Source organism: Cyprinus carpio, chromosome A13, assembly GCF_018340385.1.
Source record: "Cyprinus carpio isolate SPL01 chromosome A13, ASM1834038v1, whole genome shotgun sequence".
In the NCBI taxonomy this organism is placed as follows: Eukaryota; Metazoa; Chordata; class Actinopteri; order Cypriniformes; family Cyprinidae; genus Cyprinus; species Cyprinus carpio.
The window spans coordinates 4,782,774-5,071,131 of NC_056584.1; the positions used below are offsets into that span (position 1 = coordinate 4,782,774).

At 37.6% G+C, this 288,358-nt stretch overlaps 8 protein-coding genes, 1 long non-coding RNA gene and 1 pseudogene across 18 annotated transcripts; 5 read left to right on the forward strand and 5 right to left on the reverse strand.

Annotated features, from left to right (window-relative positions):
• Positions 1-11,587: 11,587 nt before the first annotated feature.
• LOC109101111 (calcium uniporter protein, mitochondrial-like) lies at positions 11,588-72,814 on the reverse strand. Of its 2 annotated transcripts, XM_042768426.1 has the most exons (9): positions 72,412-72,814; positions 47,642-47,755; positions 16,827-16,890; positions 14,459-14,629; positions 13,066-13,170; positions 12,811-12,971; positions 12,328-12,531; positions 12,104-12,227; positions 11,588-11,682 (listed from the first exon to the last, which is right to left on the reverse strand). In XM_042768426.1, the coding sequence occupies exons 1-9, from the start codon at positions 72,529-72,531 to the stop codon at positions 11,609-11,611; spliced, it is 1,137 nt and encodes a 378-aa protein (XP_042624360.1). In that variant the 5' UTR covers positions 72,532-72,814; the 3' UTR covers positions 11,588-11,608. The 2 variants fall into 2 exon arrangements, with proteins under 2 accessions (XP_042624360.1, XP_042624359.1); XM_042768425.1 differs by lacking the exon at positions 11,588-11,682 and having other exon boundaries at positions 11,985-12,227; positions 72,412-72,809.
• Positions 72,815-81,017: 8,203 nt separating this feature from the next.
• On the forward strand, positions 81,018-146,013 carry LOC109101029 (calcium uptake protein 1, mitochondrial). Its single transcript, XM_042768428.1, has 14 exons — positions 81,018-81,206; positions 97,019-97,183; positions 98,802-98,988; positions 106,836-106,998; positions 116,209-116,252; positions 119,893-119,904; positions 130,968-130,973; positions 131,864-131,978; positions 132,864-132,925; positions 134,904-135,107; positions 138,739-138,876; positions 139,962-140,070; positions 144,131-144,220; positions 145,270-146,013. The coding sequence occupies exons 2-14, from the start codon at positions 97,020-97,022 to the stop codon at positions 145,431-145,433; spliced, it is 1,458 nt and encodes a 485-aa protein (XP_042624362.1). The 5' UTR covers positions 81,018-81,206; position 97,019; the 3' UTR covers positions 145,434-146,013.
• Positions 146,014-151,400: 5,387 nt separating this feature from the next.
• LOC109062169 (nucleolar and coiled-body phosphoprotein 1) lies at positions 151,401-162,784 on the reverse strand. The gene is given in 16 exon segments (XM_042768429.1): positions 151,401-152,210; positions 152,304-152,387; positions 154,444-154,541; positions 155,603-156,273; positions 156,275-156,405; positions 156,408-156,640; positions 156,988-157,602; positions 157,831-157,899; positions 159,057-159,119; positions 159,437-159,563; positions 160,726-160,856; positions 160,966-161,071; positions 161,167-161,276; positions 161,661-161,818; positions 161,945-162,000; positions 162,627-162,784. Coding segments are annotated over 16 exon segments (2,922 nt in total). The 5' UTR covers positions 162,738-162,784; the 3' UTR covers positions 151,401-152,051.
• A 2,153-nt stretch (positions 162,785-164,937) lies between these two features.
• On the forward strand, positions 164,938-169,105 carry LOC109062226 (28S ribosomal protein S6, mitochondrial-like). Its single transcript, XM_042768430.1, has 2 exons — positions 164,938-165,410; positions 168,507-169,105. Exon 1 carries the CDS (start codon positions 165,049-165,051, stop codon positions 165,406-165,408), a length of 360 nt encoding a protein of 119 aa, XP_042624364.1. The 5' UTR covers positions 164,938-165,048; the 3' UTR covers positions 165,409-165,410; positions 168,507-169,105.
• A 1,259-nt stretch (positions 169,106-170,364) lies between these two features.
• Positions 170,365-184,252, forward strand: LOC109062217 (prosaposin-like). Of its 2 annotated transcripts, XM_019079298.2 has the most exons (15): positions 170,365-170,524; positions 173,276-173,409; positions 173,496-173,570; positions 173,652-173,777; positions 177,564-177,749; positions 177,927-178,070; positions 178,178-178,234; positions 180,386-180,391; positions 181,532-181,684; positions 182,041-182,133; positions 182,431-182,608; positions 182,705-182,868; positions 183,110-183,190; positions 183,275-183,382; positions 183,487-184,252. In XM_019079298.2, the coding sequence occupies exons 1-15, from the start codon at positions 170,491-170,493 to the stop codon at positions 183,520-183,522; spliced, it is 1,575 nt and encodes a 524-aa protein (XP_018934843.1). In that variant the 5' UTR covers positions 170,365-170,490; the 3' UTR covers positions 183,523-184,252. The 2 variants fall into 2 exon arrangements, with proteins under 2 accessions (XP_018934843.1, XP_018934844.1); XM_019079299.2 differs by lacking the exon at positions 180,386-180,391.
• A 1,591-nt stretch (positions 184,253-185,843) lies between these two features.
• LOC109062168 (broad substrate specificity ATP-binding cassette transporter ABCG2-like) lies at positions 185,844-196,025 on the reverse strand. 4 transcript variants are annotated; one of them, XM_042768432.1, is made up of 16 exons: positions 196,013-196,025; positions 193,807-193,997; positions 193,292-193,351; positions 192,616-192,733; positions 191,829-191,984; positions 191,327-191,484; positions 189,984-190,135; positions 189,793-189,885; positions 189,453-189,628; positions 189,214-189,365; positions 187,960-188,049; positions 187,753-187,877; positions 187,234-187,388; positions 186,433-186,522; positions 186,292-186,344; positions 185,844-186,195 (listed from the first exon to the last, which is right to left on the reverse strand). In XM_042768432.1, the coding sequence occupies exons 1-16, from the start codon at positions 196,013-196,015 to the stop codon at positions 186,048-186,050; spliced, it is 1,920 nt and encodes a 639-aa protein (XP_042624366.1). In that variant the 5' UTR covers positions 196,016-196,025; the 3' UTR covers positions 185,844-186,047. The 4 variants fall into 4 exon arrangements, with proteins under 4 accessions (XP_042624366.1, XP_042624365.1, XP_042624367.1 ...); XM_042768431.1 differs by having other exon boundaries at positions 185,844-186,198; XM_042768433.1 differs by lacking the exon at positions 196,013-196,025 and adding an exon at positions 194,725-195,057 and having other exon boundaries at positions 185,844-186,198; positions 193,807-194,000.
• Positions 196,026-197,937: 1,912 nt separating this feature from the next.
• Positions 197,938-209,227, reverse strand: LOC109062219 (equilibrative nucleoside transporter 3). Of its 5 annotated transcripts, XM_042768437.1 has the most exons (8): positions 209,049-209,227; positions 207,869-207,923; positions 207,594-207,704; positions 206,603-207,006; positions 203,347-203,429; positions 202,175-202,401; positions 201,869-202,031; positions 197,939-198,995 (listed from the first exon to the last, which is right to left on the reverse strand). In XM_042768437.1, the coding sequence occupies exons 4-8, from the start codon at positions 206,930-206,932 to the stop codon at positions 198,371-198,373; spliced, it is 1,428 nt and encodes a 475-aa protein (XP_042624371.1). In that variant the 5' UTR covers positions 206,933-207,006; positions 207,594-207,704; positions 207,869-207,923; positions 209,049-209,227; the 3' UTR covers positions 197,939-198,370. The 5 variants fall into 5 exon arrangements, with proteins under 5 accessions (XP_042624373.1, XP_042624374.1, XP_042624371.1 ...); XM_042768439.1 differs by lacking the exon at positions 207,869-207,923 and having other exon boundaries at positions 197,938-198,995; positions 207,594-207,655; XM_042768440.1 differs by lacking the exons at positions 207,869-207,923; positions 209,049-209,227 and adding an exon at positions 207,743-207,760 and having other exon boundaries at positions 197,938-198,995; positions 207,594-207,655.
• Positions 209,228-209,641: 414 nt separating this feature from the next.
• c1d (C1D nuclear receptor corepressor) lies at positions 209,642-211,465 on the forward strand. The gene is made up of 5 exons (XM_019064946.2): positions 209,642-209,777; positions 210,313-210,462; positions 210,547-210,613; positions 210,696-210,751; positions 210,914-211,465. Exons 2-5 carry the CDS (start codon positions 210,325-210,327, stop codon positions 211,091-211,093), a joined length of 441 nt encoding a protein of 146 aa, XP_018920491.1. The 5' UTR covers positions 209,642-209,777; positions 210,313-210,324; the 3' UTR covers positions 211,094-211,465.
• A 34,177-nt stretch (positions 211,466-245,642) lies between these two features.
• LOC109074947 lies at positions 245,643-248,024 on the forward strand (annotated as a pseudogene).
• Positions 248,025-275,830: 27,806 nt separating this feature from the next.
• LOC109080534 lies at positions 275,831-277,956 on the reverse strand. The gene is made up of 3 exons (XR_006161457.1): positions 277,828-277,956; positions 276,980-277,050; positions 275,831-276,571 (listed from the first exon to the last, which is right to left on the reverse strand). It is a non-coding gene; the product is annotated as an uncharacterized LOC109080534 (long non-coding RNA).
• Between the last annotated feature and the right edge of the window lie 10,402 nt (positions 277,957-288,358).

The following is a 288,358-nucleotide window of genomic DNA, read 5'->3' on the forward strand; positions in this document are numbered from 1 at the left end:
GTCTTTTGTATGTTTATTGTTCTTAAAGCCTGTAAGCCTTAACAGAAAGAAGTTTCTTGTCATTATTTTTATTGCACGCATTGTTTATTGCATCACGTTCATTGCAGTTACGCCACTGAAAATAGGCATTGACGTATTTGATTTGGGAATTAAGAACTGATATCAAGATCACTTAAATAAAGATTGTGATTAATTCAAAAATGTATTTTTAAATTTTCAAGACTTCACTGGTAGAAATCACACACTTAACCTATAACTAACTTAACCTGCAAGACTCAGCTTGACTTGAAAGATGAACTGATCAACAAGCTTTACCAGTTTTTAGGCTTTGTTGGTGAATAAGATGGTCTACCCCCTAGACCACTACCAAACAAACACTTAACAGCTTAACACTTGTTAACTAGTCAGGAAATGTATGCTGGTCATTTCAAAAGTGGTAAAGGAAAACCCAATAAGCTCAGTATCATCTCTTTTAGGATGTTTTTAACCAGAGCAGGTTTACTAAAGCTATACAGATAAAGTCCTGCACTCTACAGCACAAGCATGCAACTTTGTTAAATAAGATCTGTCAGTACAAATCCCTTTTCGTTCAGGTGTTTGGCAGCTTTTAAAGGAAGGCCAATCAATACACTACACTGCACCACTGCACCCTTCCTTACACTGTCAAATGAATTAGGTCCTCATATGAAGTTAAATGAAAAATGATGCAGCATAAGGCCATTAGTCAGGAAGCGGCAGCAGCTTGATGAGGGATAGAGGGAGAATCCTTTCCACAGTAAATTATCCCTTCCGATAAAAAAAAAAAAAAAAAAATCTAAGCCGCAAACAACAAACTGTCCCCTGGATTGTGGTAAATTTGCCCTGTTGTGCAGGTATAGAATCAATTCTCACTGGTCATACCTAATTCTAAATCATCATAATAGAGCTTTTTTTTTTTTGCAAAAACACAAACCTTCAAGTATCAAAATCTTCACACAATGCATTTAAATGTGACTTTTACATTTTCTGAAAGAAATATGAGCGTTGTTTGTCTATGTAAAACTGACCTTTATGCTAGGGTGTTGCTTGTGTTTTGATGTTGTTGTTTTAGCTTTTTGCTATGCTGTTGCCTGAATGGTTGCTAGGTGAATGCTTACTGAACCAAGTGAAAAGAGCTCACAAGTGTCTGATATTCTGGGTTCCAGATATGGCTCATCTGATCACTTAAAAGTATCAACTCATCTCCTCTGAGTTGCATGATTTGCTATATTATTCATGTGTTAACGGTAATTTTTTTATTTTTTTTTTTTAAATTAAAATCACAAGCCCTTTGTAGCAGGTAGGTCTGTCTCCTAGGGATGTTCAGCTGATACAAGAACAGCTGGAGGTCAAGGATAAACGGATGTTCAGGTCATGACTATTTGCGGTAAACACAGCATTCTTGGAAACAGTTACAATAAATTCTCAATGTCATCTTTCACATCCGCTGCATATTCATTTGGATGTCACACATCACTATTACCATTGCTTACAATCAGCTTTGGCACATAACTCATCCCGCATCATTTATGATGCAATCAATCAGTCAATTTCTTATTAAGCAGATGTCTGCTAAGTGACCAGATTTGTGATCTCCATGGACTTTCATTGAGGTAAATAAACCATATCTAGAGCTGTATTACAGAAACATCCTGACACAGAATCCCTTCCTATATGTTTGGTAACCATGGCAATTTTAATTAATTAACTTCAATTTTTAAAGGGTTAGTTCGTCCCAAAAATTACAATCCTGTCATCATTTACTTACCCTCAACTTGTGCCAACCCTGTTTGACTTTCTTTCTTCGGTGGAACAAGATAATTTGTGAAACGCCTTACTGTTTTTTTTTTCCTCTTCTTCATACATTAGTAGTCAAATGTAACCACAATTCTTCAAAATATCTTCTTTTGTATTCAACCAAAGAAAGTCGTACAAGTAAGGAATTACATGAGTAAATCACTTTTAGTAACCTTTTAAGTCAAGAATTAAGATGGGAAGTTTCTGTAAAACAAAACATCAAAAACACTTGAGGATGGGCCAGTAAGAACATTGTGGCTTTACCTCTTAGCCACCACAAACTGTAACAACACACTAAAACCACTCAGAACACCCCACAACAATCTAAAATAAATCAGTGTGGTGACTATAGTCAAGTCACCTTTATTTATATAGCGCTTTGTGCAATACAGATTGTTTCAAAGCAGCTTTATAGTGATAAACAAGAAAACAGTTATTCAATGATGCAAACAGATTTCAATTCTGCTGTAAATCTGCTCAATAAAAACAATAGTAAACAGTCATTATTCAGTTGAAATCAGTTCATTGTTGATTCAGTTTGGTTCAATAACTGTAAAGTCCATCAATCATGGAATGAGTTAAATCTATAAAGCAGCTTTGGAGAAAACAATAATGTGACTTTTGCAAAGGTAAGCATGTCCTTCAAGAAAATGTCAAATATAGTATTATAGCAATATAATATGTTTCTGCCAGTCTTAGACTTAATGGAAAACTGGTTGGCAGTGTCCGTTAGAATGAAACTCAAATAATAAGCTTATAATAATAAACCGCCTAGAATGTACATTTCCTGAAGAAAATGTGAGTGGTGCTTGCAGTGGCAAAACTCGGCCCTCAGTTGCTAAGTAAGGTCTTTTTATAGAGTTCATAGCCTGATTTATCTCTTAGCTAATCACTATTAGCATGTAGCTATTCACTGCTAGCATGACTAGCATGTTGGAATTCCAGTTTGCTAGCATGAGTCAAAAGAGCCAACCGCCATGTCTGTACGATGTTCTGATGCAGAGATATAGATCTTGCAAAATGGTTGCTAGGGAACTCTGTTTAGTTGCTAAGGAGTGGCTTGGCATTTCCCAATGATGATACTCCAAAGGATGCTTGACAGTATAAACCAAACCCCATGTCTGTACATTGTTCTGATGCAGAGATATAGATCTTGCAAAATGGTTGCTAGGGTACTCTGTTTGGTTGCTAGGGAGTGGCTTGGCAGCTCCCAATGATGATACTCCAAAGGATGCTTGACAATAGAAGCCAACCCCCATGTCTCTACGATGTTTTTATTGATCTTGACAGGTCTTGCAAAACGGTTGCTAGGGTACTGTGTTTGGTTGCTAGGGAGTGGCCTGGCAGCTCCCAATGTAGATACTCCAAATGCTGCTTGCCAGTATGAATGATATAAACGAACCCCCATGTCTCTATGACACTCAGATTTGAAGATATCCCTCTATGCTTTGGGTTGCTAGGGTGGTCTAAATGGTTGCTAGGGCGTGGCTATGAAGTCTTGAAGTTTATTCGTGATTGGTCTTTTGCTGCCCCGAATCAAACGAGCCCACCCTCATGTTTCTATGACACTTCTATTCATAGATATTAATTTGATCTTTTTCAATGGAAGTCTATGGAGGTTGTTACTAAGGGGCCCTAAATGGTTACTAGGGCGTGGCTTGACTGCTTCACAATGATCCTAACAGACTGATTGGTTGCCTGATTAAAATGAGCCCACCCCCATGTCTCTATGACATTGTGATCCAGAGTTATGTTCAATGCAAAACTCCTAGGTAAAGTACCATAGTAGGAAAAACACGCTGTTTCATGGGCGATCCCTCACCATAATATGTCTATGGGGCAACTTTGGGGGGCTCTTGCGCCCCAGGGGTACAACTTATACCCCACTGCGGGGTATGTTCTCGCACAGCCTGATAGCCTCTCCAAATGTGGTGATTCACATGTTTCTGCGAAATTCTCTCTCGGAGCTACGATCCGTCAAAGTTGGCCGCAATGCATTTTCTATGGGTGTTTTTTTCGTCGATTTTTCGCCCGATGTACGAACATCGTACGCCCGATTGCTTATAAAAGTCATAGCACACCTCTCCTCAATAGGCCGCACGATTTGACGCCTCTTTTGTGGGTCTGTGACAAAAACTGCGGGACAAGTTACGCGCCAAACTTTGTACGGATCTATAAGAAGAAGAATAATAAGTATGTGAGATAATATAAGTGATGCTTTGCCTTCGGCAAGCACCAATAATAATAATAATAATAATAATAAACCGCATTTGTGTAAAACAATAAGTGCTTACCGATGGCCTGTACTGTACTCACAGCTTGTAGAAGAACAACCAGAGTGTAAAGCATGTCCAGTGGTAGAGAGGAACTTATTTAATGAGAAAGCCACAGATGTACACCCAGTTGTTCCCGTCTTGTCACAGTTTGTGGAAGAGATTCGTGGTTTGGAGTCTGTTATCTCTGTCGTTACGAAGCGCAATACTGTCTACTAGCACAATGACTGTAAACATTTAGTTTGTTGTCTTCCCATGGACAGGACATTTATCTCAGCTTGACCTCTTCTCCTGTCCCTTTGTTCTGTTTAAGAAAACCCACCCCTCCAGATAGAGACAGGATCATCCTCTCATTGTTATTGGAGTACGACTTATCCACCCCACCATGATATAGTATATCTCCCAGAATTCTCTCTTCCCACCCAACACTAGTCAACCGTTTTCAGCTGCTGACTCCACTTACAGCAGTGACAGCAGTGCAGATGTAGACAGTGTATTAAGAAATTCAGGAGGAGTTTCATCTCTTGCTTTCTGTTGAATTTCTTATAGGTGTTTATAAGTCAGACACAGCACAACAGTTCAACACTCAGTACTTTAACCCATAACATTTTCTTCTTATTTGCCAGATGTGCAATTTTCTTTGCAACTTAGCATTCCAGAGTTGTCTCTTCGCTGTGTCTATAAGTTTCTCAATTACCAAATCAGCACATTAGAAGAATTTCATAAGGGTTATGTTCAAGGTTTTCATACACAGGAGAAAATGAGGCTTTGGCATATGGAGGAGCACTTAAAATAAAATGAAGGAATATACATATACAGTAAATATCAAACTGACAAATAAGTACACATTTAAAACTGTAAAAACAGTAAAATATGTAGTAAAAATGTAAGAATAAAATAATGGACAAATATGAAATTAACAAATATACAGACCAATTCTCACTATTAACTAGTTGCTTATTAGCATTCCTATTATTAACATATTGGCTATTTATTAGTACGTATAAAGCACAAATTCTGCATAACCATATTCTACATCCCTAATCCTACCCAATACCTAAACTTAACAACTACCTTACTAACTATTAATAAGCAGCAAATTAGGAGTTTATTGAGTCAAAGTTAATGTCATAGTCATAGTTAATGGTTTGTTAATAGCAAGAATTGAACCTTAAAATAAAGTGTGACCAAATGTATTCATATTTAAATCATTAGTTAAAAAACAATAAACTAACACATTAACAAATTTTTCAAATTTTGAACTTAAATCTAGATCTGTTTCTCACACAAAGCTATTATATGGTTTTATAAAGATTGGACTAAGTCAAAAACTACATTTATTACACTTTTCTGTTGCTTTGTCTTATCAGTTTGGAGAGAACTACTCCTTTAAGCCATCCATTAGTCAGTAATCAGTCAGACTATAGCTTTGCACTTTGAAGTTTGTCGTCTTTCCTTTGTCCTTCACAGGAAAGACTGGACAATGTGTTAATCATTGGTATCATTAGCACGGAGTAGAGGAAAGTGTCTGAAGGTTATCGCAGAGACTGAAGAGAGGAGACTGGCAAATGGAGAGGTGCTGCTGGTTTTCTCAAGTCTTTTTTCCCCCTCATTTAAGTAAAGAAGAGAAATGGGCTGAAATGTGTGGAGAGTCTTTTAGAGTTCCTGGGCTGTCTAGTAATCCTGTTTCCTTGATGCTTAAGATCAGTCACAGAATATTAGCGTAAATGCAGACTTTGCAAGAATGAAACCACGGGAGAAACTACTTGCTTTCTTCAAGTAGGCAGAGAGGAAGCATCTTCTTTAAGGGCATTTGACTGCATATTAACACAGTTCTGAGTATGCTGCAGGTGCACTGTGTAAAAACAGAAGCCTGCTATCTGGTAGGAAGTTGAGCTAAATGTGGGAGGAAGCAGGAGTCAAGCAGGTCAAGGCAAACATCACTGTTGAGGTAAACATGACTCTAAAACAAGTGCTGCAGCTTAATTAGAAACAAACCATTCACTGTTACTATGACAGAGTCCAGTCCACATGAAAACGTTATACATACACTGTACAGTTGTGGTCAGAATTGTTGGTAGCCTTGGTAAATATGAACAAAGAAACCTGTTAAGATAAAACTGCATCATTAATCCTTTGGATCTTTTATTTTATTTTTTTAATTACAAAAAGCTAGCCTTTCATTGGAGAATTAGAATTTAAAATGGAGGGAAAATCTCATTATGAAATAAATGTTTTTTTCTCTTTCTTTCTCTCTCTCTCTAATACACGTTGGCCACAATTAAAGGTACCCTTTTATACAAAATTTTTGTGACGACCTTTTGCCACAATACCAGTTCTGAGTCTTCACCTACATATAATGCTTGATGAGTTTGGAGAACACCTGAAAAGAGAACATTCCTTCATAAATAATCTCTCCAGACCCTTCAGATTTTCAGATTTTTGCTCAGTAATCCATTTTTGGTTTGCTTTTGAAAGTCGTGACATTTGGCAAGTATGGTACCCCATACTCAGAATTGGTGCTCTGCATTTAACCCATCCAAATGCACACACACAGCAGTGAGAAGTGAACACACTGTGAACACACACCCGGAGCAGTGGGCAGCTATATCCAGCGTCTGGGGAGCAACTGGGGGTTCAGTGCCTTGCTCAAGGGCACTTCATCCATGGGTATTGAGGGTGGAAGAGAGCGCTGTTCATTCACTCCCTCCCACCTACAACTCCTGCCAACACCGAGACTCAAACCTGCTGCCTTCTGGTTACAAGTCCAATTCTCTAACCATTAGGCCACAGCTGCCCCAAAGCTGCTGTGTTTGTTTTTGGATCACTGTCCTGTTGGAAGATCCAGCCTTGACCCATTATATGATTTCTAGCAGGGACAGTCTTTTGATTTTGTTATCTGTTGGCATTTGATAGAATCCATGATGCCATCTATCTGAACAAGATGTCCAGGACTTGCGATATTAAAATAGACCCACAACAGCAGAATATTTAATTGTACACTTGGTTTTTTTTAACCTTGTGTGTGCACCAAACTCATCTTGAGGGTCTGCTGCTAGAAAGCGCATTTTGTAGTTTCGTCTGACCATAGAAGCCACTCCTGTTTGAATCCCTCCAAACAACATGTGGTGATGTAGGTGCTGTTTGATCATTTTTTGAGGCGTTCTGACGTCAAGACTCAACTATTTTCTGTGATTCTCCAGCTGTGATCCTTGGAGTGTCTTTGGCCACTCAAACTGTCCTCCTCGCCTCGCCTCCTTGCAGATTTCATAACATTTCCTGTTTATTGGAAATTCTTAATTATTGCCCTGATGGTGGAAATGGGAATTTCCAATCCTTAAGATATTTCCTTGCAGCCAATTTCTAATTTGTGAAGCTCAACTCAAATTAAATTTTTTGCTGCTAATCATAACTATATTCTTTGGTTTTTCTCATTGTGATGTATGACTAAGGGAATTTGGCTTCTGTATTCGCTTATATTTATTTTCCTGTGAAACACAAATCCATGGCTGGAGAAATTCACATTCGTAGTCACTCTGGTGTGAAAAAAAAAAAAATGAATATATGAACAAATATAAAATCAGTGGCCCCAGACTTGTCGCAGACGCCATGTTTAACTGTCATACTTTTAACTCCATTAAATATTCTTCAAATAAGTTTTAGTTTTGAAGGTCAATTTATATGTATAACCACATACCTTCAAGTCTTGACTTAAAAAAAGAAAAGAATGCTGATCTTTAGTTACACTGTAAATTCCCAAAATGTCAAAACCAAAAATCATCCAAAAGGTAAATGTGCAAAAAATATCAAACCATTTTTTAGGCCAGCAACAATAATATAATATAATGCAATATAATATATACACTCTGCTTTATAACTGAAGGTGTGGAATTCATGTTCTCTAACAGGTCACAACATTATGTTGCACTATAAACAGATTTGTATTTAGAATAAATAAATAAAATGACTACCGGATCCAAAACTGGATAAGTATTTATTGATAATTGAATTACATTTCTCTTTTATACACATTTCATAAATGATACAGGATTTTACATTTTTCATTTTTAAAGTCTTCTAATATTACAGCATCCGATGTCAATGACAAAATGAACAAATAAAGAATATGAAAAAAAAGTTTTCCATTCAGCATCACCCATTACCTTCCCCACCCCCCGAAATATAATTTTCATTTCAAATGCACATGAAGAAAACTTTAAAATAATACACATAACCAAAACACAATCAGTGTGGGAGTATAATAAGGAGTTAAAGAAAGACGGGCAAATGTATGGAGCGAGGGGTGCTTAAGAAGGTCAGGTCTCCCATACTCTCTGATCTCAGATCAGTGTTCAGAATAAAGGCAGCACTGCAGAGATTGCGCAGCAGCATTGAGACTGAGAGAGGATAAAACAAGACATAATGTAGAGGAGATCCTTGACCAATCAGAGCCTGTGCAGCAACCGAGAGCATCCTTGCTTCTGGGTCATGGAGGGTGAGGGACTGGGTGAAAAAACTCAAACTCTTGATGAACCAGGAGTCTGTTAATCTGCAATCAGCATTCATAATAATCTTTGCTTTTTTGATTCATTTATATATAATTTCCCCATGTAAACATACATTCATGCAACACCCGCTTTAGAATAGATTCCATATATTTGCTATATTATTATTATTTAAAAAACCCTGAAACAAACAGAAAACCCTAGAAATAAACTAAAAGAAGTTCAACTTATCAGCTAATGACCAGACAGGCGACCTGTTAGATTACAGTAGGTCGAGGGATGTCAGTGTACTGGGCGTCCTGGAGAGTGAGATGGTTGAGTTTTTGCCCTGAAATAACTTTGGAGTGTGTTTAGGCCTGAACTTATGACTGTTGATCACATAAGTGAAGAAGAACGAATGTTTTTATGCATATGATGAACAGGCTGATTTTGACTGCTATGGACGAAGATTATGCATGAGTTCATAGTGACCATGTCTGTCGAGCTCCAAAAAAAAAAAAAAAAAGTATATGTTTCTATGACTCAAATGCTATATTAAAAATATACTAAAAAAAAACAAAAATCCATAAGAATCCTAAGTCTTCTGAAAAGACACAAGGTAATAAAAGTAATCCATAAGAATCCTAAGTCTTCTGAAGAGACACAGTCACTTTATTTGATCAACACCACTCCATGTATGTGCACTGAACAATGTTTGTACATTAATAAAAGCCTAAATTAAGTCTCTTCATCATATAAAGCGATCATGTCTCTTCCGAAAACTTGAACTAAACCAGCTGATTCATACAAATGTGTTTTTGTACTTTTTGACACATCAGTCTTCATTGACAAAATTAATATATTAATGAATTACTGAATGTTAACCATATCTTTAAATCTTTATCAAAGAAATTAAAGTCCCTTGCAGTCGTCAACTGCTGAAAATCTTCCCCATTACGGCAACTCTGAAACATGAAACAATTAAGAATTACGGCAACTCTGAAACATGAAACAATGACGTTTGAATCTAAAGATGAACGCAGTTTACTTTTTAGAAAAAAATTCTATCTGTTCCTCAAAATTGTTAATTGTGGCTTCTGTGGTCTGTAGCAATGTTGCATGGAAATGAACTGCTAAATTTCTCCTTTTGAGTCGCACAGAACTCTCTCTTAAATGTGATGTTTGTCAGAGCTGTAGGCTGGAGTATCACCCTGTAATATTTAAACACACGGTGAGAATGGAAACAGATTCGAGACTTTTATGAGATCCCTCCACCTCTAGAGACACAAACACAACGTGAATATGGCTTTAAAAACGCTTAATGACGACCACAGGCACAAACACGGACAGTCTGACATAATGAGATGCTATTTCTCTGCAGGGGTCTGAGTGTGTAGGGCAAAACCATAATAGACAATAAGATTACAGGCCATGATAACTGCTCCCAAAAAAGCTATTTCAAGGCTTGTCTTGATATGATCATTTTGTTAGAGAACAAAAAGGGTCAAGTCCATTTCACATCCCTCAGATTCATGTAATAAGATAGATGCATGGAATAAAAAACGAATGAAAACAATGTTGACGATCAGCTCAACCCAGCTAGAATCATTGCTAAGGCCTGTCGGCTAAAGATAGCACACATAGACAAAGGATGCGACACTCTCTCTGTATAGCATGCCACGAAGTGTGCAAAACACACGCTAATTCTAGATCTAATATAATACACGTTCTCTGCATCTTCCAGAAGACTTGGCATATCGAGGCAGATATATGCAGCTAAAAACGCCACATGATTGATGGGAAACTGATCGCATCCGGAACCTTTTTCCAGAAAAATAAATCGCATTTTACACAGTGACCTGCCTTAAGACCATTCAATGGGAAATTTTCTTGGATTGCATCTGATAAACAGGTGTTTGGTAACAAGCACGCTGCAGCAGATGCTGTGAGGCACTGTGGGAAAATGTCATTTGATGATGTTCGAAAGAAGATTTATAGAGAAGAGAGAAGACCTTTAAAGAGGATCCATCTGCTGAGCAACTGTGTGTATGTGTGTTTCTCATCACCATGTAAACTGATGGAGTAGATCATATTTCTAAAGAAAAAAAAAAAAGTGTTAGGGATGGAGCATTTGAGCATCGTTTGATGTTAGGAATCTCAACCAATAAAATATCAGAGCATCTGTAGATATGAAATGTCTGGTGGCATGGTTAAAAAATAATCTAATAATGAGAAGAAGAAAAAGTTTCTGCACATTTATCTCATCGTCATAAACACAATATGGCTTTTAAAATAAAAAGTGCCAAAATTCTTTGATTCTTTTTCTTTTTGGAATAAGAGAGCACACAGTGATATTTTAGCTGTTAGATCTGTCTTCAGCTCTCCATACAGGAAGCGAGAAGGAATCGGGGCGAGTCAAGACGGTTTTGCTTAGGCTGTAGGATACAGGCGTTTCAGCCACAAGAGGACCTGCTCGATGGTAACCGGATCTCTTCCGAGACGGAAAAGAGCACCGCATCCCGAAATCTCTTCTGCAAAGTGTCAGAGTTAGGGATATCAGCAGTACTCCAATGTGGAAAAAAACTGTTCAACCCAAAGGCAGATGGTTTTTAGATTTCAGACGCGGGGTCATTGTCTCAAAGCGATGTACTGCTTGAATCCCAGTGTCTCAACTTCCTGTCTGAAGTAGCTGTGCGTTTCTCCATGCGCTCCTGTTGCGATATGAGAGCACCAGTCCAGCAATCATCTGCCGTCACCATCCGTTCAGGGATGTTGTTTAAGTTGTTTCATTTAATTGTATCTCTTCTCCTCTGCATAGACTTGCCAAATTAAGGAAAACAATAAAAAGGATAACAATATAACCCCAAAGCCTGCTGTGGATATGGTTTTTCATTGAGGTTGTAGAGATAAAACAAAAAGATAAAAATAGGCAGAAAACAAAATGCAAAGAGGCAGAAGAGAATGAAGTAAGAGAAAGAGAGAGAGAGAGACAAAAAAAAAAAAAAAAAAAGAGGCAGCAAGGGCTTCAGGTTCTCATCAGTCCTTGCTGGCAGTGATTTGCTGGACAGGGAGGTGCAACTGCAGCGGGTCTCGAAGACGCTTTAGGTGAAAAACAGCCCAAACTAGCAATGAACAAAAAGGTTAAAACAGCCCAAACTAGCAATGAACAATACATTTATTAATCTTTGTTAATGTTAGTTAATGAAAAACACAGTTATTCATTGTTAGTTCACAGTGCATTAACTAATCCACTTTCAATGGTTTCACTTCAATGAAAATTTCGAAATTTGAATGAAAGATCAAAAAGATAAACAATGCAGATTTATTTTCACAGCCAAGGGTGCCAATAATAGTGGAGGGCACTGTATATATAATTAGCTGTTTTCACTGTGTCTCCAAAATCATACATATTAGTTACTGTGATATATCATAATATTGAATACCGGCACATGTCTAGTGAGTATATAACAACAGTTTTCCGTCTTTTAAGAGAATGAAAGGAGTGACTCGTATGATGTTGGTTTGTGAGCTGGCTTACCTCAGCAATCGCATCCTTCAGTTTGTTGTACTTCTCAATGTCAAAGCGTGTTCTCTTCGCACCCTTATGAAAGAACAGCAGGTACTGTCTGTCCCTGGCGTCAGGGTAAATATATTCCTGTGAGAGAACAACAGCAGAGAGGTCAGACGGATCTCCTCGTGCATTCACCGGGACCTTCTGAAATTCCTCTGAGCATCAAGCTGTAGGAGCTGCTCACCTGACGTGTCAGCACGAAGTAAGCGTACATAGCCATTGCTGTACCATAGGTGATAAAATACGTGACGGGCTCCATGATATCCCATGAGTACTCCCACCAGGTCAGCCGTGCCAGAATGCCAAACTGTGTGGCCATGTATGCCATCCCACCCCACAGCACCCATGTAGTCCTGCGCTCCGCTCTCTTACTCAGCTCTTCTTTAACCTGAGGAAAACAGATATTATTACAAACATTCAGAAACTATGATTTTACTACTGTGCAGTTTTGCTATGTGTTAAAAAGGAGAATGGGTAACACTTTACAATAAGGTTCCTTTAGCTCAGGTTAAAATAACATTAAATGATATTAAAAGATACAACTGTAAAAACCCTCTCTTCCACACACTCACACATACTGTGCAATTAGTCTCTCAGCTTAATTATCAGTTAATTACTTAATTATCAGGTGTTTTGTGTTTTGGTGACATTAATCTAAACAGCTCACCTTCTCCAAGGGCTGGAGCTGAGAGTTGAGGTCCTCCAGCCGTCCAATGAGCTCTCTCTCTTTGGTGAGCTGATGGTCTTCTATGCGCAGGGTGGTGTAGAGCTGCTGCACCAAGAGCTTGACATCGTTCAGGCGTTCTGCTTCCTCGTGCGGTAGCTGATCTGCAACGGATACCAATATAAACATATCAAAAACTCTGCTGGGCCTCTGCAAAGTCTTGCACATAATGGCCCTCAATGAAACAGGCACACTCACCTCTGCTGGGCGGCTGCACCATGTATGTTGTGTCATTAATGACTAGCTTAAAGCTGTCCAGAAGTAAAATATCAATCCCTGTAGAGGACGCTATTCTTGCTCCATCTATAGAGACAGAAGAAGAGACACAGAGGGAAATTATAGGAGCGCAATCCTCTCACTGAAACGGTTATGTAATACAAGAGCCAATCTAAATGCTTATCACAAAGGTGTCCTGCTCTGTGTTAAGTATGCTCATCAGGAAAAGCAGCATTTTCCAATCTGAGGTGAAGACAGGCGAGAGAACGCTCAAGTGCCTCTCACACGGGAATAATTGAGCTTGAAACAGAGCAGATATGCAGTTCGCACAGAGTACAAATGATTCCTGCTCCTCAATTAGATTTTAAGATGTACTATCAATTAAACATGTCAGATAAAGCCACACGTTCATCTGCAATTTGTGGATTAAACTACAAAAGAATCTGTTAATAACTTAAATTTGAATTTTATTTTGCCCCTAGAGCTCATAACAGTGAATGTGTTTACATGCGCAATGCTACACTGAATATTCTTAAAGGGATAAGTCACCCAAAAATGATTATCATTGTATTATCTGTACAATACCGTTCAAATGTTTGTGGTCAGGTGAGATTTTTTAACTAATTAATACTTAGCAAAAACTAAGTGCATTAAATTGATGCAACATTTTAGATTTAGCTTTTCTATTTCAAATAAAAGCTGTTCTTTTAAAACTTTATATTTGCCACACACACACACACACATACATGGATGCATGCATGTACACACTGTTGAGCTTATCAAAACAAATAAATAAACAACTAAAATCAAACAACAAAAAAATGTATGTATATAATTAAAATGTAATAATAAAAAAACAACCTCGTTGAGCTTGGCAGAATGAATGAATCACCATCCACTTTCATTCATCCATGGAGAAAAGACATTAAAAAATTCGGTTTCACTTTATTCTGATGTTCCTTTCAACAAATTTAGAAATCTGCACCTACATGTCTTTTAACTCTCATTAGAGTATTAGTAGAGTATTAGTAGACTGGTAGGCTTAGGGTTAGAATAAGCTGACATGTACTTCCAAAGATACTTATAGTCAGTAGAATGTCTGTTGAGAGACCATGACAATAAAAAGTAAGCAGATATTAATCAGACAGTCTACTAATACTCTGATAAGAGTTAGTAGACATGTACAGTAGGTGCAACATTACTTATTGTCAACAGAACGTTCAAAAGGGACCATCAAAATAAAGCGTTATCAAAATGTAATATAGGTGAATAAATGAGAAGTGTTTATCTATAAAAGCTTCAACAAAAAGTTAAACCAAAACTTGACTCTATCTTTCAATTTAGATTTCTTGATGTGGAGTGTGTTGTACTGTACCTGCAGAGTAGATGGCGACTCTATCGATGCCCCTGTCCTCCGCCTGCAGCTGCTGAAGGAAAACACCCACCGTGTCGCTCAAGGGTTTGAGGGTGAACTGGCAGCGTTCTCGTCGGGACGGCAGACGTACAGAGATCACCGGCAAGCCGTTCTGATACACCACTGTAACGTCTGCAGACACATGATCGAAGAAATGCCCATTAGATGTGTAGAAACCAAATTACGCAGGATTTTTATGTAGAGTAACAATGTAGTCCAGCTAGAACTCACTAGCAATTAATTGTGCCAATCAAAAACTAGTTCCTCAGACTAATCAATGACATTTAAATGGCAAAAGAAAGATACAGTCTGCCGTGTTAGAGACTTCTGTGGACAGTGAATGGGTAGATTGCCAGCAGGGGGCAGTGTTGGAATGACAGTATGTGGGAACAACAGGGCCCTGTTGAATGATGGGAGAATACATCACACTACTGCAGCATTAGAACTGTCCGGCCTGAGTTATGAAAGCTCTCTCTTGAGCGAGACAACAACCCGGTCACTGTGGAGTCAGTGGACATCACTGTTCATCACAGTTTAGTGTGAGTGTGCATATCCTGCTGTTTCAAACTGTCCCATAGATGGTACAGCTCTGATTGAGAACTCTTTGTACGCTGTATACGCCAAAGGGCTTGCAGCATTCCATTTATATACTCCCTCATTACTAGAGTCGTTATGTCTAATGAGTCTGAGGAGGACCGTGACGCGCTGCAGTGAGGTCTGATGTCTGGATGATAAAGACTGGAGTCATTTAACATGGCTTTTCCAGTGTAGAGACAGCTTCAGTGATTATAATGGGAGCAAACTAGTTTTGTGCGATCTAGCTTTGTTTTGCATATATCACAAGAGCTTTTTAAGCTAATATTTAGAAAATATTCAGTCTCCTCCAATGGCCAGTTCGTAACACACAAATCATAAATACACAAACGCACATTTTTAAGTCATAAAACCTATATGAACATTCACGTCGTGGCACTGTGCATGTCTGAAAGCTTTTTTTTTTGACTGAGAAAATCCGTCTAATTCAAGTGTTTACATGCGTTATCTTTTCCTGGTGATCAGATTATTTAATGTCTAGACTGAATTAACAGAATTTTATTTGGATCAACCTCTGTCAGATCGATTGAGGTGTTTCCATCAAGGCTTTCAGTGCAATCGAGCCATCAATCTGATTATAACTGTATTATCCGGGTGCACATAAATGTAGCTAATGAGTCTAATAAGTTCCAACATCACACAATGATAAATCCTGTTTAGCAAACGTTTGCAGATACAGGTGTATAAAACACAGTAAATGAGCCTCTCTGTTAATAATCGTACACCTGCAGAACAATGCTAGCATTGCACAGCATCCTTTATTCTTAATTGCAGTCGCTAGGAGGTTTCTTTGTTGACAATTGAACACCTGCAATGGTAAATACAATGTTGCTGGTTTCTTTTAGTCATTTTCTGAGCGAAAGAAAGCTATTACGCCAAAGATAATAAGTCGGAATCTCCCACATCTGATTTTACAAGAAACACATTGATCAGCTTTACTGTCCAAGAAGGAAAAATGCCTTTCAAAATGTCAATAAGAAAATAGATCTACAGTGATAACATGCAAACTTTCCAAGATTACCAGCAAATTATTAATTTACTTAATACTTGTGTTTAGTTAGTTAGTCAAATTGTTAGTGAACTTCTTCACTCAACTATATTTAATATAATATATAAAATAGCCAAACTATAGAGCGTGGCACTAACAATGGCAAGGTCATAGGTTCAATTCCAAGGGCAAGCAATCTATCACTTTAGATAAAAGCATCTGCCAAATGCATAAATATAAATGTTTATATAGAATATAACCCACTGTTTCTAAGGAAATTGCAATTGCTTTAGACTCTACAGCTTTTTTAGGTAGTGTCGACTAACATTAGTTAGCCATCCACCTAATATTGGTTAATATGGGATATTGTAATGTTAGAGCATAAATGACAGTAATAAACCCAGACTCAGTAGCATCTGATTACACTTACATCTGACACAGTTAAGTATGCCAGGTACATTAAGGATGTTCAGTACACATTCTTGTATTTGGTCACATTGTTTTTTTCAAATATTGACTTCAAATGATTATTTGTAGTGTATACCGTATCTTCTTGGTACTGGCTATTTTGGTTCAAGGCGTTGAACTCTTTAATAAAGAATTTTCCGAAGAAAACAGAATGAAAAACGTGCTTGTGAGACCCAAAGGAAGGTGTTCATGGCAGAGCCATAGTGATGCAAATACTCACAAACATTTGCATGTGTTTAAATAAACACAAATAAACAGAGCATGAACATGACCACTCACCTTCTGTAGCAGCGGGTGAACACAGTAGTCTTTGACCCTGCCATGAGGGGGAGCCCTTCCAGCCCTGCAATGAAAGAAGAGACGATCATTTCATGTTGACTCTTATTTAAGCAGTACAGCTACACAAACATATTCTTACTCAACTGCTTGCACAACTGAGTCTGTTTAAAAGGTTGTAGATATTCCCCATTTGTCCAGGCTTGTCTGACTGTAGAGCGTGAGATATGATGGCACTGACATCACAGATGGGCTTTTTTCTTTTTGAGTAATTGCTGTAAGCGTTACAGTACCCATGTGATCTACAACAATCCTTCAGGGGATAAATGGAAATGTTTTGTCTACACAATATGATGGCGGTTGGCACTGAGCAACACGCACTGGTATTGAACAAATACACAAAGGCAGGAATCATTGGAATTTGGAAATGTGTATTTTTATCTTCATATATTTAGCACTAACTAAAAACAGGTGCTATGTTTTAAACAGGAAGAACAAAGGTGACTGAGGTTCATACTACTAATGAATGAAATGGCAACCAAATTCAAAACTTATGGCAATACTCTGTCATTGTTTACTCTTCTCCATGTCATTCCAAACCTGACTTCTTCTTTTGTAGAACACAAATGGTAAATATGAAAAAATGAAGAATATCCTGGTCACTCTTTCAATATAATGGGGGTAAATGGGGACTGGGGCTGTAAATCTCAAAGACGACAAAAAAAAAAAGAACCATAAAAGTTGATATTGTGCATTGTAAATCCATGTCTTCTGACATCATACGAAAGCATTGTGTGAGGAACAGTCATTATTCACATCAACCTTTAATCATATTGCCACGTTGAGGAGAGTTTATGGAAGATGTCAGAATCATGAATAAATTAACATTTAAGTTAATTTAATTTTTTTTTTTTTTTTTTTTTATTAATCAACTGATCCAGTTGATTGCTGCACTTCTGGCATCACCACACTATTGACAATGGATATTTCTGTCAAAAAAATTCACCAAAGTTTTGCTAATGTGACTGCACCTTAAAGCATACGAACTTTGAAAATACTGTTTGCATTTGAGGCATCAACAATATAAAGAAGAGGACCGCAAAAAAAAGTATGCAAATGAGTTCGACAGCAAAACATGTCAATAGTAAACCTGCTGTCTCTCTCAACCCGGCAGTTGGGCGTTTCTGAATCGAGAGGCAGCCAGAAGAGAACCACATGTTAGTCACATGAAAATACATCACATTTTCCACTGTGCCTCTGGAGACAGACAAAGAGAGAGAGCGAGAGAGGGCTGTGGCCAAACTGAATGGGGAGTCTATATCGAGATCATGGGAAATGAGACCTTTGCCTTGCACCACATTACGAGCACACACACACAGACAGAGTTTGCGGAGTTATCGACAGCAGCAGAAGTGTATTTGGATGTAGAATGTCCAGAGCTTTGCAGTGTGGTCATTTTTTTGGCACCATGTGTTCAACTAAGCGTTGAGGCGAACAGGTCTGATCTAGACTCTTCTGTCAGCGTGTTTCGCTTCGTGTCTTTCTGAAATAGAGCTTTCGATGTTTCCACCCACGCATCTACACACTGACTCTCCACCCACACACGCTGCCCCACTAACCTGACAGCACTCAAAAATACTCCACAGCAGATCTACTCACATTGTGTCATTTATGGTCAAAACTCCGGGCTTGTAATAGGACGGTTGCTGGTTCGAATAAGAAAGTTATAAGTCATGAAGTATCAGCACTACACCCTTAAGCACTTGGTTTTTCCAGGTGGACTGTGCCTGTAGTAAATGTGCTTTGGCTAAAAGCAACTGTTTACATCTCTCAGTGAAGTTCTCCTTCCACTCCTCCTGTGAGCAAATGACTCGCTCTACTGTAACACCATGACCTACATGCTTACATGTAACACACAAGGGGCCAGTCGTCAGATGTACCAGCTGTTCGTAAGATACAACTTAGCCTAGTTTTAATGTAAAGGTGAACTAAGTTACAACTTACTAAATATTTTTGTGTTGCACCATTAAACTTATTTGAAACGCAACTCTACAATACTGTATGTATAAACTAAATATTTATGGAAGATTACGACCAGGAGTAACGGTTGGAATAAAAATAAAACTAAAATATTTTACCGTAGTGCATTTACATAAAAAAAATTTCAATAAAAAATAAAACATTAATCAGTTAAAACTTTTACAGTAAAAAAGAACATCTTCCTGTACTTAAGCAGTGTAGTATTTCAATGAAAATTAAAATATTTTACCGTTACCATTCTGACAAGATTAGTGAGTAACAACCTTTACAGTTTTGAATCTCTTCTTTGTGGCTTCAGAAGTCTTGGGATATAGCAAACAAATCACGTAGACCACTAAAACAACACTTCATAGAGGTTAAAGTCAATCAGACTGAAAGGGTCTAGACATTAAATAATCTGCTCAACAGGAAAAGATTAAGATTGTAAACACTTGAATCAGATGGATTTTCTCAGATAAATAAAAATAAATAAAATAACTTGCTTTCAGACATGCACAGTGCCGCAACGTGAATGTTCTTAAACATTTTATGTCTTAAAATTAGCATTTTATACATTTATGCTTCATGTGTTACGAACTGGTCATTAGAGGAGACTGAAGTCATCCATAATTCCTTGCATGAAAAACAGTGACTAGAACAATAGGTTTGGAACAACATGAGAGTGAGTGCATTTTTAGGTTAACTAAACCTTTTAAGGTAACCTATTACTAATCAACATATTAAATATTGTCACCATGGTCAGAAAAGCACTTTTTAGCATTCTCGCCAAGGTTTTTTTATCTGTCAGAATTTAATCTGACCAATTTACTAAAAACAAATATTATGTATGCTTTACATTGTGTGACCAAAATAAATAAATAAATAAATAAATTGATGGACTCACATCCAGTACAGTGCAGGCAGTGGGCCACTGTGCAACCTATGCATGGCTCCAGTGGGATCCATCTGATCTGAAGCCCTAACTGTCATCACAGACAGTGTTTGATTGCCACATGTCAATAAAACACCACAGATACAATGCCAGTGCCAATCAGTGTCTTCGACACACAAGATCTGACATGGCAAACGACACTACTGACAGACAGCACAGAGGTGTGAAGCAGTTTAATGAGTGAATGTGACTGGAGGTCACTGCATTCTCTGACAGCCGTTTAAGTGCAGATTTCAGCCGAGGACTGCCATTAATTAGTAATGAAGAGATAACGAACCAATCCCTCCATAGAGGGTGATGTCTGCTTTCATTATTACGACTGAAAATGTGGAAAGGTGTCAGGGGCATTAGACAAGAAGAGTTTTTAGCTTTACCAAAACAAACATCAAGTGAAGTCTCAGATTCACAGAAAAACAGACGGCATTCTGCACATAAAAATGGCAAGAGCCAGCTAAAAATCACATGACCCAATCTGATAGAACTGCCCTTACACAGTTTCTGGAAGTCAAGGTGAACAGGCTTTTAACAGCCTGTCAGGAAACAATGTTCCTACAATGAGAGCTTCTGGAGAAGGGCTAGCAGCTAGCTTTGCCCTAGTATTCAAGGTGAAGCTATTTTTAAATCTTTCTACTTTCAAACACAAATGCCATTCATATAATCCATTACCATCAAGTAAAAAGCAACAATACATTTTCCTTACACATTTAAATCATTATTACCATATTTGTGTTATGTTGTCCTTGTAACAGAGTTATTATACATTTAAGCACTGAGAAACATTGATTAACTACATGTACTTACTATATGTGACCCTGGACCACAAAACCAGTTTTAAGTCACTGGGGTATATTTGTAGCAATAGCCAAAAAAACAAAACAAAACAAACAAAAAAAAAAAAAACATTGTATGGGGCAAAATTATTGTTTTTTCTTTTACGCCAAAAATCATTAGGATATTAAATAAAGATCATGTTCCATTAAGATATTTAGTAAATTTCCTACTGTAAATATATCAAAACTTAATTTTTGATTAGTAATATGCATTGCTAAGAATTCATCTGGACAACTTCAAAGGCGATTTTCTCAGTATTTAGATTTTTTTTACACCCTCAGATTCCAGATTTTCAAATAGTTGTATCTCGGCCAAATATTGTCCATCATCATAATAAACCAAAAATCAATGGAAAGCTTATTCATTCAGCTTTCAGATGATGTATAAATCTCAATTTCGAAAAATTGACACTTGTTTTGTGGTCCAGGGTCACATATGGTTGAGGATAAGAGTTTGGTTTAGGGTTATCTGCATGCAATTATGCAGAATTTATAATTATTACTATAGCAAGTACATGTAACCTGTATAACAAGGACACTGTCAAATAAAGTGTTATTTTTAAACACACACACAAACACACACACACACACAGATAAACAAATAAAAAAAAACACAAACAAAGAAAAAAACACAAAATTATTTGTACTGACACAGAAGCATCAGCCTTGTGTAAAGACCTGTGAATCGATCTACACAAATCCAATGAGAAAGAACACCAGCAAGGCACAAAACACAACATTAAGGTTCACTCTCTTTTGACTTCTATCTATTCTCTTATTTCCCCTGTCATGTCATGTCATACAGCAGGTTTCTTCAATACAGGACTCAACAGTAAAAAAAAAAAAAAATCTACTTAGTGGCATCAATAGTTCAGCTCTCAACTTGCCTTGCCCATATTTTCACTAATTTCTTTCTTCAGTTGCATTTTTCACACATATAAATGTATCAATCAAATCACATATAAATGTATCAATCAAATGTTGTCTTTATAAAGAAAATATGCAATAATAGTTATTATGCATTTTTCACACATATAAATGTATCAATCAAATGTTGTCTTTATAAAGAAAATATGCAATAATAGTTATTATATAAATGGTTATTATAATTACACAAACTTCAAGACAACATTAAATTCATAAACATAAAATGATGGCATGGCAAAACATTAAAGATTTTTAACTCATTCTAACAAGCTACCAAGACTATCGTAACATGATATAAAGAGCAAATCAATTTTATTCAAAGCCTCTTTCAGTTAGATAATATTACAGCTGAGCTAATTTAAAGCCAAATCTTTAAGTTTGCAAGGAATGAAAATGTATATAAATTAATCACAAGACAAAGCAGTGACCCAATCGTCATCTGATAAAGCGTAACCTAATCCATAAACTTTCTGACACTGGCCTCAGGCCATCCTTATTCTTGAGCCCTGCAGAACATCCCAAGTTACATTTACAGAATAAGTGCATCTCTTATCACCTTCACTCTTCTCTGTGCTGCTCTGTGCTTTCCTTCTCAGTAGGACTGAGCCAGTCGTCTCTCAACAATGGTGACTTCATTGCTGCCTACACCAGTCAGTCAGACTCACTGTATTGGCTCTAACTGAGACTGGGATCCATGCAGAGAACACTGCAGCCCTGTCCACTTAACAAACACTATAACAGTATAAAAGTACTACTAAAATAACACTTCCAGCAGTCAAACTTCTGACTGAGACTAAACACTTCGGCAGAACATCTCATATCAGTGACTCACGGTGGACTCAGCGGTGTGTGTACTCTCATAATGTACCTGTAATAGTTAGTCAGCGTGAGGTGAAGCCCAAACAGCGATTAGATAAGTGGCGTGATCAGATGCTGGAGTAAGACGCATTACAATCATAACAAAAAATGACAGTGAATTTAACAGTAAAAGACTGTAAAAATACAACAGTAAAAACCTGTTAAATGGTTAACGGTAAACTACTATATACTGTGAAAAACTGTATTGGAAATTACATGTAATTTTACGGTAGTATACTGTTTTTGAAAGTGAAAAAGTGAAATTGTATAATTTCTTGTTTTTTTCTTATCAGTTTTGTATAATAGGGTTGTGTGTTACACCTAATGTTGTTTAATGAATGTTAATTGCATTATTTAAAGGGATAGTTCACCCAAAAATGAAAATTTAATGATTATCTGCTTACCCCCAGAGCATCCAAGATGTAGGTTGACTTTGTTTCTTCAACAAAACACAAATTATGATTTTTAGCTTCAGGTGTTGCAGTACAATGCATGGCAAATGGTAACAAAATCTATGAGATCAAAAAAAAACATGCACAGACAAATCCATATTAAACCCTGTGGCTCGTGACGATACATTAATGTGTAAAGACACAAAACGATCGGTCTGTGCAAGAAACTGAACAGTATCTACAGGTCCTTCTCAAAAAATTAGCATATTGTGAAAAAGTTCATTATTTTCCATAATGTAATGATAAAAATTAAACTTTCATATATTTTAGATTCATTGCACACCAACTGAAATATTTCAGGTCTTTTATTGTTTTAATACTGATGATTTTGGCATACAGCTCATGAAAACCCCCAAATTCCTATCTCAAAAAATTAGCATATTTCATCCGACCAATAAAAGAAAAGTGTTTTTAATACAAAAAAAAGTCAACCTTCAAATAATTATGTTCAGTTATGCACTCAATACTTGGTCGGGAATCCTTTTGCAGAAATGACTGCTTCAATGCGGCGTGGCATGGAGGCAATCAGCCTGTGGCACTGCTGAGGTGTTATGGAGGCCCAGGATGCTTTGATAGCGGCCTTAAGCTCATCCAGAGTGTTGGGTCTTGCGTCTCTCAACTTTCTCTTCACAATATCCCACAGATTCTCTATGGGGTTCAGGTCAGGAGAGTTGGCAGGCCAATTGAGCACAGTAATACCATGGTCAGTAAACCATTTACCAGTGGTTTTGGCACTGTGAGCAGGTGCCAGGTCGTGCTGAAAAACGAAATCTTCATCTCCATAAAGCTTTTCAGCAGATAGAAGCATGAAGTGCTAGAAAATCTCCTGATAGCTAGCTGCATTGACCCTGCCCTTGATAAAACACAGTGGACCAACACCAGCAGCTGACATGGCACCCCAGACCATCACCGACTGTGGGTACTTGACACTGGACTTCAGGCATTTTGGCATTTTCCTTCTCCCCAGTCTTCCTCAAGACTCTGGCACCTTGATTTCCGAATGACATGCAAAATTTGCTTTCATCCGAAAAAAGTACTTTGGACCACTGAGCAACAGTCCAGTGCTGCTTCTCTGTAGCCCAGGTCAGGCGCTTCTGCTGCTGTTTCTGGTTCAAAAGCACACACCTGTGCACGGTGGCTCTGGATGTTTCTACTCCAGACTCAGTCCACTGCTTCCGCAGGTCCCCCAAGGTCTGGAATCGGTCCTTCTCCACAATCTTCCTCAGGGTCCTGTCACCTCTTCTCATTGTGCAGCGTTTTTTGCCACACTTTTTCCTTCCCACAGACTTCCCACTGAGGTGCCTTGATACAGCACTCTGGGAACAGCCTATTCGTTCAGAAATTTCTTTCTGTGTCTTACCCTCTCGCTTGAGGGTGTCAATGATGGCCTTCTGGACAGCAGTCAGGTCGGCAGTCTTACCCATGATTGCGGTTTTTGAGTAATGAACCAGGCTGGGAGTTTTTAAAAGCCTCAGGAATCTTTTGCAGGTCTTTAGAGTTAATTATTGATTCAGATGATTAGGTTAATAGCTCGTTTAGAGAACCTTTTCATGATATGCTAATTTTTTGAGCTGTATGCCAAAATCATCAGTATTAAAACAATAAAAGACCAGAAATATTTCAGTTGGTGTGCAATGAATCTAAAATATATGAAAGTTTAATTTTTATCATTACATTATAGAAAATAATGAACCTTTTCAAAATATTCACCTCTGATTCACGCAATGTCCGAACTGTTAGAACTCATCTTCTTCTTGCTTACTTTTTTTTTTTACCTCTGATTCACGCAATGTCCGAACTGTTAGAACTCATCTTCTTCTTGCTTACTTTATGGCGGATCGCAGACTTATAAGTGCATTACCGCCATCTATTTCTCAAATGGACCTTTAACACTCTATCTACAATCTCAATTAGGAGTGTCAATGGTCCACTTGAGATATAGGTGGCGGTAATGCACTTATAAGTCTGTGATCCGTCATAAAGCAAGCAAGAAGATGATACCTCAAGCGCCTGCTGCTGAGAAGTGCTTTCACAAGAGTTGTAACAGTTCGGACATTGCGTGAATCAGAGGTAAAAAAAAAAAAACTAAATAAATAAAAACTATATAAATACTGTACAGTTTCTTGCACAGACTGATCGTTTTGTGTCTTTACACATCAATGTATCGTCATGAGCCGCAGGGTTTAATTTGGATTTTTCTGTGCATGTTCTTTTTTCTCTCATAGATTCTGTTACCATTTGCCATGCATTGTACGACTGACAGACTGCAACGCCTGAAGCTAAAAATCATAATTTGTGTTCTACTGAAGAAACAAAGACACCTACATCTTGGATGCCCTGGGGGTAAGCAGATAAACATCAAATTTTCATTTTTGGGTAATATTTTAGAAGATAGTTCATGTGTGTCACCATGATTGGTGTTTAGTGTTTGTGTGAATGACACTGTGCACCTTCTATATTATATATATATATATATATATATATATATATATATATATATATATATATTAGGGTGTAACGATACGCGTACCGTGTACCGAACGATTCCCGGGCAAATTCCAAATGAAAGTGATCATCCCTGTCCCCTTGGAGTGGGGACTTTGGAGTGAGCAGGGCACGTGCATGCCATTATGTAGTCGTTTGGAATGCACTTGGCAAAAGGAGCGATGTCATTTCCTCATTATCTTCCAGCTGGGATGTTCCTGTGACAACGCTGCACGGTGTCCGTCAGCAGATTCGCTGATGGACACCAGCATTAAAAAAAAAAAAATAATTATATATATATTATTTTTATATATTATATAGCATATTTGAAAACCTTTTTTTAAAATAAAAAAATAATGTTTATTTGCAACAGTTGTGCTAACAACAATAAAAAGTCATTTATGACATTAAAACCGTGTTGTCACAGGAACATCCCAGCTGAAGATAATGAGGAAATGACATCGCTCCTTTTGCCAAGTGCATTCCAAACGACTACATAATGGCATGCACGTGCCCCGCTCACTCCAAAGTCCCCACTCCAAGGGGACAGGGATGATCACTTCCATTTGGAATTTGCCCGGGAACCGTTCGGTACACGGTACGCAACATTTGGTAAATGAATTACATATATATAATACACAAAACAGTACAGGTCAAAAGTTTAGAAACATTACTATTTTTAATGTTTTTGAAAGAAGTCTCTTCTGCTCATCAAGCCTGCATTTATTTGATCAAAAATACAGAAAAAACAGTAATATTGTGAAATATTATTACAACTTAAATAATAGTTTTCTATTTGAATATACTTTAAAAAAAAATGTATTCCTGTGATGCAAAGCTGAATTTTTTCAGCATCATTACTCCAGCCTTCAGTGTCACATGTAACATCCAGTCTATCACATGATCATTTAGAAATCATTCTACTATTCTGATTTATTATGAGTGTTGGAAACAGTTCTGCTGTCTAATATATTTGATGAATAAAAGGTTAAAAAGTACTGAATTTATTCAAAATAAAAATTCTAATAATATATATTCTAATAATATATTTTCTTTACTATCACTTTTTATCAATTTAACACATCCTTGCTGAATAAAAGTATTGATTTTATTTAAAAAAAAAAAGAAAGAAAAAAAATCACTGATCCCAAATTACTGACCAGTAGTGTATATTGTTATTACAAAATATTTATATTTTAAAAAACATAGCTTCTTTTTTTTTTTTTTTTTTTACTTTTTATTCATCAAAGTATCCTAAAAAAGTATCACATGTTCTGAAAAAATATTAAGCAGCAGAACTGTTTCCAACTTTGATAATGAATCATCATATTAGAATGATTTCTAAAGGATCGTGTGATAATGATCCTAAAAATTCAGCTTTGCATCACAGAAATAAATGATAATTTAAAGTATAATAAATTTAAAAACAGTTATTTTAAATTGTAATAATATATCACAATATTAAATTTTTTTTCTGTATTTTTTGATCAAATAAATGCAGGCTTGATGAGCAGAAGAAACTTCTTTCAAAAACATTAAAAATAGTAATGTTTCCAAACTTTTGACCTGTACTGTGTATATATATATATGTATGTTATTATTTAAAAGCTGCTAGTGATGGGCTTTGGTTCATCATGTGACTTTCTCATCACCACCTGCATTTGGTGGTCATCAATGTATTACAAAGGTACAAAACAGATTTCAGTCCTTCAATAGGTTGGTATATTAACATTATATCAGTTAAGGAAATTACGGTATTTAACTGTAAATTTAAGTTAAAACCACTGATCTATAATAGAGAACTGGATTGCTCTTGACGTCATGAAAGTGAAGCCGCCGTGCAGCCATATTGGTAATCCCTAGTGTGTGTAAACATTCTATTGAATTAATTAGAAATTGTATGATTTTAATAAGAAAACATCACCTAACAAGTCAGCGTTTTAAAATCTGAAGTATCTCTGTACATTGTACATGCCTAGGGTGTTTGCATTGTAAGAAAGTTATTTTTTTCTGTCTGGAATTTCCCCTAATTATTAAAAAGCTACGTTCATTACTGTAACGAACATCATGAACATGATAAACATCAGACGGACACGACCTCAACATTCTGAAATCTGAAGAAAGATTTATGCTTTGTATACACATATACCTTTATTCACCTTGTACAGTTATTCACTGTTTATATAATTTTGTTATAGTGTTTTTATTCGTACAGTAGGCGCTAACTGCAAATGTTTCAACAATAATTTCATTAACAGCATTCATTTAAAAGCAGGTAATGATTTAAACGGTGGTTAAATAAATTATTAATTTAGCATACAACATTTTACGTGGAAACGGTAATGCTAGTAAACATATTTGCGCGATCGTGGAGAGTCTGAAATAGATGTTGCTCAATTAGGACAGTAAAAATATACACAATTTATTCAGAGAAATAACTAACTATATAGAGTACGGACATGAAGCTTTATTTCAAGATGGTAAGTTAAGCTTTTAATTTCAGTATAGAGCAATATAGTAACAGAGGCTATTGTATTATTCATTGTTTATTCAAATCAATTTCTGAAACTAATAGGTTCATGTTTAATAATCCCTGAATAATAATGTACATAAAGAAATGGGCTATATTTTGTGTTGGATCAGTTACCTGTGTAAACATTGCAAATAACATCTGAAGTAAATTAATTTACACACACACAACATAAAAACTCAGCGGTTTAGCTGTGACTCAATGGTGCTCTCTGCCGGTAGAGTCAGTCTCTGCCGGTAGGGATTAGAAAGATGGCGGATTGAACACTTCCGGTGGCTTTACTGCCTGTTGGCGATGAGCGATCCAGTCATATACAGTATAGATCAGTGGTTAAAACCTAAAATGTTGCTACCGTATTTTTTACGGTAGAATTCCGGCAACAACAGCTGCTGTGTATTTATTTTTTACAGTGAGTAACACCTACACAAGTACACTTCTTTACGATCTGTCAGCACTAAAGACCGCCAGCACTGTTTTCAATCAGGTTCTCCTTTCAGCTCAGGGAATGTTCTGCAGCACAACCACACAGAGAACGAAGGAATCAAGAACCAGTTCTTATTCAGAACTGGTACCGCTGCTGTTCCTAAATGTCTGTAATTCCTCTGTTGCTGCGGATCACTGTAAATATATATATAATTTTAATTGTAATTGAAACAAAGGATTATGAAAATTGTTTGTACATATTTTTTTCAACATGTACACTGTAAAATAAATAAATAAATAATATTATATATATAAGTAACATTTTAAAATAGGGAACAGATTCACTATTAACTACGACTTTTCCCTCAATAAATTCCTAATTTGCTGCTTATTAATAGTTAGTAAGGTAGTTGTTAAGTTTAGGTATTGGGTATTATTAGGGATGTAAAATAAGTTATTAACATGTGCTTAATTAGTACTAATAAATGACTAATAGAGGTTACCAAAATATTTTTCTATGCTGTAATTAAAACAAACGATTATTAAATACGATTTTATTCTCTATACTTAATAATTTAATGTCTAATTTATTGTGTTGACTGCTGAATTTCTGAGTGAAAACTAATCGTATACCTTTTTTTTCTCTCATTGTTATTTTTTCTGTGCTGCTGAATCTACAGGGTCACAGCAAAATAAATTGTCGTCAGCTCTCAGTATGGATTGAAAATGATGAGACGGAATATTCATGTTGCAAAATGACACAAAGGCAAATAAACAGACAACCCCACAGCATCATTCTGCACTGTAAGGAATCAACGGATGCCGTGATGGTTAGTTATTAGAAGAGAACAGCTTGTGTGGGATTAAATGAACAGCACTGCATTCACAATGGTGTGGCTTGTGTGTCGAACACAGCAGAAGGGCTGTAGTGAAGATGGGGAAGCAGAAAACCTGCTCACGCAGAGGGCTGGTCAATGGCACAGCACCCGTAGAATCAATGTCATTTAGACAGACAGAGGAGGAGAGACAGCGTGAGAGCGCCAAAGGCAGAAAAAAACAGCAGAATTGTCCGACTATTAGTACAAGATTCTGAGCTCTTTTCTGTTTGTAGGTCTATGTACAACTGTGCCAAGTGCTGGTTTTTAGGGTCTAAAGCCATTAATCCTTGGTTTTGAAGTTTAAACCGAAAGTAAATTAAATTTCATCCTGTAATGTTATTGGTCTTACTGTGAACGATTGACGGGTGTACCCTGACATCTTTATCATTCTTTTATCAAAACGTAATAACTTGCTCTACCGCTAAAATGATTTTACTTTTTGACTGATGTCACCCTTAATTTTCAGTCCTCTCCACAACCTCTCTATTCTCTCAATCGTAATACATAAAGGCCACTGTAAAACACCCTGTTCAGTAACCCTGACCTCACTTTCCATCATGTAGTTTTTATGCATATTTTGGCAAATTGCTTGAAAAATGCTGAATGGAAACACCAAGACGTGAATAAAATTTCCAAAACACTCCACTCTCTCTGCACATAAATGACAATGGAAATAAATTTACTGAATAAATTTGTATATGTGCATAAAAAAGGCATATACTGCACATAACTGAATAATTCAATCAGAGAAGAAAGTATTGTCTATTATCAATAAACAGGTTTTAAGCACAGCATTTAACAGTCTTTTACAGTTTAAATTATGAAGAGTCACAGCAACTACAAGTTCAATCTATTTCTAATTTTTATACATTTCATTTTCTTGAACACATCAGAAGGAAAATGCCATTCTCACAAACTGTTTTTGCAATATTCTGAATATTCTGCATCTACTTGGATGCTTGTGTGTCTAAATGTAAGTATAGCCATATTCTAAGCATCCTAAAACAATTAAAGCTATAAGAACTCCCTATAAAATTTAATGATTTTGAAATTAAATGCTCAATAAGCATATACAGTAATGGTGTGGTGTCCCAGTGTCCAAATGCACAAACTATTTCACATAGAATGTAAAAGTAGTATAGTTTGACAAGTGTGTCTGAAGACCCCTGCATTCTCTCCTATCCTACTGCGTTGCTTTTGTTTGAACAGTTCAGAACAGGCAGAAGGAGAGAGAGAGAGTGAGCGAGTGTGTCATGCTAACTGATGACTGGAGTCTGATGAAAGGATTTCTGGGGGAACACACGTTTGTGAGAGCGTGTGCACAGGGGAAATCTGCAGCGGCACAGAGAGAGAGACTGCAGGAAACGCTGATTACTGCAGTGGTGGAATCCCTTGCCTTGTAAGGAGGGTTACCCCTCACCTCGCCTCTCGCCGGCATCCCCCTCCCTCGCTCTGAATCCTAGTGTTTCCCTGTTTGATATGCTATAACGCCCCCGCTACCCCCGCACTGCGCTGAGACAGCGCAGCAGAACACATTTCACACCGCATGCACATGTGTGTGCACGTGAGGATTTCAACACAGGATGTGACTAGCACATAACAAGCTGTGTTAATAAAACACTTTAACACGTCTACAGGCACACACTCCCGTGCCTGTAACATTAATCAATGCGCGCTGCAGCACTTTGTAGTATTACTGCAGATACAGGGCCATCTGGGTGTTTCACACACAACAACAGCCACACATTTCACTGATTGGTGATCTTTATGAACATGTCCATTAAGAGCATGAGATGTATACAGCCCCCCAGACACCATTCGCTCAGCACGGTATGCATGCATGCATCACATGCATACGCACAGAGTAATATTTCTGTAAGCCTCCCATTGATTCTGCTGTTCCTAAATGAAGCTAATGATTTTACATCACTCTACTACCCCTCACAGTCACACCATTGTGTGTGTGGGTTTTTTTTTTTACTTTATTAAAACCTATCACACTTTAAGAAGCAGTAGTATTATATGACAGAGCAAAAGCAAGGCATTTTTTTACATTTCTCCTTTTGTGGCCTAAAAACAATAGGTCATGCATCATGAACAACATTACGGTGATATTTCATTTTGGGGGGAACCTTCAACTATCCCTGTATCCCAAAAAAATGTGGTATGTTAAAAATAATAAATAATCTGTAAAGATAGAAAGTTATAATAACATGAAAGTCATAATTTTGCAAAAATAGTCTAATTAATGAGAAATACTCACAATTGTGAGATATATAGTCACATTTTGGTTGAGATTTTAAAATATGAAGTTACAATTATGAACACTAATCAGCAATTCCATATAAAAATTTATATATTTGAACATTTTTATATAAAGTCACAACTTTAATATTTATACATTTGAAATTGTGAAACATAAAACTATAACCCCCCCCCCCCCAAAAAAAATATTATTTATATAATGCTTTAAAAATATCATTTTTATTATTTAACTCAGAGGCAGAAGGAGGCTAATTAACAGATATCTATCCATATCAGGTATCTCTCAAACTTTTAAACGTTTTAAAGCAGCACTATGTAACTTTTTTTGTGTTCAAAATTTACAAAATGTATATAATTAGCGAGTACATCATAAATTCATATACCAAACCGCCTTTTTGTCTTATCCCAAATCACTACGGTGCATTTATAATATGTAATTATTTGCGGAGCAACACATACCTGCGTGAATCGCCATAGACATAAACTTGGAGATGTTCTTCCGCGAGATGCGTGCAGTTCTGTTTATTAACCGCTAGAGTGCCAAAATTTACATAGTGTTGCTTTAAACATTTTTAACTGCTATTGTATTATACCATGACAAGATACATCATATAAACAATCCTTTGTCATCGCAACAATTTGCATTATACTGTCAAAGTGAGCTGACTGCTCCTCCCCCCTTATCAACCATCATCAAAACCTTGTGGGAAACAAACTGGGAACTAAAAAAAAACTAATGTAAGATATATAATCAAACCAACACAAGTTTGTCTTATAATTATTTCCCTAATGTGTTCTGTTGTTGTCAGACCTTTAAAAAATAACCAAAAAGCATTACTGCCAGAGTCCCAAACTTAATTTTTTGTTATAGCATCATATTAGCACTATAATACATCTCTTAGCCAAATAAAGTTTTCTGCATCTGAAAGTATAAAGTCAGTGCAGCTGAATCATCCTGTTTGGATTCATTTGGGTCAGTGTTTTACACCTTTTTACACCTGCTTCTCTTCTCAGTGAGACACAGCAAATCATCCAGTTATTTATATCATCTGTGGACATCATTGTTGTTTGCACATTCATTTGCAGTGAGGTTTAGAGAAATGTGAGACTGGTCTGGTCACCATTAGCCAGAATCATGTTTCTGAAGAGCTCTACGCTATTCACAAATCATCAGTACTACAGTTTCCCAAATAGCATCCACTCACCCAAACTGCACTTTACTGAGCTGAACAGAATTCACATTGAACGTAGCAGAAATACCCAAACTACTCCTTCAGCTCTTTACCAGGTGAACCTGTGATGACTGGGCTTATTACTGCTGCATCGAGGGTAAAAGTCACTGTCAGGGCACTTGTAAAATGATTTTGTGTATAACACATCAGATGCCACCACAGCGCTTAACCTGGAGTGTTTTGAAGGATCATGTCACATACTATATGAATCAGATGTATTATTGACTATTACTTATAAAAAAAAAAATAGAAATGTTGCTTTGGCAATTAACTGAAATAACTTTAAGCTTATAATGTTCAAATCAAATATATTTTATTTCAACTTCCTTTAAATGTAATAGTTTAATTTCAGTTAAAAACATCAACACTGAGCTGTGTTCAAAACAAGGTAAAATAAAAACAGAAGTGTAGCATCTTGTTACGCTAGACTGCTACTTACAGGAAATAAACAGCTTGGAAAAAGCTGCACATTTTAAAACAGCTGTCATGCTACTGAAAGATGCCAAGTTGTAGCCTTTCTGCTTCTGTTAGTTACTTCCCAACATTGGCACACACAACCACAAATGTTGTCTCTCCTCTGTGTGTCCAGAACAAAACAACCTTAAATAAGTACTCAGGGTTTGGTCATTTACAGTATATGACTGACAACAACATTCTACAATTTATTACCACAAAATCCGTACTTTCAATTGAAAATTTCAGGCTGTGACAAGCAAATTTTACATTAAATCCCAGAAGAATCTACAGAACCTAAACAACTAGTTGTTAATGCTAGTTTTTCTTTTTTTCTCAATGCAACTTTGCTATGGTCATCACTATAGCCATGTTTACACTAGTGCGTTTTCGTTTTAAAATGAAATTTCTACACCAGTGTTTCTCAATGCATTTCAGAAACGATCTCTGTCCACACTACACAATGAAAACGAAGGTCACATGACCATTCATGCACATACAACTATGGGTACAACAATGTGCATGATGTCTTTGTTTACACTGTCATCAAGGATACGCAGAACAAATGTAGACAGCCATGCCTTCATTTTCAAAAGTGTCTGTTTTGGTCCATTTACAATGAAACGCAACCCCAGAGTTTTCAAACTAAAACGGGGTCTGCATCGTTTTCGAAAGTCTCCATTTTCGAGGGTCGAAAACGCTGGGGTAGTGTAAATGGCAGGCGTAACCGTAGCAAAAGTTATGCGTTTTAAAACGAAAACGCACTAGTGTAAACGTAGCCTATGTCAGCTATCACAATTTCAGGAGTGACTCCAGTATTCCAGTCACACACAGAACAGAATGTAACAGATTTAAATGCAATCGTCACTTCCAAAATGTGTATGTGACTCAAACACCAGCAAAGAGTATAATGTATTAAGAGTATAATGAATTACAAGTGTTTTTAAAGATTAGAGTAACTTTAGATTTTGATAAAGATCATCTAAATATAAAAATAGGGGATATGTGCACAATTACATAGCCAATATCAAATGATATCAATATATATATTTTTTTTAATCATCAATATTGGCTGATACCAAGTCAAGTCACCTTGATTTATATAGCGCTTTATACAATACAGATTGTGTCAAAGCAGCTTTACAGTGTTAGACAGGAAAAAAGTGTCAATGCAAACAAAACTCAAATCTGCTGTAAAGCAGCTCTAAAAAGAGGACAATGGTAAAGAGTCAGTTTTTCAGTTAGTTCATCGTTGATTCAGTGGTCATCGTCCAGCTCAGGTCAGTTTCTTCAAATACTGTCTGCACAATCAAGTCGACAATATTGCCAGAAATTAAATGCCAAATATACCAAATATAATATATTACACATTATAGTTTATTACTTTATGAATTGGGATCCAACACATCTCAGAGCAACATAAAAAACTAGAAGTGTTTGCGTTTATATATTTGTGTAGTGTATGAGTGCATAGTCGACCTAATGAATCAAAGTCCGGTTGCATTTGCAGACAGATGGCAAAAACCATAGGCTCCAGAGTACAGAGTGTAACCCCCCAACACAACACACAATCACACAAGCCTCACACATGACTCTGGAGAATCGTCAGTGACTGTTGTGCAAATAAACACACAAACCCCAGTCACTGACCTACTGGAGAATCCTGGGCTCTTAGTCCGTCCCTCGCTGCAGCTGACTGTTCCTCAGCAGGAATGATATTTGCCGGTGGAAACGCTGATGGCTTATGTATCTGAATCCTGGCGTCTCCAGGGTCATTGCACAGTCTGCGGGCTGGGGGGCACAGCTGGGCTGTTAGGGAGGGAAATGGCCCTTTCTTGCTTTGCTTGTGTCAAAGTTTCCACTGTCTGCCTGCCCTCTCTCTTTGGCTCATGTCCTCAGGGTGGATATAGTATTACTGAGTGATTCAGCAAAAAATTCTATTGAAAATATCTTTGAGCATTTTGACATTAGATACCTTGGTATTTATGTATCAGCTTTTTTTTCTTTTTTTTTTTCCAATATGAGAAAAATCATTTAGACCAAACCACCACTATAAGCAAGAAATGGTTACCGTAAAGTAGTAAATATAATATTTAGAGAGATTATTCATTGGCACACATTCATAGAGATGAATTTAACTTACCAACTGTAATGCCATTCTTCTAAAAGTTAAATTGGAGATGCTCACAAAACATCTCCGCCTTGAAGCTCAAACTCACATCTTACACTCGTCAGATGAAGATTGTGAGACTAGTCTAATGGAAAACTAACAGCCAATAAATAGCTCATTAAAATCATTTAGATATTCATAATGTTTCTTCATTTTAAATCAAGAGCAAAATCAGGGTGAATACATCGTTAATATTTAATATATCGCCCTGCCATTAGACTTATCAAGCAGTTATTGATAAAAATGAAACAACGATTTGGACATGACTTACAATGAGCAGTATATGGTTTTCCAGCAGTCTCATAATTCATTACTGCAGCTACACTGAAGGCAAGAGTCTGCAGTCATTTAAAGTTCATGTCACTGGGGTAATGGTGTCTGAGAATGGCTTAGACTAAATAAAAACACACATGCACTTCACTTTACACACGCTCTCAAAGGGAGAACAGACTTAAATGCCATATTAAAGCTGATGTAAAATACTCCTCGGTGGCTGGAATCAGAAACAGAGCAGCTTTGAACTTGGCTGCCATCATTCCAGTTAACAAGAGTCTTGGGCAATGCTGTCAAAAATGTAACATTCAAGAACACATGAATGTTAGTAACCAAATCGTTTTGGCGACTTTTTGACTTGCACTGTATGGTGCAGTGATCTCAATGTTAGATAGCCTCACACGGGGAACCAATACATGTAGTGATTTTAGATCTAAGCAGCACCACAAGTGTAATGGTTTTGGGCTTAATTATTATTATTAATATTTAGTTTTGGTCACACTATTTTATGGGGCACCAGCCAGGAATTTCACCTTGACAGTAAAGAACAATCATGGGAAATTGTTGAATAGAAAAGAATTACTTAAATTGGAGGAAATTGTAGTTTGACCAATCTGAAGGATTTTAGAGATGTTCACTTGTAAAGCCTCTTACCGAATTATCAACATGAAGAGTTTAGCAACACAGATCTTAGCACTTACAGTAGAGCAATGACAGTTTAGCACACTTCTTTGTGTTAAAGAGAAACTTTTTAATCTTTCCGGATTTGCAAGTCGGAGCCTTTCAGATCCAGCATTTTGATTGGCTGATGCTATCAGAGGTGCTATCTGATATGAGGTCTATTTGCATAGCTGTCCACGTTTAGAACAAAGTCTTTAAGGATTTTCCTATGCATAATTTACTTTCCAAACCAATTCCAGATTAGCCTTCACATTGTGCAGAAAAAATGAAGACCACTCCTCAATGGATAATGCTGAACATTGGCCCATGCATTTATATATACAATATATAACTTAATAGGTAAGGTTGCATACATTAGCTGGGTTTCCATCACCCTTTTAAGCAATAACATAATATTCATTGCGTTGTCGTCTGCTCGTTCTGAGGTGCAAGTCATTTATTATATAGGAAAAATTAATTATCTTCAGTAGCTTCTCCCTACTTATTATTCACAGAAACTCTCTTAAAGGTCTCTCAAAACAGTGCATTATTCACAGATCACTCGTTGGATGGAAACGGTGCTTGTTCGCAAATGGTTTTGTGGCGATATTTTTTCAATTTTTTCCAAGTTAAATTCGCAACTTTGGATGGAAACCCGGCTATTTTTGCATCATAAACAGCACTCATTAAGCATATACAGCTCTGTAAATGGATCAGAAGAAGGTTTAATCAGTATTGTGTCCATTTTGTGTGAATGCATGTGAAGATGTGCCCTTCCCTTGTGGCTTTAGCCAGTTTGGTCAGTCTGAGGTAGTCAGTGGTCGTTCACTCTTAGGTCTATAGAATGAAGGACTGTGATCAGTGATCTTGATGGTAAATTTCCTCAAATATCCTCCAAATACCTCCTCATAGTCCTCACAAGATTTGAACAAGCATGAAACCAAAAAAATGATATAAAATGATAACCATCCCAACAATCCAATTAAAAATAATTAAAAATTAGATTTCACAAGCTGCATCACTTAAACCATAGAAGACATTGTTTTTGTGAAAGCTGGCAATTTATTATTTGATTATTGAATCCTAAAAGCCTTAAGGGTAATTATTCACCCTTATCACAACAATTGCAAATACAGTACTTATAGATAATACAAGTTTTCCAATTAACATTCACATAGAAACTAAACGAACTCCTTGGAGAGATGGAAACAATTAAAAACAAATGATTCACTGAAGCGAATCAATGAACATACACAGTCACATGGGTTTACAGAAACAATCGTCTAAGAGCAATCAGTGATAGGTCTTTATTATAAATAATTTTTTTTTTTTTTTTTTGCAAGCTCAATGAAACTAGGATCAAAGATTAAAATGTCACGACCCATTCATTTTCCTAAGAGACAAGAGACTGAATCAATATCTGTCCAGCCCTTCAGCTGTTATAAATGGGTGCAAATGAATTTACTCTGCATTGACAGGATTCATAGTTATCAATCTAAAAAAAAAAGAGACAAAAAAGTACTTTGCACTGTAACATTGCTAAAATGTGGTGCCATTAAAATCAAATCTTATCTCTTCAATTCACAGTTGCAGCCAATTTCTGTTAACGATGCCGTTCCTCTCCAGCACACACGCTTCCAATCATACCATATAAAAAAATTAGCACATTAAATACAGAAATGCCCAATTAAAAAATATACATACTCTCCAATAAAAACACACAAATAAAACACAGCAATTTCATGGAAATAATTTACATAGGGGCCTATGAAATCAGACACTGAAAACGTCGCAAGTGTCACGCACGCTTAAGTAGGAGAAACCACGCCTGCCTTTTTTTTTGGTTTAATATTCAGACTCTAGTCAATATCGCAATTTGATTGAAGTGAACTAACATACTTCTGATGTATTTATTCAAAATTTGGCAAATTCCGTGACATTCCGCGTTATACAGTAAATTTGGTAACACTTTAGTATAGGGATCTATTCTCACTATTAACTAGTTGTTTATTAGCATGTCTATCATTAACATATTCTCTGTTTATTAGTACTTATGAAGCACATAGTAATGCCTTATTCTGCATGACCATATTCTAACATATTCTACATCCTTAATCCTACCCAATACCTAAACTAAACAACTACCTTACTAACTATTAATAAGCAGCAAATTACGAGATTATCGAGGCAAAAGCCGTAGTTAATGGTTTGTTAATAGTGAGCAATAGTACCTAAACCACAAACTGTTAAATGGATAGTTCCTTTGCAGTAAACAAAACTTGGTTCTCACAAGACTAGCATATTCTCACCGGAGCTTACGCTACTTCTACGTCCTACGCCTTCCACTGTAACGCACTCTCTCATGAACAAGTTAGCGAAAACTAGAGATTACAGTTTATAATGTTCTAAATAAGGATATTTTTCTTACACAAATGAGTCACTTCACTTCAAAAGGCCTTTATCAACCCACCAGAGCAGCGTGGAGATTCATCTGAAACAGGAAATAAACAAAAAAACACTGTCAAAATCTCGACCCTCCATTCACTGCCATTATAAATCTTGGAAGAGCCAGGTCATTATTTAATATAACTCTGATTGTATTCATCTGAAAGAAGAAAGTCACATACACCTAGGATGGCTTGAGGGTGAGTAAATCTTGGGGTAATTTAAATTTTTGGGTGAACTATTCTTTTAACAAATGTGGGCAAAAAGTTCTAAATCTATAGTGAAGGTGCATTAGACAGCATAACGAGAAATTAACTTTAGTTATGGTTAATTATTCATTATTAGTTAAATAAATGTGGAAAAATAATAATAAAAGTGAAAAATAATACTTCACAGACATTAAATTTCTCAGAGGAGTTAAAAGACAGGAGAAAAAAAAAACAATAGGTCAATTGCTCCATAAATTATAGAGAAAAAGGGAAAGCAAAGACGGGCTCAGATGGGGTCCAAATCACACAAATTTACCTGACCTTCTCACAGAAAATGTGTTCTGTCTAAATTGGGCTTAACAGTGAGATGGTTCCACTTCATTAGCTTCTTTCCTATGGCGATTGTTGGCAATGATGCTGGTTTTCAGCAAATTTTACACATCTGGTGTCCAGCACGACATGATATCAGTTTTCGATATCAACACCAGCAAGGTCAGTGTGTGTGTGTGTGTGTGTGTGTGTGTGTGTGTGTGTGTGTGTGTGTGTGTGTGTGTGTACACATGCGCCATCAACCTGTGGGCTATGATAGGTTTTCAGATCTCATGGGGCCCAAAACATCTTCCAGTTTTCCACAGGGAGTAAGAAAATCTCCAGGCAACTTCAGTATCACAGACTGAGTCTAAAATACACTACCTTCACAACAGAAACACCTTAACTCTCTGAGAAAGCATCTATTTACCCTTTCGAGAGTGTTTTTCCATCTCAAAGAATGAAGTAATCAAACTTTCTGACACCAGGGTAAGACTGCTGAACGAAATTATAGTTCTCTCTCACATTAAACTGGGATCAAGTATTTTAACATCAACAAACACATCAGTGATTCTCATCATTACTTTAAAAAACTATTCTTATTGATTCCACTAGTCATACACAATTCCCATTCAATCATAAAAAAATAAAGACATATTATAAACACTATTATCCACTCATCAGCCTGTTGTGAAATCATTTCAGAAATAGTCTAATTCAAAAAAATAAACATGAAACGGTCACAGGTATATCTTCAAATAATAGTCTAAAGGCATCTGATAAACTCTCGTAGTTCTATAATGTCACTCCAGGTTAGAACGATGTATTACAATGGAATAATATATGATTCTGTACCAAATCATTAAGCAAACTGGTTGAACAGAATGATTTGTTTGTGAATTGGACCCCATTAGCCCAGGCAAATAAAGACTGCAGGCAATCAGAAATGAGGCAGATGTGAGCGCCAGACTTGTTGAAGTGGATCCTGGTTCTATAGGCTCAGGGAGGTCTTGCAGCTGGGATTCAACACACAAAACGTAATAAAACCCTACATGCACAGCCGCACACTTTCTGGGACTGACACTGCAGCTTACGTTGTTGCCGTTGTGTTGCATCACGGGCTGATCCCTGAGGAACTGCACTATAATCATATTCTGATTTCAGCAACTGTAGTGAGACAATATCTTATTATAGTGCATTATATACAACAAAGAGGCAATCTGCATTAAAAAGAGAGGAAAAAATAAGTCAATAACCAGGTGTTCTTCCTGGCAACAGTGTGCAATGAAGGTTTGCCAGCTGCTGCTGATTTGTAATGTCTATTGAGGACACAAGCTAATAAAGTTAGCTTTCTTTGCTGAATTGTTCCATTATTTGTATATACACAATAAGGAAATTGTAACTGTTTATTTGATCAATGTTCAATTTACTCTACAACTCTTCCCATTTACTATATAATCAAAAATATTTTAAATATATTACAATAATAATTATAATATATAATATATAAAGAGATGATGAAACACAGCAACAGATCTTTTCTCCTGCATTGTGATGCATATTTAAGTAAAGTGGGCCGTCAAAACAAACACACACAAAAAAAAATCTATCAATTAGTTCAAGCCACTGATGGATGGAGGAAAATCAAATCTGAATGCAGTCAATTGTAAGAAAGGGACAGAGTGTAATGAACTAAATGATTAGAGAATCTGTCATTTCGTTGGAAGGTTGTGTTTTGACATTTTGATTAAAAATTACATGGTCAAAAAAAAAAAAAGTGCATGGATGATTTGTTCACAATACAATCAATAAAATGCATTAAGATACACTCTTAAAAAATGAAGAGTCCCAAAGTGGGTTTCTGCAGTGATGCCATAGAAGAATCATTTTGGGTTTGCCAACAAACCTTTCAGTGAAGCTTTTTCTTAGTTTGAAGAACATGTTAATAATCTAAAGAACTTCGTTCCACTATAAATAACCTTTTGTGCATTGGAAATAATGCTAAAGGTTCTTCACAGAACCATAAAGGACAATAAAAAAACTTTTTTTTTTTAATTAGAGAGTGATTTTTTTTTTCTTTAACAGGCTAGCAGTTTTTGGTTCTTATTGAGTTATATGGATATGGCCAAAAGCAATGACCTGCAGTTCAGGGAGTCAGATGGTAACGATTACTAATTGCATCAACTAAATCAGTCAGTGAGTGAGCTGTGGACCAAGAGTAGAAGATTGATTTCATTGATTGAGTCATTGACCGATTTATTAAAAAGAACAGGTTCATGAGAGTCATTTGCTCTGGAATTGTACTACACTGGCTGTGCTTCATTCAGCAGTGTTCCAGCATGCAAAACCAATAACACATATGTTCAAGAAAACACTGATAGAACCAAATGTCATAAAATCACTTGGTTCCAATATTTAAGAAGAAATGGAACAAGCTCTTGATGCCCGATCCTACTGTACAGAATGATACAGTGACAGACAAGATGTGATGCATCTCTTTACACACTCCCACACTCCAAACATCCTCCTCTAGCGTAACACGCGTTATTTAAGCAGAACTGTCTCAGAGGAATCCAGGGCACCTTTAAGCATCCCGTTCTCCATGTGACATGTCTCAGACTAATCTAATTGAAGCAGATGCAGAAAATACCACGAGGAATTGGATTGTCTGCATTCTCATTTCGCTCTGCTGTAGTAACTTGATTTTCTCAGTTCTACAGAATGCTGTTCTTTAAGACAAGAGAGGTTAGTCGGTAGTGTTAAGAGGGTAAAAAAAAAAAAGAGTCTCTGCCACCATAGCAGTGTTTCTAAAATGGAAGTTCACCCTAAAGTGCAGCAAGTCCAACTTCTGGGCTCCACAGAACGTCAAGTGACAGCTGAAAACTCCATAACAAGAAGAGTTCACACTAAAAAACACCTCTGTGAAAGAAATAACAACAGTCTATTCTTTCAACATGCTGTCAAGTATGTTGTACTGTTGTGCACCTGGATGTTATGAAGCCCCTAAAAGAACAAGGTAGTGGCAAAAAATAAATTATTAATAATAAGAATAATAATAACAACAACAAATTAAAATGTCTCTATATGTTATCATAAAGTGACAAAAAAATTAAGGAATATATACATACATATATATATATATATATATATATATATATATATATATATATCTATATATATATATATATATATATATATATATATGTAAATATATGTGTGTGGTTTGTTTGTGTGTGAGTGTGAGTGTGCGTGTGCATATATATATATATATATATATATATATATATATATATGTATTGTATATATATATATATATATATATATATATATATATATATATATATATTGTATATATATAATATTGTGTATATATATATGTATATGTATATGTATATATATATATATATATATGTAAATATATGTGTGTGTGGTTGTGTCCTCATCTTTGGTTATGTGTCCTCACATATATATATATATATATATATATATATATATATATTATGTATATATATATATATATATATATATTATATATATATATATATATGTATATGTATATATAATATATATGTATATGTATATATATGTATATGTATATGTATATGTATATATATATATATATCTATATATATATATATATATAATATATATATATAGTATCTATATATATATATATATATATATATATATATATATATATATATATATATATATATATATGTATATATATATATATAATTTAAAATTAGCATTATGAAATTTAGCCCAGTGAATGCAGAATTTTCAGTTTCAACCAAAACTTTTATTTCAGTTCTTTACTATTTCCTACCTGATTGACTTTTCTTTTTTTTCTTTTTTTGTTTAAAGGATAAATCTTCCTAAATTGTCAGGGTTATGTATAAAATAAGAAAGAAAGAATGGGATGTCAACAGTATGTTAAACAACCGACTCTGATTATTATTTTACCCACAAAGTTGGCCAAGGGTCTGAATCTATAACTAAGGAGCACAAGAAAATCAGCTTTGCAGTTTGCTGAAGGTCAGAATAAATGAGAAGCATTGTGAAAAAGCAATATACCACAATTCCGATCCGAACGGGATTAGATTACTTAAAGGACACCAAAATTTCATCAGATAATTTGATCCTGAAAGCTGTTTGAGACAAGTCTGGGGTTAAAATCAAGACATATGTCTTTGTAAAATATGAATTGGTCTGATTATAGATTAGTACCGTCTGAATCTGGAGGACATAGATGATAGCAAACGACTCAGGACACTGCGAGCGAGTCTATCAGAGGTGGCACATAAAGGATTTTATTAAATGATGTTTTTGATAGGACGGCTCTCTGGACTCATGGCATACACTCATGAAGAGTGACTGAGCCAAACTCAGTCCAAGCTAAGATTGCTATTCTCAAGGCAGAGTGACAGAGTGTCTGCCTGCAAGAATAAGAATGATGACATTCGATTGTGGAAAACAAGCTTCAGCCATGGAGAGAGCTGTGGAAGACCATCAGGCCATTGCAGATTGGACTGAAGAGAGCACTGGCCTCTCTAAGCTCCATGTGTGTGTGGCTGAATACTTCTGATATTGCTCCCCTAGTCTAACGTAGCCAGACTTTCAGACTGACAGCAGAAGGTCTGGGAACCCTAGCTGTTTTGAATGCCAAGGCCCGCACCAAGAGGCCCTATGACAGACAGGTAAAAGAACCAATCACATTTCGTTTTGTGCCATGTTATGTTTAGGGGCGTGGAAATGTCCCCACAATAATAGACCGGTGTTGTATTGTATTGTTGTATACTTGGATGTATTTTAAAGTGTCTATGGTGCAAACTTCACATATTTCACATACTTTTACATTGGCTTCTTCGTTCATGAGGGGGTCACACGTAAACACATCGGCTTCTTCGTTCATGAGGGGGTTAGGCGTCATGCCATCATTGTTTCCAACGTTAAAGAACGTGGCAGACATCTCCCGGAAATCCTGTATAATTCAACCAATCCAATGACGACTTCCTGAAGCGTTTCCAATTTTGTGTGCCATATGCATCAGACGTTCAGCCAACGGTCTGAACTGTTGTCTAGAATTGTTGTCTAGATTTCAAAAACTCTTAGGAAGGACCTTTTTTTTGACGAATTATTTCTACAGATTATTTTCTGTTTTGTTCTTAATTTTTGCTTTATTTCCGCCTTTTGCCAAAAAAAAAAAACTTCCAACAAATTATTAACTATGCATTATAACTATGGTAATATTACTAATGATAATTATCATAATAACCATTTATTTTGTTAATAATTATTGTGATAAAAATAAATAGGTCAAAAGTGTACATTTTGGTACAAAAATATAAAATATATTAGATACTAGATTGCTAGATTCCATATACTAGTGTCCAAAAAAGTTGCGTACTAAAAATCACACAAACACATATAAAGCAAATGCTTTGAAAATGTAAAACAAAGAAAGTTATGACATAAAATTAAGGCACAATACTTACAATTCACTATATTGTGTCACTATATTGTGTATATGAACCTTGTTCTAACATGCTGAAAATACAGTAAACACTGCAGAGGCCTGGCAGGTTGTTTCTGTCCAATTGAAACAACAAACACCGGTAAATACTGTACGTTGTTTTTAATTTTGCCTATATTTTTGTCAGTTTCTAGGTGTTCTTAACTTTTGTTTCTTACTGTTTTTTTGATTTCACTGTAGTTGTTCTGCATGTGTTAGTTATTTTAATTTACAACCCATTTTGGGTTCACGCATACCATGTTCAAACATTTAACCCATAGGCTACCTGCTGAGTTCGTCCCTTTTTGGCCCATTACTGGGTTGGCAAAAGTACCCAAATTAGGTTGTTTCAAAGCATTTTTTGTGCATAATTTCTGTAATTTGGTTAAACCAATTTATTTTAGTTAAAACAATACAAACGCATAGAGCTTCCATTAATACTCATTAGAAAAGAGTAACAGCAAGAAAATGGCAGAAAGAAACAGTTGCTAAGGCTCTGAATGATCAGTGCCATTAAGGTTGGCCTTCTAACGCAGCACACCAGCTATTGCTCCATCTTTCCTGGCTGTGTCCTTTAACCAATCCGGCATCTCTCTCAAAGTGACATGCTGTTTGTTGGGGGTAATTCCCGATCTGTGTGTGCGTGCATGCATGTGTGTGTGTGTGTGTCTATGAGAATAATGCTGAGCACAGCTCTCTCTCCCTCTCTGAGAGATAACCTGTCAGTAGAGGAAGAGAGCTGCAGTTCAGAGCAATCGATGCAACCACCAATACAGAAATGCAGAGAGAGAGAGAGAGACACTGAGAGAGACGTGCCGCCTTGAAGAGATTTATTAATTAGGTTACACAGTGTAGCAGAACATGAGGTTTTTCAAAATATTACCTAATCTTTTGATATCGTTTAATAGGCAAATACACTGTGGAACAACCAAGTTTATACATTTGTACAAGCTCATTAAAGTGTTTTAGCATAATATTACAGAACGGGCACTTAAATCCATGACAGCTTTCATTTGGACAAACCCCCAAGTCTATCATCTACTGAACTATAAACGCAGACCCTCTAGACATGCAAACTCTATTTCACGCATCGCTGTCCTGAAACATCCGAGAGCAAAAATGTTGCATACTCTCGCAGCAAGGAGCACTAAAGCACTTCTGTGGTAGTACTTCTACTGGTCGTTTATTCTTTCAGGTTGACTATTGTCAGAACAACAATTTTAAGAAAAACATACAGAGCAAGTTAATGTTAGTTAAGTGCAGTGTTCAATTTCGGAGCAAAACAATACGCAAGAATAATGACTGTTGTCAAAGAGGTTTCCTCAATCTGTTATTGCGCCGTTACACTTTTCATTGCACAAAAGGTTCATTATAACGGAAAAAGATATTTGTCAGATTATTAAACTATTCCTTCAACTAAGAAAACAAAAAAGTTATTTTAAGAGAAACGTGGACACAAAATTATCCCTCTATTGCATTTCTAACTTCCCCTTTTTGAAATCAATATTTTTAAGAGTGTGGATTTCTGCCCCAATCTTACACCATTGTTTAATCTGCAACCATGCAATTGGTTTTAACCTTTCTACTAAAGCAGGCCATGTGGGCAGGGAAACTTAATAATAGCCAATCACGTTATAGCTTAACATGTTACATCTCTTTTACCATTGAATCAAACCTCAATCACTAAAATTAAATCTCAATCACTTACATTGTGTCCAGACGTGACATGCAATAAAGGTTATCTTTTCTATGTTAATCAGTTTTTGTCTTAAACAGAAGCTACAGCGATACACAATGAGCAACAGAGGATTCTATTTTTTCTATTTTGTTCATACACTTTCCTTTTTATAAAAACATACATGCTGCAGCAGTAAGGACACAGTCTGAGAGAAAAAGGTGAAAGGTAAGAGCGCTCTCTCTCTACTATCCTAAAGGTTGATAATGCACTATAATCTATTCTTTCATTAAATCCCTTAGGTAGGAAAGAGAACGCCTCCATTTCACACTCAACACTTTGAAAACTGGACTTCTCTAAAGGTCATACCAATTTTTTTTTCCATTTTAATAATAAAAAAAACGCGCACACACGCACACAGAATCATACTAATGCACCAGCAAGAAGGCCAGCAAGCACTCACAAAACAAATAATCTGATCATACATTTTTCATGTCATAGGCACTGGCAGGAAGAAGATACACATCCCCATTTTAAATATGTGAACACTTTACCTTACAGGGATGTTTTAATATCATGCGTACACCTCGCTGCTTTGCAAACCAAACAAGTGTTGCCGAAAAAGCCAATACTAATGTTTCTCCAGGCAGATTTAGCTGAATTGATCTCCTGACAATGAGTAGAAACTAGGATGAAATAATCATGCTAAAGAACATTACAACAAGAGACTTCAGTTTGATTATGCTGGGATTGCTTTTCAAGAACTAAATTGCACACAGCAAAATTAAAAGCTCCTGAATCAGAATTCATTAAGGATAATCTTAAAATGAAAATTACAGCTCAAGTCAACATGAGATGTGAACGTGCACCCAATTTTAAAAATGTTAAAATGGAGTTGATTGGGAATTGACAGGATTGTGGAAAGAAAGAGCTTCTGGAAAAAGCTAGTATGGACAGAGAGCACTTTGAAACAAAAAAATAAAAAATAAACATTTTTTAACAAAATACAAAACCTTGGTTTTAAATGCTTCTTATTGGGCTGGAATAAGTAAATAAGCTGGAGCAAGAAACAGATGTCGTCACTCTCTGAAGAAACTTTACTTCACAGTGTTTGTGACATTACACCACAAATGTAGAATCTGAGAGGGACTGTGAGGGCTTTGGTTCGGCATTTGGGATAGGGCTTATAAACACTTCTCAAGCATAGATTTGCAGAGTAACTCTGGCTGTGTATAAACCATACTGTGTGCAGGACTCACCTGGGCTGTCATAGCGGCACTGGGGTGACAGAAGAGAGTGGACCTGGCTCCTGTTCTCAGACCGTGTGCTCTCCTGACAGTCTGGTGACTTCCAAGGGAAATGGACAGTGCCTCCTGTGGGAAAGGAGGACAAATAGAATATCAATCTCTGAAAATGTGACATTCAAGAACAAGCAATGATATAAAAATAATGTTCCCTCTAAGTGGAAAAATCATAATAACAAGTTCCAAACGCATGAATGGCAAAGCAAAGTTGTATGTATTTTGAGTAGGTTGGAAGTGGGATGTTGATTTGAAACAATGCAGAAATACTCATCTATAGTCATGGCCTAATGGTTAGAGTCAGACTTTGTTGCAGGTTTGAGTTTCAGGTCCGGAAGGAATTGTCGTTGGGGAAGTGAATAACCAGCACTCATTTGTGATTTGTATGGAGCCCCGCACATGGCATGCAGGAAAAAATAAAATAAAAAAAATGTAGCCTAAATTACTATTTCATTCCCTCGATTTGCTAATTTGTTCCCTCAATTTGCGAAATCGTTCCCTTGATTTGCTAAATCGTGCGCACAATTTACTAATTCGTTCTCTCGATTTATAAACTGTGTGAACCATTTACAAAATCGAGAGAACGAATTAGTAAACTGTGCGCACGATTTAGCAAATCAAGGGAACGATTTAGCAAATCGAGGGTATGAAATAGTAATCTTGTGCACATTTTAATACATCGAGGGAACAAATTAGTAAATCGTGTGCATGATTTATTTATTTTTTCTTACATGTCATGTGCGGGGCTCCGTAGATTTGTGCCCATAAAGCTCTTTTGAATTTGAAAGAGAAGCAACAGAAAAATGGACAAAATATTACAATTAATTTTAACCTACATTTTAATTTGTCAACTTTTCTCCCCTCTCTCTCTCTCTAAAAGGTCTTTTTGTTTTGTTTTGTTTTTTTACGGTGCCGTGTATTTTGCATTGTGGTAATTTCAGCTGATGTGCTTAATAGTAAAGTACCAAGCATTCACAAGACTGCACTGAAACATTCACCCCAGAACCATCATACCATCTGAAATTTGAACACCCCTACCCAAAAACAGCACTGAAACTCACCATCCTCTTTTCATTTTACTCATCATATAGCAGCTGTTCCCTATCCAATTACGGCCAGTTACACACATTACAAATTAATTATGCAAAAGCTCAGTACTGCAGACAGCTGCAGGTGGGTATGTTTCATCAAAGAGGCAGAAAAGCAGCGGGGGACAGAGTGTGGATGTGAGGGAATACGTAGGCGAGGTGTAGCACAGGTTGAGCAGGGTCAAGGACTCAAGTGTCTGCAAAGCTCTTGTCTTAAGTTAATACAGGCACAGAGCCCGTAGATCTCACTCTTGACTTCTGCAGTGTATTTGTACAAATCCCAGAGTGATAGATAAAAGATGTCACGTCTATCACTTCGGAAACGAGAAGTAATAGAGAAAAAAATAATAGGCCAGCATATGCAAAGCCAGAGATGAGATTTCACGTTGTGTCGCCAGTGTTTAAACACGAACCAGTGACAGGACAGACAATGCAAGTAACTATATTTTGTTGAAGTGACACAGTCTCAGGCGTGAGTGAATCTCTCGGCCACTCATCCATGACAGAGGCAAATAGCCCTGCCCTGTGTAGGCTGTGAGGATATCCCTCCTTCAATGTGTGTCATCAAAACCTATTACTTCTGTGATATCCAATTATTTTCCGTCCAACTTCTTATTTCAGTCTCAACTGTTAGATATCACACTTGGAGTCCATTTACTGGCCATCTGATGCATACTGCACACAAAAAGGAACAAAAACACTCTTGCAATCTGCTAAACTCTAACTTGATGCATTGGCTTTGTGTAACTTCCAGGAAGGCAGATTAGCAGCCAATATGCTAGTAATATGCATACATTGAATTAACCCACCAACATTCTGCTGACCAACAGCTGTGAATTATGGCAAAAAGAAAGATTATCTTTCAGACTGCAGATATTAAAGAGGCATTAGAAGACATTCTGATAAATGAAAGCCGCAAGTCCTACTGATGACTCGAAGGTTTTATTTTGTATGAAAGGTAACTGAGCATGTATATGTAGTGAATCTATTGTGTCAGGCATTCAAATGGAAAAAAAAGAGGTCTGCTAAAAGGCAGTGTTGTACTCCGCTGTGAGATAAACCCAGTAAACTGGCAACAACTGTTTATGATGACCTGAGGTTAAAAGTGCATGCTTGATATGATTTATTAATTGTACCTTGTGGATATGCTACAAAATTAAAAAGAGCAGCAGTACAAGTTTAGAGGTTGCACTTTGGATAACAAAAAAGTCTAAACTTTCATGCAAAATAAAAACAACATATAACTCAAACCCAATTATCCACCCTCATCTGACAATCACAATCCCCTTCAAGTGTTTAAAGGGCTCATATGATGCAATTTCATGTTTTCCTTTCTCTTTGGAGTGTTACAAGCTCTTGGTGCATAAAGAAGATCTGTAAAGTTCCAAAGACTAAAGACTCAAACCCAAAGAGATATTCATTATAAAAGTTAAGAATCGTCCGCGCCCTCCTAAAACGCCTCATTCTAACACAACCCCACATGTCTACGTCACAATGTGGGAAGATTTGCATAACACCACCCAAATGTTCACGCAAATAAGGAAGGCGCAACCTTTGATTCTCGCTGTTGCTGCAGGCACCATGTTGTGGAAATGCTGTTTTGTTGTGAAAGCAAAAATACTTTGTTTGTTCTTCCAAAAGAGGAGACAACTAGAAATCAGTGGTTAAGTTGTATTAACAACACTGTTCCAGAACAGTTCAACCCAAATATTCAGATGTGTGCAGCACATTCCAGTTTCAAGCAAACTTATAGGTTCCATTCAAAGTGCATTGAACAAGACGTGTGCAAGACGTGAATTTAAATTGTATTTATTTACAGAAGTATATGATGTCACACTTGTCCATGTGTGAAGACGTTGCGCAGCGCAAATCCTTGAATGAATGTTCCGAAGTGAGGTAAACTTCAACAGATTTCCCCTGCTCAGGGAGTAGGGAGCAATGAGCACTGTGCAGGGACCATGTCAATGGGAACACAGTTCATGCACGGAGCTGATTATCTGAATCAGGTGTGTTAATAAAGAGAGACATGCAAAATATGCAGAGCTGGGGGGCGCAAGGACAGGAATTGAGTACCACTGGTGTAGAGTAGCTCTTGTTGTTTGTCGTTTCTCTGATCAAAAATGCAGACATGGTTTTATGTTTACGCGGCACAACGCAATGCGTAAAAACACAGTATAAGTCATTATAATCCGTAATTATGACCCCACTGAATGCAACAAATGGCTCGTTTGTAATTTTCTTAATATTATTAATCTTGTCCTGCCTAAAATCTAACCGAAACAAACATCACAGTATGACAAGGGGTGTAACATTTCCGTCACATTTCCATTATTTTTAGCAACATCATATGACCCCTTAAAATGATTAAAGTTATCAACATTACTGATATTAAAAACGGTAAGCAAGCACTGCTTTGTTTACATTTTGTATATCTGCGTTTATCTCGTATATCTTTGTTTTGGTTTCTCCTATTGACTGACGAATATAATTAATAGCTGCTGATATGAACAGCTCATTCCTCTCCCACATGCGCAGAACGCACATGTTAGTTTGCCGTCGGCTGTAGTCTGTGCGGTGTGTTCCAGCGCAGCTTTTTGGTCCGACACTGTCGACGTGAGACAATAACACTGTCGCCTTTGCGTGCCCCGGCCTTTAGATAGTCGCTGGGGATATCCAAGAAATGCAAAGTTATGAAGTTATCTTTCTGTGAAGGACTGAAATATCATCAAGCGTCATGGTCACTGGATTTTGAATTTTGCCCTGTAGTGTGCGATCATCTTCCCTCTCTTGCCATACAAACCATCCAACTGTCTGATTTTCTTTTATCAGCACAATAACGGCAACTTTCTGGACATTTCATCTCTTGGGCTCCGTAGACAGTGTCCGTAAGCAAGGGCTGACAGATTGAAAATCTGCAGACTAACTAAACATGTAGGAGAACAATTGGGGGGGGGGGGTTTGTTAAAACAACTAACAGAAAACATCTTTCTATCCAGTATCTATTTTAAACCGTTGGCCATCAAGGCGGTGGGGGGATGGGGGAAGTAAGGTTGTTCATGGTTATGCAAGATCTTTCCGTCCAGAATAGAGCTCTTTCATCACTGTGGGAAACTTAAACTACAAGTCACAGTTTAATGTGACAAAACAAAGTTGCAACTATTGCATCAGAAATAACTAATTTATTAGAGATAAACTCATCATGATTTGACAAGAACCTAACAATGAGACATTTGCAAAGTCTACAATACACAAAATTGAGATTATAAACTTTGCATGTGTGCCATTTGACATATATATATATATATATATATTTTTTTTTTTTTTATTTTTTTTTTCCCTGTTGGCAAACAAACACATTCTGACCTATAGTTTTTAGAGAATACATTCTCGTAATGAGATTCCCTATGAGGTCAAGTTCTGCTCTCATTCAGAGATGAGTAACAGACATAATATGTGATCTGACATACAGACAGGAGCAAGTGGTAATGAGGCCCCCCGTGATACACAAGACCAGAGCACAGCAGTTCTAAATACAGACACATGGCAGAAACAGGACTAAGAGGTAAATAAAGTCATGCACGCAAACTAAACGCCCAGAAAGGCTCACAGGCCCACAGCACATGACACAGGAGACATCCCAGCATGAAAGAGCTGTACTTCACATTAGTTGTACTTAGTACAGCAATGTGTGAACAGGCCTCAGTATCTGAAGAGATCTTCTCAACTCAGAATCTAATTAACTTTGTCCTCCATGTGGCAATTTTCATGAAAATGTCAACCACAGCATAAAAAATCTTACAGATTTAAGCAAAATTTTTAAATTGTATTTCACTGGAAAGTATTGCACTGTTTATCTACAGTACCACACATGATATATTATTATTATTATTATTATTATTATTATTATTATTATTATCAGATTTATATTTATACTGTAAACTAATATTCCTAAAGATTTGGTTAATTTTAGTCAGACGTGCAGTACAACTGATGATGCTAATAGAGCTGATTCTTTGAAAGCTGAAAATGTCTTTATACAGAAAATAAACTGATTTCTGGATTGCTAAATTGAGCAAATCAAAGGGGAAGTCATGGCCTAGTGGTTAGAGAGTTTGACTCCTAACCCTAAGGTTGTGGGTTCGAGTCTCAGGCCGGCAATACCACAACTGAGGTGCCCTTGAGCAAGGCACCGAACCCCAACTGCTTCCCGGGCACCACCCGGGCATAAATGGCTGCCCACTGATCTGGGTGTGTGTTCACGGTGTGTGTGCACTCTGGATGGGTTAAATGCAGAGCACGAATTCTGAGTATGGGTCACCATACTTGGCTGTATGTCACTTTCACTTCACTTCACTTCATCTCATATAGGTATAAATTAATTATAAATGGCTATCATAAATTAGTCAATAAGAATAATACATTACAAACTCAATTGTTCTGAAATGTAATTTGAATGGCATGAAGAATGAGACATACACAGAAGAGTAGAACTCTAGAGAACCTAGGGTTTAGGTTCATTTTTACTGAAAGTATTCTCGTTACCGCATGTTAAACTTGCATCAAGCCCAACAGACATCTTTCAATACTGTGAATAGTTCATCCCATTATTTTATGTCCATATTGCAAAGACACTGATGAATAGGTTTCTACTACATTGTCACCATACTAAGATGAGCATGCTACTTCTGCTATGCAGCACTGCACTAAGTGGGTAAATCTCACTACAAACCTTTAAAATGGGCATGGATTACATTGCATGCTACTTTTGCATGCAATGTAAACTTGGCAATAAAAACCTGATTAGATTTTTCTGATGTCCGGTCTCTTTCTGCAGGTGTTTAATCGGATTATAGACACAACTGATCAAAATACGGGTAATTAGTACTTTTTCTGCAAAGATACTGCAAATGTCACGTCCAAAAAAGGTCCATCATATGGCCTGAGACTTTGGCTACTGGTGTGTGTGTGTGTGTGTGTGTGTGTGTGTGTGTGTGTGTGTGTGTGTGTGTGTGGAAAGACTCTCACATCCAAAGCAATCTTGCTGTAGAAAGCTCCCGGAGTGCAAAAAAATCAATGCCTGCTGCCTTCTGTATCAGTGTAAATAAAGGATAAAAGCAGCATTCACAGCTTGAGTGTAAATGTAATAATAAGAGGGGCTCATTGGACAGGTAAGCTTTTTTGGAATGATGAGAGGCTGTGTATCTGAACCCTTCCTTGTATTGGCAGTGGTCTCTATGACAAGCATCACTAGGACATACTGTGTAAGTGATGTGAACAAATCTAAAACTAAGTTGAAAACTGAAATGTCCTGAATTCTTTGTCCCCAAATCTGGTAGTTTGTGGTTTGTTTCTAAAGAGGTATTCACATTAATGGGCATATAAATAACAGAATAATAGAGGTCAAGGAGTCAGATTTGTTGCATAGGAAATGATCATTCACACAGCTGGAATGACTTCTAGTTGTCACCTCTAATCACAGTGAATTCCCCAAATGGTCAGTGTTTCCAAACACACACCAACAGTTCACATTTAGATCTCTCTTAGGGCCTGTTAACACCTGGTCATTGCATGCGTTTTCACTGATTGGATATTTATCTGATTTGTTAAAATGTTTCCATTTACACTTACATGTGTCGTCGCAAAACGGATATAAATCCGATCTTCAATTCCTGCGCTATATTTTATTAATTATCAGCTCATTTTAAGATCAAAGAACATTTTGGGAGGAGTAAAATTTACATATGTGGTTTCAACAACAAGATGCATTTACAATTGTCCAGTTTCGTCTAGAATGTGGCCCAGACCACCTCCTGAAGTGGTTTGAGCGATCGGATTTATATCAGTCTCAAATGCGTTTCGAAGGGCATTTACACCTGGTCTTTTTGCAATCGGATATCTATCAGATTAAAAAAAAACGCATGAAGTGACCAGGTGTAAACAGGCCCTTAGCTGACCCATCCATTTCAGGTGGACAGGGGTGGTGGACACCTTGAAATAATTTTCCTGCAGAGCTTAGCTCCAACCCTAATCAAACACGCCTGAATAAGCTAATCAAGATCTTTAGCATCACCGTAAAGCTACAGGCAGGTGAGTTTGATAAGATTTGGAGAAATGCTCTGCAGGAAAGTGGATCTTGAGGGCCAGTATTGCCCAGTTCTGTATTAGAGTCTACTAATGAGCTGACTAGTTGAATCAGGTGTGTTTCATTAGGAAGAGTTCAAAAATATGTACTGATGGTGTGCCTCCAGGAACAGGGTTGGGGAACACTGCCGTAAGTGTTTGGACATAGTCCTGGTGCGTGATAAAATGGATGAAATGTCGAAAAGAACAGGCCTGAGTCATCATCTTGGACCACCTGACACATGGGCCAGTAAGCAAAACCCTAACAGACACTCTTCCAACCATTTGGTCCTCCTTTGAGACCACATTGATCAAGAAGTTCTCTGTTGTGGAGCCAGCAGCAGCATGGGTTTGTCAAAGGGTGCACAGCATGTGCTTGTGATTGTCCTTCTTAAAAACTCATATGGACTCACGGATTTTACAGTCATGTGCAGGTATGCCCATCACAATTTCACAACACTGCAACTCAATATCATGTGCACCATTAGGGACAGGGGTTTAGACTCTGTATCCCATAACCCACAGAGAACATGATCTCTTGATGCCACAAACACATGTGCTTATGAACATTTAGCATGCTCTTACTACTCACTGAGTGACCCAAAGGGATATGAAAAGAGAGGTTAAGGAGAGCAGGGAAATAGGTTAAATCGAGTGGATAGAGATGAGGTGCTGTCTTGCATGAATCAGGCACTTTTACAATGCATTCCATGGAAGTGAGTGTGTTTACATGTGAGGGAGGATTTGAGGATGGCAGCTCAGCAAAAAGCAGAAATATTGTGGCAGGAGTCATGAGGGGAAGATGTGAGCTCTTGTGCTGACTTGAAAATGAAAGGAACACACAGGAGCAAGTAATCAGATACGGCAGGCCGTGGCGGTATGAGAATGTGCAGCAGCTGACATATATAATATACACATTCAATTCCTCTATTCTGCCAAGGACAATACTGGGTAACTGAGGCAACCAACAAACCTTTGTCAGAGTAGAACCCATATTTAATTTGAGCACTTCTGTTCCTCACAACCACAGCCTTGTTTTTAATTTAGATCAATGTCACATGGTTGTGTACCTGCATATATATTTTTTTAAATTGTATGTTTACTGAAAATACAAAATTTCCAGAATATTTCCACAAATTGTCATGAGAAAAAAAAAGAAGAAGAAAAAAAGTAAAGCATGGATTGTGAAAAGACAGGGGTGTCCAGTCAGGCCACCTACCAGCAGAGTTTAGCTCCACCCCCTAATCAAACACATCTGAACCAGCTCATCAAGGTCTTCAGAATCAATAGATACTTCCAGGTGAGCTAAAGCTAAACTCTGCATGAAAGTGACCCTCCAGGAGCAGGACTGCACACCCCCAAAATAGTACCTCAAGACCTGGGTTGTCCAATTCTGCTCCTGAAATATCACCCTCCTGCAGAGCTTAAGTCCAACCACAATTAAACACACCTGAATCTGGTAATCTAAGTCTTTGATTTCTACAAACTGCACTGATTTGTATTACTGACACTAAATTCTGCAGAATGGTGGCCCTCCAGGATCAAGTTTAGAAGACAGCACAACATACTGAACAGGCTGTGCCTTTATCCCAGACAACCGAGGTGTAATGTGGTGCAATAATATTTACAGCTTCTGTTCGCAGTAAAATTCTCTCAAATGGGGGAAAATAGGCACATGCTGTGGAGCTATACAGTCACCAAAAGATAATCAAAGCCAGCGAGAGCCCTGTAAACCTGGGAGGTCTCTACAATGTCAAACGATTACAAGGAACTTTATAGTGCTTGAAAACTACGCCTCCGCTCATTGTAGCAAATTACCTTTCACTCTTTTGCGACCTCTCTCTCCTGGCCTTTTTCTTGATCTACGTTTTCCTAACTGTTTTCGTGAGATATTTAATGTATCCCCTTTTGCTGGGAAAAACTTTTTATTTTTAGGTTGCCAGGAAGTCTTGCTCCCTCCCCAACGTTCACACCTTTATGAATCAGGTCACATGGAAAGGAACTCGCAGTGATTATCAGGACAAATGCAGATGGTGTAGGTGTGTGGGGGTGAGACACACAGACGTACAGAGGTATTAGGAAACAGCGGACAAAGGCAGATGGCGGAGAGATGTGAGTGCCGGCAAACGTCTGACAGCAAAGAGAGGCTCTGCTGTATGCTAAACAGGGAATTAGACAGTTGCCCCCTGAGAGCCTCTTTACCATCTCATTTTCCCCTCACCATTTCTCATGCACATCTATTAGCAGACATTTCTCAAGGCTCAAGTTGTTCCTCCACAAGAACATATCCTGGTGTTAGCTGCTTCTGTCCAATCAAAGATGATTAAGGAAAGCAGCTTCAATATAAAAGACCATGATATGATTGTGTTTGAATAACCCTGTGGAGATCATTTGCGGGAGCCAAAATCTTAAATTCTGAATTTACTTCAACCTAAATATTTACGTGTATCTGTGTCCACATAATCTCAGCATTTGAAAACAGCCTATATTTTCACTGAGATCAGACCCTGACAAGCCCCATAAGGAGTGTGAATGGTCGATTGGTTGAGGTTTCCAGCTGAGGAGAGGTCTTTTAAATGACACCTACCCCCTTCGTTAGAGTCTGTCATTAGTCCTTCGCTGCAGGGAGCTGTGATTATATTACTGGTCACTGGATAGTACTTACCACTCTGCGCCTTCACAGAAAAGCCATCCCACACGCTTACTTAAGACTTACCCACACTGCACTAAGCTCAGATAAGTGTTTATCCATTGGCTGAGACCTAATGTTATACAATTTTGTGTGTGGAAAAAAGGGAACAAACTAAAAACTCTCATAGAAACAATTGTCTTCAACAAACATTTATTCTACAGTAAGTTACAACAAAACATCTGTTTTTAGCAGCTCCGGACTCCTTTACAGACCACATGCTTGAAAAATCTAGATTTTAATTAATTCTTGGTTACAGATGCTATTTTCTTTCCCCAAGAGTTGATTCTTTTATTTTGAGCAAACTTACAAAATATAAAAAACATCTGTATGGAAGAACGTTTCGCTTAGACAAATTTGTTGAAGTCTATGTCTTTTTGAAGAGCACTTGATCCACACAATAGGTCTTTTTATAGAGCAAGATTCAGTGAACCACAGTGCTGTATTGATGCAAAGCTACACAATCAAATCACTCTGAAAAGAAATTTGATATGGGCTTAGTGAGTCAATACAAGACCACATTAGTCTGGGACTGACACTACAGCTGCATGTTAGAGCTCACCTAGACAACAACTGAGTTTAAAACCTGAGAGGCTGACTGCCAATGCTCTTAACATAAGGTGTTAATGCCAACCAGATGGCTGTAATATTTCATATAAATGAAGGAAGTGTGTCAGAGAGGGTGCATCTTAGCAAGCTGAATTGGAACTTCAGGGAGAAAAAAAAAAAAAACAGCGTTTCCACAGCAACTCCATGGTGACTGGGAAAAGTGTGAGGTCATATGCGCTGTCAATGCAGTCTACACTCCTTGCCCGCCTGAAAGCAGCTTGCCCTGAATGTTCATGCTTTCTTTCGAGCTACGTGTGGAACACTTCAGTCTAGATTTACATGTCTTTGTGGAGTTGCCGCAGGCTCACCCGCCGTAGCAATTTGCCAGTGAAAAAGATCTTTTGTGTGTTTGTGTCTGTTTTCTGTGCAAGAAAAATGGAAATCCTTTCAAACCACAGTCTCTTACCTTTTAAGTCTCTCTCCCTATTGTGTACTGGGTAATAAGAGGGAATCCTCGAGGATACCCAGGTGAACCGGAGATTCAGGCAATGAGGGACTCTGTCAGAACAACTGATCCCGGCCATAAATTAAGTCTGTTGTTTTTTTCTTTTTACTCCGACCTTCATTTTTTCTTTTGTTCTTCTTTTAGAAGAAAAAAAAAAAAACCAATCAAGACCGCAGAGCTTTTGAGGAAAATCCATTTGTCAGCACAACACTTGAAACGTGATACACTTTGAGGACATGGAACACTGGCAAAAAGTGGTCCATTGCAACCCTCATGAACTACAGAATAGCTCTATAACATTTAGTTTCAGCCTCAGACTTCACACCCACGGACCATTGACTGAACGTCTGATGCATGCAGCAAACAAAATTGGAAACACTTCGGGAGTTTCAAAGTCGTCATCGGATTGGTTGAATTATACAGGATTTCCGGGAGACAAGCATGTCATGTTCTTTAACATTCGGCTTGGAAACAAACGTGCCGTGATGCCAAAACCCCTCATGTTACAAGAAAGCCATCGTGTTTACAACTGTGATAATGAGCGATTATCTGGATCAGCTAAATGCTGGATTTTTAAAAGTATGTGAAATATTTAAAGTTAGTGGCATAGAATCTTTAAAATACGTCCAAGAGTTTTACACATGGTCTGTTATTGTGGGACATTTCCACACACCTAAACATGATGTGGCACAAACCGAAACGTGATTGTTTGCTTTAACTGTCAGTAATATGGCCTCTTGGGCGGTTCCCAGACCTTCTACCATCAGTCTGAAGGTCTGGCTACGCAAGATTACAATTCATTTGACTACACTCTAAAACTGCCTGGGTTTTTTTTTTTTTTTTTTTTAACCAGGCTACTGGGTTTAGCTTGTTGGGTCATTTTGATGAGTTATTTTCAGTGTTTGGTAGTTTTGTGTAACCCACTGCTGGGTTAAGATTCACTGTCAGTAGAAATTAAGCACCTCTTTACAAACAACCCACCATGTAAAGTTCTATTGTGCTTCCGAGATGACCCACATCTTACAACTCAACATTTTTTATTAAAATGTTCTACATTTCCTCAGTTTCAGAATGCAGTTCGCAGTATATTATGACAGTCTGGTGGTTTATCAGTTGCCAAGGAAACTTGATGTGATGGTTTACACCAGGGTGACCCTCGCACAGTCTGTTCCTCCTACTAAACCCCTCCGAGAGTTAGCTGTTAGGGCCATTAATGAGTGTGTCAGGGTTTTCCTTGGTGCTTTCTTAGTCTTATTCCCCTTGCACACAGAGAATCATGCTCTTCAAATACTGTGTTTGTGTGCACTAGAGCTGGCATGACTACTTATTTTTTAGTAGTCAACTAGTTGTCCAAAACATTAGTCAACTGGTCTGCCATTGAATGCCATATAAAACACAAGTGAAGTTACACAACTGACAACCAGTCAAGCTAAACCCAAAGCATTGAATTATGGAAAAACTAGTCAAGTAGTCCTAATGTGTGCATGTTTATGTGTTAGCATTTTTATTTACAAGAGCTTAAGCACGCACTTTGACAGTGAAATAAACCTTGCATCATGAAAAAGACATTCAAATTAGGGATGTGCTATAATAAAATGTTTACAGACAATTAAATAAGGTAAATACTATATGCCATGCCAAAATTACTCATGGTAAAATGGGCTGGTAGATTAAACAGAATAAGCATGCAAAAGGAAAAGTGTTTATTCATCCATCGGTGGTATTGGGAAAGCCTGAAACCAATTTGAGAGCACATAGCTGGAGCAGGGCAAACTCCCTCATCAAACAGACCATTTTTGCCCAGGACTCAGTTGACGAAAAACACACAAAATCGTGCCTTAACCCCCTACTAGCCAAGGGAACAAACAACTTAACCTCACTTGTAATTTCAATAACTGCTTTCATTTCCAGTTCCGGTTCACTGTTCAGGTAACGTGGGGCTTAAACAACCTAATGCATCACCAGACAAATCAATTATTTATGTGCAGGTGAAAATAGTCTTTATGCCAATAACTAACCAGGATAACACAGTCATGCCCTGAATGACCAACTATCCAATAGGGCAGGGTGGTATGACAGAGTATAAAAGTTTCATTTTTTAATTCTTTTTCTGTTATGTTTATATTGCAGTATATCTGCACACAAGAGAGCGATGGCATAAGAAAGAATAAAGTGGGATGTGACCCAAACATGTCAAGAGTTTAGTTGTTTACAGCTAGCTAGCATTAATATATAATTGAAATAATGCATGGTCACAGGTGTCCATTAAAACAACGGCTTTGAATGTGGAAATAAGATAATTTGGTCATATTGTTCCAGTGTTGCTAAACGGCAATTCAACTCAAGTTCATCTTGTGTTGAGTAAAAGATAGAGAGAGACAAACTGACAATAAATAGACAATTTGTTAAACAAGTCTCTCTTTTTTTGATGCATTTCATTCCATATGCAAATTAATCAGAATCAAGTTCATTAATGGAAATCTAAAGCTTAGAATTCACTACACGATTTTTGCCCTGATTTTCAGTCTGGAGAAGTTGAGGCTAGTTGCCGAAAGTCTGAGCCAGTCTGCTTTAATTTAAGTTGACAGAATTAACAGAAAAATCACATAGTGTATGATGGTCACAGACACTGATTTTTTTAGCTTCAGACTTTGATTCCATCCAGTCGGAGAATATCAAACATGTTTGATATTTTTAGATGATTTTAGAATGCATATTGTTTTCATTTGTCACACATGCCCTAGCAACAAGGCTCACCTTTCAGCGTGAGTTTGTTGTGATCGGAATGACTTTAAAGTCTGGTAGTGTATGATCCTCAGTCATGTAGTGTATGAGGTCAAATTTTTCCTTTGTGACGGTTCACAAAATTGGAAAATGTATGATGCCTAGCGTTTTAAAATCTCTTTATTTTTTTTTTAAAGTTGTGCAGTTTATTCCAGCTTTAAATTATATGAAAAGGCAGATGATTAAGGTTTGGTGACCTTTAAATTTTGATAGGGTAGGATTTTGAAATCTGACTGATTCTTCATTCATGAAACACAAGCAGAACAAATGTGCAAACTATTCATAAATCACGTTTTTTCGTAAGAATGGTATCATGAATGATTCACAGAATCCGTTCTGAATGTTTTTTCAATGCAGTCTAATGTGTAGCAGCATTTCGTTAAGGATTCTGCAGTGGGACACTGTCTCAACCTGAACCACAGGCACCTGCAGAACATGGGAACACTGACTGTATCCACTTAGGGGTACGATGTGGCTACAGAATAATGAAACCGCGGGAAGCTGAGTCATCTACATCAGGACCACCATTACTCAGCACAGACACAGCGGCACATGCTGAATTAAGAATGAGCGGTCACAACTGCCCTCGTTATCTCACAAACTTCGGTTCAACCCTGAGAGCTGCTTGCAGCACTTATTCTTATGACTGCTCATATAACATACAGGATAATGGAGAGCTTAGAAGGACAGTAGTGAAATCCATGTGGAGTCCAGCAGAGCCCAAGGGAGAATACTGACACTGCTTTCCTACAGAACAATTAACCTTCGGCTACATGGATGTCATGAACAATCACTCTTCTGAAAAGGCTCATATGATGGTAGAACAGCTAACCCACATAGATCTGACAATTAGGAAATGTGGAAGATCTCTATCTTTCAAAACACTTTCAACCAACCACAGTGACCTAAAACAAGGCCTATCATGTAGAATAACAAAATCACCATCAAAAATCAAAAGCTTTTTTTCTTCTGTGGTGTCTTGGGACACTGCAACATTGCTGTTCATGGCAAACTCATCTCTTGGATACTTTGGATCAAGCACAGAGGATCCATGTTGAATTGTCCATGCTAGATACAAAGTATTAAAAGTGGTGGAGATAGAGTTATGTCTGTGGTTGTGTGGTTAACTCCACAAAAGCAGTTCTAACCCTGCTATGGGTTCAGTGATGCTAATCTCCTTTTGAAATTAAAAGTGTAAAACATTGCAAACCATTGTTAAAAGTTCAGGTTTAAAAGATGATAAACCAGCATTAAGCAGTGTGAAAATTAGAGGCAGCATATTGTGTTAAGAGCCATCCAACAGATGTTGAAACCGATCCGGCAGATTAATTTTTGTCTCTCACAAGTTTGGCAGAGTTTCAACTGCGCTCAAATTATTAAACCACGATGCATGGTGATAAATTGTGACTAATGTATAACAACGTACGTATCATATCATTAGGTACTAGTGGGTGAATCCCAGCCTTTTATCAATTTGCTAAAAGCAAGTTCCCACTACACAACTCAAAGCAATTTGTTTTTGGTAGGGAATCTGTCTTTGATTTTGCCCTCCTATTCCTAGTCACTTGAAGCTCACCAAAATAGAACAGGATCACCAAGCGATCATAAACTAAAACAGTGTGAATTAGAAGGAAAGCTTTGGATCAGATTCTAACTAAAGCAATGAGGCCCTTTGATTCTCCAGTGATTACATAAAAGAAGCCACAAGCTTTGACCGAAAATCGTGGGATGCCAGGATAATCAGTCATGATTCTAAGCAGTAACTTTAAAGATGATGTGGATCCAAACTAGTCCACTACCAAGTTAACCCTACAGTCTAACTCAATAAGCTAATGCACAAAGGCATGTGAAAGCACATTTCTGAAAAGACCGAATCCACATGTTGTTGTCCAAGCTTTATCTCACATCCCCAGAGGAGCCCAGTGTGTGAGGCTGCTTTGTTACAATTAATAAAATCAAGCCCCAAAGGTTAACAGATCAGTTTGAAGGATGGCTTGCATTTCTTGTTTTGATCAAATGGTCACCTTTCTCCTGAACAACCTCTCCACTCCCCAACATGCTTTGCTTTTGTGTAATTATATTGATTTCCTGTTGTAATACAGAGTTTAATGGACGTGATCAAGCTTCATGGAGTCTGCCTCCCCTCCCATTCCCTTTTCATTCAATGGGGAAGGAGGTCGTGGTGCAGACAGCCCACCGAGAGATCCACGACAGGCCTGACAGGACAAGCAACTCAGATGGGAGCTTGCAGAACAACTGTGTTGTATTTGTCACACACACACACACACACACACACACACACACACACTTTAAAAACCAAAATCACAAACAGAGATCAGATAGCCAGTATGAAGCCACAGAGAAGCCTGCAGTTTGGGTTATGTATTTGTCTATTGTATACGGAAGAAATGGCCAGTCGGGGTAATCGACTAGAAACACAACATGGCAGCTGCTAAGCCGGTCAGAGCTGGGTTGTTTGTTTATGGCGCTCTCCGAGAGCTCAACGGTAAATCTGGCAGAGCACTGTTGTTGTGGTAACTCATTACAGTGTAAACACAGATTTCAGGTCATCACATGGACGCCCGGGCTTGTTTGTGAAATTTTAATTGCACTAATTAGCCAGTATAATATGCAAGTAAAGATTTCCCTTAACCCCACCATTAATGATTACTCGACTTTAAGCATGCAACCTTTGTCATTGTATTCTCAATTGACTAAAACAGGTTCGATGAAAGTGACTTACACTTACTGTGGAAGTTTTTAAAGCCATTTCCAATGCTTCACTGAAGAGCAAACTTTCAACCAGAAGAAAACTTTATTTTATTCACCCTCATGTCATTCAGTTGTAGGACTTTCTTTCTTCTTTTTGAACACAAAAGGACAAATGTTGAAGAACGTAACCAACTACTCTTGTCCAATGTTCCAAAGCAATGTTTCTTGGGCACTTTCCCATTGAGACTGGCCAACAAATTTCTATCTGGATACTTTAGATCGGTTGTGGGCCCTGTGCCTCAACTGGTTGCCTGTTGATGACAACACTGCCCAAAGTTGCTCGGCAACATTGCTCAAAAAGTTGCCCCGTGGGCCGTGTATCATCGCCTACACAGTTCACAGAGTCAATGAAGACAAAATTTTCTTTAAGATTTTTATGTGATGTAATACTTTGAATGCTATTCTGTTTTCTTCTGTCTGCCCTTTATGTGGGTTACATTTATTAAAGATGATTTACATGTGGCCTAATACATTGAAATACAAGAAAGAAGTATTTCACACAACATGAACTGTTGACATTGCAACAGATCCACCACTAAACCATCTAGCAAGGTCATTGCTTGTCACTTCTCCAATCATTTCCCCTTAATGGCCTCTGACAGTTTCATTTTGATTTGTATTTTTTCAAATTCCAGGTCCAGCCCTTCTGACCAAAGTGATCTGGGTCTCATTAACATTCCTCAACAAAGTGGTCTTTTGTGCAGAATGCTGTATACCGTATGTATTCCTTAAATTTTTATCTACAAAACAAACATAAGCCTGCAAATGTCAATGCCCTGCACTGTTAACTAGACTGTCAACAAAATATAGATATGACACCATATCACTGTCCTTTGTGCGATATCGAATCGATATGCTGGCACCAAACTCAACCCTGCCCAGGGGCTTCTCACAAACCTCTCACAAGTAATGCTATGGCTAACTAGGCAGTGCATACAAGCAAAATCCTCTAAAAGAGTGACAAGGGTTAGAAATGCTAATAAAGAAATCTCACTCAAAACCTTAGTCACACATTTAAATGCAAGGGTAATTGACCCTTCGCAAAAACCCGCCCTCCTTAGTTACTGTTGCTATGTCCAACAAGCCATACCGCTCTCACACTACACATGATGTTCTCAGACAGAGAAATATACATCGCAAAGTAAAGAGGAAACTGACAACACGCTAACAGTCAAGACAGAGCAGGTTACTTCTGGTATGAAACAAGGTCTCAGCTTTCACATTTTGTCATTTTTTAAGAAATTCAAACAAGAAATACTGTTTTGTGGCTCTTTAATGTGTCTTGACAGATTGCTGTATTGCCTCAGTTCAAGCGGCATGTGAACAGCTCATTTTTTCACATTTACTTACATCGCAATATGAACATGAATGAACATCAGAACGTATTTTATTTCAACCGTGGAAAGACGTCAATACACACAACTTTTCAAGTTCAAGTCCATCAAAGTTAATCTACTCTCCTATCTGATTTGTTTGTTGGACAAAATGGCGGATACGGCATTATCATTGGTCTGATGGCCTCTCAATCAAGCTCTTTGCAAATGGTCAATTACTGGTCCTTTGGTTACAAAAAAAAGAGTGTTTATCATACTTGCATAATGTGGCTGCATGTGTCTAATTCACTTCTCGGTCTAAAATGCCTGTCCTGACAAAGTATTAATGCAAAGTAAACACATTCAGTTCTGTCTTCAGTGAATGTAAACAAGAGGGACAAAAACTGTTTGTGTCAAAATGTCATATGTACATAATGCTTCAATTGCTTAAAGGGTTACTTCACCCAAAAACGAAAATTAGCTTGTGTTTTACTCATCCTCAAATCATCCTAGGTGTATATGACTTTCTTCTTTCAGATGAATCCAGTTGGAGTTATATTAAAAATTGTCGTGGCTATTCCAAGCTCTATCATTGCAGTCAGCGTGTGTTGCAGTTAAACAGTCCACAAGTCGTCAAATAAAGCGCGCGCATTCATAATAAAACATCCCGCACACAGGAATAAAGGCCTTCTGTAGTGTATCCATGTGTTTTTGTAATAAAAGTATCCATATTTCAAACATAATAAAAACTTTTATCTCACTTCCATTATCTGGAAGCCGTTGCGGCAGATGTCGTAGTACGTCGGTGTTGCATGATTGCGAATGTGGAGAGAGAACAAAACAAAACGCTGGTCACGAATAAGAAGTACAAACCAAGGATTTGCAAAGAAAAATGGCAGAGAATTTCGATATAAACCAAGAGGAGACTGATTTTCCTTTGCTAAAGTAAGGAAACTCTACTTCCTTTGCTACTATAAACAAACTCACAAGACTAGCATATCTCAGAGGCACACGTGCTGCACATACATTCTGCATGATCCGCCGGAACAGCTTCCGCGTATGACAGATGACTGAAGTGAGAGAAAAGTGTTTATTCAACCTCTGGAGCCGTGTGCAGCACATTTTATTATGGATGCGTGTTTTTTTTTTATGACTTGTAAACTGTTCAACTGCAACACTCGCTGACTGCAATGATAGAGCTTGGAATAGCCAGGACAATTTTGAATATAATGATAAATTCATATGTAAATTAAACCCAAAATATATACACCTAGGATGATTCATTTTTGGGTGAATTAACCCTTTAATGTTTACTTGAATACTTAATTGATAATGCTGTTAGATATCTGCAACACTTCAAACAGTTATCTTTGTTCTACAGTTTGTATGTGCTCTATTGTTTTATAATTTGTTGCTTTGTTCTTTATTTTACCACTGACTTTTTACTTGGAAAACTTGTGAAATGAAAGTGACATCATTAAGAAATAATTAAAGGCTAAGGTTCACATTAATATTTTACTTTTAAAATCTAAGAATGCATATTAGTTTTTTTACAATGTCATCAACATTTGAACACTCAAACATTAATATAATTAATTATATTTAATATAATTCTTATTCCATTAACATCCATCTGACTGGAATCTTAGCTCGGGTGACCTTCGTCTAAAAGCCTTATTTACCAAGCTGATGCAGATCCTCAATAGCCGGAGAGATTTGTTTTCCTGCCAAAAGTAATGACATTGTGGTACGTCCAATATTCATTAACCAATCATATGATCAGGCTTTGTAACCGTGTCAAAATCTAGGGGAAACATCAGAGCAGAGGGGTAACCAACCGCCTCCTCATCCATCATCATATTATTCTCACCGGACTCCATTACTGCCTGCATTAAGCATGACTTGCACCAATGGGCAATAGGAAAGCACAGCGAGCTGCCCAATAGCAATGAAGAGGTCAAGCTTTCATGTGAGGGCACTTTTACTAAAAGCAGCTCTAATAACCTTCAATGTTGTCACCGAGAATTAAATACTACCCTGTCCTCTCCACACTTAAGCACCGCCTAATTTTAACGTACTTAAACTGATTAAGTACGCATAAATTGTGTGATTTGACATAAATTTAAAAGGAATCAATGGCTCCGTTCCAAAACTCTTTCTTTTAAATGAAAACTGGATTTATGTTCGCCATAAATTGTGTGATTTGACATAAATTTAAAAGGAATCAATGGCTCCGTTCCAAAACCTAGTAAACTGTCTACAAAGCATTTTAGGCACAAAGGGGGTTCAAAGTCATCGTCGTATTTTAGCCAAATTCTAAGGCAACATTTTGCATGTCTTGCATGCAAGAAAAAAATTTATTATAATACTTTTATTGATTCAATGCCAAAAAATATTGATAATTAATTAAAAATGAATACTTCTGGCTAAATGTCATGTGTATTAAAGCACTGTGCTGTTAGCTTAGCAACATGTAAATGGAAAATTGTACAGATATCACTTGTCAGAAGCCAAAAGAGTGGAATTGGTGAGATGCACACAGTTGCTGCCTATTTAAAGAAATGGCTCACATTTGACGTTCCATACAGAATGATGCCCAAGAAGGCAGTAGAAAGCAAGTCAGCCCACTAGATTTTGGAACAGTCACTGAAATAAACCTAAAACTTGTCTATAGCTGGTTTTTAAATCACATACAGTCTATTAAGTACCACATTTGTGGAAAAAACACAGCAACCGTTAAAAAGTAATTTCTATATAGAATGAATGTGTGTGGTATGAATGAAATCCGGATGTACTATCCGCCATAATGGCAGTGTCATGTGACCTACAGCATCAGGTTTGTCAATTGACTGCGATTCATTCATGCAATTCCTCTTTGGTTGTCTCATGGGAGAGTAAAGTGTCCACTGGATACACACTTTAAAATCTTTTACTTTTAATCTACTGTTTCACGATGAATACTATAGATTTGGACTTTTGGCTGATGCATCAGTTTATGTTGTTGTCAACGACATGAATAATTGGAATCCCTCTATTTAAACATTTTGTGTTTATACTTTTGTGGGGAAAGACCCACAGGAACACCATATAGAGCTTACACAGAGTTTACACCTACCCAAATGTACACAATAGTAATAGTCTATTACAAAACTGCATTTAAGAACTTACCACAATTAAGTGAAAAATTAGGTGCATAACCATCACTGAACCAATGGATCATCTTTTTATTAGACATAAAGGAACAGTATTGCATAATTTTGAGCTTATTATCCAGCCCAGAGTTTGCCCTTACTGACATTCCTCAATGCTGAATAAATGACACGCTCTGTTGTTAAAACACAGAGACCTCCATTTAAAAATGGACCAGAACAACATGACAGTGAGTAAATTATCACAAAATCATCTCTTTGGGCAAATTATCCCAGCATGATTAGGCTGGTTTGTCCATTTTTCACAAAACTCTAAAATGTCGTCCCATTTATTGTGTCTGGCTTTGGTGAGATTGCTTCAGAGGGGATGAAAATGTAAAAATCTAATTGTTAATATGATCATGCATCTAAGTACATTTTAACTTGTCAGCATTCTTGTCACAGCAGTGCTTTCTTTTATCAACATAAAGGATTGTTGTGTGGCAAAAACAATCTTAAAACATAAGATAGAGCTCCCTATAACAGATAGGAGATAATGCTTTATGGAGCTGACCACTGAGAGAGACAGGCAGACCGCACGGTATTATAGGACCATATAAATTAGACTAATACAAATCCAGAAGAACAAGTCAGTCATGTTAAGACACTCCTAAAGCATTGTCCCTACAGTTTCACAGCCAAAACGTTTGCTGCTGTCTCAATGGAAAAACAACCTATCTATACAGACTTGCTTGAGTCGCTTACTTATCAATATTCCGTGATCACTGGTATGTGATCGTCTGTGTAAACACCACTAACAGACCTCACAAGTAATCAATCTGTGTTTTAAATGGAACATGAACATTGGCTACTATGACCAGAAAAGCCTGGCTAGTATAACTCCAGACGGCTGGAAAATAATGCTGCATGTTTCTTATAAAATCTCTAAGGTATGCAAAGGGCCACACCACTCATACTTAATGAGATAACCCTGCAGCTGGTTCACTTTCTCCGCATGCTTGAGGCTTAAAGCAAAAAAGAGTAAACTCAACAATTCACTGCCTGGATTGATGACTCTTAAGAAGATATGACAGAAAGCCACTGGAGTGGACCACAGAGTTGTCTACTTCTTGAAATATTATAAATATACTTTGCTCCTCAGCAGTCTCTGTATTTGTCCACATTCGGAAAGGAGACTGTTACTGAACAGATTCAATAGCAAGCCATTAAGAGTTAAGTGCATATCTCAGGGGTCTGGTTCAGAGTCAGTCTAAATATGTGAGACTGCGATTGACATTTCAGCTAGCGATCCAATGGGATGTTGATTTGCCATGGCATTCTCCACTGCTTGTGTCTAGCTAAGGTTCAAAGTGTTTTAGACACTCAAAGTCTTATTTCCACTGAAGTGCATAGTCCTTAGGGAAAACTTTGTGCTGAAGCAATTCGTTAAACACCTCACAGCTGTGCTTTGGATGTTATGATGAAACGGTGCTTTGAGACTTGGTGTTCAACCAGCATGCGATGAACAGATGAAGGCAGCATGGCCTTGCTGTCAGAGACCTGTCACGGTGGTGTCTCAGCCTGACAGGTTTGGGCCAAGCACCGTAAGAGGCCACGCTTGCTTGGTTTGGGGAACAATATAAATGCCAGCAGACCCACAAACATTACTGCCCAGAGAGAAATAAATCAAAGACACACAAGATTCATGATCAAACTGGGACTGCTTAATCCATAGAAGGGTGTGAGAGTCTGCTGTTGTAATCTAAGAGGTATGGTTGTGTAAACAAATAATAGATTTATTTGTATGCTGCAATCTCATCAAGAGCAAATACTACTTTAAAGTCACTTATAACTTTGGCAAGAAAACCCATAAAATTAAATTTCCTGAGGAGACACAATCAGTGATAGAATCAGATAGTTTTCAAGTATTTGTCATGGTACTGTTTGATTACTAGATTAAAATATCACAGAATTGAGAGTTTCCATATGAAATGAACACTAGTAAAATAAAGATTATTTTGCATGGTTCCTTGCAAAATACTACGTTATGTCCTCCAAACACTTTTACCTTAGTGAATGATTTGCAAACTAATACATTTTGATGTTTGTATCACATAATCAGTTCCATATTTATGGGGTTTTTTAACATGGCAAACTTGCTTGGTAGCTCACCTGGTACAGCACTGCACTTGATGCAGAGCACTCTGAAATACGAGTCAAGATAAAACAGCTTGTAGAAGCAAGTGACAATTGTGTGGTTTCTTTTGCAAATGTGCACTATATCATGTTTATTTTCTGTTAACACTATCAGTTTGGCTTAGGGTAGGGTTTAATGCATGTGGTACTGTATGTTAACATCAATAGAGCATTAACATTCTAGCATCAATCACATGACATTTCTGAAGTGCCGTGATACAGTATGTTCAAGAAGCAATGTAAAAGAACATTGTCAAATTCATGTTCATCATTCACATTTCAGATAAAACTAAAAACACACTGGACATTTAGATAGATAGATAGATAGATAGATAGATAGATAGATAGATAGATAGATAACCATTATATCAGTATATTTTCATGGAAATGCCACAGTACTCTGTTGAAAGGGAACTCCTCGCTTTCCTCCTCTCATTTTTCTCATTTTGACTTTAAAGTCATGAAGGTTGAACAAATCAAAGTCTATGATGGTGTCTCAAGGACTGCCCTTATGATTTCCTTCCATCTGACGAGCTTCCAAAACATGCTGGAGCGCCATTGAGCAATGCGCACTGGAGTTTGCTCAAAGGAAAACCCACAGGCTTGCCGCTGGAAACGGGAAACACCCGCAGAAAGGAAGGGAGGGGTGTGTGTGTGTGAGTAAAGAGGAGGAGTGACATAATTAAACGAAGAACTGAAGTGAATGTGCATGCATGTGAAGGAGCATCTACTCATTTTTAGCCAACAATGACAGGGGGCGTTCTCACTGTACGCATTCTTGCGTTTCGTCGGAGCTGTTTTTTATTTTATTGTTCCGAGTACGCATGCGTCGGACGTTGCGTTGCGTTTTTAAGACGGCGCCTCAAGTTAAGAACAGTTCAACTTTTAATAATGCGTCTTGAGAACGCAACGTCCTGTGTAAACGCAGGAGTCCTGCCGCACTGTCACTATATCTCAATGCCCAGTGCAAACACACAATCGGACACTGCAGTGGATCAAACACACTCACACGGTCCGTCCAGTTCGGCAAAGCTTAAAAGAACACACTTTGCATGCTTGAAATCACTGAAGCGGTCCAATGCCACGTAATCAATCACGGAGAGCGCACGATGTGTCTTGGAGTTGCGCGTGCAGTCAGCTTTAAAGTTGAGACCACTGTTGCATTCAAGGTTATACTGGAAGGGAACGCACGGAGCCCATGCGCCACGAGCGTATCCGATCGCTCGCGTGTGATTCTGTAGCATGCATGAAAAATTCAACTGTAATTTGCATGCATGAGTCAAGCCGTGACACTGGCTGTACATGTACATGTGTAAACGCCTCCGGTAAACGGGACACGTCTTGTACAGCTAGACAGTGAAAGTGCACTGGTTAATGATGCAGCACTGCTGATCACTGTGCAATGCACGAAACACTCAATGCGGACAGAAACGTCCCAAAACACTTCCTTGACGGGTTGTTTTATCTAACCCGCACCAGAGAGAGGAACCCAGCCCCCTTATCTCTCTCTTCACAACCCTCCCCTTGTCCAGCAGCAGCGGTAGCGGCACCCATGCTCGGTTGCTTTCCATTCCGGGGACTCACCGTTCTTGTGCTCTGATGATGTCGCTGTGAGGAGACACCGAATGCGGGAAAAGCAGAAGAGGCTACGGCTCCGCTGCTCCGGGACAGGAGGAGGACCGATCTACACACTTTCGCAGCCATGTCTGGAGAGAAACCCGGCCGGAGAGAACGCAAGTGCTGCGGGCGAACCGACTGAGACTGTTGAGGAAAGGGAGGGGAAATAGGAAGGGCTGCTGGGCGGGCTAATATTTCATACACACACACGCAACACAAACGCGCACGGACACGTAACGTATAGCCTACACAAATGTTTCAAAAGAAGGTTGCTGCGATAGCTCTTGTATTTCTAACGGGTGAAACTCCGACACAGTGTTTCACGGTTATATCTCATAACACACTCTGAAATGTCTGTATAAGGAAGTCGCAGACTGAAATACCACGGTCTCTAGGACAACATGAAAGGAGGGTTTTGATTGGCCGAGCGGTTACCTGCTGGCACCGCTTGGAACTCTTTTCGTCCAGTGAGAAGACGCGCAGCTCTGTAGTTTTGACAACTTGAAGAGAACGTCAGCTCGACCAATCAGAGAGCGCGGGACGCTCGCGCTCCAATGTTCTCTCTCTATAAAAAAAAAACAAAAAAGCCTATAACATATTTAACTTTTTTATGCTTGAATTATTAATCCACGAAACAAAATCGTTAATGTTTACTTCCCAAAAAGATGTGTTTTTGAGAGAGTTACACATCTGTGCAATGCAAAGATAGTGGCAGATATGCCAGAATTACTTGGTGGTGCATCACCACCTTGCCAGCCATGTTAAAGTAGGATAAACAACATAATCGCAATATACTTTTCCTAACCTTTCCATATTCTGAATAGTGGTTGATGTTCATGGGTTTTGTGAATTAACTTACATTGATCCTGTACAAACCGAACTTATTTACATATTATTTTTATGACTGAATTAACCAGACTGTGTTGGATTGCTCCAATGAAATTTATATAGATCAATTAGAAAAATATTAAGGCAACAGCGTTGTGTCCACTTTTTGCAGGGTGCTTTAGGTAAAAAGTTATTTCACTGCTAAACTCAATAAACATTCAATAAAAAGACTAGAAATATATCTTGAACCATCTCCTTGGCTACCTGACGTTTATACTGTGCCACGGTGTCACTGTGTCATTCACTCTTGCTTCTTGGCAACTGATCCGTCCTGTGCATTATATAATTATGCCTCTATTATTAGTATGTCCTTCAAACAGTTCCTTGGATTTATAGGACAAGAAAATGCCAAACCGCATTTAATATACTCTGTCAAGGCATCTAATCCACTTTAAGCAATAACACAATACACACTGAAATTCAATCTACCGGCATATGCATATCCCGTAGGGCTAGTTGTTTCTGATCTCAAAAACATCACTAAGCAGCCAAACACAATTAAGGCTTTCAAAGATGTGTGTTTTTGTCTGTTCAAAGGTTGCACAGTAAGTCACACCCTGTAAACTGTTGCTACACATTCCAGAGTTCAACAGATGACTGAGTGCTCGTCTATAACAAATATGACTCTATAATGCACTGTAACTCCATCACTACCCAAAAAGATCGCTGATCAATCTAAAGCACCATTTTAGCATTGATCTGATTCAGTGGCATTATTTAGATTACACAGTGACAGATGTCAGGGTTTTACTTTGGGGTTGCACTATTGTTTGCATATACAACTTTTGCTAGAAACAAGATGGCTGTTATTGGGTTCCCATGAATCTATCATGACATTTATTAACAATTTTACATATATCATTGACAGCTGCATACATCTTAATTGAATAGTTGCTGGTATTCAAATATTTCAAATCCACTTTATTCTGTGAACTGTTTTCCGAGGAGTGATTCTCCAAGGTCTGTCAGGTGGGAATTGCTACCTTTGAGCCTTGGTTCCTCCCATGGTTTCTTCCTCACCCTTAAGGAGTGGTTTATTGCCATTGTTTGCCTTTATTTTTATGACCACAATTGATCAAATTGAAAAAAATGTGGCCTGTAATGTTGCCTTTTTATTTCATTTAAATATTGTAAAAGGACTCTCATACAATCAACAGTACTCAATGGGAACAAATAGCTAGGAATTTGTTGTATTTCATTTGAATACAACTTAATAATATCCAGTAACATTATAGAAAATATTTTTAAATAGCAGAGAACATAGAAAAACGTCACTAATATTAAGTCCTTTCAAACATTCATGAATCAATATCAATCAGTTTTCATCAGAATCACATGTGATTGAAAAAGCATCACCGAGAACTGTTCTTACTGTTCACTGAAAGGTTCCTTGGGGCAAACCAAAATGGTTCTTTAATTGAATCACTGAAAACCCCTTTTTGTAATCTTTCTTTTTAAGAGTACAGGCTGACTATTTAGCATTTGTTACCAGATTAGGTAACTAGGTTTACTTTATTTGTGATAATAATCTAAGATAATTGTGGAACTGTTTAGCTATCTACATTGTTTTTATACTTTTCACTCCACTAAATTATGTATGTAAAGGTTTGAAAAGGGAAAAAGAGACAGAGACTATTCTAATCCTCACTCAAGTAAGTTTTTATATATATATATAAGCATGTGAGATCATGGGTTACCTCATTAAATCATCTCTAGTATCTAAGCTAAATCTTTCTAAATAAACAAATATTTAATTTAAAACAAATGTCTGGTCAAATTTGGTCAATATTACTGCATTCACTTTAACTGTAAAATTGTTTTCCTGCTGCAATTGTTTCACAAGGAGTGTTCATTTGTAACCTTTCTACCTGTCCTGACCTTTAAAAAATACTTTTGCTGCGGTAAAGCCTAATGTGGTTAAGTATATTTTATCATATAAATAATATTTTTTACTTATAACTGTCTTATAGATGCTACCACTAGTACTTTAAGACATGATAATACACTTTCAAAAGTGATTTACAGTTTAATGAAAAAGTGTTAACTTTTACATTTCTGTGGGAATTTCTTAGTTTGTGACATTGTTCCAAGCAAATCTGGACTCTTCAGAATGACAAACATCTACCCAGCAAATCCTCTGCTTATCCTGAGACTTCAGCTTTGCTAGACAAGAACCAATTGAAAATACAGATGGCCATTAGTTTTTAAGACAGCATGTGCATTCAACAGCTTTTTTTGAGCCATGTGATTGAGGCTAAAAAAAGACACAGTTTTTATTTCACACCTGTTGGTGAGTCACAGATCTCTAAAGGCCTATTTCTAACAATGACACCAGCCTGAAAACATGGCTGACATCCTGATTCTCTGCCTACAACTCTCTCCGAGTCGCTCTTCTGTTGCCATGGGAGACAATCGGGGACATATTTGAGTCGGTTCTTCTCAGAACACCTCAGGAGTCTTATCAGTGAGTCTGCATGAATTACAGATGAGTCAGATGAGCTCCAACAGATAAAACAAACACAAGCTCTGTTCTTGGACCGGAGTGTTTCAGTCCTGTCAGGGGGTTTGATTTAGCTGACACTAAGTCCAGAGATATACAGCCGGTAGTCAGGGACTTTAGATCTGAAACATGTGAGGTGAAAGGAGTTTGGATTAAATAACAAAAGAAAACATCTGAACTCACCCTCTCAAACATGCAGATACATACTAAGATATAGAACACAACTGCAGGAAACAGGACAGGAAAACATTTCGTTAAGGAAGTTTTTTTATATATATATAAACAAAGATAGTTTATAAATAAACATTTCAGGTAAGAGATACAGTAGATAGAACACTTGAGGCCAAGTGGTTTGGATAAATTAATTGCGTGAAATTTTGCAGGTGGATAAGAAGAAGAAGAATATAATGTTTTAAATGAATGTTTAATATAATTTCAACTGAAATACATTTTAAAAATAATAACAAAAATTAAATAAAGTGCTTTAAGAATTCCTTAAACAAAGCACTCGGAGACGGGACTCGACGCTCCATTTCAAGATGATGTTCTAGGAATGCAGTCATGTCTAGGGACTGGTAACCACAGTGACACGGAAACATTTGTAAGAATCTGAATGCATCGCTTCCAGGACTCAGAAGAGAATCACCCGGACTTGCTTCACTAGCCCTTATTAAATATCCATCCCCACCGAAGCTCAAATACTTGGATGAGAGAACTGATCTATTAAAGGGCACATTATTTCCATTCATTAGACACGTAGTCGCATGTACTCCACAGCTGATGACTCGGCCTTCCTCTCATGCATGGCAGATGCACACACACATAGTGACTGGACGAGATAAGCAGAAATCTGAACCTGCATTGCTCGTTCTGTTGGAACTATCACACACACCTGATTAACAGTGTGAAACACGAGTCAGTTTCTTTCTTTCATACATACACGCAGATGAGAGATAGCCACAGCAACAATATTGACTCCACTTTATGATAACAGTATCCAAAGAGCTCTGCTTTTTCAGGTTTTAAAATTCTGAACCTCTGTTTAAAGATCCTAGTAAATCAAAATGAGAGTATTACAGCTTTTAGCCTCTCTAGCTTTAAAGGGATAGTTCACCCAAAAATGAAAATTGGATGTTTATCTGCTTAGCCCCAGGGCATTCAAGATTTTTAACTCAAACCGTTGCTGTCTATCACTCTTATAATGGAAGTGGATGGGAATCATGGCTAAAACATACAATAAAACTAAAAAAAACAAAAAAAACATACACAAACAAAACCAAATTAAACCCTGCAGCTCGTGATGATACATTGATGTATAAAGACACAAAACGATCGGTCTGTGCAAGAAACTGAACAGTATTTATATAGTTATTTTACCTATGATTCACACATATTCCAAACTGTTAGAACTCCCCTGAGCGCGATCTCAGCAGCAGGCGCGTGATGCGTCTTCTTCTTCTTGCTTTATGGTGGATTGCAGACTTATACTGTAGGTGCATTACCGCCATCTATCTCTCAAGTGAATCATTGGCACTCCTAATTGAGATTGCAGACAGAGTGTCAAAGGTCCACTTGAGAGATAGTTGGTGGTAATGCACTTATAAGTCTTTTTTTTTCTACAGGTTATCTGTGGGGTTTTTCCCATTGTTTTAATTTTAGTTTTAGTATAACATTATAATATCATGTATATTTGTAATTTATTTTATTTAAAGAAGAAACCAATCCAATGTATAGTTCACATTTGAAGCTTAATGCTATAAATTTAGAGTGTTTTCAGACACCAAGGACGATAACTATAAAGATAACTATAAAGATATAGTTCTAAAAATTGTTTTCAGTATTAAAGAACACCAGAGTCCACACCACAACTATAACGATAAAGACAAAGAAAAAGATATCGTTGGAATCACTTTCAAAAACGATTTTTTCTTTCCAGCTAATGAACGATAAAAAATTGACAGCCAATCAGAATCTGCTGTAACGTGCTCGAGAATTTAAAGCGCCAGACGAGCATGCGCTTAGAATAAACAGAGGATATCATTCGCTCAGCTTGTTTATTTTCATCTAAAAGTATGGCATGCGGTGGATTAAAACAATGGTATAAACATCATTCAAAAGAGTGTTTTCAGCTTGTTTATTTTCATCTAAAAGTATGGCATGCGGTGGATTAAAACAATGGTATAAACATCATTCAATGTAAATTGTGATCATCGCAATTAATAATCGCAATTACAATTTCAAGGGAATAATCAACATTTACTATTTTTGTAATAATCTCAAAGCCCTACTTGGTAAGACACAGTTTCAAAGTCACCAAAGTCAAACACTGATGTACACTTTGTTTACAGTTAGAAATTAAACAGACACAATACTGTCATTGTTGCTTATGCACATTTTCCTCTAATAAAGAAACATGAAAAGGGTTAAAAACAATAGAGATGAGGACATATGCTGCCAATAAAGCTAGCTCGGTCATGCTGTAGGCGTCTGATCTGTATAGGTCTATTGTAATAAATATGAATTTGCGTGCAGATATGATCAGGGCCACCACTCTGTGCCCATTGTGTTTTCAAACTCCTCCCAACTCAGAGGAAATAGATTTCTCAAAACTTGGTTCCATGTAAATGCAGCATAAATACTGAGCGCTATAGGGTATAACCCAAAAAAAAAAAGTTTAAAAACAAGCCAATCTCTTTTTCTAGCCAGAGAAATATGCCCTGTACATCCCCTGATTGTACAAGGCTTTATATTACTGTACACTTTTGGGCTTTGAACAATAAAACATCATGTTTTATCCTGGCTTATAGTAGCCGCTTAAAAGCCCTCGATGATTATGAGGGAGATTCCGTCAGTATGACAGTAGAGAAATTGGATATGCTATGCAGAGCACTCAACGGATCAATGACATTTCTGAAAGACTGAAATAGACTTGAATTGAAATATTGCTTCAAGTTACTCTATTTTACACATCCTGAATGACTGTACCACTGATGACTAGATCTGAACTACAATACACACTTAAAAATTGATTATGGCCGGCATAGAGTCATGTATGGAGATTTATAGAGATACAAAAGAATGCAGAGAAGTGGACTTAAATATCAGACATGTCTCCATTCTGGCTCCACTCTCAAAATGAATGTGAGAACAGTCAGTGGCCCGTGGTTATTTCTGAACAGCAGTGAGACTTCTGCATGAATAGACTGCAAGTTAGTCTTGCTCTTCCAGACTTTTGGCTGTAGGCATAAAGTCTGGTCCCCTTTACGTCAAAACATATATGTCTTCCAAAGAAATCCATTTCAAAACTAGACTGTGGATATATAACTACAAGAGCAACTAAGTACAATAAAGACTGATTATATGACGGCCAGCTGTAAATATATTTGCTAATAGTCATTAACTGCAATATATTCTTACAGACACAATCACATTTTCTCATGGCCATACAGAAGTGAGTCTTCTTATACTAAACGTTTGAAATAAGTATATTCATTTTAATTTTGAAGCTTCTCATAGCTTCTTATTGCCCAAAATTTTGCATGATCAAATTGCATCTATATATTTTTAATTCATTTTAAAGAAGAGAAATTTGAAATGGGTATATCTGCTTAGTTGACTTTCAGTAGAAGACTACCATAAATTACTTTAACAGCATGAATATTTCCCCCCCAACCAGTTAAGCTCAAACCCTGGACTGCAGACAGTTTCATCAGTAAAAAGTCATACAATCACCTTTTAAGATAAGTTCAGACTTCATGGATTTAGTCAAATGAACTGTCAAGTCAGTACTAAGCTTAATGTTAGGATTATGGTTAAGGGTTAGGTTTCATAGGGTCTTAATTATCACTATTTGACTAGCATTATTAGATCAATGGACCTGCAGTTGTTGCTAGTGTTTAACTTGTATATGTAACTGGATCTTGCAGGCTAACAATTATTTAGTGTGTTGTGGGAACAAGTGAATTCTTTATAATGTGGTGACAAAGCCAAGCTTCACACAGACTATATTATAAATCTACATTTAACTTTAAAAGATCTGGTCTTCAAGAGCATGTGAAATAGAATAGTTTGTATAGATGGATCCTCTATGCACCCAAGCCGGCTCAGATCCTGTTTCACGGTTGGTTTATCCAGGGAGGAAATTTGCCAAAGACAGTCTATTTTGCAGAGGGAGTATGTGTGTGATAACACTAGGAGACGAATTATAGCAGGGGAAACACAGCAGAAGGGAGGGAGACAAAGAGGTGGGCTGAGAGAGAAAAAAAGGAATTAGAAGAACTGAGTATGTTCAAACATGTAGGAGAAAAACTTTCAAAAATGTGGCCTATTTCTGGTCTTCGGTTATTGTGTTGTGTGCATTCACTTTTGATACTGAGCCATCTCCATCTGCAGTGAGGCTGCCTGACATCTTAAAGGGGAAATGAATTCATTTAGCTGAATCAAATATCCATCCCAACACCAAGTGAACACAGAAATGTAAGTGTTTATGACCAGACCCTGCTGAAAAGATCAGCTCATACTGTCCTAAAGTTACCAAGCTCAACTTAGGTTACTCTTACTGGCTGCCAGTTAAAAGCCATTTAGCTACCATCTGAAGCTGGTTTAGCTGGATTTTCCAGCAAGGATATAACATATTATTATGGAGATGGATTTAGACATATACCATGGTACTGTATGATTATCATTTTGTACCCTATTAAGTATAGTGTGCGGGGTTGGGTGTGGGTGCTGGGGGGCAATGATAGAAGAACCTTTTTTAGTTCCCCTGAGAACCCAAAGAACCCTTCAGTGAATGTTTAAGCAATCTAAAGAACATTTTTTTAAGTACTTTCTGCAGATGTTAAAGGTAGCCCCCCTTTTTAAAAAATGCTTGCATTAGTCTCAAAAAAACAACAAACCATGATATTTATATGAAGAATATGATTACCATCAATGCTTGCATTAGTGTCCAACACATTGTAATACCAAAGTACATTTTAGAATGTATGGACAACAAACTAAGTGCATATCTAAGTTCAACAAAGAGTGCATATCTACCTATTTACAATGAGTCAGTCATTTAAGCACACCTTGTTTTAGAGTATAGACTCACTATCTTCGCCAACCACTCCTTTTAACACTTAATCTTGCTTTTGTGTTGCTTTTTCACCTCGCCCATGAATACGTGTGTTTACAAACAGAAGGGAGGTCCCGCAGAGGAGCAGGAGGAGGAGGCTCTTCTGACGCTTGTGTTCGGCCTCCAGAGTCAGACGCGGAACTTCAGCAGAGAAAGTGAACGCGCCTCCCGTTAAAGAAGAACCGGAGAGGAATCTACAGCTTTCGCTGGAGACATCTTCCGTGCAGGACTTTAACTGAGATCGCCTGAAGTGTCAGAGTGAGTATATGATCAGACCCGATCACTTTAACTCCAGTGACGGAGACAGAGAGCCACCACAGCTAGCGAGCATAGCCAGCGTCAGTCTGTCTCAGATAGCAGGGCTGTCTGTAATGTACGTGTCTGTTCGGTCGTGCGTGATCACACTACAGCTGAAAGCTGCATAATTACAAATATCCATGCAGACTTTACACGTCTTACAATAATTGGACCGTGTAACAGAGGAAATGAGGCAGTTAAATCTGTGTAGCTCATGCTAATGCTTCAGCTCATACATAAACTCTGGCTCATATTTAATAAACTCTGGATATTTTAAAGCTGTTTATATCGGCCTAGGACACAGTTTATGTTATTCTTGTGAAGCAGTGTCATATTTGTTTGGCAGGTTTTGTTTTTCTACATACTGACGCTTTGTTGACATCGCGTTTTATGTTCAGACCGTGTTGACGTTTCTGTTATGAATATAACGTTAGATGTCATCTCGTGGTGATAGCATGTTATATTTTTTGTGTTTACATGGTATTTGGTACTCTGCTGTAATTTTAATCTAGGAGAACTCATTCCCATAAGTTAACGATTTTAGGGGCACAATATATGGTAAAACGACTTTAGACACTTTTACTGATAAACCTCATAAAGTTAAAAAAAACAAAACACGCTCCAAACAAGATAGCCCTGGCTGACCATGGCAACATTTTATAATAACTTTGAATTTATAATAACTAGAATAAGTAGTCATTAACAAGCATTATACAGATCAGTATACATTGAAATACACACTCACTGGCTGCTTTATTGCTAGAACTGGGTTAGACTTCCTTTTGCTTTCAGAACTGCCTTGATTCTTCATGGCATGAATTCAGCAAGGTGCTGGGATTTCACAGAGATTTTGGTCCATATTGACACAGTTGCTGCAGATTTGTCGGCTGCACATCCATGATGTGAATCTTCCATTCCATCACATACAAAGGTGCTCTATTGGATTGGAGACCAGTTGAGTATTGTGAACTCGCTGTCATGTTCAAGAAACCAGTTTCAGCGTTATCCTGCATGGAAATAGCCATCACAAGATGGGTGCACTGTGGTCATAAAAGGATGGACTTGGTCAGCAACAATACTCAGGTTGACTGTGACGTTTAAAGATGCTATGTTGGTACCTAAAATGTGGCGAGAAAATATCTCCCACACCATTACACCTCCAGCAGCCTGAACTGTTGATATAAGGCAGGGTGGATCCATGCTTTCATGTTGTTTATTCCAAATTCTGACCCTACCATCCAAATTGTGCAGCAGAAAAAAAGAGTCATCAGACCAAGCAAGCTTTTTCCAATCTTCAATCGTCTAGTTTTGGTGAGTCTGGGGGAAGCCTCAGTTTCCTGTTCTTAGCTGATGGGAATGGCACCCGGTGTGGTCTTCTGCTGCTGTAGTCCATCTACTTCAATGATATTTGTGTGTTTATTTGAGTAACTGTTGCCTTTCCATCAGGTCAAACCAGTCTGGCCATTCTCCTCTGATCTCTGGCATCTACAAGGCATTTTTTTTACCCATTAGTATTAGCATCAGTAATTAATTTCAAGTAATTCATTTACCTTAAAATTAATTTTAAGGTAAAAAGTGCTTTCTAATATATTCTGATCAACAAAGAAAATAATGGTTTTAAGAATTCTTTTATATAAAAAAAAAAAAAAAACAAAATCAAAATTAAAATAAAAAAAAATAAAAAAAATAAAAAAAAAAAACCTCAATAACATTTTACATTTATTCATTTAGCAGATGCTTTTATACAAAGCGACTTGAGAAATGAGGAAAACAACAAGCAATTCATCAAAAAGAGGAATATAAACACAAGAAGTGGTGGATAAGTGGAAATTTTTTTTTTTTTTTAATAAGAGTCCACGTTTTCACTGACTTGAGAACTGAATATTAACATAACCAACAGCATTAATACATAACCTACCCACAAACAAACACATTGTGATCTTTGTCATGCTCCAACTTTTGAGAGCATATTCTGACTAATGGTTGAGGGATATGTTTTTTTTGTTGTTGTTGTTTGTTTTGTTTTTATTGCAATATTGAGCCATTTGAACAATCCCTGATATAACGGTATTATACATCATAGAAGTAAATAACACCAAATGACATGGACACAAAATTAATGACATGCATTAAACAGTTATTAATGTTTACTCAAAATTCTAAAAACGTTTTGTTTTTTAAATTGTTTATTATTTATTGACTGCTTTTTGGCAGTTATTAGCACATGCAATGTAACCCCAAAATAGCTTAATCAGCATTACTGATTAGTCTATGCTCCAGTCTTGTTTAATCTATTTTAACTTTATCTGAAGTAATTTATTATAGCTTCTTTAAGCCATCCTGAACTGGATTTGATATAGGCTATTGGCCTAAAGTTATTTCAATGTAGTGAATAAAATATATAGTAATCAGTTCACATTATATTTGTAAATGAATTTTATTTCAGACATTTTATTTAGTGACTGGAATTGTTGTGCAGCAGATTAAGAAAAAAAAGAATGTTCAGTGGCCTTTTGATAACACCCCCATACAGATATAGGTAAAACACACAGAAGTACAGCTCCTATTAACTTAATGAGGTAATAAAAAAATAAAAAAAGTGCTCGTTTTGCTCAAATCATTGTATTTGTCAGGCTAGTGCATTAAACATTCAAGTGAACATTCAAGTAAACAAACAGACAATACCTACTTTCCAACATCTGACATTTTAGGCATTGCCATTTTTCCCAATTGGTTTTGTTCAAATAAATGATCCGTCTGCTCCCTTTGTCATTAGAGTAGTGAAATGTTTTGTGCTGGAGGAGATGTTCTGCAAGCTCAGATGACTGCAGTCTGTACCTTGAGGATATTTAGCCAGGACTTGTATCCAAAGATTAGTATTATTTCACCTCTTTTATTGATGATATGCAAAAATGATTGCTACAGATAGAGACAGTGTGTTTTGGTGATATTTCAGCTTTTCATTGGCTTTCATTTGCACTGTAAGAAACACTGTGGGTCCTCAGTCAAGTTTGTCCTCAGCTGCCTGTGAAGCTGGCCCTGATGCCTTGTGTTGGTGCAATACCCGACAGAACCTTATCTGAGAGGCGTGTGGCTGTTAGATCACTGGTGCATAGAGAGAAGCTGAGTCCAGATTGTCACTGGATGTGTGAAACCCAGACTGCTGCAGATTGTTTGCTGTTGATGATTGCAGAGAAGCAAGGTTAAAGAGCTCTCTTTGATTAAAATGGTTTGGGAGTCTGAAAGTCTTGTGTCCATGGAGGAATTATGCCCAACTAATTGGGCATACAAGAACTGCGGTTTACTTCGTGTTTCAAGTGTTTCAAGAGATGCTTTACTGAATGTTTAGGCAAAAAAAAGTATATGTATAGCCTAATTTGAGTGACGAATGGAGCTCAAACATAGTTCATGCAGACCACGGCGAGCAGCCAACATCAGCTGATGCTTAGCTGAACATAACTCTTCCCACTACAATTAAATAAGAATTGTAAGTTCATCCGTACTCAAACTTGCCACAGTCTTTCCCACAGACAAACGTTAAAGGGTTAGTTCACCCAAAAATGAAAATTAGGCTGTGTTTTAAACACCAGAGACATCCTAGGTGTATATGACTTTCTTCTTTTAGACGAATCCAGTTGGAGTTATATTAAAAATTGTCCTGGCTATTCCTAGCTCTATCATTGCAGTCAGCGGGTGTTACAGTGCTTCAGTCCAAAAGAAGTGCAATAAAATGCACCCATCCATAAAAAAAAAGGGCTCCGGGGGGTGAACAATTGCCTCCTGTAGGGAATCCATGAGTTTTTGTAAGAAAAATATCCATATTCAAAACTTAAAGGGGTCATATGATGCGATTTCAAGTTTTCCTTTCTCTTTGGAGTGTTACAAGCTCTTGGTGCATAAAGAAGATCTATAAAGTTGCAAAAACTAAAGTCTCAAACCCAAAGAGATATTCTTTATTCACGCAAAGAAAGAAGGCGTAACCTTTTATTCTCGCTGTTGCCGCTGGCGTCATGTCATGGAGACACTGTTTCGTTGTGAAAGCAAAAATACTTTGTTCTTCCAAAAGAGGACACAACTAGAAATCAATGGTTAAGTTGTATTTACAACACTGTTCCAGAACAGTTTAACCCAAATATTCAGATGTGTGCAGCACATTTTATGGAGGACTGTTTCCTAGGAGAAAAGACTACGATGCCGGCTGTTCTGACTCACAGTCTGTAAGTACGTTTACATATGTAAAGGTTTTGCCACTGATGATTCAAACGCGAGTTTTGAGCAGTGTAGAGCAGCGGTTCTCAATTCCATTCCTCGCGCCCCCCTGCTCTGCAAATATTGTATGTTTCTCTGATGGTTATTTGAACATAAGTGCCCTGTAAAGTGGACATCACAGGTTATTCTGCCATGATTCTAGTTTGAAGCGAACGTATAAGTTCCATTCAAAGTGCATTGAAGTGTGCCAGACGTGAATTTGAATTGTATTTATTTACAGAGGTATATGATGTCACACTTGTCCATGTGTGAAGACGTTGCACTGTGCAAATCAGTGAATGAATGTTCTGAAGTGAAGTAAACATAAACAGATTTCCCCTGCTCAGGGAGTAGGGAGCAATGAACACTGTGTAGGGACCATGTCAACGGGAACACAGTTCATGCATGGAGTTAACTTCTAATGAGCTCGGGGGCGCGAGGGCTGGAATTGATGGCTGGATAGCTGGCCAATCAGAGCACAGCTCCCTTTTCAGACCAATGAGCTTTGTAAAAAAAAACAACGTGTTTCAGATAGGCGGGGCAATAATGTACATTATGTGGAAAATAATGTGTTTTTTGAACCTTAAACCGCATAAACACATTTCATTACACCAAATACACCAAATAATGTTATCACTAGCAACGTCAAATAACCCCAAAAACAACCACATGGAAGCAGTTCTGGGAGCATGACGTATGAAGTCGTCGTTGCACGTGCGCTGGTGAGTCTCGTGAAAACCAGCGTTTGTTTACAGGAGCAAAGGAAGCAAAGTTTCCTTACTTTAGCAAAGGAAAACCAGTCTCCTCTTGGCTTATATCAAAATCCTCTGACATTCTTCTTTACAAATCCTCATTTTGTACTTCTAATTAGTGACCGTTGTTTTGTTTTGATATCTCCGCTGCTTTTCTGTGTGCGTCACTTCTGAGCAGCGCATGGGCAAAGCCGACCTCCATAAACAAGCTAGATTAAAGTGATTATTATGTTGAATATGGATATTTTTCTTACAAAAACACATCGGTTCGCTACAGAGACAATTTTTAATTTAACTCTGGCTGGATTTGTCTGAAAAGGCCATTGTTCACCCCCCGGAGCCGTATGAGATACATTTCTTTAACTCCGACTGGATTCGTCTGAAAGAAGAAATTAACTCCTTTTGGACTGAAGCACTGCAACACCCGCTGACTGCAATGACAGAGCTTGGAATAGCCAGGGCAATTTTTTATTTAACTGGATTAACTGGACTGGATTCGTCTGAAAGAAGAAAGTCATATACACCTAGGATGCTTCGGGGGTGAGTAAAACGCAACCTAATTTTCATTTTTGGGTGATCTAACCCTTTAAGTCAGTTCTCAGTTCTGTTGCACAGATGCTCCCTAACATTCTTCTAGTTCATCATAAACACTCAGACAGGACATCAAATTGAACGTTTTGAACACACGATTCGCCGCATTGACCAGTGTAAGCGACTTGATTTGGAAGCGACTTCAGAACAATTCAGTCGAGATCGGCCCTCCCGTCATGAAGTAGTTGCACATCATTAAGAAGACCAAGCATTCTCATCAGATGTGGATATACATCACTCCTCATTTATCTGAATTTGTCTTCATGAAGCTAAGCCAAGGTTTTTTTCATGCTTAAGTTATCAGGTTATTTGCAATACGCTTGCTACCAAGCTTAATTGTTGATTAATTATCTGATCATTGGCTATAGCTTTCTTGGAAACCTCTGTTGCTTGAAAACTTTTTAGTTGCTATTGGAACTTACTGTTTACCAGGATTTTATGTTTATCATTGATAACATTCTCGTTATTAAGGCTAAGCTGTTTCTAGCAATGCTGTTGAACAAAATTCTGTTTATTATTGGAAACATACTTGTTGCCAGTCATTTGGTTATTGCCAGTATGCAAGGCTTATCGGGTGTTATGGGAAACATATCATTGCTTAAGCAGAGTTTGACTTTGAAGGAGTGTGGAATCATGTTCATGGATGAGGAAGCGCATTGTGTTCCATAGTTTATTCACTGCGAACCAATAACTGAAGGTAACAGGACACAATGCCATTGACAGGCAATGCATGACATCAAGACTTAGATGTACAAAGACAGGGCACTCATATTGCCAGGAATGGGAAACACTGTAGCCAACTATTTTCAGTGAAAATTCGCTGAAGTCTGTTCAAGTTGCTAAATATCACTTGATGACATAGCATATTCATCACTTCATTACGTGCATTGCATTCTGCCTAGTGTCAGCCATTTATATTGTTTGCTTCTCTGCTACTCTCTTTGTTCACACAATGTATTTTAATACAGCCAAATTGCAATAAAACTGTTCATATATTCTGTTTGTTGTCAGATAGTTTGAAATAGTGACTGAAATGTGGCCATTAAGACTACATGTTAAACCAGCATCCTCTTTCTGTTAAATCCTGATTTATAATCAGGCAAAATCACCATATACATAAGGCATTGTTGCTATTATGGATATATTCACATAAATGATCACTCAAATTTTTCCAAGAAGTCACTAGATTGTAGCTAGGCACTTGGAAAAGTCGCTAAAGAGGTCACTAAATCTAGCAACAAAGTCCCGAAGTTGGAAGCACTGATGAGAAAAAGTGTAGAACGCAGAGTGGCTGACAGGTCCACCTTCGGAGTTAATGAGCCAGTTGCTGATGGATAAAGTTGCTTCAGCTGCCATTGGAGGCTCCGGTTGCTGTGGAAGCAGTCGGTGCTCTGAGCTGCGCGTTTAGGACTGTGCATGAGCATTGACGGGTCAGCCTAAGAAAAATGCAATTTTATGATTTGAGTGTTTAGAAACTATTATGAGTCAGTCATTGTCAGATTTCATTGGTGAGTTTAATTGCGAGGTTTGGACAGAGGCTTGGTGAAAACCTTTGAGGAGTTTGGTGTTTCCCCTTTCATGAAGAGGGGAGCTGCGTTACATGACCAAGAGGCATTTCAAGGACGGATTCGAGTGAAGTGACTCACCTAGAAAGGATTATGATGACATTGACATTTCACTGCCTACAGGTGACTTAATTCCAATAGTCTGGTTTTAACTGATCAAGAGGGTCTACATAAAGGCAGTTATCTAACCTTTAGGCCTATTCATTCTTCACACCTAGGGCCGCAGGTTGGAAAAAACTGACATGTTTGTAATAATTATTCTTAAATCGCTCATTTAAGAATAGTGTTATTATGCTATCCTGCTAGCACATCATCATCTTCAGTCATCTTCATCCAATGGAAAGATGTCGATAATGTGGCCATGGATCGAATACTTTGGAAGACTCTTGTTTCCCATTGTGCCCAACACGTGACCTGACGATGATAATTGTGAAATTTCCCCACTAAGAACCTAACATTTAAAAAAACAACTAACCCCAATTACATCATCAAAGCCAAAATAACTTAAAATCTCAAATACAGCAATTAATCCCACAAAGTCCACTTATGTTATTCTCCACTTATGTTATTCTGCATGCTTAAGATATGTTTTTTCTCTCTACATGTTATCTTAAGGGTTTTTCCATTGTTTTAGTTTTAGTATAACATTATAAATAAACAAACATCATATATTAAGTTTTTTTTTTAGTATGAAGCCGATGTAAATCTTAAAACTAAAGAAAAACACTAAAGAAAATCAATAAAGCTTTTTTCAATCATCTTTTTTTCAGCCTGTTTATTTTCATATAAAAATATGGCACATCAACCAATAGTATAAACATCTTTCAATGTAAATTGTGATAATCGTAATTAATAATCGCAATTACAATTTCAAGGGAATAATCGTCAATTATGATTTTTGTCATAATCATGCAGCCCTAACGCCTCCTAACTATTCAGGGAGTGCGCTCCCTAAACGATCTTCAAATTAAACTTACTATGTCTTTGTGTTGGGGGGTTCAAACCTCAGGGAGGTTTGCTTGTGGACAGCTCAGAATCTGAACCCTTCAGAGTGAAGCCTGCTGCCAAAAAATAATGTTTGCCGTGCGTTTCCCAGAAAATAATTGCACACATCAGAATGTTCGTCAGCCAATCAGATTCAAGCATTCAACGGCCTCGTAGTATAAATACAGTTATACATTTTATTTTCAGGGAAATGCACGGCGAACGTAGTTCCAGGCAGCCTCTTGACCGCATTACAGTTCCATATCACTTCGCATATAGTAAAACTGTAATAACAGAAAATACAGGACTAACAAAAACAACAACATGACAGACGATTTTTTTAAAAGTAAATACACATGACATTTCTCACTCACTGTTTAGAGACGCTGCTGCAGAACACTGTTGAGGGATGCACAGAGGTAGCCTAATTCTCACAAGCTCTCTCTCTCTCTCTCTCTCTCTCTCTCTCTCTCTCTATCTGTGTCTCTGTCTCTCTCGCTCTCTTTCTAATAACTTTATTAATAACTGCATTAGAATGCTATCAATGGCTCAAGCCTCCATTACCAGCTTTAAAATTACGTTTTGGAACCAGCAAAATAGGCGTTGAGGCGGATGAGGTGCGGAAGAAATAATCCTACTCACAATAGCGATTTATTAAGTACAAAAACTGGACGAATCCCTTTAAAAATATCATGGGATTGATGTCTTGAGGTGTGGTACCACCTCGGGTATGCATTATTTTTCTAATAATTCAGCGGCCCGTCATCACAATTCAAGTCAAGTCAAGTCTGCTTTATTGTCAATTCTTCCACATGTACAGTACATACATACAGAGAATCAGAATTGCGTTACTCTCAGACCCCCGGTGCATACAGATAACACTAACAGTAGAGCCTAAAAATCTAGATCAAATATAAAATATAAGATAAAACTATACAATAAAGAAATGTAAAAAAGACATAATAGAAAAAAATAAAATAAAAATAAGGTTAAATAAAAGCAGCGCAAGGCACATGGCAGATAGAGTGCAAACCAGTGAACAAACAGTGCAGATAAAAAGATTTTTAGTGCATAAAAAAAAAAAAAAAAATAGCTTATTCAGTCTGATTAAAAGTGACAAAGTGACAAAGGGCTCAGAGCAGTTATTTTATTAAACTGACTGATGAGGAGGTAGAATGATGTCAGATCCATGGTGAATGAGGTAGTGAGCAGACCACTGCTGCACAAAGTGACTGGTGCATGACATTCGTATGTTAGAGGGAGGGGGGGTGGAAGGACCTGGGGATGTGGGACCTGGGGGGGGGGGGTTCATAGTTCAGTGGTGCCTGAGGCAGAAGAGGGACGGGGGGGTAAGTTCGGGAGCGAGTTCAGCTTCCTGACAGCCTGATGGATGAAGCTGTCCTTCTGTCTGCTGGTCCTGGCCTGGAGACTCCGCAGTCACCTCCCTGATGGCAGCAGACTGAAGAAGCTGTGTGATGGGTGAGTGGGATCACCTGCAATGCAGAGGGCTTTTCGAGTGAGACGGGTTCCATAAATGTCCTGGAGGGAGGGGAGAGAGACACCAATGATCTTCTCAGCTGCTCTCACTATGCGTTGCAGAGTCTTCCGGCAGGACGCGTTGCAGGCGCCATACCACACAGTGATGCAGCTGGTCAGAATGCTCTCGATGGTGCCTCTGTAGAAGGTGTACATGATGGGGGGTGGGGCTCTGGCTCTCCTCAGTTTGCGGAGGAAGTAGAGACGCTGCTGTGATTTCTTGGCCAGTGCTGCGGTGTTGTCGGTCCAGGAGAGGTCCTCTGTGATGTGCACACCCAGGAACTTGGTGCTGCTCACTCTCTCCACAGTCGCACCGTTGATGGTCAGAGGAACATGCTGAGTGTGCGCTCTCCTGAAGTCCACAACAATCTCCTTCGTCTTCTCCACGTTCAGAGAGAGATTGTTGTCACTGCACCACCCGGCCAGGCGGCTCACCTCGCTCCTGTAGTTTGTCTCATCTCTGTTGCTAATGAGACCCACCACAGTCGTGTCATCCGCAAACTTAATAAAGAGGTTGGAGTTATGTGACGGTGTGCAGTCGTGGGTCAGCAGAGTGAAGAGGAGGGGGCTCAGCACACATCCTTGGGGGGCCCCAGTGTTCAGTGTGATGGTGCTGGATGCGTTGCTGCCGACACGTACTGCCTGAGGTCTTCCAGTCAGAAAGTCCAACAGCCAGTTGCACAGCGAAGTGTTGAGCCCCAGCTCGACCAGTTTGTGAATGAGCTGTTGAGGGATGATTGTGTTGAATGCTGAACTGAAGTCTATGAACAGCATTCTGACGTATGAGTCTTTTTCCTCTAGATGTGTGAGTGCTGAGTGGAGGGTAGTTGAGATGGCATCATCGGTCGACCGGTTGGACCGATATGCAAACTGGAATGGGTCCAGGGAGGGGGAGAGGGCAGACTTGATGTGGTGCATGACTAGCCGTTCGAAGCACTTCATGAGGATGGGAGTAAGTGCAACAGGACGGTAGTCATTGAAGCATGATGGAGATGGCTTCTTCGGGACTGGAATGATGGTGGTAGCTTTGAAGCATGTGGGAACAACAGCTTGACTAAGTGAGATGTTGAAAATGTCTGTGAAGACATCAGTGAGTTCTGCTGCACAGTCTCTCAGTACACGCCCAGGAATGTTGTCAGGACCCGGAGCTTTGCGTGCATTGATCCTGCTGAAGGATCTCCTCACGCTGTCTGGGGTCAGCATCATCACCTGGTCACTGGGGAGGAGGTGGAGTCTTCTGTGCAGTGGAGCTGTTTTGTGCCTCAAAGCGAGCGAAGAAGGTGGTTCAGCTCGTTCAGCAGAGAGATGTTGCTGTCACAGGTCCGCTGTGGGGGCTTGTAGTCCGTAATGGTCTGTATCCCCTGCCACAGGCTCCGAGTGTCTCTGCTGTCACTGAATTGATGGGCTATCCTCCTGGAGTACTGTCTCTTAGCCTCTCTGATGCCGCGGGATAGGTTGGCCCTGGCTGTTCTCAGGCCCCCCTCGTCTCCAGCTCTGAAGGCAGCGTTCCGCGTCTCCAGGAGTCTATAGACTTCCCCTGTCATCCATGGCTTCTGGTTGGCCCGGACAGTAATGGTTTTTGTGACTGTTACATCCTCAATACACTTGGTGATGTAGGCAGTGACAGTCTCCGAGTACTCCTGGAGGTCAGTGGAGTTATTATAAGTGGCAGCCTGCTTAAACATATTCCAGTCAGTTGTATCAAAGCAGTCCTGAAGAGCCTCAGACGATCCTTCTGGCCACACTTGAATCTGTTTCTGAACTGGTTTGGCGACTTTAACGAGCGGTCTGTATGCAGGCATTAGCATGACAGTGATGTGGTCTGAGGCACCGAGGTGGGGGAGGGGGAGGGCTTTGTAAGCTCCTCTCTGTGTGGTGTAAACAAAGTCTAAAATGTTTTTACCTCTTGTTGGAAAGTTAATGTGTTGGTGTATTTTAGGAAACACACTCTTTAAGTCAGCATGGTTGAAATCCCCAGCTATGATGAGAAAAACATCGGGGTGTGCTGTCTGCTGCTCACTGATGTGCTGGTACAGTTCATTTAGTGCATCGTTCCTGTTGCTGTTGCTGTTGTTCGGGGGAATGTAAACCGAAACGAGCAGTATGGCAGTATATTCCCTCGGCAGATAGAACGGCCGGCACTTAATAATCATAAACTCCACCAGGGGTGAGCAGTGTTTGCAGATCACAACAGCATCGCGGCACCACGCGTCATTGATGTAAACACAAAGCCCGCCGCCGCGGGTTTTTTCCTCCCGCGACGCGAGCTCTGTCTGCTCGATAGCACGTCAGCTGGTCGAGCTGAATGGCGCAGTCCGGAACGCTGTCGCTGCCCACCTCGGGTAATCAATAATTCCCTACATATATAGCCACATTCCCACCTCGGGTATGCATTATTTTTCTAATAATTCAGCGGCCTGTCATCAATTATTCCTTACGTATATAGACACTGCCGTTCAAAAGTTTGGGATCAGTAAGATTTGTAAGGTTTTTTTTTTTTTTTAAGTCAAGTCATCTTTATTTATATAGCGCTTTAAACAAAAAAGATTGCGTCAAAGCAACTGAACAACATTAATTAGGAAAACAGTGTGTCAATAATGCAAAAAAAAATGCAAAAAAATTTTTTTTAAAGTTTTTTTATGAAGTCTCTTCTGCTCATCAGGTCTGCATTTATTTGACAGAAAAAAAAAACAGTTGTATTGTGAAATATTATTGCAATTTTAAATAATGGTTTTCTATTTGAATATACTTTAAAATATAATTTATTGTTGTGATGCAAAGCTGAGCCGTGTTAATCACACTGTTGATTAATTGCTGTCCAAATGGGTTTTGTAGCACCAGCTTCGACCCCCACTGGAAGTAACATTTTAATGAAAAGTGCATTGTAATTACAAGTAATCTATGCAAACATTACATTAATAACATTTAAATGGACATAACAAAACCCTTGCAATGTGAAGTCGCACATAAAGTGTTGTTTGAGAAGGCTTGACCCAGTTGAACTCACTCTGAAAGAACCCACTGGGTGTTTACTGGGCTAATGCAGTATCTGCTCAGATTGGAGAGTTCTGCGCAGCTCTCAGTCGAAGTCTCACTGTCCCTCAGCCCCAGAGACTTCATCAGTTTGCAATGACACGCACAAGTGCTCACTCCAATTAGCATGTAGCCCTCCCACTCTCATTATGTTCTGCTGAATCAGGACCTCAATCAAAATAGTCAATATTAGAGAACGGACAGGTGGCTCTTCCAGCCTCTATGGAGCTTTTGCCTTCCTACGAACGAGGCAGAGCTCACAGGGAGAGTTCACCAGTCTGCCTACAGTTTGATGTCAAAAGATGCAAATGACATGATGAGTAGCTCTTTTCAAAGAAAAAAATTACCAGATGCTGGTTTGTTTATGTGGGGGAGTCTGACAAATTTGGCATAAAAGAAGATTGAAGGTCTCAAGAGCTATCCTGTTTCTTCAGTCAAAAGTTGTATTATGTTACCCTCTGTAACAAGAGCAGTTCTCCCAAAACTGAAAATGAGTCATTATTTACTTTGTGAAAATGCTGCAAAAACGTTAAGCAAAATTACATAAAGACCAAAAAAAACATACCAAAAATACATACAAAGAACAAAAACAATAGTAAAACCAGATCAACACCACACATCTCATATACTGTTATTTAATACTTATAAAGAAAACCATGTGACCTTTGGTCATGAGACACACAAGAACTAAAAATGTCCTCATATTGTTTAGCCTATTGTTGCAGACATAACTTTGAACTCTGAAGAGTTCCAGAAGAGCTTAAATAACATTATTCATAAGACCATCATTAACCTAAAAGGCATGATGTCAAATTAAGCTAATGGTTTCAGTAGGTGTTGTGATGTGATTCAATAAATGTGAAAATGGTCTGGTCAGTTTAGAGCAGCTCTCTACTGTTCCTCTAACAGGTAAAACAAAGTCAAAAACAAAAACAAGAAAATTAAAGCCGATAGGTTCTAATATTTTGTTACTATACTTGGATGTTATTTTGGGAATGTTTAAAGGCCTAAATACAAAGTCAAATACAAACTCTAGATGGTGCAGGGCTGCAGGCCGATAGGTTCTAATTCAGTCTGATATAATCTCATCACTATCCACATGGTGCAGCTGATAGTTTTTTTTTTCTTTTCATCTTCAAGTCACCAGCCAATGAGCCAGCTGCCTAACATTCAAATACTTGGCTCGTGCTTGCTGTAGCAGTTGCAGCACGCTTAAAGAAAAAAACTCCACCTTCCCCAGCTCCACCTGTATAGATCTGCTATGGGGTAATTTCATGTATGTTATAAATGGATGCTATTTCATATATGTTAAATTGGTTTCTTTTAAAAATCACCAGCCAATGAGCTTGCTGCTCAACATTCAAATACTTGGCTAGTGCTTGCTGGAGCATTTGCATTCCTACATGCACACTCCACCTTCCCCAGCTCCACCTGTATAGATCTGCTATGGGGTAATTTCATGTATGTTATATATGGATGCTATTTCATATATGTTAAATGTGCAGCAGCAGTATTTCCTACATGCACACAGTCTCGAGACTTGCTCTGCTGCAGCAGCAGATCACTTAGCTTATCTATTCTGCCTAGACCAAACACATTAACATTTCCATGTATATTATCATACTAAACTCTTTAGAGAGAACTGGCAATATAAAGGGTTTAACTGCAGCACTTTGAATTTGTATTTGAGTTTGATATTCACAATAATGCCTAATTTGTTATTTAGCAGTGAAGTTTTCTCTGATAAATTCTAGTTTTGTAATTGTTTGGTGGAGTGTATTCCAAGTCACTAGTGCTTTATGAATAGTTACATTTCCAGAGCCATCCCTTCCTTGGCCTTTTCATGGTAATTTTGTTGAGGGAAGTTTATTTTTAGCATAAAAATTAGCTAGTTGCTAATATTTAGATCTAAACATGGCTTCTTGATTGTAGCTTTTAAGCTAATAAAGTGTACTTAAATGTGTTGTGGATACATTTTACATTCACTCAGAACTTTTCAACACATTCTCGTAGCAATTTGTAACTGTTTTTGCAAAAGTTTTGACTTTTAGCTTTTTTTTTCTAAAATTGGATGCTTTTCTACAAAATCAGATCGCACAAATTGACTAACTTGTAAAATACTTATGTTTTATCATGAAATTGGATTAACATTTTTTGGATGGAAACTTCTTACTGTACTCATACTTTAAGTACAGTTTCTCTTGTATATCCCATTTGTATGCAAATGTTTTTCACATTTACTCCTCTAACTCCATTATAACTCAATTGCTTAATACAATGGTTTGTCTCCCTTTAAAAAATAAAAAAATAAATAAATAAATATATATATATATATATAGCCTTGAGTTTACTGTATGTTATAGCCATGAACTGTGATTTGCTACTTATTAGTCGGTGGCAGGTGGTATCAGGACATTTGCATTCCAGATTGAGAACTTTTGCATATGTTGCTTCAGACAGAATGAGCCGTCAGTATTTTTTTGCCATTTCCCCAGATGATAAAATTGTAGATTTTAAATAAATTCATCTCCTAAAAGTTTATTTTGTCACTTTTATGGGTATGCTCACTTACAGATGACCTCAAAACTGAAAGTCGTGAACTTAAAGCCCAAAGCCCCATTTCATTTCATAACTTTTTTTAGGTCTATTGTTAAAAATGTGTCTTGTTCGTGTTCTGCTGGATAATTAGTTTTTTGGGAGTGCAAGCTCAGGGCCGTGGGAGATGTGCTGGTGTAGGGATTCAGGCTAATCCATGCAGTGTTCGGGAAAGATCCAGAACCTACATTTACATCTTTAATTTCAGACCGAATCAAATTATATTACACCATTTGAGACCGAGCCCAAATCTCTGATGAAAGAGAGGCGGAATGGGCCTGTTTGACTTTGGATGGATGAATTTCATTTCATTTGATAGTTTATAACGTTAGTTCACTGCACTGCTTAAATATTTGAAATGGTGTCATTTGTGTCACTCCAGGAGATCTTTGCATACAGATGTAATTCTCATTCTGAATTAAAAGTATTATTTGCATAGTAACTGCTCTCTCTTTCTGTCTTCTTCCAGTATGTACCGCTTACGGGCTCTGACGGCAACCACCGTCGGGATGGTGCAGTTGTCAAGACGGCATCATACCGGTGCCTTCCGTTCCTATCAGCGGCGTAGAGTGATCCTGGCTGCCCTGGCGGGGGTGACGGGCATCTCAGCCAGCGCTGGACTGCTGTGGACAAGGTACGGATCACTGTAGTTACGTCAGCTTTTATTGAGGCGCTTCAATGTTGATTTATTTCATTTATTTTTACATAAATGAATCTCTGCAGTCTGGGTGAAGACCAGTGCCGTGTGTGAGTGAATAAAGGAGCTGATATGTCAGCTATATAGAGAAATGCATCTGTGACGTGCAGTCATTTTCTCTGTATCTCATTATATTGAATTATCGAACAAACCTCATTTTATTGATCTGCAGTCATTTTCTCTGTATCTCATTATATTGAATTATTGAACAAACCTCATTTTATTGATTCCATCAACATAACGCCAGGCCTTTTTCTTCAAATTACTGCTTTTTGTCCTGAAGATATTGCCCTCCTAGCACTCTTCATTGACTTTTAGTAGAGGCACACTTCTAGAGATAAATACACATCGACAGTGTTGGTTCTTATGTGTAATGATGAGTAAACTACATTTTTACATTTTTTGAAGAAAATATGATAGGCTTTAGCCTAAGCAAAACTCACTACTATGTCAGGGTGTTGCTATGCAGTTGCTAAGGAGTTCAGAGTAGTTGTTTTAGCACATTGTTATGTGGTTACTAATGGCGCTTTTCCAATGCACGGTAAGGTTCGGTACGGTTTACTTTGGGTACACTACCTGGTACTTTTTTTTTTTTAGTACCACCTCGTTTGAGATTTTAAGTGAACCGTACCATTACCAAAACATGACGTGTAAACTCGGATCGGCCGGAGAGAATCGTCACTACCTGCGTCACTGAACTTGCAAAACAAACACAAAAGAACCGCTAGATTTAAATCAGCACAGCCAGCGAGGGATTGAATGCAACTGTTTTGAATGAGCGAAGCTTTTTTAACAACCAAAAAAGTTTCGTTGTCTGTTGAGGAAGTACAGATGTTCCTCTTGTTGATAGCAGAGGAGCGGATCCAGCGAGAGCTTGATGGCGCGACGCGGAATGAAAACGTTTTTTTTAGGAGTCGTGGCAGTAAATGCTCCAAGACAAAAAAGAATTTAAATAATCCCTAAAGCGATACTAAACTGCATTGGAAATGCGAGCCGAGCCGTGCCGTGCCATGCCGTGTCGTACCACACAGTGGAAAAGCACCATAACTGGTCCAAGCCAAAACAGCATATCTATATATGGTTTGTGTTGATTTTTAATGTGATCTATGGGTTTTTTTTTTTATATCGTCCTCCACCAGAAATTGTAGGTCTGATTGCTTAAAAAGAATTGTACGAGGAAAAATTGTACACAGTTTGGTAGATATAATAGATAAGCATATTAGAATGATTTCTGAAGGATCATGTGACACTTACGACTGGAGTAATGATGCTGAAAATTCAGTTTTACATCACAGGAATAAATTACATTTTAAAATATTTTAAAATAGAAAACGGTTCTTTTAAATTGTAATAATATTTCACAATGTTAAGTTTTTTTTACTGTGTTTTTCATAAAATAAAAAAAACAAAAGCAACCATAATAAACATAATACAACAACATCAAAAAAAATAAAAAAAAATTGTAATTGTTCCAAACTTTTGACATGCGGTTTACAGCATTGCTGCTGTATACTTTTCAGTGTGACTTATCTGCATTCTCTCTTCTGATTGGCAGAGCATATGCAGAGGCGGGGTCTTCAGTCAAGCACGAGGAGCAGATGAAGGAGGACAAGTCTTTGAAGGATATAGAGAAGGAGGCGGAGTCAGACAGCGCTCTTGAGACGAGTAGCGGGGAGGAGGAAGACGAGGCAGGCACAGAAGGGAAGAAAAAGAAACAGAGAGTCGGCTTCCGTGACCGCAAGGTGATCAATGCACATGCACTTCATCTCAATCGCGTCATGATGAGGCCAGTGTCATCCAGCCATTATCTGATGAATTCATCTGGCTTCACCATGTGCAGGCGAAATGTGGACCCCTCATATCTAATCAACATGCAAATCCACAGTCATGAAATCCACCTCCATATTTCTGAATTGGGTTTGACACCAGTGGGAACGTGGCAGAGCGACAATAGCAAAGTTAATGAATTGCAGCTAACATTAACTGTGGGGAAAATGTGATATTAAAGCAGCATCTGGGACAGGCAATTGTGGGACTTGCTGATTAAAGGGAAAGAGTAGAATGGATGAGAGAAATTAATAATGCTGTTGTTTTGCTCAGTAGTTGTTGTTTTTTTCCTTTTAAATGGGGCACATACAAAAAGGCCTTTTCCTACTATACTTTGATGTTCTGAGTAATAATGCATTTCACAACCAATGTGAGAAGGAATGCAAAACAATTTATCTTTATTTTTTGTCAGTCTTTTAACAGCATTATATATTGATATTTGTTTATTTGCTTTGAAATTACTTAAAATTTGGTTAAACCACTATTTCAGCCAAATAGTTAGTTATTGTATTTAAAAGTGCTTAATAAATAAATGAAAATGAAATAGTTCACCCAAAAATGATGCAGAGAACCATTGATGTTTGTTCTTGCATGTCAATCAAGTATGGTTGAGCTTCCATTTACCATATTTGATGTGCTCCATGTAAGTATGTATGTTGTAGTGGTCAAAATACCTAAATTTCAGTAGTCCGTACCAATACCAGTAACATCCTATGGTTCTCCGTACCAATTTTTGGTACCATAGCAAAAACTATTATAATGTTATGAATAATTCAATAAATAAATATGTTATAACAATAGAACGTAGCCTTCAAATATTGTTCAATTGTATTAAAAAGATCAAATGAAAGTAATAAAATAGCAAAGAAACCCATTACAGGTAATAGAACAAGTGGATGGTTTTTTGCATTTTGCGCTGCAAGACATAATGCACAGATCTTTTCTGACATATCAGATTGGTTTTGTCCCATCCATTGCTATGGTTATCACGATGTCAAACATCACAATCTCAGATTCAGTCCTGCGTTTTAATACAGTCATCACTCCTGAAACTGCAGTATGTACTTAGCTTAAAAATAAAACTTTTATTCAAATTATGAATGGGTTATACACAGAAAGTGAGCAAAGACCCTCCCTCATAATCAATGAAGCTGATATCATTTCAGTTCAGCCATCGCACGAGCTGAAAACTCCCATTATAATCAAAAAATCTGTCTATACGTTTTTAAAAAATACATTTTTGACTTGGTACCGAAGTACTAGTATGTTGATCAATTTTTAAATACCTTTTTTTTTTTTTAAATAATATCTGTTCATCATATGAAGTGATTGTGTCAGTTCAGAACACTTGAATTAAACCACTTGATTCATATGGATTACGTTTATTCTTTATAAACATTTTGAAACAAGAAAGGGCATTGACTTTCAATAGAAGGACAGAATAATAATTAACAGAACTGTTTGGTGCAAGAGAAATTGACCTGAGTGTAGAACATATTTCATTGAAACAGATGCTCTACTGTAGAACGTGTTGACATGGTTACTTAGGCGATGTCTTGTGGTTGTTTTTGTGTATGCGATCTTTAAAAAAGACCAAATTTAACAGGATGATTTATTTATGTCCTAAAATAGCAAGACGCAGGAGCGGTTGTGGTTGTGGTGGCAGTTGTTCAGACCTTTTTATTTAGAACCTAAGAATCATATTTCATTATAAGCTGAGAAAAAGGGGGAATGTAGGTATTCACTGTAATATGGATACAGTATTAAAGGTGCCATAGAATGCACTGATACATTATTTTAAATTGTTCTCTGATGTCCTCAGAAGTTTTATCTCAAAATACCCCACAGATAATTTTTTATAACTTGTTGAAATTGCTAATTTTAGGGTATGAGCCAAAACGCACTGTTAATGTGTATATACCCTTTAAATGAAAATGAGCTCCCGCCTCCCTTATCAGAAGAATGCGGAGCTTCAAGAGATCATGCTCGCGTGCACACCGGTGTTACGGTTTAACTGTTAACCGTGTTACTGATCCTCACATTGCTTCCAAATATAGTTTTTAACTACCACATTCCTATTCACGATCATTCTGCTAGCATGTGAAGGCAGCATTAGTGAAAACAGGCAGAGACATTGATAAATAAAATATGATGCGTGAGGCTTACTTTGTCTGGAGTCTGGACGTTTGCGCACGAAGCGTTGGTATCAGTCCCTCTTTCAGAAGCAATCTTTGCACAACTCCAGCACTGAACTAACCCTCATTTGTGAGGCAGTCTGGTGTAAAATTTTAACATAAATGTATAGGACTTTTCTGTTTTTTTTTTTTCCTGGGACATTTGCTTTGAAAATTAAATGTAACCACCGTGTCCTCAGCGGTCGATGGAGACTCCTATGTTAGTTGGTGCATCCCAAAACGCAACACTTTTAATGGCTCTTTGGCACTGACATAGTACCTCCAGCAGCAACAGCAAGTAAACATAAATGGCGAACCGCTGCTTCTCACTCAGGGCTGTGTATATGCTAATAGGACAGACAGCGTCACAAATGGGCGGGACTTTCACCGAGTATGATGTCATAGCTTGGAACTGCTCATGTGGAGAGACTGTTTATGAATTTTTGGGATTATATAGCAATGAGTGAGTGGATTTTTGCCGTTATAGGCTGGTTGTTTTCACACACTGCGGCCACACAACAGTGTTCAGTCACCTTATAAAAGTGATTTTTGCATTCTATGGCACCTTTAAAATAAACAGCATACATCAAACCAGCAGCACATTAAGAGTGAAGCTGATTTGCTGTTGGATGGTGGGGCTCTGCCTTTGATGGATGAGGCCATTCATCATGTAGCACATTTGGCACCTGTCTCTGTTTACACAAGCACTGCCCTCCAGGCCATGTCTTCGACCAATAGGCCTCATTCATGAAACACAAACAGAACGAATTTCTCTGTAACATCTGAGGACTCGGTATAGACTGTTTCAAAGGCAATGCATGCGCGCTTTTGTGGCCCTAACTTAACTTCTGGTATACTTCCAAATAGAATCGATAACAACAGCTAAGTAGTCCCTCTAGAGTAGATTATTTTTGATAAAAATATGTTTGCTGCGTAAATCAGACTTACTGAAAATGCTAATTCATTCTCTGCCAGCAGGAGGTACTTTAAAGCAGGAGAAACAGAGGTTTCCTCAGTAAATTCTGTACACAAAGCAGTGCTGAGCTCACGAACTCTGCTTTATCAGACATATATCATGAAAGATAAAATGAAAATGACATAGAAAATTTAATAGACTAATTAAAGATAGTCTTCCTTCAGAAATACAGTGATATAAAACACCCACCCCTCGTTTTGATTTTTAAACGTTCAGTACGTGCTCATGTTTATTCAACAAAGCCTTTTGGAAAATCTGTCTTTTTGATATTTAAGCGCCACAAATAAATATATGGGCAACACATCCTACAGCACAACCACCTAAGCCCAACTTCAGTCTACTCATCCCCTTAACTTTAACTGCGTCTGTAGATGGCACCATAGCCAGACTGATAAACAAACACACATATATATATATATCCTCATAACATATACCATTGTAACGATATTTGGGGAGCTACTAAAAATAGCAATTATAATGTTCATTGATTATCTACTTAATCCAAAATCTTCCAAAATGGGCATCACCACATGCCATGGATATTCTATTCTATTCGGTATGTTTCCAGACTTATCCGTCTCATTTTGAGTGTCCCCATCAAACTCAGAGTCATTTTAAAGTGTCATATTGGTAATCTTTTTAAAGCACTCTGAAATTGGAATATTATAAGAAGTAACTAATAAGCAAATGCTTTTTGATGGGTGCCAATCATTTTATCTCATCCCTGTCCCCTCTGCCGTCCCTGTCCACATGAACAAAAACATATTTCACTCAAAACTCCCATCTTGTATGAGTTAGTTTACAAAAGAAACCATTTCTTTCAGAATGAGAATTGTTCCGTTTAAACACTTTTTTTGAGATGTACTTAAATTTTTAGCTTTATTGGTATTTTCGGTTTTTTTCCTTTGTCCTAAATACATTTTGGATTATAGCTTCGTTAACACCCCATAGAAAATTAATAGGGACTATTAATTAATTCATGCAGTAATTTTTTCAATTGTATATGTTAACTTTAGGATTGGTATATAGTGTTTTTATCTGAATATTCAGAGATAACAACCAGTAAACCAGTCATAGGTGATTCCCCTGAAAAGTGTGAACATTGTGTCGCTGTGGTACTATTAAAACATTACTCTGTTTTTTTTTGTTTTTGTTTTTGAGCATCTGGCCTGGCCGACACAGCCACAGAGGCTCCAGTGGCTCCAGGTTCAGGGGCATCTGTTAGATGGGAAATTGGTCAGGAAACCGGTTTGAAAACTATTGTTGCAGTTCCATTTGGTGCATAAATGTCACACTTGAGCTTTACTGAATGTGTGGAGGACCATAGGATCACATTTACATTTTAAATTTGTAGAATACACTGTAACAACTGGAGAGTTATAATTTACATGACCATTTATGACTAGTAATTCCAATGTCGACTAGCAGCTGCAGCTCCATTTAGTCAACTAGTTGACTAGTCTCGCACTTCCCTAAACTTCAGCCACTTGTGTCATAGGTGCTACACAGTCAGAAACAGCATTAAGTTAACCAATTTAGCAGACAAACTTAACAGCATTTTACTCTTATATTATTAGTTCTGCTGTTTAGCAGTAGTGGTATCTGTCTGCTGCCTCCATAATTATAAAACCTTGTTCTAGCCAAATTGTAAGGCAGCAACCCATGTATCCTTTGTGCATAATACTGTTTGTATGACACAATGTGTTGAAACCTTTGTGGAGAATTTGTAATAACTTACATTTGCTTAACAAGGCATTTAATAGGTTTTGAAACAGCCAATGTTTTTATAGTAGAGCGAACTCTCAAAAGATCAAGGAAAGTGTGTGTGATGTTTGGCATTAGGGTATGTCCCTGCTTTGGTGCTTGCACTCTTTCTCTGTACCCCTTATTGGTGTGCCAATGTCATCTGGCATCACGGCCAGCCCACTGTGGGCTCCAGTTAGATGCCAACCTGTCTGTTTCTGATACATTGTGTTTCCATCTGAAACAGAGCTGGAGCCGTGACACATGACCACACACACACAGCCTCTTTCTGTATGAATAAGTCATTCAGATGGCAGTTAGTGATGCAAATAGCGCCCGCTGTGAATGTTGTATACATTTGCTCTCATTAAACAGACAGACAGCATGCATCATATTCTCCCATTATTATTTTAAAGACATTTGAGCTGCCTGTTTCAATGCCTGGATCAGTTTGCAGCTTTTACTTTGACACAGCACGTGCTCATGTGCTGGAAGAGTGTTTATTGTATGATGTGAAATTTACCTCTTTGTAAATGCCAACTCATGTAATCGTCTCCTAATAATACAAAAAAATAAAACACATAAAACACCACCACAAAAAAAAAAAAACATACACATTCACTTAATGAAGTAACTACTTGCAAGGCAGCAACAAGAAAGTCGAGTTTAGATTTTAGGTTTTGGTTCGGTTGTCATGACAGTCAGTGCATGTCTTGTTTTCTGTCAGGTTAATGTGAGCAATGAACTCAATAAAACACTCTCCACATCTGAATGTGTGTACTTCCCTACAATATAGTATGCAAAATCTGTAAATCATATGAGTAGGGTCTTCAAATACACAGTCAGATTAAGAATTTGGGAGAAAATTTTTCAAAAAGTCAGACTCAAGCATCTGTTTTACTTTCGTTCTTATGTGGAACACAAAAGATGATATTTTGAGGAATGTTTTGACTATTTTTGTGTATGGATTGAAAGTCAGTGGACTTCCAATACATCTTCTGGTATATTATACAAAAAAGCCCACTGGGACATCTTTCGAAATGTCTTTTTAGTTACACAGAAGTAACAGTTAACATCCCTCAACCTTTAGTATTGGAGTGTGTTCAGAGCAAAATAGAGAGCAACTGAATAAAACCAAAGGCAAGGGTCTCTACACATGTTTTTTTAGCACTTGAACCATTTTTAACTTGACACAGTATCTTAAAAACACAACACTTATGGTGCAAAATCCTGAAATAACGGTGAGGCCTAATGCAATGACCAAGTATGTTCATCTGACACAAGTATACATTAAAAAAATTTGGCAATGGTGTGCAGTGACCTCAGGAAATTCAAGGTTGACAAGTACAGTTTCACATTACAAGCCTCACGTACTGCAGGCATTCAGGCAATATCCTAAACTCCAAAATATCATCACATCATCTTGCAACTATAATCACTTTTGTTGTCTAATAGCTGCACGCAAACTGACACTCAATTCGCATAGAAAATTGCATTAATTAGCCTACAGTAGCCTGCATAATGAGTCCCTTCCAAAATGGGCATTTGCTAAAGACGGCCAGATAGTGGAAAAGGAAGCATTATCAAAGGCTGGTTGAGAATGATGAAACTGACCTCTATTACTGATCATTTTTGATGTTCTTTGACCAAACACATCCATCACAATAAGAGACACAGACTGCAGTAATGGCTATAATTTAAAAATTAAATGGTCTCAATTAATGTCAGTCAATCAAATTTAATGGCATGATATGCTGAACAAATGCCCCCAAATGAAGATATTTTTAAATGTTACACTATTAAGGCAAAAAATCATTTAGTAGACATTACAAAAAAGTGGCTTTAGAAATAGAATATACTGTTTGTTTCATATAATTGAACATACAGGAAGTCCTCAGTTCTTTGCAATCCATTCAGTTAAGTTTGTCAGGCTCACATGATGTAACTGACAGTTATTGTCCAAATATTTCCCATACAAACTGGACATTTTCATGCACAAGAGTTTTCATTTGTTTCATAGCCAACCTGCAATGGATGATTTTTCAGTTAATACATGCCATGTCACCTCAGGCTATTAATAACTTTTAGGCTGCTCTTGATTCATAACTCCGAACAAAACCGTCTGCTGTTTTGCCATAGTTGCTGTTATGACAGCCATAATGACAGGTTGTAATGATCAGAGGGTTAGATTTAGTTACATAAAATGACCAGCCTTGGCAGGCTATATCTATCTAGAATGCTTTATTAGATTTCATTATATTATTTATTCAGTACGCCCTTATATAAGATGAAAGTACTATATAGGTTGCAGATTTCACTAATGTATTACATTTCGCAGCTTCTTTTCCACTAATGACTATTGCCTACTCAGAAAATAACCGCAGGTGTTACCAGGATGGACACAGAGTGCACTGACTGCCTTAGGTATTTTAGTACTACATATATATTCAGAACCTCAAACCTCGACCCAACTCGCAATAAAGCTTCAGGCACTTCTGACTGACTGACTCAATGTCTGATACTTCAATTTCATGTTGAGTTGAATATTTTGCTATAAAAAAAGCCAACAATTGAATTGGTGGATCATTTTCTGTACCTGATCATTTACACAAAATCATTCATTAATATGGACCTTATACAAGGGTAAACACAGCACACCAATGCAAAATTGGCAATAGTGTTTGTTTACTCTACAGTGCTACTTGGATAAAGTAACTTGTTACTATAAAAACTACACAGTTTTAAAAACACATGAACTACTGTCACACTAGTAAAAATGTTGTTAGTTTAGTATAAAGACAAAAGTTAAGTAGTTACTTCCCAGCATTGATATTGACTGTAAGTGTGTGTTTCTGTGTGTGTGATACAGGTGATGGAGTATGAGAATCGGATCAGAGCTTACTCCACCCCAGACAAGATATTTCGCTACTTTGCCACCCTGAAGATCATCAGTGAGCACGGAGACGCGGAGGTGTACATGACGCCACAGGACTTTGTGCGCTCCATCACACCCAATGAGAAACAGCCGGAGAGTGAGTTTCAGTCTCTTTTTTTTTTTTTTTTTTTTGGCCAAGGTTGGGCAGAATTCAGAATTGAATATTCCAATTGGCCACATCAAACAGGATGTTGAATTGGAATCACAGAAGGAGGAATTCACAAAATTTAAAAGAAATTTAGCAGTCAACAGAAGGGCTTTTCACACTGCACTTAACCCCAGGATATCGTCATTCTAAACACTGCTTTTAACCCTAAACCACTTTTAAACATCCATTCTGGAGAACTTGATTGTACAGTCTGCAATATATAATATGTGTATGCACAATACTATCTATTTACCTCTAATATGTAGATTTTTTTTTCTCAGGTTCAGTATTGTTAAAAAATAGGACAGCAATCAAAAGATAAGTTAACGGGTGACCAACTCACAGTTAAAAAATATTTTCAATTTAATTTGGTTTTAATTCTACTTTATTAAAGGGGTCATATGACGTTGCTAAAAAGGACATTGTTTTGTCTATTTGGTGTAAGGAAATGTTTATATGGTTTTAGGTTAAAAAAACATTATTTTCCACATTATTTTTGCTCCTCTATGCCATGCCTTTCTGAAACGCGTTGATTTTTACAAAGCTCATCATTCTGAAAAGCAAGGTGTACACTGATTGGCCAGCTATCCAGTGCGTTGTGATTGGCTGAATATGTATACTTGTTTTTTTTTTACACATTGCGTATCGCACTGCATAAACATAAAACCATTCCTGCATTTGTGATTGGAGAAATGACAAACAACAAGCGCTACTCTACACTGCTCAAAATTCACGTTTGAATCATCAGTGGCAAATTCTTTAAATATGTAAACGTACTTACAGGCTGTGAGTCAGATGCTCCAGACTGTCCTTGCAAAGTTGAAATTGCACCACTTTATAGAAACAGCCTTTGGGCACAGAAGCATTATAGGCTACTGTGTCAGGAAACAGTCCTTATCCTCCGTAAAATGTGCTGCACACATCTGAATCTTTGGGTTGAACTGTTCTGGAACGGTGTTGTAAATACAGCTTAACCACTGATTTCTGGTTGTGTCCTCTTTTGGAAGGCCAAACAAAGTAGTTTCGCTTTCAAAACGAAATGTGCAGCGTCTCAACAACAATATAAAAGGCACTAAGGTTTAATGAGCTGCTGAATTCATGAATATTAATCAGGTTGTGTGCTTTCAGTCTAACTGATTTGCTGAAATCAAAACGGAGACGATAATAGGTGAGCGCCACCCAATTAGACTGCCGTTTGCGCATTAGTTCCGCATACTATTGGAGAAAGAGGCAGTTCTTAAAAGCTGAAGAATTCCAAAGGAATGCTGTTATTTTGACAGGAAAATACAACAAAGAACATAATTTACACTTAATGTCCACTCAAACCAACTGTATAACTGTGTGTGTGTGTGTGTGAGAAACAAACCGATGGTGAGTTGTGCGCCTTCACACTAGAGTTTACGGTACGTTAAATACAGGTGCGCTGCATGTCCATTCAGACGAACTGAAAAATATTACAGATCGCTTGACGGAGGTTGAAACTCTGAAGTGCTCAGTCAGAGTGTTCAACGACTGAAAATATATCTGTGCTAAACTTGTACTTAAGCCTGTGTTATACTTTCCACGTCCGCGAGTCCGCTAGTGTCCGCTATGGTATGGGTGACGTAAAAAGCATCATCGAAGAGTTTGCCTCCCATTTTTTGTGACAGTAGGCTTCAAAAGCACCAATTGCACATGTGCAGGCTGTGTGAAGAAGCACATTGCTACTCAAACCTGTAAAATCCATCGATAAAACAATATAAAGACAGCCAGATGTGCAATAATTCTGGGCAATTGTTTGTTCACATGTTTGTTGCGGAGCTGACCATCAGCGTACGCTTTCGGTAGTATAAATACAAGTAGTCCGTGTCCGCACTGTCCGTGTACACGTCCGGATTGCTCATGAGGAAAGTATAACACAGGCTTTAGCCTCCAACTCACACACTGGCGAGTAAAATCTGAGAATCTGTTAACCATTGGCTACTATTAGGCATCATATAGTCACCCAGAGTGAAGATGTAGTCGCATATACGAGTGATTTACTCGCAATGTAGAGGGTTGGCCGTTTTAGGAGGGCATGGTTGACTCTTAACTTTTATAAAGAATATTTCTTTGGATTTGTGACTTTAGTCTTTGCAACTTTACAGATCTTCTTTATACACCTAGAGCTTGTAACACTCCAAAAAGAAAAGAAAAATTGAAATTGCATCATATGAGGCCTTTAAATTCAAATTCTGCTTGCAGCATCATTTCAAATTAAAATTCTGGAGTTTGAAAGGCATTCAACTGTATTCCGGATCTTGCTCGTATATGTAAACATCACACATCAGTCATTTTTCTTTGTGCTGAGCTTCCTTATGTATCTGTAAATAGCTCTAAGCTTGACACACTCATAAATACACTGATAGCCACTGGCCTGTGGTGCATCCTGACTTCCTCACTTATTTCCTGTGCTCTAATCCAAGTTTGTAACATTCCTCTGAGGGCTGAAGCTGTGAAATGGGAATACTTTACATTGAGGTTTTTGTTCAGCCATGTTCCTAACGGAGCAGTGAAGAAAATTGAAAACTATCCCGCAGACAGGTGGTGTTGTAGTACAAAATTCGAACCGTTGTCACAGTTTTGACCCTCATCTACAAGCTGACGTGGTCATGCTCATCAGCCAAAACAAGGCTATGTTCCACAATTGTTATGCCCTTCACTTCTGCCAATACATACCTGCCCAAGCCCTTGAACAAGTGGCCACTACTGCCAATACATACCTGCCCAAGCCCTTGAACACTAGGAACCCACTATGAATCTGATTTATTATTTAAACCAGTGGGGGCAGGTTCAGCACAAATCCTCTGTGAGGTCACATTCAAAGTTGCATTTTGGGAGAGAGCTGCCTGAAGTGTACTTATGAGCTGGCTCAAATTTGACAGTTTGAGGCAGCAAATTTGACAGCTTTCAGCAGAAACTTCTTTCTCACACACAGGGATTCCCCTGTGAGGAAGAGCCTAGAGAAGTATGGGTGTATGTTTAAAGTGAAGTGGAACACAGACCACAACTTAAAGTCCAAAACAACTGCATTGACTTTTTTTTGACGTATTCTGTTGAATTGTGATGTATTCTGTGCCATAACCATATCAAAAAATGTAAAAAACAAAATTTTAAAATGTGGTCAATGACGTTGGCAAAAGCCTTGTGAGCAGCGTACCGACATGTAACGTTGTTGCACTATGTGTGTCCTGAGTTTGAGTTCCAGCTCCTTTCCCAATCCCTCCCCAAAAAAAAAAACAAAAACACTAAAATACATGAAACTAAATTAAATTCAAAATAAAAAAAAAAAAAACATAAATCTTAAAAGACAGGATGTTGAATTGGAATCGCATGGAAGAGGAATTTACAGAAATGAAAATAAATTTAGCAGTTCACAGAAGGGCTTTTTTTTTACACTGTAACAATCCATGAATCAACATAAGGACATTACATCTAGTTTCAGTTAAAGTCTTTATAAGATACCCGTTAATCAAATACCCATACCTGTACTATTAAATACCCATTTGGCACTATATTTCCACTTTTTGAATATTTTCTTCCTTTTTTATTAAAAAAAATGCCTCTGATATGATATGTGGTAAGAAACGGGGGAAGAAGAGGATCTGAAAAAAAAAAAGTAAATTTTGAGCATCAATAGCTACAACTATTTTGACTCTCGATGCCACTCTGTCAGTTACCAGCTTGGATTCTTTTGTAGTTTTGTGTGGCTCAACCAGTCAAGTTACATTTTAACCCATGTGTTTTTTTGAAATGTAATCTTAGCCTATATTTTTCTCCTCTCAAGCAGACAGTAGATGTGTGACTAGAAAACAGGTACCCTTGGGCATTACCAAGATGGCCGGCAAATGAAATAACTTTGTCTTTATTTTATGCATTAGATGGTCTATATTTAATAATTTCATTTTATTATCTTCATTTACATAGTGTTTAATTACTTTTTACATTCTTTACATTATCAGATGCAAACAGCTACATCTTGGCATTTGCATTTTAATGGTGGCTTGAATACTGCACAAGACCTCCCTCCTGGATCGCCCTGTTCTCCATTCCACCCCTCACATGATACCAGAGTCCATGACAGCTGAGCCAGGAAAACAGCTGTTGCATGTAAAGTGATGGCAAACCGAGCAGAGGCTTTTAAGGGAGGGGATGCCACAGTGAAGTGTGTGTGAGAGAGAGAGGGCGACATTGCTTGGTAAATTAATTAACACGGTAGAATGAAAGACTCCGTCACTCTCACTCAGAGGCAGAGCCGATGCAAGAGATTTGATCACTGGCCATGCATAACTGATAAAAGTGCTGATGGCCGCAAATGTGTGTGTTTGCATCTACACTTTCAGTTCAGCATTTTCAGACCAGTCTTTGTCATACATTTGTCATTTTGGACAGTAAATTTTAGTAAATTGGATGATCACAAATAGAAGATTTCTACTTTTGAAGAACCTCCATGTACAGTAGGTGTTTTTCATGAATAACCATTTGCAGTGATTACATCTCCTACAAAATGAAAAGATTAAAGTTGTCTATATTACTCATGTACTATAATCGTTGTGTTCTGTCATATTACAGTTCTGCATGAGGAACAGCACAGAATGATGGCCATTTATCAGATCAATGACTTGATAATTTTGTCTGAATTGATTCGTTAAATGTGATTCATACATAATGGCTTGTCTATGATGAACATGGTTTTTAATTTCTGAATTAAAATTTTTAAATATTTATGTTTTTTGGAGGCAAGTTCAATATTTTTGGAATTACAGGGTGGTGAAATCTTGATATCATGATGAAAAAAAGCCTCATTAAATGGGTGAATTTTTTTAAAAGAATAAAGTTGAATAAAGTCGGCATGATCAATTATAATTTCTTAAAAATATTTTGTACTTTTTTTATATTTCTAGAAAAAAAAATCTTAGCAATAAATACAAATTATATTTATTGATTTATTATTCATGGTATACAAACATACTTTTGTTAAAATATGATGAAAAAAAAAAACTTTTTTTTTTGGTAACATTTAAGTTTAGAGACCACTTCTCACTATTAACTATTTGCTTGTTAGCATGCATATTACTAGAATATTTGCTGTTTATTAGTACTTATAAAGCACATATTACTGCCTTATTCTGCATGACCTTATTCTTGATCTCTTAATTCCTCCCATAGTCATAGTTAGTAGTTAGTTAACTGAGAATTGGTCCCCAAACTAAACTATGACCAAACTTTTTAAAAAATGATTTAAAATAAAATTGTATAAAATTAAATTTAAAATAATTTTGATCTTGGTTACCCCACATTTATCTCCTATTTGAATTATTTTTCTGTTTATTAATTTGAAGCTTTTTTTAAACAATCAATATTATATGAAGCGGTATATAAATGCAGGCGACTTTACTTGGACACTTACTTGTCACTCACAGAAAATCATCCTCTCCTCTGCAGCTCTCAAATCTTATTCTCCATTCCATATACAGTATTTGACACATATTTGTTATCAGCATATACAGCTTGTGCTCTTCTGTAACACAGTACATTCAGATGTGCTTTAATAACAGGGCTGTCAGTAAGACCATGCAAAGAAAAATGGCCACTATTAAAGCAAAGTGAATGCCATAAAAATACCCACTTAATTTTCCACTTTAAGGACAAATTTTAGTGCAATCACTAAATTAAAGTATTCACTGTTCACTTGGAAGCAGTAGTACTGGCTGTAATGTCCTTTTTAATGGGGTCTGTTATCTCCTTTTGTTGGAGTGGCCGGCTCTGTGTCCGTACAGCCCACCTCAGCAGTCCTCTGAGACCCCGACACACCTCCACAGCTTTTAATCTCTCTCTCTTGCTCTCTTTTTGTCCAGCGCCTAATTTATTTTCTTTTTACTGCAAGCATTCCTTGTGGTGGGCGATGTGATCAAAATTTTACCCACAATCTTTATAAGTAATTTATCCCACTATATCCCACAGTAAGTATCAACATGTAGTTTGTTTTCTGCTGTTAATGCACACACAGGTGTGCTTTATTGTCTAATAATTCAGCAAACCAGAGTCAGTTTTTTCCGATTATACTACAGTCACCACACCTCAAGACTTTGTTCAGATTATGTATTTCAAGACATTTATCAGGTTTTTGTCCATAAAATGCTCTTGCATGTAGGACTAATATTTTACATATCTCATCTTAAAGGGATACGCCAACCCATTCTTCATTCGTCTTCAGAACACAATTTAAGATATTTTGGATGAAAACCGGGAGGCCTGTGACTGTCCCATAGACTGCCAAGTAAATAACAGTGTCAAGGTCCATAAAAAGTATGAAAGTCGTCTTCAGAATACTCCATATAGTCTTCAGAGTCTCTCCATATCACCGTATGCTGCATATGCTCTTCTGTATCATCCACGCCACAAGGATGTGCTGTTTCTACGTGTATTTAATTTTGATTTAAAAGTATACAGCCCAAAATATTTTACATTGTGTTCCGAAGACAAACAAAGCTTTTACGGGTTTGGAACGACATGGGGGTAAGTGATTAATGACAAAATTTTCATTTTGGGGGGGAGTATCCCTTTAAGCCTCTGTTGCTAATTCCAAAATGACATTTTAGAACCAGTAACGGATGCTTGAGTCGTTGATAATACAATTATTAATGCAGGCTAAAGCAGTTATTAGAAAGAGAGGTTATCTTTTTGGATAATGCAGTGAACATTACTACAGAAAAGATCTTTACCTCACTTTATATTTTTATGTGTTTATTTATTGGTGAACAGAAATAAACGATTATTTTTTAACAAAGGAATGATAAGTCTGACATCAAACACTTTCACATTATTTAACTTTTGGATTAAAAACCCACAAGTAAAAATTTTTTACTTATATTATAAAATTCTGAGTCTGATTGTCTAATTGTCGCACATCTGTGACTGCACATAAGTTGTATTCTATCCAAAACTCTGAGACCCCTAAATGCTTCTATTTTGCATTATAATAATTTAATGCAAATTAAATTATAACAATCTGAGTGAAAGTTAAAATTTATTTAAAAAAAAAATACATGAACATGAATTTCATTTGATGACATTGTTTGGCAAAACCCCCCTTAATAACTAGTTAATAACTCCTTAATAACTCTTGACTTGTTTATAGACTTAGAGTTCCAATCTGTATTTTCACGTTAGTTTGTGTCTCATTGTCTGTCATGTGCATATAACACAGTCCTGCCCACTGCGCTAATATATCTACCGTGGTAAACAATTAAGCAAAATCTCGACATCATACATCGCACCATATTACCATAAATTCTATACATTAATAATAAAACATAAAAAAACCCAACAATATTTCATCATTACATTAAAACTTTAAATCATTTGGAAGAGGCTTTTATCCAAAGCCACTTATATTGCATCTGTACTATACATCTTTTCATTTCAAGCATTCCCTGAGAATCAAACCCATGACCTTGGTGTTGCAAGCGCCATGCTTTACAGTAATGCTGAAGCAGCAGAGATTCTCTTTACAATTCTCATTCTCTCCGAAAGGAAGACAGCGAACACCAGGACTCTGTGTGAGTGTGTATAAAAATGTGGGACGTTATGCGTATAGCAGAAAGTGACTGGAAGACGCCACAAATTAGTGCGTAACGCTTGGGTGGCCATTCATCCATTCTCCTCCCAGACAAATAATCTGCGACTGTAATTACATAGAACAGGATCTCCAGCTTTAGTAGAGTTAAGCGCCTCGTTGGGTACGGACAGAGTGTTTTCCTTTATATATATATATATATATATATATATATATATATATATATATATATATATATATATATATATATATATATATATATATATATATATATATATATATATATATATATAATAAAATCATTTTTAAAATAATTGTTTTCTGGAAGAGCTCTTGAAATATGTGTGACACCCATTATGATGAAGTCAGTTTTTCCTGAGCCCTTTTGTCGTTTATGTTATGAGGGTTTGATGCATTCATAGCGGCGATGGTCTGTCATCCAGAGCAGCTGTGCTTCACCAAGAAAGGCTAAATGTTTGATTAAAGCGTGTTTCTTAAGAATCTCTAAGCTGGCATTCATCTGGTGTGTGATGGTAATTGCGCAAGCAGCACGCTGTTCTGTCATTCAGAAAAAGCCATCCCTCGCTGTGAAGTATGTTTTTTACACTTGTGGGTGGGATGTAAGGAGACCCATGGCGTGCTGAAGCTGTTTGTGATGTCATTTAAGTTAGTTTAAAGAGTCTGGCTTTCCTTTAGGGAGAGAAGAGTGGTTGTAAAAAGAGGGGAGAGTAAGGAAGTGAACATAAAATTCATTATTCATCTGGCTGCGAGGCAAGCTGTTCCATAATTCATCCCGTTTCAGCCGCAGAATCAGAGAGATCTGCTCAGCTTAAAGGCTGTCCGGGCTTCAAACAGGAGTTAGGCCCAGCTTCTCAATTGTAATCACTTTCCTGACCTCGCCTGCCACTCAGACGTTTTATGTAAAGAGGATGCAACTTCAGATAATAATCCAGTGATTTTATAAAAGATAAATAGAAGTATATATTATATTATATTGTGCTATGGATTATGCTATGGATAAAGTCTGGGCTCATGTAGCTGACCCTAGATCAGCAGAGTCCATCCGGTTCAGCTCAGTCCTGTACTGCATTCAGCACAAGATTAATGGAGAAATGATTCGGTGCTGAACGACTCTGACATTTATTTGGAACTTCTGGAAGATGGAAATGAGCCTTAATAGCTTATATTAATCACTCATACACGTCAGTAATCGCCCAGTTCCTGTAGTGACATCTATAAATGTAAATGACTACTGGGATTCAAAGATGCATTGACAAATAGGCTTGTTTATGTGTGATAAAAGCTCTCTTCAGAATCTAGTGAGTTGCCAATTTAGTAAGCATTTTAAAGCACGTTAACACAGAGAAAGCCATTCTAAAATTAAACAGCATGAACATGCATTTTATCCACATTCTAAAGCATTATTACAAGTATCTTTTGTAGAGAAGACAATGCATTGTGACAAAATACATTTTATTTGTGTATGCTATGTTTTGGAACAGAGCCACTGTTTGACTGTGTGTCTCTCTCTCTCTGTGTGTGTCTCTCTCTCTCTCTTACAGACCTTGGTCTGGATCAGTTTGTGGTGAAACGCTATGATGGAAAGGTAAGCAGCGTGATCTGTGTGCGTGTGCATATGTGGGCGAGTGAGTGGGAACCGAATAGTTACTCTGCCATTGTGCAGCTCGACAGGATGACGCAGGATGGAGACGTTTGTTCTTATTCACTCTTCATAAAAAATCTTTCACTCTCTCTCCACAGAAGCTCACCCACAGCTCAGTCGTGAGCACGCTTTGAGACGTTCACTCTTGTGCAGTCTAAAAAACTCGTTGCATGCTTGAAATATTTTGCATGAATTTACACACATTCTCATCAGGGACATTTGTTGTCATTTATGTTGTGTTTTCTGTAATTTACAAAAGACTGGTTTGCACACAATCTCTGCTTTCTGGTTCATGTAGTTTCTCTTTGTTCTTGATGTCTCTAGGTTACAATTTTTAAACACACCTCCGCTGTGTCTATCTTTTCACATGTCTGTCCTTACCTCAAATGCTTGGTCTCTCTGTTTCGTTTGGTCCTCTAGTAACAGAAAGGTAGAGATTTAGTCATTTTATTCAATACCAATAGCAGATAATTCATTTTAGAGAACAAATGCTTCTGATATTATAAACCTGTACTTTTATTATAACATGTTGTTAGCTAGTGTTAGGGAATCCATAGTTTTCAAGCTACAGTATAAGCATTATTTTAAAATAATTAAATAAAGTCTCTTTTATATAGAATAGTAAGAACTCTGCAATCTGCTGGCAAAAAATATAGATATCATTAGATGTGATTACTCATTTGTAATCAGAGCCATATTTGTTGCAAACATAGGGATTTTTTGCAGCGGCGTGTTACTGGAAAAGCTGTACTGTGAGAAATACTGAACTGCTCATTCTATGAAAAAAATGTGGTTAGTAGTCAATGCTTTTAGTTATTTACTCCCAAACACTGTTTATACAAAGCCAAACAGGCATCAAAGCAAAATGCTTAAAAAAAAAAAAAACTTAATTTTTATATATATATATATATATATATATATATATATATATATATATATATATATGTATGTTTTAATCTATTATATTTTTAATTATGTTTTTTATAAAAGACGGAGCAGAGTGTGACATCAGTTTAAGAAGGTGCAGCATCCATAGAAATATCAGGTGTTCAAAGTCTAGTGTGACCATGGCTTTAGTCCACCAGTATCACAAGCATGCATGGTCTCAGTTGATGGGTTGTTTGTGGTTTCAGGACTTTGTCCCATTTTCCTTGTACAGGAAAGTGTCTCTTATGTCCATTGTCATTAAGAGGGAACATTTGTCAATTGACCCGGTCAGAGAGCGGCTGTCGCGGTACAGGTGTACCTTTGAACAGGCTGATCTCTGGACTGGGTTGGGTCACTTAATGACTGTCTGTGCTGTTCGCACACACAATTTAACTAAAGCATATTTGTTTGCACATTAGTAGTAATGAGTAGGTGAATCAGTCTCAGGTCAGATGCTGATAAATCACTCGTCAGTTTCTCAATGAAGTCTCAGCTAATTGCACCAGGTTTTTCTATCCACTGTACATAAAAGATACAAAATGATTCCGTATGTTCGAGGCCATAGAGTTGTTCTGTACGATTGTTTCTTGATCAGTTTTTTGTTTTTCTGCGGAGCTGAAACGTGAAGGAAGTAGCTCTTGGTCAGTTGATCAGGGGTGCATGTCCAGGTCATTTTTTAATCCAAAATCCAATTAAATAAATAAGAAATTATGTTTCTTCTTGTAAATGAAATGTGTAATTTCTGCTATTCAAATGGAATTGCAAAAATAATTTCTGTTTTAAACAGATTTCCCAAACACCAAACACAGATACTGTAGATAGTCCCGCCCCTAAAACCACATCATTAGTTGATCCTTTGGAGGTTTTCCACGTTCAAATTTTACCGTGATAACCCTACATTCCAAATACCATAGTTACTATATTTTTTTATTAATACAATACTGTGGCTACTGCCCTCATACATAAAAGATAAGCTTATATCGTCTAAAAGAGATCAAAATTAATGACTGTTTTACTGTAGTAAAAATAATTGTAGTAACTATTGCGTGTTGGTGGAAACCATGGTAAAACCTGCTCTTTGTTGCTGCAAAGTCCTATATAAATCATGAAGTAAAACGCTTAGATTTATAGCCTTTGTTTTTGTGTTATTTACTGGCAAGATTCCATTTCTATGTTGTGTGATATATGCCTTCTTTCCATTTCCGTTTCTCTCAGTCTTTTTTCCTTTCTCATTTTGTTTCCCTGGTTGTTGTTAGCCTTAGGGATGTGGAGTATGTCTTGTTATTTCTTAATTTCCATATTGCTGTCAAATCTCGTGCCTGGCTTGCTCCATATGGCCTCCCGGCAGGACTGCTGGATCCATCTCCCTGTCGTCTTCTTCTTCCACACTTCCTCAAGTCACCATGGCCACTAAATCCTGGATGGAGTGTTGAAATTCCAGGAACTGTATTTTTATCAAGTTAGTGCATGGGTGCACTATGCTAACAAACACTCTTGTGTTATTGTTTTGCTTTCTGCGAGCGTGTGAACACACCAGAACATTTAACCTTCTTGTTCATTATCTATCAACAGTATCTTGCAGGTCATCACAGCTGGTGCTTTGCAAGTGTGACTTTCACAGCTAAAACGAGTTGTGTGTGTGTGTGTGAGAGAGAAAGAGTGTGTGAGGGTGTTCCCTTTGCCCACTTTAATGCGCACAGGTGCTTCATAAACTATGTTTTCCAACAATATGACTTCAGCGTTGGGGAAGCTACTTTGAAACTACTTTGTCAAACTAAAAGCACTAATTTAAGTAGTCTATCTATCTAGACATCTAGACATTAATTCATCATATTAAAATGTCATTTAACATTTAGAGACAGCATCATATAAGTACACAATTTTACACAAAATACAATAAAGCTAATATCACTGAAAATGTGATAAACAGTAGTATTTAAAAATATTTATTTCCCTATGAAAAGGTAAAATGTTGCACAGAGGCTTTTGGGCAAACTATTAGCAGTTTGAAAATGTGCGCTCACATTAGTGAAATTTTGTAGGCTAAAAAGGTCTGTTGACGTGAAGTCACATTCAAGTCAAACGGTGTTACCAAAATTTGCTTGTTAACTATTGTAACACTATTATTAGTATATTACAAGTAGCATATGGGAACCACAATAACAGATAGTTGATGTAATCAGTGACTTGTGGTTCATTTCCAAGATTCCCTACATCTGGTTCAGTCAGTGAATGAGTCGTTCAAGCCCATAACTTATGATTTCAAGACAAGATTTTTCAGTCTTTCACATTAAGTGGTGTCCTAACTCTAGTAGCATCAGTACTTACAGCTAAATACTCCCCAACACTGATAATATTTATATATCTGTATGAACGTGTAACTGTATATCTGTATTCAATCTCTTTTAACACATGAATTCATTATTCCTCCAGGCATCAAGATGTCCTGTATTGTTTTTTTTTGTTTGTTTGTTTTTTGAGGATATAATTGTTTTGTTGCGTTTATGGTGACAGTTATTAATTTGTGCTCTTTCGGCTCTTTCTGTGTCCATCTAACCAATAAACCCCGTCATTCTCTCCTCTGCCATTTTTTTACTTCTCCATCCATCCCTACGGACCCCCCTCCCCCTTTCTGTGTCCCCCTCCCTCTCTGCAGGACTTCTGGCAGGTATGGGGCGTGTGCCAAGCTGCATGGGACTGCGTGTGCGTGAATGCGTCATTTAGCGGCTCTACTGAAAATTTCACTAGACCTCTTAATCCTTCTCTCTCTCTCTCCTTCTTCTTCTCCTTGAGTTGTCAGAGAGAAAATCCACATGAGTTCCCAGATGTAGAGCTCTGGCCAAACAGTGCATTAAAAGCCTCTACATTTCATTAAAAATCACTGGATGGGTAATAAAACTCGGCCAGCCCGGGCCAGATGAGCGGAAGAGCTTTAGCTCAGCAGAAAAGAGATATTTGAATAATATGACGACAGCAAAGGAGGAGTGAAGTTACTGACAGTGCGTTTTTCAGGAGAGCAGAGTGGAGAGGCTGGATCAGATCGCATATGGCCAGATGACAATAAAAAAAAACAAAAAATGTCAAAAAAAACAAACAAAACATTCAGTGGCGAGTGAATTGTGAAATATTCTGGCCATAAAAATAACTTTTAATTTTTAAAATTATTATTATTTAGGAAATATTATAATTTTTGCTTAAAAATATATATGTATTTTTGTCCATACCATTCAAAAGTTTGGGGTCAGTAAGATTTTCTAAGAATTAATTTCATAAGAAGTCGCTTACTCACCAAGGCTGTGACAGTTATATTAGGAAATATTATTATGATTTAAAAGAACTGTTTTCTGTTTTAATATATTTTAAGATGTAATTTATTCCTGTGATGCAAAGCTGAATTTTCTGCATCATTACTCCCGTCTTCAGTGTCACACGATCCTTCAGAAATCATTCTAATATGCTGATTAGCTGCTCATGAAACATTTTTTTCTTATTATCAATGTTGAAAAAAGTTTTGCTATATTATATAGGATTATTTTATGAATAGAAAGTTTTTTTTAAAAGAGCATTTATTTGAAAAGTCTTCACTTTGATCTAGGGATGTAACGATTCACTCAACTCATGATTTGATTCACGATTTATTTATTTTTAACAAAATTAGATTTAAGACAAATTATAAATAAAATGTGTCCTTTTATTGTTGCTTAGAATGCTGCACATTTCTTTGTGAAATTGAAATATAACACTATAATAATATACTAATTTAGCACTTGCATATTATTGCTCTTTTGGCTAAATGACAAAATTTAAATAAAATGTAAATAACAAAACTAAATTGAAATTTTAAAACAAACCCCAAATCAAATAAATAAGCGACACAAATAAAAGAAATCACTTCATTTAAACACTAAATAAGTCCTCTTCCCATCTAAAACCATATAAAAGCAACCACTGCATTTGATCATTATCCAAACACAGATGCTGCATATAGTTCAGTTTTACATGCAACATGAGCAGTTTTTAATCTAAGTTAGATTGTATAATTTCAAATTGGATTCCTATATCTCCACTAAAAATCAGTTTTGTGAAACTGTACATAAAAATATCTGCATGAAACAGAAACAGCAGACGAGCTGAACAAGACGCAGATTCACTCTCTTCCAGCAGGTGGAGCTTAAAGCGTTTCCTTGGTTTCCGCTGTAAACAAAGCAGCACTGCACTTATGAACTTTAATATGCATTATACAGAGGCAAAATGAAAAGAAAAAAATACCATTTAAACTTTTCGAAAGACATTAAGTTCCCCTCAGACATACATTCATATAAACTCCTACCCCTAAATGAATCGCGATTTGTCACATATTTGAATCGATTTTCAACCGGCTCGCAGTTAATTGTTACATCCCCACTTTGATTCATTTAATGCATCCTTGCAGAGAAAAAATATGAATTTCTAAAATAAAAAAAAGAATAATAAGTGGCACCAAAGTTTTGAATGGTAGTAGCAGTTTTTCTTAGCATTTTATAACAACTGTTTAAACAAGTGTTCTTTTTTTTATGTATCTTTTTAACTTCAGTAGATATACGCATGTCTTGAAATTGACTCGTTATGAAAAATATAACAAGACGTACTTCTTGTACATGAAGTTAATTTTAAAAGTAAGTTAAAAGGTCTGTGGCTCTTATGGCACCAGACAGAGTTGCAAAAGAAATAAATGATCTAAAGAAACTGTAAGTGGTGTTACCAGGATGTTGCTATATGTGGGTATTCTGGATGGTTGCTATGTGGCCAAAGTCAAAAGAGCCCGTCTCCAAGTCTCTATGATATTATCCTGTTCTCTAGATATGGCTCAGGTCCATCCTTCATTGTAAGTCTACAGGATTTGTATGCCTTTTTATCATCAGCCAGGCAAAAACCATAAATCAGACTACTCTTCACAAAGCTGCATCATTTGAGAAATCGTCCATGTCCATAACACAAACAGTTGCACACCAAAGTGAAATATTTAGCTCAGGGATTTATTAAGTTTTAAGTTTTGCTTAGCAAACACTGCTAATGACTGTTTTAAAATGGCTTCTGCCATTGTTAGATCAAACAGGTAGTTCCTGCCCAAACTCACACATGGGTTGAGCCAGAAGTTGACATGTCAAACCACCCCAGCAAACAGAACTGTTTGAAACCACAACAGTGTGTACACACAAAGTCAATGACTTAAAGTATCTGCGTATTAAACTGCTGTTTTAACACTGACAACTGACAGACTTCAGCTTTAAGACTTTGTGTTATTGAAAAAGTGGGTGGACACACCCAGACTCACATACTGCATGTTTAGACCCATCTAGACAGGAAAACACATAGGCCTATATGCACACACATACACTCACTATGCACCACACCCCAGTTTGTACAAGACTTGCCCTGCATTGATAAGGACTTTGAATTAATGTGAATAGATCTGGAAGATTCTGCCAGTCCACTCTGTTGGCGCCCACCCGTGTTACACACACATACTCAAGGTCTAAGCGTGTACACATGTGCAGTAGGGTCTGTTATGGAATAGTGTTGAGGTGAGGCCAGCTGCTGTCTCTCCCTGCTGAATTATTGAGTGTAGAGACCCTCCTTTGTGTGCCGTACAGAGAAAGCAAGAGTGTGTGTTTTGTGCATGTATGTGCAAATGCTCATGTGCATGAATAATGCAGCACTAGGGATCAGAGGAGTGAGTCATAGACCTTAGTCAGGGTAGCATCATTTTTTTTTCTCTGACAAGAATGAAAGTGAGGCTCTGAGGGATGGAAGTACAGTGTGTCCAAAGGATTGCACTGTTTTCTGCCAACATGGCAGTTGTTCTGCTGGAGAAACTTTCAGGAGACAAAAACTCCATAAAACAGTGAGTTTGAGTTTTTAAAGTTACATGTGATCTAGGAAATCATGAATCTTTCACAGCCTCGTTTTCATCTGTATAAAATTGAATACGGTGTCCACCCTGTTGTTAGACCACTGAAAAAAAAAAGTTGTAAATAAAACAAAGAGTATTGATGTTTTGCAAGAAAATGCTATATGCCTTTCACTTCAAAATTCAATTTAATGTGTTACTTGACATTTCTGACTCCACAAACACTCTCAAATATTTTTTTAACAATCCACACTAAAACCATCCTAGAGTTTTTACCTAAAGCAAACTTTAAAAACATGATATAGTTATTTATTTAGATTTTAAATTGCTCTTTTATGTTATTTCAACTTATTGCTTGCGATGAAAATAGCCAAAGTAGCTGGAGGGGTGATAAAAGACTAACCAAAAACCAACTTGACAACTATCTGTAATTATTTGTGAAATTTACTTGCAATTTCTGAGTGAAACTTGTTTTAAAGTGAACCTTACATCAGTAATAGCCTCTAATAAGTCAACTATATCATGATACCATAATCAGTAGTCAGTAACAATACCAGTAAATATCAGAGTTTACAGTGAAACTGTATATCACAGCAAAAATAATAAGCATTCCTTGATTTAAAAAAATTGCTTATTAATGTAAATATTAAAATAAATTAAACTAGCATGGAGCCTTTAAATATTTCTAATTTAAGTAAACACTGCTCGAAGTTCCTTAAGGAATTAATAATTACATAATAATAAGATAGAACTAAGACACTTTTTGTCTTAGTTGAGAAAATAAAAACAATACAAAAATTTAACAAATTAGTATTAAGTTATTAAAACTTTTATTGAAGTAAAAAAAATCACTGTTTACAATATAAATAAAACAATTGAACAAAGATGCATATTAGGTGAACTGCATGTAAAAAGTTATTTATCCAAGTATAAACTATATACAAATCTACTAAATTTGACTAAATTATATTAATTAATGAATTATATTAAACTTAGGTTACAGTTTATTTTAAGATGTCCTTGTTACAGTGCAGTTACACAAATAAGTACTGAATAATATTAACTGACAACATGTACTTACTGCAGGGTCTGTTGCTTTATGCATTACATAAAACATAACAAAGACACTTTAATATAAAGTGTTACCTTAAATTATATTCCTAATCAAATGTTTAATTAAAGTATTTAAATTATAGTTATGAAAGCAGCGATCTGACAGCACAGAGCATTAGCACATGCATGTATTTGGCTAAAATGATCTGGTGTTTACAGTTTATAAACTAGCCTACAGTTTATAGTGACTGTCCTAACTACTAATTTTTGTTACAGCTGACTTATCCTTGTATATTCAGCACTCTGGTATTGAATTGAGTTGGTAATCCATACTATAGACAGAGTAGTGTTTATTAGGGTTTTATTATTATTATTCTAAATATTGACTTATTAAACCACCAGTGTAGTGTACATCCCAAGTCGAGTCTAGAGTTTGTCTGATAATATCAATTCAGTGGCTAATTCAATTGTCTCAAATCATTATTTGGAAGTACATCTTTGCTACTGGTTAAGAAAAAAAAAAACATAGTCACAAATTACCTCTTACATTTCTTTCCTCTGACAACACAAAAATACAAATATTCCTCTCTCTCTCTCTCTTTCTGCATAAATTGTCTGTGATTTTGGGATGAAATGTGATCAGTATCTTTTCTCTGACAACTCAAAAAGACAAATGTTCCTCTCTCTCTCTCTCTTTCTCTCTCTCTCTCTCTCTCTCTCTCTCTCTCTCTCTTCTCTCTCTCTCTCTCTCTCTCTCTCTCTCTCTCTCTCTCTCTCTCTCTCTCTCTCTCTCTCTCTCTCTCTCTCTCTCTCTCTCTCTCTCTGATGGAAGCGGTGACCTGTGCCTGTTCTTTGGATCTGTGCATGCCCTGTGCTGAATGCCTGCGACTGACTGGCTGCAGGACAGGCTGCTAGTGGGATGGGGTAGTGTTGGCGTTATATAGCGCCCCCTGTCTGCGCTCAGTGACACCACAGTTTGCCCTGGATCCAGGAACTCATTCTCCCTTCCTTTAAAGGGGTCATGAACTGCATTTCTTTCATTATTATTATTTTCTAGAGTTCTCTTAGGTTAATTTATAATGTTAGTGTGATTTTACATTAAAAAAAAACTGTAATTTATAAGTAATAGTCTATTTTCTATCCTGTTTTTGAGCCTTTCTGAAGATAGGTCTGTTTTTAGTGGCGGGGCGCATTCAAGACTCACAAATAAAAGCTCACTGCTATGATTGGCTAAATAAAATAACAGATGGATGCTACTGTGACATACTCTGAAAACAACACGGGTCATTTGGGTTAAAAATGGATATATCAGTATATATGAGTATACTCAGTATATATCAAAATCCTGTGTTTGCGTCTCTCTAGTATTTCCTACTACAAGCGTGTATCAGTGGGCGGAGCTAAAGAGGCAGTGATGTATAAGCAGGCGTTGATCTCCTCCTGTGGAGGCGGGGCTTATACACACTATTACATCATAAAGTGGCACATTCCAAAACGAGTCGTTTCTGAGTTTCAGTAAAAGCTGTTTTTAAACTAATGAGAAAGTTTTGAGTTTTGAAACTTACAGGATGTTTTTCTAGTACACTGACCTGTTATATGTCAAAAGATCAAGGGAAATTTGATTTCTCAGTTCATGACCCCTTTAATCTCTGCTCACTGGGCCTAGAGCTGCATGAACACCAAGCACACAGCATGAGTTGACTAACTTTGGGTCAAAAGTTGTTACTTTGGACAATCCCTTAAACCCTACTGCTAGGTACTGTGATGCCACGTGATCATGTGATGAATGGGTGGGAGGGGGTGGAGCCTACAATGTGTTGGATGCTGATAGGGCCGCTACCATGGAAACCTGTCTGGTGGCTGACCTTTTTTTTCTAACCTTTCAGTTTAGCAGGTGCCTTCCATGAACAGAAGTGTGAATTAGACAGTAATGCACTTTACTTTGAATTTGGTTTAGGTTTGTCACATTTAAAAATGTATAGTTCACCCGAAAAATTAAGATTATGTGATCATTTAGTCACCGTCATGTCATTACAAACTGATGGAGCACAAAAGAAAAAAAAACTGAAGAATGTTCATGCTGCATTTTCCATATAATGACAGGCTGACAAGCTCCACAATAGGGCAAACTAGCACAATAAAATCCTCATAAAAGTAGTTCATATGATTTGTGTTATATTCCAAGTCTTCTTAAAGTCATATTATGTTTGTATTTTTGTGACAAAAATGTAGTTTAAACCTTTTCTTTCACTGTAGCTCTCAGATCTTTGGCATTAAAACTTAAGGCATGCAAGAACCAGTAGAGTCATTGATGACAAACCTGCCTTGAAGCACCTTAACAAGGCAAGCTCTAATATTATAAATTCCGTATTTTAAACTCAATAAATTCTAACTTGATCAACTAACTTTAATAAATAAATTCTTTCTTTCTCAAACCACTAAAAAAAAAAGTGTGCATGGCTGTGTTGTTGATTGTAGTGGCGGTTTCTACTGCTGGCTGCCATCATGTTATTGATGGGCTGCAGAACAGGCCATTACTTCTGAAAATCTGACCACAAATGGGATGTATCACCAGTAAAAAGATGATGTCATTCTGGTTTGGCAAGCAATCAGATTTATTGTTGATCTAAATTAATATTGTGGGGCTTGTGTATAAACTGCAGCAGTTCATAATTAATCATCTCATGAACATGATGATTAGCAATGCCTGAATTAAACTCAGTAAGAATTCAGTCCATTTTTGACCAGTTTTTTAAAGTATATCCCAATATGTCTACTCCTTATAGTATGTCTCAGGAGGAGAAGATACAGTTTACGGTGTTCTTCATTTAAGATTCATCACCAACACTTTACGCACATTTGTGTTTACCACCATTACGTTGCATTGAAAAAGATGCAAAGAATGCAAGCCGCTCTCTGAAGGCATTTTATTTAGAAACAAGCAGCTATGAGAAATTTATAAGACTTTAAGTGTGACAAGGTGCATGCTAAAATGCATTTTATAGATCAATGCCAGTTCATTTCCACACATTTGGACAGACTGCTTTCAAACCAATTGCAAATCATATCAAGTTTGGAAAACCTGAAAGCAGAAATCCTAGGAAAGCTTGCCAGCATAATTTGATCCAAATCCGGACCCTGTCTGCCAGTTTCCCTCATTCTGAGAAAGGCTGAATTTTGTCTTGGGCTTAGTTTTGGACTGTGTCATAGCAGCATTATTTGTAAAGTGTGGGTTGATCCAGATCTGAGACTTCACACAGGCATTCGTCTCTGAGATCTGAGCTCTGGAACTAAAGGAGCAGAAGTACTGATAAATTGTAACAACTTTGTTAAATTACAGTGCCGCAGAACAGCTGACAAAATACGATGTCTGGACCTAGCACAAAGCAGTGTGGGCTGTTGTTGCCATATCTCCATTCAGGCAGTTGGCAGCATAAAGCTTCCTGTGTTTTGGGAAATCAGCACCTGTGAAGTGTTTCCAAAAGTCCCACAGAGACACAGAATGATCTTACTTTCAGTGCTACCTGTATACGGCAAAATGCTGCACATAGCTCTTCCAAAATATCAGAGGGGGATCAAGAAGAAAAGAAGTTGAATACAAGAGCCAAAAAAAAAAAAAAAAAAACCTACAATAAGAATGAGCCTACTTCAACCGTATTTTTTAAATGAGCAGAAAACAGCAGTTAAGAAAGCATATGATCATAGCAATTTGTGGATATGATTTCACAAGATCAACAAGTTTATTTGTATAAAGATTTATACAATACGGTGCTTTATACAACATGGATTGTTTCAAAGCCCTTTTTTTTAGGGAAAAACCGGAATAAAATTACACTAAGAAGCAAACAGATTAATTCTGCTGTAAAGCAGCTCTAAAAAAAAAAACTAGTGTCATTTATCAGCTGAGGTCAGTTCAGTGTTGATTCAGTTGATTTATTTAAAGATAATCAATTATGAAATGAGTTCAAGTCAGCTGTACAGCAGTCCTGGAAAAAAGTGATGCAATTCAGAAATCCATTCAAGACAAGTCGTTTATGTAAATACCAGTTTATTGCTTGGAAAGTGCTTAAATATTACAAAGTAAAAACAAGTGTCAGTGTCACAAAGTTAAATTATAATAAAAAAAATTATAATTACTTGTTAAAGCAGCTCTTTGGTGTGTTTTCAATTGTTTTACACCTCAATGGTCTGAACAGAAGAAATGAACCAGAGAAGATTTCGATACCAAAGGTGGCAGAGCACACCTGCAGTACCTATAACATAATCACCGTGGACCAGTGGTAGTTCAGAGGGGATTTCAAGCCGGACTGAACTTTTCAGGAAACATTTCTTTGGCTAGCTGTTACGAACCACTGAAACAAACTCCACACAAACTTCGTTTTGGCCAGATTTCATTGGGAATGTCGTTACAGCAGTTTGTTCTTCGATTTTGCTTGCAGTGTATCAGGGCCTTTTTATGCCTCAGTCAATTCTGCTGCACTCCATCTAGTGAGAACATGTCCTGTGGACAGAGCAAAAGCAAGATGTAGAACAAAAACAGGGAGTAGAAATGTTCCAAGAGCTCTATTTTAAACATATTTTAACTAATAAGAGCGTTTGAAGAACTGCAGTGGTACTAACACAGGTCTGTGCTCAAGGATCTGCCCAATCTTTCCATAGGCCTGTTTGCTAGTGCTTGGACAGACCAGTTGTTTCTGATGAGAGAATTAATTCGCCAGAGACAGAGAGCAGAATTCAGTCAGAATGTAGTAAACAAAACACCGGTATTTCAGTGATGACTTATCTGAATGCCTCTGATTGGCCATTGCATTCATAAGCTGAACAGAATCGTGAGTGATTGGTTATAATGCGCAGCACTGTAAAAATGCATCTGTCTCTGGCTCCGAGAGAATTTCAGTAGATGATATAAATGCTAGTGAAATTCCACTGAAATATCATCATTTTTATTCAGATTGTGGATACTGAATTGAGTTGGTACCTGGTGTTACTGATACTGTAGAAAGACTTGTTATAGTTACATTGTCATGCTGACTTAGTACTAACATGCCAGTGCATTTGACATCCCTACTAGTAACACTGGATAAGACCGTGTCTCTTGAGTGTCTCTGAAGGTGAGAGCAGGGACACTATTAGCCCGGAGCTTATTAGCCCCTCTTCTCACACACACACACACACACACACACACACACACACACACACACACACACACACGATTTGCATTTGTCAGCTTCTACCGCAGCACCTGCAGCACGAGCCTATTCCCACTCCGACCAGTTTCAGAGCTGGTATAAAAATAACCTGTGTTCACCTTGTCCCCAATGCACACACTTGAACCACACTGTGGTCAAATTCACAGAGAAAACTACAGAAAAGCAATCATCACTTGTGCTAGTTTATCACGTTATGAAGACAGTATAGTTGCTTTGGTGTTGCTTGGGTGTTCTGGGTGGTTGCTATGGTGTTGCTGTGCAGTTGCTAGGGTGTTCTGTTTGATTGCATATGGCATTGCTTTGCAGTTGCTAGGGTGTTCTTGGGCTATGTCTGAAATCATCCCCTATACCCTTATCTAGTGCACTGTTTGAGGGCACAGCTATTTGTGGTAATGTCTGAAACCATAGTGGAGTTAATGATTGCCCCCTCATTCAATCCCATAATCCACCTCAATTACAAAAGTAAGGCAGATGTACACTGAATGGCTAGCTGATACCCATGTATTTTGAGCATAGCGTCGAATGAACCCTTGCGTCATGCTGCAAGATGGTATCGACAGCACTTCCGGTGCACTTGTTTTCATTCGTTGATTCGGTTGACTATATTGACTGTAATGCATGGAATAGTGAATAAGAATAAAGGGGACGATTTCAGATACAGCCTGGGTGGTTGCTTAGGCCATGCTAAGTTATGCTAGAAAAGTAATACCACATTTCACCTTAACACACAATTTGTGGTACCATATTACATGGCTACTTATCAAATAAATAAATAAATGGACATAAAATACTGATATAAATAGACTCAGTACTGACTATAGTTTCTGAAGGGAGTAGTATTTGGTTGGTCATGTGATTTCAACATGGCTGCCACCATGAGGGTGGACCACCTCATGTAGGATTAAACAGCTTTTATTAAGCCACTGATATGAAACTTCATCTGATGTCAGTGGGAATGATTTAAATATTTTGGTTAAAATTACTACTTGTGTATTTAGATAAAGTGAGTATTTAGTTAGTCATGTGATTTCAATATGAAATTGAAATTGTTTTATGGTGACGAGAGAGAGCAGAGAGTTATACGACATACATATACTGTGAAGGACAGTTGCTTGGGTTAAAGGTCAATCGTTTAGTATCATTATACAAAGAAATATTTAACATATATTTGCAGAATTTAATAGATATACAATAATTAGGGTTAGAGGTCTGTTTAGACCCTGAGTAATAGCAGTAGCGATGCTAGCATTAGAAACATTGCTTAGAAGAGTTTCAAGGGAAATCTCATTTCCTAATTTTGATTTACTGATGCTAAAGTGGCGATGGAAGCATGTATCGTGTGTTATCGGCTTGTATCATGTTGTCACAGAGGAAGTGTGTGTTCAGTGAGAAGTATGTGTGGGATGTTGCATAAATCCGTGTTTGTGTGTTGGCATGAAGTGAAAAGGGCTGGATTTGGGTGTATGCTATGGTGTGTTTATACACTTCTGGTGTAGTGGGCCTGGTTGTCTGTGCAATGGTCAGGTTGTTTTAATACGTTCTTTCTTCCCCTCTACTCACTGATGGGATCCACCCCAGACAGAGGTAACAAGATGCATCAGCAGAAGCTGAGCGCTGGCATGCTGTTTGTGTGTGTGTATATGTGTGTGTGTACTTTCACACTTGAGGGTTCTGATTCTTTCTATGTCTCTCTATGCCAAAAACAGGTAGAAAACTGTGTTCACACCACTGTGGAGTCACCTTCGTTCATGCTCATAAAATGTGAACCAGTTTACTGCAGAAATGTCAAATAGGCCTACTGTGTGATCTTGCGATTTGTGGAGCGAAGTCAGTGATTGTAGCTCTTACTATGTTGTTCAATATAGACGCATCACAAAACTTACAGTAGTAAGTTGCCTACGTAGACAGCATTTTTGAGCATCATAGGCACCTTTATTACATTCTGTTTAGGAGTGCGCCTAAGAACTGCTGTTTAGCTCCCTTGATTCAAACGTTTGAGCACACACATGATACTGACAATGTTGACAACCTCCTTGATTTGGTCAAATGCATCTATTATGACTGTTTAGGTAGGAAACACTCTTCATTTGATCATTTGAATACTCATTTGAAGCTCAAAAATGTTTAGGTAAGCTTGATTTCATTGTCTGAACATGCTCACTGTCCAAAAATGCTGTCTAGGTAGGCAGCTCACTTTGTTTTGAAACACAGCCTATCATATTGCTCTGTAAGTGACACTTGTGAAATGTCTGTTTTAACACCCTTTTCATGTTGTTTTATTTTTGCTTATGTCTTGTATGACTGCATCACTTGCATGATTGTACTGTGCTGTGTCATTGTTAGCATGCTAGTTCCTTTATTTTTGCTGCTCTGTTCAGACTCTGAGGAGCTCCGCTCTTAAACAGGACTCAGATGCTCCATAAGGTGCTGCATTGCTGACTCTTTCTCCTCTGTTTCTCTGTGGGCTTCTGTAGAAGATCTCTCAGGACAGAGAGAAGTTTGCAGATGAGGACAGCATTTTCTACACACTGGGGGAGTGTGGACTCATCTCTTTCTCTGACTACATCTTCCTCACAACTGTCCTTTCCAGTAAGTGTCTCGAGTGTGTTTTGGGTATTTCTTTTAAATCTCTTTTTGTTTTGCTAGCTGTTATGACAGTGTTGTTGGACTCAATATTGATGCCTATAGGTGTGGATGGAGCATCATGCAAGAGCAAATGTTTTCGCTTACTGTTGCCATTATAGAAGTTACTTTATTCACAGACTGTTTATCACCTGGTAGTTTATTCCACAACTAGAAGTTTACGATTATAATGGGAGGTTATGAAGATAAAGTGAGCAGTATTCGGTCATGTGATTTCAACATGGCTGCTACCATGACGGTGGACCACTCTTATGTAGGATTAAACCACTTTTATTAGGCACTGATGTAACTGAATCTTTACTTGATGTTAACATTGCTTTTTATGTATCATTATCAGCAGTTTTACATAAACAGTTACCAAAAGTGAGTCATCCAAAACTTCAGAAGTGTTGGTTGGATGATTTTTGTCTTTTATCACTATATTCCTGCAGTGTTCTGGAATGTTCCGGAAAGCACTAGAATATTCCAGAATGATACAGAAACTTGTAGAATGTTCCCATCCTTGCAAAAGCAAAATATCTAAAAAAAAAAAAAAAAACATGCACAAATAGTACTAAACCTAACAAACCAAACTAATAATAGAAGTTCCAAAATGTACCTGACCTAAATACTTACCAAAGTATTGATGCTACATGAAAATAAATAGGACAATAATAATTGCCACTATAGAATTACAGAAGAACCATAAAAAATGTAAGTGAAACAAATTTCTGATACATTGTATACTATTTTTAAACCGTTAAGAAATGCAGAAATATCTATTATGTGTTAGTGAAAGTAAATTTCCTTTACCTTTAAGTTGCAAACTTGTTGTTTCGTCCTTTTTTGCAGCTCCTCAAAGCAAGATGTTTGACTCAAACAAAAATTTAGACTTAAACCTAGATGAATATGAACACCTAGATGAACACAAACACCTATAAAAACACAAATAAACACAAATCAACAGAACAACACAATTAAATTATTAAACCATAAATTCTGCAAATATTGTTCCTTGAGGGGTACGACAGCTTGTCACTGTGGCAGTACCCTAAAAGGCAATGTGGTGCTTTTTTCTGACAGTGTAGTGGCTGTTTGTGTATTTTGGTTACACGTCTTTTCAGCTGTTTGTTTTGATTACGTTTGCCCCTCAGGCTACATTTGCCTTTCATTTGTAAAGTCACTGTGAGTCATTTACCTGGTAGTATCTGGTCTTTCTCTTTTGCAAAGCATTCTGGATATACGCAGTGCCCACTGGTAAACACACTGCATGCGCCTCAGCCAAGCAAATATATCAGCCACATCAAAGGGAATATATTTCATACTGTTGTCTGCGAATGTGGATCTCTAGTAGTCAGTCTATGGATCTAAAGCTAAATAAGACAAGAGGGTGATTCAAACCACAACTGATGTGAGGGTCAAAACAAAGTATATTACCTGTCTGTTGGCCCGGATTTTAAGAAGTTTAGATAGAAATGGAAAAAAAACTCATTAAATATCGAGAATAAAGTCGTTGTGTTTCGAGATTAAACTCGTTAAATTTCGAGAAAAAAAGTCGAAATACAATCTTGAGAATAAACTCATTACATTACATGCCATTAATGGCAATGCCGTACGTTTTTAAATTATCATAGCTGTTCAAGTGCCAGAGTGCATTTGGGTGAAGCCAGCGATAACCTTGCATTTGTCCTCTGGTTGTCATTTCATGACAAAAGCGAGTAGCCTACATTGCCCAAATTGGACTGATTTTTTCTTCTAAAAAGACCTAGCTGCTTGCAAGTTCTCTTTAAAGTTTGTGTGCTAATTATTATTGTGTCATAAATAGCTAAAATTGATAGTATTTCTTTGTTACTGAAAGTCTAAAATATAGCTTGACTAAGTGATCCAACTCTGCCATGTCCTCTATAGGCTATGCAATGAACACTGATCGAATGCATTACTCTCTACATTTCATTTCGACTTTTTTTCTCGAAACACAAAGACTTTATTCTCGAAATTAAATGAGTTTATTCTCAAGATTGTATTTTGACTTTCTTTCTCGAAATTTAACGAGTTTAATCTTGCAATATAATGACTTTAATCTCGAGATGGTTTTATTTTTTTTATTATTGCTTGGCCCTAATCCTCTTCCGTAGAAAAGTGAGTTGCTTCTCAAATAAGAATTTTTTTTATTAAGTTGGCTTGAGAAAGCCAACTTACTGATCCACTATTTAAGCTTCTTCTTCTTCTTCTTCTTCTTCTTCCCTGTTGAAAAAAAAAACAGCATATGCTGGTTAGGTATGTTTTGAAGCACAGCAGCTGGAAATGTGCAGGTCCTTATCTAATCCTGAGCAGGAGCTAGTTGCTTTGGACCAGTTTAGGGCAGCACATAACCAGCTTAAACCAGCTAAGGACCGGCTCAAACATGCTTCAAAACATAGCTAACCAGCATATGCTGTTTTTTTCAACAGGGTTCTGAGCCAAAATTCAAACTTTCAGGCTAGGCTTTCTCAAACCAACTTCAAAGTTTGCTCTCAAACTTTACTCATCTAGTTTCTGTTGAAACCACATAATTCAGTGTCATTACCACATTGTTTCGCCTTAGTTTTAAAGTCAGCATGAAATCTTCTCTTCCCCCTTTCATTTTCCTTCTCCTCCTCATGCTCCTCTTTCTCTTTTTTCCTTTTTTTTTCTTCGTCTACTTTTCATCCATATCCTCCTCTTTCTTCACCTGCCTCTCCATTTCTTTAGCTGCATTACTCTCTCTCTTCTCTCTACTGATATTCAGTGTGGAGTGTGTTCTGGTCCCGGTGGATGCTACACATTGGTGGTTGAGGCGATTCCTCCTCCTTTGCAGAAGAGTGCTACATAAATGTAGCGAGTCATTCACATGAATCATTATTTCTGTTTTTCCAGGTTCAGAGTATCATCCGTTCTCAGACCAGTATGGGTATGAGACACAGAGATCGCTCCACCACAGGAAACACTCTGAAAACAGGAGGCTGCAGTTCAGCCCTCACCACCTACTTTTTCGGGGCTGACCTGAAGGGCAAGCTCACCATCGGCAGTTTCCTGGAGTTCCAGAGGAAATTGCAGCACGATGTACTAAAGCTTGAGGTATGGCAAAGTCGAGGAAGATGGAGAAGTGTAGATTACATATAAGAGATGACAGAAAAATAAACTGAGGTTGAACGTTGTCAGCTACTGTCACCACTGGAAGCTCAGACTCAAGCATAATTTACTACTGCAACCTTCTTCCAGGACAGCAAGCACTATTATGTGTGGAATAAAGAGACATTAAACCTGATTTAGTGTTTTGGGAAGAAAGAAGAAAGAATCTTGATCAGTGGTTTTAAAAACCACTATATGTGTGTGTGTGTGTGTGTGTGTATGTATGTGTGTGTATATATAGTGGACTGATAGTGCACTGATACAGTGCACTATATAGGGGATAGGGAGTGGTTTTGGGACACCTCTTCAGCCACAGTGATAGCTGGATGCTTTGTCCATATTTAAGGATTTCCTCATGAGTTCTATTACTTCTGTGGTGCATATATGGAGTTTCTGCACGAGAGCGCCCTCTAGCATCCAGCATGAATTAAACAGACATTACATGTGTTTATTTCACTCAATAATGGGCAGTCTATCCTATACTGGGTAAAAATAGGAAAAAATAATACTTATCTCAAAAGAAATATGATAATCCACATTCCAGTGTGCAGAAGTGTACATGAGTTTATTAGTATTATTATTATTGTTATTATTAGTTTTTAAAAGCACATTTTAAATCCAAGCCGAACCAAAACCATGGTTAAAAACCAGAGGTATGTATTTAACCATATATGTATATAATGGCATGAAGCAGGGCTGGGGCGGTGGAGCGATTGTTAATGAGCACCGGTCTCGAGTCCCTCGAAGGAGCTCCAGAAGGATCACTCAGGGTGCTTCTGATATTAGTGAGGGTGCTTTAGCCTTCATGCACATCTATTTTGACATCATATTTGTCCAGTCCATTGTTATGAATATCATAATGTCAGTCATTGTGATTTCGAGAGGGAATCCTCCATTTATATGCGGATGTCACTCCAAAAACTTTGCAGGTTGGTCCTCTTAGCAGTACGAAAAAAAAAAAGAATTTAAAAAAAAAACCTTTTATTCAAATTCTAATTGGATTATTAGCCAAGAAAGCATGAAAGTGCTCCAAAATCACTGAAAAGTTGACACTCATTTCACTTTTATCACAATGTCAAAAAATTCCATTATAATCATATTAATCTCTTATTTACATTGTGTCTATACTTTGTTTGTTATAACTCAAGATGACAAAAACGCGTTTTGAGTGGATTCTGACAAACCGAAACACCTCTGATTGGTCATTGCGTTCCAGGAATCAACAGATATGTTTGTGACTCTCCAGAGCGCAAACACAGAGAGACAGATTTTTCATTATTTCTGTTATCTGTCAACCTGCTCTTTAGATATCTAAAGTCAACCGTGGTACATGTCCAAAACAACTTGCTTTGTAAATAAATAAATAAATAAAAAGAAAGACAGAAAGAAAGAAAGCCGACTGGTGATGTAAAGGTCAGTGAGGGTTTGAGAGCCATTGGCAGCAGTGCGGCGTGAGTGACACTGGATGTGATGTAACTTCCTCAGGGACTGACAAAGTGTCAGTGCTTCACAGCCTCTGACATCGACGCCTGTAGATCTCTGTCTGACTCTCTCTTTATCTGCTATTTGAGATGTGCTGGGGCTGCAGCTCTGTGCTTTGTCAGATATTCCTCAATCTCACCCACCTTCTATCTGTTAACAGCTCCCACCCACAGGACAGTCTCATTTTCAGGCTGAGCTTCTAAACCTGAGATTACAGGCAGCAGAGACGAGCTTTTACTGTCTCACAACCTGACAATCACTAATAATGAAGTAAAAGGTGTTTAGACCAGAGCTGTGTGTCCCTTTAAAAGAAATAGATGAAAATCCTGTAATTTGTTTTCACCCTTGTTTTTTTCCAGACCTTTTTCTTAAATGGATAGTTCATCCAGAAATTAAAATTAGCCCATGATTTACTCACCCTCAGGGCATCCTAGGCATATCTGACATTCCTCTTTCAAATGAATACAATCACAGTTATATGAAAAATTGTCCTGGCTCTTCCAAGTTGTGTAATGGCAGTGAATGGTGCCCCTGTTTTAGAAACCGAAAAAAGTGCATGCATCCATCATAAAACTACTCCAAACGTCTCCGACCGGAAGCTGGAGATTACAGTTTATACATTTTTAAAAATCAATATTTTTCTTACACTAATGTATCGTTTCGCTTCAGAAGGTCTTTATTAGCACACCGGAGCCGTGTGGAGTAGTTTTATGATGGATGGATGCACTTTTTTCGTCTTAAAAAAACAGGGGCACCATTCACTGCCATTATACAGCTTGGAAGAGCCAGGACATTTTTTTAATATAACTCCAATTGTATTCGTTGAAAGAGGAACGTCAGATACGCCTAGGATGGCCTAAGGGTAAGTAAATGTCATTTACCATTTTTACCAAATTTATTCCCGCCTCTTTATGAATCAGCTTGTAATAGGGGTGTATATAATGCAGATGAACAACCTCAGATTCTTGTGCAGCTGTTCTTTCGTCTGTTGTGATGAGTGCTGATCCGGGGCTGGAATGTATCATCTTTTGCTGAGTGTTTACTATGGCTGTTATCAGCTGCAGAAAGTGATAGTGGTGTTTCCTCTCAGCACACAACTCTCAGACTCGCGCTCTAATCTTTTAATTTTCTATAGCATGCATACCTGTTCTAGTGAAATCATAAAATAAAATGCAAACAAACGTGATCCTGCTGCTGTTATGTATTCAGTTACATGCAACCTCATCTTTGAAACCCTTCATACTCAATTAAAATGCTACCAGTGAGTTTATTCTGTATAACCTAAAAATCCAATAATAGTGGACAGGACAGAATTACCCAAATAAATGTTACAAGTTCATTTCAAGTGCTTTATTTTGTCCCTCAAATCACTTTGTAATTAGAACTTAGTTTTATGTTAAAGAATAGAATAGAGCTCAGTGTGTGAGGTGTGAATTTTGAATTTCATGCCAACTTTAAAATTGTCATTTCAATCATTTTTGGATTTATTGTAACGTTATTGTTTACATTTTAGGTTTAATTTTAAATTAAAAAAGTGCTCCAGACCTGATCTCCAGGTCAATACATGATATGCTTTATATTTATCAAAACAGTGGATCATGTTCATTATTTTTGCTTAATAATTACTTGTGAGCTAAGCACAACCAGCACATCTATACCCCTGCCTGTACCCACCACGTATTAAAAGTGACATCCGTGCAAAAAACTATAAATATACACATCAAAAAAGTGCATCTGAAGCTGATAGCTATGTATGAGAAACTGACCCAAATTGAAGTTATTGTTCACTGATAATAGATTTCCATTTTGGTTTACAATGCCAGTTAATGTTTCAAACCTGGTGCATTCATGATGGAAATTTTTATTTTCAGTTAATCTAATGGTCAAACCCTAATGCATTCCAACCACAGAGAGCTGTTGGACTCTTGCTGTCAGCTACTTTAAATCCTCCAGTCCTTTATGCCTGCCGCAGCTGTGCCTATGCTTATGTATTCAGTTGAACATGAATTGTAAATGATATTGACCAGCTGAGCGCAAGATTCACTTCTAAGGCCATTATTCAGCAATCCTTCTGTGTGTGTGTATGTGTGTGTAGTTTGAGAGGAATGATCCAGTGGACGGCAGGATCACAGAGAAGCAGTTTGGAGGAATGCTGCTGGCCTACAGTGGAGTTCAATCTCGCAAACTCAAACAGATGCAGAAGAACCTCAAACGGATGTTCAAGGATGCTCAGGTGGGCAAGCTGCCAGTCTGAAAAAATTGTGTGTGTGTGAAGAGCACAGCGAGTCCACTCTCTCTCCTGTATTAAAGGGATAATTCACCCAAAAATGAAAATTCTGTCATTAATTCCTCACCTTCATGTCGTTCCAACCATGCAAGATCTTCGTTCATCTTCAGAATACAAATGAAGATATTTTTGATGAAATCCGAGAGCTTTCTGACCCTCCATAGACAGCAAGGGAAATTTTTACATTCATCCAATTTAAAGCACCACGTCTTTACACAAACACATTCAGACAGAAGTGTTTAGGCGTTGCATCATCCTTTGCGATGTTTTTTGAACACCCTAACATGGACACTGTGTTTTTAATATTGTGTAAAATTAAAAATAACTTGTCTAATTAAAGTAACATTTAAAATCATGCTTAAAGCCCCACCACCCCCTAAAGGCTCAAGGAAAATTTCAGTCCTCATTATTTGACATTAATATACAGCAGTGGTCGGTAACCTTTTTGACCTGAACTGGCATTTTTAATTTTTCTTGTTAATCTTTTATGCCACAGTATTCATTTCGTGTCATTAGTTGATCACAGAGGTGAATCCATCAGCAGTAGGTCAAATGGATCATTTGATAAGTGACAAATTATAGCCTGATTTTTATCTCGAGTAAGAATACATCAGGATTCAGAGTTTTAATGGCTCATTACTGAAATGTTTCTCTGTACATGTGGTGTGTGAGCTTTGTGTCAGGCGCATATATTAGCATGAGAGCACTTCGGCACGCTGCAGTTTGAAGAGTGTTCTCTCAATAGGGCTGTTTTATGCGTGTCTCTCTCAAACGCTCTCGTTCTGTAATTTTATCCTCTTATTAAGAGGATGTTAAAACTATATTTACAGGCTCTATGCAACACTTTATGCATGCTGTGCAAACACGGCATGTTTTTCTCTGCTCTAATGGAGAGCTAATGTCATGTCACTCTCATTTCACCCTCTCAACGGTCTTTACTAACTGAGTTGAATGACCAGATGTGTCATAAAAGAAATTCATTAAATGAATGTGAATCATTTTAGCATTCTCCATTTCTCTTTCTCTCGCAGGGCATCACGTTTGAAGAAGTGGAGAACTTCTTCACCTTCCTGAAGAACGTCAATGACGTTGACACTGCGTTGAGTTTCTATCACATGGCTGGCGCCTCTATAGATAAAGGTACAGTCATGCACACACCCTCAGACAGTTCCTTGTAAACATTTAGTTTGGATGCAGAGTGAAGTTGTGTTGCAGTCAAGCGATCAGTTTTGTGTGAGATATACTTCAGAGGGTCAGTGAATGGGCTGTGGGCAGTTCGTGGGCATGCTGTCTGACTCTGAGTCTGCTACAAGTCTGACTTTGCAATGCAAGAGTTCCCAGGATGTTGCATCACCTGATCCTGGTCTCCTCGCTCTCACTCACTCCCACCATCAGCAGAGCCACTGCAGCTGGCGCTCTTCCCAGCAGTACTTCAGTAATCTTCGCTCCCGCTAGCTCTTCACATGCACAAAGTCCTCTTTCTCTGTTACCTGGACATTTTCAGGCAATGCAGAAAGTCTCTTAAGTATCATTAGATGTCATTCTCGTTTAAATACAATCACTTTTCCAGTCCTTCAGCCTGTATTTGATTTCTGTTCAGGGTTATAGTTTTTACAGCTTGTGTGCAGAGACGGCTTACAATGTTTTAGGAGAAGAAAAAGAAAAATTGAGTTTGCTTGCCCGTGCAATGCTAGCTGCCATGATGATAAGATCTATATGGCATTGCTACAGTGTTCTGGGTTATAGAGTGCATTAGAGCCTGCCCACTTTTTTATAGTGGTCCTGGTTCCGGAATTATTTCCCAGAGGGACTTTTAAAAGGTTTTTGTTAATGAGTAATAAGCAAAGGATAAAAACCAACCGTCTAAAGGAGAATCAAAACAGTAAAAACTTTGATTTGAAGCAAAAAAAATATTTGAAAATTGGACAAAAAGACTTCATGGGATTGTAGCAAAAGAACTACAATCCCATGAGGCATTGCACATGATAAAATAACTGTATAACTTATAACTGTAGGAACTATGTATTTTACATATACATATTTTAGTATTTTGAGAGCATATGGAGAGTGATATATGGAAGTTTTTGAATTGAATTAACTAAAAAATAACTAAAAATTAAGTAAAGCACATACAATCAATGAACAGCCTCAGAGCTCACAACAGATCTGTTTTTCAGTTATTTTAAAAAAAACAATTTCCCTATGGAGAAAATGAATGAAAAAGAGTTTTTACTTCCAAAACCTAACTGTTGCAATCTCTTGGCAATTGGTTGAAGTAAAATAAATAAATAAATAAATAAATAAGTTAAAATCCAACCCCAAGTCTCTGTAATATATTCTGGCAGGGCCGTGCACAGGGGGTGGCCCGGTGGCTAGAGCCACTGCACCTTTGCCCTCATCGGCTGAGTTGCTCCTCTCACCAATCCCCCAGCACTCCAGCTCAAAGCGGTCTGTTCCTGCTCCGCTAAAAGATCTGCTGATTCTGCTAATCCATTCCGTGTTTTCCCGCCCGCTCCACAGCATTTCTTACAGTCAAAAACCCATGTGAAATAAATAATAATAATAAAAAAACTTATTTAATAATTTCCTTTTACAAACACTCATATTTCTTTTCATGAAGTTAACTTTAACAACATAAAACCAACCAAATGAATTTCAATTTCAGTATTTAATTGTTTGCATTTCTGAAACAATATGTGGAACACTAAAGTTGTAGCCTTCCAAAAAACAGACTAAACAGAGAGTTTGTTGGCCATTACTGACTATAGGTGGAAATATATATATATCTGATTATAATGAGATGAAAAACAGTTTCTGGTTCTTATCAGAGAAGGATTTGGTGCACTTGTACACTGCCCCTATCAAATAAACTACAAAATATGTATATATGATAAAGTAAACCAGTAATATCACATTAAAATACCAGTTTATAGTTCAGAGATTTAACTTAACTACAGTGTCTTATGGCGGGGAAGTTAAGATGCTGACACAATTTACCCCACAGCATTTGGCTCACTTTGCCCCATCGCTGCCATTTCGAAAAAAGAAAAAAAAAGCTACTGCTGCTTACCAGTTCAGGCTAATATTTAGCTAAATGATTTGCATGGTTTTATATGTTGCTAAATCACCTATATGTATCATAAATATTTTTAGACCTTTATAAACAAGCACCCACCCCAACAACCACAACATCTGTAAATATAAACTTACACCAACCCAAGCCAAAAACCGTTTTTTTTAAGTAAATGGGTGCCTTCCACTCCTCCCATGTGTTTCTCCTTATCACAGTCTGGCAGAAGTGATGGGTGGTTCCAAAATAAATGGTCACAACACAGTAAAATTACCCCAGTCTCCCCATTATATAATATACAATATTTCAATGTTACCCACTCTCCCCAACTTCTGTTGAAGATGAGACAGAAGCAGAGCTCACTCTTATCAAAACATTACAATAAAGGCTGCCCCTTTTTTGGTAAATATCTTTTTACCTCAAAATATCTGTGCATGGCCCTGTTTTCTGTTTGTATTAACAAGCACCCACCCCCAGTGCCCCTTTTTTGGTAAATATCTTTTTACCTCAAAATATCTGTGCATGGCCCTGTTTTCTGGTCTCTAAATATGGTTTAGCTACCTGCTTCAGAATTTTTTTTTATTTTTATCTAGTTTATCATTCCAAAAGCTGAACAAATGGCACAAGTTATCAATAACGTGTAAAGGTGCAAACATATGTCCAGAAGCAGTGGTAAATCATTAGTTGTCAGTGACAGTTAGTGATCTGAGGTCAAATAAACATGCGGTACTGTGTTGGGACCAGCGTCTCTGCTCTTCACAGCGTGTGGCACTACATCAGGGCTGCCCTCCGTGCATCCACACACTTCCTCACAGGCCTTCTCTCACCATTGATTCCTCTCGCTATAGTATTATAACTCTTTAATTTCTCTGTCCATCTCTCTGATCTCCAGCCCAGAAACTCTGAACCACTGACCCTAGGAAAACAAAAGAGGCTTTTTATCAGCTTGTCATCCTCTGCTTGTCGTCTGTATTCTGATCTCAAGGCCGCGTCTGGAAGGCCGGCTGCTGTCAGACTGACTGAGATGGATGCTTTTCGGCTTGTCTGGTTTCTCCCTCACCCTTCCTGTTCCTGTGTCCACTAATGAATGACCTTCTTTTATGTTCCCAACAGGCAGTTTTCTCACTCTTTCACTATACGAGATGTGCAGAACAACATCTATTCACAATTATAAACAGAATAGTTCATAACAGTAGGTTGTCTGAAGGTTGTTGTACTTAATCTTTGATGATAATTGAAGGTATTGTACAAGTTTTTTTATTTTTTATATTTAACTTAACTTTTTCCTACACCTGGTAGGCTGATTTGCTCTTCTACCTTCATTTTAACTGAATTGTAACCGAAATACAGGAAATTAAATACAGAAAAACAAGAATAGTTTACTTGTCAAGGCAAGTTATGTTAGTTTTAGTTTTTAGTTAATAACAACAACAACATTGGATTTAATGATTTTAAATAATTGTGTATTTATAGTTTATCCTTTTTTGTATTAAAAAGAATCGGGAATTTTGCAATTTGTCTTTTTGGTGAATCATGCATAAAATACTGCCTTAGAATTCTGGAAAGCTAAAGCAATGCATTTTTGAGCAATGCATTTGCCGCCTTCTCCTGCGCTGCCGTTATTAAGCAACGGGGTAAACAGCTGCTGGCTCGATGACGCAAACGAACCGTGGTTCGGACCCAAATAAAATAATATGAACACAGTCCAGCGGGGGCAGGGGGAGGGGGAGCAATCAAACTCTGGTTCGGACCAGGCCAGCAAACCAAGTGTGAAAGCACCCTAAAATGCTGCTAACGGAGTCAACTCAGGTTTTGGAATAGAGCTGAAATATCCCACTTCATATATATATATATTTTTTCCTCTAAAGGTCATTTTTTCCTCTAAAGGTCATTAATTAGAGGTGGACACAGCACCTCCTCCTAGACTTGATCTTTATCCTGCAGTCGGTTCACCCTCCTCTTCTGTGCTCTTGTTCTATCTGGCGAGATGTCCTCAGCAGGGAATGAATGTCCAGTATTGATCGAACCCACCGTGACAGCAGTAATCAAACTCAGACACACTGTTGGTGAAGCTCCAGTTCCCTCTTCATTCATCACTCTCCTCCTCTTGTTCTCTCATTCTCTCTACAGCCACCATGAAGCAGGTGGCCCGCACCGTGGCCAAGGTAGAGCTGTCCGACCACGTGTGTGACGTGGTGTTTGCACTCTTCGACTGTGACGGTGAGTGTGTGTGTGTGTGTGTTTATCAGGTACCTGTTTAAATTTGGAATACAGCAATATCATTTTTTGAGACTGATGACACTGGTTGATACACTAATAGACTTTTAAGTGCTAGTACTAATATATCTGCACTAATACAGCTGCTTCTTCTGTAATTGGGTGTTTTGTTTTGTTTTGTGTGCGTTTTTTTGTGTGAGTTGTGGTTTTATTTTGTGTTTGGTTTAGTTTGTTGTTTTGTTTGCATTTTGTTTGGTTGTGTTTTGTTTGCTCTTTGTTTAATTTTGTTTTTGGTTTTCTTCCATTTTGTTGTGTTTGGTTTGGTTTTGCGTTTTGGTTTTGTCTTGAAATTAGTGTGTGTGTGTTGTGTTTGGTTTAGTTTATTGTTTTGTTTGCATTTTGTTTGGTTGTGTGTTTTTTGTTTGCTTTTTGTTTAATTTTGGATTTTGTTTTGTGTTGGTTTTGTCTTGAAATTTGTGTGTGTGTGTTTTGTTTTGTGTTTGGTTTATTTTATTGTTGTTTTGTTTGCATTTTTTGTTTGGTTTGCTTTTTGTTTAATTTAGTATTTGGTTTTGTTTTGTCTTTGTCCCGATACATTCAGAATATGAAGACTTAAATCATTTAATTTTGAGTTTTCATTCTTATTCTTGTGCACATTTGTAGTTTTATTTTTTGCTATTTTGTGAAGTCATATTAAGTTGTATTAATAATTTTTATTTATTTTTAAGCAGTATCTTCAAACATTATTTTATTTATTAAAAGTATTAAATATTATATATAATTTGGTTCCTTTTTTCTTTTCTTATTTGTACATGGTGCTATTTATGCAACAAATGTTGTAAATGAGTTGTGCTGTATCCTTTTTTTTTTTTTTTTTATGTGTGTATTTTAACTAGTGTAATTCCATAAGCACAGCACCGGACATGCTGCATCAGTACATCAAATTCTGCTGAGGGTTGATAAGCATATGCAGTTGGAATGCACTGATGGTGATAATTAGCCATCATATTTCTCTCTCACGCTTACTCTGTTTCCTTCGCTCTTCTTTTTAGGAAATGGGGAGCTGAGTAATAAGGAGTTTATCGCCATCATGAAGCAGCGGCTGATGCGTGGGCTGGAGAAGCCCAAGGATATGGGTTTCACCCGGCTGGTGCGTGCCATGTGGAAGTGTGCCCAGAATACTGCCTGGGACTTTGCCATGCCGAAACAGCAGTAACGGCTGAGACGGCCACCCGTCCCCTGATCTTACGCTCCATATGGAGTATAATTAATCATTAAGGGATGAACTCCTTTGGAAGGCACATCTATAAGACGCATGCTACATCCTCGGGTCCTTCGGTGCCCACCTGCAACTCTACTCAACATCCAGACAGAGCTCACTATCTTGTATTTATTTCTTGCTGTTGGCCAGTTTTGGAGTTGAATGCTCAATTCTACACACACTAGAATGTGACTGTAGCATGTGAAACACAACAGCGAGAGGTCATCATCAAGTGCCATGAGTTCTCATCTGAAATGAATGTTAGGACTGACTCTGATAATTCATTTGATATTCAGCTTTGATTTTAAAACACTCACCATCACTTAAGCAAAAAGCACTCCTGTTTTGCACTCCTGTTGTCAAATATGTCCATGTGTCTTAGTCTCCATTTCAGAACTGAATATTTAGCATCCAGAGACAAGCAGTTTCCTTTTTGTTATAAGCTGCATTAATATTTTGAAAATCTGATTGTTGAATGGCTTTATAAGAGTGATGCAGAAAGAAGGATACTATTAAAACATTTTACAGTACTGAAGTCTGTGCATTTATGTGGTGTTTAATAATACGAGGGGGTTTTATTTGATTAAGGCTTTTTGAAAAGGTGAACAAGTCTTACATGCTGTACATACACTAATACATAATGTCATACTTGAACACAAAATTGTGTCCAAAACACATTAATGTTCACTAAACACTGAATTATTCAGGATAATCATGTCAATAAATATAAGTATTCTTCATTAGCTGTAGGCTGCTCATGTAATGTAATGTGAAAAATGACACTAATGTGTTTATCAGCGTTTTACAACTAATTTAAATGCAGCTCATCCAGTCAGAATTTATGTTAATAAACAATTTAATACACACTACGGTCCAAAGGCCAGTAGTATTTTCACCAACAACAACAAAAAATAGTTTTAAGCCAGTTATTTTTATCTTTTGCTGTAGTGTGTCAGCAGGAAATATCAGTTTACATTTCCAAACATTGCTTTTGTCATTAGTTGTTATAATAAAAATAACTTGAAACCATATGTTGTTGAAGAAAACACTAAGATATTACAATTTAAAAATATATATATATATATATATATATATATATATATATATATATATATATATATATATATATATATATATATATATATACAGTACAGACCAAAAGTTTGGAAACATTACTATTTTTAATGTTTTTGAAAGAAGTTTCTTCTGCTCATCAAGCCTGCATTTATTTGATCAAAAATACAGAAAAAAATGAAATATTGTTATATATTATTACAATTTAAAATAATTGTTTTTAAATTTATTATACTTTAAATTATCATTTATTTCTGTGATGCAAAGCTGAATTTTTAGGATCATTATCACATGATCCTTTAGAAATGATTCTAATATGATGATTCATTATCAGTAGTTGGAAACACTTCTGCTGCTTAATATTTTTTCAGAACATGTGATACTTTTTTAGGATACTTTGATGAATAAAAAGTTTTTTTAAATAAAATCAATACTTTTATTCAGCAAGGATGTGTTAAATTGATAAAAAGTGATAGTAAAGAAAATATATTATTAGAATATATATTATTATAATTTATTTTTTTTATTTTGAATAAATGCAGTTCTTTTTAACCTTTTATTCATCAAATATATTAGAAAGCAGAACTGTTTCCAACACTCATAATAAATCAGAATATTAGAATGATTTCTAAATGATCATGTGATAGACTGGATGTTACATGTGACACTGAAGGCTGGAGTAATGATGCTGAAAATTCAGCTTTGCATCACAGGAATAAATTATTTTTTTAAAGTATATTCAAATAGAAAACTATTATTTTAAGTTGTAATAATATTTCACAATATTACTGTTTTTTCTGTATTTTTGATCAAATAAATGCAGGCTTGATGAGCAGAAGAGACTTCTTTCAAAAACATTAAAAATAGTAATGTTTCCAAACTTTTGACCTGTACTGTATATATAATATATATTCCGTTGTTAGACCCTAATTCAATCAGTAGACTGCATATTTTTAATGAATGATTAAGAAACATGATTTAAACGGATGCTTAGAGGTGAAGGTAAGTTGTGTGTGATTTTGAGTACTGTATCATTTAGTTTCACATTGCTGAGGTGAATTAGCATTTACTCCCTGCTGAATAACATAAACATGAGCCTCTTTCATAATCATATTAAACTTCTCAAGTCACCATCTGTCATAGATCTCTGATAAACAAACTGATTAAACTTGCAGCAGAGCTGGCTGGAGGAGTCTGGGTGTAGACTGTGTGCTTCCTGTTGAATTAATGCAGGACTAAACCACTGTAAAAAATTGCACTGTAAAATAACGGTAAAATATCGGCAGCTGTGGTTGCCAGCATGCTACTCTTTATATTCAGTTTGTTGCCGTAAATTAATTACTGTTTATTGCTGTTACATTTCATGCAGTTTTTTTCTTTAACCCTTTAAACCCCACAGAAAAATCCTAAGTTTTAAATGAACATTTACAATGTGTCCACACTATAGTGTTGAAGCAGATTGATTAATTAAGCGATGATTGTGATTGTGCATTAGTGATGAACACCTGCTGTTATTCACTAAAAGAAAGATAAACAAGAACTACAACTGACTTCCAGCCACAGCCTTAGATGAAATCAACTTAAATAAAAGACATTAAATCTCTCAAGATCTGATTAAACAACTCCTTAAACAGCATTACCAGCATCACTTATTACCAGGCTGACTTTATTTCTGACAGACGTCTACAGAAGATCTTATTGAGAATTACAGAGGTTTAGATGATCAGTGTTTACTTTAGTTGAGTTCTTGAACTTTGATTTTTATTTATTTATTTTTTTTAATGTTAACTTTTCTCTAACTGGTATAACAATGTGTTTTTGAAATGTTTGTCATGGAAAAAAAAAAAAAAGGCTGCAGTACTTTTTGAGCTGATCAATAATGGGAACATTGGAAATTTTGCTCTTATTTTGCTCTAAATGTGATCTTATGACATTTACATCCCTTAAAGTATGATGCACAGGTTCTATCGTGTTCAAATTAATACAGTATTCTTTGAACAGAAGTTCAGAATCTATCACAAAAACTGACTGTAAATGTCCTACTAAACATTAGATTAGTGCACATCTCATTATGTTTTGTTGCTTTCGCATAATTTATTTTCTGCTTCCAAGTTAAGAGTGAAGTATTGTGTGAAAGTAGGTATTGTGTGAAAACTAAAAGAAAAAAAATAAATTAAAAGTCTAAATTGGGAACAGTTTGTGAAAACTGTGAAATTACATTGTAATTGTATATTTTACAATTAAGGTTTTTGTAAAATTGTAACATTTTTGTAAAATTACTTTGCATTATGTTTTATGTCAAACGGAGAAATGTTTTTAAAGAAGTTAGATTCTATTAAAATATGTTTGAAGTCTTTGTTGGAAACTGAAAAGATGTATTAGACAAAAAAGAAACGGTTTACTGCAGTGATGCATGCAATCTGGAACAAAGAGTTTAAACGTATTTGATTATAGTAACTGATATTAAATTGATACCTTTTGGGTTCAGTTGTTGAATGTGCATTTTCAATAGGAAAATGACCTTTAATAGTTCTTGAAGGAACACATTTGACAGTTAAGGTACAAAGTTCCTTGTCACTGTGGTGGTGCTACCTTTAAGGATAAGATTTGTACCTTCGATAATGATACAATATTGTACCAGCAAGTAAAAAAAAAAGGGACATTTTGGTTGCCCATGGTACAATTATCCTTAAAAGGTACATAATGTAATGGTACAAACAAATTTCTTTATATTAAGGTAAAATTCTGTCCCATTAAAAGGTATTGCCCCAATGCCGATGGTTGTCTTGGAGTAGAATGTTAAGTGCATAACAGAAAAAGTAAATTAGAGCATAATCTGGGAGATCAGAAAACCTTCTTTAATATGGTCACAGAACTGCATGGGGACATGAAGTCTGAGGATCTAAGCACAGTCGTTTATTAGAGGGGGAAATCCACAATCATAGTCAAAACAAGCATAAGGTCAAAGACAAGCAGTCCAAACAATAACAGAGTTCAGAGCAGAGGCAGACAGAGTGATCCAGATAAAACAGGCAGAATATCAAGAAAAAGGAAAACAAGACACGAGAGAACCAGGATAAAAGGTTTAAAACTGCAGTTGTGACATGCAAGACTTTGCAAAGAGTGACTGAAAACACCAGGCTTATACAGGCAGAGACAATGAGTAACAGGTGAAAACAATCAGGCATGATGAGTCTGGGCAATGGGTTATGGGCAGGGCTGGACTGGGAAAAAAAATCGGCCCTGGCATTTTTTGGTCCAGGCGGCCCACCACCACTTCAAGATATATATGCAGTATATATATATATATATATATATATATATATATATATATATATATATATATATATATATATATATTTAATATAGAAATATATTTTTCTTAAATATATACACGCATATTTTATACATTGTCCCCATTTATAAACAATTTATATACACAGTACATTATAAAAATACAAAGTATATTGCATAAACAAAAACTTTTATTTTGGATGCAATTAATCGTTTGACACCACTAACATTGTTATTTAACATTGTCCCCATTTGTTAGTCGCTTTGGATAAAAGCGTCTGCTAAATGACTAAATGTAAATGTAACACACACACACACACACACACACACACATATATATATATATAATAACAATAAAATATGATTTATTCTGAAGCCATATTCTTATCAGTTTTCTATCAGCTTATACATAAAAAAATGGCATCTCCCCCCAACCTCATTAATACGTCATCTTTCATTTCAAATTCTTTACATTTAATCTATAAATTCAATTATAATACTGGGATTATTGTTATCTCTGCGTTATCAAATTACATCATATACACTGAAAAAATACAATTGCACTGAATGATGTTATGATATGAAATTTATTCTGAAGCCATATCAAAACGCCAGTTGCCAGTATTCTATCAGCTGTTTTCCAAGCATATAAATGGCATGTTTTTTTATGTTCCAAATCTCCCAAATGACTAAATGTGGCTCATTCGCCATGCGTTATCTCGTTCAGAACCGGCTGTGATCAGTTACAGATTTAATTATCTGGGAATTATATTACAATGAGTATGGTTTATCAAATTCGTTATCAATGAAAATACCACCCACAATCCATTTTTGGGCACACTGAATCAAGGTGGCATCCGCTGTTGTTCAGACATTGAATTATCCTTACCATTGACTGTTGTGGAAAATCAAACATATTTAGGTGGTATTACACCGGTGCGAAATGATAGTGGAAATTATACTTTTTAAACTAAATCAAAACGCCGTAGGTGCCAGTAATGCGCGTTTAATAAGTGAGAGTTGTTCGTTCAAGCGAGTCGTTCAACGACACAAGTTGAATTGTCAAAAAAAGCAGGCGTTCAAACGGTTTCAGACCTTTTTCAGTCCATGTTTTTGAAATTCGTTCAGAACATGGAATCATTCAGCAATGAATCTTCTGGTTGCTGTGAGACGCGCTGTGGTTCCGCGTAAAATCTAAGTGACCTAATATTTTTGATGACCACCACACCAGTGAAGACAGGACCAAAGATCCCCACGGTGGAGCCGATGGAGTAGAGGACCACGAATAGCTGTGGTCCTTATTGTATTGTCTTAATTATTAACACACTGGGTTGTAGATCCACTTCAGTGGATCTGAAGGTCACAGAGGTGACGCAGACGGTGCTGCAATTGGTCCTACCATATTTGTTTTTGAAAAAAACTTTTAACCTAGGATTTCATTAATATGGACTGAAATTTGTTCATTGGTAGACAACATTTTGGCAAACCTCATACCAAGTTAAACAGGTCACAGTTAAGCTCTTCTGAGAGAACTTGTCAAAAACAGACAAACAGTTGAGTTTCAGTCCATGTTTTAATTACAGTTATAAGACCGATCATAAAGGAGACCAAATTACAAAATCCTGCATAACATATGAAACCATAAAATATTAAAACTAAACTATATAAAGAATGAGGACGATTCATGTGTTATTTTAAGGGTGGTCGTCCAGTGTCTGTCAAACAGAAGTGGGAGGAGTCATTAACTACACAACTTCTTCAAAGAGGACAAAATCACCAGGCTCAAGATACACAGGCTCATAAAATGTTAACGCAACCATAATGACATTTCAATGACACAAAGAAAATCACTCATTTCTAGTACATTAACAATTACCTGTTAGGACAACCGTATATAATTTGTCAAGCCAACTTTAAGAAACATTTTACAGTAAAGCCAAAACCATTTTTACATACAAGCTAATCAAAAGGCCTAAACGTGATGACTTGGCACCACCAAGTGGTGTCTAACTGCATGAAAGATAGTGTGAATACACAACCCCCTCCATTCCTGCAGCTTCAGTCAATACCCAACAGATAGCAGAACACCGGCAGCTGCGCAGGAACAGAGGGAAGACGGCTCAAAACAGTGCTTTTTAGAGCGGATGTAGCAACAAACGGGAAAGACGGATCTGGAGAGTTCAGAAGTTCATTTAGTTTGTAATCTCAGTCGCTGTCAAACTTAATGGAGTTGACTGAGGTGGAGATTGCACCGCCTCTATAACTGCCACGCTTCTTTTTGGTCTTCTCATGCCGGAAAGATTTGCCCTTGGTAAATTTAAGCACGTTGTTGGCTTTCTGGCCCCAGTCACCGTTGGCTCCCATCTGGAAGTGAAGACCAGAAGAGTCAAACCATTTAAAGCACTACACATGCAGAGTCAATGTTGGGCTAACATGCATTCACGTTTATTGTCTTACCTTTGCATCGAATGAATTGTTTGCCAGGCGGGGATCCAATTCAATTTCCTCGTCTCTTACTCTACGAAAAGGAGCATTGCTTTCCTTTATAAGTCACACAACAGAGAAACAGACAGAAAATGCATTTAAGACCAAGTGCATAAGCAAACAGTGTGGGCACTTATTTTTCCAGTAAGAGGGGGCGTGTCCATATGTATATTTGATGTGTCTGGCTTCCACTGTCATCCACTTCCAGCTATTTTTAGCTGTACACAACAGCTCATTTTGCTGTTTGATATTGCAAATGGCTGTTTTATTTTAATGTATTGTCTTAATTATAAACACAATGGGTTGTAGCAGCAACAATTATACAATCTTCTCCTTATGTCCCTACCGCAGCTAATGAAGCAGAAGTCTTGCATATTCACAGAAAACAGCTTGCTTCCGCATTGAAAAATAAGATGGATTTGAGTGTGGAGCTTCCTACTGCGGAATGAGGAATTCTTGCAAAATGCTTGTGGAATGAGGAAGAACTACAAACATATACATATATATATTGTATTGTATTGTTATATATATATATATATATATATATATATATATTATATATTTATATATATATATTTTTTTTTGTGTGTGTGCATGTATTACAATGCATCCGGAAAATATTCAGACCCCCTTCACTTTTTTTTAGTTTTGTTGCAGCCTGATACTACAATAGTTTAAATTATTTTTTCACCCTCCTTAATCTACACTCAGTACCCCATAATGAAAAAGTACAAATTTTAGAAATGTCTGTAAATTTATGAAAAAGAAAATTACTGAACTAGCCCCAAGTCTAAACACTTGGAAGCCTGTTTGTCCCAAAGGAGCACCTGAAGGACTCTCAGACTGCGAGGAACAAGATTCTCTGTGCTTTCACGTGTTTAGGCTTTCATTTAGCCACTCTCTGCCATAAAGATAGTTCTTCTGGATCTTTGTCCCATCTCCACACAGGATTTCTGGAGCTCCGTCAGAGTGACCATCAGGTTCTTGGTCACCTCTCTTACTAAGGCCCTTCTCCCCTGATTGCTCAGTCTGGCCGGGCGACTAGGTTTTGGAAGAGTCCTGGTTGTGCCAAACTTCTTCCACTTGAGGACACTGTGCTCCTGGGAAGCTTCAGTGCAGCAGAAATGGTTTTTGTAGCCATCCCCAGATCTGTGCCTAGCAGCAATCCTGTGTCTGAGCTCTGCAGGCAGTTCCTGTGACCTCATGTGGTTTTTACTCTGATGTGCATTGTCAGCAGTGAGGCCTTGCATAGAGAGGTGTGCGCCTTTCCAAATCATGTCCCATCAATTTATTATACAACAGGTGGATTCCAATCAAGGTGTAGAAACATCTCAGCAACGATCAAGAGAAATGTGAAGCAGCTGAGCTAAATTTCAAGAGCAAAGGGTCTGAATTCTTGGTAAATGTGACGTTTCAGTATTTTTATTTTTAATTAAATTAACAGACATTTCTAAAATTGTTTTCAATTTTTCATTATGGGGTACTGAGTGTAGATTAAGGAGAACAATATATACATAATTTGAACAATTGTAGTATCAGGATGCAACATAATATTGAAAAAATTGAAGTGGGGGGTCAGAACACTTTGTGAATGCACTGTATGTGCGTGTAGAGATTTTTCCCCCTCTATACCAGTTTAAAACTTGTCCACCAGAAAGCAAACCAATTCTGATTAAAGACTCAGATTAAACTGCTTGATTCATATGGATTACTTTTACAATGTCTTTATAAACCTTTCGAAGAGTCATGGAGACTTTCAATGGAGGGACAGTAATCACTTCAAATTCATTAAAAATATCTTCACTTGTGTTTTGAGAACGAACAAAAGTCTTGGGTTTGGAACAACATGATGAGTAAACAATTTCATTTTTAGGAGAACTAACCTTTTAACACTTAATGGATATGAAGCACCAGTGCAGCTTGCATCAAAGCAAGAATCACTGGATCAGAAAATACTAGCATACAGTTTTCAGTGTTATTTGTATGTCATATCTTGCCTGGAATTAGAATGGCCCACCTCCAGATTCCCAATTTGACCCTTGGGTGTGTTTGAATATGCACTGTACAAGAGCCAACATCAACACAAAACATGCTCACCATCACAGCCATTTACCTTCTGTTTGGTTCTGGGAAAAGTCTGAGGAGTGGAGGTGGTGATTTTGTTCTTGGGTGTTGTTTCTTCCTCTTTACCCTTTTTTTTGCTCTTTGTGCCTGCGATCAGAGAAGAGAACCGGAAAAACCAAATGTGAGTGGTTTACAAGAGGGCTAGATGGTTTAGAAGAAAGGTGATAAATATCAAGTTTTCCACTGATATGACAACATGACACTGTGCCCTAACCAGATGGAGCTGATCTGAGTGTGTGGACTTGACCTGCCACAAGCAATATGATGTTTGTTTGGATGGGGGGCTTTTATGGCTCCATTCCAAACTGAGCATCCTACATGAGCAGCAATTCAAATCATCATAGGTGTGCTGCTGATATTCCCTCCAAGACGGCAGACAAACCCAGAAGAATGCTGACTACAATTAATTCAATACCATAGTAGTATTGATAATATTTGCATGTGATGTGCATTTTTATGCTTATTAAAATATCACATTGTTAGCTTCGCAACATGCGACAGGTTTGCTTTTGTCACTGGTGGGGACATAAGAGCAGGATATTTCAGCTAACAGTTTGCTTTGTACATTCAGTTTAACAACATTAAAGTGAAATAACTCAGGACGCTGTTCAAAATCCTGCCGCACCACAGACCGCTACTCACGGTTTTCCATAAAATCACATTATATTTGTCCCAAATAATTGTTAATGAACATAACTTCATCCTAGGCTGGAAGACTGTGTATTGTGCATCTTTCAGCACAACGTTTCTTTCTGTCCGTATGCTTTATATAGAGAGCTAATAATAGCCATAGATTGCATTTTCTCTTTCTGTTTGCTGTTTTGTCTAACACTGTACCATCAAACTCATCGACGCAACTTTGTTAAGTCCTGAAGTGAACGTGTATTAACTGTTTTGGACTGCTGTCATGAACTGGGTGCAATGAGACTTGTCTTAGACGCAGCGCTGCGCTTCTTGTCCGGTCTGCGACTGCCTTATGTTCTTACTTTGCCCATGTATTAAATGTGCATCCTTGAAAGCATGCAGTTTGCAGAAATTTGACAGGTTTGATTGAGTGTTTACATAATGTTGAAAGCAATAAGAATTGGCCTGGGAACCAGTAACGCACAAAACACCTTGCTATCAGACATACTGGGTACTGCGAATACCGTTTGTTGTGACAGGAGTCTTGGTTGTCGCTGTCGTCTCCTCCTCTTCAGATGAAGAGTCCTCAGACGAGCTGCGGTCTGCTTTGGCCTTAGCAGCCTGTGCTTTTGTAGCAGGTGGTGTTTTGACTGCTGGTGTTTTAGGAGACTCCTCTTCATCAGAACTGCTGTCACTCGAGGATGAAGACTCTGCTGTCTTCTTAGCCGGCGTCTTCGCTGCTGAGGTGGGTGTTTTTGTTGCAGCAGCCTTTCCGTTGGTGACTGCAGGCTTGGCGGGAGTCTTCTTAGCCTCGGTCTCAGAGTCTGAGCTGTCGGATTCAGAGCTACTGCTCTCGGCTTTCTTTGCGCTAGCTGGAGTCACGGCCGGCTTAGCTGCTGCTGCTTTGGGTGTCACAGTAGTCTTTACTTTCTTCTCGTCTTCACTGGAGCGGTCCGAATCACTGCTGCTGGACTCAGCTGCGTTCTTACTGGCTGGAGCAGCTGGTTTGGAGGCAGGGCTCTTAGTAGGTTTAGCTGGGGTACCAGGTGTGGCAGCTGCTTTCTTTTGCGGTTCCTCATCTGAGGAGCTGTCCGAGTCTGAACTACTTTCAGCGGCTTTAGCGGACGGTTTAGCCACAGGTTTGGATGCCGGTGTGGTGGCGGCGGCTTTCTTTTGCGGTTCTTGCCGCTGGTTTACCGGTAGGTTTGGCTGGGGTAGCAGGTTTGGCTGGAGCAGGTTTGGCTGGAGCAGGTTTGGATACCGGTGTGCCGGCAGGTTTCTTTTGAGGTTCCCTGGAGCAGGTTTGGCTGGAGCAGGTTTGGCTGGAGCAGGTTTGGCTGGAGCAGGTTTGGCTGGAGCAGGTTTGGCTGGAGCAGGTTTGGCTGGGGTAGCAGGTTTGGATACCGGTGTGCCGGCAGGTTTCTTTTGAGGTTCCTCATCATCTGAAGAGCTGTCCGAGTCAGAGCTAGATTCGGCGGGCTTGGCTGCAGGTTTAGGAGCGCTCAAAGCCTTGGACTTGGCTGCTGGTTTCGCTGGGGCCTCATCTTCAGAGCTGTCTGAATCTGCGGGAGATAAAACAGATCTAAGCTAATATAATCTAAATAAACAGCACTCAAATGGTAACACTATTTCTCTAGATCTTTTAATTCACTGCCACATCCTTTCAGACCTGTATGACTTCAGATTTGTTTTTTTTCTAAATATTTCTAATTGTAAATGACCAAAAAAGAAAGCTTAAGGCTTCAGAAAAATTGGTATAGCCTTGTAATTTTCTTTGTATGGAGAAAGAGCATCATGAACATTCTTTAAAACATCTCCTTGTGCGCTCTATTTTCGACAATCATACATGTGAAGGACATGAAGGCAAGTAAGATTAAATGCAAAAGTTATGGACGTGATGACAACTGACCTGAACTTGAGGAATCCTCTTTCTTAGCAGGGGTCGTCTTTGGAGGAGCGGCTTTAGCAGGAGCAGCCTTGGCTGGGGTGGGTTTTGTGGCCGGTTTGTCTTCCTCAGACTCCGAGCTAGATGACGACGATTCTTTTGCTGTGGGCATGACTTTAGCTGGCATTTTCTTGGCTGGCGCAGGTTTAACTGGGACAGCTTTAGCTGCTGGTTTCTTGGCCTCCTCCTCCTCATCGTCCGAGTCTTCAGAGCTAGAAGATGAAGCCTCGTCTGCAGCAGGGGTGACTTTAGCAGGTGTAGATTTAGCAGATGCTGCTTTTGCAGGTGTAGATTTAGCAGATGCTGCTTTTGCAGGTGTAGATTTAGCAGATGCTGCTTTTGCAGGTGTAGATTTAGCAGATGCTGCTTTTGCAGGTGTAGATTTAGCAGATGCTGCTTTTGCAGGTGTGCTTTTGACAGCAGGCTTTGCTGCTTCATCCTCTGAGCTTGAAGAATCAGAACTTGAAGAGTCCTTTTTCTGAGCAGGAGCGACCTTTGTAGGTGCTTTCTTAGCTGGGGCTGCTTTAACTGGAGCAGTTTTAGCAGCTGGTTTCTTTGCTTCATCCTCTGAACTTGAATCTGAGAAGAAAGCAGTTTATTAGCACCTGAAATTAACTGAAAATTGAGTGTTTACTATTGTCATTCTGCATTATTGACGCACTGTTTTCCTAATTAATACTGCACAATTGCTTTGCCACAATCTGTATTGTTAAAAGCACTATTTAAAAAAAGGTGACTTGACACTTTCTGCAACATAAGTCTCCAAAAACAGCTATTTGTGGTGATGATCTGCAGAGAGGGCAGTACCAGAGCTGTCAGAACTGGATGAGTCCTTCTTAGCAGTAGCTTTGGGAGTCACAGTCTTAGCTGGAGCTGCTGGGAGACACACAACATAAAAAAAAAAAAAAAAAAAAAAAAAACTCTTTTAAAAAAAAAAAAAAAAAAAAAAAAAAAAAACAACACCTATATTTTGACATTTTCATGATTAATCAATCGACCAATCCCATTACAATTATATAATCTACATTTTATATTACACTTCGATTTTCATTCAAACCAGAAAAAAGTTGGATTACAGTAATGAGAATCACTAGTGATTATGAAAAACTAAGCATACAACATTTAGACTGGGAATACTACTGCTGTATTTTTTTTAAAATGTACTCAGGGTTTCACAATTTTATAAATTTATCACATGTAAAACTAATGTTTACATGCTTGTATAAAGCCCTCGAAAGAGTAACCTAAATTCATAAATAGACAGGATCTTCCAGAACAACAAGAGTACAATAGAGTAACTGTAGTATTGATTATTGTAGCTAAATTCAGGCCAATTTTTCTGCAAAGGGTTCTTAATTTAGGAATGTTAACATATGCAAGAAAAAATAAAAACACAAACAAACCCACAAGACTCAAGTTAATTATGGTGAAGGGCTAATTTAAAAATTTAATATTTTAGTTATGATTTTAGGGAAAACTTTATTTTGGGACCAAACATGCAAATTAACGTATGCTTTAATCTTTGTACAATATAGAGTGGGTATAGAAAAGAATCCCCCTTTAAAATAATCACATTTTGTTGCTCTGCAGACTGAAATGAAGATGGACACAGTTTGTTTTATCCAGCTGTATTTACTCAGCGCAACTTATAACATCTAAGTGAAAGATGTAACAGCAACATGTCAGAAAACAAAACAAAACAAAAAAAGATCAGCGAGTTGTAAAAAGGATCACCCCCTCCTAAAAATGTCTTGTCGCGAATCACCTTTTATTTTTTCTCACATGTTGGTGTTATATCTTTCACTTGGATGTTATAAGTTCTGCTCGGTAAATACAGCTGGATAAAACAAAAACTGTCAGAATTACATTTTTCATGTATTAATTTATTGATTGTGCTGAAACAATGCTTTTTTTACGGTCCTTATACAAATTTAGTCATAACATAGGACTCATTTTCTGTATTGAAAATATAATTTAAAGCTCATTGATGAAAATGTGTAAAATTGAATTCTATATTATATCTACACTCTTACCAGGAGCTTTGACTGGAGCACGAGCGGTCAGTGTTCCAGGGGGCGGGACGGCATTGAATTGTCCTGTAAACAGAGATCATCTTCAATTTCATGTTTGTCTCCACTTTTTCAGAAACTCACTTCTGCCTCAAGATTTCTTACCATGTTCAAATGAGGAATGCTTAGAACTTATACCCCCAACCCCAATTTTTTTTAAATAAACAGTTTAATTATGATGAGATCCCATGATCTGGGGAATAGAGCTTAATGACACACCCCTGGTGATAGCTGTCAGTATAAAGTCCAACATCACTGTACTGGAAGACTGATAGATGCCAGCAAGCCTCATTTCTTAATGCACCTTTAAGATCGACTAATGTGGGGGAAAATAGTAGTAATACCAGTCTTGGGTTTCTTAGTAGGAGGGGCATCTTCCTCATCTGAGGATGACTCCTCACTGCTGGACTCTGCAGGGGCTGCAGGTTTAGCTGGAGGGGTCTTCACTGGGACTGGTGCTTTTACTGCTGTCTGTGATAAAGCAAACAAATTCACTGATTTTTTTTTTTGTATTCTGAAAATAATAATCAGGCTCTATTATGGTTACAATTTTCAGGAATTTTTTTAATAAAAAATAAATTATTAGACATCCTTTTTGCATGTTAAAATGTCATTTAACCATTAAAACAGAACACAGTAACATAAAACTGAAAACAAAGAATTTTCAAAAAAAAAGAAAAAAAAAAAGATTTCTGAATAGGGTTGGGAACCGGTTCTGTTTTTTGAAAAGAACCGGAACCGTATTTCAAAGTTTCATGTTTTAAGTTTCAGTTCCGAAAACGGTTCTGGTGCAACACGTGACCAAGCGCTGTGAGCAGCTTTGCGCTGGTGTTCTGACGGTGTTCACACTGTTTCCAATGATGCACACCTTCCCAGGACTGTATGCGCACTCACGCCTTTGATAACTGTGTTCGTCGTTTTGTCTGACTGTACATGTACCAGCCGCGCACGTTAGATTATTTAGTGTACAGGTCATTTCAAGATGATACAACAAAATGATAGAAAATATTTATTTTCATGCATTTTAAATGTTTAAAAATGTGGAAACCACTCATTGCATCACAGCATCTCCTGACTGCATTATTATTTGTAAAATAGGGGCTTTATGGAGTGTGTGTATACTTGGTTATAAGTATAAAAGTTTATATTTCATTAATTTAGGGAAATGAACAAGTGTCTTAGCCCTCAAGGGACTATTTGGCCAACCAGCTTATTCCTGCTTGAAAAGCAAAATGTTATTGATAGTGTAAAAAAAAAAAATCAACTTTGAAGCACATGCTGATTGATGGACTAGCATTACTCAACATTACTTACTACCTTCCAGCAACATTCAACATTAAAAAAAAGTAAAAATAGAAAAAAAAAAAAAAAAAAAGTTCATTTAAATGGAATCGGAAAATTTGTATACCATATACATGTTGACTTTTGACATAGCCAACCTTTAAATTAAGTTGACAGTAAGTAATAAACAGTATCGAGCATTGAGTAGTTGAGTATTGTGCATTTTTCCTTACCAATATTTTTTTTTTAATAGCTGTTTAATGATTTTAATAGAATCAGAACCGTTAGGCAGAACCAGAAAATTTCTAATGATTCCCAGCCCTATTTCTGAAGCAGACTTAAGTTAATGTACCTTAACTGGACCCTCATCCTCAGATTCACTAGAGCTGTCCTCGCTGCTGCTACTGTCCTGTTTCTTCTGAGCTGCAGACACTGGAGTGGACGCCGGTTTGGGGGTCCCTGCCACAGGCTTGGCCTTTGCTCCTGGAGACCACAAATCACCGCTTTGAAAATGTAACTTACTTTAAGCAATTACACCTGAAGTAGTACACAGACGTTGTGATTGAGAATAAGAACCCGCGCTTGGGCTCACCTTTAGCTGGAGCTTTGGCCGGCTCCTCGTCAGAGTCTGACTCCTCACTGCTGGAACTGGGGTCTTTCTTCCTGGCCGGTGCTGCAGGTTTCACAGCGGCAGGCTTCTGTGCAACAAATTAACAAGATCCAGATTCAGGAAGAGGCATCCTAGCACAGACATGCCACACACGCTCACTTGAACAGCATGCGGCTTCCTGACCTTCGCTGCTGTTTTAGCCTGAGCTTCATCCTCCGAGTCGCTGGAGTCTTCAGAGCTGCTGCTCTTTTTAGCAGCTACAGCCGCTGGCTTCTTTGGAGCAGGAGCTTTCGCTGTTAAATGCATAATAACATTTAGTTAAATACTTAATATTTAAGTTGCATACTTAATACAGTGTTGAAACACTTTTTTTTTTTTTTTTAAGAAATCAATACTTTTATTCAGGAAAGATGCGTTTAAGAACAGTTTCAGCATTGATATTATGAAATGCTTCTTGAGCACTACATCAGCATATTACAATGATTTCTGAAAGAACCTGTGACACTGAAGACTGGAGTAATGATGCTGAAAATACAGCTTTGCCATCACAGGAATAAACTATACTTTCAAATAAAAAAAGTTATCTTAAACTGTAAAAATACATTGCAATTTTACAGGATTTATTGTATTTTTAAGCAAGTAAATGCAACCTCAGTGCACAAAAAACAGCTCTGCACCTTGTACGACTTTCTTGGCAGGTGCTGCAGCTTCTTCTTCACTGCTGGAGTCCTCACTACTTGAGCTCACCGCATCTTTCTTTGCTTTCTTGGCTGATGGGCCGTTGACCGCCGAAGGGCCGCTGGTGACTGCTTTACGCTTTTTGGTTTCTGGGGACTTGAGAGGGCAAATAATAGACATTACAAGCCATCGGTGGAAGTGAGGACAAAACTACAGGTACTCCCGGACCGAGAGTGACCTACAGCTGCCATACAAACAGAACTAAGACACAGCTTGTACATACTTCACCCAAAAATTGAAGATGTCCAAGAGATTGTCCTCATTCTGGTCTTGAGGTTTCTAATGAGATGAAACAGATACAATTATAAAATATAATATAAATAATACAAAAACAAAAAATAAAAATAAAAAAAACAAAAAAAAAAAAAAAGTACAATTAGTAGTAGAAAACCCAACTTTAATGGCAGAGACACTGAATCAAGACTTCTGTGGCTGGATAACAGGTGTGTGAATCATGTGTGTGTGTGTTAAATGTACATTTTCTTTCTTTTTTGAGTACCATTGGCCTTAAGCGCTCCTTTTCCACTTTTTTTGTTGTCTGTTTTGTTGTATAACGTTAAAATTCTTAATATAAAGACAACAGACAGCGCTCAACCAGTTGAAAAAAAAGTCTCTCTTAAAAGAATCATGATTATAATTAAGTATAAATGAATATAATTAATTTTGTACGGACAAGAACGCGTTAAAGGTGTAAGAAAAACAAGCTGTAATGACACAGATCTAAATCGCACTGAAACCGGCAGAAATTGAACGCATTTAAACACACTCGATAGCGCAGCTCATAAACACGTGTTCCGCACAAACGGCGTGTTAAATCCCACGCGTGTGCACTACTCCAGACACGCTACAGGACTACACCTCCCGCGCGCGCGAGGGGGCTGAGAAACATGCAGAAACACTCTTACCACTTTAGCCTGCTTTAAAAACTCTTTCGCGGCTTTTGCGAACTTGTTTTCCACGAGGAACGAGTACACATGCTGGAAGAGATCGCTGGGCACCGTACCGTCCTGCGCCATCTTCGTTGCTCGTGTGGAGGAGGAGCGCGATTGGCTTTTTCACGTCACATGGAGCAGCTGAAAAAGGCGCACAGTAAGTGCGTCACACTGCTTACGCGATCGCATTACGTAGATTCTAAATACAAACAACAAAACAAACCTACTTGTTTTTTTTTTTTTAAACTGTTGCATATGCCTATAAATGGTGCTTTGCATGTAATGTCACCTTTTTGCACATAAGGTTGATATTATATGTATTTGTATCTTTGGTACCTTGGCATTAATTAAAAAAAAAAAAATTTTTTTTTGAAATTTTGAAATAGTTTTTAAAAATGTATTTTTATCTCTTTAGTTTTTCATCCTCAATAAATATAAAGCAAGGAGAACGACTTTAATTGGTAATGAATTTAATTTGGACAGATGTATAAATTAACATCTTAACCTCATGGTTTATTATTATTTTTATTTTTTTCTCTTTAGTTTTTCTTATTTTTCCATTGTTATATTTCTTACCAATCATCGTTATTTTTGTTCTTATACACTTTAACACCTTTCCTATATTTTATAAAAACACTTAAACACATTAATACAATCTCTTATATTTTATACAAAATCATAATAAAAAAAATAATAATAACAATAATAATAAAAAAAAAAATAATAATAAACCCTTTCTTACTATAAATACTTTAAAACAAGGATTAACCTTTCAACCAGATCAATACACCACCATTTATAAAAAAATACCCTCAGGTATAAAAATGTTACTAAGATGTTCCCTTTCTTACTCTAAAATCTCACGCTGTCCTTCCTTCATTATATGTTGGTGATATTGAAATAGAGAGCAAACTTTGCGATACCAAATACATGAAACAAATCATCATCCAGTCAAGCTACCCCTGTCAAATATTAAGAAATAAATTAGATCATACATTTGATAAAAATACTCTTAAATAAATTTCTACATTTAAATTTAATTTAGAAAAAGTACCTTGTCATATATGTAAAAAAAACACACTTTAAAATACTAAATCACATTTATCCTTCCAATAAATTTCTACATTTAAATTTAATTTAGAAAAAGTACCTTGTCATATATGTAAACATCTCGTTGAAGATACAGTACAAATATTTTTTACATGTAATCTGTGTCAGTTCTTTTGGAAAGCTGGTTGCTGATGGTTTCACTCTCACCTTACAAATAATGTACAGAATAACCAAAGAGTGCCCTGGTTTGTACAGTTTGATTAATAATATTATATTATTAGCTTAATACGTTATACATAAATGTAGATGTTTTAAATCTCCTCGTTTGTTTATTGTTTTAGAAATGATCTAAAATATTTCTCAGATGCCCTCAGTAAAATGAAAAATCAAAAGGCACTGAAAACTGTTTAATTTGTTTGTATTATATAATTTACTGTAATTATATTTTCTTTATATTATTATTTAATTTTATGTTTTATTATGTTACTTGCAATGTTATATGTTTTGTCTGGAATTAATATTGTTCTACTGTGTTGAGCCTTCCATGCCATATTCTTTTTTATTTATTTTTTTGTGTGTTAACTAATGCTATATTATTGGATTCAGATTTTTTACTTAATAATAATAATAAAAAATAAATAAAATAAAATAAAATAAACACGGTTATACACATTAAAGTTGTTTATTTGCTGCCTGTTTTGCAAGTAAAAAGATCAATGCTACATAAAAAAAATTATTGAACCCGCTATATATTAGTACTTGTTATTTCGAATATATATATATATGTATATATGTATATATATATATATATATTATATATATATATATATATTATGTATATATATATATATATATAATATATATATATATATATGTATATGTATATATATATGTATATATTATATATATATATATATATATATATATATATATATACATATATATATATTATATATGTATATATATTATATCTATATATATATATATATATATATATATATATATATATATATACACACACATACACACACACACACACATACATATGGAGCAGTTTATTACATCTTCAGATTTTTTCCTACGTTTTCATTTGTTTTGTATGTTGTGTAATCTCCTTAATTTTATTTGGAGGCCCACACTGATCAAAAATATAGTTTGGTATCGATTCAAAGGTCATCGTGGGGTATCAGTATAACGCTCCCGTGCTGTAGGTGGAGCACTACATCCACCTCCACGTGTGTCTCCACAGAATCTCCTTGAAGAAGACACGCATGTGACAGCTTCCACCGAGAGCCGTTTATTTCTGATAAACTCCGTGGGCCCTCGGTTCCAACAGCATCGGAGGATGCCGCGGTACGAGCTGTGTGTGATCCTGAAGGCGATGCAGAGGCCGGAGACCGCGGCGGTGCTGCGGCGCACGGTGGAGACGCTGCTCGAGCGCGGCGCAGTGGTCAGGAGTCTGGAGAGCCTCGGCGAGCGCAGGCTGCCCTACAAGATCTCCAAACACGACTCTCGCCACACGCACGGCGGATACTTCTCCGTCGACTTCCGCGCCTCGCCGAAGATCGTCAGCGAGCTGCTGGATCACCTCGAGCGGGACATCGACGTGCTGCGCCCGACGCTCTTAAAGAAAGACCCCGAGCTCTCCCAGACGCACTGCTGCGGAGCACAAGCTGAGGAAGCAAAGAGCGCCGCTTCCAGATAGATGTGAGAATCCCAGCGTTTCCCGGATCTGGGTTACTTTGATAATGTGATTAAAACAATGGGTAAAATGTTCAAAATGAAGTCTTATTTGGAGTTAATGTGATGAACTACACCTATCCCAGCACACCTGTGTGAACATGAGGGGACCTGAGTTCAAACATAACTGTATGTTCATTACAACTCGTTAATGGCACAATATGTAAGAATTTTTTATTATTATTATTATTAAAATATCCAAAAACCACTAGAACAGTGTTATGTTTTGCTGACTTGTGTCCTTACGTTTTCCCAAATGTTTTGAGAGATGTTTAAATCCAAACAATTAAAAAAATTTAAACAGACACACTCACCGTGTCACCTTCCAACCACCCAATAACCCCACAACCCCCCGATTTCCTTTTTAGAAAACAAGAAAACACCAAAAAAAACAAAGACACTTTAATATGTTGTGCGTTTTAATAATAGACCTGTGATGACCGCACAGAGTAGCATTATAACAGAACTTTCAAACGTATGTTTATTAAGATACATTTAATTAAATTCATTCATTACACAAAGACTAATATATTTCAAATGTTTATTTCTTTTAATTTTGGTGATTATAACTGACAACTAAGGAAAATCCCAAATTCAGTATCTCAGAAAAGTAGAATATTGCTTAAGACCAATACAAAGAAAGGATTTTTAGAAATCTTGCCCAACTGAAAAGTATGAACATGAAAAGTATGAGCATGTACAGCACTCAATACTTCGTTGGGGCTCCTTTTGCCTGAATTACTGCAGCAGTGCGGCGTGGCATGGAGTTGATCAGTCTGTGGCACTGCTCAGATGTTATGAGAGTCCAGGTTGCTCTGATAGTGGCCTTCAGCTCTTCTGCATTCTTGGGTCTGGCATTTCGCATCTTCCTCTTCACAGTACCCCATAGATTTTCTATATAGATTTTAAGGTCAGGCGAGTTTGCTGGCCAATTAAGAACAGGGATACCATGGTTCTTAAACCAGGTACTAGAAGCTTTGGCACTGTGTGCAGGTGCTAAGTCCTGTTGGAAAATGAAATCTGCATCTCCATAAAGTTGGTCAGCAGCAGGAAGCATTAAGTGCTCTAAAACTTCCTGATATACGGCTGTGTTGACCTTGGACCTCAGAAAACACAGTGGACCAACACCAGCAGATGACATGGCACCCTAAACCACTGACTGTGGAAACTTTACACGAGACCTCAAGCAACGTGGATTGTGTGCCTCTCCTCTCTTCCTCCAGACTCTGGGACCCCTGATTTCCAAAGGAAATGCAAAATTTACTTTTCATCAGAGAACATAACCTGTTTGACCACTCAGCAGCAGTCCAGTCCTTTTGTCTTTAGCCCAGGCGAGACGCTTCTGACACTGTCTGTTGTTCAAGAGTGGCTTGACACAAGGAATGCGACAGCTGAAACCCATGTCTTACATACGTCTGTGCATAGTGGTTCTTGAAGCACTGACTCCAGCTGCAGTCCACTCTTTGTGAATCTCCCCCACATTTTTGAATGGGTTTTTGTTTCACAATCCTCTCCAGGGTGCGGTTATCCCTATTGCTTGTACACTTTTTTTCTACCACAGTTTTTCCTTCCCTTCGCCTCTCTATTAATGTGCTTGGACACAGAGCTCTGTGAACAGCCAGCCTCTTTTGCAATGACCTTTTGTGTCTTGCCCTCCTTGTGCAAGGTGTCAGTGGTAGTCTTTTGGACAACTGTCAAGTCAGCAGTCTTCCCCATGATTGTGTAGCCTACAGAAATAGACTGTGAGACCATTTAAAGGCCTTTGCAGGTGTTTTGAGTTAATTAGCTGATTAGAGTGTGGCACCAGGTGTCTTCAATATTTAACCTTTTCACAATATTCTAATTTTCTGAGATACTGAATTTGGGATTTCCCTTAGTTGTCAGTTATAATCATCAAAATTAAAAGAAATAAACATTTGAAATATATCAGTCTGTGTGTAATGAATGAATATAATATACAAGTTTCACTTTTTGAATGGAATTAGTGATTTGTTTCCTAATTTGTTATGAATATGCGCCCTCTAGCGGCGAAAAAATACATATTGTGCCTTTAAGTCGTTGCAAAAATTAGGTTCTAGCATTGTTTATTTTCAGGTGCTGCTTTGATAGGCAATGAAATCTGCGCTGAGGGTAGGGTTGCCACCTTCAGCGAGGCAAAATAAGGGACACCCATTCCAGACAGATTAATATTGTTATTTTACAAATTATTAAAAATACCCATTTATTACACAACTACAAAAAATACCCTTATTTAACAAATCATCATTATTAACATTAATATAATTAATAATAATAATTATTATTACCCAGTTTTAATAAAATTCATTTGTTCAAATTAGGGCTACATTTATCTGTCCCATTTTTAACTAAATAATTTAGCATTTTTAACAACTTTTTAAAATGCCAAACTGTATATGACATTTTTTATTTATTATGTATATATGTATGATTAATATAAATTATAAATTAATAAATAGGGTCTAAAATTAATTATAATCTATTAATGCATCTGTCTAATAATGTCTAAAAATATAATAATTATGTCTACCAAGCTCTGATAATGTATGGAATATTATATTAACATACTATCCAAATTTTAATAAAACAATAGGCCTATACCTTGAAGCACAGATTTCTCTGTCAATTTAAAGGTATGGTTCACCCCAAAATTAAAATTCTGTCATAATTGATCCAGGTTGTTCTAAACCTGCATAAAGTTCTTCTGTTGAACACAAAAGAAGATATTTTGAAGAAAGTAATTGGTGATCAGAAACTCTTTGGTTGCCCCCATTCTTCAAAGTATATTCTTTTATGTTCAACAGAAGAAAGAAATTATTAATAAAGTTCGTAAACGATGACACATTTTTGGGTGAACTATGCCTTTAAGTACAGTCCACCGTGAGCAACTGAATGATTCTCTGCAAACTGCGCGTTCATCATTAGTTACTGATAACTTTCCCATTCAGCCCTACATCTGGAGAGTCTTCAAAGGGCAGATGCGAGCTCCTGTTTTAAACCGCGCAGGTTTGTTTACCGCATGCTGTGCTCATGCGAAAGGACTAGGACTGTGAAGATGGAATAATCTGCTGGCTTATGTGAATGGAGTTTTGCTACAAGATGAGCTAGTAGATGTCATCATCCTTTTTATAGTTTATGCATTTACGTTACCTAATTATGTGATGTGTGTTTCCACAAAGAACATATGACCTCTTTGCAGGATCAGCATTTTTGGAGTATTTAATTTCAATAACAAATTCTACTTCAATAATTACATGCTCATAAATAAATAACATAAAAACAAAGTTGTTTATCTCAGTCTATGACAGTTATACTGTTCCACAAAAGCAACTTGCAAATAAAAAAAATACATTGAAGTGTTGTAGCAGAAAGCTGTACCTTAATTGATTTATCTTCAGGAAATCAGGACACTGCTGTTCTCACAACTAGAGTTCATTGTATGCAAGGCTTAAACATTTATTTTTAGAGAACCTAAAATAAACAGTCACCAGAGAAAAGATAAAACATGTCAGTTTACACATAAAAAGTGTTTAATCAATTCAAAGCCAAATTAAACAAGAATTAACAATACAAAGGTGTTTTTTTTCTCAGTCTTGTATCATGACATTCTGGATTTTATTGTAAATAAAATATTGTTTCTTGTAGAGTGATTTTATTCATTATCTTATAGAGATGTTGGCCTTGACTAATGGCATCAGAGATTAAGGAGGGAGGGGGGTTGTATTTTAAGAGTTTTTATTATTATTATTATTATTATTATTATTGTTTATCTTATAAGAATCCCTTATTTTAGTAGGTTAAAATTTAAGAGGTGTCCAATTAAAAAACAAAATGTGTCTACAAATGTCTCATAAATTTGGATTTTAATGGTTAGGTTATGTTTGATGTACTAGATGACCATTTTATAGTTTATTTCAGGATTATTATAATTATTTGGGCAAGCTGTACCTAGTCAAAATAAGTTTAGATGAAACAAAACATTAATATATTATTATGGATTAAATGTAAACTCTGCAGTAGAATTATTCTTGTTGAAAACCTGATATAAATTTAGAAATGGTCCACATTTAAACCAGTTCTATTATTAAGATAATATCTTCCCTTATTCAAGTAATGCAAAACAGTCCTCATAATAATTTCTCTGTACATGGGAACAAAGAAACAGCAGAACACACACACACACACACAACACACACACACAATTATTCTTGTTATTATTATATTATTATAACTTATTTTATTAAGTAAAAAGACCCAAAGAGTAAATGTTAGTAGTCAATGATAGTTTAGTAATTGTATCTATATATAATGGTATCTACATGGTACTCAAATGTACTTCTAAAGAGTGCAGTGGTACAACCAGAGTGCATGTCCAAAAACAGGGTAATATGCAAATGGAAATGAAATGAACACACATTGAACTTTTGTGAAAATAGCAGAGTAAGTTATGACGCCTTATGGACTAGATGTCAACGTGAATTTAGGAACTAAAAATCATAGACTTTTCAGTTCAAACAATGCACAAAGACCAAAACACTTCATGAAACTGATTATGTTGACTTGTGTACCCAAAAATCTATAGAAAATATGATTATAATTAAATATTAGTTGGAGGGGCAGAATTCACCAAAAATTATTCTTATTCAGGCTTTTGAAACAAAAACAAGCATTTGTATAATTTTGAATGTAGTTGTATTATTTGTAGGCTATAATAGGGTTTTTAACTCCAAACTCTAAAGCTATTGTAGTTATATATAAAGGAAGACATAAAGCACATCAATACTGTGGAAAACTAAAAATAAATAAATACAAAGTTCAAATGATAAGAGCTTGCTTGCGTTTTTTGACCCGCACAAACAGGCTGAGCCGTGCTCGTGCGCGTGCGCGTGCGCGGCGGGGAAGCGGTCAGCTGACAGTGAGAGCAGCAGAAGCCTCGTGACACACGCGGGCGAGTCACTGCAGCATAAACACCGCTAACCTCCAGCAGCCAGGTTCACAACACGACTCTAGAGAGCTGTTTGCCGAAGTCATGATGCTCCTCACGCTGCTTTTCATCTCCACGGGTAATATATGCTGTTTTTGACCTCCGCATTATTTGTGGTGCTTTCGTGTTTGATAAACATGTCATGTAGATTACTGACTGGCCCGGTTAAATACACCGCCTAACATAGTATTTATTCTATTCTCTTTTTTAATAGAATAAACTTCTACATTCATAGTGATGATAATAATATTTCCCAGATTTGTTGATTAGCCGTCTGTCGCGTGATGACGTGCTAACAGGCTAAGTTAAGTGCTTTTAAACAACAGCGCACATAATAAGTCACTTACGACGTTTTTTTTTTAAACGTTTTCTTTAAAATGCTTTATTTTGAGCTGTCTTTCACCCGGTATGTTGTATACAACACATGAATGTGTTTGTTGCGCAGATATTTTTGACTGGTCTAAACTGACTGAAGTCTATTTTAATAATTTTCTGCCGATTCTGTTGTATGAAACCGAAGGGTTAATTGATCATTTTAATTTTTAATGCAACGTTATTTCTTAAACTCAAATTTAATTCGGATTGAATACGAATCGTTTCTGCATCTCCTTTTTACGTAACGTTCATCTCGTGCTTGATCGATTTCGGTGATTTCATCAACTTTATCTCTTTCTCTGATATAGGTGTCTGAATCAGTTCAGAGTTCGTTTGCATAATGCATTGCAGATGGCTGTATTCTAACTCCTAAAGGTTTTTTTTTTTATTATTATTATTTTATTATTTTATTTTTTTTGTGCTGGCGTCTGATTGAATTGCGTCATTTGTATCCAAGTTACTTAGCCTTTCAAAGTAGCATCTCCTTTCACTTCCAGGGATAAGATCCTTTGCTACTTGTGTAGTTTCCACATCCTCTTTTTTTGTTCCTTTTTAGTATTTGCCATTACAGTCACAATTTCACTTCATCTTTTTATCACAAAGATTGTTATTTTTGCAGAAAGTTCTGCTCATAAAAGCATTGAGGCGGTCTTTCATACTGTGGTCTATGTGAGGTTCAGAGCCTCTGAATTGTGAAAAAAATGGTTTATTAAAACCCGTATCTCAACCACAGAATGTCTCACTTCTCATTGACATGCAGTTTTTTATTTTCTTCAGTAATTGCAGAAGGGAAAGTTGGACACTGTACTAGGTTTGGCCTATTGGCCGATCAGATCTGGTTCATGACTCTATAATAAAGTTTAGTGCAGTGATTGTTAAGAGTTATTTAAAGTATGTGATATATATTTTTTTTTTTGCTCTGGACTTATTACTGGACTCTCTTCCACATTTTAGGGAGTCTGTGATCACACTGACAAGAACTTTAATGTGAGGTCAAGTGTTTTTGTTAACTGAATCATGTACTTGTCACTTTTTAGCTTATTGCAGTTCATGTAAACGAACCAGTGTAATTTAAAAACAGTCATTCTCAGTTAATGAGCTCAAACCTCATGCACTCTTATAAGAGAATGAGAAAAATGTTGTTTAGAGTAGTTGCTGCATTACTTTGCATGCTATGTTCACTACCCATCCTCATGTTGAGTTCCCTGTTTTTATATAGCAGTCATTGTTCTTGAAGGCTCTTGTTCTCCTCTTGTATTTAGCAGAAGTAAGTGTATTAGTCACTCATGAGACGGTTTTGATCCTGCAAACCATAAAGAAATGACCCAGATTTACAGCGAGTTCTGGGCCACAGGTTTATTGCACAGAGCTTTCCTATAATCCTTAGCATCTGCACTTTGTTTCTCACTTTATGCTTTTATTTTGGTAGTTTCTGATTTGGTTTTGACACTTAATATGGATTAATATCGAGTGGCAAAGCAGAAGTGAAACCCTGGTGCTTTAACAAAAGGTTGTGTTTTCATTGGTAGCGGACTGCTTTTGTGTTAAGAGTTTAGGCCTTTAGGGCTGTTTTCAAGTTTAGTTATGGCACAGTTTAGTCATGGATCGTGTGATGTTGATTCATTGATGGTAAAATCACTTATGAGTGAGTAATAATTCATCACAGTAAAATTCAGTGTCAGTCAGCTGGGTTTTGTGTCGACTTGTCTTTTGTACAGTCAGCTGTGGAGGCTGATGCTGAGCTGGTGGAAACAGACACTGGATCATAAGACTGCTCAAGCTTGTAGTTTTTGTAAGCGCATATGTCATATGTCAGATGATATTGCCTGCAAATTAGGAGTAATTCTAGAAAAATGTCCAAAACTGCCATCCAGTTTATGAAAATAGTCTCTTATTATCAGCTCTCTAGGTAACAACTCTGCAGGCACAAATTATGATCCTGTTCATTTCATGGGGATTTTTAAAGAATTTAAGCATTGTACTTGGTGGAAACTATTAACCGGCTCTCAATCTTTAGGTACTTTCCACGCACACTTGCCCTGTCAGGTTCTCTCTCTCGCTTTGCACTGCCATCTAAATAGTCTCAGTGACAGTCTAAAGTACTTTATTTGTGTTTTGGCAGCTATGATGATTTGCTTCTCAGATGTAACTTTTGGTTAGAATTCAATGGGGAACTTGTAACATCATTTATCATGTGTTTACTACAGTGGTTGTAGGTTTTGGTCACGAATCACACAAAAGACATTTGAGTAACCCGTTACTGGTCAACTGGTTGTAGTATGTGGAAAATTTAAAGAAGGTGATTGTTGTTGAGTAGGTGCTGCTTCCTTTTTCAGTGGCTATAATACAATATAATAAATGTGTAATTGCTGACTTGACGAGGACATCACGTGTCTGTGTGATCATTGTGGCAGTTCTATACATATCTAATGTATTTCCTCTTGTTTCTTGCTAGCTGTGGCAAGTCCCCTGCTGGGTACGGAGCAGTGTGCTCGCGGTCCCCCCTACTGGTGCCAGAACGTCAAGACCGCTTCCCTTTGTGGTGCCGTCCAGCACTGCCAACAGAGTGTGTGGAGCAAGCCTCAGATGGTGCGCTGAACTGATTCTCAGAAGTGCTTTTGTATGCCAGTGTATAATTCATGAGCTCTAAGTGTATAAAACCTCGTTTCTTGCAGAAATCTGTGCCATGTGATCTGTGCAAAGAGGTGTTAGTGGTGGTGGAGCAGCTTTTGAAGGACAATGCCACAGAGGTATGCTAACATGATGATAGCGCTGGAGATTTGAGTACTGTTTATGCGAGGTCAAAGTCTAAATTCTTGTGCTGAATCTAGAGCGAACTCCTTGGATACATGGAGAAGGCCTGTCAGCTGATCCCTGATGAGGGCATGGCTGACCAGTGCAAGGAGATTGTGGACAACTATTTCCCCGTTCTCATGGACATCATCCAAGGAGAGCTGGTGAGCTGGATACTTCCTTCCCTTCCCTTTTAACTAAATGAGTAACACAGTTCCCCTTTTAGTTGGTGGTAGTTTGTGATTGAGGGTTTGGAAACAGTGTTGAACACCCACCATGTACCAAACACAAGCTCTGGAGCAGGAAGGCAAACATGCTGTTCCAAACTTAATGAACAATTTACTAGTGCTGGGCGGTATACTGGTTTACACCGAAAACCGGTGTATATTTTCGTTACGATATTAATTTTTAATATACTGCCATACCGATGTATTTAATTACTCAACGTTCGGAACGTTATGCTGCGAAGAAAATGCTTAAAAAAAACGTGATATATTGATATTAAATAACTGTACAAATAAACAATTTATAATGTTTCCAATCCAAAATTGATATTAAATAACTGTACATATATGTATGTTTTTTTTTTTAACTTATTTGCACAAAGAAGTCATCATAACTCCCTAGTGTATTGAGCACTGAGATTTTTTTCCTTAAAGGGTTAGTTCACCCAAAAATGAAAATTTTGTCATTAATCACTTATACCCCCATGTCGTTCCAAACCCGTAAAAGCTCTGTTCATCTTCGGAACACAATTTAAGATATTTTGGATGAAAACCTAGAGGCTTGAGACTGTCCCATAGACTGCCAAATAAATAACAGTGTCAAGGTCCATAAAAGGTATGAAAGTCTTCATCAGAATACTCCATCTATATATACTCTATATATGGAGTATATATACTCCATCTGCCATCAGACGTGCAATCTGGGTTATATGAAGTGACAGGAACACTTTTTGTAAGCAAAGAAAACAAAAATAACAACTTTATTCAATAATTCCTTTGTCAGCGGTCTCCTCTGTCTCTCTCTATATCCCCGTATGCTTGACACAGAGGTTTTATTGACACAGAGGAGACCGCTGACATGAGGTTTTCTTCTTAAAAGCAAAGCTAAATACACGTAGAAACAGAGCATCTTTGTGGCGTGGAGGACACAGAAGAGCATACGCAGCACGGTCATCTGGAGTGATATGAATGTATTTGCTGATGCTGCTAATTAATAAAAAAAAATCAAAAGCCAAATAATGGCCATGGCATTGTATTGTTCAGCCACTATGTTAAACTCTATGGAGTGTAACAGTAGAGAGTATTCATTACTTCAGCAAGAAGTTTGTAAAAGGCACAAATCAGTGACATTTAAACTGCGGGTGAAGAATTGATCAAACCACCAATTAAAAACTGAAACTAAACGCATTCATTTTCATGTCTCCAAAACTAACTCATGAGCTGCTTTTAAAAATTATTTAGGTTCAATTATAATGTTGATTGAGCCTCTCTGCAGATAGGTCTGTTTTTAAGTGGCGGGGCGCATTCAAGACTTACAAATAAACGCTCACTGCTATGATTGGCTAAATAAAATAACAGATGTCTATATTAAGTTTGTATCAAAAGGTCTGTAACAGACAATGCAATTGTGATAAAAGCCCGTTCACTCACGTATCAAAAGGTCTGGAACAGATAATGCAATTGGGGTAAAAGCCCGTTCACTCACACTCCTGTTGCAACATTACTGTTGGATCCACTCTAGTCAGACTCAGCACTGCAACATCTTTTACTTTCAGTCTTTCTGAAAAGCCTGCATCATACGGTCTTGTTTAAAAATGAATCTGTAGCAAAGTTAAGCAAAAAACTTATGTGATCTGGAGCTCTTTGCTAATTTTACCCTGTGTTTACACCGGAGGCAAGTAGCGCAACACGACTATAGACAACAGAACCCATTATAATCATCTATTCTGTCTAAACTAGATGGGGCACGGATTGACACAACAAATCCCTGACAGTAAACTGATGTCCCGCTGTATTTCTTACATACAAGCATTCCCGCTGCTTCTGACCTGAAAGAGAAACTGATTCTCGACATGATGCAGCAGCGCTTGCGTCTGATCTAGATATGTTAGGATCACAAGGAAGGCAATATAAAGACTGTTGCAGGACACATTGTCTTGTAATCTTGTATTGTCATCCGTATGGTTCTGTTGGAGTAATCCTGTATTAACCCCTCTTTCCCATCTCTCTAGTGTTTCCTACTACAGGCGTGTATCAGTGGGCGGAGCTAAAGAGGCAGTGATGTATAAGCAGGCGTTGATCTCCTCCTGTGGAGGCGGTGCTTATCCACACTATTACATCATAAAGTGGCACATTCCAAAACGAGTCGTTTTCTGAGCTTGGTTTCAATAACACTTGTTTTTAAACCAATGGAAAAAGTTTTGAGTTTTGAAATTTGCAGGATGTTTTTTTGGTACACTGACCTGTTATATGGCAAAAGAGTTCATGACACTGATCTATAATATAGAACTGGATTGCTCATTATTGTGCCGAATTCTTCACCCCTGCCAGACATATTGGTAAATCCCTAGTGTGCGTAAACGTTCTATTGAATTAATAGGAAATTGTATGATTTTAATGAGAAAACATGACATAACAAGTCAGCGTTTTTAAATCTGAAGTATCCCAGTACATTATTACAATGCAAACACCCCTAGGCATGTAAACGGTCATTTTTTAAATGTCGGGAATTTCCCCTACTTATTAAAAAGCTATGTTCATTACAGTAGCGAACATCATGAACATGATAAACATCAGACGGACACGATCTCAGCATATAAAACAAACCACAAAGTGCTCATTCTGAAATCTGAAGAAAGATGTTATGCTTTGTATACCTTTTATTTGCCTTGTACAGTTATTCATTGTTTATATAATTTAGTTATAGTGTTTTTATTCGTTAATCAGCGCTAAGTGCAAATGTTTCAACAATGATTTCATTAACAGCATTCATTTTGAAGCAGGTAATGATTCAAACGGTTGTTAAAATAATTATTAATTCAGCATACAATATTTTACATGTAAACGGTAACGTTACTGCTAGTAAAAATATTTGCGCGATCTCGGAGAGTCTCAAATAGATGTTGCTCAATCATGACATTAAAAATATACACATCATAATTTATTCAGAGAAATAACTTTACACTATACACAGTATGGATTAAAAGACATTTAAAGGCTTTATTTCCAAGATAGTAAGTTAAGCTTTTCAGTTCAGTATACAGCAATATTAACAGATGCTATTGCATTATTCACTCTAATATATTCAAATCCATTTCTGATACTAATACGTTCATGTTTAATAATTCCTGAATAATTATGTTCATAAAGAAATAGGCTATATTTTGTGTTGGATCGTTACCTATGTCATCAGTGCGCAGCAGACACACTAAACCACATAAACGGTTTTAAATATATCGCTTATACTGCCCCAAACGACCGTAAACACTGCAGATAACATCTGAAGTAAACATTAATTTACATACACATAACATAAAAACTAGTCCTGTTTGACTGATTCGCTTCAAATCGGGTGATTTTAGGACAGCGGTTTGAATGTGACTCAATGGTGCTCTCTGCCGGTAGGGATTAGTATGATGGCAGATCGAACACTTCCGGTGGCTTCACTGCCTGCTGGCAGTTTAGAACGCGATGAGCGATCCAGTCATATATAGATCAGTGGTTCATGACCCCTTTAAAGCTTTAGTCTGACTAGTGCTGCTTAGATGGTTCGCTATCCACAAAGCAGCCTTTGTGTAATTGGCTCTTCCTTCCCATAGAGCCTCATCTGTCTTTCAAAGCATGTCACAGTCTTCTTTAAGGAACTAAAGCAGTGTATTCAGCTGTAGATCCTATTTGTGTTAATATCATGCTTTACAATGCTTCTGTGTTCGCTTCATCTCGCAGGACGACCCTGGTGTGGTGTGCGGTGCTCTTGGCCTGTGTGTGTCCCAGCAGGCAGCTCTGGCTAAAGCTCAGCTCATGTCCAATGAGATCCCTCCAGTGGACCTGAACCAGCGTGTCAACCCCTTCCTGATCAACATCCCTCAGCTGCTCTACCCCCAAGAGAAAACCAAGGAGACCCCCAAACAGGTAAAGCTGTCTCACACCTGTATGTTTCAATGAAGAAATCCATGGAGACGCCAAATGTTCAACTTGATGAACGTTATTATAGTGTCACCAATTACATTCGTGTTGCTGATTAAAACATGCACAATTAATCTCATCCTGTATGTTTATTAACTGATTGGTGTTCTCTTCTGTCCGCAGACGGATGGAGATGTGTGCCAGGACTGTGTTACGTTAATTTCGGACACTCAGGAGGAAGCCAAAGCCAATTCCTCATTTATCAACACTCTACTCGCTCGGGTGGAGAGCCAGTGTGATCTTCTGGGACCTGGCTTGTCTGATACGGTGAGAACATGAGAGACTGGTGCTCAAAGTAGACATGCCGTGCTTTGGTGTGCATTGCATGTGTGGGACATTTTTGGTGGTCTTATCTCTCATTTCTCATTTCACAGTGCAAGCAGTACATCAGCCAGTACGGACCACTGGTCTTTATACAGCTTATGTCTATGGTAAGTGATTTTGAGGCTTTCTTAAATGTCTTTTCATTTGTGCCAGCATTTCATCCGTTTCATTCATCCATCCTCCATTACCAGAATGGTTGCTTATGTTCCCCTCCTCGTGGCACAACAAAGTTTTAAAAGGGTCATATGAGGAATCAAAATTTTAATGTACTGTACCATATTGTGTTGTATAACTTTCAGAACTCACCTTCCTCCATAGAAAAAAAAAAGAGAAAGAAAAGGTGATTTTTACACTTGTGAGCTTGGGAATGATGCTCATATAAAGACCCAGAAATGTGGTCTGCCCACTCACCGAGGAGGAAGTAGAGTACACATGGCTATCCTTTAGTTCTGGTATTTTGGAATAAAAGTGAAAACTGAGAGAGGATGAGGTGGTTAAAAACTATTGGGTTTGTGTTCAAGTCCACAACTAAAGATGCAGCTCAGCACTGTCTCTCATTTGACATGCACAGAGGAGATTTGTGTTAAAGACAGAGGCGAAACAATCCTGTTCAGAGGGTCAACGAGAGGGTGGGACTGCTGCATAAATGACTAACATTTATAAGTGGACCTCAGGGGAAAAACATTAAAATATGACCCCTTTAATATGGAGAGCTTGTTGCAAATTTTGTCAGTCAAGTGAACAAAGCTGCTTTTGTTCCCTTTCCTGTTAAGCTGCCTGTCTTCCAGCTTAAAGGGATAGTTCTCCCAAAAATGAATATGTCATTAATTCCTCACCCTCATATCATTTCAAACCCGCACGACCTTCGTTCATCTTTGAAACACAAATTAAGATATTTTTGATGAAATCCGAGAGCTGATGCTGCATAGACGGTTTGAAACGGCATGAGGGTGAGGAATTAATAGCCGCGTTTCCACTGTCGGGCTTAAAGCGGGCATGCTAGTGCGTGCCAGGGCCAGTCGCGTTTCCACTTCCAGGGCTTGATCGTGCCTCGTCGGGGCTTCCTCGGGGCCAACGGCCAGGGTTTTTTGGCCCGACGAAAACCTTGGGCCAAAGCGGGCCAGCTGGGGCTAGAGGAGTGGTTATGAACAAAGGCGGACTTTCTCTGCGTCTGGAGAGCGTCAGCGCCGCGGATCATTTCATAAAGTTAACAGCTATAACAGCAGCATTAAGCACTTTTTAAAATAAGTTGAGCTCAAAACTCACTTTCAGTCAGCAGCGAGTGTTTGAAATAACTCGATCCGATCCGATGTGGATTATAATCACCATACGAGGCAGAAATATTTATAAGCGATGCAAAAGAATATGCACGCTAGGTATTAACATTACCATAATAAACATGGTAACTTATTGTGACCGCTTAAAGAAATAAGACGTCAGCGTCTTAATATCACAATCATGTAGTAACATATTTTATCTGTCATAAGTCTCGTCTTGAGTTTAGCTCTGCATAGCCCATGTCATAAAAATATAATAATGTTTTTGTTCGGGAGCTTTTATAAAAATAGAGAAATTATAATTCTTTCTAAATGTGACATATGTGACTACAAATAAACAGAAACAGTCTCAACTGAATAAGCAGGCTATTTTCGTAACGCTTCAGTGTTAAAAATAAATAAATAAAATAGAAATACATTTATTTCTGTGACAAATTTTCAAGCCTGATAAATTAATTCATTATGCTCAATGTAGGCTATCACTTATTATAGTAAAACATCGATGCTTTTTAATTTAAATATTTAACAAAGCATGCAAACAAAAGGCCGCTGTTATCGTGTTCGTTTTGTGATCGCGCATGTTACAGTGACTTGTTTCTCATTAGTTTTCTGATAACTTCTCTTTGTTGGTGAAATAATTGGATTGCATGACGTTGTTTCTGAGAGTCGTGTAAAGGGCGGGTTTTAGTGAAGCGCAGCGGAGCTTCTGGCCCGACTGTGGAAACGCAGCGCTATTTTGGCCTCGTGCTACAGGCCCGAGGCTATTAGCCCCGCCCGGCCCGTTTTAAGCCCTGGCTCACACTGGACCGACAGTGGAAAAGCGGCTAATGGCAGAATTTAGATTTTTTGGGTGAGCTATCTCTTTAATCCACAACTCTAGTCACTTGTTGTCTCTTTTGTTTTAAAAAAATCTTTTATTCCCACCTTCATTGTCTCTCTTTATCCCTCTCCTCCTGTGGTTTTGTTTGCTCTGGTCTTCAGGAGCAGGTAGGTTTCTCTGAGCTGCTAGTCGCATTCTAGCTTGTCTTTTAATCAGTCTGTCATGTGGCTAATCACCTGTGCTGGTTTCTAATCTAACACCAACCGCTGCTAATCTGTGCTGTTGTTAGACTAGCCACTCACCCACTTTACAATAGCCTTAACCCTGAGGTTTTCATGTTTATGTGTAGATGTAGAACTAGACTGATCATCCTTTATTATCATATGGGTTACATTTAACAACAAAAAAAACAAACAACAACAAAAAAAATAAACATTTTTTTTTTGTTTTTAAGAAAGCATGGTTAAACCTGCTGTCCCATAATCCACAAACTCTTGTTTTAAGAAAGCATGGTTAAACCTGCTGTCCCATAAACCCCAAACTCTTGGTTCTTACTGGTGAAAATGGCTGAGAGTTAGTTTACTCAGCTCACTCAACTTCCAAGAACACACAAAATCCTGGAGTAACCTGGAAATAGATGCTAAGAAGCATACCATACTAAAATAGCGAGATGGTATATGAATACCTGAATACCATTCAGTAGCAAGTAAAAAAAAAAAACTTTTTGTGTTCTCTTGCTGCTCTCACAGACCAAAACCATTTAGTGTGACCGATGTGTTTGTGCTGTACACAAAGTACTCTTGAGCTGGATCTTTCTTAAGCAAATTTTGTGGGTCAAAAGACTCACTTTATGGGTTTTAATCAGTCTATAATTGACTCCCTCCTAAAGTATTTTAGGTTTGTGTCCAAGTACTAAAAGAATACTTCAGGAACCGATTAATCGTTATTTGGATTGGAACAAAGTCTTTAACTGTCATCCCTACTCGAGAGCTAACATTCAAACACATTTGCATTTGAACATGTGGTTGTTATAAAGTGTTGAATTGGATAAGTTGGTCCATTCATCGGCTCATACTTGCACGTCTTGTGCTTGCATGCATGGCTGCCGTCAGACTGTCAGGGGGATATGGGATACTGTGGGCATGAGGTGGAGCAGCATCATGGGTAATCAGTTAGTCATACAATGGATGCTGCATGACGTCATCCAGGAGGATGGTGCATAATTGTATTAGTCAGTGCATGTCAGAAATTCTACTCATCCTGTCTTTCTTGTGTGTTACTGAATGTGTCCTCCAATCCCTCTGTAGCAAGCCAAGGACATCTGCTCTCGTGCTGGATTCTGCCCCGCTCAGAAAAAGTCTGTGCACATGGAGAAGCTGATGCCTGCCAAATCAATCCCTGCTGTCAAGACGTTCCCTGCAACCAAACTTGAAACACCTGTCAAAGCCAAGCCTGCAAAGGTACAATAGCATGAAAGCAAGAAAATTGACTTTTTTCTTTTTCTCCACTGACCTGTTAGATAACATCAATTTAAAACATGTTTAATCGAGCATTTACTCATCTTTTAATCTAAATCAATAAAATTGACTCTTTTTTTTTTTTTTTTTTTTCTTTTTTCCACTGACCTGTTAGATAACATCAGGAAGTTACTTATCTTTCAGCCTCTGTTTTGACAATGTAAATTAATTGAATGACTCCAAACTGTTGTCAGCTGTTATGGGCTGTAAATAGTATTCACATTCAAATTAAACTCGAGTTGAGAAGGTGTGTAAAAATGCAGGATGTTTCCATCATGCATGTGTGTCTGTTTCGATAGAATCTGGTGCAAATACGCAACAGTCCTCCGTGTGCCCTCTGTGAGTTTGTGATGAAGAAAGTTGAGGAAATGATTAAGGATCACACATCTGAGGTATGAAGCCACATGTAAAATAACCGATTCTCCATTGATTGTCAGTGTTAAAAAACCTTAAGGACCAGTAGAATCAGTAGAAATATGTGCAGATTTTCATAAATGATTAGATATTAAGATTGATTGAAGCTGGCGAGACAAACATAGCAGCAGGTGGAACTGAAGGAATAAGGCCTTCTTCATTCAGAGAAGAGAAAGCAGATTAATATGATAATAGGATGGTGCATACATCCCGTTGTTTCTAATCAACAAACAATAGCCTGTTAATGGTGTGCCGACACTGTTGTGGTTTTTTAGGAACAGATTGTGCAGGCTGTGGAGAAAGTCTGCGACTTTTTACCCTCCACACTCACGGCTCAGTGCAAGGACCTGATTGAGACCTACGGCAAGGCCATCATTGACCTGCTCGTGCAGGAGGCCGATCCCAAAACCATCTGCTCTCTCCTCGGACTCTGCAATGGGGTCAGCTATGTCTGTAAGTGCTGATAAAACATTTGTTTTCAGTATAATGTTCCATTTGTTTCTCTTTTTTTAGATGTGAGAGATTCATTTTATTGCTTTATTCTTGCAGCTGTAATGGACAAGCAGCGATTTGAGGCGGGTGACTTCTGTGACGTGTGTAAGATGGCAGTGCGTTATGTGGACGGGATCCTAGAGCAGAACGCCACACAGGCAGAGATCGAGGACGCTGTGATGAAGGTCTGCAACTTCTTGCCTGAAGCTGTCAGAGATGAGGTAGGTCACGCTTACAGTAAACAGTGTGAGATTTGGATTTGCTATGAAATTTGGGTTGCATAATTGTGCATTTAGGAACAAAAACATGCATTAGCCATTTTCATAATCAAACCGCAATAATGCAGAGGAAAAAATAAAAACCCATGACTGTATGTAAATGCTCATGATGCATCATGATATCGAATCGTGAACCAGTGACAATTCACGCCCCTAATAGGTGTGTGCGCTCTTCTTCCTGCAGTGTCACCAGCTCATTGAGCAGTATGAGCCTCTGCTGGTACAGCTGCTGCTCCAGACCCTCGACCCGGACTTTGTCTGCATGGTAAGATTTACCCTGCACTCTCCAGCTCAAATCATGTGATCAGTGAGCCCTGACTGTGTTTGTTGGGGGTTTTCGTGTGTACAGAAGCTGGGAGCATGTCCCGAGGCAGTGCAGAGGCTGCTGGGATTGGACCAGTGCAGCTGGGGGCCAGCATACTGGTGTAAGAACGTGGAGACCGCTTCTCGCTGTAACGTGAGTATTGCTTGTAACTTTTTATGTTTTGAGTGTAAAATGCTGTCTTGCACATCAAAAACAGGCTGTGATGTAAATGAAGCTTCTGTGTTTGTGTGTTGCAGGCCTTGGACCACTGCAGGCGTCACGTGTGGAGCTAAAGGACGAGCAGAGCGTTCCACAACAATCTTAAGGAAACTAAAGGAGAATTGCTGTAGAGCTGCTTTTCTGTTTTGAAATCAATACTTGGGTTTTCTTTTAAAAATTGATATTTGAAATCGAACTGTCACAGCTAATTAAACAGCCTTGTTTTGAGGGAAAGAAAGCTTTTACTGAAAGGTAAAATGTATCATGTATTTTGAGGGGGCAGGGGTTTGGAGAGAGATGAATGGCATGTATGGGAAATGCACTGAAACTGAATTTTTTTTGCTATTTTGCTGACTTTTCTTAAAATGAATGTTCTTTTAGTTGTTTCTTCATATGATTATAGCATGAGTCTATATGGAAATATATTGTGCCTTTATCAGAAAAGGGGGTCTGAACAATGAAGATGAAATGCTTTGGATGCTCTAATATCCCTGCCTCCCTCTTTAACTGTGCAAATGCACCTGCAAGGCCAGTGATTTAAATCTGATAAAAGTTTTTAATGGGTGACACTTTTGGTCCTACTCGAAGTCAATTCTCTAACTCATTGTGTGTCTGTTAATGAGCTGAAGGGGAAGTGATTGTTGACATTCCTCATTTAACCCCACTAACTGTTGCCCCTCACTGATTGATCTGTCACTGCTTCCTAAATGTCAGATTTTATCCTTGTGCTTGACACTGTTCAGACTGAGGCTTTTGTTTTTTTAGTTTTTTTTTAAAATGAAAATAAAACCAACTTCAACCCTATTCTCTGTGATTTTGAAACCCTTTTTTTTGTCAGTAGATCAGCTCCGGAAATTAAAAAACCACTTGATTTGTCTGTTATTATTTGTAAAGTGTATAAACTTAAGCACGAAACTAATTTTTAAATGTCTTTCTGGTAATGTAAGCTGGACTTTTCCAATCATTTAGTCTGTTTAAAAACCCACCTTTCTTAAAGGGGTCATATGACGTTGCTAAAAAAAAATGTGTATTTGGTGTAATGGTTCAAAAAAACGTTATTTTCCACATACTGTACCTACTGTACATACTGTCTCCTTTTGAAACCCGTCGATTTTTACAAAGCTCATCGTTCTGAAAAGCGAAGTGTGTTCTGATTGTGCGTTCTTTATCCAGTTCGTTGTGATTTGCTGAATACCTCAAGCGTGTGTCGGAAATGTTACGCCCCTCACCATAGTGATGCGTGTCCCCGTACGACGAAACAAAACCAATTACAAAAGAGGCATTTGTTGCATTCAGTGAGAACATAATTACTGATTATAATGACTTATACTGTCTTTTTACGCATTGTTTCATTGCGCCGTGTAAACATAACCATGTCTGCATTTGTGATCGGAGAAACAACAAACAAGCGCTACTCTACACTGCTTAAAACTCGTGTTTGAATCATCAGTGGCAAATTCTTTAATTTAAACATACAGACTGTGAGTCAGCATTTATCAGAACATTGGCATTGTAGGCTACTCTCACAAGAAACAGTCCTTGTCCTCCGTAAAATGTGCTGCACACATCTGAATATTTGGTTTGAACTGTTCTGGAACAGTGTTGTAAATATAGCTTAACCACTGATTTCTAGTTGTGCCCTCTTTTTGGAAGCCCAAACAAAGTAGTTTTGCTTTTACAATGAAACAGCGTCTCCACGACATGGTGCCGGCGCAACAACGAGAATAAGTTACGCCTTCTTTCTTAGCGTGACCATTTGGGTGACATTATGCAAATCTTCCCACACAGTGACATAGACATGTGGAGGCGTGTTAGAACTAAGCGTTTTAGGAGCGCGTGGACGAGTCTTAACTTTTATTAAAAAAAATCTCTCTTTGGGTTTGAGACTTTAGTCTTTGCAACTTTAGGGATCTTATCTATTCACAAACAGCTTGTAACACTCCAAAGAGAAAGGAAAACTTGAAACTGCAGGTGCAGTCTGTTAAGGTGTTGTTGGTACCCTTTGCGCTGTGAAATTTCTAAGTCTGCTCATTTCAGTAGGAACACTTAGGATTGGGAGTTTTGTGTAACAGTGGAAAATTTTGTTAGTGTTCAAGTTGGTTGCCTGAATTTGCCACGTTTAAGAAAATGGATGCAGATCTCAGTTTTCTGCATTATAACCTCCATGTCTCGACGTATAAAACCTTAACAGTTCTTCAATTTAAAAAGTTATTTTTAAGTGTATTGTTATTGTATTTTAATTACTCATGTTGGGGTGAAAAGTGTGTTTTACTTTATGTCAATAGTAAGATTTACTCATTTTACCACTTTGGCAATAGATACAAGACATAATGCAATTTGGCTTTAAGGGAGTTTGCCAAACCAGTCAAAATAAAAGCACATGTGAGACATAAAATCTTTTTCGCTTAACTTTTATATACATTTAACCATTCACAAAGCCACAGGTAGTTTTGGAGGTAGCAGGTTTGAAGAGTCTGAGGTAGCGAGTTGTGGATCCTGTGTGTGACTGACACATTTCACTGTACATGTGTGATTTCCTGATTTCAGGGTTCAAAAAAAAAAAAAAAGTGAGACTGATTACACAACCAGTGTCATTCTTTCACTTCCAGCGATTAATCCGACACAGCTGCACATACGCAAGAATCAGACACACGCACATAATGCCTGTCAGAGCGACCTGGTTCTGCCAAAAGCCCCAAGTGCTGTGGTCGATCTCTTGATGATCCAGGTACACGTCACCTCTCAAACTGCTGGTGAGAGAGAGAGTTTGCAGTTGAGACACATTCCTCACTTCATCTAGACCAAGGGAGGGGAACGTTGATCCGAGTTTGAGTGAGTCTTACCTGGTGTAGTTACTGATAAAGACTTGACCTTTTAGTTCATTGATGGCAAGTGCCTGAAGAGAGAAACTTTGGTTGGATTACTGCTGAAATGCAAACATAAAGACTGTCTTGATTGGATTGGAATGTGTTTAATGCGCTTACATTGTAGCCATATCGGAATATACTGGCCCACTTCAGCCAGGACATCCAGCTCAGCATTGAATTCAAGTTAACTAGGAAACCTCCAAACACCTGGGAAGACACAGGACAGGAAAACCTGTGAGATTAAATCATAATATGGCCCAAAAATACACATGACCTTTATCTCATTAATGGGATAGCTCACCCAAAAATGAGAATTCTGTCATTAATTCCTCACCCTCATGTCGTTCCTAACCAGCAACACTTTCATTCATTTTCCAAACACAAATTAAGATATTTCTGATGAAATCCGAGAGCTTTCTGACTCTGAGAAGACAGCAAGGCAACTGTCACGTTCAAGGCCCAGAAAGGTAGTAAGGACATCGTTAAAATAGTACATGTGACATCAGTGGTTCAACCGTAATGACATGAAGCTACTGTCTTTTCTTAGTCAAAAAGCTATTGGATTTCATCAGAAATATCTTAATTTGTGTGCTAAAGATTAACGAAGGTCTTACGGGTTTGGAACGACATACAGAATTTTCATTTTTGGGTGAACTATGCCTTTAATTGGTCTTTACCTCATACAACTAGAATCTGCGTTTGAAGCGTTTATTTCTGAACCTGGCATGTCTCCATTAGTTTGGTTTGTTTAGGCATATACAACTGTGCATTAAAATAATCAGAAGTTTTAAAATAAAGATTTTTTTTATAATCTATCATTTTGGAATATTTTGAAATGTCCAAAACATCGAACCGAACCAATTAGAAAAACCAAACAATCTACATGTCTGTAAATCTCTTCTGTTCGGCTAAACTCACCATCATGAAGACATAAGGCATTGCGATGAGGATGTTAGCCATGGCGAAGGAGCCCACGCTGGCACTGACCAGGAAGGCCAAGCTCACCGCTGACAGACTGACCATACTCATGGTCAAACAGTACAGGAAGAAGGCCTCCACGTCAGGCTTCAGACCTGAGATGAAGCGCATTAAAACAGTGTAATGTTATAGGTATAGCAAAGGGCTGTAAACTCTTATTAGTTTGATTTAGGTTCATGTGTGTCATTTGTGATGTGCTGCCACTTAATCTTCTGCATTCTGGCCACTTTTGTCAATATGGACAGTTCCGAAATGGCAACACCCAGTTACCCTTGTTTACTTTTCCTTACATTACTCCACTAATAAAGTAACAGTGAAATTATTTCATTCGCCAGCTTGGATGTGTTCGCTGATCTGGTCACAGTGCACTATGGGATTGTCTTTGTGGAGGAGGATACATACAATGCCTCCTAAAATATTCCCCAAGAAGGTATTTTAGAAGATAGTGAGACTTCTCACCCATCATGAAGTACGGGATGGCAGAAAAGATGAAGACGGGGAGGATGCGGTTTGGTATGAGGTCAGCAAACACTTTGGACAGGAAGTAGACAGAGGTGCGGTAGAAACCACTTGAGTTCTCATGGCTGCAGGTGAGAGGAACGTGATGATGGTCTTTGTCTAATTGGAATAATAGTTTGGAAAGCTAACTTTTAGATGTCGACTCACATGAAGAGCACTCTCTCGCTGATGAAGAGCTCCACCGCAGACAGATTGCCAAACACCATGTTAATGACCAGAAAAAAGAAAGCTCCCGTTCTGAAGAGAGACAACAAATACATTTCACAATAACTGCTAGAAGTTAAACACAGGTGCAATAGGTACAATCCTTACGTGCATAAAAATAAATTATTATATATATATATATTGTTTATTTATTAACCCAATAAAGTATATATATATATATATATATATATATATATATATATATATATATGCATTGTCTTGCATGAAAATCACAGGCTGATTGGGAGATGCTTGCAGGGAAGGTACTGCATGTTGCTGAAGGAGGTTCTGATAAACATTTGCATTCATGTCACTGTATAAGAGGCCCAGCTTCTGCTGCAGAAAATATCCCCCAAACTATGACACTTCCTCCTCCTCCACCTTTCACTGACTTCTTTACGGCTTCAGTCTTTCCTCAGTTTGACGCAGAACTAAATGTGTCCCATCAGACCCAAATAAATGAAACTTGCTCTCATCACTAAAGTGAACAACATGCTCCTCAGCAAAGGTGAGCCTAGCCTTTTGATTCTTTCTGCTGATGAGAGGCTTGGTCACTGCAGAGTGTGCTTTCAGTCCGACTTCTTTAAACATGCAGAGAAATACCACCACCATTTTCAAAAATAAACCCCATAGAAATTCCAGCTGCAGTGTTGAACTGATTCTACATTGAGAGTGTCTGCATTATCTTGTCTTCTCATGCATTTGTCTTACGTGGACGACCGGCCTTTTTGGAATACTTGAATGAATTAGTGTTATTGTAAACCTGCAATATTGTAGAAATCAGAAATTTAGTATCAGGCCATTTTGGCAAGAATTGTGATTCCTTTGGTGCAAAGAAGGAAGCTGATGATCAATGGACTTTCCAGCAGGCCAGCCATCCCAAAGTATACATACATCTACTTATGCGTGGTTCAGGGATCAGACATAGGATGTACTTAAGTGGCCTGTTCAGTCTTCAGACTCTCATTGAAAATATTTGGTTGAATTTGAAGAAAGCAGTGGCAACGTGAAAGCCAAAGACCGTCAGTGACCTGAAAGCTTTTTCAGGCGAGGAATGGACCATTCATCAGGCTTTTACCTGGTTCATTTTCTGACCTTTATTTTCCATTTCCATTCCTTAATTTCCACACCATGTATTTAAACTGTAAATTGTGGCAGAAAGGTCATTTTGGACTCGATGTGGTAGCAGGTGCTCACCTGTTCTGAAGGGCCTCTGGTAAAGTGTGTGGGATCTGGTAGTAGATTAGACCCACTAAAATACCGAAGAAAATGTTGAGGAAGAGTTGGGCGTAGGATGTCTGAGGATTCCTCAAGATGTTTCTTACGGTGCGGCCACTCACCAGCATGAGCTGCAACATAGACACAGAATCATCACCCACGTACAGAAGTCATCTATTGATTTTATTCCTGGTTATCTACCTATTGCTTCTACATACCTGGTAATAGAAAGGTGTGGCGTAACTGACCCTGTCACCTTTAGTGACCTCAGGGTCAAGCCCATCTGAAATCTGATTGAGTCTGTCTTTTACTGAGAGGAAATAAGGGGACTGTCTGTAAATGACAGCCAGAGGGTTCTCATTCTCTTCCATCTCCTCACTGCTGCTACACTTCTCTAAAAACACACCAAACACAGATGGTTAGCTGATCACGGAGTAGTCTAAAAACGTAGTTAGCAAACTACAAGAAATGTCCATGTAAAGTACCAACAGCACTGCTCAGAATGATATATTCAGATAAAAATATAAAAAGGTGGCGAATACGAAAAATATTCGGCACCTGATTTATTGTTGTGTATTTGAGGAAGGATGGTTCCGTTTGTGACATCCAGGAAGAAGTCTGCCGGGTTGTTGAATGGCTCGCACTTGTAACCTATGACACATTGACACAAGTCTGAGAATCACAGTACACATGCGGTGATGAGCGAATCACTGCGGATTTGCATTTGAATTAAGTATGTCTGTCAGTACCCAAGTCCTCAAAGTAGGTGATGGCTTTGTTGGCGGCCCCTGCGTAGATGATTTCTCCTTTATTCATGAGTGTGAGGTGGTCAAACTGGCTGAAGATGGAGTAGCGCGGCTGGTGAATGGAGAAGATCACAGTCTTACCCTTTTTGGAGAGCCTGAGTAACAAAACAACAAATGATCAACATATCAATCTCTGCATTTCTCATGATCAAAACAGACAAAAACAGGTTGTTTGTGACAGGGCTTTACATTTGAAGTGGAATGTGGTTTCTACTGACAGCTACAGTAAAAAAAAACATGTCAAATGTTGTGCAATTTTCTGGGGGTTCAAATACAATTTTAACTCATCTGTTACATGCGGTCATTTACCACACATTGTTATTTTGACTCATCTCTCAGTTTGAAGCACAGTAACACATGTACAGTAATGCACTCTCGATGGATGGCAATGGGAAGAATTCACTGGAGGGCTTCAAAGTAGAAATATGAAGCTTGCACGTTTTTTAAAAAAGCACTTCATACAGTGTTTTAAAAGAATGAACCCCAGTGCACTTTACACTTCTGTGAAAAAGGGTAAGTATTCTACAAACGGCTTATTATTATTGTCTCAGCATATTAACATTATAAGCCTGTGAATATATGATACACACATTTCTAAGGCCTCTTATTTATCAGCATGATCAAAACTTTCTCCTACATGCCTTTTGTTGTCAGAATGATACTCTTTAACAAGTAAAAGGCCTTTTAGTATAATTCTAAAAATGCATTTCAGGTCATTGTTCATATGTCTATTGATTTCTAATATGATACACCAGGCTTTTCAGAAATGTTTATTTGTCGCTCAATAATCATTGTACTGTGTTGCATTATATGTTTTAATCATAAAACATTTAAGCATTTAAATATCATCTTACTAAGACATTATTGGGAAATATATATTGACAACTGATGTTTATATGCATTTTATGTAAGTAGACTGCTGTTATAATGATCTTACTGATTTACATTACAGGCTATCTGAATTTCACTTTTTGGCCAAATAAATATTAAGCAACTGCATCAAATTGCATATTTTTGCTCAGCCTGAATAAAATTTAGGTGATTTTTTTTTTCTCCTCAGAAATGAGCTCCATATTCTCCAATATCATACTACATGAGCCATCATAGCCTAATGTATCAAATATGAGATTGTCTAAATAATCAATATTTTTTTTTTTTTTTTTTTTTTACAGGGTTTAGAGATTAGTATTTACAGGGTTAAGATTAAGGAGCAAGTGTTTTTTTTTTGAGACTTCATTGTTCACAGGAAGTGCAGTAGGTGTATCTGATAAGAGAGCGTGTGGTACTTCTGCAGCAGTTCCATGATGGAGTTGGCAGTGTTGGCGTCCAGGCCTGTGGTGGGCTCATCCAGGAACATGAGGGAGGGGGACGTGATGAGCTCCATCCCGATGCTACACCTCTTCTTCTCTCCACCAGAAATACCACGCAAAAACATGGTCCCGATCTGAGAGAGAACAAGGCCATATCAAGTCCTGTCAGTGTGAAATAACACAGTCCTACTGTCACACTGTATATACTGACAGAGCGCCCAACCCTACTGTTGTTGTTTTGGAAATAGTTTTTGTGTGACTAAAGAACACGTGACCTTGACCCAGTTCGTTCACACACACACACACACACACACACACACACACACACACACACACACACACACACACACACACACACACACACACACACACACACACACACACACACACACACAGAGTCTCAAGTGGGGATGTTTTGTACATACCGATACAACAAATAATTTATAACATTCCTCCTCACAGGGCTGAAGTGTATTACCTTAGTATCTGCGCAGTCTTTCAGGCCGAGCTCCTGGATGACGGAGTCAACCCTCATCTTCTTGTCAGCTGAGGAATACTCTTTGCGTGACAAGCGAAGGTTGGCAGAGAATGCTAAGTTCTCTCTTACGGTCAGAGTTCCCATCAGAACGTCATTCTGAAAGACAAAAGAAAGGAAACGATGCATGATTTCATCATATTCATTTCCAATTATATAGCAATTCTCTTACAATTACTACTATGTAAGATAAAACTATACATGGGGTCAGTAAGATTGTTTTTGTTTAAAGAAATATTAATTGTATTCAGCCTGGATGTATTAAATTGTCCAAAAGTGACAGTAAAGACATTCATAATGTTACAAATAAATGCTGTTGGTCTTAAATAAATGTTGAATTTTCCATTCGTCACAGTATCTACAAAAATATGAAGCAGCACAACTGTTTTCAACATTGATAATAATAATAAAAGTTTCTTTAGCAGCAAATCAGCATATCAGAATCATCAATAAATTACAATTTTACACACAATACAATAGCAAATAAAAATTCAGCTTTGCATCACAGCAATAAATTACATTTTAACATATATTCAATTAGAAAACAGTTTTTTGAAATTGTAATAATAGTTCACAATATTATTGCTTTAGCTGTAATTTTGACCAAATAAATGCAGGCTTGATGAGCATTAGAGAGTTCTTTCAAAAATATTTTAAAAAAATCGAACCGCACCTTTGAACAGCAGTCTATATATCAGTTTTTTTGTAATATGTCTTTTAGAAGGCCCACCTGAACTACATAGGCAGAGCAGAGTCTGAGGTCAGAGGTCACAGTGGTGTTGTCAACTAGAACTTGGCCTGATTTTAGGCCCTTAGGATCTTTCCGTCCTGCAATGACATCCAGAAGCCTGAAGACAGACACACTGTAATTAATGCCATGTATTGTAAATGCTACTTATTTAAAAGGTAGGTTTTCAAAAGAAAAAAAAAAAACTGTAAAAGTGATAATGCACCCAAAAACAAAAAATCTGCCATGATTTATTCACCCTTATGTTGAATGACTTTCTTTTGCGGAATACAAAAGAAGGCGTTTGGAAGAACGCTAGGCACCAGACAACTTTGGGCCCCATTGACTTCCGCTGTAGTCAAACAGTCTTGAAACAACAAGAGGGTGAGTAAATGATGAAAGAATTTCATTTTAGTGTGAACTATCCAATTAAGAGATAACTGAAAGTGCATGAATCAAACATCTGCAAACAGACAAAGCTAACTATTCTAACAAACTTTCTTTTTTTTTTCAATTTATTTTTTCAGTGACTAACAAAGATAACAATCTTTGTCAAATTAAAGAGCTTGAAACGTGCTTGTGACGTCGTTCTTTAAAAAGAATTTCAAGAATTGCTTTGATATTTGCAGCGAATACAATGATATTTTAGTGTAACAGAAATAAATGGACATGCGCTTACGATGTTTTTCCACTTCCAGTCGGGCCCATAATAGCATTCATCCCAGGGTTCATGATACCACTGCAACAGATGAAAAACATCACTTTCTGGACTGCTTTCAACTAGACATGCATCACTGATTCTTCTTCATACACTGCAGATAGTAACTATGCAAGAAAATACCTATTAACACGGAATTAAAAACTGTTATTCATTAACAGTGTGTGGCAAGTATGGGTTTTTCACTATCTAGAGAGCAGAATGGCTGATATGATGCGGAGTTGTTCAGATCCCCATTCTTCCCTTGCAGGCTAAAGCCCTGTGACTATTGTCCTTTTACTGCACCCTGCAAATACAGATGGGCAGGCCAGCACATGTCAGATCTAAGCTGACTCATTTCATTAATTGGGGGCTATTTTCTTGTGTGGTGTAGAGGTATTTAATCAATTGCTGTAAAACAATCTAAAGCTACACTACCATTCAAAGGTTTATGCTTAAAGAATGAGCATGTGTGTTCAAAAAAGTGTTCAAGTTACCTGACATCTTTGAGGATGTCCTTTTCAACCCACTCCCTACTAAACATCCCTAATCGTTCTCTGATGTGGTAGCGGAGATGATGGAAGGTGAGCGTGGGGCCTGGGGCCTGGAAACATGGTATTGACTCCTCCATGTCTGTGGACGGCTGCTCCTTCACAACCAGCTCATCCAGCATGATGCCTTCCTCTGTCTGCCGGAGATGCACACAGATTTAAACAAACAACCCGACAACATTATTGTTATTTGCACCCATAAACGATAAATATGAGGCTAGTATTTTTTAAACACAGCGTCATTTTCCCCATTGCATTGAAAGTGAACAGTAACACACTGTTTTTATACAGTCTATGGCAATACAGAGCTTTTCAAATGTCAAATAATTATCTACAGTAAATGATTACTGAAGGAGAAAGTGTTCAAAGCAGTAAATTATTTACCACACTTACTACAACGCATGATAATGCTGATGATGCATTTCTGTTATGTTTGTCAGATGCACAGCAAACGTATAATTACATCTTTTTTTCTAATAGGTTGTTCTTGTTTGTACCTCTTTAAATTATATGCGTATGTATGTATATGTTGCTGTTTTTTATGTTTATGCTTATTTATGTTGTATTTACATAAAAAGGTCACTAAGGGCCAACCAACGTGTTCTTGTCACTTTGGCCATCATTAATAATATCTTATTTCATTTTTTTACACAATGACAAGAACACGGTCAGGATACCCAGCGTGATGGAAATAAAGAGCCGCTGTTCAGCGAGCATTAGCGCAAGTAACGTAAAGGGTTTTCATTTCTTCAACCACCTTTTGGAAGATTTCAGTATTTTTTTATCAGAGTGATATAATGTTTTAAATTTAGACAAACTAACTGACAGCACAGAACATATATTAAATCCATTGGCAATACTTACTGATGCTTGTGCTGTTGTTATCCTACAAAAATGATGTCACTTCCTGGTGTATGAACCTGGCTTGTGTTAACATATGGCACCGCAGTAAAGATTGTGGGGTGGGAAACCGACAAGCAGCTTTTATTTAAAATAAGTTTAATTGTTTAGTATGTTTACATGTGTCTACATTACTGTTCAGATACGCATCACCGCTACTAAACAACAACGCGAAACCGACAGAAAGTCAGTTCTTTTCAGAGAATCATCATACAGAGCTAATTCTGGAGTCCGAATCTCGAACGAATGAATCTGACGAGTCGGTTCTATTCAGAGAATCATCATACAGCGCGAACACTGGAGTCCGAATCCCTAACGAATGAATCTGACGAATCGGTTCTTTTCAGAGAATCATCATACAGCGCGAACACTGGAGTCCGAATCTCGAACGAATGAATCTGACGAGTCGGTTCTTTTCAGAGAATCATCATACAGCGCGAACACTGGAGTCCGAATCCCTAACGAATGAATCTGACGAGTCGGTTCTTTTCAGAGAATCATCATACAGCGCGAACACTGGAGTCCGAATCTCGAACGAATGAATCTGATGAATCGGTTCTTCTTAGTAAATCAAACCATGGGGCGCAGTCAATAAGGAAAATGACTCCAGAACAAAATGACTCTCAAGAGCCGGTTATTTTTAGTAAATCAAAAAAGCATATATCATTAGTTGTTCGTAAAAAAAAAACCCGACATTTAACATCAGTTACAGACTTCCTGAATTGCGCAGCTATAAATTAAAGAGCAGAAAAGGAACTACGAAATATTACTGATGTCAGTCTGGCTGTGGCTTGATTTTAGGTTGGTTTAACTTTACTGGCAAGTCAACCTTGCCGTTATATGATGTAAAAAGTAAACGGACAGTCTGTTTTTCGAGAGAGTTATATGAGTTTATCTAAACAAACAGGAATAACAAAACTGGTCATGTTCTTGTTCACTAAAAGAGTATCGACATGTGTTCCGTTCCGGTGTCCGCAGATAAAAAGCCAGCATACCTTTTACTAGAAGAAAATGTCCCATGATTTATGTAAATTATAATTATGTTGTTCGTAACTAATAACTAATAGTCATAAACTCGTCACCTAGTTAAATTCGCAAATCGTGTAGGGCGAAGGACACTACAAATACAACTAACGACAAAACATAATCCACGGCATTTTTCCATTTGTTTAGTCGCTAAGCACTTTCTCTTCTCTCATAGACGGTCGTTTTGATATTAAAACAAGTATTAAAGTAATGTGTGTTTACATACCATGTTTTTGAGGAGATCCTTAACTCACACCTCCAAGAGCATCACAAAGAGCTGGGTAGTAACGGATTACATGTAATCTGGATTACGTAATCAGATTCCAAAACTCAAGAACTTGTAATTAGAGTAAACTACTTTTTAAAATACTCTTAATCAGACTACAGTTACTTTTTTATGGAATACATGATTACATATTATTTACACAATGGTAATAAGTTGTTTACAAATCATTGATTCTCCTAAACTTCCTTATTTTTAACGTTTATATTTTTTCATAATAAACCTGCCGTTTATATACGTTCATGATTCTTCAAGTTTTTCTGGCGGAGAGAGGGGGAGGGGTGTCAGAATCGGCCATTCAAATGTTTGGGATCACTAAGTTTCATAAAAAAAAAAATAAATAAATAAAAAAACTAGGAAAAATGTCAGTGTTCAGTGTAAGCTCTGCCTACCAAGGATGAATTTGCTGTCCACTGAAATCTTTGACCTAGCAAAGTTATTGCTGGGAATTTCATGTTCTTTAATATTTTTTTTATAATGTTGATTTTTCTTAATTGTTACTACCTTATGCACTTCAGGTGTTTTGAGATGAAATATTGGACTTAGAAATTGTCTTTTATATATATATATATATATATATATATATATATATATATATATATATATATATATATATATATATATATATATATATATATATGATGTTTTTCATATATATATATATATATATATATATATATATATATATATATATATATATATATATATATGATGTTTTTCATTGATAAAGTCATATACACTTTTAGAGTTTTTTTTTTAATTAAATATTTGACCTAGCAATTATATTGTTGTGAATTTCATGTTTTTCAATATTGGTTTTTGTAATGTAGCTGTTTTCTAAATTTACTTAATTATAAGTAAATATGCTTTAAAATCATAAGATGTGATTTTGTTTTATTCAGTGTTACTAGCAAACACTAACAGCAAGGTACATTAGTGTTTGTATTTTGTAAGTATTAACTGTCCATACATGTGCACTTTAAAAAGAAGCTATTGTGGCTCTTGTTGGTGAATTAAATATATTTTTTGGACTATATTTTTTCTTTGTATCTGTCAAAATAGTACGAGATTAGGCTAATTCAGTTTATGTGATATCAAATAAGGGTTAGCACAAATGTAATCTAAATGTAATCCAAAAGTAATCAGATTACGTTACCAGAAATGTGTAATCTAAGAGATTATATTACTGACTACAAATTTTGTCATCAACTCCAAAATCACAAACAAAATAAACTCATCAAATCATCTACATGTACATCACTGCAGCCTTTGTTTAGTTTGGGTGGGTTGGCTTTAACTCACACCTCCAAGAGCATCACAAACCCTATCTCCTCTTCACATCTGCTTTATGTACAACACAGCTTTACAGTCTCACAGAACTGCTGCAGGATAATCACACAGAAGAATGGACAGGTGTGTTTGCATAAGAAGTGTGTTTCCTCATGCAAGGCTCATAAATGAGGTGAGACTGTCTATTACATTAATAGGTCAGGAGTGTGAAATCTCAGGATACTGTATGTTTTTAATTGTCTCTATTTAATTAACCCTTCAATCGCAAAGGAACGAAGAAAAAAAAACAGTTAATGTTTCTTTTAACTAAAAAACAAGAATGTAATAATAGCCAATCTTTCTTAAATGTAACAAATTTATTAAAATGACACATTTTTAAATATTTACTCAAAGATAGACATTCCAGAAGTACATGGTGCATCACTACTTGTTTTAGCTATTTTTAATTTTTTTTTTAAATTTATATTTGCCTACAAAATTAATAAAAGTTTTTCTGAAAAAAAAAAAAATATTAAGAAAAAAATTGTACAGATGACAGGTTTCTATTTTTAAGTTCTTTTGTTTTTTTAATATATGCTATATTTTTGCAATGAATTTTAAAATGTATTTTCACGATACATAACATTGTAAACATGACTAAAACCCTTAAGGCACTGTAAAACCAGGGTATACCTGTGTATTATTGCAGGAAAATAGCATACAATGCTTCTTTTGATACAATTGTTTTATTATAAAGGTCAAAACTGACCCCAAACATGAATGCGTATTTTCTGAAAAATAAAAATAATAAAATTCAACTTAAAATTGACTGTAAAAGCAATTAGAAAAGCATTAAAAACAAGAAAAAAAAATCCATTTTATTGATACCATTAAAAAGCATAAAAACTGTAACAAAAAAAAAAATGATTTTTTATTTTTTTTTTAATTGGCAAAAGTCTTCTTGAGTGCTGTAGTGTAAACGATCAGTCTTGTAGCAACACTTTAATAGTCTAAAAGGACAGTCATTTAGACTCAGATAGAGTGAACGAGTGCCACAGAGAAGGCTGACCCCACAGCAAGCCCCAGCGTGAGGAAGAAGGACATGACGACCCCCGCAGGCTCAGCCAGCTCCCGCGGCACCACTTTGGGCCCGTAGATCATGGGCAGTGTGCCCAGATACCCGTTAGAAATCCCCAGCAGACAGATGAAGACCACGGGGAAGAGGTCATGTGCAAAGAACACATTGTGCAGATGGTACCGGGGCTGATAGTTGCAGAACATGAAGAGAGGAACCAAGGCGGTTCTGGAGACGACCAGCAATGGCAGCATGCGGCTGGTGGGACCCGGCACCTGCAACCAGGCCGTGACCTGGCGGCCGCAGAAGTCTGCAACATTGTACAGCAGAAAACTAGTCAGAGGCACAAAGTATGTGGTAGCCCAAGGGCTCCCAGAGTCTTTATTCATGGACTGGATTCCCGATGAGACGGCAGGGAAAATCATGATGGAGATGAAGAAAACGTAGAAGACGCAGCTGCCCAGAACCCAGGTCTTCTTCAGGATGGGTTTGAGGGGCGGCACGGATCCAGAGGACGACTCTGAGCGGCTGCTGCGGCTGTTAGACTCACTACAGGGTACAGCTGCTGCCTCCATGTAGTATCTGAAAGAGACAGACGTCCCGTTGACACTGGTATTATGATCAGGGATGTCACAAAATACATATAGACACTGACTGTGATTAATATATTTTCCATTCCTGAATTAAAATTTTTGTTGTGGGGCTTAAAGTCAAAAATGTTAAGGTGCTGTGAAAAATGGTTTCACTGATTATTTATTTATTTGTTTGTTTACCAGACAAACAACCAACCATAGTTGATCAAATCTGTTATAATTTCTATAAAAATATAAATTTTTATAAAACAATATGGATATTGTAAAACCTAGTTTCCTGTTTCTGAATGAAAATGGGGCTTAAAGTCTAAAATGTGGGGGAAGTGTAACTATCTGAAAATGAAAGAATCATTCACTGATGATGATTATTTATTTATTTACAAATTAGGCTGAAATCTTAAAAATAATCCTTATTTTTATTATTATTTCTATAAAACACTATACATTTCTATACAATAATATGCAAATTGTTTAGGTGGTGTCCAGCAACCAAAATCAATGGTTTTACTGATGATGATGATAATTATTAATATTATTATTATTAATGCATTTGTTTCAATTTATTTTTAATATAATTTAATTTATTTATCATTCAGGCTGAATTTTTTTTTTTTTTTTTAAAAAAAAAAGCAAATCTTCTTTCAAATCATCTTTTCATTTGCGTTTGTTTAAAAAGTTTAAAAAGTGTGATGTAACCAACAGCTATTTTGTTGTTGTGACAAGAACACCATAAAACTTGTATTAATCAGAAGACCCCTGTAGACCCTCATGGTCTCATGCCTCAAAAAGACCAGTGCGTGTGTAAGAATTACACTGGTTTAATATCTTATATAATACTAATACTGGCATAATATCTGATAATGATACTTGACCTTTTATGTTATGGAAATTATATTAATTCTGATTCTCAAATGGTGTAACCTCCAAGAAAACGTTATTTAAATCAATAATTAGAAAAAATAAATCCATGTAAAAATAGGTTTAAACCCCATTTTGCAAATGTAATGATAAGGATGTGTACACACATTCAAGAAAACTATTTGACTATTTTGTGGTTCCTCTTGTTTTGACTCGACGAGTGAGAGACACAGCAGAGTCTCCAGATACATTATCAAAACAAAAGCAGGCATTCACATCCCTCAGGGGATCCTCTACAACGACAGGACACTGTCTTTGCATCACAGTTGTATCAAATCACCTCAAGCCAAACACAGCTAAACATCCTTTAGGTGTGCAAACATGTCTGTGAGGAGGAACAAAGAATGTTATGCAATATGCATACCAATTATTAACACTACCCAGGCTTGTTCTCCAAGTGTGTGGAAAAGAGTTTATTGTTTTGTATTTTTATTCGCCCAAATTATTCCAGTAATTGGAATGGACCACAAACATTCATGTGTTGTCGTTTTTGCTGTATTTATCTGATCAAAAATATAGCAAAAATAGTAACATTGTGAAATATTATTATTATTCCGTTATATACCGTTTTCTATTTTGATGTATTTTAAAATGGGATTCATTTTTGTGATGGCAAATCTGAATTTTCAGCATCAATACTCCAGTTTTCATTTCACACGATCTTTCGGAAATCATTCTAATATGACGATTTGCCGCTCAAGAAACATTTCTGATTATTATCAATGTTGAAAACTTGTACTGTTTATGTTATTTACTTTTATCATGATACATTTGTTTTTTTCAGAATTCTTTGATGAATAGAAAGTTCAAAAGAGCAATTTATTTGAGATAAAAATCTTTTGTAATATAATAAATGTCTTAACTGTCACTTTTGATTAATTTAATGCACAAGTCATGTGAAATAAAAAGTATAAATTTCTTTAAAAAAAATAAAAATAAAATAAAAAACTTACTGACACCAAACCACAAACCAAAAGAATATATTCAGAATGTTATTCTATTCTGACTAGATCGAATCAAATAGGTTCTTGAAAGTAAGGATTTACAAGCAATGATATAGACAAAACATAAGTGCTTCTCATTGCTTGTGATTTAGTGATATTTAAGTTCTGTGCTAGATATAATCTCATCATGTAAAAGCAGCACTCTAGTGCCACTTAATGTTAACTTTGAGTAATGCACTTACATCAATAATTTCATCCCAAAATTCGATCATCATTTATCTACTCATCTTCATGTTGTTCTAAAACATTTATAGCATTCGTTCTTTTGTGGATAAAAAGGAGATATTTTGCAGAATTTCCAAGATGTTCTTTTCCATACACTGAAAATCTGAATGAGATTTGACCGCTGTTCGTCACACAATTATAGTTTTAGAAGATTTGGAATATGGGACAAAAGTCATATGGACTTCAATTATACATTCATGTCTCATTTATTTCATTTTTGGCCATTAAAAGAGTCTCCTTTCAATGTCATTGCATTGAAAACGATACACTTCTCCTTTTGCGACTGACAGATTTGATCAGCAGCAGACATCAGGTTGAGTTTAGTGGATGTAGGATTTTGAAAGATCCCTAACCCACGCCTATAATAACATTATACTGGCACAGCAGCAACTGCTGATCTCTACATCACAACTGTGTCACGAAACTGTGGTTTGACCCCAGACTGCTGACGAAACTCATGGATTCACTACCAGCACCACAGTTCCTCTTTGTGCTCATCTTTCAACAAAGAGCTCTGTGAATATCATATGGTGAGGCTTTATATAGGAGATACTCGTGAAATGTATGAATGAAAGAAAACAATGCTCTTTTTGTATTTGTAGGGTCAAATGTTTAGTGTAGTGAAATATTCATAATGGCTAAGTCATTATACAATGACAGAAATATCACAGCTTTAATGGGTTTGTGCTACATGTTAAGGAAACTCGCTGCTCACCTTGAGTAAGGCAGTCTGGGAAGCAGCAGGTACATGACGATACAGACAAGAGTGAAGACGTCCGCTGTGATGAAGTACACCAGCGCACTGTCGGTCACGTCACTCGAGGCAGCCAGGTCTACTATTGATGCCAGTGCACTCAAAGTGCCACCCATGGCCTGACCTGAAGACAAAAGACACATGCTTAGTCTTGTGGCTCCATTATATATTGTGCTGTTGGCATGTGGAACTTTATTTTTGTATATTTAGAGATGATTAGCACTGATTCAACTCAAGAGGATGAACATTCAGAAAATGCACTGGTACCTGATATGATTGCTTGAGATATTCTCATGGGAAAGAGGCCACTGATACCAAACACACTGCCAGAGAAGATGTTGGACGCCCCGCTAACCAGCGCCACACTGGCCAGCGTTCCCCCAAAAAACTGCATCCTGCAGCCAGATATGTCCACTTTCACCAGCGCTGTGGTCACCACAAACACAACCAAGATCACCAGGAGAGAGAACAGTATCCGCACCTGAGAGGAGAACCTGAAAGAAAGACGCTCAGGAAGCTGATGGAATTGTCACTTTATTTGCATGTTTTGAAATCTTGCCAATTTAAACATTCAAGCGGTTTGAAACTTGATTCGGTCGACTCGTGGTTCCCAAACTTTGCAAGGAGAATGTGGGAAATGACAAGCTTTGAGATCAAATAATGATGCCATGTGGATTTTTGTAAAATGCAACAAGGGGGCTTTAAGGACAAAACTTTCTTTTTGCTTGTTGGCATGCTGCTAATATTCCTTGAATAAGTAAGAGAACGTTCTGAAGCCAATTTAGTCCTTGTTTACAGGTTTACATCAATGCAGAGGGTCATCCTTGTTTGTACAATCCAACTGCTCACCCCAATTCAGTTAGTCCTCACACAAAACAGACATATTATTTTCAACTATTTTCAATGTTCACAGCAAAACCACAAAAAAGAGAAGTCTGGAGATGAACATGTAACTTTAGAAAATAAACAGTGAGTCTTTATTCTCTGAGAGCACAGGAACTGGCAACGGTTACAAAGGTACCACAGTACACTGGAACAGGACGCTGTGTTTGTGAACTGATTCGATTTAGGCTCAGCCAGAGATGCTTTGTTTGTGCTGCACTCTTGCGCCTGTTAGAAAACATTTTTGGCTTTTATAGGAAGACAAACTAATGCTAACTTTCAACCAGTGTAGAATCTCCCTCCTGCACTCTCAAAAATAAAGGTTCGTTGTTTGCATTAATGGTTCAATGAAAAACTTGTTATTTACACCCATGGAACCTTCCACTGCACATATGGTTCTTTATAGTAGAAAAAAAAATTCTTCTTCACTGAAAGGTTCTTTGGGGAACACCCCCTTTATTTTTTAAGAGTGTGGATTCCAAAACATTTGAAGTCATAAATCACAATCTCTGAGTGTACAATACAGAAAGTGAAGTGTGCAGATGTGTGTGTTTTACCTGTTGACCAGGAGGTAGTTGAGGATGAGACACAGTACTGAGGGAACAGCGGATGCGATGGCGATGTAACTCTCAAAGTAGTCCTGCACACCAGACCAAAAAAAAGGATAAGTCATAATCAATACATGTTTCATGCACATAATGCCAGTCATTATTGCTAAATAACACTTCTTTTATAAATAAATGGGCATGAAATATTGGATGAGTTATTTTTATAATGCAAGAATACAGAATGATAAATGGTGAAGAGCCACACAGGGCAGTGTTTTTCTGAGCCAACTGTCAATTATACAGTTAGTCTGAGGTCAGTATACACACATATCTGATTGCAGAATACCACATTTGACCAGTTAGAATGAAGTATTCAGATGCAGCATTAGTTGTTATCAAATTGTGGTAGACTCAGTTGCTCAGACTTATTAACTGCCTGCTATCTGACAGTATTTGATGATGAGACCATTGTCTGATAATAATGAAATGTCAGCTTTGTCAGTGTATTATACACATTTTCTGTTTCCAAATATTTCTGAGGAAATCCTGTATACAATAAAAGTTCATTTCAGTAATTGTATGCAAGTTAATTATGTTGTATCATAAATGTGTATTGACATTATACAAATCACCTCTAAATGTCGGCCACTGAAAAACTCACTTGATACATATTTTTTAAATAGCTCTATTAAAGGGATAGTTCACCTAAATATAAAAATTCTGTCATCACTTACTTGGTTGCTCCCAACCTGCATGAATTTCTTCTGCTGAACACAAAATATATTTTGAAGAAAAAAATAAAAAAGGTTGAGAGAAACTCATACAGGTTTGGAACAACTTGAGGCAATGATGACTAATTTTCATTTTTGGGTGAACTGTCCCTTTAATTATCATAAATGTAATGTCAGAAGGACATGCTTTCATAAAATTTACCCTTAAAGCAAAGCGATAAATGTTTGAATCATCCTAAGCGATGGATCTCATTGAGAAGTATGCCACATGCTCAAAAAAATAAATAAATTAAAGGTGATCAGAGCTCATGTGCTCTTGATGATCTATAAAAGAGTCTTATTAAGTAAATGATACTCTTTCACTTTCACCATTTCCTGAGTTTGGGCAGAAGTGAGAGTGACAAACAGAAAAAGGATTATTGGAGCAGTACTCATGAACTCACAACTTCTAATGAGTTTAATCTTATTAAATAATAATACTAATAATTATCAGATTCAGAATAAGGTCAGAGTCTACCCAATATTACTAGCTTTTAGCTTCGGTGACTCTAGATATATGGTGAGGTTTTATCTGGGAGATACTCATAAGATAAATGAAAGACAATAATGCTCCTTTTGTATTTGTAGGGTCAAATGTTTATTGTAGTAAAATATTTATAATGTTATTATGAATATTTATAATATTACTAGCTTTTAGCTTCAGTGACTCTAGATCACACTAAAGGAGCAAAAGAGAGCCTGTGCTTCTGCAAATAAAAGAAACGTCAGTTCTGTAAAATATCACGAGACCTTGAGAATGCTGAGGTGAGCAGAAAGTGCAGAAACATGTTGTGACTGCTTTAAATAACTGTTCAGCACGGTAACAAGTAGGTGACATTCGTGCCTGAGACAAACACTTTCTGTGTCATCTGACTCGCTTTAGCATTGTGCACTTGACTGCACAATATATATCATGTGTAAGACTTACTATTCTTCAAAGCTGCACTGTTTTGAGTCATCAGCTGCGCTGCCATTACCCTTCAAATTGCGCAAATTGAAATTGCGAATTGATAATATGCCTAATGGAAAGGCATCAAGTTCGCAAAAACACCCATATATCGCAAAAAAGTTTTTGCTCGCATGAGGTGGTTTTTCAGGCAATTCGAAAAAAAGGAATATTTCGCAAAACTGCAATGGAAAAAAAAATTATTAATTATTTAAAATAAAAAAAAAAACCTCTACAACCGCTACAATAAAATCCTGCCAACTGGCCTACTGCAAGTTACCTTACCATACACAGTGAAAATCTGTAAATGGTTTTAATTCAATTCTATTGTAAAATATTGTCAAATGTACAGTGTTTGGAAGTAAAAACTATGTATTACCATATAACATAAGGCAAAAAAACAGGAAAAGGGCGTGGCCAGATCTCTCAGTGTGATATCACATTAGGGCTGCACAATTAATCGAATTTCTAATCGCAATTATGATTATGGATGCCACAATTACGTAATCATTCAAAGCGGCAATTAATCGTTCAAAATCCACTTATGTTATTCTGCATGCTTAAGATATGTTTTTTTTTCTTTCTACAAGGGTTTTCCATTGTTTTAATTTTAGTTTTAGCATAACACTGTAATACCATTCATATTTTTACTTCTTTTTATAATTTAAAGAAGAAACCAATCCGATGTATAGTTGGCATTTCAGGCTTAATACTAAAATAATCGTAATTAATATTCGTCAAATAGAGTGTTTTCAAATTGTTTATTTTCACATAAAAATACAGCATGCAGTTGCATCAAACAATAGTATAAACATGTGCTTCTTCTCAGTTTTATAATCGTAATTAATAATCGCAATTACAATTTCAAAGGAATAATCAACAATTATGATTTTTGTCATAATCGTGCAGCCCTACATCACATATGATTGAGCTGCATTTCAGCTGTGCTTCTTCTCAGTTTTGTTATCAGTAATGCACAGTAGGGTGTTTTGCGTTACATTTTCTGTTATTTAGTTTACTGCATTACTTTAGTTACAAGTGTGTTACCCTGATGGTGTTTTTTCTCTTTGTGTGTGTGACCCTGTGCACCGTGTTTTATGAACAGGCCACAGACGACTCTGATTTCTGTTTAAACACCTGCATTATTATGGTGATTATCAGTTCATTTTAAGGTAAAAAGCTGATTTTGGTACTGCAAGAAGATGGCTAATTTAATATTCTTTATAGATTGTAAAATATACAGGCACCAATATGCCATGCCTTACAGTGTTTCCGTATTTCGCATGATGCATATCTGGCAATCACGGCTGTCAGGTTGTTTGGTTGTTGTTGTTATTTTACCTTAAATTTAACAAAAAAAAAATTACAAAAAAAAAAAATAATCCAAATTGTCGAAATAAAAGTACAGCTTCTGATTTGACAATATATCTTTTCAAAATAAAAGTCATGCACATTGTCGAAATAAAAGTACAGCTTCTGATTTGACAATATATCGGGCAACCACTAGTAATTAATAAATAAAAGTTTTCTAATTGGTTATCAGACTTACGCTGAGGTCACTGTGAGGTTCCTCTTGAGCAGCGGGGCTGGAGCCGTTACTAAACTTGTAGAGCCAGTACTGTTTGGCTGTGATGAAGACATTCCAGGGCAGCAGAGAGCCGATGCCCATCAGGAAAAAGATGATGTACACTAGATTGTAGGAGTCCTCCGGGCAGTGACGGGCTGCCAGGGGCCCTGCCGGCTGCTGTTGGGAAAGCAAAGGGGAAGTGTCGCCCCCCACTGCCTCACCCTCTGAATGCTCTTCGTCACACATGGAGGAGATGGTGGTGGGAATGTAAGAGGAGTTCAGGCTGGCCTGTAGAGACTGCTGGCCATCCATTCTCAAAGAGACCAGATGGAGGGAGGGAAACGGAGGAATCCAAGGGATGTGAGGGTGACCAGGATAAACTAATGCTGGAGGAGAGAAAAACAGAGGAGAGAGGTAGAGTAAAAACATATAAAAGGGATGCCTGCATATGCACAGCTTATATATATATATATATATATATTTATATATATATTTTGGGCCCAATATATATATATATATATATATATATTTGGTCCCAGGTCAAAAATGTCCTACATCAGGTCCCTATAGCTATGTTTCCAGCCTAAATTGTGATTTTAAATTATACTTAAAATCTGAATATCTGACACCTAATGACCCAATTCAGAGAGACAGTTATCCCATATAATAAAAAGAAAAAAACCATCACTTATTCACACGAATTTACAAGTAATCAACCAGTTCATTGCCTCAGGCATTTCAGAATGATTAAAACAACATCTGAGATAGTGTGCAGTGAGTGTTTTGCCGGTTAGTCCAGTTATGCACTTGATCTCTTGAGGAAAGTCTGAATGTTTTAAAAAGTAATAGCATCATTATTTAATGCATCATCCATGTCCACCACCACTAACAAAGAGGAAGGCATTTCAAAGATATAGAAACTACTTCAATGAAACACAGAACCCATTTCTGAAAAAGCAGTATTCAGACTTACTAGAATGTCAGCCCCTCTGCTGCTGTGAGATTACCGTCTGTCTGCCATCCCGGAGACGCTGTCTGCTCAGATCACAATGAAGATAACAGTAAACACTCAGGAATAATACTGCTGCAAGAGACAGACAGAGAGCATACGTGAGAACACACCTCCACCGCATTACTCACAGCATGTAGAATTACACACCGGCAGAACGGAGACAATCTGTTCAAGGAATGCTGGAATAACTGCTGATGCTGTACATGCGTCGCTCACACTAATTACAACACACTCACATGCTCCTGTACTCCACTCAGTCACATGACACCAGACTCACATCAACCTAAGAGACTGTAAACATACACACTGTGTTACTGACAAACTCCACTCTCTAATACACCGCTGATAATATAATAACCTAATGGAATCAATGGATACTGCACATTTTTGTAAATGTTAAATAAATATTGTTTTAAAATAAGTGACATTTACTAATAGTTACTGTGGTTAATGTGTTCACTACAGTGCAAAGGGTTTTAAGTCAATTTGTCATTACAAAAAAGTACTGTGATGGTACCATGCTACATTGATGGTGTCTGGTGGCAAGATTATGGTACTTTGATATAAACTATTACAATGGTACTGAAAGATTACCATACATGTAGTTCATGTGATGCGTGTAAGTCACCTGCTAAGAATACTTAACAATACAGACACCAGGGGAAAAAAATAAAGATTCTCTTTCCTATAATTCTAATGTTTCACTTAAGAATCAACTTGTCTCAGAGATTTATTTAGGAGAAAAATAATCAGACAGAAATCAGTTAAATCTGCAGAAAAACACAAAAATTAATAAACAAAAATGAATGTGGAGAGGAGCTCAGATAATTTGGTTTTAGGAGAATTTGCAGCAAATGTCACAGTTTGCTCTCCAAGCAGCCTCGTTGTCTGAACGAAAGAAAGACTCAGAGAGTTCATTTGTGTATATATATATTTTTTCTTCCTCTTCTTCTTTTGTATTGCGTTCTCAGACAGCAGCATTTTTGGTTATCGTGAAGCCCCAAAAATGTTATGCAAGCAGCTCGCTGGGTTTTAAAACAGTGAAGGGAAGTGTTTCTCAATATTACAGTGCTCAGCATTCGGGTGCCACAATAAAACTGTGAAAATCAGTATAGAGCCAAGTGGGTAGATTCTTACCTCACTTGGCTCTATACTTATATACATGAATATTTAGCCCATAAGTTATTTTTATTTATATATATATATATATATATATATATATATATATATATATATATATATATATATATATATATATAGCTGTTATGGGAGACAAAACAGCCTAGTCTGTAATCGCAGTAGTACACTTCCCACGGATCTCGTCTCGTGTTTATCCAGATTCCTTCACTTATGAATCAGTTCAGACCTGCTGAATTGGGTGGAACTGCAACAACGCTTATGAACTTAGAAACTCACCGATAGCTTCAGCTGAATTCATCTTTCCCGTGCCTGCTCTCCACTGACAGACAATAACAACACACTCTCTGTAGACATGGTGACTTATGTATGCATCAGAGTACACAAAACAATCTGTAGTGTACTTCTTCTTCTTCTTCTTTGGTTTGGCTGCGGCACTGTAGTGCACTAGGCACTAATACTAACAAGACTTCAAATTAAAGGTCTCAAGGCAAATTAAAAGTCATGTGAGCAAAACATAGCAAAATATAACTCATAACGACTTTAATTGCAGGTAATGAAGAAATTGTTGTCAACAGAGATTTATAAAGATAAGTTTAAGATAAAGTCTCAACAGCTGGATCCTTTTAAGCAAAAGTAAATGTCAAGCCCACTTTTTTTTTTTTATAAAAAAAACTTTAACACGACAAACGTCCACTTCTTTAAAGTAAATTAATAAAATACTACGCTAGTAAGGTTTTTTCCCCACAATATTAGACAAGGATGAGTCGCTGAAAAGGAGGATACGGTATATACATTAATAACATTCGAGAATATACTGTTTAGATGTACTATTTTAGTTATTAGTGTAATATTTAACATGTGTATTTGTGTGGGAAAAAACACACTAAAATGTTTGATATTGAACACATTGAAATTTTTCATGGCTTTTATTTTGAAACACCGGCATTTGAGCGTCGCTTGTTTTTTCTGTGCTCACGGTGGAGGCGCAGTGTGGTGTGAGACAAGGTAAGGGCTTTCTAAATAGCATAAACGTACTTTATGTGTAAGTTTGATTTTAATAAGTTTTAATGAACTGTCTTAGATGGCGTCTTTTTAGTCAGTAGCATTAAATGTGCTGTTATAACACGACGTCACCAACACACGTGGATGAAGCGGACATGTCTGTGTTCTTCCTTTTATTTGTTTGATATGCTTTTAATGTTATATCACATTACAGCGTTAACATAATCTGGATTATGGTTGTAGTATCATTAGTTATGTCCCTATAGATATCAAGTAATTTTAAATTCCAGGACTAATAGAGTCGAGGTAATAATCGTGGATAAGTCTTCCTTTTTTTATTTTTTATTTATTTATTTATTTTTTGCTTATAAAAAATTTGCTCATTTCTGAAACATTTAAATGGCTTGAAGCTGATAAATGCATGCTTTATCAACTTAATAATAATAATAATAATAATAATAATAAACACTTTCTCAGGTAATTAACTGGTCATAGTAATATATATTAAATAATTTTTAATATATCATTATGTTTTCAGTCTGTTCATACAATGGCTGATGATGGTCCGGTGGAGGATTATCCGACTGAAATTGAGGAAAACCTGAATGATTTTGAATCCTCTATGAGCTCTGTCCAGAACATGGTCCAAACGCTCGTGTCTGTATCCAGAAGTGACAATCTGCTTAAAGTATGTGAAAGCAAATGCACAAATCAACATATATATGGACTTTATCACATAAAGTTATGTTTTGATCTTTTTGTACCTCATTCGCTGGATCCTCTTGATCGAGCTAAATTGGATCTGATGTCTGCATATGCCCTGAACTCAATGTTCTGGAGTAAGATTGTACACCTTCATCTTTTACTTAACGTAAGGTTTAATTAAATGTTGACATGACAAGAATGAATGTTTCTTCTTAGTGTATCTGGTGACACAAGGAGTCAATCCGAAAGACCACGCGATTAAACAAGAATTGGTAAGAGAAGTTTGTCATTTCACTTGCATTTTAGGTTTAATGTATTAAATCTGTGAACAGAAGTACAGTATGTGAAGGTTTAAATGCATCGTTTATGATGGATCGTTCACTGTATGTATTGACTAATTGAGAAGGGAACTGACATCCTCCTTTACCTCACAGGAGAGGATCAGGACATACATGAACAAAATCAAAGAGATCACGGACAAAAGAAAAGCTGCACGTCTGGACAAAGATGCAGCATCACGGTTTGTTCGGAATGCATTGTGGGATGCAGAGGACAAGAAAAGAAAAGACACAGCCGAGCATCACCAGAGAGGAAAGCACATTAGGTTTTCTTGATTTAATTGATTGGTGAAACATTGATGTTTTTTCCTCAAATATTTAGCAGACTTTGGGATTAAGGACAACCAATATTTCAGAGCATTGAGAAGTCTGCTGTTTACCTGGTGATGTGTTATGATGTGTGTGTGTTGATTAGCATCATTCTTTTCAAGATCGTGACTAGTTTCAAACTAAAGAAGAAACCCAATGTAAGTTACAGGTACTTAAGTACAGTTCTTTTTTATTATTATTGTTTTATTCAGTTGCATTTGAAGAGAGAATGTTTTTTTTTTTTTTTTTTTGAGTCTTGAGTAAATTTTATATGTGGGGTTACATAATCTGTAATGTGGACCATTCATAATACTGTCCCAGTAAAACTACTCAATCCTCTCTGTCTTCTCAATTCATTTGCAAGTATTGGTATTTATGGTTCACTGAACAAGCATGAAAAAGCTTATTTTGATTTAACAAAATTATCTTTAAAGTATCCTGAAAAAGGGTAGCTTCTATGTGTACATTTTGCTTATAATCATCATAAACAATAGAAAAATGCTCTTACTGCATTTAGGTGTTCCTAACAAAACAAAAACAGGTTAATAATTTTTAAAATAAGTATCTTAATAATGCCTATTTTTTTCTTTCTTTTACTTTATATTATTTAGTCAACTTTGCTAATAATGTAGTATAGGATACTGGCAAGTAAAGCATGGACCGGTAAATGAAGTCATACAGGAGTTATTGTGATGTATTGAGTATTTCAGTCTTGTCTTAGTTTTTTTTTTTTTTTTTTTAAAGATAATTATCACTAAAGTTCTAGGGCTATAACCATGTTTTGAACAGTGCAAGGTTTCATTTAATAGTAAAATATGATGCAAATTCATAAATCCATGATGTGTAATGTAATTTTTGGAGACATTCAGAGGAGATCAGACAAACACAGACACTATGGTATAGGTGACGATGCCGGGACAACAGAGATTGTAATTAATGACTTTCTGTGAAGTGCAACAAATGCCTCATGAAGTTGGAAACTCTGATTTAGCCAACACAGATGTTTTAATCTTCTTTCACAACACTGTGATTATTTATGCATATAGTACATGATGATGATCAAGCTTAAGTCTCTGCACAAAGGCATGACTATCTAAAAAGGCCTGATACTTTAAAGAATCCATTATGTCCTTCAAATAGTCAAGATTTCCACTTCCTGCAACAGTTAAGCTCCCTCATAACAAGACTGCTTGTTTTTGATTGTGGTGATGATGTTCTTCTGCTTATACGCCTTGCCTGTTTTGCACCAGACATACCACTGATCCATGGGTCTAAAAAGTTCCAGTCACATCACTCCATAAAACATTCCTCCAGAACTCCACAGGCCTATCCAAATGAATTTTAAAGAGCAGGTCATATGGGTTTTTGAAAAATCTCTCTTTTGCAGTTTATAACGTAGCTATCCTTAAATGAAAACAATCTGCAAAGTTGTTAATCAAAAAAGTGCATGATAAATAAAGATATTGTCTCTCAAAAGAGAGAACCGGTTCTGAATCGCCGTAACGAGTCGTTATATTTTCGACTCTTTTGCCTGTTACCGGTATACGTCACTGGGTAACACATTTGCATAATCCCCGCCTGCCGCGAAATACGAACAGAGTCTGACCTGCCCACAAACACTTTTGCTATTAGTGCGTTTACATCATGTTGAGAAGACGCGGTGTTCAAGGATACCACAGAAATACAATTCGAGCCTTTTGTTGTGTGCATGTCATTTTATCAAGAACTAATCTGGGCTTTTATCTTCCTTAAATAATAATCAGAGCCGGCCCTAGACCTTTGGGGGCCCTAAGCAAAATTTGGTTGGAGGCCCCTTTGACCGTTTTAAGTAAGGCCTAAAGAAAAGCTATGACTACCTTATAACTATACTGTACATATTATATCTACTATGTTATTTTTAAAAAATTTTTTGTCTATTAAATGATGTTTTAATTATTCTATGTATGCTGTATGTTAATATTTTTTTTTACGCTGCTGGTCCTGAGTAAGTATTTCGTTCTTATGTGGCAACATGTTCAGAGTGACAATAAAAGACCTTGAGTTCTTGAGTTGAGTTCCATGTTTGATGTCAAACAGGAAAATTATGATACCACTGAGCTGAATGGCAGTGCAGTGCAACGAACATAATTTAAATAACTTGCTGAATAAAAAGACTGATAAAGTGATTTTCACTGACCATCAAAGAAACATTTTTAATTGACACCAAAGTTTAAGAGGCACAAACAACAGCCTATATATTTAAATGAAATAGAGCAAATAGAATAACATTTAAATAAAATATTATATAAAATAAATAATAAATAGAATATTTAAATGTTTGAATTTTTCAAATAAACAAAATTAACAATAACATCTAAAACACCACAAACAAGATTAATAGTAACAATAATAAGAATTACGTAACATTTCAATAGAACTATTAAAATCCAAAACTTGTGTATTTGTGTGCGCGTACATGCATACATGGTCTCCTTGGAAAAAAGTAATTTGCTAAAAAAACAAATTGATGAATTAAAGGTTGTATCAGCGATTTCAGGCCCAAAAAAGGCCCAACCATAAATGATCACATTCATCTAATCTTTCCTAACGATCCGCTAGCTGCCTGCCCACTTTTCACCCACTAGCTAGCAGTGACTCTAGGGGGCCCTCTGCTGGCCACGGGGCCCTTTGCAATGGAGCGCAGACTGTCGCCTAAGTGCTCAAGAACTCTCTAATCTTCTTAATTTGGACTAACAAGCTCTCTGAACCACGACCTGTAAGTAGTACGATTGATACGTTAGGTGTACATTTTCAATTGAGTGCTCAAAATATAATTTTTTTGTGCCAATATGTGATGTATACCTAGTGCAGCTTTAGGTTTCCAGGTAAAGCACAATATTACTGTCTTACTGAAGTAGTTCTAAAAATTGGCAGTGAACCTAATAATATGTCAATTATTGTAAACTGATGTTGTTCTAATTACTATGTTTAATAATAAAGAATGTAGTGTAGCACACATACTTTATAATAATTGTGAAACTGCTGTTTATTGTGCTGCACTGGCAGTTACAGGGTTAATGCGGGAGAGATGAGTGATTTCGGCTGGTGCTCCTGTGATACAACTGTTCTGCGTTCTGATTAAAAGTTAAGACCAAGCGTCTTTTGTCTGTCGTTCTTCAAACATTACAGTAGACATATTTTGGTTTACAAACTGTATTGTTTAATCAGTTAGTCACGTTAGCACTCGGCTAACGTATCCACCTAGTGTTCACAGTTTAGCAGCTAAACTTTAGCTGTGGGCACGATTCGCTTGCATAAGTGTTTTTTGTATTTTACGTCATTATAAGAACGGATTGATTATATTATTGTTTTATGTAAAGGTGCTTTGTCAATGGTAGCGCTGGCTAACTGACTCAAGGACTCATCTCTGTGCCAATCACAACAGTTTTGGCCAGCTGACCAATGAGAGCAGAGTAGGCTTGAGGAAGGGAGGGGCTTGCTCCGAACTTGCTTGAAACAAATCATTTCCTAATCATTGGCAAATGACTCTAATATTAAATGAATATTCTGAGAAAATTACAATGTTTTCTGACCTTAGATGCATTCAAACCTGATGTAGGGGACTCCAATACAATATTGGGACACTTTAAAATACCATATGACCTGCTCTTTAAGCATATTCAAGGTATGTTAAATAATGCACTCCTTTTGGTAACATCTAATTACAAATTCGTATATATATATATATATATATTTATTTTGACTATATCAAATTCGGTAGGTAATATCAAAGGAAGCAATTGTATGGTTATATTAAATAGATGGAAATTTTCTATTTGAGTGAAGATGTGAGAAAAAAAATTAAATAATCTTTTACTATTGTAATGTCATTAAACAGATAAAACATTTTAGATTTGATGCTGTGTTCATAATTTCTCACCTTCACCATCTGAATGGTTCCCTCCAATTTCTGAGACAAAGTAACACCTGTAATAACACCCTGTAATAACACTGTCCTGTGTAGGAAAAATTACACCACAAACAGTACTTTTTAAAGGTTTTGTTTTGTATTTTCCAAATATCCATAACTTTAAAATGTCACAATCTCCAACTGGATTGCCCATGAGCTCCTCTAGAGCAAAACCCACTCACATTGCAAAGTCTTGTTTTGCCTTGCCTGCTTTTGGAGCTTGGACTGTTTCATTGTTTTTATGATTGTTTGCTGTGTAGTAATTAGCTCAAAAAGGGAATATTTATGATTAATTATAACTGGTTATAATTAATAATGAATATTTAGATCAGATCTTAGAATTAACTGTAGCAGAATCAATATTACAATTATTGAATCGGTTCATCCACAGACAGTATAATCATTTATCAGTTCTAGGAAAGATTATTTCCCTGGCCAAGAAAGAATAACTTTCCTACTTCATACTGTACTAGCATTAACTTAGCATGTAGCAAGATCAACATTCAGTGACGAATTGTGAGCAGCACACAGAGACAAATCAATTGTGAATATAAGGGATTTAATAAATGAACCTATAGCTAACATATACAGTGGGTACGGAAAGTATTCAGACCCCCTTAAATTTTTTATTCCGTTATATTGCAGCCATTTGCTAAAATCATTTAAGTTCATTTTTTCCCCTCATTAATGTACACACAGCACCCCATATTGACAGAAAAACACAGAATTGTTGACATTTTTGCACATTTATTAAAAAAAAAAAGAAAAACTGAAATATCACATGGTCCTAAGTATTCAGACCCTTTGCTCAGTATTTAGTAGAAGCACCCTTTTGATCTAATACAGCCATGAGTCTTTTTGGGAAAGATGCAACAAGTTTTTTCACACCTGGATTTGGGGATCCTCTGCCATTCCTCCTTGCAGATCCTCTCCAGTTCTGTCAGGTTGGATGGTAAACGTTGGTGGACAGCCATTTTCAGGTCTCTCCAGAGATGCTCAATTGGGTTTAAGTCAGGGCTCTGGCTGGGCCATTCAAGAACAGTCACGGAGTTGTCGTGAAGCCACTCCTTCGTTATTTTAGCTGTGTGCTTAGAGTCATTGTCTTGTTGGAAGGTGAACCTTCGGCCCACTCTGGAGAAGGTTTTCATCCAGGATATCCCTGTACTTGGCCGCATTCATCTTTCCCTCGATTGCAACCAGTCGTCCTGTCCCTGCAGCTGAAAAAACACCCCCACAGCATGATGCTGCCACCACCATGCTTCACAGTTGGGACTGTATTGGACAGGTGATGAGCAGTGCCTAGTTTTCTCCTCACATACCGCTTAGAATTAAGGCCAAAAAGTTCTAACTTGGGCTCATCAGACCAGAGAATCTTATTTCTCTGTTTTTTAGCAAACTCCATGCGGGCTTTCATGTGTCTTGCACTGAGGATAGGCTTCCGTCGGGCCACTCTGCCATAAAGCCCCTACTGGTGGAGGGCTGCAGTGATGGTTGACTTTCTACAACTTTCTCCCATCTCCCGACTGCATCTCTGGAGCTCAGCCACAGTGATCTTTGGGTTCTTCTTTACCTCTCTCACCAAGGCTCTTCTCCCCCGATAGCTCAGTTTGGCCGGACAGCCAGCTCTAGGAAGGGTTCTGGTCGTCCCAAACGTCTTCCATTTAAGGATTATGGATGCCACTGTGCTCACAGTGCAGCAGAAATTTTTTTGTAACCTTGGCCAGCTCTGTGCCTTGCCACAATTCTGTCTCTGAGCTCTTCAGGCAGTTCCTTTGACCTCATGATTCTCATTTGCTCTGACATGCACTGTGAGCTGTAAGGTCTTATATAGACAGGTGTGTGGCTTTCCTTATCAAGTCTAATCAGTATAATCAAACACAGATGGACTTAAATGAAGGTGTAGAACCATCTCAAGGATGATCAGAAGAAATGGACAGCACCTGAGTTAAATATATGAGTGTCACAGCAAAGTACCCACTGTAACTAAACCAAGCAAAACACATATATGTATATATACAGAATGAAGGAAAGTAAGGAAGAGAGAGGGAAGAGCAAAAGAATGGCAGTATTTCACATCAATTAACCACAACCTAATGAGAATCATCAAAGAATCAAAAATCACCTTAAAAGGGGCTCAGACTTAAACACACATTTAAATAGTTGTAAACGGTTACTTGCATTAGCTTTGTTGCTGAACAGAGAGTCCTGATGCGGTAGGTTCTTGATGAGTTCTTTAGGAGTGAGCTGGAGATTTTCCTCTGGTTCTTCTGAAGGTAGGAAAGTCCACAGCGAGTCGACAAAGTTACTTGAAGGAAACAATCCGCTGGAAAATCAAACTCAAGAAGAGTGTTTTGAGGAGTTTTGGAGAGTGTTCGCCTCAGAAAGTGTTTCTGAGCCAAGCCCAAGCTATTGACTTTTGATAGTACCTATTCACACCTACCTTTTGGGTGGGATGGCCAATCAGAGGCATGAAGTTTGAGTGGGAGAAACTTTCTTTGTCTCTGTTTATAATCCATTTGCATGTTTATTGCTGGTCTGGAGGATTGGTGCAGTTTTACACAAAGTATGGCACAAATAGTATGATGCATTTCACGATCACATAGTGTACATAATTGTTTGAGGAATAAAGATCAGATACTTTTGATACCAAGAACGAAACATCTAGAAGGTCTAATACAAATAAAGAATTGTAATTAGGCTAATATAATAGGGAAACATACAAACAACACATGCATATACCAGATACAATTGTAACTGATTAATTATAGTCTAAATAAAGAAAATGTCTTTATGTGTGTGTTTTGTGTATTGCGAGCATTGGGGTAGTTTGCTGGTCAGCCAGGCCATTGGTGCCTTGCACCCGAGGTCATTTATGTCTCTTTGGGAATATATTTGAAGTTCGGTGGAGAGATGAGAGTGGTGAAACTGTTTAGCATCTCCTTGATAGTGGGGGGAACCATTTGCAATTTAGCACCCATATAAATGTAGAATGTGGGGCCAGGTCTGTAATTTATATGCAAATGTCAAAAGGCTAAAAGGAATCTCTAAGCCATAAAACCCAAACGATCGTACATGATCCTAAGCAGATGCTACAGATTTTCCCCCTTTTGGCTGACGAAGTTCACGTGCAAACATTGTCAGACAACAGTTGTCATGATGGTCGAACAGCAGGTGGATTATGATGATCGTATGGCAGGTGGATCCTGATTGTCAGATGGCAGGTGGATCAGGAAGGCCAGATGGCAGGTGGATCCTGATGGTCAGATGGCAGGTGAATCAGGAAGACCGGATGGCAGGTGGTTTCTAATTTTCCCCAGCCTTTGGACCATCAGCTTGGGTGTTAACCTTGGTCAGGTTCAGCACTGTGTCAGCCTGGGTCCCTCTTTTCCAGTGGATCTGTTTGAAGGTTCAAGGAAGGGCAGCTGTGCACCTGTTCATGGACTTTTGCACCCCGTTGACTCTGTTAAACAGGACAAAGGCAAGGCCGAGAGTTAGGGTGTACCAGATTGCTGTGGCGAAGCAAAGTGCCGTGTTGGCAGAGGTCCAGGATCAAGCGATGGGAAAGGTGGTCTGGACAGGCAGCCGAGACAATGTTTGGAGGGCTGTGTCGACTGGGGTGATGTCAATCATCTGGGACCCCCCTTTCCCAATGCTCAGTTCCAATTCAGGTTCCAGGGTGAGATTGTGGTCCTTGAAGAAGGCTGGAATTTCTACCTTGGATTGGTACTCTTCACTTGAAAGGTGATACAGCGCCAGGTCCCCGAGTTGGAGGATGGCACCTTTGGGCACTTGAATCCACATACTCTGGTTGGGCAGGCTGATACGGGTGGCAGTGTCATGCTGGTCATAGGTCAGTGTGGGGGTACGGATGGGCGTGTTGACGAGCCACTGATTTCCCACAACTCTGCTTGCGTTTCTGTGACTTGTGTGCGAGGCTTGGCCTCAGCAGGGCAGAGTGTCTCTCTTTGCATGGGTTGTAACCCATAGATTCCTTCAGTGTTGTCTCAGAGGAAGGGCTTGCTGGGGAAGAGATAATGGTAGGCTACCATATCTGGTGTGTGTATCCTGATGTGAGTGTTTCCTTGCCAAAATCCAACACTGACAATGTCTTTGAGTCTGTAAATGTTGCCAGACTCAATGGTGGGTAGATTCAGAAGAAGCTCGGGGTCAACATGTAGCAGGATGGACCCTCCCAGGGAGTAGGCAAGGTGGGCTTGAAAAGGGTCAGCTGGATGGGTAGTGACAGAGGATAACACTGTTTGTACTAGGCTTAGGGGCACCAGATATGGAGGAATTCTACCCATGGCTAGACTGTCGATGAAGGAGCTCACCTCACGGAGCATGTCAGACATCAGTGTGGTGACCAGCTGAGTTTGGGCAACATCATTTTGTATAACAGAGTAGGGCTGTCACGATATTAGATTTTTCATATCACGGTTATTGTGGCCATAAGAATTCATCTATCGATATATCGTGATATCTTTAGAAACCTACTACTTTGTTTATTGAGTTTTTCTTTTTCACCCAACGAACACAAGGATACTGATAAACACAGGGCACAAGACTCTGGCTTTCTCCGTCTTCTTTTAAAGCTCCTATGAAATAACAAGAGAGAAAATAATGTCAAGTTCAACAGTATGATGAATAAATATTAATGGTAACACTTTACAATAAGATGTCATTTGTTAACATTAATGTATTAACTAACATGAATGAACAATGAAGAATACATTTATTACACAATTTATTAATCTTTGTTAATATTAATAAAAATAGTCATTCACTGTTCATGTTAGTTCACAGTGCATTAATGTTTACAAACACAACTTGTGATTTTAATAATGCATAAGTAAATGCTGAAATTAACATGAACTAAGATTAATAAATGCTGTGGAAATATTGTTCATTATTATTTATGTTATTTATGTATGTTAACTAATGTAATTAACTAATGTTAACTGATGAACCTTATTGAAGAATGGCCGCAGATGAGGCATTAAGTGCATAGCACTGCGACCAACTTAACATTTTACAGAGTTTAGTGTAGCAATGTGGTCCCTCAGTTTTTCAAGATCAGTTTTAATAGTGTAACTGTTAAAAGATTTGAACAAAAAAAATAAAGTGTTACTACGCACAGGCCGTATTGATTGCAAATACAAAAATAAGACGAGTAAAGAAAATGCAGTACTTATTAAAATAATCACCCTTTACTTAAATATATGAACACAGAAAACCGCTGTTAACAGGTTAATATAACATTTCCCATTCTATGACTAGTACAATAATGACAACTTACTCTGACGAACACGGCTCTCCTCGAGTAGCTGCGAGCACTGCGTCTTCTTCTTGTGTGACAGGCATCAGCGTTAAGGCACAATATTGCCACCTGGGAGCTCAACCAGGTACTGGCGCTGGAGTGTTTACATGTGGTGTTATCATAAGAGAACTGTTCATTTAAATATTGCTGTATATCATCACACACTAAATTAACACGATATCGATAATTGTTGCTCTGAATATCATGGTTATCGCCAATACCAGTATATCGCGACACCCCTATAACAGAGAATAACTGTTTCATGGAGTTCACAGTTTGGTTCAGCAGGACACTTTGAGTGTTCAGAACCACCAAGGTCCCTAATGATTTGCCTATAGTCTGTAGGGTATGGTCCTGTAGTGTGAGCTGTTCTCTCAGCTGGGGCATCTCAGTCTGGATCTCCCTTACATGTTGCCTCAGGGTAGATAGGCTCACAGAGTTGACGCTGGTCAGGCATCGAGCACCTGCCCAACTGTAGTGTGCAGCTGCCTGGGGATAATGTGTCTGGTACAGATTTCAGGGGTCGAGTCGGACGTACACCTTTTGGGTGTGAGTCCTACAGTTGGTCACAAGAAGTCCAGGTTGGTCCCTCAGTGCAATGCCTGATGCTGGACCTGGTGATGTGATATCGGGTTGCGGCTGTCCTCTGTTTGGCTGGAGGCACAGGATGGTGAGCCACAGCAACATCCTGATACAGAAAAGAAGAAAGACAGTGGATCAGTGGTGGAGATGCTTAAATTGGTTAGGACAGTCTTTTGTTTTGAGAACTACAGCAGGGCCTAGTTAGCACTAGCCACCCCCCCACCCCGGTCTTTCCCTGCCAGCAGCCACATGTCTTTTGATCTGGCTACGATGGACCCATTTGAAAACTGGTTCTTTCTGTCCCCAGCTCAGCTTGATCCGGTATGAGACAGGGGAGATTTTGTCCACAGGGGAGAGTGGTGTAGGCGGTGACAAGGTTGGAGACTCCTGGCTGGTACAGCAAGTGCAGAGCAATGTCATTTGCCGGCCTGTCATTAGTTCAAAGGGAGGCACACCTGCTGATTCATGTGGAGTTGCTCTGATGGCCATGAGCACCAGGGGAAGTTTTACATCCCAGTCCTTTTGGTTAGCAGACACATATTTTCTTAACATGCTGACCACAGTCTGATTCTTCTGTTCCACTTGGCCCAAAGAGATTGGATGGTGACTGATGTGCAGTTGTGCTTGTACTCCTAGGAGTTTCCGAATCTGTTGCATGATTTCAGCTGTGAAGTGAGTTGACTCTCAGTGGTAGCCCAATCCTGGAGAAGATGTGATTTATTAGGAGGTATGCTGTAGTTTGGGCAGTGCCGTTGGGTGCTGGGAGGCACTCTACCCACTTTGTGAACCGGCACACGACTGTGAGGAAATACTTGTTCCCCCTTGTTGACCTGGGTAAGGGTACGACCCAGTCAATTTGGAGGTCTGACCAAGGAAATGTGACTTCTCTGCGCTGCAGTGGGGCTCTGTGGTTTGGGTTCACTGGTTGGAATTGGCAGCAAACGAGGCATCCTTTCACATACTCTGCCACATCTTGGTGCATGCCAGGCCAGTATGCCACAAGTTTTAGTGTCTCATAAGTGGCTCTTGTGCCGTGGTGTCCCGCACATGGTGCGTCATGAGCATACATCATCATCACCCCCCTTTGGCACTGTGGCACCACAAGCCTTGGTACAGTGAGGTTATCAGGGGCATAAAACAGCATGTTGTCTATCACATGCAGCATGAGTGTTATATGGTATACCCGTTTGAGGCTTGGGGCAGCAGTAAGTTCATCTGGTGTGATAGGGTGGCTGGAGGGATTAGAGAGGTGGTGAAGAATAGTTTTTATGGAGTCAGAGGCTTGCATGTCAGCAATTTCATTAGTGAAGATTTGAGGAGCCAGCGTAAGCAGCTGTGAGGTTGGCATCGTGGTGGGTTGAGTTTGTTTGCTGTGGGTTATGGCTGCCACGTTAAGGGTTGGTGGAGACAATAACTCGCCGTGTAGTGCACCTGCTTTGGCTAGGGCATCCGTTTGGTCATTGAAGTTGTTGTCTGAACCAGGTTGCTTCAAGTGTTCTTTCACTTTCTTCCAGTAGACGAACATATCATGTTCACCTATGATGTCGTCGCATGCCTGGAACAGGTGTTGGTGTTTAACTGGTTTGTTGTTTGCTGTATTGAAACCATTTTGCTTCCAGCCTGGAAGATGGCATGTGAAGCTAATAGTTGGAGTCTGTGCAGATGAGCAGTTCTCTGATGTTATGGGTTGATGCTTTCTGCAGGGTTATGAGAATAGCTGCTATCTCAGCATATTGTGATGATTGTGGACCCAGCTTGAAGTGTTGTGGTGGGCAAGGTCGATCATTTAGCCAGAGAACACCAGCACCTGCCTTTAGGTTGTCCTTGTGGTTGTAGGAACATCCATCAATGTAAGCTGTGGGCATGCCTTGGCAGACATTCTCATCAAAATACCTGTGGCAGAAAAGTGGCAGTAGTTGGGGTCTTTCTGCTTCTACGATCTCAGCCAGTGTGTCATCAGAGCAGCTTTGGCAGGCTGCCAGGCCGTTACCAAGCGCTGACTTGTGATTATGAGCATATCGTGCTTCCACGTTGCACCCCTGGAGGGCCATTAGCCATGCGTCTATAGCTCGTTTCAGCTCATTCATGGCATTTTGCTGATCATCTGTCCAGATGAAGGGGCAGTTCTTTTTCAGAAGGGCAGTGAGAGGGTGTACAATGTCTGAATAGTTCTCAATGAACTACCGTGAATTGTTGCACACGCCTAGAAAACTTCTGAGTTTTGAGACATTGACAGGTGGCTTAATGTTCTGAATGGCATGGATGCGGCTGGTTTGTGGCTCAATGGCCCGTGCTCCAATGAGCAGGCCCACATAGTTGACCTTAGTTTTACACCATTGTCCTTTGTGGGGGGGCAATCTTGGCACCGGCAGTGGTCAATTGGTGCACGACATGGTAAACTTCTTTCAGGTGATCATCGACTGTTGTGTGTTTCATCAGAAGGTCATCAACATAGTTTAAGTTCCTTCTTACCCTGGCATCCAGGCATGCTTTGTTGAGGAAGATGTTAAATTCGGCTGGTGAGTTGGCATAGCCGAATGGACACCTGGTGAAGGTGTACTGCAGAACGTAGGTCTTAGGCACTCTGACATCCATTGCCATGCAGTTACTGAACAAGATGTAGACTGCCCGAGATGTCACTTCAACGAGGGGTGTGGCTTCCAAAGTGAGGCCCAGTTCCCCACAATTGGGTGAAGGTTGGAAGAAGCCTAGGGTGTGGCTGAGAGCTTGGCCACTTTGCAGGTTGAGCCGAACAGCGACCCCTTTGGTGTAAGCTGGTACTACAGTGTCTTGTTCATTGATTGTTCACTCCCTTATGGTGCTTTTTCTGGAGGAGTTCCTTTAAAAGTCTCATGATCTCTGCCGATTCAGATGTAGCTTCCTGGTTCTGTTCTGCTGATGGTTTATATTTGGTCTTGTCCGGGGCATATTGAGAGGTGTTCTGCTGCTGGCAGTCCGAGCTTGATGCTTGTGTCGGTACCCTTTTGGCCATCTACTGGCTTCCCATGTGGCTCCACCCTTTTGGTTGAGGGGTGGTTTTGTCCTGTCCCATGATCTCTCGTGACGCCCAGTCTGGTGCTTATGACGGGCACCACCATGACCACGCTGCTCTCTGCTGGCTGGGAAGGATCTTGACATTGTGTTGAGAGGTTTGTCACTGTGGCATGGTTTGGCACCCTCTAGAGCAAGTTCTCAACTCTGATTAGTGACAGGATAGATTGTGGGTGTTTTTCCCGTCTTTTCAGAAGCAATCCTTTGGCATAGGCCTTATGGGCCAAATCTCGCAGCTGTTGGGTGGACATAGTCCGTGGACAAGCCAGAACCCCAAGTGGTGACGCACTGTTGGGTGCAGGTTCCGGAGGAACAGAGATTTGAAGTTGCAATCATCTTCCATTCCTGGCTCGTTCTGTGCTCCGAAGTAGGCTTGTCTAAGCCTGTTGTAGCAGGCCTGTGTGGTTTCCTGTCTGCCCTGTTTAAGGTCCATGGCCATAATCAGTCCTTGCTCTGACTCAGGGTCAGAGAACTCCTTAATCAAAGCCTGCTGCAGTTGCTGGTAATCCACTTTGAACATTTCTGGCTGCCGGTCTAGAAAGCTCCGCACCTCACGGCTGGAAGTAATCCTGAGCAGATAGAGTCTGTCTCGTGTGGTAATATTGGCAACAGTTTGCAAGTGAAAGTCAATATCTTTTAAATAGGCGTACGCATCATGGCCTCCTGCAGGGGTTGGAGTGAAAGTAGGATTTTTTCTAGCCAGCTTATCCAATTCTTTAGGTGCTGCTGGGGGTTCTGGGAGGCTGGCAGGTGATGTCTTGAGCAGTGGGCTCTCACCCCCCTTTCGAATTGGGAATTCTTGACTAGGAGGTATCAGCCTACTGGTTAGGGGAAATTCTGTGGTGTGCATTTCCCTTTCAGAGTCACTTTGCAGTCTATATGCATGTTTAAGCTCCCGGTGAACTGTGTCAAGTTCATCTTTTAAATCGTCTCTTTGTTGGGCCAGGGCACTGACTTCAGCCCGGGAGTTTTGCAGGTGGCTTTCGCAGGCCTTTGGCCCTGGCGTCTCTCTCTTTGAGTTCAGTCTCCGCTCTCCTCAGGAGAGGCTCAGCTTGCTGAAATTTTTCACTCAGTTCCTCTGTGGTGTCATTTTCGTACTGCTCTCGGAGTGCTGTGTCTACATGGAGATCGGTCAAGGCTTTCCGGAGTCTCTCTATTTCCTCCTGCAGCTCTGGGTCCTTTTCGTACACCGTCCTGTGCTGTTGCTGAGTCTCCAATGTTAGCTGGTCCAGTTGACTTTGAGCAAGCACCAGGTTTCTCTGAGCCTCCTCAGCCTGGAGCAAGGAGATTGTGGGCTAGTGGCCTGATGATCTTTGTGAGATCTTTGCGGCTGTAGTCCTGTGTAGGATCTTGTGACATCAGGGCACTCAGGTTGTCGTCAAGCTGTTCCCGGCTCAGGTGCTGCAGACCACTGGTGGCTTCAGACAGTAGGGTACCAGTTATGGCACTCAGCCAGGACTCTAGTCGATCCCAGTGAGCATCAGGGTTGGATGATCGAGACATGTTGGCTCACTGGTGAAGAGGAAGAGAGGGAGAGAGAGACAGCACAAAAAGGCCAATGCAAGTCCTTACAGCGTTAGCAGGCTGCTATTATAGTAATAATATGTTCTATGCACGGTCTGTTTGATGAGTACAAACAGTTAGTGGAGTGTGGACCAGACACCTGTTATCTCCGCTGTGAATGGCAAGGTGTGTCTAATTGTTGGGGGGGGGGCCCCGGAAAGGATCTAACTAAGATTGTTGACAGCGTGATCGTCTAAAGACTTTGTCAACTTGGGTCATCAATCTATTACTCAGCATTCCCTGATGATTCTCAAAGGTTCAGTCTCTAGGCAAACAAGACAGAACAAAATGAAAAACAAACAAACCAACAAATCAAAACACAGAGAGAGATAGACGAGAGAGCAGGTTTAAGCCTTTCACTGCTGTTAGGGGTTATGACAGGGCCTACCGAGTAGAGGGCGCTGCTGGGTCATAACATCTAGTGTGTCAGCCTTACTTGGATAGCAGGAACAGGCTAATTACGTTACAGATTGAGGAGAAACCTGGATGGGTCAGTATTCTATGGGCTAGACTTAGTGATGGATTGAGGTTATCCAGTCGGGATCCCATGGCAGCTCACTGTGATCCGCCGTAGAGGCAACTGTGACTTCACCAGCTAAGCACTAGAGGGAGTGCTACCTATAGGTAAACACAAATGGCAGAAATTATTTTAAATTTAAATTCAAACACTGTTTAAACTAAATTAAAAAAAGTGAGTGGCAAAGTTAGAGAGAAGAGGGGAGAGAAACCCGATCAAATAATAATAATAAAAAAGGAAACAAAACAAAAATAAAATGATAAAAGTAATAAAAGATAATAAAGTAAAAAAAAAAAAAAGGCAGGTAACTAGAATGGCGAAAATGATAATAATGACTAAAAAAACTGAAATGAAAACAAAAATAAAACAAATTGAAATCTGTGGACTAAGGGAGAGAGAAGTTGACCTAGTTGAGAATGCCCACAAGGTGGAGTGGGTGAGTCCACACAAGGTAAAATCAGGAGGGTAAGAGTTCAGGAAGTGTTAGATACTTAAACAGCCTGCCCTCTTTAATTATGCTTAAAACTGATCGCGGGAGTGTGAGATTACTCTCATTCTAAAGGACAATTTACTGTAGCTATCACAAAAACAATGTGACTTAACAAAAGATTCTTACAGTATGTGCAACTTAACTACACAAATATGTGTGGCAGGATTTCTTCACTGCCAGTACACAATAAAAATGCTAAACAACAGGTTTTTTTTTCCGATGCTGATTTCACTTGATCAAGGTTTTAACAGCCCCCATTTACATTTCAATCAGTTACTGGCTCGTAGTGTTCTTATGATCAGATCTGCATTAGGCACGCATTAGTCAGCTCCACTGTAATACAATCCTAAGGGAGTGAGATCGTCTAGTTGAATGAAATTGGAATACGCAATGACTTCAATCTTGCGATACAATCAAGCACTAATTTCAAATAATGTGGTTTGAAAATTCAAACGCAGCCTCAGAAAGCTACATTAACTTACATCTTTTCTACACCAGACCCGAGCGGCACGGCGTAATAAAATATAATAGAACTCGTAAGAACGTAAGTTACGACTATACCTATGGATCTGTGAGACCAAAGGAAAGCAGAGCTTCTTGATGAACTTCAGGATGAACTTCTGGCTCATTCTCTTACCTTCCTTGTCTCAAGAGATGAGGTACAGGTAGAAAAATGTGGCAGAACTTCCGCAAGTATAAAAGCGGGTTTTATTTCTGGCTCGTTCTATTACCTTGAATGCCCCTGAGTTCCGAGCGAAAAGGATTAGTGACGGTCATCCTTCGGTCTCACAGATCCATAGTTATAGTCATAACTTATGATCTGTTTCGACCTGCATGGGCCGATTAGGCATGGGCCGATTAGGATGACTAGTGTCAACAGGGTCGCGAGGAACTACAGAATCCATACCATTCACTCCTCACTGGGCAACAGACATTAAAACAACAGTGCTCACTGGTGTTGCACTGGTCACATCAACTCTGTAAAATTTTGTGAACCCTAGCCTGGTCATTCCATGACAAACAAAAAGCTGAGAATGAGATTTTCTCAAAAGCTGAGTAACATTCACAGTAAGTAATGCCCTTACTGGACATAGAAAAAGCAAGCCTTCCTGTTTTGTCTGTGAAGGAGGTTGAAACTGAGCCATTTCTGGTTTTTGATTCTTAAACTGGGGATTAATTACTTTTGGTAAAAAGGCAGGGTTTGGCCAAAGTGACACCTGTGCCCTCTGGTTTCCAACGAAGACAGTTTTTGCTAACAGCTAGAGCACATAATTCTCCTACCCTTTTTGAAGAGCAAATGTCCAAGAGGAAAGCTATCTTAAGAGACAAATCTTTAAGATCTGTTTTAGCCAATGGTTCATACGGGGGCTTAATGAGAGAGTCTATTATGAGAGGCAAGTCAAACAGAAATGACAGGCCGAATGGTAGAACCCTGAACTGAAAGGCTTGGCCTTGAAAAACAAAGTGAAGGAAAGGCCTGTGCTCTGGGCAAACTGGTACATGAAAATAGGCATCTTTTAGATCCAGAGATGTGAACCATTCTCCTGCACTTATGGACTGCATTACAATCCTTGTATGGATCCGCAAAACTTTGGAGGAACTGTCGATGGCTGGCCCCTGATCCCTATGCAGGTCCGTCTCTGCCTGCATACCTCTGTGAACTTCCCTGTTGGTTTCCACACCAGGGCTGAGATTTCCTCTAGGAATATGTGGCAGGATTCCGCCCTTGGGGATGAAAGCTCTGCCCTTGAACGATAGCTGGATTACTACCTGTGCGCCTAGACCAAGCAGCTTGTTGCATCCCCTGAAATTCTTTATACTTCTGCCTGGAGGTTGTGGGAGGTTTATGACAGGCTCACTGAACAGTTTCCCTCATTGTGATAGAGTGCTCTGCCCTATCCAGCACTTCTTGAGAGCCTGAATGAAAGACCTGACCAGGCATCACTGGAAAATTAATTAGCTCACCTCTTACGGCGTCAGGCAAAGATGGTTTGTGCCCGCCATATTTGTCTACAACATAAAATAGTTGAAGACATTGCCTCCCCCACATCACGTGTCAGCTGAGAGTGGGCGGCCAAAGCTAAATCAACAAGGTTCCTAGAATCTTGGTCATCCACGCTTATTGTTTTTCACAAAACTGCTAGCAGGATAGCCAAAGCATTACCTGTACGGGCTGCACGTGCAGTAGCATTAAAGGACCGTGAAACCAGACAGTCAGGTTTGGCACACTCCTTCCTGAGACAGCGAGGGTTATTGGAAGCATGGATGGGCCCTAAGGCAGTCCATGCAGCTATCACTCTTTCTACTGGTGGCATATCCCCCAATACAGTTTCTGTAGGATAACAAGCATTGGCCAACCATCTACAGTAATACAAGGTGCAGAAATACAATGAGAAAAACCATCCCAAAAAACCCCAACACAAACACCACCAATGCCACTGTAATACAAGGTGCAGAACTATTCTGAGATATGCCTTCCCATACACCCCCAACAGGAGCAGGATCCCTATGCCCATCACAATGGTCCATTGCTGAGTGACAAAACCTGCAGCACTGAGAAGCCATAATACTCCTGGCACAGTAGGTAAACCACACACAACACACCCCAGAGAGCAAGCACACTCGGGTCAATTCCGGCAAATGCGGCACTGTCGGCTCAGTCTCGATGTCGGTGGATAAATAATGGGCCAGAGCCGGGCCGACTCCACAAAACACTTCTGGTTGACAGACTGCTTTTTCTCTATGGGCCACATTCGGTGTAGTTGTGTGTATTTACCTTCAGCCCGAGTTAGAATGAAGGAACTCAGCCGACTGAGAAAAAGATTTGGCTGAGGCTGAGGAGGTTTCGGAGAGCACAGTTTTTAAGAGGAATACCTCAGCTGCAAAGGTAATTAATTAAATATATTTAACACACAATCTAGTGTTATTTGATGTTTTTAATGTCACAAAGAGTAAAGTTTTTAGGTGTTTCTGTTAGAAGTTTTGCGATGATAACATAACATCAGAAAAACCATTTGAAAAAACAGTTTTTCCAGATGGAGTGTTGATAAGTACTGTCTCTTTAGAGATTTAGAAACATTATGTTATTTTTTAATAGAAAAAACTGTTGAGCTGTATCCAGTGCACAATAATGTTAACTAATGAAATTATATTGAGTTATGTTTTGCTAAATTTCAGTCTTTCGATTTGTCTTTTTCAACGACTGATTGCTATTCACTTAACCTTTAAAAAGAGTCATTTGTTTGTAAATCAAACTACACTGAGCACGCTTTTGTGGCGTTACACCCACTAAGACAATTCAATATATGCAATCTGAATTTAATAATAATATTTAATTTGTGGTAACACTGCTGTGGTGGAGCTCTGACACGGAAAAGCACTATTGATATGTAAGAGAAAGTTTTAAATTGTAAGTGCATCTTCTTTTGTTCTTCAATGGAGGCTTTATCTGTCTGCTGCACTAGATGAGCAGGCTCACATTTTTAGAGTGAACGAAAACTTTTGAAGCATAGGCCATATAATGTGATTAAAATAATACTTATATTTTACTGCTGTGGGGATTGGATTATTATGAGCAAACAAATTGAAAAATTTAATCTGAACGCACTTCATAATCTGACAATTATTTTTATTATTTTTTTAACTGCTGCATGAACATTCATCAAACATGTAAGGTGCAAATTCTAGGTCTGGTCCTAATCCTAATGTTTAAAATTTAACAATTACCTTACAATATATATTCATACATCTATTCCTATATTTCAAGGCTGCAATTTGGAAAAACCTTTAGGCTAATGCTGCTGAAATGGAGGTCAAGGGGACTATGAAGAGGTGACTCCAACTGGCAGATCATAAGGTTTTTCAGGAGGCAGGCACACTCCTGCATTCACACAACACACTATCACATTTCTATAATTCAAATCCCTTAAAGGGGTCATATGATGCCATTTTAAAGGTCATTATTTTGTGTATTTGGTGTAACAGAATATGTTGACATGCTTTGATGTAAAAAAAAAACACATTATTTTTCAAATACTGTACATTATTGTAGGTCCTCTATGCCCCGCCTCTCTCAAACACGTTGTTTTCAACAAAGCCCCTCCTTCCAACAAGCACAGTCTGCTCTTATTGGCCAGCTGACACCACAAGCACGTGTCAGAAATGTAACGCCCCTTTCTATAATCGCAAACTTCATCTTTCAACATAAATGTAAAGACAGTAAATAATGTCCTTAGTTTTACCATCAGTTCAAGCCCGAAAGTGGAACAGAGTAGCGTAACAGACACAGTGATGATGCTTGTATGTATCTGAAGTAAACAAGCCGCGATTAAGAAAGCTGACTCCACTGTGATGTGACCCTGTCTCTCTCTCATGCACACACACGATGCCATGCTCTACCCAGAGCAAAACTCTGAATTTGAACAGTCAATAGAAAATACTTAAACTATTAAGAAAACATACTTACAGTAGCTGATTCAGAATAAGCGCCAAATTGTCATAGCAAAGTCAGAACTGACCCTTTTTTTTTTTGGGAAATAGCCTTTGTGCACAGCCAGTCTTGTAGGCTACTCTACTAGGTTCACAAAACTGTTGTCCATAAAATGCGTTGCACAAATTCAAACATCTGGGTTGTGCTGTTCTGTTGTAAATAAATCTTAAACGATTCCTCATTGCATCTACTTTTGGAAGGCCAAATAAAGTGCTTTTGCTTTTGCACAGAAACGCAGCATCTTCCTGACATAGCTGCATCAACACTACTGTGGTTCCTGAAACCATGCCTTCTTTCTTTGCAGAAACATTTGGGCGGCATAACGCAAATATTTCCACATCATGACATGTGTGATGTGTTTGAACGAGACAGTCTGGATCTGGATCAGCCTTCTCTTTTAAATAGAATAAATCCTTTTGTGGAAGACTTTGAGCTTTGTAACTCTGCAGATCTTATACATGCACAAATAGCTACATAAAGGAAAAATAGAAATAGCATCATATGACCCCTTTAAAGGAATTTTTATGCTGCAACAATTAGGGTAAACAGAACTGGCAACACTTCCCATAATATCTAACATACTTTTAATTTGTAAGAAGAATGACATCAATGCTTACACCAGACAATAATATATACCCTCACCCTTATCCCTAGGTTGCAGTAATCAGCTGATCCAGTCGGTATCCAGACCAGACGGTGTACCTGCACCCAGGAATGACCACAACACATCCCTAAATGTCAGCTGAGAACATGTCAACTAGATGACAGATCCCCTGTGAAGACCTCATTGATGGCCTCAGCACAGACTACGAGAACCAGACAAGCCCTCTGCACAGACCCTTTTTACCAGCTTCAACTGCTGGCATGTGCCCGTCAAACACCGGCTCGCTCTGTGTCTCCATCGGTGCCTCTGTCTATTTATTTTTTATTTTTTATTATACTTTTGGTGAAAAATAAATGTAGCGAATTTGAATACTTTAGTTTTATTTTACAAAAGTAAAATGTAAAAGTTAATTTACTTTAATTAAAAAAATAAATAAAATTGTTCTCAAGTACTGTAACGAAAGTATTTATAATTAGTTACTTTCCACCTTTAACTGAAGGATATTGATATTGCAGTGTGTGCAATATTTTAAAAGCACTTTATAATATGAATAACTGTATTTTAATTTTAATGCAGCATTTAAGAATAGAGCAGCTATGGCTGGGACAGGGTTCAAGTATCACTCAAAGCTTCGATGTAATCATGAGTATGTTAAATCAACTTTCTTCCGAGCCAGTCTGAAGATACAGGCCTGTACATTCCAAGATGTGTTTCTAAGAATAAAACAATCCAGAATTGTCAAGACGTCGACAACTGGATTCAGCTAATGAAGGAAAAGACCAAGGCCGAATTCAAAATGGCAGAAAATCACTAGTATGCTATATTGAATTATGCTCAAGTTTGTGTTTTCATATATGTAACAAGGACACTTGAATCAACAGCTGTGTCCCAAAGTTGAGTGTGCACACTTTGGAGGTCACAGACTTAGAAGGCCAGGCCTCCGAAGTGCGTGAAGGATGCTCCGCCTTTGCAGGATTTCCTAATTACGACACCAGAGGTTCCTGATTAGCGCTCTGTCGCATAACAACGGTGTGAGAGGAGAGCTGACAAGAGGACAATCCTGCCAGGATAGGTGGAGCCACTAAAAATGGAGAAGAAGACTTAGACTATGCGCATAAACCTTGCACACGGTATACAAATGAACATGGAACAAAAAATGTATTAATCTGTGTTAATGTTAGTTAATAAAAAGACAATCGTTCAGTGTTTGTTCATGTTTTTGTTGCTGTTACGTGATGTAGCGGTGTCTGACTAGGGGCAAGACGTGAGCTGATGACGTCATCGTTTCAGAAAATATACGGATTCACTGTCAACATGAAAATGCAAGGTCGCCGTTTTCAAATTTATCCACTTTGGAACCCGGTTTCAAAAAATATCGGTTTCACTCTCCCAAAACGTCGGATCTGTGTGGACGAAATGGCTTTACGATAAAAAATTTATGTGTATACATCAAAACGCATCTCCATGTGGATGGGGCGTTAGCCAAGACCAAGGCCAGGTAAGTTACACTGGTTTGCTGCATCCTTTGTCGGATTACAACTTTAAATGCAGGAATTGGCTTGGAGCTTACTTGAATAATGTAATCATACATATGACTACAAAACTACAAAATACACACACACGTAGAAGTTCAAATGCTGACTGATATCTTACAAAGGTGCAATTTTATATAGTTTATTGTCTAGACCTTATCAGTGCAGCAGTAATATTAATGTAAAACCATCCTGATGAGTTATTTTTCAGAACAATACTTTATACAATTAATTTTACTCTCAATACCTTGTTCAGCCAAAAATAAAAATTCTGTAATCATTTACTCACCCTAAGTTGTTCCAGGCTTGGAATTTTCATTTTTGTGTGAACTATCTACGGTGGCCAGGAAGGGCAAAACAGATTGCAATTCTGAAAACAAAATAACAAATTACAAATGCAAAAGCACATCTAAAAAATAAAATAACAATTCAGAAAACATTATAACAAGTCAGAAAACACAATGACAAATTTGAAAACAAAATAACAAGTCAGAAAACACAACAACAAGTCAGAAAACACAATAACAAATCAGACAAACCGGAAGATGTAGGTATAGTTTGAGACAGCACCATTGGTTTGGGATTACTCACCACTGACTGGACGAGACATCTGTCAATCAAAGACAGATACAGAAAGAACCAGCCGAAAAACAGCAGAGTCATGATAGAAAGTTCAGAGATGGTCTTAAAGTAGCTCTGTTTAAATGTATTGTATGATTTGCGCTTACTATGGAATAAAACTTACGGAGTGTCTATTTACACTTTGTGCAAATAACCTGCCTTATTAGCATTTTGGCATTGGTATTTTGTCAGTGCCAGTTGTGCAGGTGGTCAAGTGTTTGTCTTTGGCTTTTTAATGCGATTGACCCGGGTTCGATCCTGCCATTTTGCTGAGCTTTTTTTTTCTCCCTTTTCAAATCTTGTATTAGCAATGGATTCTTTTTACACTAATTGAAAATAGCAGTATTTTTAGCAATATGCTATTTACACTATAGACTATTATACTATTATAATTATAATTTATATGTATAAATTATAATTATAATTTTAATTCAAATTATTAAATGGATGCCACCTTATTGGTACAATAAAGCCCTCCCTACACCTACCCTAACCCATACTTTATTTTCACCTTTTTGATTATTTCCTTAGTTTTGATTGAAAATAAATGCTTTTACGATGTGATGTGACATTTGGAAAGGGAGAAAAAAAGTTTCAGCAAAAGGTGGGATCGAACCCGGGTCAATCGCGTCAAAAAGTCAAGGACACACACTTAATCACCTGTGCCACTGGAGCTGACGAAATGCCAATAAGACAGGTTATTTGCACAAAGTAAAAATATACACTCCATATGTTTTATTCCATAGTAAGCGCAATTTATACAATACATTTAAACTAAAATATTTTAAGACCATCTCCGAACTACCACGACTCTGCTGTTTTTCGTCTGGTTCTTTCTGTATACGTTGATTGACAGATGTCTCGTCCAGTCAGAGGTGAGTAATCCCAAACCAATGGTGCTGTCTCAAACTATACCTACCTCTTCTGGTTTGTCTGATTTGTCATTGTGTTTTCTGACTTGTTATTTTGTTTTCGGATTTGTTATTGTGTTTTCTGACTTGTTATTTTGTTTTCGAATTTGTCATTGTGTTTTCTGACTTGTTATAATGTTTTCTGAATTGTTATTTTGTTTTTTAGATTTGCATTTGCGTTTGTAATTTGTTATTTTGTTTTCAGAATTGTAATCTGTTTTGCACTTCTTGGCCACCGTAACTATCCCTTAAGCAAAGGTTTTAAATATGACTAGTAGTTTTTCCCCAATGTGGTATTAGTAGTTAGTAAAAGTAGTTTACTAAACTAAAGTACCTTGTAACAATTCTAAACTGTTTCTCTTTTCCTTCTTTCCCTAAATCAGACCAGACCCCTGTACTGCAGGATAAAACTGAATGTGCCAGCGCTGGACAGGATTTTAATGGTTTTTGGCTAAGCAGTGAGGCCCTGACAGTGCTGCTGGATCTTCAGAGAAGTACCACAATCCAGACCCTGGTGTTTCTCTTCTGTCTGCCAGTGGTACATCATACAGAGTGGTCTTCAGAATGTTTGACATGTTCCTCATTCCACTGTCAACGCATTGTCCTCCGAGTCGCTGAGGAGGTGCTGGCCAAGTGATCACCAAGAGATACACTTCTTGAAGACCCCAGAACACATGGAGGCAGGGCTGTGCTCAAAACTGATGTTGTTTTTCTGATGTTAAAACTAAGCTATATTGTAAATAATTGTAAAAACTACTTTTAGTAATGTTTTGAACTATTTGTTTTAATGTGTAAAAAAATTATTTACAGGACAAAAAAATAAACGTATAGAAGAATGTTTTGTAAGCTGCATTAAAAAAATGAACAATGAACACTTCCCTTTTATTTACACACGTGAATATACAAAACAAAAATACAAAATGTACAGAAAGTACTCAGGCTCATTTACAAATAAATTACACTACAAAAATGAATAATGTATACAACTTATTCATTTCATTTTTAACTTGCATCACAAAAATAACCTACAGAAATTAGGTTTGTAAAAGGGATCTGTTCTCTATAGTAGGTGTAAAGCTAGTCCACTACGGAACTCCAGCAAGAAGTGTGACAGGTGGTTGTTTAATGGTTTATATCTTCAGGATGTGACTTTACAACATCCAGCATTGAACAGTTCTTAAGGTGGCAAATGTGGTTTAGTCTGAAATAAACAACTGAAATATCAGAATCCGTCTATATACAGTAAACAACATTTATCTCAGTAAATGTTGTTCAAACATTTAAAGATCAAACATTTAAAGATCACACCCCATCATTTTTCTGAGCTACGGCCTACTTTGACAGTGAATAGCACAAAGCAGGCAATACCTGTTGAGAAGAATGGTGGTTGATAGAGACGCAACCGAGCTAAGGGTAGGTCAGCCATAATGGGCACCACTGGCTTAGCCCTCCACCTCTGGCATTGTACCCTTTGGTGTTTCTTTACCGCCTGTCTACCTCTCAGAACCAGTAGTAACGACGGAGTTCAGCGAAAACTCTGTCTGGCCCTGGATGAAGTAGGCATGGCAATGATTCTTTTGCAGCCATAGTTCTATGCTCTCTGATTTAGCATTTGCTGGTAAATGCTCAACAACTAAAGGGATGTTGCTGGCCCACTGCCGGATTTCAAACCCCACTGAGGCGAGTACAGATCTCATCTTATTGACCATTGGAAGACTCTGTAGGCAGTTGTCAACATAAAAGCACTGTTGAGGTGATACCTGGTGCGGAAGAAGCCCGTCTGGTCTTGGCAGCACCCAACCGAGCTACGTGTGTACAGCGGCTGGTCTGCCATCAGGGCCCAATCTAATGGGTTCCTTTGCCGCAATTAAACCTGGGTAGTCAGATCCGAGTAAGAGGAAAGGCTGAATCTTACTAAATGATGGGAGTGGAATACCCCGCAAGTGACAATAGCTTTGCTGAATTCTCTTGATCGGGTACGTCTGCTCAGTCAGAGTGAGGAGAGGTGCAGAGAATACTCCAGCTAGGTTGTACCTTTTGTTCGATTTGGACTGGTATGAAAGCTGAAACTGGACTGATTGTCCCTCCAGTTGTGTAACATCATGACGAATGGTTCGAAAGGGCCATAACCTCCTTCTTTCCTTGGAGGCCTAGTTGCTGGACCACCGAAGGGGGAATAATGCTGCGCTGTGCCCCATCATCAAGAATGGCATAAGTTTGTATGAACTTCTTGCCTTTCCACAGCAGCACAGGGGTAACCTTGAGGAAGACACGTCCTTTAGGGCAGGGTGGTGTCATGTAGATGCGGTCGCTTGCTGTTGTAAACTAGCATGATGCTCGGGCCCTGCTCTGCTATGCGATGGAGAACTCTGAGGTGCACATCCCCACACTCCCCACATGGTTTCTTCAGTGTGCTCCAGCAAGAACTCCAGCAAGAAGTGTGACAGGTGGTTGTTTAATGGTTTATATCTTCAGGATGTGACTTTACAACATCCAGCATTGTACAGTTCTTAAGGTGGCAAATGTGGTTTAGTCTGAAATAAACAACTGAAATATCAGAATCCGTCTATATACAGTAAACAACATTTATCTCAGTATACATCTTCTCTATACATTAATATTAAATACCACACAAGAAATGGCTCTAAACATATGCATGTGAATAACGCGTGCATCACTTCTCCACATTCTGTATAAAATGAACTACAATATGCACTGATGACAATAATCTGACATGCTGTGGCAACATTTTTGCAATATGACAGATAAAGAAAGATAAATTAACTTACATTCATGGGCGCACTTACATTCTCCACTTACATTCATGGCTGATGAGGAGATTGAGGTGTATGCAATGGGTGGTCAAACATTTAAAGATCACACCCCATCATTTTCTGAGCTACGGCCTACTTTGACAGTGAATAGCACAAAGCAGTCAATACCTGTTGAGAAGAATGGTGGTTGATAGAGACGCAACCGAGCTAAGGGTAGGTCAGCCATAATGGGCACCACTGGCTTAGCCCTCCACCTCTGGCATTGTACCCTTTGGTGTTTCTTTACCGCCTGTCTACCTCTCAGAACCAGTAGTAACGACGGAGTTCAGCGAAAACTCTGTCTGGCCCTGGATGAAGTAGGCATTTATCAAGATCTTGGATAAGTAGCTTGGTAACAGCATGATGGGGGTCTAAAACTACTGGGTGAATCTCGGTTGGAGTCGAGCCCTCCAATCTTCAAAACCGTACTCCAACTCGAATCAAACTTAATGCCTGATCAAACTCTGGGGCTAGTGTGCTCAGACGACTAGAAGGGGGCACTGGCTTACCTGCTTTCAAAGCTTTGAATTCTAGCGGGAAGGATTCAGCTTGGGACTGACTCAAGATCAATGCTTCAGCATTTTGATAATCAGGTTTAGAGGTTCCTGCATCTAAAACAGCCGCCCCGTGAAGGGACTGGTAAGTTGCCTTGACCAAGGCCTTCCAGGAGGTGAATTGAACTGTGTCAGGAATCTGAGGATTCTGGTCATCTGTACTTAGCCCACAGAATACAGTCTTCCTTGCTTCTGACAAATCATCTCGATTCTCCATCAGAGGTATAGCTGGCCACTGATCTGGTGGTCCACGTAAGAAATTAGGTCCCAGACTCCACCTACTGGGGCTCGCCAGCTCTACAAGCGTCTTTCCTCGGGTGATATCGTCTGCCAGGTTACTTGCTGAGTCCACGTACCTCCATGAATGCAGGTCAGTTAACTCCTGAATCTCAGCCACTCTAGTGCCGACAAAGACTTTATATCGGCAAGACTCCGACTGAATCCAGGTCAAGACAGTAGTCGAGTCGGTCCAGAGTGTCGTTGTCTCAATAGGAATGGTCAACTCTTGCACTAGAAGCTTAGCAAGCTGGGCACCATCCAAGGCTGCACAGAGTCCAACCGCAGCATTGTCCAACCGCAGCATTGTCAGTTGTCACCTGGGAGCCACCCTTGATCTTGGCATCACAAAGGAGGTGTGGAGTTCACTTTGTTTCTCGATAAGCAGGTACGCTACTGCTCCATAGGCCACCTCGGCCACATCACAGAAAATGTGCAAGCTGAATCTTGACGCCTCCTCACTGAAATGTGATGGGAGGTAACAATGGGGAAACACTACCTTGGCAAGGTTAGGTAGTTCCTGTTCCCAAGCTCTCCACCTCTCAAGAAGATCTATGGGAAGGTTCGGCTCATCCCAACTTCTTGGTTTAGCCCAGAGTTTCTGGACTAGAACTTTAGCCCTGGTGGTATAGGGGGTGATGAAACCTAAAGGGTCATATTGGGATGCCAGGACTTTGTAGATGTGCCTCATTGTGGGGAGACACTCTGCCGCGGGCAGTGCTTATAACTTAGATGATCATCCAGGCAGTGCCAGATCAGACTTAGAGCTGGCTCCTGAGGGTCAGAATGATTCTTTTGCAGCCATAGTTCTATGCTCTCTGATTTAGCATTTGCTGGTAAATGCTCAACAACTAAAGGGATGTTGCTGGCCCACTGCCGGATTTCAAACCCCACTGAGGCGAGTACAGATCTCATCTTATTGACCATTGGAAGACTCTGTAGGCAGTTGTCAACATAAAAGCACTGTTGAGGTGATACCTGGTGCGGAAGAAGCCCGTCTGGTCCTTGCAGCACCCAACCGAGCTACGTGTGTACAGCGGCTGGTCTGCCATCAGGGCCCAATCTAATGGGTTCCTTTGCCGCAATTAAACCTGGGTAGTCAGATCCGAGTAAGAGGAAAGGCTGAATCTTACTAAATGATGGGAGTGGAATACCCCGCAAGTGACAATAGCTTTGCTGAATTCTCTTGATCGGGTACGTCTGCTCAGTCAGAGTGAGGAGAGGTGCAGAGAATACTCCAGCTAGGTTGTACCTTTTGTTCGATTTGGACTGGTATGAAAGCTGAAACTGGACTGATTGTCCCTCCAGTTGTGTAACATCATGACGAATGGTTCGAAAGGGCCATAACCTCCTTCTTTCCTTGGAGGCCTAGTTGCTGGACCACCGAAGGGGGAATAATGCTGCGCTGTGCCCCATCATCAAGAATGGCATAAGTTTGTATGAACTTCTTGCCTTTCCACAGCAGCACAGGGGTAACCTTGAGGAAGACACGTCCTGTAGGGCAGGGTGGTGTCATGTAGATGCGGTCGCTTGCTGTTGTAACTAGCATGATGCTCGGGCCCTGCTCTGCTATGCGATGGAGAACTCTGAGGTGCACATCCCCACACTCCCCACATGGTTTCTTCAGTGTGCACTCATTAAAATTGTGGCTGGTGCGTTCGCATTTCCAACATCTCTTACCATTTCTTATCCATTTGATAAGTTGCTCAGGTGGGCATTCAGTGATCTTGTTGCACTGAGAGAGGCAGTGCTCTTCACTGTGACAGAATAAACACAAGCGCTTTATTCTCTTGTCAGGTTGCTGGTTTGTAGAAGCCTCTGTTCGGACAGGCTGTACTTCTTTAACCTTCTCGGGCTGATTACTCCCATGATAGACAGAGACAGGCTGGGTCTGTGGCTTAATAATAGCAGGACGCTCTACGTGGAGCTGGAGCCTTCTCAGTGTGGTAGCGTTTAACCATTTTTGATGAAAGCCATTTGAGCTTCAGCCTTAACCTTCAACCACTCTGTAAGGTCATGTAAATTATATGGATTCAGACTGTCTGTACTTGGTCTTCCCCTTAACTTTAGGTGCTCTATGAAACCATCCCTGTAGTGTTTAGGGAGTTTACTAAGCAGCCTTTCAACATGACGGTACATGTAAGCTCTCGTCCATGTGGTCCCTCCAGGGACGAAAGCATGCCCACTAGAAGGTCAATGTTTAGAGCAAAGTTCTGGAATGCTTTAGAATCTCCAGCCTTGATATTTGGTGAATTCATTAGAGCCACAACCCAACTTTGTGCAAGCTGGTGGGGTTGGCCATATTGGTGCTGCAAGGCTGCCATGGCTGCTGAGTAAGGTGCAGGGTGATGACGGAATGCTTGAGCGATCAGCTTTGCCTCATCCAGGACCAGCTGCTCCATTAGCACACAATATCTATAGTGTTCGGTGAGGTCAGTTTGGGGATTCAACAGATTGTCTAGGGCTATTTTCAGATCTGTGAACTCCCTCTCACTGTCATTCACAAATTTTGGCAGTGATTGCACTAGGACTGATTGCAAAGGAGGTGCAGCAAGTACTGGCTGGTATACTGGATGTGCAGGGGCTGCCATATTTGGAATGGTGGGTGCCACTGGAGAAGGATGCAAGTTCTGCACTGAAGTCTGCATGAAGGGCTGAGGAGTGTAATATCCAGCGATCATGGGTGAAGGCTGATATGGATCTAACACAGGCATGGGTTGGCCCTGTGGCTGACTACAGTATGTTCAGGGATTTGTAATTGGTAAGCTGATGGCACCAGAGTATGGTGTACGGTTGTAGATATTGGCAGCTTCATTGACGGGATGGTGTGAGCCAATGAGGATATAAGTTTATAGAAAGAAGGATGGGACACTGCACTGTATGCGGCTGGTGTTTGCCTCTCATAGGTTGCTGCTGTCTGCGGAACAAGCAGTTGAAGCGTAGGTGTGCTGTACACCATATGAGCTGTAGTCTGAGATGTCTGCCACTGTACTGATTGATGGGTGGCATCCCTAGATGCTCCAAGGCAGGATTTGGGTGGCCCTATATCCAGTAATGGGATGGCTGGGACTGCCGTAGTCTTTGGCCTAATGATGGGTGGCGAGTAAGTTTGTTCCCCTTACTCAGAGAAAGGAGATGCAGTGCCGCTACTTAACTAGCACTCTGACTGGCTGTTTCCTCACTGCTGTGGTGCTGGAGACGTGTAACGGGAAGATGAAGGAGATCTCCCAACATCTAACTGCTCTACCAGGTCGCTGAGCCCAGCGTCTATATTGCTCCTACTGACTATGACAGGACCTGGTCCATACTGCAGAGATGATAACTCATGCCTAATCTGCTGCATCCCGGTAGAGGCAAGCTCGGCCTGTGTAAGGGAAACAGGTCAATTTAGCTCTAAGGGAATCATTTAAGATTTTAAAGGGAATTTGAACAGAATCACTGTTTTACGGCTGATCACTGAGACGGCCAGCGATTCACTGAACGAGCCGTATAACATCAACTCTGCAATGGATATTAATATCCAAAGTATAGTGAAAACGCTGTTAATTAGCACAGTAACAAGATCGGCAGTTTAAGACATTAACTTGTAAGCACAAAACACAAGATACTTCTCTTTTCAATATGAATAAGGCTTTATTAGATAAATCTAAGACATATAAACTAATCTAACATAAGCACACGCACTCACACATTCACACAAGTTGCAGGAGGATAGAAAGTTAGGGAAGAATGGGTTTAAGAGAATGAAAATGTGAAATCATAAGTTTACATTTGCATAGACATGAACAGCCATCAGTCATCTAATTAACCCTCACATTGAGTTCCTCAATGAGGTTAAAATTATATTAAATACACCAGTACAGATCAGAGTCTGGAGGTAAGTTACTTGCGTTGCCTGTGTAAAGGGGGTTCCCTTTGTATTTGTTGAAAAGGGGGTTTCCCGAGGTTGCTGATTGGCTGGAAGTTCAGTAGTTGTTGAAGTGACGTATTGGGAAGCCCGTGGTTGGGCGCTGGCTGACGATGCAGAGTTGTGGTCTGGTTGTAGTTTTAGACGGGCACTCGAGATCGGACTCGGAGACAAAACTTAACTCAGAACACAAAACTCTCAATGGAAAAGAAAAGAAACTAAAGTAAAAGAACCAGAAGTAAAGTTTGACGATACTAGGTGGTGTTTCTTCTCATCGTGGCGAAGTAGCAGCAGGCATGCAGGCCGAAGCACGCTGGAACAGCGCTCAAAGAATGCTAAAAGTGATGACTAAAAGCATGACTAAAAGCCAAAACTAAAAGCAGGCTGAAAAGCAAAATTTGATGGTGTCCTGAGTATTTAAACTGGCCTTTTGGCCACAGCTCAAATGTTGTCTTGACCAATTAGATATTGTCTTTTCTCGGGGTGTTGCGATGTTTGTCCTACCCATTCATAAATCATATGTTATCTTATCAATCACGTGGTCCGAATTTTCCCGCTCTTGCAGGGTGTAATTTTGGACATGATTCCTATGATAAGAATATGATACATTTGACAAATAACTGATGGTTAGAAACGTTTCAAGCAAGAAGATTCGAACACACACATTCTAAACATGAATATGAATACTTAAGCTATTCAATAGTTATTAAAATGACATACACAATAAGTGATTAGAAACATGATTTCATAAATGATATGGAGTTAAGCAATGGACTGATATTCCTTTAGATTCCTTCCTCTGTAGATGAACACAAAATGAAGATGAACACAGTTTCTCTGCTTTTCTTTTACATAAGGATGTTCTGTGAAGACCAGAGGTTAAAAGGTCCCCTTAGGAATTTTTCAGTCTGGTTCTGCTAGGTGGGGGGGGGGAGGAATCAATCCAACGATCTTGTTTACTCTCATGGGTTTACATGTGATGGTCAGGCTGTGCATCTCTTTGACCATCAATCTGGATTACTTGCCCCAAATTTGACAATCTCTTCTCTGAATTGAAATTGTCAATAATTGTTCTAATGTTGTTAACTTTGAAAGCTGTTCTGTGAAAGAGTTGGTTGGTTATCTTGCTTCAGACTGTGGTGCTAGGAGTTGATTTACAACATCCTGTTGCCTTTCTGAGGAATTCGGCTCCTCATGTTTCAACCATGGTCCTGATCGAATCTTTAATTTGTCTGGTTCGGGTCTGATATGCTACAGCTGCATAGTCCATCTTCGGCTGCTGAAATGGTTTGTAAGGCCCAGTAACTGGCAGAAGGATGGGGCAAGGCTACATCGTAAGCCTGCAAATATGAAGGGATCTGACGAACTCGTGCTTCCATCTGAGTAAGACGTGTTATCGGGAGAATAATGCAGTATCTGTTGATCCATGTCACCGTAGTGGCTCTAGCTATCCGGCTTGAGGGACCAAATGTAAAAGGTATCTGTTCACTATAGTAGGTATAATGCTAGTCCACTACGGAACTCCAACAAGAAGTGTGACAGGAGACAGGTGGTTGTTCAATGGTTTATATCTTCAGGATGTGACTTTACATCATCCAGCATTGTACAGTTCTTAAATTAACAGAGGTGGCAAATGTGGTTTAGTCTGAAATAAACAAATGAAATATCAGAATCCATCTGTATACAGTAAACAACATTTATCTCAGTATACATCTTTTCTATACATTAATATTAAATACTACACAAGAAATGGCACAAAACATGCATGTGAATAATGTGCGCATCACTTCTCCACATTCTGTATAAACTCAACTACAATATGCACTGATGACAATAATCAGACAAAGCTCTGTACACACACAACTACTCACATGCACGTTGACAAGACTTTAACTTATGTTCATGCAAGCACATTTACCACTCATTGAAATAGCGGCACAGAAAACAAAACCGAAACTGGAACCACTCTGACAGACTGCCGTCAGCGCTCTGTACACACACAACTACTCACACGCACGTTGACAAGACTACCCTTACAAAAGAATAAGGAATTTAGTACAAGGTTATTTCATTGACAATGTGACATTTAAAAAAAGATATTGAAAACTCGTAATGTACCCAATTTTTCTACGGTTTTCTCTTGTTTAGAGAAGGGTTAATAAATAATTTATTGTCTCTCCATTCTCTCCCTGCTCTGCTGTGCTCTTCTCTCCTCTGTCTCTTTCTGGTGTTTGATTTCCTCCCTGAGCAGCTCCACCAGCTTCCACTCACTCCCTCACCTGTCCCAGGACACTTGCTCTCCTGTGCTCTTCTCTCCTCTGTTTCTCTGTAGTTTGATGTCCTCTCTGAGCAGCTCCACCAGCTGCACTCACTCCCTCACCTGTCCCAGGACATTTGCTCTCCTTTGCTCTTCTCTCCTCTCTCTCTCTGGTGTTTGATGTCCTCTCTGAGCAGCTCCACCAGCTTCCACTCACTCCCTCACCTGTCCCAGGACACTTGCAATCCTAAGGCAGAGCAAATAAACCATGCCTGTTAACAACAACAGCACAATGAATTTCAGCAAAAAAAGTGTCTATTAACTTTACTTTGTATTTTTTAAGTCTTTCCCCAGCAGGCTCATTTTCTCCTGAATAGTACTAAAACAAAAGAAAATGAAAACACTTATGGGGTTTGACAGGTTTGCAATCTTAACATTAGAAAATACTACACAGCAGGACATGCATACAAAATACTGAAGTACTAAAGTTTTGTTAAAACATTTGTAGATATATCTTGCATGACAGCACTACAAAAACACAACAAAGGGAAAGACTATTGCCTTATATAGCAGTTGTTTTATGGTCTGTGGGCTTTGTGTTAAAAAAAACCCTGGCTTTTAACACTTTTTTTTACGGAGCCCCGCACATGGCATGCAGGAAAAAATAGTAGGCCAAATCGTGCGCACGATTTACTAATTCATTCCCTCAATGTACTAAAATGTGCACATGATTACTATTTCGTTCACTCGATTTATAAATTGTGCTCACGATTTACTAATTCGTTCCCTCAATTTGCTAAACCGTGCGCACAATATAGCAAATCGAGGGAACGCAATAGTAATCGTGTGCACTTTTTAGTACATTGAGGGAACGAATTAGTAAATCGTGCGCACAATTTATTTATTTTTTCTTGCATGTCATATGCGGGGCTCCGTACACTTCAGTCTGGGACACAGCATTCAAGAATCACTCTGCATAAGCGCCAACTCATGCAAGTCTGGAGAATCATGAGGGTTAATGAAGGTGGGTGGGACTATCTTGAATTAGCTGAAACCTGTAGAGTATAAAAAGATCAAAGGGCAGCATCTCCATTTTGTGCTAAGCTGTTGAACAATGGCTGGAAGTTGGTGTTTGGTTCAGATTTTGGCAGTGTGTGGTTTCTGTCATGCTGTTTCACAGTGGAGCAATATGCCTCAGAAACCTCAAGCTCTGATAATCCGGCAAACTGACCAGCAGATTCAGCTTCAGAAGCCAGTTCAACAACAAACTAACCAGCAGTTTCAGCTTCAGAAGCCAGTTCAACAAACTAACCAGCAGTTTCAGCTTCAGAAGCCAGTTCGACAACAAACTAGCCAGCAGTTTCAGCTTCAGAAGCCAGTTCGACAACAAACTAGCCAGCAGTTTCAACTTCAGAAGCCAGTTCAACAAACTAGCCAGCAGTTTCAGCTTCAGAAGCCAGTTCGACAACAAACTAACCAGCAGTTTCAGCTTCAGAAGCCAGTTCGACAACAAACTAGCCAGCAGTTTCAGCTTCAGAAGCCAGTTCAACAAACTAACCAGCAGTTTCAGCTTCAGAAGCCAGTTCGACAACAAACTAGCCAGCAGTTTCAGCTTCAGAAGCCAGTTCGACAACAAACTAGCCAGCAATTTCAGCTTCAGAAGCCAGTTCAACAAACTAGCCAGCAGTTTCAGCTTCAGAAGCCAGTTCAACAAACTAGCCAGCAGATCCAGCTCCAGCAGAGCCCTCAACAAACTAGCCAGCAGTTTCAGCTTCAGAAGCCAGTTCAACAAACTAGCCAGCAGTTTCAGCTTCAGAAGCCAGTTCGCCAACAAACTAACCAGCAGTTTCAGCATCAGAAGCCAGTGGTGCAGGCAGAGCCCCTTGATAAATGTGCTGTAGCTGATTATGAGCAGATCCAATGTGGACCACCTGTGATCAATGGTGCTGAGTGTGAAGCTATCAACTGCTGCTTTAATGGACAGCAGTGTTACTATGGGAGGGCAGGTAAGTGTTCTCAATCTTATTCCTATTCTTAATCTGATTCTCAGCATTAATCTGCTCTTGTACCTTGTTCTAGTGACGGTCCAGTGTATTAGAGATGGTCAGTTTGTGGTAGTGGTGTCTAGAGATGTTACTCTGCCTCGACTGAGTCTGGATTCGGTTCGTCTACTGGGTGGAAACAACCCACCTTGTGCTCCTCTGGAGTCCACACCTTCCTTTGCTATATATCAATTCCCTGTGACCGCATGTGGCACAAGCGTGATGGTGAGCAGCTGCTTCTGGTTTTATTGTTGCTTATGATGGAATGGATGCTGACACTGTTCCTTTTCACAGGAGGACAGTGGATATGTGGTGTATGAAAACAGAATGACCTCATCATATGAAGTGGGGATTGGACCATATGGTTCCATCACAAGGGACAGTCATTTTGAGTAGGTGATCTATGATTTGGTGTGAATGTTAATCCCTGACAAATGCTACAAGCTCACTTCCTGTTGTCCAGGTTTCTCTTCCAGTGTAGGTACTCTGGAACTTCTGTGGAAGCTATGGTTGTGGAGGTCAACTCTGTTCCTCCACCTCCACCAGTAGCTGCTCCTGGACCGCTCAGGGTGGAGCTTAGACTGGCCAATGGCCAATGTGTCACCAAAGGCTGTGCTGAAGGTAAGGTCTTGTCCTATCTTCCTAAAGCCTTTCAAACTTGAGTCTGCTTAAACCTCAGTGTTCCTCAGGGGATGAGGCCTACACATCCTACTACAGTGGTGCTGATTATCCCGTCACAAAAGTTCTGCGGGAGCCTGTGTATGTTGAGGTCCGCATTATAGAGAGGACTGACCCCAACATTGTCCTGATGCTGGGACATTGTTGGGTGACTTCACCCCCAGTCCACTCAGTCTCCCCCAGTGGGACCTTCTGATCGATGGGTGAGTGTACAGTCAATTTTTATCCAATTAGTCTGCTGGGAGACACCTTCTAACCTTCTCTTGTCTTCAGATGCCCTTACAAGGATGACCGTTACCTGACCACACTGGTTCCAGTGACTGGATCATCTGGTCTTCAGTTCCCAACCCACTACAAGCGCTTTGTTGTGAAGATGTTCACATTTGTAGATCCAGCCTCACTGGCTGCTCTGCAGGAAACTGTATGCCCCCCTTTCCTTGAACATTTTAATTTCACAAGTGACTTCTATGACTTAAGCCTCTTTCTTCCATCAGATCTTCATCCACTGCAGTACAGAGGTGTGCTATCCATCTGGCTCTTGTGAGCAAAGCTGCACCAGGAAACGTGAGTTTTGTCTTTCTCTTGACAAGAGGAACTGCACATTTTAAGTGCACTCACTTCTAACATTTCTTTCAGGAAGAGACACTCATATCAAGGCTGTCTCGGGTCAGACTGTGGCTTCTAGTGGAGAAGTTACTCTGGTCATGTAAATCTAGTATTTTTAATAAACTTTACACAACCCTGAGGTATGTCTACTGGAATTGCTTATGTCTTCCCATCCACAACCCCACTTTGCTTCTGCAGAATCTGGTATTGCATGTCTTCCCAGTTTTTATCCCACTAATAAACCAAGGTTCCACAACCTTTTGTAAGGTCATGCATTCTGAGTCCAGGCTTCTGTACAAGCCATGATCTATCCATCCTCCAGTTGCTAACCTGGGGTTTCATTTTTAACTTGTTTGGTTAACATTTTGCTTGGGAGCAGTTGGTGGTTTGGTGTCTTGCTCAAGGGCACTTCAGCTGTGGGTATTGAGATAAATACCGCCAATTCCTCCGGGTACTGAGACTTAAATCATGACCTTTGGGTTCTTAGTCTTACTCCTTAACCATTAGGCTAAGACTCAACCACCATAACTTGTAGGTCAATTGACGCATTTGTCAGTCATACTAGTACTATCTGCTTAAATGAGGAAAGGTTTAGTTGTAAGCTGGGCAGTTCTGGCCTAATGGTTGGAGTATGACTTGTAACCTGAAGGTTGCAGGTTTAATATTTAATACCAGTAGGTTAGGGATTAAGTGAATGGTCCTCTTCCACTTTCAATACACCAGTTGCTCCCTGGGCACCACAGTGACTGATTGCCAACTGTTCTGGGTGTGTTCACTACTCACTGCTTCTAAATGCAGATGACGATTTTTAAATACTGGTTCCCATACCTTGCTTTTGCTGTCAGGTCAAAAGTGTTGGTTTCTAAAATCTTATTTGGGGGGGTGTGGGTTTTATTTTATTTTTTTTATTTTTTATTTTTTCCTCCAACTTCAGACAAAAGTGCAAGTAAAATAGTTCCTTAGCATGTTTAACTGAGGGGAAAAAATCTGGTGGAGCAAATCCTTCTGACAAACAATACATGTAATTCAATGAGTGAAGGGCTAACCTGCACCCTGGCAAATAAAATTTTGGGCTATACCGACGGCAGTGGTGGAAAAGTACTAAAAAAAACCTGAAAGTATTGCTGCCTAATGAATAATTTACTTAAGCACAAGTACTAAATGACTCAAGAGTAGTTTGCTGAAAAACTACAAGTTACAAAGTACTTTTTAACCCAAAATGAGATGATGTGAACATTATGGAGCAGGGTTAAACCAAATCCAAACAATGTACTGTAATGTCTGTTTCACGAGGGAGACCTAGGAAATTCCTTATGGACCAATGCATCTGATTTCACTACAGCTAAATAACATGCAGATAGAGACGCTTTGACGAAACGTGGAAGACAAACACATTTGTAATGCAATGCTAATTGACATGGCTTGTATCACAGTATAGGATTTTAAAAAGTGTGTAAGAGTATAGAAAATATTTTCTGCCTCACTGTGGTAAGAAGCAACATCGATCCACAGAAGCTAACTGTTTTAAACCCGGTTGATGTTATATAGCGATTTTGGAGCAAAACATGATATTAGTCTCATAAATTTTCACGTTTGACACTGTTATGCAAACATACTACCTATCCCTGTTGCCAGGAGCAACTGTTTCATAACTAATTTTGAAAAGTACATTCACGTATAAGATTGTGGTTGTTTTTAAGAAGGGCAAAAGTCAAAGGGTTAGTGAAGGTTTAAAAAAGTGAAAAAAAAAGAAAGTCGTGACATTTGTCAAGTATGGTGACCCATACTCGAAATTGGTGCTCTGCATTTAACCCATCCAAGTGTACACACACAGCAGTGAGAAGTGAACACACCGTGAACACACACCCGGAGCAGTGGGCAGCTATAGATCCAGCGCCCGGGGAGCAACTGGGGGTTCAGTGCCTTGCTCAAGGGCACTTCAGCCATGGGTATTGAGGGTGGAAGAGAGCGCTGTTCATTCACTCCCTCCCACCTACAACTCCTGCCAGCACCGAGACTCGAACCTGCGACCTTCTGGTTACAAGTCCAAATCTCTCACCGTTAGGCCACAGCTGCCCCGTAAGGAAAGGAAAGAATCTAAAACAGTGTGAATAGAAAGGTGGGAATAAAAATTAATATGGGGTATGGGTAAGGGTCCGTGTACGTTTTGATCATTTCATTTCCTATTTAAAATTCAGTAACAAGAAATGGAAAAATAGCTCGTTTATTCGTTTTTCCGTTTAGTTTAACAAACGGAAAATGAGTTTTTGGCTCGATTTCTCATTTTGTCGTTTGGGGTTTACAAATTGGTTTGTCTTCAATATTTCATTCGCACTTGTGGGCGGCGCTGAAACACTCCTCTCATCTGATTGGTCGAATCGCTCCTCCTTCAGTGTGGTCTTTTCATTCTTTCAGACAGAATAAGAGTCAGTACTATAATGTCTGAAACCACCACTCACTGTTAATTAGCATAATAATTGAATCAGATGTTGCTGGGCACATAATTTGCGCTGCTGTGACTTGCAAGTGACCCCTTTAAATTATTTCTAGGTTACAGTATTGTATGAATATTGTCCCATTGATAAATACATTGCAAATAGTTCTGTCTCCTTGGATAAAAGTGAAGTGGAAATAAAAAGAAAAAATAGACTGACCAGTTCCATGATAATCTGTCTGTAACATTTACCACTCTCGTCTTTTAAGTCTAAATGCACTAGGTATGTGTGTGTGACATTCATAAATAATTGTGAAAATTAATAAAGTTAAATTTATGAAATAAATTAGTAATATTAGTTTTATCACATACTAAATTGGTTGATGTTTCTCTTCTTAGTCTTCTTTGTTGGGTTTGACAAAGCCAACATATATTTAAACATTATTATTATTTATTATGAGAGTAATTGACACCGACTAGAACTTGGAATGTTTTACCAAATTCAGCTCAGATCTTCAGACTCGTCTGACTCGTTGCTGTATAACTGGTCAGACTTTTACCTTCTCAAAAAATCCTAGTGACTTTTGTTATCTGAGCAATGAAGGCCTTAGCACTTAATGTCCACTAGAGGGGGCGACATGTTTAAAAAAATCCAGTCTACTCTTTTTCTGTTTACATCAGTTTAAATGACAAAATAAATAAATTAATTTCATGTGTACTGCCATGAATATGCCATATCTGTGAATAAACTTCACACTTCAAGCTGTACAACTACTTAAAACTTCGCATTCCCATCCAAATTTTTTTTAAGATATAGTTTATTTACACTGGTTTATGCATTTAATGTTTGTCCATCTGGAACTTTTATTTTTCATGAGCTGTATATTTTAAGATGTACTAGGTGTTGATAAATCACATGCAATGAATGTAAAGAGCTAATGTCAGGACTCTCAGTCCTGCTCCTGGAGGGCCAGTGTCCTGCAAAGTTCAGCTACCCCAAATAAACACACCTAAGCTAAGCAAGGTCTTCAGGATCAGTAGCAATGTCCAAGCAAGTGTATTGGAACTAAACTCTGCAGAACATGGTTCTCCCGGTTCAGGACTGGCTTTTAAATCTGTAAATGAATTTGTACAGTTGGGTGTCTGTTGGGTGTCTACAGAATAATGAATGAATGAAAAAGTACACAGACATCTTCCAGTACACAGAGACAACAACAACACACAGGCCAAAAAAAAAAAAAAAAAAAAAGGAAATATAAATAGACAAATATTGCAAATAAATTGAAAAATAAATAATTTGTATGAACAGTTGTGCTATAGATGATAAAATGGGATAGAATAGAGTGAGATGCAGGGATGTACTAGGATGGAGGTGGTAACAAATAAATATAAGGATATTGCACATTTTTTATTGCATAAGTGGGGAACATTTAACTGTTCATGAGGTAGATTTCCTGGGGGAAGATACTGTTCTTGTTCCTGGCTGTCCTGGTATTTGCGTCTCTGAAGCACCGGCCATATGTCAAAAGTGGAAAAAAGGGGATAACTTGGATGTGGGGGATCCAGAGTGATTTTCTGAGCCCTTTTCCTCACTCTGGATGTACAGTCTTGGCCAAAAGTTTTGAGAATTACATAAATATTAGTTTTCAAAAAGTTTGCTGCTAAACTGCTTTTAGATCTTTGTTTCAGTTGTTTCTGTGATGTACTGAAATATAATTACAAGCACTTCATACGTTTCAAAAGGCTTTTATCGACAATTACATGACATTTATGCAAAGAGTCAGTATTTGCAGTGTTGGCCCTTCTTTTTCAGGACCTCTGCAATTCGATTGGGCATGCTCTCAATCAACTTCTGGGCCAAATCCTGACTGATAGCAACCCATTCTTACATAATAACTTCTTGGAGTTTGTCAGAATTAGTGGGTTTTTGTTTGTCCACCCCCCTCTTGAGGATTGACCACAAGTTCTCAATGGGATTAAGATCTGGGGAGTTTCCAGGCCATGGACCCAAAATTTCAACATTCTGGTCCCCGAGCCACTTAGTTATCACTTTTGCCTTATGGCACGGTGCTCCATCGTGCTGGAAAATGCATTGTTCTTCACCAAATTGTTTTTTTTGTTGTTAACAGAAGTTGCTGTTGGGGGGTGTTTTGGTACCATTCTTTATTCATGGCTGTGTTTTGGGGCAGAATTGTGAGTGAGCCCACTCCCTTGGATGAGAAGCAACCCCACACATGAATGGTGTCAGGATGCTTTACTGTTGGCATGACACAGGACTGATGGTAGCGCTCACCTTTTCTTCTCCGGACAAGCCTTTTTCCAGATGCCCCAAACAATCGGAAAGGGGCTTCATCGGAGAATATGACTTTGCCCCAGTCCTTCAGCAGTCCATTCACTATACTTTCTGCAGAAGATCAATCTGTCCCTGATGTTTTTTTTGGAGAGAAGTGGCTTCTTTGCTGCCCTTCTTGACACCAGGCCATCTTCCAAAAGTCTTCGCCTCACTATGCGTGCAGATGCGCTCACACCTGCCTGCTGCCATTCCTGAGCAAGCTCTGCACTGGTGGCACTCCAATCCCGCAGCTGAATCCTCTTTAGGAGATGATCCTGGAGCTTGCTGGACTTTCTTGGATGCCCTGAAGCATTCTTTACAAGAATTGAACCTCTTTCCTTGAAGTTCTTGATGAACCTATAAATTGTTGATTTAGGTGCAATCTTAGTAGCCACAATATCCTTGCCTGTGAAGCCATTTTTATGCAACGCAATGATGGCTGCACACGTTTCTTTGCAGGTCATCATGGTTAACAATGGAAGAACAATGATTTCAAGCATCACCCTCCTTTTACATGTCAAGTCTGCCATTCTAACCCAATCAGACATAATGATCTCCAGCCTTGTGCTCGTCAACATTCTCACCTGAGTTAACAAGATGATTACTGAAATGATTTCAGCAGATCTTTTAATGACAGCAATGAAATGCAGTGGAAAGGTTTTTTTGGGATTAAGTTCATTTTCATGGCAAAGAAGGACTATGCAATTCATCTGATTACTCTTCATAACATTCTGGAGTATATGCAAATTGCTATTATAAAAACTTAAGCAGCAACTTTTCCAATTTCCAATATTTATGTAATTCTCAAAACTTTTGGCCACGACTGTATACAGTTCATGAAGGGTGGGCAGGGGAGCACCAATAATCCTTTCAGCAGTCCAAACCGTTCTCTGTAGTCTTCTGATGTCTGATTTTGTAGCTGAACCAAACCAGACATTTATTGAAGTGCACAGGACAGACTCAATGACGGCTGAGTAGAACTGTTTCAACAGCTCCTGTGGCAGGTTAAAATTCCTCAGCTGGCAAAGGAAGTACAACATTTGTAGGGCCTTTTTAACAATGGAGTCAATGTGATTGTCCCACTTCAGGTCCTGAGAGATGGTGGTTCCCAGGAATCTGAATGAAATGAGGGGGACAGAAATGTAAAAAAACAAAAAACAAAGAACTTTTGACTTTTGTCTAATTGACAGGATTTTTTTTTTTTTATATCTTTTAATTGGCAAAGGAATCAAATACACTGCTGGATGATAACCATGCAATCGTTTGTATTCTATAATATGTTTTTCTGTTTTCCTAATGACAGTTTTAGGATTGGCTTATACAAACACATAATAAGGCAGAATAGTTTCTATATTGTAATAAATGTTATGTCAATTAGGACTGCATTATTCATATACTATATTTATTAACTGGAAATGACCTGAGACTTTCTGTGCGAGAGCACTCTCCGGCTTTGAGTATGAATGAAACATGCACTGCATGACAATATTTAGCGCTCCGTAATGTCCATATCGTCTTGTTTTGGATATGAATAAATTGTCTGGTCAAACATAGACATCTCGTTTCTTTTCCCATGTGCTCACACATCCAGAGCAGCACACAGAAAAAGTGATCTAAAATGCATCTGATTGACAGATTAATCATGGTTGACCTAGATACACGTAAAAATGCATGTGCTCTTATTTCAATGTTGAGATTATTTTAGCTTCGTACATTTAGTTTAACTATACAGGTAAAGAGCATGATTTTTACCATTCAACTGAACTGTGTGCATGTACATTGTCCTTGCTCCATCCATGCAATAGTTCTATCAACTGAGTTTTCTATTTACTTATACTGCTGTGTGCTCTGGTAATATCAACGGTATGACCCATTTCAGGAGCTGACAAAATTAGGATTTAAAATCAGAGCATAGCTCACATTTACTAAAATACTGAAACGCTAATCAGCATTGCCAACTAATTTTCAGTGGAAGTTGCTAAAGAAAGGTCAATTTGTTGCTAAAAGTTGGTAAATGACATTGTAATCAGGGGCGTAAATTTCGTCTAAAAGTTGGGGGGGACAATAAACATAAAATTTCCCAAGAGCAATTTTTGAAGGGGACACAAATAATACTTATAAAATAAAATTGTACTTGTAAGGATATGTATAAACAGAGGAAAGTGCAGCAGGGAGACCATGCCAAATTAGACAACTTAAAGCTGTTGTGGTCGAGCTGTGACAGCGCTCGCGTCCGTTGTAGAAATTACTATCAGTCACAGTAGGTGCGTTGAGCATTGTAATCGGTTTAAAAGTCCAATCTGAATGAAAATGCTCCATTTAAACACCTCAATCGGAATAAAAATGCCCAAACCGAATGAAATTGTAATCGGTTTGAGAGGGGTGGGATAAACCTTTCTATAAACCAAACAAAATGTAAATCCTGCCATAAACGCGTTAAACCGATTACTTTGCATCTACGTCATCACGTGAAGAGGTCGTGGTCGTCAGAATGGGAACGTGATGTCAGCAATGCAGTACATTCTGTGATTTGGGGACACCGACACTACAATAGAGACTGGAGCTGTGTCTGAAATCGCTCACTCGTTCACTCATTCACTAATCTCTATATAGTGTATGGCAGTTGAGTGGACTATATCGGAAAGGAGTGAACGAAATAAGTGAACGGATTCGGACGGTGATGTATACACTGCGCGTGAGACTTTGAGCTGTTGCAAAAACATCATCACATATGTTCTTTTATATTACATCAATAATATTAATAGCAATAACACTCAAAATTACTTTATTGTAATTCATATTCATAATTCATAATTTTATGTATTTATTATTTTTAGTATTGAAACTCTCCCGAGCAGCGTTTTGAGCTCAGATAAGATAATGGTCGTAGAGCGTCCTTAGGCGATCGTTAATTTTACATCAGAATGAATACGCTTTACCTACAGGTGATAAACGAACATTTTTTAAAAGACGGCCCTAATGATTTTTGTGAGTGTGTATGTGATCGTGTTCTTGCCACATGACTGAGCGCTGGAATGAAAGCAAGGGATTCAAATATTAGTCCATTTATTCTAAGCAAGTGCAAGCAGTTATGAAAAATATTAATGCAAATACGGGCGTTTTTTCCTCTGGTGATTTGTATTTGATGTCATTGTAGGCTACCCAAAATTGAAAGCACCGCCACATGTAAACACCATATCGGATTAGATAACGTCTCATGTAAACAGTCCACCGAATCTTTAAATCGGAATGATTTTAATCGGAATGACAATAAAGTGTACATGTAAACGTGGCTAGTGTTGCCAAGTGTTGCAACTGGGCTACTTTATCGCTGTTGCCACAGGTTGTTTTTCATGTCCGTGGGTTGAAGCGACCCCAATAACCTCGAAATGCAGTTAGTTTGGGCCAGTTTTGAGTAGCAATTGGGCGGGTTTTGTTGTGAAAACATGGCAACCCTTTCCGTCAAGCAGGTAATGTTATTATTGCTAACATAGTGAACTTCTTGAAAAATACAGAGAAAAGAGAATAAAGCGAAAACAATCACTTCATCCGATGTTTAAGTGAATAAAATAGCCTTGATAGCAGTACTTACTGGAGTCTCACAACTATTGACTTTGTTCTCTCTCAGAGAGGGAAGCAGGCATTTGGACCAAAGCACTGTGAGGCAAAGTAGGGGGAGACTCAAAATGTTTCTAAACTTAAAACGCATTTTTTGCCCCGCTTGTGTTGTTTTACTATACAATCATTTAAAGTATAAAACATTGTTATTTACAATACACAGTGTGGTTTTTAATCATATTTTTAGGGGGGACAACCCCTCAGATAGGGGTTCTCCTCCTATGGTTGTAATGTCATTGCAAGATAACATTATTAAGTAATTACGACACAAAATTGTCACTACTTCAAATCTCAGCAAAAAAATATTTTATATACACTAATTTAGATTTGTTCGTTAAAATAATATAACCTTATATTAAAATATAAATAACTGTATTTTAAAGTACAGCATTAAATTATTGAACACTTACACATTTTGAACAAGGGCCTACAATTTTTTTTTATTTTTTATTTTTTATTTTTTTTAACCTAGTAAACTAGTAAAACAACACATTACACCAAAAGCCTAAGAAGTTCGTAAAAACAATCGTACGACTGATCTTAACATTACGATCTGCAAAAGCATCGTAACATAAGTAGCACTTGAAATTCATTATAGATCTACTAGTGCTCTGGAATAATCATAAAGCCCCAAGTGCATCGTAAGAAGACAGATTTATGCGGTCACCTGCAGGACAGTCGGCAGATTACATGTTTAACTTTATTGAAGTGCAATGTGATTATAATATAAAGGTTTGATAGTACTCTATTGTACACTTTATTACTCGTTTTTTGTTTTTTTTTGTTTTGTTTTTGTTTTTTAATATTAATTTATAAATTAAATAATTAAAAAGGGCAGAAGAAGTCAAAATATTTTATAAAAAAAGAAAAGTAGGGCTGTCAATCGCTTAAAATTTTTAATCAGATTAATCACACCCTTTTCCCACACACTTCATGAAATTAAGCATAGACCATTTATCTTGTTTCAAATGTTTATTTTGTCATCATTTGCTATATCCAGCAAAGTAAATCAAAAGATTAAAGGGTGATTCTAAAAAAAAATTATTTTCTGCAAGCATTTTGCAAGATTTTTTAGATGTCAGTCCAAAAAAGGACAACTCTAAAAGGAGCACATATAAGCACATATGAAAGAAGAAAAAAAAATCTGAATTTTACAGTATGTGTACAGTGCAACAGCAAAGAGCCTTTTTACATTTTAGAGAAGTCAAATTGCCATACCGAAAAGGACCACATGGAGATACCAAAAAAAAAAACCTAAACCAACCACCTGCTGAATGCATATTTCAAATCAATTCAAGTTTATTTCTATAGCGCTTTTTACGATACAAATCGTTGAAAAAAACTTTACAGAAAATTATGTTTCTACAATATTTAGTAGTAGCTTATCTGTGGTGACTGTCAGTTTATGTGCATATGGCAGAAAAGTACGGAAAAATCAATTAAAGACATAATCCAACAGACGATGCACACTATTAACAGCAATAACTAAATTCCTCAATCAAACTTATAGCAAAATTTGGTAGTTCTGTATGTTGTTTCAGGGTTAGCATCATCTGAGGTCCTCTGAGGGGTTGGCATCATCTCTTCTCAGGTGTTCTCAATCCAGACTGAAGCTTGTGTAAATCCTAGTTACATCCCGTGGCAAAACAGAGAAACAAATAGAGACATAATCAGCATAGCTGCTGTTCTAACCAAGTAAAATTAATTAGTTTAACCCAAGCTAAAGAATAATAATGCGCATTTGATCAGATATAACTGCAGTCCAAAATTATGAGATGCATTATTTGAATGCTTGGCCAAAGAGACGTGTTTTTTTATCTAGATTTAAACAGAGAGAGTGTGTCTGAACCCCGAACATTATAAGGAAGGCTATTCCAGAGTTTGGGAGCCAAATGTGAAAAACCTCCACCTCTTTTAGTGGACTTTGCTATCCTAGGTACTACCAAAAATCCAGCGTTTTGTGACCTTAGGGAACGTGATGGATTGTAGCATGGTAGAAGACTAGTTAGGTACGCAGGAGCTAAACCATTAAGGGCCTTATAGGTGAGTAACAATATTTTGTAACTGATACGAAACTTAATAGGAAGCCAGTGCAGAGACTGTAGAATTGGAGTAATATGATAATGTTTTATTGACCTGGTAAGGACTCTAGCCACTGCATTTTGGACTACCTGCAGCTTGTTTATTGAAGATGCAGGACAACCACCTATCAGTACATTACAATAGTCCAGTCTAGAGGTCATGAATGCATGAACTAGCTTTTCTGCATCAGAAACAGGTAACATGTTTCGTACCTTGGCAATATTTCTAAGATGGAAGAATGCTGTTTTTTTTTTACATGGGAAATATGGTTTTCAAAAGACAAGCTGCTGTCTAATATAACACCCAGATTTTTGACTGTAGAAGAAGTAACAGTACATCCGTCTAGTTGCAAATTGTAATCTACGAGATTCTATATACCGTTTTTTGGTCCATTAAGTAATATCTCTGTCTTATCTGAAATTAATAGGAGAAAATTATTGGTCATCCAGTCTTTTACTGTGGTCAAGCCAGCCGTAGTTCAGAAAAACACGGTCAAGCCAGCAGCGGTTGAAATGTGTGTGCGCGCGTATTACCATGATTAAGGTAATGGCAGAGAGAGAACGCGGTTTCAGAGCACTTTTCATTTAGACACCCAGAATTGAGATATAACATAACAAGATGACATTTCTCGATTATTTTTTTGTACTTCTACCATAATATTCGTACTACTTACATAATATTCAACTTATTTATTTTTACTACAACTTTCGACCTTTACTACATTTTTCGACCTTTCAAATCATAGCAGGATTCGTAGAAATAGGAAATTAGTCGATTTAAAGGGCTACAAAGACCCCATTTCTAATAAATAAAACAAATGAATGGTTAGTTTGTATATGGGACGTCCCATACTACATGCACACCCCACATGAAACCATTTTACTGCAGCATTTTTGAGATATGGGACCATATGGTGTTTTAGAGGGCTATAAAGGCCACATTTCTGATAAGTAGAAAAAAACAATGGTCAGTTCTTATATGGGACATCCCATACTATATGCACACCTCATATGAAATCTTTTTACTGCAGCATTTTTGAGATATGGGACCATATGGCACGTTAGAGGGCTATAAAGACCCCATTTCTAATAAGTAGAAAAAATCAATAACCACATCATATACAAGAAATTACACATTATTACATTACCTCTTCTGAAACCATTTTACTGCAGCATTTTCAAGAAATGACACATTATTACATTTTAGAGGGCTATTAACACCCCATTTCTAATAAGTAGAAAAAAACCAATGGTCAGTTCTTATACTGGACATCCCATACTATATGCAAACTTCATATGAAACCATTTTACTGTAGCGTTTTTGAGATATGGGACTATATGGTGTTTTAGAGGGCTATAAAGACCCCATTTCTAATAAGTAGAAAAAAACAATGCTCAGTTCCTATAAGGGACATCCCATACTATATGCACACCTCATATAAAAATATTTTACTGCAGCATTTTTGAGATATGGGACCATACGATGATTTAGAGGTCTATAAAGTCCCCATTTCTAATAAGTAGAATAAATTTATGGTCAGTTCTTATACGTGACATCCCATACCATATGTACACCTCATATGAAACCATTTTACTGCAGTGTTTTTAAGATATATGACATTAATCTACCTCAGAGGCCTATAAAGACCCCATTTCTAATAAGCAGAAGAAGCTAATGGTTAGTTCTTATACTGGACGTCCCATACTATATGCACACCTCATATCAAACCATTTCACTGCAACATTTTTGAGATATGGGACCATATGGTGTTTTAGATGGCTATAAAGGCCACATTTCTGATAAGTAGAAAAAAAACAATGGTCAGTTCTTATATGGGACATCCCATACTATATGCACACCTCATATAAAATCTTTTTACTGCAGCATTTTTGAGATATGGGACCATATGGCACGTTAGAGGGCTATAAAGACCCCATTTCTAATAAGTAGAAAAAATCAATAGTCAGTTCTTATACGAGATGTTCCACACTATATGCACACCTCTTCTGAAACCATTTTACTGCAGCATTTTCAAGATATGACACATTATTACACTTTAGAGGGCTATAAAGATCCCATTTCTAATAAGTAGAAAAAAACAATGGTTAGTTCTTATACTGGACATCCCATACTATACACACACCTCATATGAAACCATTTTACTGTAGCGTTTTTGAGATATGGGACTATATGGTGTTCAAAACTCATATAAAGACCACATTTCTAATAAGTAGAAAAAAAATCAATGCTCAGTTCCTATAAGGGACGTCCCATACTATATGCACACCTCATATAAAAATATTTTACTGCAGCATTTTTGAGATATGGGACCATATGATGATTTAGAGGGCTATAAAGACCCCATTTCTAATAAGTAGAATAAATTAATGGTCAGTTCTCATACATGAGATCCCATACTATATGTACACCTCATACAAACCCATTTTACTGCAGTGTTTTTAAAATATAGGACATTAATCTACCTCAGAGGCCTATAAAGACCAGATTTCTAATAAGTAGAAAAAGCTAATGGTAGTTCTTATACAGGACGTCACATACTATATGCAGACCTCGTATGAAACCATTTTACTGCAGCATTTTTTAGATATGGGACTTTATGGTGTTTTAGAGGGCTATGAAGACCCCATTTTTAATAAGTAGATAAAACCAATTGTCAGTTTTATATGGGACGTTCCATACTATATGCAGACCTATATGAAACCATTTTACTGCAGCGTTTTTGAGATATGGGACCATATGGCACTTTAAAGGGCTATAAAGAACCCTCATATGAGGTCTGAATATAGTATGGGACTTTCTACTTATTAGAAAAGGGGTCTTTATAGCCCTCTAAAGCGCCATATGGTCCCATACATCAAAAATGCTGCAGTAAAATGATTTCATATGAGGTGGGCATATACTACGGGACGTCCCATATCAGAACTGACTATTGTTTTTTTCTACTTATTAGAAATGGGGTCTTTATAGCCCTCTAAAGCACCATATGGTCCCATATCTCATAAATGCTGCAGTAAAATGGTTTCATATGAGGTCTGAATATAGTATGGGACGTCCTGTATAAGAACTAACCATTATCTTTTTCTACTTATTAGAAATCTGGTCTTTATAGGCCTCTGAAGTAGAATAATGTCCCATATCTCAAAAACGCTGCAGTAAAATGGTTTCAGAAGAGGTGTTCACATAGTATGGAACTTCTCTTATAAGAACTGACCATTGTTTTTTTCTGCTTATTAGAAATGGGGTCTTTATAGCCCTCTAAAGCACCATATAGTCCCATATCTCAAAAATGCTGCAGTAAAATGGTTTGATATAGGTCTGCATATATTATGAGTCATCCAGTATAAGAACTAACCATTGGTTTTTTCTGCTTATTAGAAATCTGATCTTTATAGCCCTCTAAAGTGTAATAATGTGTCATTTCTTGAAAACACTGCAGTCCAATGGTTTCATAAGAGGTGTGCATATAGAATGGGACGTCCAGTATTGGTACTGACCATTTTTTTTTTCTACTTATTAGAAATGTATGGAAGCAGATTAGTCTCAAATATAATTCACGCAAAAAACACGATTCACACATGCGTAGACAATTTCACATGCATGAAACCTAATTCACGTACACACAAAAAAAATTCACATGCGTGAAAAAAAAAATATATTTTCACAAAAAAGCAATTCACATGCGCAAAATAAAATTATATATTCATAAAATACATTTCACAAAATGCAAAACACAATTCGTAGATATACAACTGTGCACAAAAACCTTTGAATGTTTAAAATGTACGAGTGTCTGAATGTACAAATCGTCATTTACTACGGATCCACTCGGATTTGAGTGTGTGTGCTTTTTGAGACTTTCATGGCAGAGCTCTCTTCCCACGTGGGTCTGTCGTACTCTTTAGCCAATCAGATGCTACCTCACCATACAACAATGCCCCATTTGAGACTAATCTGCTTCCATATGCACAATATGGATTAAAGGAGCACGATTCTGCGCACCTTTTGCACAATATGGATTAATTAGAACGGAAATTAAGCCTTTACATCAGTAATCCCATAGACAGTAAAAGAAATGGACACAGCGACCCAATTGGAACTCATTTGAGACAAGTGAAGCCCATTTTTAGCGATTTTTTAGAACTTCCGTTTCTGACGCGCAGACTCAAACTAAGCTTGATGACGTCAGCAACCTGTCTGACAGATGTAAATCTTCTAGTAGCTGTGCGTGCAAACTGCCATAGTTAATCTTGCAGAGACGTCGAGCTTGAGCGGGGAGTTCTTTGGCGTGAGTGAGCAGGAGTAAGTATTCTGATTAATTATTTTGTATAGTATTTTAAAATGTAACGCCAGGGCTTCTATGGGCTTCTCTCTTGACGTCTCCCCGATTGCCTGCGAGCTTCTGAATGCACTCTCAGTGGCTTATGATATGATTGGTTGAATGGTAAGCTCGCATCTGATTGGCTAAAGAGTACGACAGACCCACGTGGGAAGAGAGCTCTGCCAGGAAAGTCTCAAAAACACACACACAAATCCGAGTGGATTCGTAGGTAAATCACGATTTGTACATTCAGACACTCGTACATTTTAAACATTCAAAGGTTTTTGTGCACAGTTGTATATCTATGAATTGTGTTTTGCATTTGTGAAATGTATTTTATGAATATATAATTTTATTTTGCGCATGTGAATTGCTTTTTCTGAATATATTTTTTTTTTCACGCACGTGAAATTTTTTTTGTGTGTACGTGAATTAGGTTTCATGCATGTGAAATTGTTTACGCATGTGTGAATCGTGTTTTTTGCGTGAATTATATTTGAGACTAATCTGTCTCCATAGAATAGGGTTCTTTATAGCCCTTTAAAGTGCCATATGGTCCCATATATCAAAAATTATGCAGTAAAATGGTTTCATATGAGGTCTGAATATAGTATGGGACGCCCTGTATAAGAACTAACCATTAGCTTTTTCTACTTATTAGAAATCTGGTCTTTATAGGACTCTGAAGTATGTCTAAAAAATGCTGCATAAAAAATAAGAACAAAAAATAACCATATAGCTTAAATAATAATAAATTTCCAAAAAAAAAAAAAGCAAAATTAAAATATATTTTCTACTTCTTAGAAATGGGGTCTTAATAGGCCTCTGAAGTGTTATAATGTCATATCTAAAAACTGCTGCAGTAAAATGTTTTTATATGAGGTGTGCATATAGTATGGGACGTCCCTTATGGGAACTGACCATTGTTTTTTTCTACTTATTAGAAATGGTGTCTTTATAGCCCTCTAACATGTAATAATGTGTCATTTCTTGAAAACACTGCAGTCCAATGGTTTCATAAGAGGTGTGCATATAGTATGGGACGTCCAGTATTGGAACTGACCATTGTTTTTTTCTACTTATTAGAAATGGTTTCTTTATAGCCCTCTAAAGTGCCATATGGTCCCATATCTCAAAAATGCAGCAAAAAAAAAGAAATTGCATTTTTTAATTTTTTTTTTCTCTCTGTATGTTGTTGTTGTCTCTGTGTACTAGAAGCTTATGTCACTAAAACAAATTCCTTGTATGCGCAAGCATACTTGGCATTGGCAATAAAGCTCTTTCTGATTCTGATTCTGTAAAATGGTTTCATATGAGGTGTGCATATAGTATGGAATGTATAAAAATATTAATACTGACAAACCTTATAATTGAATCTGCAATTAGCGATAGTGGAGAGAAGAGATCCACGCTAGAGATGATTTTGTTTGTTCATTTGCAAAGTTCTTCTTTTTTTAAATGCAAAAATGTTAATTACTGTTTGAATAAAACAGACTACTGCAAAGTTCTTCTTTATTTAAATGCAAAAATGTTAATTACTGTTTGAATAAAACAGACTACTGGGGAACAATCTAAATATTAATCTTGTGACCATCTTGTCATTATTTTAACAAAAGCAACAAATTTATAATAATTGTAATAATAACAATTATATATATATATATATATATATATATATATATAGATATATTTATATATATATATAATATATAGGTCAGTGTCCCTTGGTTTGGTACTGTTGGCAGAATTCGTCTCTTTGCGAAAACTAATTGAGGAACCCTGGTCTAGACTGAAGCAAACCACCCCAGTCCTACAGAGGACAGTAAAACATGCTGTCCAAGATTCATTATACTTAGAGCTGGCACTCATCTGTTTGTTCAGTGGAACCTTTGGGGTTTTGGCTTCAAGAACATGCAGAGTGAAGCTGCATGTGTTTGGAAAGTCTTTGAAAGGCAGTTCATAAGTGGAAGGAGTCTGGAAAACTAGAGGGTCTTAGGGACTAATTAAAAGCTTGGTGAAGGAGAGCTTCATAATGGCTATTGTTGGTATTGCTAGAGGGTATAATTAAACAGCCTCATGTCTAATGATGTGATGTGTGATATAGCATTTGTCTTACAATCCTTGAGAGAGAGAGAGAGAGAGAGAGAGAGAGAGAGAGAGAGAGAGAGAGAGAGAGAGAGAGAGAGAGAGAGAGAGAGAGAGAGAGAGAGAGAGAGAGAGAGAGAGAGAGAGAGAGATATTGAGATTAAATGACTTTGAAGAATGTTTAGTCTGTACAGTTTGTGGTATACTGGGAAATGCCTGTTGGCTAGTAGATTAAGGACATTTTTTTTGCTAAAGTTATTTATGAGTCAATGGTTCATACTCTGTTGGGACACAAGAATTTCTCAAATGTGTAGACTTCCAGAAGTTATGTCTTCAAGTCATGTCTGAATAATCATATTTACGAGATATTGTATAGTATATAAATATACATGAATACTAGTATAAAGTCTTTTAGGTGTTTACAGTGACTTTCTGTGTTGGGGTGTGTTGTGATTAAAGAATCATGATGGACACAAATTGATATTGATCATAATCATGGAGGCCATATGTTGAATATACAGTTTAGTTTGTTTATGTATACCCTGACTGGAATTGGAACATCTTCATGGTTGAAAGTCAGAGAAATATAAGCATATGATTTTGAAACACAGTATGAAATGCACGCATAAAGCATCGATTTTGCAAATAATGCACGTTTTGCTCTTCATTTATTGCACTAGTACTTGAATGTCTTTTGTATTTGTTAGGAAGTGGAAAAGAGAGAATGAATCTTATGAATGAATGAATGTTATTTTAGTATCATGATCAATATAAGAAAAAAAACTTATGAAGGGAACTTATGAAGAGAACTTGTGACAGCATTAGCCCTTGTATATTTGTTTATTGTTTGGCTGTAGAAGCTGTATGTGCATTGTGCCATTTGGATGACGAATATTATACTTTATGATTTTCTTTTTCCCATTTGTTTTTACTATGTATTTGTACATACTGCCAAAAGCTGTGTGTTTCATGGGGCTAATGAAAAAGAAAGAGGCTAAGGTGGTCTGTCAAAGAACATTTTACAGCCTGGTTCAATAAAACTACAACCATCACAGCCAAGAGGAGTACGTGCACTCTCTCCAATTAGCATTCATGAATTCCCTGCATTCAGTATACAGCCCAGTGAAGTATTACAGTCTCATAACCTGACACAGTGAGAAATGAATGACAGTAACTGCCGATGTAACTCTTAACTTTTGACTCATAGTTAAATGAATAGTTCACTCAAAAATTAAAATTCTGTCATTGGTTTTACCCAGCCTCATATTGTTGCATGCTGTCATTTTTTCCCCCTATCTGTTCCCCACACTAACCTAATTTTATGGCATTTAATTTTTTATTTGTAATTTTTTTTTTTACATTTTTTTAACTTTTTTTTTTTTGTGGTGTTTGATTAGTCGAGTCAAATTCATAGCACTTTATACAATACAGATTGCTTGTCAAAAAGCAGCTTCACGGTAATAAACAGGAAAATAAAATAACAGGGTTAGTTCATTGATCAGTTGAAACAGCTTCAAGTTCAGCTGTAAAGCAGCTCTAGAACACAATAGTGTCATTCAACTCAACTCAGATCAGATTCAGTTCCGTTCAATAACATTGTCACTGTTGCAAAGTTAATAAATTATGAACATTTTAACTATAGGACAATACTATCATTATGCAGCTTAATTCAGTTATGAATTTTCACTCTAGGGAAAAGAGCTGCATTAAGATTCTTCAATATGTGTCTTTTTTTTGTATTTTATTGGAAAAAAGTAACAACATGCAGACAGTATTTTTGAACTGTAATTAAACTGTAATTTTTGGCTGAATAGTCATTTAGAGCATTACATTTGAAAGTGCTGTCTTTAGTCTTAACTATTTTGCATGTATTTAGCATGCAGGGCTATATCATCTCAGAATTTTGTCAAAAGTTGTACACCAACTCATTCTTTAGTATTGTTTTCCTCAATTTAGAATGATATCTATAAATTAACTCATGAGACATGAATGAGATTAGGCTACTTCAAACCAGGTATATTACACTGGGGGAGACAGTATTCCATGCAGTGTGCTCTGAATATTGAAAGTAATTGTAGTAATTTCAGTTACTACACAAATAGTAGGAGCAGTGTGTTATTTTAAACTTTCCCTGTGTGTGATGAATGCATAACGGAAAGAGTGGGGAAAGAGCAGAGGAAGTTGTGGAAATAACCCACACTCGATGGGATGGCCTCCCCTCACTCCCCATCTAATCACTACTGTGACCTCACTGCTGCTGTTGCTGGCTCTAAATAAATGGTCGGGGCCTGGACCCAAGGGGGGCGGCCCCTGCCATGAGTGATGGAGTGGAGCCTGACCCAGGGGCTGTTTACACTAGCACACCAAACATTCTTCCCCCTCATTTGTGCCACCTTCCATTCACCTTGTTCAGTGTAGACGGATAGATTAATCAGGATAAGAGACTTTTATTTACCCTCACTGGACTGAGTGGGACAAATTACTTTTGAAAGTCAGACTGGGCTGCGAGCCCGGTCTCACCACAGAACCTAAGGGTCCTCGAGCATCTAAACCTCCTCTCGCCTTTCTCCCTCTCACAAGGCTTTTGCATTAAGAGGAAATTACGGCATGTTGAAGGCACATGTGCAGGTTTTTGATCTGAGATGTAAGCTTGCATTCACAGATGCAGCTCCATGGATTGTGAAATTATCTTTTATTATACTGTTTCATTTCCAAACAATAATGTATTGATGCTGTCATCGTTTGCTCTTTGGAACACAAAAGATATTTAAAAAAATCCATACAGTGAGAGCCAATGGAGACTAATGTTGTTGTGACCCCTTTTACTTCAAAAGAATGAAGATTTTTCTAAAATACAAATCACAAAAATCAGCTTTAATGCATTTATCAAAATAACAAAAACAGTCAAATGCCAAAAACATTTCAGTTCTGATGACAAAGAAAATATTCAAAATGCATTATTTAACTTACAGCGTGCAAAGGAGTGGAACAATTTTCTATAAGTTTATCAATAATAATAATAATAATAGTAATAAAAAAACAGCTGTAATTTTCTGCCCACAGCTAACACATCATAAGATAAGAAAACTTCTGGGTCATTTTTCTTTTCTTTTCTTTTCTTTTCTTTTCTTTTCTTTTCTTTTCTTTTCTTTTCTTTTCTTTTCTTTTCTTTTCTTTTCTTTTCTTTTCTTTTCTTTTCTTGCAGTAATTTTAACCTGAAACCAGCATCAGGGCTCATAATGTCTTCAGAATCATTCATACAGTACATATGAAAATCAACTGAGAACTGTAAGTTGGCTCAGAGGAAATTTCCTCTTTTGGCAGTTTTTCTGGTGAATAAAGGATAATAAAATACTTCTTCACCTTACATTTGTTACTTTGTTGATTTGTTACTTTGTATTCTGCAGAAGAAAGGAAGTCATACATTTTTTAACAACATGAGGGTGAGTAAATGATGACAGAATGTTCATTTTTGGGTGAACTATTCCTTTAGGACTACATGATGTATTGAACTTACCTGCATAGCCCTGTATACATTCATGGCAAATTAAATATGACTTTTATAGTTAATTACAAGAGGCTATTCCATTTTTATTGATTTAAAAGTGTGTAGACCAATTTGTTATATTTAAAACCAAACCTATGCGAAAGCTGACCAAATGCTTTTTTGGGTTTTGAAATTCTGCCAAGCTTTCAAAGTGCACAGACCTTCCTGTAGGTCCTTCTTCATAATAGATCTTGCATGCTGAGGTGTTGTGTAATGGATTTAATCCAAGACAGTGGTTTATTCAGCAGTCTTAGTGAGAGCGAACCGCAGCTGTTGCTACACATGTTTCCTGAAGAACCTTTCTGCCTTTTAGCTGAAGGCTGTGAATTCAGATTTCTTCCAAATGACAGATTATAGGTTTTAAGGAACATCTGTGGGGGTGGGGGGGGTGGGGGGGGTGGGGGTTGTGCATTTGTAAGGAAGATGAGCGGGATCAAGTCGGTCCTGTGACTTCCACCCAGTTAAACAACAGCTGGTTTTAGCAAAACTGCCAAAAACATTTCTCTTATGCTTTAAACAGTGGCTTTACACATTAACATATCTAGCACATGTTCACCATACACTTCCCTATGCACTGTCCAAGTGACTATCTAATGAGCATTTTAATAAATAAATAAATAGGTTAACGGTACACTACCTTACCATGTGTGGTTATTAACACCATAAATGAAAGAAAAAAAAATATTTATGACATACTACAGGGTTACTCAAATCAAGGGCCAGATTTGAGCTGTAGCTTTAACTTATATTGTGTATGGTTATGGACACATTACTAATTTGAATTAAAGAGCAGAATTATGTGTAGGTTAAAAATGCCACTCAACATACATTTGGACTGATTTATTTGAGTGAAGTGATATTGCTGTTTAGTGGTGTTTGAAGAATTTGAAGGTTATTGAAAGGTAGTCTGATGTTCTGCACTCATCCTTTAGTGAATGTCAGGAGAGGCTCTCTCCTCCGTGTGATGTTTGTGTTTTATGGCTGTATGTGGGAAGCTTGGGTGCATAAAACTCAACAGTGATGTGAGTCCACTGTAACTGTGGTTAAGGGTCTAGTAAACCCGGGGCACTTCACTTTTATGATCTGAATGGAGTAGCTGGAAAACACTGTTGGGAAGAACAGCAAGCTCTCGCCTCGACTGCAGATATGGAGAAAACATTCTCATGCAGAATTATGAATATTTTTCAAATTCACTGATTCTTGAAGGTTTTTTTTTTTTTTTTTTTTTTTTAAATATAAACATTTCTACTTTAAAATTAATCCGAGATGAACACAACAAATCAATGTATTATGTCCCGACAGAAGAAGGTTCATTTAAATATATATATATTTAATTTAATTATATATATTTTATCAGTAATGACAAAGCTGTTTTGGTACTAAAGAAGGTGCTCATTTCTTATTATTATGTTAATATTTTTTATACACATTGTTGAAAACAGTTGTACCATGATACTTTTTTTCAGAGTTTAAAATCTTTGAAACAGAAATCTTTTGTAACATTATAAATGTCTTTACTGTCACTTTTGATCAATTTGCTGAATAAAAGTGGCCTATTATTTATTTTAGTTACACTTTACTTAAAGCCTTTATATATAATGCATTATAAAAGTAATATTAATGCATTAATTATGCCTTGAAATGCACCTTAAAATGCTTTGTATGATAGTTATAATACATTATTATTATTATGTTTCACAGCTGTGTCCCTACTTTTAGTTAACACTGTCAGCCTATTAAAAAATAATTCTTAGAACTGGTGGAGACATTATTCAGTCAGACTGGATCAATATTGTTAACCAGTAGAAACAAATAAATAGATAAAAAAATGTTTCCAAGTCTGCTAGAGTAAGAATCTCTATCAACTTCTACAGTGCTTAGACGCTACAGCACAAAACGACCACTAGGTGGCGATCTAAGACAGCTTATTTTTGAGCAGCTGGCCCTGTTGGCTCTCTACAAGAGGGTGGCATGCTTCTCAACCTCTAAAATCGTAAACAAATTAACACAGAGTCTGGTGACAGTTATACAAATTACAATAAATAACTGCATGAATACCAGCAACAGTTGAAGCAATCAGATTTCTTTCACTGTTTAGTGGAGTTACAACATAATATTTTCCCCTCTGATGTCTTTTTCAAAGAGAAACATTGCTGGAATGTTAGTTTCCAGTTTAAGCACTAGTACAGTACAAAATGTATTACATTTTCTTGTGCAAAAGGCTGTTCTGGGTGGTTGCTATATGGTTGCCTGCTGGCCCAAGTCAAAAGTGTCTATGATAATCTGATTTGTAGATATGCCTTGGGTCCCTTATTCAATATATGAATCTTTTTTTTTCTTTTTTTTTCTTTTTAACCATTTTATTATTATCTGCTTGGTGAACATCTTAAATCTGATTGCTTATTTAATATGACACCTCAAAAAGCAACATAATTTGAAGTATTATTCACAAATGTTCATGGTGCCAGAATATGTACAGTAAAAACATATTTAATTAACTGAAATAATATTAATACAACAAATTAAAAATACTGAAATATGTTTTTTTTTTTTAGCTTTATAATATACTTGCAACCACCTTAAAATCACATAAATAGAAAGCCAGATGACGAATCAAAGCTCATCACAATTTGCTTTCCCATTAGCTGAGGTACTAATATAAACACTAATATACAGAAAGTGTACAGTGTCTTACCCACAAATACAAAACACGATCACGGGAACACAACACTAAAATAATGCAATAAACTTAATTTAACAACATAAGATGTAACATAAAACCCTAATGTACATAAGTGATAAGAAATACTAAGAAGAAAAATAGTTATATAACTGTCCCATTATAAGTGTGAAATTCAATTTACAATTTTTCACTGCAAACTATAAGATGTCTTCACTTCTAAAAGCTAAAATAACATGAAAAGTCCCATTGGATTTATTAATTTTTTTTTACTTTACAGTATATAGTAAGGGAGTTTACCATTAACCAATTAACCAAGTTTTTACAGTTATATTTTTACAGTCTCTTGCTGTTAAAATTATGATCTTTTTACCTAGAGCAATAGTAATAAAAATGCAAGCACCTCAAATAATATAGATAGAAACATATGAAGCAATACCACCTAGCTATTATATTTCACTCCTCTAATATTTCTCTTAGGTTATTTGCCTCTATAATGGTTCCAACAGGTGCTCTTTAACACTTCTATGCCTGAAAGCGTCGATGCCCGTGTTTACTCTGAAGACAGTTTTGATGGAATGTTTCTGTGGGGCACACGGTCCAATGAAACCCTTATCTTCAAGCAAACTATGCAGCGAAAGCTGTGCTTCCCCTCTGACTGGACTTGAATAGAGACAAATGATTCCTGCATGTAGGAGGGACTGATGTCTCATGTGGAGTTTTGGACAAGTTCTCAGTGAGACAGCTGCTGTCTAGACTGTCACCCTGACAACTCACAGTTGTGCCGTAGGGCCAGATCTGAAGAGGAGCACTTGAGAAGAAGCTTAACTGATCCTCGAGGCCTGTAAGATTATCTCCTGTCCTTTAAACATCCAATGTCTGTGTCATACCTGCTTCTGGAGCAAAAGAAAATGCAAGCAAAGAGCTCATATGATGCGTGAACCCACTACACATGAATGCAGACTCTTTCTCTATGACACTGCATAGAAGTGTGATTGAAATTATAGTTCCTTCGAAGAATTACTTTAGATTTCAGGACGATTTTTTTTTCTGCAACTTCAAGATACAAGCTAAGAGTTTTCATACAAAATCTCTAAAACAAAGTATACCCTATAGTCAATTTTTACAATTACAAAGAATCTGTAGCAATATAGATTATTTTGATCGACAAGCTGAGACTTTATAAAATCAGTTTATTCAAAGACAACATCCAAAAAGATGGCTAGATTCAGCTGTGGAGAGAGCGTGATCTTTTGATCCCTCAGCTAAGAAAGTGTCAAGACACAGTTATTCCTTGCGTATCATTTGTTGTATTACTGTCATCATTTACTCAACCTCAGGTTGTTCCAAACCTGCATGAGTTTCTTTCTTCTGCTAAACAAAGAATGTGGGTAACCAAACAGTTGACGGTAGCCATTGGCTTCCATAGTATGGAACAAAATAATGATACTAGAAATATGTTTGGTTACCAACATTCATCCAAATATCTTCATATGTGTTCAAGAGAAGACAGAAATTCATACATGTTTAGAAAACCTGAGGGTGAGTAAATGATGACAGAATTTTCATTTTTTGGTTGAACTGTCAAGTCAAATCACCTTTATTTATATAGCGCTTTAAACAAAACAGTTTTGTCAAAGCTACTGAACAACATTAATTAGGAAAACAGTGTCAATAATGCAAAATGACAGTTAAAAGTACTTCATCATTGAATTCAGTGATGTCATCATGCAGCTCAGTTCAGTTTAAATAGTATCTGTGCAATAATTTGCAATCAAGTCAACGATATCGCTGTAAATGAAGTGTCCCCAACTAAGCAAGCCAGAGGCAACAGCGGCAATGAACCAAAACTCCATCAGTGAGAGAATGGAGAAAAAAACCTTGGGAGAAACCAGGCTCAGTCGGGGGGCCAGTTCTCCTCTGGCCAGACGAAACCAGCAGTTTAATTCCAGGCTGCAGCAAACTCCCATTGTGCAGAGGCCTCAACTGGTTCCTGTGGTTTTGTCAGAGTATTGTTAGAGGTCCTCTCTAGGTGCTGATCCACCATCTGGGCTGGATACATGCTGGATCCGGGTGACTGCATTGACCCTCTGAACTTGATACAGACTGGATCTGGTGGCTACGGTGACCTCGGAATAAGAGAGAAACAGACTAATAATAGCATAGATGCCATTCTTCTAACAATGTAACAAGTACATCGGGTGTTATGGGAAGTGTTCCCAGTTATGGTTTACCTAATTAATGCAGCCTAAAAATCCTTTGACAGATTTGGATATTAGAAGCCTATTAGTGTGTTATGTGTAAGCCAGGTTAAAGAGATGGGTCTTTAATCTAGATTTAAACTGCAAGAGTGTGTCTGCCTCCCAAACAATGTTAGGTAGGTTATTCCAGAGTTTAGGTGTAAATAAGAAAAGGATCTGCCGCCCGCAGTTGACTTTGATATTCTAGGTATTATGAAATTGCCTGAGTTTTGAGAACGCAGCGGACGTGGAGGACTATAATTATAAGAGCTCGTTGAAATACTGAGGTGCTAAACCATTCAGGGCTTTATAAGTAATAAGCAAGATTTTAAAATCTATACGATGTTTAATAGGTATCCAGTGCAGAGTTGACAGAACCGGCCTAATATGCTCATACTTCCTGGTTCTAGTAAGACGTCTAGCTGCTGCATTTTGGACTAGCTGGAGTTTGTTAATTAAGCGTGCAGAACAACCACCCAATAAAGCATTACAATAATCTAATCTTGTGGTCATGAATGCATGGATTAACATTTCTGCATTTGACATTGAGAGCATAGGTTGTAGTTTAGATATATTTTTGAGATGGAAAAATGGAGTTTTACAAATGCTAGGAACGTGGCTTTCTAAGGAAAGATTGCTATCAAATAGCACAGTAACTGATGACGAAGAATTGACAGCACAGCCATGAAGTCTTAGATGGTGTTCTAGGTTATTACATGCAGAGCCAAAAGTCACAATAACAAACACCACTGTACTATAATAACCTAGCAGTAAGAAATTACTTGTCATCCAGTTTTTTATATCGACTATGCATTCCGCTAGTTTTTCAGATTGGTATGTGGAACTGTCCTTTTAAGAGTGCTTTTTGCCCCACTTAAGCAGGACTTAAGTAGTTCTTTATATGTTATTTCATATTTAAGTCACATCAAAATAAAAATTATTTTTTAAAGCAGAATAAAAGATTATTAAAATATCATGATTTAAAATGTACTTTAAAACTTTTACAAAACAAAGTGCACTTTTTAAAAGTGTGTCAAGAAACGTTTAAGTGTGCTCTCTTTAAGTACTCTCAAGTGGCCTTTTATGTAATTCACAGTAAATTTTCTGCAAATACAGATTTTCTTTCTGTTTTTTTTTTTTTCTCGGATTTGAAGTGCACATTCAGTGCAATTAAGCACAGTTCTTTTTCACAAAGGTTAGCTGGCCAACAGGTCCTTGTAGCCTCACAAATTGCCCAAATCCTTATAAAACCATAAAAACAGATGAGCGTAAGCACCTCGACCTGCCTAGAAGACTAGCTAACCAAGTCTAGTGCAGCTGTTGCTCCAGCAAGGACAGTCTCAACACCAATCAGAACGGCTAACAATAAAACCACACATTGCGAAAAAGGATCAAATCTGCAAATCTGCTGATTCAGGCCCAGACCAGTAATATAATGCAGTCTAAATGAGGACTGGCAATGCAACTGTCACATTCTCAACCCCTTTCTTGTTTTTCCTGCACAATGAGCAAAGCTATACACTAAAAAAAGTTGGGTTAAAAATATAACCCAACAAGTAACCCAACTATGGGTTGGTATAGCACCTTCCCAACTGTGGGTTATTTTTAACCCAATGATTGGGTTAAAAGCCAGTTGGGTTAAAAATAACCCAGCAGTTGGGTTAACTATTTACTTTTATTCAAGAGATTATTTTAATGAATAAAATACACAGTTTTCAAATACAGATGTTTTATTTAAGTAGAAAAACAATAAATCTGCTTTAAAAACAGTTTTTAAGTTTTAAATGACAAATTTTACTCAATATTGATGAGCCTAGTATTTAATATAAATGTGCACAATTATATTGAATTCAAAATACACGAGTGAACATGCAGAACACATGGCAAACAAATGTTGAAGTACAAATATTCAAAATACACATTAAATTCAAAACAAATATACACAAACAATACAGATAAATTCAAATACATGTTAAATTCAAAACACAAATATCCACATACAGTACAAATATTCAAAACAAATGTGCACATATGTTTTACCAATTCAAAACCTACACAGATGCACATAATACACATTTAAAACAGATGTGCACATACAGTACAGAAATATACAACCTAAACATTTGTGCACATACAGTATACAAATTCATAACCTACACAGATGCACATATAGTAAGCTTTTAAAATACAGATGTGCACATACAGTACAGAAATATACAACCTAAACATCTGTGCACATACAGTATACAAATTCAAACCACAAATGTGCACATTCAGTATACAAATTCAAAAACTACACAAATGTGTACACCAAGGACATAACTTTATACTTCAAGAAATATATCATTAATAAAAAAGGCTACAGTGGACACCATATGCATTGTGTTATAAACACCTTAAAGCGATAGTTCACCCAAAAATGAAAATTCTGTCATTAATTACTCACCCTCATGTCGTTCTAAACCATCAAGACCTCCGTTCATCTTTGGAACACAAGTTAAGATATTTTTGATGCATTCTGACAGCTCTCTGACCCTCCCATAGACAGCAAGGGTCCTTACACCATCAACGTCCAGAAACTTAGCAAGGATTGGTAAAATAATCCATGTGACATCAGGGGTTCAACCGTAATATTATACGAGAACACTTTTTGTGGGCAAAAGAAAAAAAAATAATGAGTTTATTCAACAATTTGTCTCCTCCGTGTCACCCTAGTGCCATTTTAGACAGTATCCACTCAACGCAAACAGCGTATGCTGTTAAAGTTAAACCCCTGATGTCACATGGATTATTTTACCAATCTCCTTGCTAAGTTTCTGGACAATGATGGTGTAAGGACCCTTGCTGTCTATAGGAGGGTCAGAGAGCTGTCAGAATGCATCAACAATATCTTAATTTGTGTTCCAAAGATGAACGTAGGTCTTGCGGGTTTGGAACAACATGAGGGTGATTAATGACAGAATTTTCATTTGTGGGTGAACTAACCCTTAAACGTGTGTTTTGGCTACTGGATCAACTGATGATCAGTAACTTTGAATACAAAGTTTTTTAGGAGGCAGCAATGTGTAGAAGGAACTCCTCCAGGAATATTATAGACTGCATGCTGCAAGAACTCCCCAAATTGGAGCAGAGGGCTTTGGGTAGTTTACGTCATAGATGTAGAACGTTTTGAAGCATTCATTCACTGCTTGAAGTAAGGTCTCCTTTTCAACTGCCTCTCCAATGAAAATGATGAAAACTTGGGAGGAATTTCATTTGTCTCCAAGCACCAAGACATGTGGATCCTGGCTTGTCTCATTGTTGAGGTAGTGCACCATATTAGTACCAACCTTGAAAGAATAAATAAACTTTAATTGGCATATATGACAAACATTTCAGGGATTCAATATATTTAAAAAAAATGAATAAAAGAAAAAAAAGGTAAAAAAGGTAAAACTGAAGCAGTCTTGTAGTGAATTAAAATAAGTTAACTCTAAAAGTGATGAATGACCATTAGTCGTGACAACAGTGGATAAAAAACAGAGTCACTGAAGGAAAGAGTTTATGTACAGAGCAGTGTAATTTAATGGGCCTATATTATCCTCTTTTGGATTTTACTTTTTCTTTTAGGTAGTAATATAGCTGTTTGTGCATGTAAACTGGCTACATCAGAGGAGGGAGTTCATTACCATTAACAAACAAAAAAAAAAAAAAAAAAAAAAAACTCTTATACATCACTAAACTAAAAAATTACTTACCTTGAAATGTTTCTATTAAATTGCAGAGGCTCCGCTGTTGTAATCTTTTCTTTACAAAAAAATCCATTTATCTAAAACATAAAGTATAAACATGTTTAGTATAACACATTTAATATAAATGCAAAATTGTTATAGCTTCATAAGAAAAAATTACTATAATTACAGGTTATTCCATTATTCCTGTAATGGCTTTAATACAACATGCATGGCTATATAAAATAATTATAGCCTATGTATGTGTTTTTTTGTTTTGTTTTGTTTTTTTAACACTTTCAAATAATTCTGATACACTGACGAATGGCTTGTTTTACGCTCTGTTGTAGGAGTAACGTAACGTTATGTAGTTTGGGGCGCTGGTACGAATTTCTGCTAAAAGAGCGGATTGCCTTACGACTCTGCTCTTTCGTCTGAGTTTTGAACTTCTATAACAGAAAATTCAGCGAATTCAAACGCTTGGTGTCTGTCGCATGACTGATGTGTGAGCTCGGCTCGCTCGAGCAGCTTCAGTCACTGGTCCGATCCGATAAATGGTCCGTGCGGCTTTTCTAGCCTAAAGATTTCGGCGCCCTTTCACATTTCACCAGACATTTTTATTAACGTTAAGCAATACTTCTCTAAACGGTTTTGCTAGTCTTTCAGCTAATGTTTTTATTTATTAATGCTAGCAAGCAAACGGGAATAGCATATTCATTTACAATCGATCTGGGGAAGAACTGACTAAAGGGAATTAAAACTTTGTTTTTTAAATAGTTTTACGATTTAATTAACGTTTCAGTACACATTACTTAATGTAATAACACTTATATACATCATAAAATTATATTAACATTATATTAACAGTGACTTACCTTTCATAATAAGGCAGGCTGCCGCTGATGTCCACTGAGCCGCTGACTGGACCGTTAAAATTTGAACCGGAGTGAAGCGGGAACCATGTTTAACCCAACAGTTGGGTTCTAACTAAAAATAACCCAACGAAAAAAAAAAATTACCCAACAAATTTTTAAAAAAACAAAACAAAATTACCAAATATTATTAAACAAACCTTCTTAAAAAAAAAACAACCAAAAATTATAAACCTTTCATAAAAAGCAGCCCTGCCAATAGTAGGAAATACCACAGCTGAAGTGAGCTGCCTGAGTGGCTAATGGTGATTATGCTTGATTTAAGCCGAACGTGTCATTAACTAATTGAGCGGGACTCTCCCAGTCTGAGATCTGCCAAGTTCTGCCCCTTCAAAGGAGCCCATTATACTTCAAGAGAGAGTAAACAGCTGGTCCCTAAGAACCATACTCTCTAGAGTTTAAAGAAACATCATCTATCACCCTGCCAGGCACATGCAGGTGTGACCTTGCTCTCTCAACACAGGAGAATGATCTCCCAGGCTGATGGTGAGGTCAAATGGAAAGCATCATGGGATATCTATGAAGTGGCTTCAGGGGGATACACACATTGTGATATTCAAGGTTTAGGTCAGAAACACATTCTTCAACTTTTGCTCTGCCAGGACAGTGGCTGACCTTTCAGGAGAAAATGCCACCCCATGCTAATGGAGACCATAGCATATAATATATAAAATATATCTGTGTTGCATTACACACACACAAAAACCCAGTTTTGACTGATTTAACAAAAAAAATAAAAATAAAAATAATAATCTTAAAGTCCGTAAAACAAGGTTCATGGAGATGAACGCTTAAGAAGCAACACTGCATAACATATTAAGACTTTCAGAGAATGTGTCTAATACATTATCACTTGTTTTATATCTTATGCAGTGTTGCTTCTCAAGTAAATATCTAAAATTTAAGCATTTTAGATAATTTAACTAGAATAAAATGATTTCTTAAGAATAGGTTAAGTAGCTCCGCCCCTTTTCAACACTGCACTCATTGTCTTCTGTATTCCATCTGTATTTCCACAGAGTGAAGGTGAGGTTGTACAATTGTATGAATGAACCCTTCGTTTAAAATCTTCCTACTGATATTTATGACATCCGCTTCAAACATTACAACATTACAACTTTCTTTAACTCTACAGTAAGTAAATCCACTTCACCAGCTAACTACTCTTCAACAGTGATGTTATAGAGCAGGGGTGGCCAGTGTTAGTCCTGAAGAGCCAGACTCCTGCAGAGTTCCTGCCTGTAGCTTTCTAGTAACCCTTAGACCTTAATTAGCTTGTTCAGGTGTGTTTGATTAGGGTTGGAGATGAACTCTGCAGGACCGTGGCTGTGTTCGAAATGGCAAACTAGCTTACTGCTTAATGCCCAGTACAGTGCACACTGGCTACTTTTTTTTTTTTTTTTGGAATAGTGTAATAATACTCCAACAAATGCATATGTAATGAGATTAGCCACAAAAATGACTGTTCACACCTTTTAATCACTAGTTTTTCACTGCTTGTCTTCAGTAAATCCTGACAGTAGTTTTTAATGCCAAAAGAGGATTTGCCTGTTGCAAGCTGTTAGTAAAATTGGCCCTAAGTCTTGTTTTCTGAAAGATTTATCAAAATTAGGCAAGTTTATGTTAAAAACAAGAATATATATATATATATATCTGTCCAAGCGATAAGAAAAATAATTTAATTCAAATGGAACACAACTTTTTATCGGAAAACAAGACTTGCTATCTTAATTCAGTGGGCTAACTTGCATTCAGCCTCAAGCCAATCAACAATTGATGGATTGAACCAAAACCCTTTTCTTTTCGATTAAACATTTAATTCAGTTGTATGTCACAGAATAAAAGATTTGACACTGCTTATGTTAATATTGTGACTTTAAAGTCAGTGAAACTACAAAATGTATTAGTAACCATTCAAAACGTAAAGGAATGTCACTTCTGAGGCAGAACAAACTATTATGTTTAACATATGTTTAAAAAATAATGATAATATTAATAAGAATATATTATTTCTTTGGAATAATAATATGCAGTAATGAATTGTGTACAGCAAGACCAGGAATTAATATCAGCAAGGTTAATAGGGTTAATGAATCGCTTAAATGAATTACGTATAAGTTGGCATTGAGGATGAAAAGGTAGTTGTTTACATTCTTGGCTTCGTCATTTAGGCCACATGTCCTTGCGTTCCAGTCATGAGAATGTGTGCATTTATGTGCAGAGTTCAATTTTCGAGAGTTTTGTGAGGTCCAGGGGTGCAGTTGGGTAAACAGTCTGCATGTCTCTGGGACGGAAGCCAAGGTGACAACAACAAGGCAGCTCAGACACACACACACACACACACACACACACACACACACACACACACACACACACACACACACACACACACACACACACACACTGTGGTTGAGAGCGAACACCGCATGTGAACTCAATGTGCTAGAATCTACACACAGGGTTGAGGCACCTGCCCACCCCAGCGGAGGTGTTTCAATTACACCAATGCCAAATACCTCCCTGCTAATATTGACTCAGAGAGTGGAAAGGATATTGATGGGTCTTGTGTGTGTACACAGGAAGAATAGTGGCATTGTATCGGGAGCCCTCTTTTCTACCGAAGAGAGACCTCTTTATCAGTGTCTGTGCAGAGAGCTTAAAGTTGGGTTTCTGATAACATGTGCTGTGAACAACACAGCAGATGCACTGTTATGCTGTTTGCTCAAACGATAAGCCAGCAAACTGAAATAGACTTGGACCTACATGTTGTTGCACACATTAAGCTTCACTCTGACTTCACTTCCTAATTTTACAAATAAATGATTACTGGAACACATTAACTACTCATGGACATTTTTTTTTTTCTTTTTCTGAATCTCACAAGACTTGTCATGAACCTGTCCGATCATATTATACCCCAGAACAAATTACAGAATGTATGTAGCATATATATGTTGCAAATATTGATTTATATGAAGTCATTCACTGTATTTCTTTACTGTAATAAAGTAATCTTACCATAATCAGTTGATAAAAAAGATAAAAGGAAGATAATGCTAATGCAAACAGACATATTGCCAATGAGAATTTGTTCAAAAATAACAAAAAAAAAATCACACAGTCACAAAACCATAAAAAAACTCTCTAAAAAAAAGTTTATAAAAAACCTTTATATATATTTCTCAAAAAATATATTCATAAAAAAAAAAATTTATATTATAATTTTTCTGCATGATTTTATTAAAAAAAGTCTCATTATTGAAATATGAAAAAAAAAAAAGAAAATTATATATTAAGGTCAATGTAAAGTATTTGTACATCATAGCATTTGTTATGTTGAGTTTTTGTACTGATTTAAATAGCCATTTTCTTTCTTTACTGTGGTACAGTAGGTGTTTATATATTTATTTATTGCCATTCGCTTTGGTTCCATTATAGTGGATTTTTTGCTTGTTTAATAGGGACAATATACTGTACATTATTGAACATCAGTATAAAAATGTAAACATTCCAGATTATAGCAGAATTTTTATTGAAATAGCAACATTAGATAGAACATAGATTGATGCTTAAACTCTGAAATGAACTTTCTTCATATGTCCTGGCTGATAATGATATAGGCATCTGGAAAACCAGGAAAATGAAAAAGAAAAAAAAAAATCTGCAAAACGTAGTTGTTCTAACTCTAGCTCAGGAAAATTGTGAGTTTTTCTCACTGACTGCAAAATTACCAGGGGACCGCATTTAGCCATCATGAGGCCAGTGCGGAACTGCTCTCCACATACACACGCTGAGAAAACAGCCGCTAATAACAAACCAAACAATAGTAGAGATGAAACGACGTGCCAATGCACACAAACCTTGGCAGAATAATTGTGTGAGAGTTGTTTGAGTTGAAAACAGTTCAACTTGTACTCTTTGTCAAACACGCTTGTGTAATTAACAACATCTGCTAAGAGGGCAGGGTTTGAAAACAAGTGAGCTATAGGCTTTTTTCCTCTCTTCCTCTCCTTCTGCTCTTCCATCTTTGAGCGAGTGCATTATTTAATCCTTACATTAACACATATGAAAAACATAAAGAATGGTTGTCATGTGGAAAACTCCACTTTCTCTTGTAGCCTCTCTCAAAAGATGGTTTCAGTGACGTTTATTCTCTCAACCCGTCCTGTAGGCTCATGTTTACTACACTCGGGATCACTGATTGGCTTGCCTACGCTATTGTGTAATACATAATGAGCTGAAGACTGTTTGTGTGCCTCCTCTGCACCACACTGAATTACTAAAAGTTTGACATTTTTATCTGTATTTTTCTCTCTCTTTGTTGTAGTACAACTGTAATGTTAGGGTTAGTCCGTGAAATTTCATGTTATTTTCTTGAGTCTCGACCTGTGGTTTGGTGAATTTGGCCTAAACGTATGGCTGTAGACTCAAGTCTCATGACTTGGACTTGACAAATCAGATTTTTGGCTTTTATGACTCTGCCAGTTAATTTTTGACATTTGGTTTTCAAATCTATAAAATAAACAACAAATCATTCACATGAAAGTATATAGATTTCACATGAAAATGAACTGGGAAGCAAGTCACTTGGCAGTGACTGTTTTTCAACTATTTTATTTTATAATATTGCACCCTGGCTGACTTTTTTATAATTGAATCTCTCCTGGTTTGTGTCCCTGTGAAGAACAGGTGTCCTCTCAGCGCCATTTCCTGTCTCATTGTGTTTGGGTCGTGTGGTGAGCTTCCGGCGCATGGAAACAGCTGTTACTCATAGAGAAAGACTACTTTGAAGGTCACTCTGCTCATTATCAATTTGTGCCCACTCAGAAACTGAAACCATTTTTACAAAATGACATTGTAGAACATTATAATAGTGAGATCCTTCCCACACTCTAGCCTTGAGAAAAAGAAGCGAGCTTAACTGCATTGAATGTGCACTTGTGGTGTATCTTGAAATTATATTTTTAGTGTATAGCATATTGCATTTAATATAATATTAATGTCCAGCCTCGCATGACCACACAGAGCATAAATGGTTTAGAGAATGGATGGATAGATAATATTAATGAAATAAATGTACTTAAAGACAGTACACTTGGAACACTATGATTATGTTTCTTAACACACTTAAGTACACTTTAATTGCACATACACTTTAACAGCACTTAACGTAATAATGACAAATTAAAAGTTTCATTTTAAATCATTATGTTTTAATAATCTTTTGCTTTAAGGATGTGCACTTATTTGGATGTGCTGACTGACATATTAAAAGTACATGCAAAGTAGTTGATTATAATTTCAACTGTAGTGTGTTACTCAATATTAAAGTTAATACATTTTAAATTTACTTCATTAATATAAATGTGTGATTACAAATATATTTAAATACATAACATGCAAGTTTCAATGCAATTTACATTACATTAAAGTATATATATATATATATATAAAATGTGCATTGATGAATGTGCACTTGTGGTGTATCTTAAAATTATATTTTTAGTGTATAGCATATTGCATTTAATATAATATTAATGTCCAGCTTGCACGACCACACAGAGCATAAATGGTTTGGAGAATGGATGGATAGATAATATTAATGAAATAAATGTACTGTGTGTCCAGAAACATTAATGTAATATATATCTTTACATTATATATATTACATTTATTCTTTTAAAATATATTGCTTCTGTAATTTCTTAAGGGTATTCCACACAATGCTCTAGGACAGGATTGTTTTTGCGTTGGTAGGCGCATTGTAATTTGAGACTGGGTTTTATGTGATAAAGTGAAGCATAGCTGACCTTATAGACACTCGCTGCATGGATCTGTGCCTGATTTAATGTACATCAGTCTTAAGGCTGTGGAGTGCTGGTGGTTGTGATGTATGTACTGTATGTGTGTCTGGGACCACCCACACATTATAGGACTAACAGCTTTAAAACCACAAGACTAAAAAAAACAAACAAACAAACTCTAATTAAATCTGTTACACCAAACATTACACAAATCAAAATATACTTACATATACATTAAACACACATATACAAACATCATTATGACATACATTTATTTAAAGCAAAATAAATATTGATAATTTCAGAGAAATGATCTTTTATAACATTAGATAATTTAATAAAATTATAATTAAGTGTGTTCTTAAAATTGTTACATTGTTACATTGCATTAATATTTGTTATTAAATTACAATAAATAAATAAAATTTTATTGAGTTTTGTATTTTTGAGTAGATTCTCTTATTACTCTATTACAATTAAATATTACATTAAAAATACTGTAATACAATGATTTATTTTATTTAAAACAATATTAAAAAGGCAACAAATACTACCATGGTGTATAACTTACATAATAAACAATTTAATGCATTTTTACAGTAAGAATAAACTTTTCTTTTTTATTGTTGTTAAAATGATCCCAAATTGAAAAAAATAAAATAAAATAAATAAATAAATAAATAAAATCCAGTTGTTCATAAAATAATTTATTTCAGAAAAACTAAGTAACACTTTACAATAAGGTCACATTAGTAATATATTAACTAATACAAATTAACAAAGGGTAACATATTTGTTCTTAATCTTTGTTAAAATACAACTATTCATTGTTAGTTGTTATCTGAAATTCATTAAATAATATTAAAAGTTGCAGCTTTTCAATTTAATAATGTATTAATTAGTAAACGTTGGTTTTAACATTAACTAGGATTAGTAAATGCTTTAGTATTTTAATTATGTTAACTAATGTCTGATGTTAACAAATGGAACCTTATTGTAAAGTTGTTACCGGAAATGTTATTTTCATTTCTATGATTTTAAGGTAAAATATGACCTGGACAGGTTGATTACAGGTTTGGTGAGATTCACCCTCCTCAAAAATGAATGAATGAATGAATGAATGAATAAATAAATAAATGTTTTATTATTGTTTTTATTATTATATAGTGTATTTTTTTAAGGATGTTTTGATATTTTACTGGATAATTATTCAAATTTTTTTTACATATATTTTTGTAATTATTTATTTATTTTTGGTAGCACAGGCATGACATTTACTTATAAGGCACACATCTGCTTAGTAATTATTACTAGATACATCACACAAAAGTAGACGTTTCACCTGCTCCTTTCAAACCCTGATCAGACGGGATATTTACGGTGCTAAGCAGACTATACCGCTACGAAGGAATAATAGACAGGGGATTGCCAGCTTAGATGACACTTTTTGAAAACATGATCATGTCTCAAATCGCAGCCCTCTCCTTTTTCCAGCCCAAGTCCCAGAGGTCTGTATGAGGATCACATAAAAACAGGTAATTGAACTGATCTGGCTGGCATTATGTGACTAGGATTTCATTTTTCATCCTTTAGGAACGTTGAGATATTAGTTTTAATATCTGCCACGGCTTTATTCGGCAAAGGTCAGCTGTCAGCCTCCATCGTGGCCTGTTTTGTGTGTTGATCCACTGCACTGCCTTGGCTACTTCTCTAATCCTCGTAACACTTGTGCCTCAGGTATGGAGGCACAAAATGTGCCACCTATGGAAGTAGGTTATAAGCTCAGGGATAAGTCTAACAGCTTCATTTCGCTCTCTCTCTGCTTTAGCGATTGTATTGTTACCGACCTGGCTTCGCTCCAGCACTTCAATTCAAAGACGTTTGTCTATTGAATTCCATCTAGAAGAGATATTATAACCTCAAGAGGTAATGTTACCCCCAGGCCCTCCCTTGAGTCTAGGCTCTCTGTCCCTTATTTTGTCTGAGAGAGTCAACAATAGCTATTTGAGTGAGACCTGTGGAGACACTTTCTTCAGGCATTTGTTTACATAATCCAGAACCTCTCGAAGCCACCTGTGGCTCTCAGGTGAGCAGCAGGTGCAGGTGCCAGGACAGAGTCAGTGTTGCAGGGCGAACGGAAGGGTATTCAATCCGTGGGGAATAAATTAGCCGTGATCAGCTTCTGTGTGCACAGATAAATCTTGCTGATTCAAAATGTGGACTGACACTCGATTCTCATAACTCACTGTTAAAATAGGACAAATTTGGGAGCTGACATGGTGGTTATTGGTTTTCTTTGATGATTACACTATCAGTTTAGTACTAATTTATGTGTGAATATGGTAACTAAACAGTACTATGGTACATAACAAAATATCATGGTTTTAACATCTGACGCTATCTCCGAATCACCTTTTCCCAAAACAAAACATTCAAACAAAGTAAAAAGAGTATTTATTATAAAGACCATACTGTACTTTGTGGGGAATTCGTAGCCTAGTGGTTAGAGAGTTTGACTCCTAACCCTAAGGTTGTGGGTTCGAGTCTTGGGCCGGCAATACCACAACTGAGGTGCCCTTGAACAAGGCCCCGAACCCCCAACTGCTCCCCGGGTGCTGCAGCATAAATGGCTGCCCACTGCTCCGGGTGTGTGTTCACTGCTGTGTGTGTGCACTTTGGATGGCTTAAATGCAGAGCACGAATTCTGAGTATGGGTCACCATACTTGGCTGTATGTCACTTCACTTTCATACTCAATATATTTTTGTTAGACACAAGCAAAAATGTTACTTATAATATATATATATATATATATATATATATATATATATATATATATATATATATATATATATATATATATATATATATATATATATATTAGGGCTGTCAAATGATTAATCACGATTAATCACATCCAAAATAAAAGTTTTGTTTACATAATATATGTGTGTATACTGTGTATATTTATTATGTATATATAAATACACACACATGCATTTATATATTTAAGAAGAATATGTTATGTTTATATATTAAATATATTTATATATAATATAAAATATAAGAATATAAATATATAAATGTATATACATGTAAATATTTTCTAAATATATAATTTATGTGTGTGTATTTATATATACATAATAAATATACCCTGTACACATACATATATTATGTAAACAAAACTTTTATTTTGGATGTGATTAATCGTGATTAATCATTTGACAGCCCCAATATATATATATATATATATATATATATATATATATATATATATATATATATATATATATATATATATAATAATATAATATAATATAATATAATATAATATAATATAATGTAATATAATATTCAATTTAATAATTTTGGGGCTTTTTACAACTTAAATTCACTATAAACAAAAGCTATACCATGAAAGCAGAATTTGGCATAAACTAAAAACATTTTGTTCGTCAATGTTAAATTTAGCTTGTTTTACTATAAATAAAGACAATTTCAAAAGGCCTTAATGTCTTTTTAAAATATGCATCATAATTTCTATTAAATAGTAAAAACATTGTGGCGTCAAGCAAAAATACTATTTAAACAAAACTATTTTCATGATTCGTGACGTCGATTAGACCAATAAAAAATGCGTTTTAAATGTTATGACCTCAAAACACTTTTACCGTAGTGCATAATTTGTAAACTAATACATTTGGACATTTTTATCACATAATCAGCTCCATATGTATAGCTTTTCTGATAGTAAACTTGATTGGTGTTTGTTTGGTGTCCGAGTGATGACCTCGGGTTTGAGTCGTCACAATAAAACAGCTCAAATTTCATTACTGAACTGCTGTGACTGTACTGCTGCAGTACATGTACTGACTGACTGTACTGAACTGTACACCCAATGGTTGCCAAATGTTGCCAGATTCACGCTCATCTATGAAACTGAACACACTTTTAGCGCAACTCACTGGACATTTCACTTTAAAAAGTGTCTTGAAACACATAAGAAGCAGCCTTATATCATTTTACAGAAATGTTACAGAAATTAGCATGCTTTTCCAATGAGCCTGGGTTGGATAAACTAATTTTACTGAACCACAGGTAAGGGGGTACAATAGGAAGCTGATAGTAATATTGTTAATAATAGAGTTAATTAAAACAAAAGAAGACTACAGTTGACAGTGTAGCAAGCTGTGACAGATTTAGATGTTTACAGTCTTTTTGGGAACACTTCACTATAAGGTCCATTTGTTATTATTAATTAATGCATTAACTAACAATAAGCAATACATTTATTACAGTATTTATTCATCTTTGTTAACTGAATAAAAGTACAACTTTTCATTATTAGTTTCTGTTTGTTAATTAATATTAACATATGCAACTTTGGATTTTAATAATATGTTGTTAGTCGATGCTGAAATTATTATTAATTTAGATAAATAAATGCTTTGCAAGCATTTTTCGTTATTAGTTCATGGAAACTAATATTAACGAATGGAATCAATCTTTTTTTTTCTATGCAATCCTTAGCATGTAACGTCAACAACCTTAGCTAAGCATATACATTTTTAATATTTATTATAGCAAGTTTAAGTTATTATACTTTTTAAATTTATTTTCCAACAAATGGTCAGTGAAAAGAGCAGTGGCGGCTCGTCGGGGGAGGCA

Coding starts and splice junctions, on each gene's coding strand:
- LOC109062226 (XM_042768430.1), top strand. CDS start 165,049: ATGCCGCGGTACGAGCTGTGTGTGATCCTGAAGGCGATGCAGAGGCCG.
- LOC109062219 (XM_042768439.1), bottom strand. CDS start 206,932: ATGGATGGCCAGCAGTCTCTACAGGCCAGCCTGAACTCCTCTTACATT. Junction 202,402..203,346: donor AACTACCTCCTGGTCAACAG/GTAAAACACACA, acceptor TCTTTCTTTCAG/GTTCTCCTCTCAGGTGCGGA. Junction 198,996..201,868: donor CCCAGACTGCCTTACTCAAG/GTGAGCAGCGAG, acceptor TGTCTCTTTCAG/ATACTACATGGAGGCAGCAG.
- LOC109062217 (XM_019079298.2), top strand. CDS start 170,491: ATGATGCTCCTCACGCTGCTTTTCATCTCCACGG. Junction 182,134..182,430: donor TTAAGGATCACACATCTGAG/GTATGAAGCCAC, acceptor GTGGTTTTTTAG/GAACAGATTGTGCAGGCTGT. Junction 182,609..182,704: donor CAATGGGGTCAGCTATGTCT/GTAAGTGCTGAT, acceptor TTATTCTTGCAG/CTGTAATGGACAAGCAGCGA.
- c1d (XM_019064946.2), top strand. CDS start 210,325: ATGGCTGATGATGGTCCGGTGGAGGATTATCCGACTGAAATTGAGGAA. Junction 210,463..210,546: donor GAAGTGACAATCTGCTTAAA/GTATGTGAAAGC, acceptor GTACCTCATTCG/CTGGATCCTCTTGATCGAGC. Junction 210,614..210,695: donor CCTGAACTCAATGTTCTGGA/GTAAGATTGTAC, acceptor GTTTCTTCTTAG/TGTATCTGGTGACACAAGGA.
- LOC109101029 (XM_042768428.1), top strand. CDS start 97,020: ATGTACCGCTTACGGGCTCTGACGGCAACCACCGTCGGGATGGTGCAG. Junction 135,108..138,738: donor ACGATGTACTAAAGCTTGAG/GTATGGCAAAGT, acceptor ATGTGTGTGTAG/TTTGAGAGGAATGATCCAGT. Junction 140,071..144,130: donor TGGCGCCTCTATAGATAAAG/GTACAGTCATGC, acceptor TTCTCTCTACAG/CCACCATGAAGCAGGTGGCC.
- LOC109062168 (XM_042768431.1), bottom strand. Junction 190,136..191,326: donor ATCATGGAACTGCTGCAGAA/GTACCACACGCT, acceptor TTTGTTACTCAG/GCTCTCCAAAAAGGGTAAGA. Junction 187,389..187,752: donor CATCCCGTACTTCATGATGG/GTGAGAAGTCTC, acceptor GCTTCATCTCAG/GTCTGAAGCCTGACGTGGAG.
- LOC109101111 (XM_042768425.1), bottom strand. CDS start 72,531: ATGGCTGCGAAAGTGTGTAGATCGGTCCTCCTCCTGTCCCGGAGCAGC. Junction 12,532..12,810: donor AGCTCCAGCCCTTGGAGAAG/GTGAGCTGTTTA, acceptor TGTTTTCCTCAG/GTTAAAGAAGAGCTGAGTAA. Junction 12,228..12,327: donor ACTTCGTGCTGACACGTCAG/GTGAGCAGCTCC, acceptor GTTCTCTCACAG/GAATATATTTACCCTGACGC.